The 288,358-nt window shown below is 50.0% G+C and overlaps 1 protein-coding gene and 1 pseudogene across 1 annotated transcript; both read right to left on the bottom strand.

Moving 5' to 3' along the window:
- Positions 1–17,049: 17,049 nt before the first annotated feature.
- On the bottom strand, positions 17,050–190,144 carry PTPRJ (protein tyrosine phosphatase receptor type J). Its single transcript, XM_062197479.1, has 25 exons — positions 189,884–190,144; positions 75,195–75,213; positions 72,403–72,660; positions 66,255–66,518; positions 62,599–62,850; positions 61,377–61,589; positions 58,326–58,589; positions 55,033–55,290; positions 50,374–50,631; positions 49,499–49,777; positions 47,844–48,134; positions 42,920–43,051; positions 40,708–40,918; positions 40,450–40,574; positions 39,459–39,546; positions 37,145–37,186; positions 36,630–36,638; positions 36,452–36,539; positions 35,164–35,254; positions 32,991–33,064; positions 32,750–32,884; positions 25,799–25,918; positions 24,155–24,315; positions 23,309–23,444; positions 17,050–20,408 (listed from the first exon to the last, which is right to left on the bottom strand). The coding sequence occupies exons 1-25, from the start codon at positions 190,142–190,144 to the stop codon at positions 20,250–20,252; spliced, it is 4,188 nt and encodes a 1,395-aa protein (XP_062053463.1). The 3' UTR covers positions 17,050–20,249.
- Positions 190,145–283,115: 92,971 nt separating this feature from the next.
- On the bottom strand, positions 283,116–283,933 carry LOC133763023 (translationally-controlled tumor protein-like; annotated as a pseudogene).
- Positions 283,934–288,358: the final 4,425 nt, after the last annotated feature.

Genomic DNA, 288,358 nt, shown 5'->3' on the forward strand with positions numbered 1-288,358 from the left:
CACAAACAACAACCTACATGTGACTGTGAACTCAGTGTTCACAGGTTCATAACTCTATCTACCTACATTTGCTCTTTAAGCAGTTTATTTTTTCAAATGTCTTTTCTTCCTGGCTTCAACAGCTCTTGGCACTTCTTCCTTCATTGTTCTCCCAGGGATCCAAGGCTGTGTCTCAACTCTGCTTAGAAGAGTCTGTCTTTGCTGAGATTCTGGGATATTTTGTTTCTCTGCAACCTGACACCCTGATAAGTTCAAAAAATTATAAATTTGATATTTTTCTTATTGTTAGGCTGGGAATAAATAGTTTTTTCAGTTTTCTAAAACTTAAAAAAATATATAAAATCTAGAAATAACTCTTTGAATGTGTAAGACACCAACACTGAAAACTATAAAACATTCAGAGAGCATTTATAGAAATGAAATAGCCAAATAAACTGAGGGATAAATCATTAAGATTAAATGTTTAAGGTTTATTTTATTTATTTAAAGGGCAGAGTTACACAGAGAGAGGGATCTTCTATCTGCTGGCTCACTCCCCACATGGCCACAATGACCAGAACTGGGACAGGCCAAAGCCTGGAGCCTGGAATGCCATTCAGATCTCCCATATGTGTGGCAGAGATGCGAGCACTAAGGTCATCTTCCACTGTGCTGCCTTCTCAAGTGCATTAGCGGGGAGCTGAATTGCAAGTGGAGCCACCAGGACTCAATCGGTGCTCATAAGGGATGTCAGAGTCACAGGTGGCAGGTTAACCTGCTGCACTACAACGTCAGCACCAAGATTCAAGTTTTTTAGATGCCTAATATACCCCCAACTGGGTTATATATGCATTGCATTCCAAAATAACATCCTAGAAAGAATTTTTTTGCAGATTTAAAAACATTCAAAAATTTTTATGAAAATGCAAAGGTACAAAAATAACTAAGCCACCTTTGAACAAGATCAGGATGATGGAGTTATACTACTGATTATCAAGATTGCTAGAGCCATTAAAACTGGCATTGATGCAAAGATAGACAAATAGACCAGTGGAATAGAGTATGCAATCCAGAAACAGACATATATATGCATGGACATTCAAACAAGAGCAATGGTTAAAGCCAAGCTTTACACAAATGGTGCTGGCTCTATTGGCTAGCCACATTAAAAAAATAAAATAAAAAAAAAAACTTGGCTTCTACCTCACAGTAGACCCAAAAATTAATTCAAGAGATTTTATATATAAATGCAAAATCATCTATATATTAGTATAGAATTGTATTTCAATTGTATTTCTATGTCTTTGGGACAGGGAAAAGTTCTCTCAAAAGGGCACAAAAATCACTATTACGGGTAGTAGCTATTTGGCCTGTTGGTTTCAATGCCCATAGACACTCCCATTTCTATCAGAGTATCTGGGTTAGATTCCCAGCTCCAGCTCCTGATTTCAGCTTTCTTCCAGTGCAGACCCTGGGAAGCAGCAGGTGACAGCTCAATTAATTGTGTCCCTGCTACATATGTGGGAGACCTGGATTGAAATAGCTCCTGGACTTGGCCCGCCCCAGGCCACACCATTGCAAGTATTTATGAAGTATCCCAACAGATAGAATCTCTCTTTCTAGTTCTCTCAGTATTTTTAAAGATCTGTTTATTTATTTGAAAGGCAAAGTGATACAGATAAAGGTAGAGACAGAGATTTTCCATCTGCTGGTTCGTTACCCAAATGGCCACAAAATCTGGATCTAGGTCAGGCTGACACCAGGAGCCAGGAACTCCATCCAAGAAGACTCACCAGAGCTCATTATTTAGGACAGTGACAAAGAATGAAGCATCCTCTGGGTATCAGTGGAGCTGATATCTGGATTTGAATTTGAAAGAGCCTTGGCTGCATTTACATTGAACTGAAGAAACTCTATCTCCCTTTCTTTTTTTTTTTTTTTTTAAGGTTTATTTTATTTATATGAAAGACATAGTTACAGAGAAAGGTAGAGCCAGAGAGAGATAAAGGTCTTCCATCTGCTAGTGTACTCCCCAAATGACTGCAACAGCCAGAGCTGAGCTGATCTGAAGCCAGGAGACAGGAGCTTCTTCCAGGTCTCCCACATGGGTGCAGTGGCCCAAAGACCTAGGTCATCTTCTACTACTTTCCAAGGCCATAGAAGAGAGTTGGATCAGAAGTAGAGCAGCTAGGACTCGAACTGGCGCCCATATGGTGCCAACACTGCAGGCTGGGGCTTTAACCCACTATGCCACAGTGCCAGCCCCTCCCTTTCATTTCTAAAGGATAGCTTGGGGCCCACGCTGTGGCATAGTGGGTAAAGCCACCGCCTGCAGTGTTGGCATACCATATGGGTGCCAGTTGAAGTCCTAGCTGCTCCACTTCGCATTCAGCTCTCAGCTATGGTCCCAAAGTCACATATTTATGTATTCATATTTTTCCTTGCTGTTTGCTGAGCATCAGCCAAGAACAATGTAAATGTGGTCCTTCAGGCTCATGTATAAATAGCCCTCACTCTGTGCCCCAGGCAGAAGTTCTAAAGATATATGGGGAACAGACTGTTTCTTAAAGCAAAATGCATGTTCTGACCAATGTAATTCTAAAGCTATTAGAATAGGAATAGTGCTTAAAGGATACATAGCTGGGTACAGAATTCATAGGGTCCAGAAGTAGAAAATGATGGGATAATTTCCATACCTCTATATAAGTAAAGTCACTTTCATCATCTTTCTTTGTTGTTTCATATTTCTCATCTTTATTGTAAGCAGAATAACTCATTTTCAAGTACTTTCTACAAACTACATGCTACTGTAAACTTTAAAAACATTAGATATTTTAATTCTCACACCAACCTCTTGAGGCAGGAACTATTTATCCCTATTATAAAGTGAGGACAGTGATAATATAGGTAAAACAACTTGATTAAAGCCACACAGATGGTCATTGGGGAGGCTAGGGGTTGAAAAACCCAGCTCTCTGACCAGAGTTTGTGATTTTAATCCCTATTATGTCTTAGGCAATGATCAGTGCTAAAACCAACCCATCTAGAAACATTCATCAGCTCGTAACTATCAGTTTTTCTCTCTTTCTCTCCCTCTCTCCCTTCCTCCCATCCTTTCTCTCTCTTCCTATCTTCCTTCATCTCACAAGGTTTACTGATCACATAATATATGTGTTCAATCCAATGTGAAATGCTAGGGACCCATACAAACAAGAAATGATCTTTTAATTTAAGCAACAGTCAGTAGGAGACAAAGAGTAGTCTAAAAGATAGTGACTTTAAATAGTAAATAGAATAAATCTAAAGAGGCCAAAAAATGCCTTTTTTGTGGGAATCCATTACTTTCAGGAAATTTCTGGTAAAAAAAAAAAAATTTCAATGATTCAGCATCCGCTAGATTTCACCAGATTACTTTTCAACTACATGTTCAGCTTCTATCAATGCCTTGCAGAATGTGAAATATGCCATTCCAGATCCCAGGCCATTGTGATAAGATAGCATTACCACAGGGGCAATAACCTAAGACCAATATAATAACAATAAATATATATTATTTTTTGACAGGCAGAGTGGACAGTGAGAGAGAGAGAGAGAGAGACAGAGAGAAAGGTCTTCTTTTTGCCGTTGGTTCACCCTCCAATGGCCACCGTAGCTAGCGCGCTGCGGCCGGTGCACCGCGCTGATCCAAAGCCAGGAGCCAGGTGCTTCTCCTGGTCTCCCATGGGGTGCAGGGCCCAAGCACTTGGGCCATCCTCCACTGCCTTCCCGGGCCATAGCAGAGAGCTGGCCTGGAAGAGGGGCAACCGGGACAGAATCCAGCGCCCCAACCAGGACTAGAACCCGGTGTGCCGGCGCCACTAGGCAGAGGATTAGCCTGTTCAGCCATGGCGCCGGCCTAATAAATATATATTATAACAATATAAGACAAACAGCCTAATCTCAGGACCAGATGGAAGATGTAACTGAGATTCTGAGGGTTGTGGAGCCAAGATGGGCTCAAATCAGCAAAGGAGAACACAGAGTCATGAGCCGTGTATTATTAAGATTCTCCTAGGAAAAGTTCAACAATCAAAGATTATAAGAAGAGCATTTATAAAAGAAAAATATAAATGACTAATAAAATATGAAAAAATTCTCAACTCATTAGTAAGGAAATATAAATTGCTTTAAAATATACCATTTTCTCCATAAGCCTGGCAGAAGTATAAAAAGGTTGATAATATCCATTATTGGTACAATGAGGGATAATTGTACCCTCATGTACTGTTGGCAGCAGTGTACGTTAGTAACCGAGGTAGGAACCCCCAGCCATCTTTTATCCAGAATCGTCTTCACTCCTTTAGGTACACAGGCCACCTGGTGGTCAGGAGTGAACATAAGTTCTCTTCCATAGAATACAGGGAGTGACGTGACCCATTTCAAGATCTAACTGTAGAAGGCTCCCATGCACTCACACTCCATGACCTTCCTCCTCCATGGCATGGGCAGAGAAAATTCGGAGGCCTTAACTAGTGTGCCTGAGCGACAGTGTAGAGAAAACCACACCCATGGCACTCCCCAGAACTGTCACCTGATATCGCTTCAGCCCTTAGAGTTTCCAGCCCACCCACTGCTATGGGCTAGGCTAACAACAAACTGAGTCACTTAGCTCTTTGGTAAGGCAAGTATGGCCTCTTTCTTTAAAAGGCAACAGGTGTGGGGGCCAGAGTTGTGGTGTGGCAAGTAAAGCCACTTCCTGCAATGCCTGCATCCCACATGGGCGCCAGTTTATGTCCAGCTGCTCCACTTCCAACCCTGTTCCCTGCTGATGTGCCTGGAAAAGCAGTGGAAGATGGCCCAAGTGTTTGGGCCCCTGCTACCCATGTAGGAGATCTGGATGAAGCTCCTGGCTCCTGGCTTCAGCCTGACCCAGCCCTGGCCATTGCAGCTATCTGAGAAGTGAACTAACAAACGGAAGATTTTGTGTGTGTGTGTGTGTCTTTCTCTGTAACTTTGACCTTCAAATAAATAAATCATATATATGTATATATATACATACACACACACACACACACGACTCGGTGATTCTCCTAGTTATCTCTCCTAAAGTAATACTGCAAACAGGTAAAAAAGAGATGTATACAATGAAAGAAACTGTAGTAATGCTTAAAAAATAAAGCATTGTCTGTAGTATACCTAAAAAACTTTCTCCTAAATGCAATATAACACTGACTGTTTAGAGGAGATGGAGATAAAAGATGACTGAAGATAAACCAAACACATGAATCAGAGCGATTTTGCATGAGTCGATAATGAAAGAAATGGTATAATTAGCTCAGTCTTGATTCACAGGCACACATTTTGAGACATACATAAAAACACCAGCAAACAATGAAAAGAACAGAAATATCTACTCATACGGACATTGAAAGAACTCCAAAATCTATTGTTAAGTTTTTTATAAAAAGCAAGTTACAAAACAGTATGCATAGTACAATAGTACAGGTGTGAAAAACACAGTAATACTTGTTGATGAAATCCATGTATTCGGTTGTACCCAGCAACCCTCCACAACTCAGATGTTGATGACTTTGAATTTAGTAGCAAATACTCTCTGCTGCTACAGGGATCATCAAGGGGAGAGATGGGGCCAATTAGTTCTCTGCTGTGTAAGTCTGATGATCAATCCCTTCCCGACTTTTGGGCCCATGCCCAGGCTTTATGGCTCGGTGACAATCTTCAGCAATTAATTATACTCTAAGGAGCTGTGGCAAAAGAGTTAGGAAAAGTTTGCAAAGAAGCAAATTGGTGTTTGTTATCCCTTGGAGGTTCTTCAGAGCGAAGAACTTCTTTTACCTCCTTGAGATTCCCAGGAGCTTCAGGTAGGTAATTAAGACACATCTGGAGGCTGAGAGAGCACATCCCCACCAAACAGGCCAGCCACTGATGAGGCTGGGCTCCCAGTTCCAAACTCCTCCAGTACCTGGACAGTAGACCTTACGGTGGTCTTACCAGGACCCCCGTTAGGTTCCTCACAACACATTTAGAAGAGCTGTGCTGCCGTGCCAACACACGAGAGCAGGCGTCCTTCCCCTCCCCTGCACTCCTTTCCCAAGCAGTGGATCTGGAGAGGAGGCAGACACTGCCATTCTTGCCGCCCTACTATGTGCAGGGCCCTGTGCTAAGCACTTCCCCAGGCTCCATCCAGTGCGACCAGGAATGCTGGTGCCCACAGCACCAACAGTTCCGTTCTTTCTCCTGGGCACACAGCTAAATGCTATTCCCCACCAATGGGGTGGGTATCAGCGATTTACACTGTGTCACTTCCAAACCTGACCCACAAAAACTCCCACACAGGCTTGCACTTTCTCATCTGCCAGCCGGGTGGTGACACTCTGTGTGGCCTTGAGATGTTGGAGTTAAAGGTTCTAGAACCTCTACCAACCTGGACCCTTGAATGGCCACTGGTCACATGAAACTCTGGTATGAGTATTAAGCCAATGAGATCTAGGGGTTGTTATAGCAGTAGTGAGTTGACTCCAATTCATACAACAGATTTTACCATCTGGAAAATACAAATTAAATCACTTACATTCTATTTACTGAACTCATGGGCTCAAGGCCTCACTTGCCTTATTAGCTGAAGAGCAGTATAATGCCTGACCAACACGTCCACTCCAAATTGGCCAAGAACTTCTGAGGAGCTCTCAGTCAACAGGATTCTTGCTTCTAAAATCCATGTGGGAGAATAGGAAACTAAAAACCTGGCCAGCCATTGTTTCCAGTCATTGCCATAGAGTTGGTCCTGTGTAATCAGTGGGCATGTGCCTTAGTCCATTTTTGGCAGCTATAGAAAAATGCCTAGACTGGCATTAGCTTGCAGTCTGGAGGCTGGAGGCTGGGATGTTCCAGAGCATGGCTCCAGTCTCTGCTAGCACCTGGGGATGGCTTCCCATAACATGGCGGAGGCTATCACATGGGCTGACAAAGCAAGCACACCAGCAAGGCTCTCTATCATAAAGTCACTACTGCCATCATGGGGGCCCCTCACTCATGATCCCACCCAACCCAGGTACCCCCCAAAGGTCCCACCCCCAAATACCATCAACAGATGACTTGGGAGACAGGCCCCAGTACACGAAGTTTTAAAGGACACATGCAAACCTTAGCAGTGTGGGGCTTCTGCCCACAACACAGTGGGCAGCTGCAGCCTCGGCCCTTGCCACACCGTGGTCAGTATCCCTCCTTGAGCTTCAAGGTCATTGTTCTCTTTGTTCATTCCTAAATGTTCAGCTAACAGGGGTCTAGTTGGGTCTAGAGGAATTTCATTCCAAGGCACATGCTGACCAAAACAAGCCTCCCACACAACTCCCAGTGCTGAACCTATATCCCCAGTACAGACACCTCTTTCCCTCATGGTGAGATTCCTCTTGGGGCCTTTAATATTCTTTTATGCAAATGTCCATGGTCAATGTCACCCTGAACCACCAAAATAAGTTGCCATCATTACAAATCTCAGGGACCTAAAGTTGGGGATGTCATTCCCTCTCTTTCCCAAAACTTCCTTGCTCTGTAAGAAAACTGTGTACACCGAGGGAAAAGGCACATTTTGTTCTGACTCGGGAAAGACAAAAGAGGTAGCTTCACTCACTGCCTCTGCGTTATTAGGCAGGAGACTCAGTGAACTTCTCAGAACAAAGGCGTCTCCTCCCAGGCAGCTCTGCCTCAGCCTATGTATAGGAGCTAACAGCTCATCTAGGGTGAGGTACGTTTTGTCTCACTTAGAGCTGTGAATAAATGATGCTCATGTTACACATTGAAGAGGTAGAGAAGCTGGCGGTAGCACAGCCAGTAGGGGATCAGCAGGTCACAAGGCAGGTGCATCTGACGCCAAAGCCCGACCATTCCCACTGCCCAGACCCTCAAATCCGCCCATGTCTTTTGCATTTCTCTTCCCCACCCTATCCCTTTCCTAAGGCCTTCATTTTCTCCTTCAATGCCTTTCTTCTCACATCCCCACTTCTCTGCTCTCCTGCCTCCCTGTTCCCCTAAGTCCCTTGTCCCCTGCTCACTTACATTTCATTGGCAGGAATGTCAGCATCTGAAAGCTGAGTCAAAACCAGGGCAGAGCCGTGGACAGAGCCCTGACCTTGCAGCCAGACAAGCTCCGGGCCCAGCCGTGCCCTTTGATAACCATGCAGCTTGGGCGACACAATAATCATTCTCATTCTCCTGAGAAACACGGCACAGGGGCTCAGAGAGATACATGACTATTGTAATGTGCTGCCAATGCCATCTGTGGTTTCTGCCTTCTGTTCCCTTCCTGTCAAGTCAATGCATTTTAATATCTCGTGCAAAGGCAGAGCGTGGCTATGAAAAGTCCTTGTTGGGAGGCTAGCATTGTGGCACAGCCGGTTAAGCTGCTGCCTGCAATGCCTACATCCCATATGGGCACCAGGTGGAGTCCCAGCTGCTCCAGCTCCCTGCTAATGCACCTGGGTAAGCAGTGGAAGATGGTCCAAGTACTTGGGCCCCTGCCTCTACATGGGAGATCCAGATGGCGCTCCGGGCTCCTGGCTTCAGCCTGGCCCAGTCCTGGCCATTGCAGCCATTTGGGGAGTGAGCCAACAAATGAAAGAGCTCTCTCTCGCCCCTTCTCCCTCTCTCTCTGCAACTCTCCCTTTCAAATAAATAAATTAACCTCTTTTTTAGAAAAAGAAATTTCCTTATTGGGATTTAGTTGTTAAAAGACTTTTTTGAAACTGTGGTTTGTGAGAAGGCCGCATTTAGTGGAGAGAGAATCAGGATTTCTAAATTCTTGTCTTTCTTTACTTTCCAAGAGTATTTTTCAGAATCTGAGCATACAGTGAACTGACTCTAACCAGGGGAGTGAAAACTCAGGAAATGTCACGTGGATAAGGCTGTGGCTAAGGCGGGGTGCAAAAAGACATGCAGAATAGACTGGAGTGGAGCCCCCAAGGACACTGCCCATTCCCAAAGGCAGGGGAGTTGGGGTTCAAGGCAGCAAAAATCTACTCTAAACTCTAGAAAATGCTAGAAAAGATTCTAAGAACATCCATATAGGTGCTTCCTATCTGTAACTTCCAGCTTCTACTCCCAACAGAGCACTGGAACAGGGGAGCTTCATCAGAGCCACAGTGTGCAAGAGATCAGAACTCTCCATGTGCCTCTGGCCCGGGGAGCACAGAGATGCTGAAAAGACATCACTCTGCAGCCTCTCACTCGACCTGAGTTTGGACAAGGAGGCGGCCTGAAGCAGGGAGCTCTTGGGCAATAACAGAGTCCCTGGGCGACAGCAGCAAGGCCCTGGCCAGGAGCACCGGGGGACCAGTTTCACCTCCATAAGGGTCAGCAATGGCAGAAGGTGGAGGCTAGGGACTGGAAGGACAAGACGCAGCAACAAGAAGCCAGGGAGGGGGTGGAACAGCCCGACGACCAGAAAAGACTTCACCCCAACCCATCGTGAGAAGGCACAAGCTCCCCCTACACCCAGCCTCCACCTCGGGAAGACAAAGGAGGCAACTGAGCACCCCCCCTCCAAAACAAAAGGAAGTAACTTTTTTTTTTTTTTACAGAGTGGATAGTGAGAGAGAGACAGAGAGAAAGGTCTTCCTTTTTGCCGTTGTTTCACCCTCCAATGGCCGCCGCGGCCAGCACATCTCACCGATCCAAAGCCAGGAGCCAGGTGCTTCTCCTGGTCTCCCATGCGGGTGCAGGGCCCAAGGACTTGGGCCATCCTCCACTGCCTTCCCGGGCCATAGCAGAGAGCTGGCCTGGAAGAGGGGCAACCGGGATAGAATCCGGCGCCCCGACCAGGACTAGAACCCGGTGTGCCGGCGCCGCAAGGCGGAGGATTAGCCTGTTAAGCCATGGCGCCGGCCTAGGAAGTAACCTTAAAAAGTTCTTTTTAACCAGAAGACACTGAACTCTCATTAACCAATGAGTCACTCTTATCCCCCGACCCTGGTAGATGACGGCCCAAGTAACAAGATGAAGTTCCAGGCTCCTGGCTTCGGCCGGGCCTAGCCCCAGACATTGTAGCCATGCAGGGAGTGAACTAGTGAACAGATGATCTGTGTGTGTGTGTGTGTTTGTACATGCATGTGTGTTGCAGTGGATTCGTTTCTGAGAGGAGCAGCGTGGTGGGGGCAAGGGGCACGGAGTCACCACACAGACCCCAGGAGTCAGGTGAAAGCAGGTTTGAGGCGAGCAGCCGGCAGACTCGTTTATTTCAGGTGGTACAACAGCTTATATAGCCAAGACCAGCCAATCCTGTCAAGGGGCGGTCTATGCCCCAACCAATCACAGTTTGGTAGGCAGTTTCCAAAGTCATCCAATCACAGCCTATTGCCAGGCAGTTTCCAAAGCCATTCCTGAGTAACTGACGCTCGCTTGCCAGTGGCCACCTTGGCATGGCCTTCTCATTCCACCACACATGTGTATGTTACTCTGCCTTTCAAATAAATAAATCTTTTGGAAAAAAAAGAAAAGAAGTGGCTTTCAAAAGTTGAACACAAAACTATATTAAGTGGTTAGCAGGCAGGATGTGCCTGGAGACGGGCAGCAAGGGGTCCTCCTGGAATAGTGAACACATCTAGGTCTCGATTCAGGTGCTGGTTGTATGGGTGCTCTTATGTTTTGGAGAATTCTTCAAACTGTTGGAGCATTTTTCTATCTGTACATCATGCCTCAATCTTTACTCAAGTAAGTAGGTTAACACACACACACATACACACACACACATAAACACTCTGACTCTAGTTTTGCAAGAAGAAAGCAATTATGTGTATGGAGGGGTTTCTGTGTATGGGGGTGTGGAAAGAGAAATGAGGGAGACTTAAGCAACAAAATGGATGAATCTGGAAAACATCATATTTAGTGAAATAAGCCAGTTCCAAAGGGACAAATATCACATGTTCTCCCTGATCTGTGACAACTACCAGACCACCTAAAAGGAAACCTTTACAAGTGAAATTGACACTATGAGAAGCAATGATTTGAACAGCTCTTATCTTGACTGTTGAGGAACCATTTATTATTTTATTTTTGTTACTATTTTCTTTTTCTACTTAATACCATTGGTTGAACTCTTCATACAACAAAGTATTCATCGATGTTTAAATCAAACTCAAAATAGATTCCAGTAAAAAATAAGAATGGGAAAAAGAGAGGGAGGAGCTGTACAGTTTTGCACACATTCCCACAGACTTACCCCAAGGATAAACCTAAAAATTTGCCATGGGATGCCAAATCCCAATAAGTTGAGTGGTACTAATGCCATCTTACATGTTAAAGTGATTATATTAAGTGTGCAACTGATCACAAAGATAGAATTAAGTGTCAAAGGGATCACATGAATAAGACCAAGTGTCTGGTAATAACAATAGATAGAATTAATAAGGAGAGAACAATCCAACATGGGAAGCAGGCCACACAGCAGACTCATAGAATGGTAAATGCCCTAAACAGCACTCTGACCTCAAAATCAGCCCTTAAGGCATTTGAATCTGCCTAAAAAGCCCATGAGAGCATTTCAGGCATGGAAAGCCAAGACATTCTGGCAAAAAATTATCTACATGAAGGATCTCTGTGAGTGAGTTCCCAGCGGAAAGAACAGGCCACTAAAGAAGGAGGTACCTTTCTCTGAAGAGAGGAGAGAACTTCCACTTTGACTATGGCCTTGTCTAAATAAGATAGGAGTTTGTGAACTCAAGAGGCTTCCATAGCCTTGGCAGCTCATGACAAGAGCCTTGGGTGATCACTGATGTCATAAATAAGAGTGTCAATTGTTAAATCAAGAACAGGAGTTACTGTGCACTTACTCCTTTTTTTTTTTTTTTTTTTTTTTTGACAGGCAGAGTGGATAGTGAGAGAGAGACACAGAGAGAAAGGTCTTCCTTTTTGCCATTGGTTCACCCTCCAATGGCCGCTGTGGCCGGCGCATCTCGCTGATCCGAAGCCAGGAGCCATGTGCTTCTCCTGGTCTCCCATGCGGGTGCAGGGCCCAAGGACTTGGGCCATCCTCCACTGCCTTCCCGGGCCTTAGCAGAGAGCTGGCCTGGAAGAGGGGCAACTGGGATAGAATCCAGCGCCCCAACCAGGACTAGAACCCAGTGTGCCAGCGCTGCAAGGCAGAGGATTAGCCTGTTAAGCCATGGCACCGGCCGCACTTACTCCTTATGTAGGACCTCTGTCCTTAATGTGTTGTTCAATGTGAATTAATGCTATAATTGTACTCAAACAGTATTTTACACTTTATGTTCTGTGTGGGTGCAAACTGTTGAAATCTTTACTTAATATATACTAAATTGATCATCTGTATATAAAGATAATTGAAAATAAATCTTGATGTGAATGGAATGGGAGAGGGAGTGGGAGTTGGGAGGGTTGCGGGCGGGAGGGAAGTTATGGGGGGGGGAAGCCATTGTAATCCATAAGCTGTACTTTGGAAATTTATATTTGCTAAATAAAAGTTTAAAAAATGAATTTTAATGAAGAATGGGATGGGAAAGGGAGTAGGAGGTGGGACAGAAGTGGGGGGTGGGAGGGGGGCATGGGGGGAAGAACTACTATATTCCTAAAGCTGTACCTATGAAATTTGCATTCAATAAATAAAAGCTTTCTCTTAAAAAAAAGAAAATTTGGGGGATTATTTATACCCACATGTGAAGAATGGTATAACCTACTGGTGGGATCATTGCCTACCTCAGTTATCTCAGTGTATAACAAGTTATTCCAAAACGAGTGATTTGAGAAGCAAACGTGTGTCGTCTCAGATAATTTCTGCAGATCAGAATCTGGGAATGGCTTCGCAGGTAGCTCTGGCTCAATATCTCCCAGGAGCCTTCAGTCAAGTTCTCAGTCAGGGCCTCGGTCATCCAAAGGCTTAGCTGGGGTGGAGCATCTGGCTCCAAGCCCACTCCTGAGGCTGCTGGTAGCAGGTTCAGTTCCTCGCCCGTGAGCCTCCCTTAACGGCAGCTCAGGACACACCAGCCACCTCCAGAGTGAAGGGAGGTGTCTCTCAGAAGGGAGACGCATCAGCGCTGCTGTATTCCATCAGCCACACGGGGCACCTGCTACAAGGAGGGGGCGGCCCCAGGGTGAGAACAGGACAGCAGGGTCTCTGAGGACCATCTCCTTGGCTGCTGACCACACAGAAAAATTTTTGCCTTCTGAATTACCTAGATAAATCTTTACCATGAATAAAATATGTAATAACTTCTAATGAAAAATCTTTCAACTACTGGCAAGGGCATTTCCTTGCTCTATGGCTGATTTATAGGCTCGCCTTACAAATCTGTTGTTCTTCCAGCCCTATGTCCCTGCATTGCTCTCAACAGCTCAACCAACAATTGCGTCCTCTGCTCAGTCCTCTGGCGCCATCTAGTGGTAGCCTCCAACACCATTCTCCCCTCCACCCCTCAGCCAGCCGACCACTGCTCAACTCTGCATCTGAAGACTTCTACTTTGCAGGAAGGTGACTTGGATGAAATGCAACAGCGAAAGCCCAGGATTTTATATTTTCCCATAGGAGCCCCAGAAATCCATGTTCAGCCCCAAACGGAGCTCTAAAATCTGAGACAGGACAGGAAAGCTGTCAGAACTTTAAAGAGCCTGATCCCCTCTAAGCTCCTTGCTCCCCTCTGCTCCTCAGATGCCAACCAGACCCTGGGCCCTGGTAGACCACACTCAGCCAGGAGTGAAAAAGTAGCCCCTTGTTTCCTACAGCTCAAGATCTAACATCCACAAACAGTGCTCACAAAAGAACCTCAGGTTCACACTCCCATTGAAGAACTTTGTAGAGATGGGCGTTGGGCACAGTGGAGTGGTGTAGACACCCACATCCCACATCACGGTGCCTGGCGGCTCGAGTCCTGGCTTCTCCACTTTCTGTCATGCACAGCCTGCTAGGCAGCAGGTGGTGGCTCAAGTGCTTGGGTCTCTGCCACCCGTGTGGGAGACCCACACTGAGCTGCTGGATCCTGGCTTCAGCCTGGCCTAAACGTGGCTGTTGTGGCATCAACTAAATCAGCTACTGTTCAAGGAGATGATGAAGAATCAAACTTGGGAGTTGATTGGAATCCTGGTACCACCAGTTATTAGCAGTGAAACCGAATGTGTTATATGCTACAGCCACAAAAATGCTACATGGCAATCCCAAAGTCCCAGATTCCCATGGAGTAAGGGATCCCCAGGTCAGCTAGGGGCCAGGCAGCTGAGGCAGGGCTGGGCCGCAAGCTCTGCTCCAAGGTGGACATGGCAGGGAAAGCTCTGTGCCACAAATATACCCACCCCGGGGCCCAGGCTCCAAGGGCCACAGCTGGCAGGAGAGGTTCTTCCCGTAGCAACAGCTCAAGTTCAGGAGGGTAAGCAGAAAGAAGTGAGTTCTCCAGGTCTCTCTCGGTCTCGTCTCTACTCACACTCATGGCAGAGAGCAGGGGGAGGATGCATCAGGCCCACCCACTTCTCCCCTGCATCACAGCCCTCACTGGCTCATCCATTCAGTCCCACGTGGGTGGCAGGGACCCAAGTACTTCAGCCTCCCAGGGTATCTAGAAGGGCTGGGAGAGGCATAGGATGAGAGACACAGAGGAAGAGGCAGGGGAGGGGTGTGTGGTGATTGGCAAGGCAAGCTCCCTGGAGGCCTGGTCGGCCCAGTCTCAACCACCACCGAGGCCAGGACACGTGTCTGCCACCGGAAGTGCTACAGCAGCTGCTCTGGCTGGTAAAGCACCCCCTTCCTCCGCCAACAACGCTCATGCCCTCTGCCTGCGCCTCGCCCGGCCTTTCCATCATGTTCTATTCCCGTGACCACCAGGCCACGCTCACCCACAGGACACAGTGAGGGTAAAGACTCTGTGTGTGTGTGCGCACATCTGTGTATATGTAGTCATATGTGTGTGCATCTATGTACACGCGCACACACACATACACGTGCGCCCAGGGCAGTTTCAATGGTGAAACACTTTCAGCCAACCACACGAGCAGTCCTGGAGCTCTTCCCTTTCACCACCACCGTCAGCCCCCTCCACACCTCCCCTCACCCCACCCACACTTCCTCACCTCCCTTCACCCCTGCCCACACCTCCTCACAGCCCAGTCCCGCAGGCCCTGACCCTTCTCTAAGCAAACCTCACTCTTTGGCGCTCCCCATTCACCTGCCTGCTAAAACCCTGCTTCTTTCCAACTCGGATCGCAAACCACACCTCCCCTAATTCCTCCAGACCCCAGTACCTCCTTCAGCGTTCACTTTGCTTCTGCCACACAGGCCCTGGCCCCTGCCTCCAGGCCGTTCCTCATGAAGAGCTGTGGGGCAGGTGACAGGTGGGCGTGGGAGGCCCAGGCCACTGCTCCCTCTCTCCTCCCCCTCCCCCATGTCCCCCAAAGCAGGGGCTGGGCGCAGAGCGGGGCGGATCTTTCCCCCACCATGCCTGACCTGGAGAAAGGTGAGCTGGTGCATCAGGACCCGACACGCTGACTCACTCTGGGTTCTCACCATCCAACATACTATAGATGTGATGTACACTTGTCTGTCCCCCCTTACGGGACTGCACACTCCATGAAGGCAGAGGTTGTGAAGTGTTTTGTTCATGCAGCGCAGTGCCTGGCGTGTAGTAGCCACTCAACACACGGCTGAATGAGTGCATGAGTTCAGCTCAAAGGGACAAGAGAGGCCTCACAGCAAAGTCATCTCATTCCGGTGAGAGTTCGCATCACAGTAAAGGGACAAAGAAGAAACTTGAAGACACCCAGCTGGGGCCTGCACTGTAGCACTGAGTAAAGCCTCCTGCCACGCTGCCGGCATCCCCTGTGGGTGCCAGTTTGTGTCCCAGCTGCTCCACTTCTGGTCCAGCTCCCTGCTAATGCGCCTGGGAAAGCAGCAGAAGATGGCCCAAGTGCTTGGCCCAAGTGCACCTGCATGTATGAGACCCAGCTGAAGCTCCTGGCTCCTGGCTCCTGGCTTCAGCCTGGCCCAGCCCTGGCTGTTGCAGCCCTAGGGAGTAAATCAGTGGGTGGAAGATCTCTCTGTAACTCTTTCAAATAAACAAACAAATCTTTTAAAAATATAAAACTAAAAGCATCCAAATCGCCACAGTATCCCAACAGTTCTGAGATTCCCCAAATCCAGTGACCAAAAAAAACTTTCTAAAAATCCCAAGGACTAGGATGGCACCACGGCTCAATAGGCTAATCCTCCGCCTGCGGCGCCGGCACACCGGGTTCTAGTCCCGGTTGGGGCGCCGGATTCTGTCCTGGTTGCTCCTCTTCCAGTCCAGCTCTCTGCTATGGCCCGGGAAGGCAGTGGAGGATGGCCCAAGTGCTTGGGCCCTGCACCCGCATGGGAGACCAGGAGAAGCACCTGGCTCCTGGCTTCGGATCAGTGCGGTGCACTGGCCGCAGCGGCCATTGGGGGGTGAACCAACGGAGAAGGAAGACCTTTCTCTCTCTCTCTCTCTCTGTCCACTCTGTCAAAAAAAAAAAAAAAAAAAAAAATCCCAAGGATTTATCACCTGCAAGTGCGTGCCTGTCCCCTCCAGACCCCCTCACAGTCTGCTCTTCCAAGGCTCCTCAGCACCCATCACCCCTCACGTGTGCCATGGGCCGACCCGTGCCCCCCGCCTGCCCCGCCCTGTCCCAGTCATTTGTCAAAGTCCTGAGGCCCAGGACCTCCGAGTGCCACTGCACGTGCAGGGAGGGCCTTTAAGGGGAAAGTAAAGCAGCCTGAGCAGGCGTCATCCGATGGGACTGCAGTCCTTACACCGGGAGGAGATGGACGCAGACACGCACGGAGGGACAGCACCCAAGGCGCAGGGGGCAGGCTGGCCAAGCAGCCATCACCCTCTGGCCTCCAGAATCGCGAGGAAAGAAATTCTTGTTTCAACCAAGAACGTGGACTCGGTAAGGACAGCCCTGGAAAACACGAATTTTTTTTTAGGAAATCCCACAGGGACCCGAGGGCCTGGAAACTGCTTCAGTAAGTGCGCGAACATCCAGCAAGGCGGCGGAGGGGAGGGGAAGAAAGAAACGGAAGCATCACGTGTGGACATTTTTTTTTTAATATTTGGTATTTGTAAGTCTTTTTAAAAAAATTTTTTTTCAGGCCATTTTTTTTCCTTAAAAAAAAAATGCAACCAAGAGCGATATCCTGTACAAGTATAACAAACATTAGAAATAGGCATCATTCCAAAATAGTTACAAGAAAATTACAGTTTAGAGTCCACGTCTTCACATCCTATGCGTATGCGCCCCCAAGGGAGGAAAGAGCTCCAGTGTGTCCGACACACAGCTGCTACACAGTAGTCTGAAAACACAACTTGGACTTTCGAGGCAAACCAGCATCAGTCACCAAGGCTTGCTTAGCTCCACAAGCGCAATCAAGCATTTCCAAAGAACACCAGGCCTTTGCATCCCGGATAAAAAACAAAGAGGAATCGACTGCAGAGTTGGCCGTGCCCTGTCCCCCAGCTTCTGACATCGCACAGCGTCAATCCAGTAGAATCGGGGAGGCCAGAGCCTGGCTAGAGGTCATCACACGGCCCCAGTGGACCCCAAATAGAGTCAGCTCTGGAGGCACCCGAGGGCAGCTCTGAGTGGCCTCCAGCCCCCAAGGCCAGCTGGCCTGAGAGCCTCACACTGGCTGCTGCTCTGTGCCGCTGGCCTCTCACGATCCCAGCTCCCTCTCCCTGTGTGGCCTCCGGCAGCAGCTCAGGAGCAAACCCCCAGCCTGCGTGTCCTAATCCCACACTAACCGTCCCTTCTCCATCACTGGGCAGTAAAGGCTCCTCCCCATCCCGTTCTGAGATGCACCGGGACCTTCGTGGGACCTGCCTGCTTGGAAATCCCACACCCCTCCCCCCCCAGCCTCCCGGGGCGGGGTAGGGGTGGGGGTTGGGAATGAGGTCGGGGTGTCAGCCCATTTCCCACGCCCGCACCAGGCGGGGCGCAGGAGGGCCTCTGTGTTGCACAAGGTTCAGTGTGTTTCCAATTGCGTCGCTCTGTCCTCCGACGGTTTCTCAGCCTTTACCGGATGCTGTGAAGGGACGAGTTCTCTCTTGTGACTTTCCCGGGGCAGCCAGGCGTGCAGGGCAGAGCTGAGGGTCTACACGGGCTCAGACAGCCAAGCACACTGTCACAGCAGACAGATGGGCGGGGGACAGGGAGTAGTCCACAGAGCAGCCGCCTGGACAGGGACCTCGGGACACAGTCAGAGACCCCCAGGGGGCAGACCAGCGTGAGGGACACAACAACTGCTTCACGCACCACCTGAGGACACCTCGGCTCCCTGACCCGCACCTGCAGGGAGCCAAGGCCGCTCTGATGCTGAGTCCAGAGCGCCTGACCCAGCCAGGACAGCCGGCTCCCTGATGGGCCTGATGCTGAATGAGCTGCTACCCCAAAGAAGGCAAAAGAAAGTGCAACTGCCATTTGAGGAGGAAGATTCTCCCCCAAAACGCGGCCTCTCCTCCTCCTCCTCTCAGTACCTCGGAGGGAAAGGGGACAGAAGACAGAGTGGGAAACCTCTGAACCACACACACCAAGCACTTAAGTACGTGCGGTTTCGCCTTGCTAACCTCGCTGTGTCCACCCAGCGACCGAAGCGCCAGGGACTGGAGGAGCGTGGCTCCCACAGGGCACCGCTGACCAGGGGGGCCACCGGACTCCAGGGACTTGGCTATTCCTTCATCACACCTTGTGAATGAACTTCATTGCCTATTGGAGGATAAATCAAAACGTCTTCAAAATATAACCTGAGCCACAACACAAGATACAAAGAAACAAATCCTTTCATGTTAATGCCTTGAGAAGTTTACAGATTATGTACCCATAAAATAAATCCACATAAATTCTGAAACTCTTGGTGGATATACACCTGAAGCAAAAAAAAAAAAAATCTACATTTTTTTAAAAAAATCAAAGTAATTACAGCAGCAGTATAGTGAAAAGAGGTTTTAAAAATAATAATTACATCTTTGATACAAATCAAACTTTGTACACCTCAATTTGCAGGAATGACAGTTTTAAGAGCTGAGTATTTATATATACAGTAGATACGGTATGTGCCACTGCAGATAAGAGACTACAGCCAGTGGACTTCAGGGGTCAAGGGTTAATCTGACACTCGGTTCACACGGAAGTGTTCACAGATTGCCATACTTTTAAAAACACACACACACAAACACACACACACACGTACACACATAAAATGCCAACCTGAGTAAAACATCACTAAAAACCTACAGCATCATAAATCACTAAGTCACATATTGCACCTTTAAATAATCCTTCTTAACCAAAGACAGAAACGACAGAAAGAATAAAACACGGACAGGACAGGATTTATGTCACCGTCGGATTCCTCGTTCTCCCACCCCTGCTCACAGAAATTCCGAAAGCGTTATTTAGTTTCCATTCTCACCCAACCAATGGGCTGAAAACGTTGCCAACAGAAGTCTTTGGAGAAAACTGGGAGGGAAAAAGGAAGAAAAATCAGAGCACAAATGTATGGGGAGTGGGGTGGGGGCAGGAGGACGGCAAGGGGCAAAGAGCCCCCCTCTAATCCAACGAGGACAGGAATGTCACCGAGAAGGCGGAATTCTGATGCTAAACTATGCTTAAATATTCCGTATATTCCAATTACGAGATTCAATACAAAAATATAGATATCTACTGAGTTTTGCCTGTGGAAGCATAATTCAGAAAAGGCACATGTTCAGAGAGAAAACCCACGCGGGAAGAGGCGCCACAGAGCCCACCCGCCAACATGCTGCTCACCCCCCATTCCGTCTTCTCCACCAGCTAGGTTCCAAGATACAGTAGGTAAAAATAGACCTCTGATACTGAAAATATACTCAACCCAACACAATCCTGCCTTGAGCATGTGAGTCATAGAAAATAGTCTTTAAAAAAAAGAAGAAGAAGAAGAATCTCTTTTGAAAATAAAAAAGAAAAAGCATGGCTCACTTCTCCTGGTTTTCCACGATTCTCTAGGGGAAAAAAAAAAAGTGAACTCATCCCATTGGTAATCGGAATGCAAGTGATGTGCTCACCACGCATCCACAGCCCCCACCTGGCATTTCTCAAGTGTTCCACCTGCAGCTTCACATCCTCCAAGTCAGTTCCAACAAAACAGAACAAAGAACTAAGAAATTAGACATTAAAAAAAAAAAAAAAAAAAACAGAAACAAAAACAAAACAAGTCGACACTGGGGCGCGTTCCTTGGCTGTGGGTGTGAGAGTCTGGTGAGCTCCGGGAAGGCGTTCCTTTGGAATCAGGCAATGTAACCATTCGTCTTTCCGAACGTGGACACCGGCGCCAGGTTTTCGTAGATCGCCATTGCAGTTGTGTTCTGGTAGATGAGATCTACTCTGGAGTCTTTCTGGGATCTGATAATATCCAGAACACACTGATTGAGGAAAACATACTGGTCCTGAAAGTACAGGGCGGGGGAGAGAGCCAGTGAGCACAGGTGCCAGGGAGGGGGCACCCAAATGGTTTTCATACAGATCACCCCCAAGCCCCAGCCACCCAAGAGCGAACAAACAGTTCAAGCTCCTGTGTTTCAAGAGGCAACGGCGTTCTGGTGAAATGAGTCTTGGTCAGTAATTCTCAACCTCAAGGAACACTCCCCACCTCCCCTGCCCAAAGAGAAGGAGCAGAAGCCTGGGGAAGGGCTAAGGAAGAGGCACACACACGTTCGAACAATTGCAAGCCCAGCAAGGTCTCCCGGGCTGTGCAGAACGAGGAGTGAGCTGCCGTTCTCTCTGCATAGAGGTGGGCGGAGGCCACCGTGCAGCAGGCATCACAGAATCTACAAGTGGTCATTTAAAAAGAGGAGGCGGAGCTGTGTGCTGACACAGAAGATTCCCACGGGGGTGGGCACAGAAAGGAAGGGGTTGCATTGCTTATCAGCAGGCATGGGCTCGACTCCTGGCTCGGCTCCTGATTTCAGCTTCCTGCTAACGCTCCTGGGGGGCAGCAGCTGATGCCTCAAGTACTTGGGTCCCTGACACCCACGTGGGAGACGCCAATGCAATTCCTGGCTCTTGGCTTCAACCTAGGTCAGCCCTGGTCGTTGTAGGCGCGCGGGGGGGGGGGGGGGGGGGGTGAACAAGCGAATGAGCGTCTGCCTGCCTTTCAAATAAATATAAATACATTTAAAATCCAAGAGGAGTTGGAACTAGTCATATTTTTTTTTTTTTTTTGGACAGGATGAGTAGACAGTGAGAGAGAGAGACAGAGAGAAAGGTCTTCCTTCTGTTGGTTCACCCCCTAAATGGCTGCTACAGCCGGCGCGCTGCGCCGATCCGAAGCCAAGAGCCAGGTGCTTCCTCTTGGTCTCCCATGCAGGTGCAGGGCCCAAGCACTTGGGCCATCCTCCACTGCCCTCCCAGGCCACAGCAGAGAGCTGGACTGGATGAGGAGCAACCGGGACAGAACCAGCGCCCCAACCGGGACTAGAACCCGGTGTGCTGGCGCCACAGGCGGAGGATTAGCCTAGTGAGATTTCCATGATGGTGTGAAGATAAAAATCGCAGGGAAACGTAAAACAGGATCTTGTTGCTTCAAAATATCCCACGAGTGTGTGTGAGTGTCAGTGTGAGTGTCAGTGTGTGTGTGTGTGTGACAGAGATTTCATATTTATAGATAAAAAGGCCTATAGAGACATAAGCCAATATTACACTATATAAATATATGGATTAAAACATCACATAGTACCCTATAAATATGTATAATTTTATGCATCGGCTAGAATTTAATTTAAAAATATATACACCAAACTATAAACATTGGCTACCTCTAGAGAGCAGAATAAGGAATAAAAAAGTGAAAGAGAAAAAATGTATTCCACATAGTCCCACATAGGGTTAAATTTTTAATGTAAGATTTTTTTTCAAAAAACATGGATTATAAAATAGTGTTCAGGCAGGTGTAAGAGTTCTGTGTTTCTCAAAAGAAGACAAAAGACTGAGAAACACTACTCTATGTGATTATCACAGAACAAAGAAAATCTCACCTCCAATCAATGCAGGAGATGAATCTCTTTCCACCACAACCGTGCAGCTCTCCCCCAAGCACACAATGTACCCACGGCCTCCAGAACAGAGGAGACTAGACTCAAAAGCATGGCCCGCATTCACAGAGCTGTAAAAGGGTACAGGGTGACAGCCTGACACGAAATTAATATTCTGCTCTCATCCTGGCGCGGTGGCACCCACCTCTGTGAGGTCGGGTACTTCCCAGCGCATTCTGTTGAAAATGCCTCCAAATTATTGTGCATCAGGCACAATTCAGGGAAAGGCAAATCCAACAGCCATACCCGAATTAGGCCACAGACGGGAAGCCTCTCTTCTGCAGTGGTCAGCCAGGCTCCTGCGGCTACACTGACATACTCTGATGTCGACAAGCTCGGGAGAGGGTTCACTGATGTGTCAGTGCCTAAGAACACTGTACCACTTCCCTAGCATTCACGTTTACCAAGACTGATTCATTAGTCTGTTTGAAAGATGGCCCAATCTTCTTAGAAACAAAGAGTGGGGGCCGGTGCTGTGGCATAGCAGGTAAAGCCGCCGCCTGCAGTGCTGGCATCCCATATGGGTGCTGGTTCCAGTCCCGGCTGCTCCTCTTCTGATCCAGCTCCCTGCAATGGCCTGGGAAAGCAGTGGAAGGTGGCCCAAGTCTTTGGCCCCCTGCACCCATATGGGAGACCCAGAAGAAGCTCCTGGCTTCAGATCAGCACAGCTCCAACTGTTGCAGCCATTTGGAAAGTGAACCAGTGGACGGAAGACCTCTCTCTCTCTCTCTGACTCTCCTTCTCTCTGTGTGTAACTCTTTCAAATAAAATAAATAAATCTTAAAAAAAAAAAAAAAAAAAAAAAACAGCTGAGGGGGCCAGCACTGTGGTATAGTGGGTAAAGCCTCCACCTGGAGTGCCGGCATCCCATATCAGTGCTGCAGTACTGGTTCAAGTCCCAGCTGCTCCACTTCCAATCCAGCTCTCTGCTGTGGCCTGGGAAAGCAGTGGAAGGTGGCCCAAATCCTTGGCCCCCTTCATCCACATGGGAGACCCAGAAGAAGCTCCTGGCTCCTGGCTTCAGATCTGTACAGCTCTGGCTGTTACAGGTAGTTTCTGCCATCTGGGAAGTGAAATAGTAGATGGAAGACCTTTCTCTCTCTCTCTCTCTCTCTCTCTCTCTCTCTGCCTCTGCCTCTCTGTAACTCTGCCTTTCAAATAAACAACAACAACAAAAAAAAAAAAAAAAAAAAAAAGAAAGACCGACCGACCAGCTGGGAGTGGTGGTGGAATACCAGCACAGATCTTTTCCTCACCTCTGTCTGCACCATTAAAGCCCTGTGCATCCGGAGGTCGTACACAACGCCGTACACGTCCACCGTGTTCTCGTTCTCGATCTGGTAGATGAGACGATCAACAGCAATGAAAGTGCCCGTCCTTCCAACTCCAGCGCTGGGAGAAAAGCAAAACAAGCCCGTGAGAGAGGGTGGTGTCCACTGAACAACTCGATGTCAAAATGTATGCAGCTGGCTCTCCAGGATCAGGCTCTGAAGGCGCTGCCCAGGGTCACCAGTGGAAACTTCAGTGTGCCAGACAGGATCGGCTGGGACAACAATGGCCTAAGTCCCAAACCTACTTTGAGTCAAGGCACGCCAGTAAGACATCTTGAGTTTCCTACATCATCCAATTCAAGTTGCCACCATAACTTAGCATGGAATAGATCATGAACTGATTCCCTCTAGAGCAATAAAATCCCTCCTCTCTTCTGTCCTGACTTAATCCTTTTATCTTGAAAGCTAACTTTTTACTATTCTCGAGTAGGGGCTGACAAACTTTTCCTGCCAAGGGGCAGCAAGGAAACATTTTCAGCTTTGCAGTTCCATCTGGCTGGTTTCTGCCCAAGAAGCACAAAAGCAACCAACAACAATCTGTAAACAAATGGACATAGCTGGTTTCCAATAAGACTTTACAAAAACGTGCAGCTGACCAGATGTGGCCCACATGGCTCCAGTTTGCTCAGGGCTTAGGAAATAAGTCCGCGGTCCCATACCCAAATCGTTTTGAAGTCTGTAAATATCTATTGCATTTTCCTCCTGTGCCCGGCTTTCCTAAACATGCGGTTGCATTTGGAATCTGTCACTCGGGAAGCGCCTTTGCCGCACCTGCAATGCACCAGAATCGGCGACTCGGGAGGGCTCTGCTTCATGTAGTCGCGGACAAGGTAGCGAAAGTTGATGAGCAGGTCGGTGGTGTCCGGGACGCCGTGGTCAGGCCAGGAGGTGAAGTGGAACTGCCGCAGAGCGTGGCTCTCGCTCGTCTGGATCTAAAAACCAACCAAAGGGGTGAGACGCAGAGAGAAAGGCTGCCTGCCGACAGCCAGTGGCCAGGGGGAGTCAGGCAGAGTCTGAATACCAGACCGGCACCCGGCAGGAGCGGTCACTACCAAAACCTAGAACTTCTCATGTGGACCACAGCCGGCGGAGTGCCTGCAAGAGACTTAGCTTGTTTATCACGCCATTGGCAGGTGCCCTGCACAGATGAGGGACAAAGGTTCCGAGAAAAGGGACCCGGCTGCCCCACCACTCATCACCAGGGCGGGAGAGCTCCAGTTTCCGTCCTGTGACTCTGGGTCCAGATCGCCCCTGCCCCACTACCTGCCAGCCACGGACACGCCTTCATACACCTGTGCCCTGTGGAGCTTCCTGAACCCCATCTGTGAGCCCACTTGGGGTATCACTGAGTGTGCAGCCGAAAATAGCTCGCACAAACACAACTAGGATAACCAGCACCTCGTGGGCAGGACCAGACGGGCATTCGCCAGGATGCATTCTAGTCCTCACTCAGACACACCTACGAGGGCACGGCAGGCCCCTGGGTCTCCCGCACGACCACCACCCTCTGAAGCCTTTCCTTTAAAACTGTGTATCCGTTATAAGCACAGTGAGGTTACATCATTCAAAACTTGGAAAACAGGGAGGAGGAAAAAGGTAGAGAGAGAGAACACGCTGGGAAGTCTCCACAAACGAACTCAGCACTCCCAAATTTAACAAAAGTACCTATCCAACGGCGAGAAACGAGGGGGCGGAAGGGAGGCGAATTTCTACTTCTCAGAATCCCCTCTGCACAGGGGCGTGGGGGCTCAGCCAGGAGCGCGAGCACAAAGCAGCTTTTAGCTCCGCCTGTAATGTTCTCGGTTTTTAAAAGGAAAACCTATTTCTGCATTTTATGTAATTAAATCTGGAACCACTAGATTAAAGAGAAGCTGCAAACAATTATAGCACGTTACACACCCATCAGTGGATATCAATGTCAAACACTCTCAAAAAAAAAAAAAAAAAAAACCCAGACATATATAAACTTGACTCCCTAGAATTCCTACACAATTGAAGTAGCTTTGATTTTATAACTTTCAGGGGGTAGGGAGGCCCCGTGCATAAGCCCTGGAATCTTACTGATGGAGGAGTTACAAATTGCTGCTAATAGCAAATGTCCACTCCTGACGCAGAACCTCCCACTAAATAATCCAAACGGCCTGGGTTTGTGCTGAAAACTCAGAGCAACCACTCAGAAGTGGAAGCAAAGCATTGCTGAGGCACAGCCACACTCCGCTGAGCCATCTGACTCGGGAATAACTTCGCCAACCCCCCTCGAGATAGGAAAGCTAAGGGTGTATGCAGACTTACGGACTGCAAGAACGTTCATCTGATGCATAAAAACTCTGAGTTCGTATAACCCAGAAGTCACCTCTGCAGAATTAATATATGAGCCAGTAGTATGAGACCCGCTCATCTTGATCTCTTACTTACATTTTTCACTGTGAAATCTCTGACAGTCCATTCTGGAAGAACAATTTCGGTTGTCATGGCCACGGTTATGTCCCCATAGTCCTGAGCCTGCTTGGAGGGCCAGTACTCCTCACATTTTGTCTAGAATAAAATTGCATTTTGAGGAAAGAGAAAAAAAAAAAACTCCGATCACATCATCTGCTGTCACTACAACCTCACACAAGGCGATCAATTATTGAAAACTGGCCTTGGGGGCTGATGCTGTCCCTTATCTGTGCCCTGTTTGCTCCTTAGAATTGTCTTTCATTTGTTTGCTTGTTTTCAAATTCCACTTTCCATGAACTTTAACCTTTTATTAATACTAATGGTCAAGGCCACCACTATATCGCAGCGGGTTAAAGCCCTGACCTGAAGCACCAGCATCCCATATGGGCCCTGGTTCTAGTCCCAGCTGTTCCTCTTCCGATCCAGCTCTCTGATATGGCCTAGGATAGCAGTGGAAGAAGTCCTTGGGCCCCTGCACCCACGTGGGAGAACAGAAGAAGCTCCAGGCTCCTGGCTTCAGATCGGTGCAGCTCCTCCATCTGGGGAGTGAACCATCAGATGGAAGACTTCTCTCTCTGTCTCTACCTCTCTCTATGTAACTCTGACTTTCAAATAAATAAAAAATAATTTAAAAAAGAAATAAGTGCACCTGGTTGTCTTCCAGAAAAAAAACTTGTTTAAAAAAAATACTAATGGTCCACATGGGCTTCAGTGTGACATTTCAATGCATGCAGACAACGTGAGTCAACAGCTCTTCTTCCACATCACTCTACCGCTGGCTCCTGGGAGTCCTTTTACTTATAAAAATACTTAACAGTTTATCTTAAACTAGAGTCACCGCTTGTCAACTCTTTTTTTAAAAAAAATATTTATTTATTTGAGAGGCAGAGTTACAGAGAGACAGAGAAGTCTTCCATCCGCTGGTTCACTCTCCAAACAGCCACAACAGCCAAAGCTGAGCCAATCTGAAGCCAGGAGCCAGGAGCCAGGAGCTCCTCCAGGTCTCCCATGCGGGTGCAGGGACCCAAGGTCTCGGGCCATCTTCTACTGCCTTCCCAGGCCATAGCAGAGAGCTGGATCAAAACTGGAGCAGCTGGGTCTTGAACCAGCACCCATTTGGGATGCCAGTGCCACAGGCAGAGGCTTAGCTCACTATACCACAGCACCGGCCTTTTCTTGTCAACTTTTAAAATTGGGAGCTTTTTCATAAAAATCCAGATTTTGGCTTCTCTTGAAAATTCAGAAGGTCTGCCAACACTGTCCCTCACACTGCATAAAAACTGGTTTAAACCTAAGCAGCAGCTGTCCCTTCACCTGGCACAGGGTCCCCGTCCGTCTCCTGTGGCCCCCAGAGCAGCTGCTCCACAACCACGCACTGAACTCCGGGGACTGACCCACAACCCCCAGGCAGCTAAAAGAAATGCAAACTGCTCCTCATACTCTCGGATTCACACCAGCTTGCATCACAAACCCACACATCAACAGAGAGGAAGAAATGAAATTATCCAGGGGTCCCCTGATATTCATAATGCTGCCAGGCAGATATGAACAGAAATAAAAACCAGGAACAACTCACTCCAAGAGCATCTGATTCCCATTTGGCAAATGACCTTCTCTCTCTCTCTCTCTTTCTCTCTCTCTCTCTCTCTCTCTCTCTATCACACACATACACACACACACACACAGTGTGCTCTGTTACATTTCCAAACTTGATGATCTGACTCACCTGGAAGATTTGTTGTGTTTTAAACACAGATGCCTGGGCCCCTCTCCAGAGAGTCTGACTCTGGCCATGGGATCTATATATTTTTCTAAAGATCCCAATTTCTATATCACTCTCGGAAAAATAGCCCACACATGAACATGGAGTTGATTCCCATTCATCCTCCCACCAGCTAGATGGTTTAACTTGAGAAGCAGAGAGAAAAAGAAGGAGAGAGAGAATATTCCTATCCACTGGTTCACCCACAATGGCGGGGGCCAGGCCATGCGCTGGACGCTCCATCAAGCTCTCCCACATGGCTGGCAGGGACCCAACGTGAGCCTTCACCACTGCCTCCCAGGGTCTACACTGATGGCAGCTGCAGTCAGGAGCCAGAGCTGGGAACCAAACCCAGCTACTTGCATAGACGGCACACAGGCATCTTAACTGCAAAGCCAAATGCCCGCCCCCAGCCGAATTCCTGTTGCTTCCCTGTAAGCAAGTTCTTAAATTCTCTGGGCCTCAGTTCTCCATCTATAAAACATCTATAAAATAATGATACCTCACCGGGTCATTCTGGGATAAGAATTACATACAAGGGGCGGCGGGGGGGGGGGGGGGGGGGGGGTGTTTGTGGCACAGCAGGTTAAGCTGCCACTTGGGATGTAGAGGAAATATGGCTGCAACCAGAGACAAAGAAAGAAAAGCTGACCTCTTCTCCCAATGCAAACTTTGAAAAGTGGCTGCTCGCAATTAACAAGCGAAGCAGCTGCCCATTGTGATCTTGTCTAAGGAGGGAAGACTCCTAAGTTCTGCTTCTGTAAACGCCAGTCATACACCTGTCCTACTAAATCTGCCCCTGGTATCTTTCACAAACATACCCGGCCCACCGACCACTGGCAGAGTGGTCCTGAGTCACGTAGGCTGCAATTTAAACCCACCAGTGCTGTAACAGCCAAGGTATGAGGCTGAAGAACCTACAAATATTGTAAGACACTTGAGATTGTTGCTCAGTTCTCAGGAAATGAGTCCAGCTGAGCTGGCTGGCATTAATAAACTGCTTGGTCCTCCACCGTCTCTGGTGCCTGTTTGATGGAGGGAGTTTCCCACCCCAGATTTCGGTAACAGGGATGCCTCCATGTCATATGCAAGTGCCTGGGTTCCAGTTCTGCCTGCACTTCTGAATCAGCTTCCTGCTAGTGCCCACCCTGGGAGGCAGCAGATGGTGGCTCAAGCACTTGGGTCTTTGCCACCTGGAAGGCCTGGGTAGAGCTCCTGGCTCCTGGATTCAGTCTGCCCTTGTCCCCAACCCTGGCTGTTGTGGGCATTTCAGGAGTGAACTAGTGGGTGGAAGACAGCTTGCTCTAGTTCTGTCTCTCACTCATTGGCTCTCTCGTTCTCACTCTTTGGAATAAATTAAAATAACTAAGTATTTTCTAAAATAGCACACACAGACAATGCACTGACTTCCTTCCCCTCCCTCCAGTAACATCCACTTCCATCCCGACGTAAGATGAGTCAGAGCCATCTAAATTCATCTTCATGTTCTTTAGCCACATCTTCTTGCTATCTAAGATCTTTACAAGAGGGCTTCACGCACAAGGCCCTGCACTCAACAGCACGATCAAGTTTGTCCGCATTCATAAAACAACGCAGCTTCATCTCCCTAACAGCCTGCTCTCCTGCTACAGAAACAGTGCGGCACCCTCGGCATCACGGCAACACCAAGGGACCCCTTCCCTGACTGCTCTGTCATCTTCCCTCCTCCCCCACCCAAGCCCCAGAACACACCCGTGGGCTGGACCAACGCCACTTAAAGTGAAATGACATTTAAAACTATGATGCCCAACGGGTCCACGCTGCCCCCAGGACAGGACTACCCAGAGGGTGCTCCCTAGCTGGAACAGCAGGGATCCAGGAGGCAGCTCCCAGAACCCCTGGGGGTAGAGCCACCTGCCCAGCCCCCACCACCACCACCCCCCACCCTCCCCCACCAAGGAAGTCTGGGAGCTGTTGCTAAGGAATTAACTCCTTGTACTCAAGTAACAAACCTACATAAAACCAAATTAACAGAGCAACATTATCTGCCATGGTGTTGTAAGTTAGCCCCTGCTTTTCAAAGTTCTCACGCCCGTTTCAGGAAGGTGCAATTTTACTTTAGAAGAAATCTCTCTCTAATGGAAATGGCAGGGGGTGCTCCAAGCCATCACAAAGGAAAGGGAGGTGCTGAGACTTACCTGGGGAGAAATCTCAGATTCTGCTTAAAGAAAGAGTTCCCATGTTAAAAATAAGTTTGAGGGGCTAGTGTTGTGGCCCAGCACCCCATATGGGCACTGCTTTGAGCCCCAGCTGCTCCGCTTCTGAACCAGCTCCCTGCTAATGTGTCTGGGCTCCTGCCACCCATGTGGGAGTCCCAGATGAAGTTCCTGGCTCCTGGCTTCAGCCAGGACTGGGTTAGACCATTGTGGCCACCTGGAGAGTGAACCAGCAGATGGAAGATATCTCTCTCTCTCTCTCCCTCTCCCCTCTCTCTCCCTCCCTCTGCCCTCTCTGTCACTCTGCCTTTCAAATAAATAAATCTTTAAAAACAAACAAAACACTAATTTTGAAAAGTCACAGGGTGGAAACCCCTGCTCTCACAGAGGAAGCTGTGTGTGGGAGACAGGCAGGGCCGCTCCGCACACCCAGCGCTGACGCAGGGCCCCAGCAGGAGCATCATCTTGCTAGGGCCTCGACCGTCCACAGCACAAACCCAACTCCCACTGTGTACAAACCTCAGCAGCAGCCACACAATCCAGAGGGCAGATTATCAGCTGTCCATAAAGGAAGGCAATGACAAAAGAGAACTGTTTTAAAAACCCTTCCCTTGGGGCCAGCCCTGTGGCATAGCAGGTAAAGCCACAGCCTGCTATGCTGGCATCCCCTCTGGGCGCCAGTTAGTGTCCCAGTTGCTTCACTTCTGGTCCAGCTCTCTGCTGTGGCCTGGGAAAGCAGTGAAAGATGTCCAGGTGCTTGGGCCCCTGCACCCATGTGGGAGACCCAGAAGAAGCTCTTGGCTCCTGGCTTCAGATCGGCCCAGCTCCAGCTGTTGGAGCCATTTGGGGGATAAACCAGCAGATGGAAGATCTCTTTCTCTGTCTCTCCCTCTCTCTCTAACTCTGCCTTTCAAGTAAATAAATAAATCTTAAAAAATAAAGCTTTCTCTTAAGGGGAAAAAAAGATAAAAGAAACAAGTTTTAAAGACTAAAGGGGCTAGGCCGGCACTGCGGCTCAATAGGCTAATCCTCCGCCTTATGGCGCCGGCACACCAGGTTCTAGTCCCGGTTGGGGCGCCGGATTCTGTCCCGGTTGCCCCTCTTCCAGGCCAGCTCTCTGCTCTGGCCCAGAGTGCAGTGGAGGATGGCCCAAATGCTTGGGCCCTGCACCCCATGGGAGACCAGGATAAGTACCTGGCTCCTGCCTTCGGATCAGTGCGGTGCGCCAACCACAGAGCGCTGGCTGCAGCGGCCATTGGAGGGTGAACCAACAGTAAAGGAAGACCTTTCTCCCTGTCTCTCTCTCTCTCTCACTGTCCACTCTGCCTGTCAAAAAAAAAATTAAAAATTAAAATTAAAATTAAAAAAAATTTTAAAAAGACTAAAGGGGCTAATATTTGCAAGGGGTGGGTTTTAAAAAAACAAGTGGGGAGGCTGGCACTGTGGCATAGTGGGTAAAGCCTCCACCTGCAGTGCCGCCATCCCATATGGGCGCCAGTTCAAGTTCCAGATGCTCCATTTCCGATCCAGCTCTCTGCTGTGGCCTGGGAAAGCAGTGGAAGATGGCCCAAGTCCTTGGGCCCCTGCACCTGCTTGGGAGACTCAGAAGAAGCTCCTGGCTCCTGGCTTCAGATCAGCATAGCTCCAGCCACTGCGGCCAACTGGGGAGTGAAGCAGCGGATGGAAGACACCTCTCTCTCTCTCTCTCTCTCTCTCTCTCTCTCTCTCTCTCTCTCTCTCCCCCTGTGTAACTCTTTCATATAAATAATAAAATAAATATTTAAAAAAAACAAAGCCAAATGGGTACCAGCATGGGGCCTGAAGATTAAGACCCCAGTGAATGCACCCCCACAACATGGCGCCCGGGTTCCATGCCTGGCCTTGGCTCCTGACTCCAGCTTCCTACCAATGCGGACCTGGGAGGCAGTGGTGATGGCTCAAGTGACTGGGTTTCTGCCACCCACATGGGAGAGCCCCAGCTTCTGCCTTCAGCCAGATCCAGTCCTAGCTATCGCAGGCATTGAGGGAGTGAACCAGCAGATGGAAGCTCACTTGCATGCGATTGCTCTCTCTCTCTCTCTCTCTCTCTCTCTCTCTCTCTCTCTCTCTCTGCTTCTCCAATATTTTTTTAAAAACTCTTTCAAAAAAATACAAATGTGGGCTGTGAACTAGCACAGCCACTGTGGAAGACAGTATGGAGATATCTCAGAAATCTGAATCTAGACCTACATGTGACCCAGCCATCCCACTCCTGGGAATTTTCCCAAGGAAAATGAAATCAGCATAGAAAAAGTTATCTGCACCTCCATGTTTACTGCAGCTCAATTCACAATAGCTAAGACATGGAATCAACCCAAATGCCCATCAACTGAAGATTGGATAAAGAAATTATGGAACATGTACATCATGGAATACTACACAGCGGTAAATAAAAAATGAAATCCTGTTGTTTTCAACAAAATGGATGCAACTGGAAAACATCATACTTAGTGAAATAAGCCAGTCCCAAAAGGGAAAATACCATATGTTCTCTCTGATCTATCACCTAAAAGGCAATCTATAGAAATGAAATTGACACTTTGAGATGCAATGACTTTGAACAGCCCTTGTCTAAGCTATTGAGGAACAGTTTTTGTTTTTTTTGTTTTTTTTTTTTTTTCAGACTGTTGAATTCTTTACTTAGTATAGAGTTAATTTCCTGTGTATAAAGTTAACTGAAAATAAATCTTGGTAAAAAAAATTAAGAATGGGAATAGAAGAGGGAGGAGGAAGAAGGGTGGGAGGGCGGGTCAGGTGGAAAGAATCACCATGTTCCTAAAATTGTATTTTTTAAATGCATGAAGTTTGTATACCTTAAATAAAAGGTTTCAGGGGTGGGGAGGTGCAAATGGTTTTCACAATTCTTCCACCACAATAAAAAGTAGTTCATTAAATGTTTAATTTTTTTATTTGAAAAAAAAAAATACTTACCCTTCCCTGCTCAACACATTTGGTCAACATAACAATGGCATGCACGTTTTTCTCCCAAACCATACGCCAGAAATCTTTCAGCGTGTTGGGGAGAGGTCCTTGTGTGGCAATAAAATCTTTCTTGGAATGGTAGCCCTAAACGTGGAAAACAACACAGAGTCAACATCAAAGACACAGAAAGAAGCTCTGAAAATTTCAGAACCATAGTCCAGCTCTGTGAGACCACCCCACGCACACTCACAGGCATGTAGTTGGCATTGATGTAGTCATCCGTTGAATGGGTCTGGACTGAAAGCTTGACACGAGAAATATCATCTGTGACATGGAAAGAAAAACGGGTCCTCAGTGGAAGGCAATGCTTTAGGAAAGTTGCACCCAGGAGAGAAATCGAAAGACACGTGGTTTGGAGGGTGGGCAGTTCAGCATTCCACAGAGATGACCTCACGTGGTCCTCACAGCCCCTGTGCGACTGTGACACACAGAAGTGACGTGATTACGCACATCAAGGTAATCAATGGCAGAGACAGGATCTGAACCCTGGCAGCCTGACACCAGCACCCAAAAACAGACACAAACTTGCCCAGCTCAAGAAAGGAAATGATGTCCTTGGAGTCCCAGGCAACAGACTAAAGCTAAAAGCAGCACCCCTAAACTTCCCAGTCTCTGACTGCACAATCTCACTCTCCCCTAGACAAAAGAGTGCAATGTTGAATCCAGTCACCAACGACCCAACTACAGTCTTCCCCAAGCAAAAAATACCCAAACTCCAAATTCCCAACACACACGCTCCAGATCTGAAAATCCCAGACACGCACACGCACAGACCGGTAATCCTGAGTTAAGCTTAGATGGCAGTGCTGGGTCAGGAAGCCAACCTACTTTCTTATTTTTTTTTTAAGATTTATTTTATTTATTTGAAAGGCAGAGTTACAGAGAGGCAGAGGCAGAGAGAGAGGTCTTCCACCTGCTGGTTCATTCTCTAACTTGCTGTAACAGTGGGAGTTGAACTGATCCAAAGTCAGGAGCCAGGAGCTTCTTCCGGGTCTCCCACATGGGTGCAGGGGCCCAAGGACTTGGGCCACCTTCTACTGCTTTTCCAGGCCACAGCAGAGAGCTGGACTGGAAGTGAAGCAGCCAGGACTCAAACCGGCACCCATATGGGATGCCAGCACTGCAGGCAGCGGCTTTACCCACTATGCCACAGCACCGGCCCCTGCCAACCCTTTTTCAAAAACATGCTTCTCAGAACACTGGCCAGTACCCCTTGTCCAAGACAAGGAGGAAGGAGAATGAAGAGAAAGACCCCCAGGAACCAGAAAATGCTGAAGCTACCCAGAAGCTAAGGTTTTAGTCCAGGACAGAAAAAAACAGAAAGACAACACCTCTAAACAGCCTGGTGTAAAAATGACCCACAGAGCGTATCAACGTTGGCTGTGTCAGAACATGGCTGGGATCCACATCCATGTTTCTCTGTGGCCTAACTCCCACCCAAAAGAACCACAACAAACTTTCTACAAAGATGTAGTTCCATTTCATCTAACGGGTGGCATCGTAAACAATTCTGATTTCAAATTCCAGTCAGTATTCCTTCTTGGCGTAACAGCAGACACTGTTTAGTCTCAGAAACAGTAAAGAGGGGTCCAGCACTGTGGCTAAGGGGGTAAAGCCGCTTCCTGCAGTGCCAGCATCCCACCTGGGCGCAGGTTTGAGACCCGGCTGCTCCATTTCCCATCCAGCTCTCAGCTATAGTCTGAGAAAGTAGCAGAAGATGGCCCAAGTCCTTGGGCCCCTGTACCCACGTGGGAGACCCCAAAGAAACTCCTGGCTCCTGATTTCGGATCAGCCCAGCTCTGGCCGTTGCAGCCATTTGGGGAATGAACCAGGGATGGAAGACCTCTACCTCTGCCTCTCAAATAAATAAGTCTTAAAAAAAAAAAAGTAAAGAATCTACAGGTAACTCTATTTCTCTGTAAAATGCACTCGACCAATCAGAGGTATGGACAGGCAGAAAGTGTGACTCTGCTCCATCTCATTCCAGAACTAAACAAACTATAATAAAGGGACTGAGAGGTGGGCCCTGAGACAAGACCCACAGACCCGGTCCAAAGGCTGGCTTGGCCATTACAATCTCTAATTGCTCCTTGAAAGGAAGTCACCTGTAGCCATGCTGAGTCTCATTCTTGTCATCTGAGAAACAAATATTCTCCCACCTACTTCATAAGGTTAGGGTGAAACTAAATGTAATGAACTTAAGTAGTGCTTAGTACACAGCAGGTGCACAAGCAATGGTGGAGGAAATGGAGAGTTAGTGTCACCGACTCCTCTCCCTCTACTGTAAGCTCTGCAATCAGAGCTGTAAGCTCTGATGGCCAGTGGCAGAGGAAACGGGGAGATGGTTGCATACAGTCACTTACAGGGCAGAACATTATTATAGCGATTCTTCCCTCTATTCTCAGCCAATTCAGCTGCATATTTGGGTAGGCTGATTCCAACGAGCTTCAGATCCTGCAAACAAAGCCGAGAAGTTGTTCATTTAGTCTTTGAATCTTACTCTGAGCACAGAGCAGGACAGACAAGGCAGGGATACAGAGGTAGCATGGGTTAGAAGATCTGTGGCCATTTCTAACCCCTAGGACTCACGCATGGGATCTTATTTGGAAATAAGGTCTTTGCAGACGTAATCAAGTTAAAATGAGGTCACGTGGAGTAGGGTGGGCCCTTGATCTAATGCAAGTGGTACCCTTAGAAAAGGAAGGAGATGAGGAGACAGAGCCACACGAGGGGAGACAGGCGTGGGAAGACGGAGGCAGAGACTGCAGCAGTGAGGACGGCTGGGCTGCCAGAAGCTGCAGGGGCCAGCAAGGACCCTCCCCTGGAGGCTTGGGAGGACCACATCCTGGCGATGCCCTGATCTTGAACTTGTGGTGTCTAGACCTCTGGACAGTTAATTTCTGCTGATTTAAGCTCCTGTTCGAGGTACTTTGTTACAGCAGCTCCGGGACACTAAGGGAGTTCAAAATGAAAGCTTAAAGGAGAGCACAGCCCAGAGAAGAGGCCCAGGCGGCCAGCACTAGCACTCAGTCGGGCAGCATTAAGCCAATGCTGAACACTGATGCCAAGCAGCAGGTGACAGGTGCAACAGGGCACTCTGGGGACAAAGACCTCCAGTCCCCCTACTGGGATCCGCAAAATCAACTCGGAGCAGGGAACACCTGGGCTGTGGCTGGGGTGGTGAGTGGGATCGCAGGAGAGCAAAGGCCAAGCCTGGGACTGCACAGGGAGGACGGGTGTGTGTGAACATTCGGAGGGGGCTAGTTCCTGGGCTGGGGTGGGGATGGCCTTCAGAGGGGACTTAAAGGCCAGGCAACCCCCTCCTCAGGACTTTAACTAACCCCCATAAGTTGATCTCAACTGCTCAGTCATGGAGCCACAGACCCCTACAGGCCCCATCTGGTTCCTTTCCAGATCACACAGTCCTGTAAGTCCAATTCCCAGTTCCTGTATCTCTGGCCAGTCCACAGGTATGAAGAAGGGTAAACACACGATGCACCGGACACTGGACGGTGCGGGCCTCCTACTCACACACAGCCAACGGGGGACCCCAGGGGACAGGAAGTGCTTCTCTTGCCCAAAGCTTCCCTTAAGGCAGAAGCTCTGAGACACAAAGCAAACACGGGCAACACCAGGCTCACAAGCACGTACTTCGTATTCCTCTGCGAAGCCACAGTTGGAGTCGGCTTGCTGTTTCTTAAAGTAGGCCTCGAAATTCTCCACTCTGATTAACTTGGATCTGGGGAAACAAAGTGACTTAGGAAGCTTTGTTCTTACACTCCGTGGAGCAGAAAATCAATCGAAAAAGAAAAAGAAGGAGGTGACTTACTTTTTAGGTCTTCATCGCAGAAGGGGAAAGAAAAAAAAACAAGCAATTAGAGATTCATTCATTTGGGAAGCAGACACATTCCTCCAAGAACCAAAGCAGAATATAACTGGGGGGTGGGGAGGGGCAAGAAGGGTAGGGAGTAGAGTAACACCATTCATAAGACACTGAAACGTGAGTCCCGACATCCAACTCTCGTACAACTGATGGGCCTTGTGCTTCAAGTAAGCTCTCCTCTCCCCATAGATCTTCATAACCCATTGAAACAAAAAAGTCACGAAATACTTACTTACTTAATAACAGAGTAATAGTAGGCTATGGCAAAGGAGCCAGAGGGGACTAACTAAACACAGATTCCTTACAGAACACGGAGCTACCAAGGACCTCCAGCTGACCAAGGCCAAATGTGTCACTCAAGAAAAATGACATCAGATTCCATCAAAAATTTTCTAGATAATCACTGAACGGATTAGGGAGCCAAATGCCTCAAAATAAGACTCATAACTCTAGAGACTTACTTAATTTGTGAAAAGGACACTTCATTGTTCTTTGCATCTTTCCTGTTTTGAAAGAAAGGAGACCCATTAGTCCAGATTAAAAAAAAAAAAAAAAGGTTCAATCTTTGCTTCTGGCTTTGACGCCTTGTCCCTGGAAGCGAATTCATATGCAACACTAACTCCTGCTCACCAATGCCAAGCAAAGTGGTTCAAGCTGCCTACAAACTGGTCACATCATTGTCTTTCTTTTTTTTTTTTTTTAAGATTTATTTATTTGAAAGACAGAGTTACAGAGAGAGGTAGAGACAGAGAGAGAAAGGTCTTCCATCTGCTGGTTCACTCCCCAGATGGCTGCAACAGTCGGAGCTGCGCCGATCCGAAGCCAGGAGCCAGAAGCTTCCTCCGGGACTCCCATGTGGGCACAGGGGCCCAAGGACTTGGCCCATCTTCCACTGCCCTCCCCGGCCATAGCAGAGAGCCGGACCAGAAGAGGAACAGTCGGGACCAGAACCAGCACCCACATGGGATGCCAGCACTTCAGGCCAGGCTTTAATATGCTGCGCCACAGTGCCGGCCCCCACATCATTGTCTTTTATACCATCTAAAAGAAAAATCTGACCTAGGCAGTGGGGCTGGCATAAAGCCGCCACCTGCAACATAAGCATCCCATATCAGAGCACTGGGGTTCAAGTCCCAGTTGCTCCACTTTGGATCCAGCTCCCTGCTAACGAGCCTGGGAAGGCAGCAGAAGATGGTCCAAGTACCTAGGCCCTTGCCACCCATGTGGGAGAGTTACTGACTCCTGGCTTTGGCCTGATTATTGTAACCATTCGGGGAGTGAACCAGCTGATGAAAGAGATACCTGTCTGTCTGTTTGTCTGTCTGTCTGTCTCTCTCTCTCTCTCCCTCTCTCCCGACCCTGCCATGTCACTCTTTCAAATAAATAAATAAACCTTTCAAAAAAAGAGAAAGAAAAATCTACATCAGTGACGTTACTCTGTTGCTGAGAAAGCTTGTCGGCCAGGCAGATGCAATGAACGAACTGGTGGGGCCCTTGCACGCTCCCTCATCGTTGGCTGAACTTCACAATGGTGTTGAAAAAAAATTAAAAACTTCCAGGTGGCGATTTGGCAGTGCGTCTCCCCACTGCCCCAGCAGGTGTCCGGCGGAGCATGTGGCTCAGAGGGCGGCTGTGCGGATGATGTAACAGCAGCAGCGGGTGCAAGACGCCGCATGAGTGCTCCATTTATCCGAGGATCCTCGACGTCATGAGTTACTCTCCACTGGTATCCCCGAATCGTCGATGAGAACAATGATAAGCTAAGCTTCCTAAAGCTGGTCAGCTCAGAGATGGGGCACGTGCTCTATCTCAGCTACTTCCAAACTAAGATCTCTCTAACGCTCTGATAGAAAACCGACTGGTGAACCCAGCGCACACTCAGCTGCAGTGCCTACTGAGGCCTGGAGGCCATGGCGAGGGTCGGTGTCAAAATCGCCCAGCTGGGGACAGAGATGAGGTGCGACTGGCCCGAAGTGCACACTGGAGACATGGGAGTTCCTTACACTGTTCCCTCCAATATTGGGGATTTTGAAATTTTCCAAAATAAAAAGCTTTCTTTAGGGGCCAGCGCTGTGGCGCAGCAGGTTAACGCCCTGGCCTGAAGCGCCAGCATCCCATATGGGCACCGGTTCTAGTCCCAGCTGCTCCACTTCTTATCCAGCTCTCTGCTATGGCCTGGGAAAGCAATAGAGGATGGTCCAAATGCTTGGGCCCCTACACCCACATGGAAGACCTGGAAGAAGCTCCTTGTTCCTGGCTTCAGATCAGCCCAGCTCCGGTTATTGCAGCCATTTGGGGAGTGAACCAGCAGATGGAAGACCTTTCTTTCTGTCTCTCCTTCTCTCTGTCTGTAACTCTGCCTCTCAAATAAATAAATAAAATATTTTTTAAAAAAGTGAGGATTGGGGCTGGCATTGTGGTGCAGTATATTAAACTGCTGCTTTAGATGCCAGAACCCCAAGAGATTGGAGCAGTGGTTTGCGTCCTAACCACTCTGCTTCTGTTCCATCTTCCTGCTATAAGCACCTGGGAAAGCAGCTGACGATGACTAAAGTGCTTGGAGACTCGCCTCTTATGTGGGAGACCTGGCTAGAGACCTGACTTTGGCCTGGCCCATTGTGACCATTTGGGGAGTGAACCAACAGATGGAAGATCTCTCTCTCTCTCTCTCTCTCTCTAATTCTATCTCTGTCACTGTCTTTCAGAGAAAATTAATAAATAACTCTTTTTTAAAACATAGAGGATGATCATCAACAATAACATAAGCAGTATCACCTTTTCTTTCTCCAAAAGATGAAGCCTCCCACAGCCACAATAACCAGGGCTCCAAAGATACACCCAAAGACGGCTCCGCAGATGACACCTGGGAAAAGTCCAAGCGGAAGCCCTTGAGCCAGTGTCCACTGAGGACCGTGCCACACCCACAATTAGCCCCAGGCCCTCACTCGAGCGGGCTCAGGTGCGCGCACACACACACACACACACACGGGGTTAAGTCCAGGCATTGCAGAGCTGGGCTCTCTGCCCCCAGGTCATCACCAACACTGGGGTGAAGAACATCACTATTCCTCTCCACCTCTCAGTTGGCTTCATCGCTAATGTAGGGAACTGGGCTGGAGCGGTGATTTTCCTACACCCACAGATAAGCAGAGGTCCTCTCAGCACCATGCTCAGGCATCGTGAAACCCATCTGGTTCCTGGGAATGACCTTGGCTGCTGGGGCAGGAATTCTTTCCTGCACCAACAACCACTAGACAAACCACCAAGCCAGCTGGCCAGCTTGTCTCTGGTCTAGAGGCAGGGGAGGCTGCCTCTTTTGGGTTCCCGAAGCTCTGTGATAAACACCAGGAGCACCGGACAAGGAGCCAGGGACCAGAATTTCAGGCCTGCCCCTACACCACTGTGTAACTCGGGCAAGTCCCTTCCCATCTCTGGGCCCTCACACCTTATTTCTAAAAGGTGGGTTGTACGAGACAAGCTCTAGGGCTCTTTCTCAAGGATTCTAAGCACTTGAAGTCACACCGGCCACCACGGACCACAATGAGACAAAGGAACGGATCTCTGCAGACTGGGACTTAGGGAGGGGACAGCTGGGGTCCAGGGCTGTCAGGGTCCTCAGAGGAGGAAGCGGAGCTGAGCAACTTCTGAGAGAGAGAAGGGAGGGCGGGGCACTGCTCGGGGGTCCCAGGGAGCCACCCAGTCACCCAGCCTTCTGTGGACACTTGAGGCCAAGGCCCAAAGGTCAGGGCTATTGTTTCTTCCCTACCTGGATCCTGGGGCAAGAACACGGCATCTGAGTAGCGGCTGAAGGACACGTAGCTCTCAGCCCCATCGATGAGTCCATACTTTTGAGAGTTGAAGGTGATATTGGTGAAGCCGGCCACGCAAGCCCTGCAGGACGAGAGACGGCACGGAGAGGCTACTGGGATGTGTCCGCAGCCACGGGCACATGGCGCCCCGCACTCACAGGGCACAGTTCCCTCCCTCCCCTCCCCGAGCGGCTGCCCGATCCAGACGGCACTACCTGTAGGAGCCCAGGGGTTGCAGCTTCCCGTTGTAATAGCCCAGGGTGGTGGATTCATTCCCAACGTCAATTTCGTATCTCAAGACTTCGGACAAGCCCTGAGAACGTCCCCGTTCTTCGGTCCGTATGAGGTAGGTCACGTACGTATCCGAGGCCCCGTTACTGAAGTCTTCGTATGTGTATTTCAGCACGTCTGCAGAAGGCGGGCCAGCTAAGAACGGCACACAGAGAGCAACCGTAAGAAAGAGATTCCACCTCCGCCGCCTCTACACCATGGTGCTGTTGCCGGGCAACGACACCACCAGCCACCAGCCACCAGCCACCAGCTCTCAGGGACCTCGGGGCCAGGCTCTGCTCAGGCCGAATTCTAAACGCTCCACTTCCGCTGACTCATGCCAGCACCCTGAGTCTCATCACTTAAGCCAACCGTCCCCACGTTGCAGACAAGAACGGGAAGGCACAGGAAGATAAAAAGGAACTGGCCCAAGGTCACGAAGCCCACTTGGTGGACTGGATCTCTAACCCAGACCGCCTGGGCAGGCCGCCATGCAACGCTGCCTTTCTCCTCATTCAGCAAAGATCTGGACCTGGAATTTGTTGAAAACCACCCCAGCAAAATGACCAAGAGCTTGAACAGATCCAAAAGAAAAACATACAGAGGGCTGGGCTTTGGCCTGCTGGGTAAGACACCAGTTAGGACACTCCTGTCCCACACTGCCGTGCTGGGTTCAATAACCAGCTCATGGCAGGTTCCAGCTTCCTACCAATGCAGACTCTGGGAGGCAGCGGCGATGGCCAAGTGATTGGGTTCCTGCCATGCATGAGGCCCTAGCCAGAAGCTGCTGTGGGCATTTGGGGAGTGTACCAGCAGACGTAAGAAAGATATGCATTCTCTCTCTTTCCCTCTCTTGATCTCTCTCTCTCAAATAAAGAAATAAATATTAGAAAAGAAGAGAGGGAGAGGAAGACCCCAATGTCACTCTTTGCACCCTCGGCAGCCTGATGACAACCCCTACCCTGCAGGGTCCCCAGCAGCCCCGGGAACGCCTGTGGTCTCTTCCTTCATCTTCCTCAAGGAGCTGAGGACAGCACCACAGGGGGGCACATGGGCAGAGGTGGCCCCGTGTCACCCGTGTGTAGTTTGAGGAATCACTGAAAACCACACAACCCGCTCTTTTCTGTCTAGGCCTGTACACGGCACTGACAATGCAGCTCTCAGAGCGCCCTCAACTCATCCTGGATCCAACAGCACTGAATAGAAAAGCAGCCTGGCGCCCGCCTGCTCCTCTCTCAGGCTCAAGGGATGCTCTGTGCAAGCTCCTGCCAGCAAATGCAAACCGTGTTCTGTTTTAAGAGAAAACCATTTGGGGCCAGTCTGTAGTGTAGTAGGTTAAGCCTCCCGCTTTGGTGCCAGCATCCCATATGGGTTTGAGTCCCAGCTGCTCCATTTCTGATCCAGCTCTCTGCTAAGGCCTGGGAAAGCAGTGGAAGATGGCCCAAGTCCTTGGGCCTCTGCACCTACATGGGAGACCAGGAAGAAGCTCCTGGCTCCTGGCTTCAGATCAGCCCAGCTCCAGCCATTGCAGCCATCTTGGGAGTGAAACAGAGGATGAAAGACCTCTCTCTCTCTCTCTCTCTCTCTCTCTCTCTCTCTCTCTCTCTGACTCTACCTCTAAATAAAAAATAAATCTTAAAAAGAAAAAGAGAGAGAAGCCATCCTCTAAGGATGACATGTGTGTGTCTGAGTGGAAGAGAGAGGGATAAGACAGACAGGGACACCAAGTTGATTAACACTGATATTCTGCACCTGAGAGACCCTGAGTCGTAAAAGAGACAGCAAACCTAGGTATGAGGTAGGAGAGTCTTGGGCCACAGGCAGGACCCAGCCACCACCTGCTTGCTAAGCAACAGTCTGCGGGAGCGGCCACACTCACTCTTGGAGTATCTTCTGTGACCACTCCCAGGCAGCAACAGCAGAGCTGAGTCCCTGCAGCACGGCCTGCTGGGCCTGCAAAGCTTCAGATGTCTGCTGGCTGCGTGTGGAGCCCTGATCTAGATCATCAGAGCGGCGCACGGCTTCCCCTCCCGGCCTGAGCGCCGGCATGTGGGCAGCTGAGTACAGAGAGCCATGTACTTATATCCCTGATGGCCCCAGCGCTCAGCGGGCACAGGCTTGCTCCCCCAGCTGTGTCCCCACAAGGCCCCTCCTTACCATCCCCCGTGGTGAGAATGACAGCGTAGGCCTTGATGGGTCCGTGGCTGGCTTCAAATCCACTGAACTTGACCTTCACCGAATTGTGACTGACGGATGTAATATTGGGAGAGCCATCCGGAGGAGGGGGATCTGAAATAAAACACAACAAAACACGATCAGCCAACATTTAAAACCAAAGAAGGAGCAAAATCATCAGAGAATCATCACGATGGGGAATGCACGTCAGGCCCTCCTGGAGCTCTGCCCCCACCCCGGAAGCTGCACGCTGGGCTGTTGCAGAGCAAAGACAGAGGCCAGGGGCAGACAAGGGGAGGAGGCGAGCGGAGAGGGGTGTATGGCTCACACTGATCCCTGCAGTGCAAACAGCCACGTCCTAAGGGCAGGCTCCCAGCAGCCTCGTTGGGCTTTGCTGTTGCTGTTTGGAACAAGACGTGCTTTTGATTTCTATTACTTTTTAACCAGACTTATTGAAGCATTGTTAGAATAGCATCATGCTATGGCTGGAAGATGATTTGTTCCCTCCAAAACTCGTGCTGGCGTTTAATCCCTGTTGTAAGGTACTGGGATGGGGGACTCAACTGTAATATTTGGAGGAGGACTTTTGGGAGGGAAGAGGCCACTGGGGCGCAGCCCCCATGAGTGAGTCCTGGTGCTTTTATAAAAGCGGTGGGAGGGACCAGAGACATATCTGTGCATCTCCACTTGATACCCTGCACCACCTCAGGGCTTGGCCACTGCCAGATGTGGCCCTTCAACCTTGGCCCTTCGGAACCATAAGCCAAAACAAATCTCTATTCCTGAAGATTTATCCAGTCTGTGGTTTTGTGTTATCAGCAACAGAAAACAGACTGAGAGGTGGAAAACTTGTACACTGAAAGCTATAAAACACGGATGAAAGAAATTAAAGAAGACACAAACAAATGGAAAGACATTCCATGTTCACGGATTGGAAGATTCAGCCTTGTTAAAATGTCCATACTGTTCAAAGTGATCTACAAAGTCAACACTATCCCCTCAAAACCCCAACAGCATTTCTAACAGAGTCGAAGAAACAATCCTAAAATTCAAATGGAACCATAAAAGACCTAGAATGGCCACTAAGTGACCTAGAGAAAGAATAAAGCAAGAAGACTCACACTTCCTGATTTCAAATTCTATTACAAAGCTACAGTAATTAAAACAACATGGTACAGGCCGGCGCCACGGCTCAACAGGCTAATCCTCCGCCTTGCGGCGCCGGCACACCAGGTTCTAGTCCCGGTCAGGGCACCGGATTCTGTCCCGGTTGCCCCTCTTCCAGGCCAGCTCTCTGCTGTGGCCAGGGAGTGCAGTGGAGGATGGCCCAAGTGCTTGGGCCCTGCACCCCATGGGAGACCAGGATAAGCACCTGGCTCCTGCCATCGGATCAGCGCGGTGCGCCGGCTGCAGCGCACCAACTACGGCAGCCATTGGAGGGTGAACCAACGGCAAAGGAAGACCTTTCTGTCTCTCTCTCTCTCACTGTCCACTCTGCCTGTCAAAAAAAAAAAAAAAAAAAAAACCATGGTACAGAAATAAACCCAGACCCATGAGAGAGAACCGAGAACTCAGAATTAAACCCATGCATATAAGGCCATGGAGAAAGGACAGTCTCTTCAACAAATGGTGCTAGGAAAAAATGCATCCATATGCCAAAGAATGAAACTGTACCTCTATATTAAGCCATTCAAACATAGATTCTAATGGATTCAAGACAGAAGCATAAGACCTGAGACTATAAAATCCTAAGAGGAAACATAGAAGGGCTTCTTGATCCTGATCTCGACAAGGTTTTCTTGCATTTGACATTGAAAACCCAGCAACAAGAGCAAGAGTATACAAGAGGGATGGTTCCAAACTAAAACACCTCTGCATGGCAAAGAAAATAAGCAACAGAATGAAAAGCCAGCACTGGGGCCAGCACAGCGGCATAGCAGGTAATGCCACTGCCTGCACTGCCAGCGTCCCCTATGGCCACGGGTTCCTGTCCTGGCTGTTCCACTTCACATCCAGCTCCCTGTTAATGGCCTAGGAAAAACATGGGAAGTGCTTGGGACCCTGCCACCTACATGGGAGACCTGGATGAAGCTCCCGGCTCCTGGTTTTGGCCTGGGGCTACTGTGGCCACCTGGGGAGTGAACTAACTCCCTTTTCTAACTCTGACTTTCAAATAAATAAATAAATCTCTTTTTTTGACAGGCAGAGTGGACAGTGAGAGAGAGAGACAGAGAGAAAGGTCTTCCTTTTCCGTTGGTTCAGCCCCCAATGGCCGCCATGGCTGGTGCACTGCGGCCAGCGCACCGCGCTGATCTGAAGGCAGGAGCCAGGTGCTTCTCCTGGTCTCCCATGCGGGTGCAGGGCCCAAGGACCTGGGTCATCCTCCACTGCACTCCCGGGCCACAGCAGAGAGCTGGCCTGGAAGAGGGGCAACAGGGACAGAATCCAGCGCCCCAACCGGGACTAGAACCCGGGGTGCCGGCACCGCAGGCGGAGGATTAGCCTATTGAGCCGCGGCGCCGGCCAATAAATAAATCTTTAAATTAAAAAAAAAAAAAAAAGCCAGCATCCTGTTTGCTGAAGATAAGCTGCCCTTCCTATGTCCCCTCGGTCCTTCCCACTTACGAAGGGCCAGGGCGCCGAGGCCGAGAACTGGGGTGGAGCAGCAGACGGAGAGGGAGGCTGTGTGGTGGAGGAGCTGCAAGCAGAGCTCTGCCCGCCACACGGAGCGGCGCAAGGATCTGTTGGGCGGCTGAGAACAAAGATGCAACAGATGCCCAAGGGGCTGGAATCAAAGACGAGTCGGGGAGAGAACGCGCCTTCTCCACCACTGCAGGTCCCAGCGCTGGAGCTGGTCTAAAACGCCACGCAGAGAAACCGGCCAACACTCTCCCCGGAAACGGCGGAAGCCCACACATAATTGTCTCTCGTTTGTCCTGGAAGGTGGGTATCATTTCCTGTTTTGGCAGCTAAGGAAAACAGGGCTCAGAGTAGGCTGAGTAGCTTTCCTGAGATCACACAGCTGCTGAACCCTGGACTCAAACCCAGGTCAGCCCGTCTAAGTCAAGGCTCTGTACACGGAACCCCCCGGCTGCTTTCCAAGTCAGGTCCCTGACGGGGCCTTTTTTTTTCTTACTGTAACAACCACAGATTCTTTAGGAACCGTCAGAAACACTCTGATATCCTAAGGAAAACACACATGGGAGTCACAATGCACAAAGTCAGACAGATCTGCCACTAGGCTGGTCTAAGACGTTAACTCTGGCAGCAACATGGGAAGCAAAGGGCAGATCAAATAAAGCGAAGATCCAGGAGACTTTTTCTAAGCACAAGAAAGGTGGGCTGGGAAAAGATGAACCAGGAGCATGCCCGGTGTGGCGAGCGATACCCGGTCTCCCCAGACAGTTCAGGGGCTTGCGACCACGGCAGCCAGGGAAGCACGAGTCTCGACCGAGTATCTGATCACAGCAAAGACCTGTGGAAGCTACCGGGGGGTCGTGGTATCAATGTGACTAAGATTGAAAGAAAGGCCGGCGCCGTGGCTCAACAGGCTAATCCTCCGCCTTGCCGCGCCGGCACACCGGGTTCTAGTCCCGGTTGGGGCACCGATCCTGTCCCGGTTGCCCTGCTTCCAGGCCAGCTCTCTGCTGTGGCTAGGGAGTGCAGTGGAGGATGGCCCAAGTCCTTGGGTCCTGCACCCCATGGGAGACAGGAGAAGCACCTGGCTCCTGCCATCGGAACAGCGCGGTGCGCCGGCCGCAGCGCGCTACCGCGGCGGCCATTGGAGGGTGAACCAACGGCAAAAGGAAGACCTTTCTCTCTGTCTCTCTCTCTCACTGTGCACTCTGCCTGTCAAAAAAAAAAAAAGAAAAAAAGACTGAAAGAATGAGAAAAAGGAGCCCTCCACAGGAGGCACTGGCCGACCTGTCAAGATGCCGCATCCCGTTCCAGAGGCCCTGAGTTCAACACCTGCCCCGGCTCCGGACTCCAGCTTCCTGCCCGTGCAGACCCGGGCAGGTAGAGGTCTGGTTTGAGCTCCCAGCTCCTGGCCTTCCCCTGGCGGATCACTGTGGGCACTTGAGGAGTCAATCCACAGAGTGGGGCGCTCCCTCCCTTCCCTCTCTCTCTCTCTCTCTACTTCTCAAATAAATATATCTTTTAAAAGAAGGAAATAAATGAGTCCCTCAGTTGAAGCAATACATCCTGAAACATTCACAAATAAAGTTACACAATGATCGGGACTGGTCTCGGTACAGTAGGTAACACGGAAAAAGGAGGAGGGGTTATAAAAAAAACAAGACTGGCCGAGTGCTGACAGCACTCAACTGGGTGACAGTGAACATTTCTATCAGAAAATGACTTTTCAGGGGCCAGTGCTGTGGCATAGAGGGTAAAGCCGCAGCCTACAGTGCCAGCTTTCCATATGGACACTGGTTCAAGTCTTGGCTGTTCCACTTCCGACCTAGCTCTCTGCTATGGCCTAGAAAAGCAGCGGAAGATAGCCCAAGTGCTTGGGCCCCTGCACTGGCATGGGAGACCTGGAAGAAGTTCCTGGCTCCTGGCTTCAGATTGGCCCAGCTCCAGCCACTGTAGCCATTTAGTGAGTTAACCAGCAGATGGAAAACCTCTCTCTCGCTCTCTCCTCTGCCTCTCTGTAACTCTTTCAAGTAAAATAAATAAATCTTTAAAAAGAGGGAGAAAGAACTAAGTATTCCTTCCTACTCAGTGGTTAAAAAAATGACTTTTTAATGCAGTAAGGAAACTCTACTTAGATAAAAACGCGGGTATCGGTCACTGTCTAAAGCAAAGGAACCTATCAGAATTTCAGTAAAAAAAAAAACAAAGCAGACTGCTGGGCCCCATTTGCAGACCCGCTGGGTGGGCAGCCTCCTGCCAAGCAGCTCACCTGTGATACCAGTGGTGCAGGTGTTATGGGTGGGGGGTGCCATCTTTCCACAGGACAAGGTGGTGACGCTGATGTTGTACGAGGTAGAAAAATTCAAAGACATGACTTCCTTCCTGTACTCGGTGCCATTCTCAGGGGAGCAACTATTCAGCTGCATCACACTGTCCCAGGCTCCACTGCTGAGCCCCAGCTCAAAGCCCGCATTGGCACCAGAGGGGCAGGCCCACTGCAGAACCAGGGCCGGCTCCTTGGGGACCACTTCACAGTGGATGGTGGCCACAGGCGCAGGATCTGCAAAGCAAGCACAGCACAGCACAGTGTGAGACCCCCACCCCACCCAGACCCTCAGACATGGGGAGCAGTAGGACCCTGGCCCGTCCATGATGGGGAGACATGGTAACCAAACAGGAACCCCAGGAGAGAACGGGACTCCAGGAAAGGCACCCTGCTGTGAGTGACTGCCAACTCCTCACCCGCATCACCTCAGCTGGGGCCCTGCTGACGAACCCCCGGGACTGGCGAGGCTCATGCCAGCCCATTCTGCAGGTATGTGGTGGAATGAGAAGGCCATGCCAAGATGGCCGCTGGCAAGCGAGTGTCAGTTACTCAAGAATGGCTCTGAAACCACCTGGCAACAGAACCTGCCTGGCAACAGGCTGTGATTGGATGGCTTCGGATACTGCCTGGCAACAGGCTGTGATTGGATGGCTTCGGATACTGCCTGGCAACAGGCTGTGATTGGTTAGGGCATAAACCACCCCTTGACCAGATTGGCTGTCTTGGCTATATAAGCTGCTGTACCAACTGAAATAAATGAGTCTGCGGGCTGCTTGCCTCTGGCCCGCTTTCACCAGACTCCCAGGGTCTGTGTGGTGACTCTGCGCCTCTTGCCCCCACCACACTCCTCCTCTCAGAACGAATCCACAGCAACACAGGTGAACCCATTGAGGCTCAGAGAGCTTAAGTAATATGCTGCAGGTGACAGGGCTGGGGAGTGGCAGTCAAAATCCAAGTCCAGGGCACCCACACCCAACACGCTGGTTAATTAATGAATGGTAAACGGTATCAGGTTCTTATCTTTCTAGGGTACTGGGAAGTGGGTGTTTAGCCTCCTGCTTAAGACCACCCACATCCAGCATCCGAGCACCTGGGCTCAGTTCCCAGCTCCGGCTCCTGACTCCAGCTTCCTGCTGCTGCACACCCTGGGAGGCAGCAAGCTATGGCTCAACCAGATGGGACTCTGTCACCCAGGTGGGAGCCCTGGATCAGTCCCAGGCTCCAGGCTCCAGCCTGACACAGCCCTGGCCACTGCAAGCACTGGAGGAGTAAACCAGTGGATAGGAATGCTTTCTGTCTGTCTGTCTCTCTCTCTCTCTCTCTCTCTCTATGCCTCTCAGATAAAATTTAAAATTAAAAAGAAAAAGAAGTTCCAAGAAGGCAAGGACTCATCTGTCTCACATACAATAAAAGGCCCATAAATATCTGTTGAATGAAGAAATGATAAAAGCATCAAGACAGCACTAATAAGCTTACAAGATGCTTCCGAGAGCTCAGCGTCTATACTGCACAAGAGACTTAGCAGCTACACCCTGAGGGGACCTAGCAACAGGGCAGCACCACCTGGGCAGCGTCCAGGAGGCACCAGGGCCACCCACCTGTACAGAACGACGCCAAGCTGGGTGCGGATGGCTCGAGCAGATCCCCCACCTGGGTAAAGATCTGGACCGTGTAAGATGAGCCAGGGGTTAACTCGGTGACTGTGGCATTGGTGACTCCGACGGCCGTGACTATCTGGGTTGTGTCGCTGGAGTTCCCAACCTTCTCGATAATAAGGCGGTAGAAGTAGGCAGAGGCGGACTTATCGGCGTTCCACCAAGCTAAGGCCGCCGCCGTGGTGCTGGTGCTTATTTCAATGTTGGACACGTTGCTGGGCCCTTGGTTTAAAACAAAACCGAATGTTAAGTAAAAGCACGAGTGACTTCAAATTCCAGGATTATCTTATTTACCGTATCTAAAAACAGCCTGGTATCTTTTGCAAAGAATGAATACAGTTACTCTTTACTGGTCCAAATGATGGAAGCATTCCCAAAAAGATGTTCCAAAATAAATGTAAGACTAGTTCTTAAAAGAATGAAAATTTTCAGGCTTCTTTTAACATCTCAAGCTTATCTGAAACACGCTCTTAAGATAAAATTTCCAACGTGTTTTTTTCAATCTGACCAATGAAAGAAAAATATCCAGCTATTAAACACATATTCTAAGCTAACATCTTGACCATGTGTTTCGTTCAAATGCTGAACCCCCTCACTACTGCAGACAAAGCTGCTCCCCCATGCAGGATCTCCCGATGCCAACACAACAAGGCGACTCCCTTCTATTGTGCTCTCCCAGGAAAGGGAAGTCGTGCTCTCCATTCCCATTTCTGCTTCTAAGGACAACTTCAAGTTCACACGGCTGCCAAGCGGCCTTCCATGAGGACAGCAGCACCTCTGCTGAGGCTGAGGCTTCCAACTAAGGCAGAGAGACTTACGTGTGTACTGGGAGACGGAACCGGAGGTCCCCTGCACATGGCCCACTTCGGGAGAGACGGTGATGTTGTACAAGGTGCCGGGGAGCAGCCCGCCGAGAGTGATGGCTTTGTGAGGACTGCTGGTTTCGTTAGAGCCGTACTCAGACTGTACAACCAGGCGGTAGACGTAATCAGAGGCGTTGTCTGTGTTCTGCCACGCCAGCTGTATCTCAGTGGTGCTGACGGCCACCACATGGATGTCAGTGACAGCACTGTGCGCTGGTCAGGGGACAGGAAGCAGAGAGGGGCCCTGTTAATGACCACCGTGACGTTCAGCTGCACCTCCAAGGGTCTGTCCAGAGAACTTGCTCTTTTGTCATCTGGCTCTCAAATGGGTTCACTAAGGACAGGCTCTCAACATGAGAGCACAGAGAAATACACACACGCAGCTCCTTCTAGAACTCTGGTTCTCCCTAGGCACAGCCACATGGATAGTTACCTTACTAGTTCTCTGGGACTTCTGCTTCCCTCTCCGGGGGTCTCCTGCAATGTCATCACCTTCAGTTTCAGTGCTGGAAACTGGGTGGGTTCAGTGTGTGAAAATTCAGCAAACTACACTCTGAGGACAGGTGCACTCTCTGTAGAGAGTTTGGTGTATTTCTTAGCCACTCACTTAAAAAAAACACCCTCCTGTGACACAGCCTGGCAAACGGGAGAGGAAAAGTGAAATGCAGAGGTGACCCTGATGAAGCAGAGGCATCTGAGGTTGGGTAGTAAGGGCAGGAGACACACAAGGCTTCCAGCTGCAGGGCTGGGGGTCAGAGGTGAAGTCAGCCACTGAACCGGCTGTGAGGTCGTCTCACCTCCCACACTCCACCATCTGCGATGGGGAGCCCAGCCCAGAAACAAGAAGGCGATAAAGCTTTTCTGCTGCTGCTTTTAAGATTTATGTATTTAGGGTCTGATGCTGTGGCGTAGCGAGTAAAGCCATCACCTGTAGTGCCGGCACCCCATATGGGCACCGGTTCGAGACCCGGCTGTCCCACTTCTGATCCAGCTCTCTGCTATGGCCTGGAGGAGCAGTGGAAGATGGCCCAAGTCCTTGGGCCCCGCACCCATGTGGAAGACCCAGAAGAAGCTCCTGACTCCTGGCTTTGGATCGGCACAGCTCCTGCCATTGCAGCCATCTAGGGAGTAAGCCAGCAAATGGAAGACGTCTCTCTCTCTCTCTCTTCTCTGTGTGTGTGTGTGTATGTGTGTGTTACTCTGCCTTTCAAATAAGTAAATACATAAATATTTTTAAATAAATAAATACATAATTTTTTTAAGATTTATGTATTTATTTGAAAAGGCAGGGTTACACAGAGAGAGAAGGAGAGGCAGAGAGAGAGAGAGGTCTTCTATCTGCTGACTCACTCTCCAAATGACTACAATGGCTGGAACTGGGCCAGACCCAAGCCAAGAGCCAGGAGCTTCCTCCAGATCTCCCATGTGGGTGTAGGGGCCCAAGCACTTGGAACATCTTTTGCTTCTTTCCCAGGTGGATTAACAGGGAGCTGGATTGGAAATGCAGCAGCTGGGACTTGAACCAGTGCATATATGAGATGTCGGCATCTCAGGCAGCAGCTTTACCCACTACTTCACAGTGCCAGCCCCACTGCTGTTGCTTTTAACACGCTCCTCTAGGGCCGGCACTGCGGCTTACTTGGTTAATCCTCTGCCTGCGTCGCCAGCATCCCATATGGGCTGGGTTCTGGTCCCAGTTGTTCCTCTTTCAGTCCAGCTCTCTGCTGCAGCCTGGGAGGGCAGTGGAGGATAGCCCAAGTGCTTGGGCTCCTGCACCCACATGGGAGACCAGGAGGAAGCACCTGGCTCCTGGCTTCGGAACGGCACGGTGCTGGCCATAGCAGCCATTTGGGGAGTGAACCAACGGAAGAAAGACCTTTCTCTCTGTCTCTCTCTCTCTGTCTCTAACTCTACCTGTTTAAAAAAAAAAAAAAAAAAACTAAAAAACACCTCCTCTTGGGGCCAGTGTTGTGGCACATCAGGTCATGCCACCACCTACAACGCTGGCATCCCATAGGACCCAGCTGCTCCATTTCCAATCCAGGTCCCTAGTAATGTACTTGGGATAGCAGCAGAGGTGGACCCTGCCACCCAAGTAGGAGACCTGGATGGAATTCCAGGCTCCTGGATTTAGAATGGCCCAGCCCTGGCCATTATGGCCATCTGGGGAGTGAACCAGTAGATCGGAAATCTCCCTCTCTCCTCCTCTCTGTCTCTCTCTCCCTCTCTCTTTCTGTAACTAACTTTCAAATAAATATTCTTTAAAAATAAATAAACTCTTCCTTTCTTTACCCAGTACCCAGGTCACCTCCAGGTAGAGAAACTGGGTAGCTGGGTAACATGAAACAGAAATTGTAAAATCCTTCGTATTTTGTGATCCTTGCATGTACTACCTATCCCAAAACTAGGTACTTTTTACACTGAGTTCTCCTTAAAAGGAGCAGATTGCCACCTCTTTCCCCACCACCAGACTCTTGATATCAAAGGGATTCCCCATGCAAAAGCCCATGAAAGGTAGCCTTTTTCTACAAACACCCAAAAAAAACAAAAAATAACCTACACATTCCACAAAAAGGGAAAACACAGTAAACTGGGATCCAGCTCTATGGGGAGGCATCTGCAGCATCCATCAAAAACACGGAAGACCTCACTAACCAGGAGGGAAGCTACAGGACACAAGGAGTGGGGAAAAAAAGTTCAAATGCAAAACAAAGTTGTTTGTGTATCATTACACTGATGAAACAAAATGCTTGTCCGTGGACACAGAGAGAAAAGATATTGCACTGGGTTATAAGAGTGGAGAGTTCTTTGTTGCTTATCTTGTTTTCCTCTGTGTTAAAATACACACAATGGGGCCAGCATTGTGACACAGAAAGTAAAGCATCTGCCTGCAACTCTGGCATTCTACATGGGCACTGGTTCGCGTCCCGGCTGCTCTGCTTCCAATCCAGCTCCCTGCTAATGTGCCTGGGAAAGCAGCGGAGGATGGCCCTCCCTGTACCCATGTGGAAGGCCCAGGTTAATCTCCTGGCTCCTGCCTTTAGCTCAGCCCAACCCTGGCTGTTGTAGCCCAACTGGGGAGTGAACCAGCAGATGGAAGATCTTTATCTCTCATTCTCTTCCTCTCTCTCTATAACTCTGTCTTTCAAGTAAATAAATAAATCTTTTTAAAAATGACAATAAAATAAAATGCGCATAAGAGTCACCATTTTGCCCATTGGTCAGTGTATGATTTAGTGCCATTCAACACATTCAGAGTATTGTATAAACAAGACCACCTTCTATACCCTAAACATTTTCATCACCAACACAAACCCTGTGCCATCAAACAATAACTCTGCCTTGCTTCCTCCCCCAGCCTACTTAGTGTCTCCATGAACCTGACTATTCTGGGTAACTTGCATCAGTGGAAACAGACAATATTTGTCCTTCTCTGTCTGACTTTTATTTTAGCACACGTCAGGATTTCATCCCTTTGTCTGGCTGAATATATATTCTATCGTATGGATAAACCACATTTTCTAGGCCGGCGCTGTGGCTTAACAGGCTAATCCTCCGCCTTGCGGCGCCAGCACACCAGGTTCTAGTCCCGGTCGGGGCACCAGATTCTATCCCGGTTGCCCCTCTTCCAGGCCAGCTCTCTGCTATGGCCCGGGAAGGCAGTGGAGGATGGCCCAAGTCCTTGGGTCCTGCACCCCATGGGAGACCAGGAGAAGCACCTGGCTCCTGGCTTCAGATCAGCAAGATGTGCAGGCAGCGGCGGCCATTGGAGGGTGAACCAACGGCAAAAAGGAAGACCTTTCTCTCCGTCTCTCTCTCTCACTATCCACTCTGCCTGTCAAAAAAAAAAAAAAGTTTTCTCTATCTGGTAATCTGTCAATGGACACTTGGCTATTCTACCTTTTGGCTACTGTGAATAATGCTGCTCTCAACACTGGTTCCAGTTCCTGCTTTCACTTCTTTTGAATACACACGGAGGAGTGCAACTGCTGGACCGTGTGGTATTTGTTTTTCCTTTTTCAAAGCTGCCTTTAATGCTCTCAACTTGATTTTTTCCCAATAATAATGACAGCTATTCAGTACCAGACAGCTAACCCTATGAGCCCAGGGCCTTACTCCAGCCCTTCCTGCCTTGTACTCAACAGACTCCAGCTGCAGCACAAGAGCTGCCTCCCCTCAGGGACACGGAGCTCCTCTGCAGCTGCGCCAAGCCACGTGCCAGCCCACCAGCTTGTCAGACCCTTGGCTCAGAGGCCAGCTGGAGGCCAGGTCACCACCGATCATGCTGGGACAGTTACTTAAGCCAGGAAGGCCCCACTTCCTACTCTATATAACAGAGGAGGTAATGGCACCTACTCTGGTTTTGCATTACAATAGGTATATATTTTAAGTGGTAAAATCCCATGAGCCAAGTTATCAGTGACAAAGTCTAGTGACTAGTTCACCTGTGATATTTTTCTATTTGTATTTCACAGGATGAATAGGTACGACTGGCATAATAAAATCTTCCTTAGATAAAGAAAAACAGTATTTACAAAACCAGACGTTTACAAATTGTAAGACTTCCTTTAAGAAACACCACTGTTGGACAGCAAACCCAGCCCACTTGCTTACCAGTTGTACAGGAAACTGTCCGAGGTGCCCCCTCAGTCCCATTTGGTCCTTGGGGAAATATTTCAAAGAGGTAACTGGTCCCGGGGTATAAGTCGCCGATGGTGATGCTCTGGTTGGTGGTGGTTCCCTCCCAGGACCAGCCGCCTCCATCCTGCGTGGCACGCAGCCTGAAGGACTCCGAGTCATTGCTGCTCCACGCTAAGCTGACCTCCCTCGTGCTGACACTCGTCACTCGAAAGTCAAAAACCGGACCAGGGGCTGTGGGAAAACAGAATTGAGGAGACTCAGAATCACTTCCCCCAGAAGACCGGGCTGCCAACGGTCACAGAACATTTACAGAGAGGAAATGCAGATGTAGGACATCTGATCTCTCTCCTCCTCCTCTTCACATCACCACCTGCAGCCTGAATCCTTCAAAACCCAGTGTTTCTGCCCTTGGAGACAGCACCTGGCCTCACTAGTGTAGACACTTGCAGCTTGTACAAAGCCCTCCACAGGAAATGGGCAGGGGTGGGGACGAGGCCCCATGGTCCAGGGCTCACCGTGGCTGCTCCCGGATGCCTGACTTTGAATGCGTTGTGAAGCCGCCCAGGGCCTCTCTTCAGGGAGGTGCAGCAGAAGCTGCCGTTGACCCACAAAATCCATTCCCCTTCTTTTCCTTCATCATATACGCGTACCTTTTCAGTTGTGTACATGACTGTGGGGTATGAAGACTACATTTCCCAGCCTCCCTTGCAGCTAGATGCTGTCTTGTGACTATGTCATGTGGCCATTCCAACATGAGCAGAAGCACCATGTGACTTCTAGGAAATAGCCTTACAGGATGGAGCTCTACTGTTAGCCCTGCCTCCTTCCCTTTGCTGGAACGTGTGACCAACACTGTGCACCAACACTGTGCCGGTGATCAGCTTCCAGGCCCCAGCAGCACAGCTCAGAATAGTTTTGGTTACACAGTATAGTAGCTTAATCTAGTTCTGCAGTCTGAGTCTTTGTTATTTCTGTGGGATGAGCCTAAAGCTTGCTCCCTCCTCAGCTGTCATGGTTTCAATTGTAACCTTCCAAATGCCTGTCTTGAAGTCCTAATCCCAGTACCTTGAACTGGGACCATATTTGGAGACAAGGGCTTTAAAAAGGTAATTAGTTTAAAATGAGGTCTTAAGGGTGGGCCCCAGTCCAGCCTGACTGTGTCCTTATGAGAAGGGATGAGGACACAGACAGCACATGGGCTGAGGATGACCACGCAAAGACACAGGGAGAAGACGGCCACCTGCACACCAAGGGAGAGGCCAGAGAAGAAAGCAAACCTGCTGCTACCTTGATGTGTGACTCCCAGCCTCCAGAACTATGGCAGAGGACATTTCTATTGTGTAAGCCACTGCTTGTGTTAAGGTAGCCGGGCAGACATTAGCCTCTGTGTACATGGGGCCAAAGAATAACAGGAATTTCTGGACAATGGAATAAAGAAGATCTAGCAGCAAGCCAGCAATTTCACTTCTAAAGTGTTGCCCGCATTCAACAAGCTTGAGTCCTTTCTGTGGTTGTAGTACCAGACCAGCACTGACATCCCAGTACCCTGGGTGGGCAGGCCCAAGCCCCCTTCCTGGGAGCAGCTTAGCAAAATCTCATCTGCCCTTCACCAAAGGGGCTATGATGAGGTTCTGGAAAGAATTTTAGGAATCTCACACTCAGAAAGCCCTCTACCCAGAGACATCCTACACAAGGCCCAGGCCCAAATCCATAAAGACTCTGATCTGAATGCAGACTGGATCCTGGTTCCTTTCTGAGATGCCCGCCTGGTCTGTACTCTCTTCACTAAACCTGGCCAGCATGCTTACCACTACTCTCTGTCTCACGTCTGAATTCCTTCTTGACCAAAGACAAGAACCTCCAAGCAGCCATCTCTGGCAAGATATCTGGCGAGCCAGCCAGGAGGGAGTGAGAGCAGGGGTAACTCCTGGAAACTCTCACCCTGAGCAACGCTCCATGTCTAGCCTTCTGTCCTTTTTCCTGCCTTTTCTAGTGGCAACCAAAGTCTCTTGGCAAATATTTCATGGAGACAGGGGCTTGCCTACTCTTTTAACCTAACCAATTTGGCCTTATCTCTGACAACAGTCTGTAGTACTGGTCATGGCAGTGCTAGAAAATTAATACACCAGCCCTCTCAAAGAGCCTGTAAACCCTGGATCCCCTGGATAAATGTCTCTTGCCTTCCAACAGCTCCTGGTTTCCGCTTCTTGCATCTAAATCCAGGCTATTGCTCTACATCCCCACTCTGCCCAGACTCTTTTCCATGAAAAAGAAACTCCTATCTTTTTGGGAGCAGAGTGTGCTCTTCACAGCTGAAACTAATCCTAACACATAGATTTTTCAAAATTAAAAAAGGAAAATTAGAAAAGGAGATTTTATTCTCCCCAAAGACCTAACCCAAAAGAGTTTTGTAGGAATGCTTAAAGTGTGTTTGCTGGGAAGCCACAGACACTTGAGTACAGCATTCCTGTGGCACCAGAAGCACCTCTGGGTTCAAATCCCTGCTTTACCACTTGCAAGCTCTGTGGCCCACGACGGAGTGTCCACCCTCAGCTGGGCTGCAGTTTTCTCATCTATAGAAGGGGGATCCTAATACTGACCATGAAAGTCACGCAATATAGGTAAGCTCCTGGCACCATGCAAATGCATTGCTGGTTTTGATACCATTACACAGACACTGCTAATACAACACCATTGCTTTAGTTTACATTATCAGGTCTTCTTTGGAACAGAAAGCCTTTTATCTGCTGCATACCATGCTGTCTTTCAAGAACTTTTAAGCAAACAGAAAACTAGACATGGCTATACCAGTGTTCCCTTATAATGTTAGCATCCAACAGATAAGAGGTTCTTTTTTGTCTCCCTTTATCAATCCACTCTAAGTCTCTATTACAATACAAAGGTCATTATTATAAACACAGGCTGGAGCTGAGAGGCTAAATCTCTCCTGTGTTACTTACCAGGTGTGGCACCTGCATACTCCCTCTCACTCCGCCTTGGCCTCCCCCATCCATAAAATAAAGCTAATGCCAACCACATCACAAGACGTTGTGAGCAAGCAACGAGACAGCGCGAGGGAAGCACAAGAAGTTCAGTACGCAGCCCAGGCCCCCCAGTGCTCACTGTTATTACATCCCACCTCCTGAAGGGGCTCAGAGCACCACGCGCCTTCCTTGAGGGCAGGATCAGGGCTTCTTTGTCCTGTATCTGGGCCTGAGGCCAAGTAACCAGCAAGCAAGGTCAGCTGGAGCAATGAGCAAACTCACGGGTGTAGACTTGGAGAAAGCCTGGTGTGCCCTCGGTGTCACCCAGGAAGGGTCGCACTGTGATGTTGTAGAACGTGCTCGGGCTGAGTCCAGAGACGACGGCGTGAGGATCGTTGACGGTGAGGTTGAAGAAATCGGTCTCCCCAGCCACTTGGACCTCATAGGCGTAGGCAGTGTGTGACCCATTGTGGCTGATTTTCCAGGTCAGGGTCATCCTTGTGGCACTGATGTTTACAACTTCAATGTCAAAAACCTGGTCAGAATCTGTGAAGACACAGGAGGAGTTCAGAATAACCAGAAAGGCCAAGCCAGTGAGAGAGAGAGAGACAGACAGAGACAGAGGGAGAGAGAGAAAGGAGCTGTAATCACTTCTAGGGATTGTCCCTCCTCCCCCCACCACACCATTTAACCACAAGTGAACGTGGTTGGTGCAGAAACCACCTGGCCAACAGCCCAGCACCATCAGTCATTATTCTTTTATGTTCATGGCGGACTCCTAACCAAACAGTAACATGCACTCCACACGTGCTCCAGGAGCTCAGGGGACCCAGAAAAGCCCTCATGCACCTATCCATCCAAGTACAAACACTATTCTCTATAGGATCACATCAAGATCACAGACTGGGGCCGGTGCTATAGTTAACTCCCTGGCCTGAAGCGCCGGCATCCCATATGGGTGCCAGTTTGAGACCCAGCTGCTCCACTTCCAATCCAGCTCTCTGCTATGGCCTGGGAAAGCAATAGAAGACGGCCCAAGTCCTTGGGCCCCTGCTCCCGCGTGGGAGGCCCAGAAGAAGCTCCTGGCTCCTAAGCAGCTAAGCTCCGGCCATTGCAGCCAATTGGGGAGTGAACCAGCGGATGGAAGACCTCTCTCTCTCTGCCCAACTCTGACTTTCAAATAAATAAATCAATCTAAAAAAAAAAGAAGAAGAAGAAGACGACCGCAGACTTCTGCAGGAGCCATGTCTGGGTTCCCCGGCCAGCTCTGCTTTCACAGCCAGGTCACCCGTTTCATCATAAATCAGGGATAGCAATCCTAACCTCAAGAGGGAACATGACAGTGTGAGTTACTCGCCACTTGCTCGCCTCCCCCAGCCCATCCTCTTGCCCACCTCTTCTTGCCCTGTACAAATAACACAGCCTGGAGAGCAATGCTGCCCGCCAGGTGTTCCAAAGCACACCCCCTCCCCTTCTCACTCTCTGCAAGGCAGAGAGAAGAGAGAGAGAGAGAGAGAGAGAGAGAGAGAGAGAGAGAGAGAAAGAGAGAGACTCTCAAAGCACACTCAGAACATCTCTCTAGGAACTAAGTCAACCCCTCCAGGAGCAGCCATGTGCAGAGCCATCAAGGAGTCCCCACAGCCCTCCTGGGCCTCCAGGGTCTGGGCTACTGGGCTACTTCCTGGCTGGGCTTCCTGCTACCTGGGGGTTCTCACTGCCCCATCGCACCCACACTTCACCACCTGGCTACTCCTTCTAACACCCACCTACACACTCCTCCTCCTTTGTAAACATATTCCAAAGAAAAACACGCTCTTTTGGCTTAAGCAGTAAACCAGCTCCCCCGAAGGGCCTTACGGAGGGAGCCACAGCCTCCTCCTTTTCAGCCTCACCTCCCTCTGCCCGCTGTGCCCCCAGGTCCGTTCTCTGCACTTACACGTGGGTTGTTTTCTCAACTGATTCACCCTCTCCACTGTCTCCACTTATCTAAAGCCTATCCTGCCTCCACATGAGTTTAACCCTTCCCACGGGTCACCCACACAGCACCCATGCCCCCTTCTGAACGGTGGGAGCTGGTGCTTGTCACCCACGTGGACGCCGGAGGGGACTGCAGCGCCTTCTCCCAGCACAGCCATCCAGAAAGCACAGTCACGTCACCCTCTCCCTCCTGGGCCTCTGAACCCCTCGGGTGCATCACCAGATCTAGCGTGGAGCCACCCTCCAGAGTTTCCCAAGTCCAGTCTGTTTTCTGTCCTTGCTCTTCCAGCCCTGGCCCTCAGTTCTGTGGGCCTATGACAGCCTTTCTATTTATTAAGACAACCCAAGTCAGTTCATGTCATCTACAACAGAGCCTCTGTGTGTAGCTGTGGCACTACAGTGTCTAGTCCTGAGCTCACAAGGCCTGACCGTGCACTGTCACATGGATGTCTGTGTCAACTCCCCATCCATGCTGACAGCACCCAGGCAGCAAGAACCATCCATTCCTTTACTCCTTCATCAGCACCAAAGCCCTCCCAACATTGGTCAACTGGTAGAATGGGAGTGCTGATAAATTCGAGTTAGACAAGCAGCAATGTGCATGGTAAAGATCAGTATGAATTCCAACAGCAAGTCCAAAAACGGAAACTCCTTATCTCGGGGAAAAAATAAATCAATTGTGTTCTATTTGTAAGAAAAATATGATACCAGTTGGTCTCACTGGCTGATATGCAGGGACAGACAGACAGACATGAGGCTGTGTCCAATGCCAGCACAAAGTAGCTGCTCAATATTTTTCACTGATTTTTTTAAAGATTTAATATTCCTTTATTTAAAAGGCAGAGTGATGGGGACAGAGCAAGACAGAAAGACAGGGAAGTCTTCCCATCTACTGTTTTACTCCCCAAATGGCTGCCACAGCCAGGTCTGGGCCAGGCTACAGCCAGGAGCCAGGAACTCCATCCAGATCTCTTACATGGGTAGCAGGGGCCCCAGTACTTGGGCCATCACCCATTCATTGCCTTCCCAGGCGCTTCAGCAGGGAGCTGGATCAGAAGTGGAGCAGCCGAGACTCGGGCTGTTGCTCTGATATGGGATGCCAGCATCACACGTGGTGGCTTAACCTGCTGCACCCCAACATGGGTCCCCATTTCAGGGAAGTGCCAGGCCAGGGAGGGAAGAAGAAACTCAGTCGATCCATTCTCTCCAAAATCTCTTCCGGAACACTGCCTCTGACAACGAAACCAGCTGCTGAGAAGCAGTGAGAAAGCTCCAACGACAGCAACAGAATCAGAGAGGACAGAACTCAGTGCTGGGAACCTCCGGCCACCGCCGGGCTAACAAAGGCCAACGTACTGGTCCTGAACGTGACGGCCTGCAGCTGTCCTTCTGTGCCATCTGCCGCTTGTGGAAAAACGGAGGCCCTGTACCGAGTACCAGGGTCTAATCCCGTAAGAAGCACTTGCACATCCCACGGGGCTGCAGGGTCAAGGCGCTGTACAGAGGCCATGGGGCGGCTGCGTGGCAGGGGCGAGCTCTCGGTCGGGGGCGACTCTGTGCTGTTGGCATCTGCGTGAAGCACAGGAGGAAAGACGTTAACTGCGAGAGAAACGCACAGCCCTGTTCTATCAGCACCCCCACCCCACATCGGACGGTGCCCACGGCTGGCACTCCCGCCTCCTCCAGAGAGACACACAGCCACCTGCAGAGGCCTGGCGCTCTCACTGTGCGCTGTTCTTCCAGGAGAACCATGCATCTTGCGCCAACTCCGCTGTTTCGTGTCATTCTCCATGCCATGGGACATGAACTTCTCCCTCCCCAGTGCGGTTCCCAAAGCACCTGCCTGACTCGGACTTTGCTAATTAGAGTCCACCCAAGGAAGGTTCCCCAGGGCCAGACCAGGCTGGCAAGGGAATGACAGGGTATGAAACAGGGGGACGGCTGGTGGCCATTGCTCCTCGAGCCACTGTGACAAAGAGGCAGTTGGTGGGAGAAATGAGAACTGCTGTCCCTTTAACACCTCGCAGCCTGGAGTGGAGGAAGACAGAGGAACCAGCAGGTCACTCTTTGAGTCCCAGCCACTTAAAGTTTGGTTTCTGCCACCTGCCACCAGGAACCCTAACACCACCTTGTAGCTCTGTGACCTTATGTATAAAGTGGAAGTACTTGTTCCACTCAACTTGGGGGCTTATCCCAGGGACCCAGTGAAAATTCCATACCACTTGCAAATGATGGCTCCAACGTCCACACGAAAGACGTCTGTTGGCTCTTCTCAGTGGATGTGCTAAGTTCCTCCAGAGGCCCTACCTGGGTTAGTGCACCTGTCATTTGTTAGACTGAAAATTTAAAAGCTCCCCAGGCCATCTGCTTTCTCGGCTGCCCCACTGCCACTCTGAACCTCAGTGCGTTCACTCATAAAATCAGATCACTTTCCCTTCCTTCCTCAGACAGGTGTGGGATCAAACCGAAACATGGAGGAAAAGCTCTCTATAAACTGTAACATCCTACACAGATATAAAAAACAGTATTTTTTTCAACTCCTAAGTTATCAAAAGCCAAAACCCATAGGGTGACTCACCCCAGACACCTTCTGGAACCACGGGGTCTCTCTCTGTCTCATTTGACTCTAGAAAATGCCAAATGACTCTGTATTGAAACCCTGGCTTCAGGTCTGAAATATTGACCGCAGCATCTGGGGTCAGCAAATCATGGCTCCCGTAGCTTTCCAAGAACATCCGGCAGGAGGCGGTGCCATTGTGACTGCTCCAGCGTAGAGTGGCCTCTGTCACACCCACGAAGACAACGTGCAGTCCAGAAACTGGTTCAGGCTCTGTAATAAAAACACACCACAGACATAAATGGTATCTGCAGTCACTCCACTTTAAGAATGACTGGGGTCACTGCTGATTCAATGTCACTAAAACACTAAAAACACTTCCTTTACTACAGAGTTCAGTGCATTTCCATCATTTCATGGTAAAGAAAAACCAAACTGTCGTGCAGGAAAGAGAAGAAGGAATAAACCTTAAAACCAAAAAGGCTTAGGATCTTCACTACTCTTTAAGACTAATTCCAACAGCGATATGAAATTCTTCTTTAACATGTTCCCTTTTCTTAAACTTTTACTTATTTATTTACTGGAGAGACAGATATGACAAAAAGAGCGCTCACCTGCAGGTTCACTCTCCTACATGTCTGTAATGGTGATGGCTAGGCCAGGTCATAGCCAGGAGCCAGAAACTCAATCCAGGTCTCCCAAGTGAGTGACAGGGAGCCAACTACTAGAGCTGCACCCACTGACCCCAGTGTGTGCATTAGCAAGAAGTCAGAATTGGGAGCAAATTCAGCCTCTCTGATACAGGATGCAGGACTCTCAACCCGCACGAGAGTATGCAGCCCACAGAGGCTAGCTCAAGAACACACACTCCCGGAAGCTGTGGGGGAACGAGAACCCAGGGCTCCAGCTCCAAGCACACGGAAGCACAGGTGGCGCTGCAGGTGGAGCAAAACCCACCCCGAGCTCTGTGGTGGCTGGGCGGGAGGATGCTGCAGAGAAGGTGTGAAGGCATCCTCAGCACAGGACCAGCTCTACTCTGTGACCCCACTGCTCACATCAACGGTCTGTGCGGCAAAGATCCCTGAACAGAGTCACTGTGTTTAAAGGAATAAAATGCAACAGACGACCCAGCTGGGCAACTGTTAAGAACATCATGGGACCACAGTGGGCTGGAGGAAGGCTGCCTGGGTTCCACCTGATGCACGATGCTCTGAGATCTCAGAAGAAACTGAACTTAGCCACGCGCCAGCATCTCCAGCTGCAGCCCTAGGGGTACTAAGGACAGCTACATCCGTACACACTCAGTACTCAGTAGCTGATGAACTCTCTCTGGCAGAGTCCTGTCCTCAAGGGGCCTTATGGTGGCCAAGCATGCTCACTGCTACTGCCTCCTCTTTGCCACAGTCACCAACTGTATGTCACCCTGTCCCCAACACCACTTCTACTGGCTATTACCAAAAGACAAAAGATAACAAGCACTGACAAGGATGTGAAGGAAACGGAACCCTTGCACTCTGCTGGTAAGAATGTAAATTGGCAAAGCCATTGTGGAAAACAGTACGGAGGTTCCTCCAGAAAAAAAAAAAAAAAAAAAAAAAAAAAAAACACAGATCTACCATATGGTCCAACAATTCCACTGCTGGAATATATCCAAGGGAAAAGAAATTGGGCTGTTGAAGAGATGTTTGCAGTTCTATGTGTACTGCAGCGCTATTCACAATAGCCAAAAAATTACAAACAACCTCAATGGTCATCTACTGGTGAGTGGATAAGCACAACGGGGGTTGTGTATCTGCAATGGAATACCACTCAGCCACAGAAGAGGACGAACCTTGTCATCTGCAACATCGATGCAAATTGAGGTCAGTATGTTGAGTGAAGTAAGCCAAGAAATGTAAGCTTGCACAATGCCACACATATGAAATATTTTTTTTAAAAGTTGGTCTCATAGAAGTTGAGACTGTAACGATGGTTGCCAGAGGCTGGGAAGAGTAGGAAAGGAGGAAATGATGGAGGAAAAACGACTAATAAGGCTAAGTTCTTTTTTTTTTTTTTTTTTTTTTTTGACAGGCAGAGTTAGACAGTGAGAGAGAGAGACAGAGAGAAATGTCCTCCTTCCATTGGTTCACCCCTAAATGGCTCCTAGGGCCATCGCACTGCGCCAATCCAAAACTAAGAGCCAGGTGCTTCCTCCTGGTCTCCCATGCAGGTGCAGGGCCCAAGGACCTGAGCCATCCTCCACTGCATTCCCGGGCCACAGCAGAGAGCTGTACTGGAAGAGGAGCAACCAGGACAGAATCTGGCGACCCAACCAGGACTAGAACCCGGGGTACCGGCGCCGCAGGTGGAGGATTAGCCTAGTGAGCTGCGGTGCCAGCCTAATAATGCTACGTTCTAACCAGGAGTAGACATTCCGGTGCTCCATTGCACCAGAGGGCGACTACAGGTAATGATCACGTACTGTATATTTTTCTCATAAAAAAGAAAGAAGGATTTTAAATGTCTTCACCTTACAGGAGTGTGAAATGTTGGAGGAGACAGATGTTTACCCTGACCTGAACATCATGCAATGTACACACATATTAAAACACCACGAGACCCCACAGTACGTCTAATTTTTTTATGTCAAGGAAAAATGAAAAACAGCGTGTGTCATCTTGCTCGTCAACTCTCCCTCGCAGTCTCTCTGTCCTCCCCTTGGTTCCCTCTCACAGCTTCTCTGGGGCTGCTCCCACTCAAATGGTGCTGGGGCACGCGGGGCTGGTTCCAGGTGCCTGTTACACCCGTTCCCACAGCTCCTCTCTCTGGAGTTCTTCTTATTTTCACTTACTGGGCTTCTGAGCAAGGGTTTGTTTAAAGAAAGTTTCCGGGCTGAAAGGCACGTTGAAAGCCAGTGGATTGGTGTTTGCTGCTTGGTGTCCTGAAGAGGTGCTGTGTTCCAAACTGCTCATCCAGACCCTGCGCACCGAGAGGCCAGGCTGCCACGGCAAGCCCACTCCCACCCACACCCCATTCAGAAAACCCACCAAGGACTTCTTACTCCAATCTTTGCTGCTGCTCACCTTAAAAAGAGCTTCTTGCATGATGCTTCGGTGGTATTGTTGCTGTTTAATTTTGGTGCTTTTCACCTTTATTTAACTTTGCAGCTCTAATGAGAGGCTTGGGGTAACAACCTCTGAGCTAAGTGAAAATCTAAGCTGTCTAATCTTAATCAGAATCTAAATGTCATTGGGTCTTATTCCATTTGAAACTTACACTCGCTATCAAGAGTACCAAACAGCCCTGCCCGAGGGAAACTCCTGGGAACAGAAACACAGGGTCAGCTTCCCAGGGAGTTCAAAGGCTAGTAATTACCGACACCATCAAAACACATTTCCAACGAGGCCTCTACTCCAGAGCCTTAGCAAAACAGTAGGCATTAATGAACAGTAACGAAAGATTTTTCAAAACCAACCGGTTGCAAGTCATTAAGACTTCAAAAGACACACAGGACCTTAATACTGAATAAACAGGGCCACCACCTCAACTCCCGGCTTGGGAACAACACAAAACCCTTCCTCTTCCTCTAGGTTGTGAAAATCAATGTCTCTCTAATGGGTACCCCAGACAGACAAGGTTCTAGGACACAGAATAAGAAGGAAGGGCTCATGATCGTACCAGGGAGCCAGTCACCTTACCTGTTGTGACATTTTGGAACCTGGGTTCTCCCCAAGTCCCACTGCCTACTCCTGGGGAGATGGAGAAAATATATGCAGTCGCTGGGCTTAGGCCTGTGACGTTGCAACTCGTCTGGTTTTTTTCCGTCATCACCCACTCACTCTCCATCTCATTGCTTACTCTGTAGATGTACTCAGAAGCAGCAGTGTCATTGCTCTTCCAGGTGAGGAGCACGCTGGTAGGGCTGATAGAAGCAACTTCAATGTCAAACACAGGACTGGGTTCTATTTAAATATGGTTTTCAAGGAAAAAAGAAGAAAAATGACATTTAAAAAAAAAAAAAAAAGCAACGTAAGATCTGTTTTGCATGTCCGCTTTCCGGAAGTGAATTTCACAAAGTTATCAGCTCTCTGTGCTCGCCTCCTAGACTTCCCTGCACCAGCCCGTCTCTAAGTACAGGGCTGGGAAACTGACAGCAGCTGGCCAGTGCTGGCTGAGCCTGGGACATGGGGTTCAGTCTCTGTAGAGGCTCATACAAAGGGAGAACCAAGATGCCCAACAAGTCTCCCCCCACAATTCTCAGCAAACACTGCAGGCGAGGAGACATTGCAGGATGTCTAACATCAGAAGACAGCTCGACAGTTTTTCTGACATAAAAGTGACACAGGACAGCAGAAAGACGAAAGGACTGGTCTTGGAATCCAGATCCACAGGGGGCCGGCGCTGTGGCGCAGCAGGTTAAAGCTCTGACCTGAAACGCCGGCACCCCATATGGGCACTGGTTCAAGACCTGGCTGCTCCACTTCTGATCCAGCTCTCTGCTATGGCCTGGGAAAGCAGTGGAAGATGGCTCAAGTCCTTGGGCCCCTGCACAAGCGTGGGAGACCTGGAAGAAGTTCCTGGCTCCTGGCTTCAGATCAGCACGGCTCTGGCCATTGCGGCCAATTGGGGAGTGAACCATCGGATGGAAGACCTCTCTCTCTCTCTCTCTCTCTCTGCCTCACCTCTCTCTCTGTGTAACTCTTTCAAATAAATAAATAAATAATAAAATAAATAAATAAAAATTAAAAATAATTTAAAATAATTAAAAATTTTTAAAAAAGACCTGCACCACCTTTTCAGCCATGGGACCTGGAATTAATCCCTTCAAACCTCTCGACTGCAGGTTCTCCTGCCAACAGCTCTAACACATCATACTAAATGCAAACAATTAGTACTGAATCACCATGACACAAGGAACAAGGTCACTGGATTTGGCCATGAAAAAAAAAATCTGGGTCCAGAACCCAATTCTGCCCATCATCTGTCATGTGGGTTTACTCAAAATCACCTCACCTCTGTGCACCTTGGTGAAATCACAGATGCACAAGACACATTTCAACCAATGGAAACCAATGGGCGCCATCATGGTTAATAACACTACCAAATGGATGCCTTCTAATTAAACTCAAGATTGAGGAGTACCAACCAGAAGCAGAATGAAACACAGGAGGTCGGGACTTCACTCTTGAAGAGTCTGGGGTTGCCCAAAAGAGTAAAGGCAATAAATGCATTGGACACTGACCACTGCTTGTCCAGGATTCTGTCCTTCGCTTTCATAGGCTTGTGAGCTTTTCTAAGCTCCTCCTCCTGCTGACTTTAATTTTGTACCATCGTGGTCAGACACCTACTAAGATTCCAACACCCTTAAGCTCGCTAAGCCTTGTTTTCTGGCCTAATGTATAATCCACCCAGGAGACGACTGCACATGGGTTGAGGGTTGAGAAGAATGTGCATTCTGCAGCTGGACCAAGTATTTGCTTCATTTACAGTCAAGGTTATTACTGACAGGGAAGGCCCTCCTATTGCCATTTTGTTGTTTCCAGTTGTTTTGTTCTTTTCTTCCTGTCTTCCTTGTAGTGGAGTATTTGCCTTTAGTGGTATGTTTTGTTTTGTTTCATTTATTTGAAAGGCAGAGTTAGAGAGAGGTAGAGGCACAGAGAGAAGGGGAGAGAGGTCTTCCATCCACTGGTTCACTCCCCAAATGGCCACAAGAGCCAGTGCTGGGCCAATCCAGGGTCAGGAGCCAGGAGCTTCCTCCAGGTCTCCCACACAGGTTCAGGGGCCCAAGGACTTGGGCCATCTTCTACTGCTTTCACAGGCCATAGCAGAGAGCTGGACTGGAAAAGGAGCAGTTGGGACTCGAACCAGCACCCATATGGGATGCCAGCATTGCAGGCAGCTTTACCCGCTATGCCACAGAGCCAGCCCCTAGTGGTATGTTTTGATTCCTTGTTCTCTGTGTGTGTGTGCATGTGTGTGTGTATGTGTGCATACCTACTACAGGTTTTGCTTTGTGGTTACTAAAATGCTTCCCAAAAAATCCTGTAGCAGGTTACTTAAACTGGTAACCTTGATCCTCCCCCTCCATCTCACTCACACACACACAAACACTCAAAAGCCTATACTTTTACTCTAGTCTTCTCCCTCACATTTTGATTTTTTGCAACCTAAAATAATTACCTTTTGAGATAACATTTTTAATTTGCATTACAGTCAAAGGCCTAATGGCTTTACTACAGAAGGAGTATGACAAAAATACAGGTGGAAGGCTTCCCAAGTCTGTGTCATCCTTGCACAGGGACCATACCCATTGACCCTGTGTCATTCGAATATCAGAATACATGGGCCAAAGTAAGCCCCACGGACTGAATTTCTGATCCTTTTATACCATACATTCCCTAACAAAATATTGCAGCTATCATCATTTACAGTTTTGCCTCTTCACCTTCCTACCAACAACACACCACCATGATCACGCTGGGAGTATTCTGAATTTGACTGTGTACTTTCACCAGTCACTGTTACACTTCCAGATGTTTTTGCGGTATGCATAGTGTCTCTTTTCCTTTCCATTTGAAGAAGTCCCTGTACCATTTTTCTTTAACACAGATCTGGTGGCGGTGGACTCCCTCAGTTTGTGTCTGGGGGAGTCTGGCTGGGTACAGGACCCTGGGGTGGCAGTGTTTGTCCTCTAGCATCTGGATGTGTCTCCCCCCATCCCTGGCCTCGAAGGCTTCTGTGCAGACAGAGTCTGCAGCTCAGCTAGCGGACTCCCTCCTCCTGCTGGTTTCAGGACGCTCTCACTGTCCCTGATTTCTGACGGTATGTGCTGGGTTCGTCTTACCTGGACTCAGTACGAGTCCAGCCGTTTAGGCTTTGTGCACCTGGATCTTCAATCTTCCTCCAGGTCTGGAAAGTTTTCCACTATTTCTTCAAACTTCCTCTCCATTCATCTCCCTCTACTCTCTTTAACTCCAGTGACGTCAATGTCTGTTCTCTTGATGCAGACATAAATCCTGTAAGTTTTCTTCATTCCTTTTGATTCTGTTTTCTTTTTCTTCCTCTGTGTGTTCTCAATAACCTGTCCTCAAATCCACAGATTCTTTCTCCTGCTTAATTCTGCTTTTTATGCTCTCTGCTGCGTTTTTCCTTTCACTCATTGAAAGCTATTCATTTTGACCTCCAGAGTTTACTTGATTGTTATTTCAATCTCGCTATTAAACTTCCTTCTGATCCCTTATTGTTTCCCTCATTCCTTTGAACTGTGTTCCTGTATTTTCTGGAACTTTGCTGAGCTCCCTAAGAGAGTGACCCTGCATTCTGTGGGGAACGCACTCCTCTGCGGCTCCATGGAGTCGGTCGCTGGCACTTTCTTTTCTCTCTCTGGTGATGTCATGTTCCTGACGGTTCTTGATCCTAGTGGCCGTGTAGCCATGGCTGCATAGTTGAAGAGGCAGGCACTTGCTTCAGTCTTCAGTGACTGATTTTTTTCAGGAACAGCCCTCAGCAGACACCTGTCCACGGATACTCCGGGCTGACCGTCTCATGGGGCCCCTATACTCGAGGACCACCATAGCTATTGTAGCGCTGGGGGACATCCTAGCCTAGAACAATTCTTTTTTTTTTTTTTTTCCTTTTAAGATTATTTATTTATTTATTGGAGAGGTAGAGTTCAGGCAGAGAGAGGGAGAGACAGAGAGAAAGGTCTTCCACCTGCTGATTCACTCCCCCAAATGGCTGCAGTGACCAGAGTTGAGCTGATCCGAAGCCGGGAGCTTCTGCTGGGTCTCCCATATGAGAGCAGGGGCCTGAGTACTTGCATTAGCGGAAAGTGGATCGGAAGAGGAGCAGCAGGGACTCGAACCGGCAGCCATGTAGGCTGCCAGCATGGCAGGCAAAGGCTTAGCCCACTACACATAGCACAGGCCCCAGAACCATACTTTTTTTTTTTTTTTTTTTTTTTTTTTAAACAGGCAGAGTGGACAATGAGAGAGAGAGACAGACAGAAAGGTCTTCCTTTGCCGTTGGTTCACCCTCCAATGGCCGCCACGGCTGGCGCGCTGCAGCCGGCGCACCGCGCTGATCCGATGGCAGGAGCCAGGTGCTTCTCCTGGTCTCCCATGGGGTGCAGGGCCCAAGTATTTGGGCCATCCTCCACTGCACTCCCTGGCCACAGCAGAGAGCTGGCCTGGAAGAGGGGCAACCGGGACAGAATCCGGTGCCCCAACCAGGACTAGAACCTGGTGTGCCGGTGCCGCTAGGCAGAGGATTAGCCTGTTGAGCCGCGGCGCCGGCTCAGAACCATACATTTTTAGAAACGACAAACATTAGCTCCCTAGGAATGCCTAAATCATTCTCTCATCAGCCTAAGAACAATTCAATGATTCATTTAAACTTTTTTCATGGAATAATTTTATCAATATCAGTTAGCCTAATATTATCACACTACTACAGTGTCTATAAAAAACTGTAAAAATAATCTACCTGCCCAACAAAAGGGCAGTAGGTAAACAATTTAGAATACTTCTTGACGAGTAGTTCTTAAATTTTTTATCTCAAAACCCTTCTAACTCCTCAAAAATGAGGAAGGCTCTCAGAGAATGCTTGTTTATGCAGGTTACACTTATCAATATTTGTAATGTTAGAAATTAAAGCCACTGATTTTTAAATACAGAATTATACAAGTATATATCCCATTAGCTATTAGAGTGACAATGTCACATAGCATTTGGAATACTCCACTGTATAGCAACATTCCAGTATCAGTGCAATAACCACGCACACAGAGACCTCAGAAGAACCTGGAGGCTCTCCAGAGATCCCTGGGCCACACTTTGAGAAGCACTGGACTAGTCCAAGACTCAGGAAATGGAAAGGGTCCTGGTCGCATGCAGGCAGCCACAGGCAGTGCATAACCAGACTGTGGTTCTGTTCCAATAAAACTCTGCAAAAGCAGACAACTGACCAGTCTTGGCCTGTGAGCAACTATTATCTGCAAAATCTGATTTGAGCGATGAAATGCCAGGCAGGTGCTGAAGGCCCCTGTAGAGATACTCATGCTGACAGTGAAGAACGTTCATCACAAACTGGTTAGAGGGGGAAGCAGCAGTTCCAGGATGACCTCAGTGTTGGTGGAAGACAAGAGCACGCACACGTGTGTGTGTGTGGATACGTTCGTATCATGTAATCGTAAAACATCATACACCAAAAGCTATCAACGAGTATATCCCTGGTTGACAGCTTACATGTGATTTTTTTTTCTTATTTTCTCTTGGCTATATTTTATGTAATAAAAATGCATTATTGTCATAATGAAATTTTTTAAGTTTTTGATAACTTAAAGAAAAACAGTATTTAGAAAACCAGACATTTACAAATTATAAGACTTCCTTTAAGAAACACAACTGTTAGCCTAGGGAAACTACTGACACCATAAACAAGAGTGTCAAATTGTTAAGTCAACAACAGGAGTCACTGTGTACTTACTCCTCATGTGGGATCTCTGTCCTTAATGTGTTGTCCAATGTGAATTAATGCTATAACTAGTACTCAAACAGTATTTTACACTTTATGTTCTGTGTGGGTGCAAACTGATGAAATCTTTACTTACTATATACTAAATCAATCTTCTGTATATAAAGATAATTGAAAATGAATCTTGATGTGAATGGAATGGGAGAGGGAGCAGGAGATGGGAGGGGTACGGTGGGAGGGAAGTTATGGGGGGGGGAAGCCATTGTAATCCATAAACTGTACACTGGAAATTTATATTTACTAAATAAAAGTTTAAAAAAAAAAAAAAAAGAAACACAACTGTTGGACAGCAAACCCAGCCCACTTGCTTACTAGTTGTACAGGAAACTTCATGGAGCGTCACGTTAGTCCCATTTGGTCCTTGGGAAACTATTTCAAAGAGGTAACTGGTCCCGGGGTATAAGTCGCCGATGGTGATGCTCTGGTTGGTGGTGGTTCCCTCCCAGGACCAGCCGCCTCCATCCTGTGTGGCACGCAGCCTGAAGGACTCCGAGTCATTGCTGCTCCACGCTAAGCTGACCTCCCTCGTGCTGACACTCGTCACTCGAAAGTCAGACACCAAACCAGGGGCTGTGGGAAAATGGAATGATTCGATTCAGAATCTGGCCAGAAGCCAGGGCTGACCAACCCTCACAAGCATCCACACAAGGAGGAAATGCAAGCATGGGACAACTGGTCTCTCTCCTCCTCTACCATGTATCACCACCTACAACACGAGTCCCTCGGACAGCAGTGTTGCTGGCCACGCAGAGAGCACTGTGGCCTCACAAGTGCAGACCCCACAGGGGCAGGCGTTGTGCCTCCTGCTTAAGACACTGGTTGGGAGGCCCACATCCCATATCACAGTGCTGGGTTCGAGTTCTGGCTCCACTCCGGACTCCAGCTTCCTGCTACTGCATACTCCTGATGGCAGCAGATGATGGTTCTGGGTCTCTGCCACCCACAGGGGAGACCTGGATGGAGCTCCCAGCTCTGGCCTGGCCCAGCCCTGGCTATTGGGGTATTTAGGGAATGAGTCAGCAAATGGGACCTCTCTGTGTCCATCCATCTCTCTGTCTCTCCCCCTCTCTCTCCCTCCCCCTTCTGTCTCTCAAATAAAATACAAATAAAATCTAACATTTTAAAAAAGGAGTACAGACATCAAGAGCTTAAGTTGTACAAAGTCATGCACGGGAAATGAGGCAAGGCAAGAACCCCCATGGTCAAGGGCTCGGGCTCTGGAGGAGAACCGGGGCTGCTCCTGGCTGCTCGACCTTGAACGCATTACCAAGCCTCCCAGAGCCTCTCTTAAGGGAGGTGCAGAGAGGCTGCTGTTCCCAAAATTCATTCAACACCCCCTTCTTCCTTCATCATATACTCCCAGAGATTTTATCTGTACTCAGCTGTGGGGAACAAAGACTACATTTCCCAGCCTCCCTTGCAGCAGGATCCAGCCATGTGACCAAGTTCTAGCCAACCCAGTATGAACAGAAGGAAGCACCGCAAGACTTAAAGACGGGAGCTCTGCTGTTAGCCTGCCGCCTTCCTGTGGCTGGAATATGGATGCGACGGGAGCCTCACTGTGGTGGCGGCTGCAGCTTCCTGACCCCACGCTCTTGGAGCCAGTAGGGACGGCACAGGTTTCCTGATCCCTCACTCTACTGTCTGTGCCAGGGACAGCGGATGACACACCTCGCCTCGCGTCGGTCGGGGCTGCCCTGAGGCCCGCTCCCCAGTTGTCAGGAGCTGGGGTGCATTCCCCAAGAATCCATATGGTTAAGTTTTAACCCCGACCAGGTAATTCAGGATGTGACCAGACTTAGAGATTGGGTCTTTAATGTGGGGATTAAGTCAAAATGAGGTCATCTGGGAGGACGCCAACGGGCTATGGCTGTGTCCTTATAAAAAGAGATTAGGACACAGACAACACACTGGCTAGAGGACCACCACGTAAAGACACAGGGAGAACATGGCCTCCTACGAGCCAAGAGGAGACCAAGTCCGCTGTGACCTTGGCTTCTGACTTCCAGCCTCCAGAACTGTGGAACCCAGTATGGCAGTCCCAGCCACCCAACACATCACCCTTCCACGGATTCCATAACCCTGGAGGCCCAGGAAAAACCCCTTTCCATGGAAAGAGCTGTGCGAAGGCCCTGGCTACGAGCTAAGTCCACACCCAGAAGCCTTCTCTTGCTGCACCAGTGTCAAACCCGCAGGAGGATCTACCCGAGTAGTTACCGACCGATTAGCGGGAGAACACCCAACTTCGGGGCTCGCCCCACTGCTTGCACAGCTTTGCATAATCACTGTGATTAACTCAGATTTGCTTATTAGAAGGTTTCAGCAAGTGTGCCTCCTTCGCATGGCAGTGTGAAACCAATCTCTATGGTTCACAGATTTTGGTATTTTTCCAATCAGAAAAGGAAAAAAAAAAAGTTCTCAAATTTGGGGAATAAAACCTACCAATTTTTTTTTTCCAGAGATACACTTTAAAAAAAAAAACCCCAATTACTATCATCTTTATTTCTTACAGAAGCATTTTATGGCCAAAATGCTAAGGTCATAATCCCGGAATGGGTGGTACTTTCAACTGAATATATGCATTTGGTTTGGTCAAAAACTTCCTATTGTGTCCTCATTCTCCTCATTTGAGTACAGACCATGGAATGGACCAGTGTGGGTCAGCAATTAAGACTCAATCCTTCGTACAACGCAAAATACAATGTGAGGCTACCTCTGGTCTCCCAGACGTTATACAAACCCAAGAAATCATTTTTGAATTGGGGCAGTGCAGCAGCACCAGCAAATACTTATGGGATAACAGCACATAAAATAAGAATAACAGCACAGTTTCAACCAAATTAAATCAGCCATCGGTAGGGGCTAGAAAAAAAAATCACAGAAAATATTGATTTTTTTTAATATATCAGGGATGCATAATTAACTGATTTTTTTTCTGTCATTTGCTGTTTCTACCCTCATACTACATCTAAGGACAAAATGGAAACAACAGGGCTTTCAACTAATGAGTATTTCCTGTGATTTTCACACAGCTGTTCATGTTGCCTTGTGTCCACTAGGGGGTAGTAGCGAACAATAAAAGAATGGAGGAAAATGGTACTCACAGTCACCTGCGCACAGGATCTGTAACAGAAACAGAAAACGGAAGTCAGCAGATTCATTCAGCCTTGGAAAATGCAAATCAGACATAAAGCGGTTGAGGATTTAATACCGGGGTGGGGTGTTAAGAAGTACATTAAGCAATGGCGTGCTGTCCTGGGACACCAGACCCAGGGACTCAGGGAACCCGCAGGTCAGCTACAGAGGCCTGACTCCCATAGGTGCAGGCTGCAGCCTGGCGGGTACCCAGCGTGCTTCCCTACACGCACATCCAACCCTGGAGCAGCCCCCTGTGCCACTGCAGAATGAACTGGGGCCGAGGACAAAGCAGCACCCTCCTTCCCCAGGGCCACCTTCAAGTCACCGGTGCAGGTGTAAAGCCAGACCTACGGCAGAAAGCCACTGGGGTCTGGGGTTTTCACAGCACAGAAATGCCTCTCCTTCCTCCCACCAGTAGGGGGGGTGGCAGCAGCTTCCTAGGGGAAGCAGCGAGTGTTAGAAAGAGCTGGAGCCTTTTCCAATGAGTAGCTGCCAGGGTCTCCATCATTGGGATCCTCAAGGGTGTTCACTGTGACCCATCAACCACTTCCTCAGTTAAAAGTCTAAAGAAAGTCAAGGTTACGCGTTCTGTTCCTTTGTAAACACACCTTCCAGGAGAATGAGATTTTTTTTTTTTTTCCAAAGTACAAACCTCACGAAGAACAAAAGGAAATCCAAGGATGTTGGGGGGAAGCCCTGTGCTCCACCTTCCCACCACACTTAATTAGCATGGAGCTCAAACTCCAGCCCAGCCCACCTGGCCCCCTCGTCCCCCAGTGCCCTGTTCCCACTTTGCATGACTATTCCCTCCTCCGAAAACACCGGGTCCCAGACCTTCCCATGGCATGGCCAAAAACCCTCCACCAGTCCCGGTCTAACCAACGGAGGAGACGAAGGCCCCTCACCCTCCACCGCATCACTGTCTAGGTCCCCATCAGAGCAGAGGCCTTATCAGTGCCGTGTGCACGCAGAAGACACTGAATCAATGCCATCGAACAGAAAGAATGAGCCCAAAGAGAAGAAGAGGCTGGCCAGGGGCCCTCGGCTCTCAGACTTTCCGTCCCCGCCTCGCACTCTGCCTTCAAGCCCTCATCGTGTCAGGCCTAACTCTTCCAGTTCCCGCCTGGACCCCCGCCCTCCAACCTGTGCTGTGCACCCGTCCACCTCATCTCTGAAAGATCACAGGAGAGGAGGAGAAAGAGAGAAAAGCCAGGGCCTAGGAAAGTAGCCCGGGGCAGCAAACCTTCGTCTGCCCAGTTCTTGGAAAACACGAAGCCACGTGGCCCCAAGATGCTGGATGGCCCGCCCCAGCCCCCTGCCACACGCATGCGCACACTGTGTCCCCCTCTGGATCCATTCCTTCCTCCACCCGAGTGTCTGCTAAAAACATCCAAGCTCTGGCTCCCGCCCTCACCCTGCTCACAGGAACGAGAGGCGCTAAGACGTAGCTAAGTGACGCAACAGAGAAAGCGCCGACGACTCACTGAGCAAGCAACCCTCGAGTACCCGCCTGGGCCAGGCCCTCTGCTCAGGTTGATGGCCCCGACCCGGGGTAGCGTGTCAGGGAGCACGGAGCTCAGGAGATCCAAGACCAGGGATCGCAGCCGCGTTCCCGGGAGAGCAGCATCCCAGCCCAGAGTCCGTGTTCTCGATGCATCTCAGCAGGTGCCTGCGGGGCACACATGAACTCGACCCTCCCCGCGACCCAGCGGCTGGGTGTGGGTCACGGCTGAGCTGAGCCGCAGGGCCTGCACGTGAACTCCATACATGGCCTCCAGAGTCCACACGCGTGACTACCAGCTACGTGACCTCCCACCACACAGCAAGCAGAGAGAACTAGGCTAGGATGTAGGGATGACGAAAAACCCACTTCCGAAGACGACTTGACGGTCCCTTCCTGTCTCTACCCGTCCAGCTCCTTGACGGCTCAGCAGGGTTTCTCCTTGCAGCCTAAGCACCCAGCAACGTGCCGGCCTCACGCCAGGTTCATCACGAAGCAGCGGCCAGTGCCAACCATGCGACATCACAGGGCTCCACGTCGCTGCTGGCCTTGCTCTCTGCCTCTCTGGTCCTCCTCACCTCCCTGGGCCTCACCTCCCCAATATCTGTCAGCTCTTTCCTCTGAACTCAAAGACCCAGAGGGAGACAGAGAGCACGGAAACCTCAGGATCTACAAGGGGAGGGCTCCCAAAGGAGAGCTTCTTCATGAATAAAAAGGAAGGCACAAGGGGAAAAAAAAAATACTACCCTGCTTTGGGATCTGCCTGTGACATCTGGAGCTGCTGCAGCCACTCTGTGAAAACACACACCTGCTGGAGATGGCTGAAGGGAAAGTGAACCAACACCTGGATCCCGGAGCTGCTAATCAACCTACTCTAGACGCTCCCTACTCCAGGCTCCTTGCTCAGGGAGATGAAACTCCCCTTCCGCTTAAAGGACCCCTGTTTGTACTGCCTACTGTTGGCAACAAAACAATACCCACTGACAAAATAACAAAGCAAGATAAGTAATTTCCACATTGACTTGTTTCTTACAGATGAAACAAAACGAAAAACCAAGGCTCCAGCGTCACAGGGTGAGTCCACGCCTGCCAGCTCCCAACACCACCCCCAGATAAAATATTCCTGTAAACCACACCCAGCAAGCTATCTGGCGAGGCAGAGCCTTCATGCATATTTTTTTTAAAGAATACAATGGACAGAAAGCTCATCTTTCTAAAATTAACGCAAAGCCTAGCTGCGCACGGAGGGGGAAAAGATGGGTGGAGACCCGTTTCCACAGATTCGCACACTGAGCATCAAAGCCAACGGCAGAAAAAGGAAGTCCAGCTTCCCACCACAGCCCTTCCCCTCCCTAGAGGGTCCCAAAAGGCACTGGGGGTCGTGCACCAAGAAGGGCTCCACGGAAACAGGCCCTCGAGGCCACCAAAGTTGCTGGCGTAGAAGAAGAGAATATTCTGGTTACCAGCGGCTACCACGCCTGGTGAGAGGAGGACGCAGCAGGGGATGAGGAGAGCTGGGTCAATAGTTGCAAAGCTGCAACAGACAGGAGGAAGGTGTTCCTGAGTTCTACTACACGGTGAGTGGGGTGGCCAGAGTTAACAGAGGGTGTCCACTTCCAGTCCAGCTCTCTGCTATGGCCTGGGAAAGCAGCAGAAGATGGCCCACGTCCTTGGGCCCCTGCACCCATGTGGGAGACCCAGAAGAAGCTCCTGGCTCCTGGCTTCAGACCGGCGCAGTTCCGGCCATTTCAGCCATTTGAGGAGTGAACTTTCTCTCTTTCTCAATCTCTCTCTCTCTCTCTCTCTGCTTCTGCCTCTCAATCTTTTTAAACAAAAATTGCATGCATATCGAAGTAGCACAGGATAGCCCATAAGTAGACAGAACACTTTTCTTAAAGTGCCTGGGTTCAATGCCTGGCTCTGATTCCAGCTTCCTGCTAAAGCGTACCCCACAAGGCAGCAGACAGTGGTTCAAGTACGTGGGCCCCTGCCACCCACAGGGGAGACCTGGATGGAGTTTCAGCTCTTGGCTTGGGCCTGGCCCAGCCCTGGCTGTCGCAGGCACCTGGGGAGTGAACCAGCAATTTGGTGCTCGTGTGTGTGCTCTCACTCCTCCCTCTCCCTCTCTTGTAAATCAATTTTTAAAAGGTAAAATGTCTAGAGAAACACCACTTCTCACTCCCTCCTTCCCTCGGAAGAAAATGAAATAAAGTATGCAAAGACAAACAGTGCCAGGGGACAAACCAGACTTCGAGATCTGCTCCCTTCCCTCTTTGCTCTGACACTTTTCCCCTCTGTCTTTAGCCACACTCGTCAATCAGAGAGTAAGGAATAAGCCCACCCTAAGGTCAGGATCAGAGGGCACCCGAAGTCCCAGCTCCTGAACCAGAGCTGAATCAGAGGATGGAGCTTGCATGAACGACAGCAGGTGCTGCAGCAGCACTGTTGCCAGGAGCAACAGGGCAGAAGCAATCAACCGCCCACCAAGAGGTGAATGATGAACAAAGTGTGGTACGTCCACATCACAGAACAGCCATCAGTCATACAGATGAATGAAGTCTTTTTTTTTTTTCTTTAAGAGTTATTTATTTATTTGAGAGGTAGAGTAACAGAAAGAGAGAGAGAAGGATCTTCAAGCTGCTGGTTCACTCCCCAGATGGCAGCAACGGCTGGAGTTGGGCCAATCCAAAGACAGGAGCTTCTTCCAGGTCTCCCATGCGGGTGTAGGGGCCCAAGCACTTGGGCCATCTTCCATTGCTTTTCCAGGCCATAGCAGAGAGCTGGATTGAAAGAGGAGCAACTGAGATTCAAACCACTGGCACCCATACGGGACGTCGGCACCGCAGGCGGAGGACTAACCTACAACGCCACGGTGCTGGCCCCAGGATGAAGTCTTGATTCCAGCTCCAACATGGATGAATCTGACCACATTATGACAAAGAAGCCAGACCCAGAAGCCCACATGTTGGATGATTTCACTTACACAAAAGGCCCAGAAAAGGGAACCCTATAGAAACCGAAAACAGGCCAGCAGTCGCCAGGGGCTGGGAGGAAGGGGAAGGAGAGGCGGCAGCTAACAGCTGTCATAACCCTGCGGGCAATGGACACATCTGGAGTCACACAGAGGTGACGATGGTTGCACACTGCCAGGGACGGACCAGATGCCGCTCGACCGTGTGCTCCAACAGCGTTCATTTTGTATTCTATAAATTTCACTGCAGTTTTTTAAATAGAGAGCAAGTGGGCGACTATATAACAAAGCTCAGGCCCCGGGAGGGAAGAGGGAGTCGTCAGGAAAATAAGGTGGTCTCGAGGTGCAGAGCAGAAGGGAAAGAACCAAAGCGAGCTGGCTACGCATCTGCCACGTGACAGGCACCAGGCAGGGCTTTCTCGGGCCCATCCCAGCACAGAGTCACGGAGTCAGGGCTAAGAGCGTGGGGTCTGGAGCCAGACGACCTGACGGCCATCACTCAAGGCCGCTGCTCCTGGTTGAGAGACTGGGCAGGTAGCCAGCATCACCTCTGTCCGTCAGTGTCCACCTCTGTCTACAGGGAGGAAAACCGCTCCTGTCCTCTTGCAGTGAGGAGGAAACGAAATGATCTGTTTGAGCTTAGGATGATGTCATCATCATATCCACCAGGCTTCACAGCAACCCTAGAAAGTGTTTTTATGCCCATTTTCCAGAGAGCAACACTAGGCCTCAGCTCCCACTGACAGAAACCAACAGGCAGTGTGAAACTGCCTGCCAGCCCCGTCCACGGCTCCCCTCTCCCAGAGGTTGATTATGCTCATGACCCCACACCCTCTCTGGGAACCAGCACCCGTCCCGGAACTGTGGCTCAAGACACAGGATGGATCCTGCCAAGCCCCGAGGGAAGAGGAACTTCCAACACTGCTCTACTTGCCATCTCCCCTTCGGCCACAGCTGCAGCCCCAACAGCAGGGGTCCACTCGGAAACCCGGATTCTTCCCCCCTGACAACTAAGTCACCCGGATCCCACTAGGTGCACCGACCTGAGACCTCTACAATCTCCCAGACACCTCCACACCAAAAACCGCAGACAGATCAAAACAGGCCCTGCATCGTCTCCTCTTCTTCTCTCTCTCTCTCTGAGATGGCACCATGAAAACTTCCCCCAGTAGATCAACTTTGGAGCAATCTCTGGCTCCTCCCTCTCTTTTGTTTTGTTTTTTGGGATTTTTTGGGGGGGACTTTTTTTTTTTTTTTCATTTACTTGAATGGCAGAGAGAGAGAGAAAGAGAGAGAGATCTTCCAGCCACCAGATAACTACCCAAAGCCTGCAACAGCCAGGGCTAAGCCAGGCCAAAGCCAAGAGCCAGGAACTCCATCCAGGTCTCCCAAGTGGACGGCAGGAACCCGAGCACTTGGACCATCATCCACTGCCTCCTGAGCACATTAGCAGGAAGCTGGACCAGAAGAGGAGGCAGGCTTCCATCCCACGCACGCCAAAATGAAATCCCAAGATGCAACTAAGGCCCCAGGGCCACCTCACCCTTCTGTGCTATTGTTACCCAGCCCTCCTTGACTCACCTTTTGTGCTATGGCCGAGTCCCCAAAACCTCCAGCCCTAAATAAGTAAGAAATAGTCCCATCCTGGGGCTGAGAAAGACTTCGGCCACTTTCACTTTTATTTGTTGAAGCTCCTGGCGCAATTTTGTCGTTTAAGCCCGATTTTGTCATCTGCATACCTGGCCACCTGTCTCTGAGTCCCTCCCTTAGATCCATGGTGAAGAATGAACAGAGGGGCCGGCACCGTGGCTCACTTGGTTAATCTTCCGCCTGCGGCACCAGCATCCCATATGGGCGCCGGGTTCTAATCCCAGTTGTTCCTCTTCCAGTCTGGCTCTCTGCTGTGGCCTGGGAGGGCAGTGGAGGATGGCCCAAGTGCTTAGGCCCCTACGCCCGCATGGGAGACCAGAAAGAGGCACCTGGCTCCTGGCTTTGGATCAGTGCAGCGCCGGCCATGGCGGCCATTTGGGGAGTGAACCAACAGAAGGAAGACCTTTCCCTCTGTCTGTAACTCTACCTGTCAAATAAATAAATAAAAGAATGAAGAGAAGTGCTACGTTATTCTTTCTGATATATGTCATATTATCAGGAATCCCAGCAAGGGACAGATGACACAGTCACCCAGAGTACGTGATCAGAATTTGGGTCTGTTTTCAAAGCAGTGGCCAGGAGTAAGGGATGTGCGAGAATCCTGGGGTAGCAGCAGCAGGCACAGGCAATAATAAGGGCTGCTTCTCCCTTCTCAGGCTGGGACCTCCCCCAGAATGGCCCAACAGGAAGCGCAAGGTCAAGAGCACCGGCTGGTGCAGAATGTTAAGGTCAACACCCTAATGGTGGGCAGAACAGGATGGAGCCAGGGGTGGGGTCTGCAGGGGACAGAAGATTAGTGGCCCAGAGCTCACGTCCCAAAACCACTGAAAGCTGTGAAGCTGGGAGGCACGGCCTAGGTGATCAAGAGGGTTGGGTTCAACTTCCCCTGCCACGTCTAAGGGTCTCACACAGCCTTCCTCCTCTTCATCCATTATAAAACCACAGAGGGACATCCACAAGGCCCAACTGGCTGACTCCAACCCGTCCCACCCCACAGCCTGCTTCCTCTCACCAAATCTTGCAGGCCACACCCTGCGGTTCCCTTGATGAGCTTCTGTGACTGCGCCACCCCCAGGGAGTCCCTTCCTGTGACCCTGCCGGGCCTGGCCAAGCGCCAAATATACAGAAGGCACCGAAAGTTGTCCCAGCTCTCCAGGAGCTTGTGGGCAAGAGACACACAGGAAGACAATGACAGTGCCATGTGGAGAGGCAGCCACTCAACTGAACAGGCAGAGGTGCCCAAGGACCTAACGAGCTTGGGGCACAGGCAGCGCAGGGTGGCTGGAGACAACATGCAGTGGGAGGGCGGTGGGAAAACACAAGTGGCCCCTTTGTGGGAATTCAATGCCAGCTGATTCTACTTGTTACAGTACTGAGCCCTTAGCTCCAGGTCAATCACTGTGCTACAGGCATCCTAATTATCATTTCATTGAGGCTTTATAACAACCCCGGGAAGCAGGAATGGCCTATACCCGTCTTACAGATACACAGACTGGGCCTTGGAAAAGACAAATTCTGAACCCAGAATCTTCTATCGAGTTAAGTCTCAAATGCTGGCCCAGGTCTGCCTGACCCTGATGCCCCAGGCCTCCACCGTTCCAGGGGAGCACAGGCTGGTTCGTCCCTGGCAAAGTCTCAAACCCTTGCCTGTCCTGCGCCTTGGGGACAGGGTCAATCGACCCATCTGCATTCACTGAACTAAGCAGTTTTTGCACTGTTCTTAAAAGGAGTAGGACTTGGGGTCAAATCCACACGGAGGCCTGGATTTTCACAAGTCACAAAGCCGTTGGGTTTTCTGTTAGACACCTTCAGTTTTTTAAGGGCGGGTAATGAGTGACTGAATAGCACAATGGGTAACAATAGACTCTTTATCCTTCTAAACCCAAGCCCACACACCATATGACAATAGTTATTTTTACCCAGTGATGTAATTAACCAAAATGTGAACCACTTCAAGCAACGTTGAAAATCAAACAGCATTTTAAGGGAGTTTGAGCAAGGAAGGATGTCAATTCTAAAACGGCCATCACGCGTCCTTGCGCCCGTGCCATCTCCCTATAAAACTGGCCCCAGAATGGTAAATCATTGATCCTGAAGGTGGCAGACGGGGTGGGAATCCAGGAGACAAGCAACTGACACCACTGTTGAAAAGCAAGTGTGCCACTGTGGGGGTGGCCTGAGCACCTGGCACCCATTCCCACTCAAAGAGTTCACGGCCTTGGGATAGGAGGGCCAATGGCAGCATGGCAATCGCGCCCACAGCACAAGACATTGCAAAGCAAGATGAGCCAGGGCTGGTTCATTTGCAAAGAAATGACTCTTTGAACTTGATGTTGTCATCAAAAAGGGTCACTATGACTCCATAAACACCACCACCACACCCCAAAACAGCACAGGAGACTTCCAAGGCAGAGCTGGGTACCAGCCACCCTGCAAAGCCTGGCCAGCTCACTGCCCCTAGCTCAGGGCAAGTGGAGGCACCAGGGACTCTTCCACAAGCACCAAGCAAAAAGTAACCGCAAGGGCTATTTTGGTGAGGCTGTGTGAACATGGAGACAAAGCTGAGCCTGACCCTGGAAGTCCCAGGCCAGAAGTTTCCACGGGTATTTTTAGCAGAACTATTTTTTCCAAAAGAATTTCACGAAAAATTACACGTATGTATAGAGTTCCATACTTTATCTACATAAGAATGAATGCATGTTTGTGTGTATACAGACTTGGATAAAAGCAGTCTTGTCCAAGTTCAAGTTACTTTGATCTGAGTTTGGATGTACCCAATGTGTACCCAATGTAAGAGGCAGATGGTGGCTAGTGGTGTAATAGATATTTGGGAAAATGTTTCCACTGCAATTTCAAACACACAAATTTCAAGCAAAAAGTCTGGTTTTTAAGGAACTCAAAGCAAATTCTTATGGAACACAGAAGTCTCAGGAGGACCCAGAGCCAGCTCTTGACCACACAGCCTGGGAGTGCAGCCTGGCTCCCAGCACCCCTCAGAGGCCTCCTCACCTGCAGGGCAGGCAGCATGTGGGAACCCGTTCTCCACATCACAGGATCCACCTAGGAGTCCCAAAGTGGGCCTCTGCGGTCCAGATCAAGCCCCCTGCCAGGGTCTGCTTGACCCACGGGGTTTTTCTAATCTTGAGCAAGTCCTTACAGATTAGGGAGACGTAGTATTCTTTAAATCCTGATTCTTGTTCTCTCATGTAAAACCTGGCTTTGCTCTCTGGCCACATTCAAGTCCCTCCTTAGAGCCGAGTGACGGCCCCGCCCCCACCCCCACCTCCATGCAGGAAGTGCCCGGTGTCCGCCACCACTCCCCGGCACTGTCACACTGAGGACACGTGGCAGTTGCTAAGCAACATGGCACCCACACTGTTGGCCTCCTCTATCAGTGCGGGGAGGGATGACTTTTCATTATTTGGGCCATTCCATGTATCTGTCCCCAGCTGCCCCTGAGACTACAGAGTTTGTGACCTTTGCTCAAAGTGCATGGGTTGCAATCATTAACCAATGGTTTACTTTCTATGTTTGTCCCTCAGAAAGCGGTCCCTGGTCAACGTCAGGCGTGAATAAAGAACACGATTGGAATGTCAAATGCCCCATTCTGCCTCCCCCTGAATTCTCTCCTGATCCCCTGACCTGGACTTCCCCACTGCCGTCGAGCCCTCTCTCCCCACCCAAACCCCACCAAAAAAAGAGCAAATAGAGCAGAGAGTGCTACCCTTAAATCCAAATAATAAAACTGCTCCCTACATCCTACCAATTCCCTCATGGACTCTGCAGCCGCCTTAGAGCATGGATAAAAACAGCTCAACGTCACCACCGACCCCACACTTGCCCCTTTCAGAGCTGGCTCCTCCTAGAATCTTCCCCTTCTGCCCTGCGTGGCTCCATGCCTCCTTCCAGGTGAGGACCCAGCATCAGGTTCCCAGTCACCAAGTCCACCTTCGAGTGACCACAAAATGCGAAGGGGTCTCTCACTACCGACACTCTGGCCACAAAGGCCAGGTAGGTCCTGGCACAGGGGTCACCAGGTCAGCAGCAATGTCAGAAGCCCCAACTGCTTTTCACACCTACACAGGACTATCCTAAAGTCACCTGTGTCCTTCCAATGCTCTATAAACAGACGGTCGGTCCCACAGCCAAACAACCAAACTGCACACTCCCATTGCACTGCAGGACTGACAAGGGCAGGGCCAAGGTGGCGTAGACAATCAACAGGACACAGGGCCAGGATTGTAGCACAGCGGTTAAAGCTGCAGCCTGCAATGCTGGTATCACCTATGGATGCCAGTTCAAGTCCCGGCTGTTCCACTTCTGATCCAGATCCCTGCAGATGCACCTGACAGACAGTGGAAGACAATCCAAGAGTTTGGGCCCCTGAACCCACATGGGAGACCCACATGAAGCTCCTGGCTCCTGGCTTTGGCCTGGCTCAGCCCGGGACATTGTGGCCATCTAGGGGATGAACCAGTGGACAGAAGATATCTCAGAAAATCCCCCCCCCTTCCCTCTCCCCCTCCTCCTCTCCCTCTCACTCTCTCTCTCTCTCTCTAACTCTGACTTTCAAATAAATAAATCTAAGAAAGAAAAGAAGGAAAAGGCAAAGGAACTCAGCAGGTCTTGGAGTCAGCTCTGGGAGTAAATCCTGGCACCATCACTCAGGATCAGTCTAAAGCCCGAGACAGCTTCTTGAGTTTTTTCCATATATGCAACGGCCTGAAGGTGGTTTGTCCCCACCAAAGGCTTAATTCCTCAGTGCAGAGGTATTGAGGTGGGGCCCAGGGGGAGGTATGTGGGTCCTGGGGGCAGAGCCATGGTTTAACGCCTTTGTTAGGGGAGCTCTCGCTCTGGAGACTGGGTTAGTTGTCACAAGAGCAGGTTCTTGCACAGTGAGAGCTGCCCTTCCTGGTTTCCCCTCCGCGTGGACCCCCCATACCCCATCCCTCACTTCCTACCATGAATTAAAGCAGCCGGAGGCCCTCACCAGAGGCAGCCGTCTGATCCTGGATGTCCCAGCCTCCAAAACTGTAAGGCATAATAAACCTCTTTCCTTTATAAACCATGTATTCTTTTATAAACCTCTCAATTTTGCTGGGAACCTAAAACTGTTCGAAAAAATGGTGTTTAAGGTAATAAACAGTATTTATCTCCCAGGATTGTTGTGACAAGCATTAAATAACATACTCCCTAAGAAGCACTTAGCACTCGGGATGCACAGTCAATATAAGTCTTTATTATAGTCATTACCACCAGCAGGGGCTCAGGAAGGAAGCTGGAGGGGATAGCACGGGAGGCTGGGCCGTCTCACCGTAAGACCAGAAGAGGCAAGACCAGAGGTGTGTCTGCCAACACAGAAAGAGAACAGCAGAGACAGCCATGTCGGCTTTCTCGGGTTCTGGTGCCAGAGAGGATGGACTTGGGCTAAAATGGCAACATTCTCTCCTCTCGCTGTCCATCACAGCTACACTGAGCCCAGTCCAAGGGCACCACGCTTTCTGCAAGCCGCTGTCAGCCCCACCCCTCAAGCCTGTCCTAAAAGATCAGGACCCACATACCAGCCAGTCTTGGGAGGGGCTCAGCAGTCTGGGGGTGTGGCCAGCACTGTGGTGCAGCAGGTTCACTTGCTGCCTGTGATGCCAGCATCCCATATGAGCACCAGTTCAAGTCCTACTTGCTCCACTCCTGACCCAGCTCCCTGCTAATAATATGCTTAGGAAAGCAGGAGAAGATGGCCCAAGTGTTTGGGCCGCTGCCACCCACATAGGAGACCTGGATGAAGCTCCTGACATCAGCCTGCCCCAGCCCTGGCCATTGTTGTGGCAATCTGGGGAGCAAACTAGCAGATGGAAGATCTCTCTGTCTTCCTCTTCCTGTGTCTCTGTGTCTCTCTTTCTCCCTCTCTGTAATACTGATTTTCAAATAAAAATCTTTAAAAAAATAAATATAAAAATATAAAGACCATTCTAAGCTCACAAGCCATCCAAAAACAAGTAATGGTTGGATTTGGCCCACGGGCCATACTCTGCAGACCCTGCTCTAAATCACATATTTACCCGGGTCCACACCACAGGTGTGGGTGGATGGCACCTCAAAGGATGAGCCCCAGGGGCCAGTCCTGCTTCTGCCACGCACTAGCTTGCACCCTGCACCCTCCATCTCATCCTCTGAGAATAAGGAGAATGACAGCACCCCCGCCCCGACCGCTTGAGAGAATTAAATGACACAATAGCCAGCATCATTCTTTGCTGCTGGCGAGATTCCAATCAACTCCATTTAAGAACACAGGCGCTTTCAATGCCGGTCTGAATTTCCAAGTGGAACTCTTTGGCGGATAAGGCATGGGAAGGAACTAAGGCTTTCTTAATGAATACAGGGTATTTGGGAGATAAAATAATTTGAAATGTGGGTCCACTGTTGACAGGGGATGGTGCCAGGTGTCGCATCCTGTGCGCTGGCAACCTGATCCTCTGTCAGCACTCAACAAAAGCCAACTTCTTTTTCCATGTGTTCACCTTCTCCCGCTGGAGAATAAAAATCTACTAAGGCAAAAGGAGTTGCACACTTCCTATCAACCCACACCTAGCCCACTGCCTTCCCTGCCGTGTGTCCATTCAGCACTGGCTGGTTATGCGTTTTAAACTGAATGTCCAGGTGGAGCAGAGCTGGCCTGGCCCTTTTGTGGGTAAAGCTGCACAGACCTCAAGGGCAAGCAAAGGGAATGTTTGCAACCAGTCATCAAGCAGCACAGGATCTCGGGGATTAGCTACAGCCACCCACCTCTACTCAGATTTGAGCAAACAGAGGCCGGGAAAAGGCAAGTGGTATGTCTGAAACTGGCTCATCCATCCCCATTCCGCTGCCTAGAGCATCCAGAGACTCCGGGAGCTTCCAAGCCTGACATGAGAGGCTGGCCAGAGAGACAAAGAAGTAAACCTCTGATTTTGTCCCTCCCTTTGGGAAATGTGGTGAGAACAGCACATTTTGCACCCTAACACTTGTTCTTCTAAACTTTTCAACATGCACACTTCTTTGAAAACAGATGTAATCAAGGCTTCCGTAAAGGAAGGGATGAGTCATCCACAGGCAGGACTCACGCTTCACGTACATGTTTCCACGTATCAGCGTAGCACACACTCCCACAGCAATTTCTGCCATCCTTCCCTACTGGGTGTCTCAGGCTGGTTCTACTACCTAGAAAGCAAGAGCATCTCCACTCCCACCTGTGCCCGATCAACTCCCATTCATTCATTTCTGCCAGGATGATGGCGCCACGCTCCCTTCCCCAGCAGGGCCAGAGCTCCCCACTGCAGGTTCCCACAGCTGGCTGTCATCACTGTCCATTTGACTGGCTGGGAACTCCATGTCCGGGGACTCACAGCCAGTGAAGCCTGAATGGCTGGCGGGTAGGTGTCTGGCAGGTGGCCGGCCTATGGTAGCAGGAAGGTAGACTCAAAGGATGAGGGTGGGGAGAGAGCATAGACAGGAAAATTGGGTTGGATCTGGACAGAAGAACAGAGGAAAGCAAGCAAGCAGAGTCTGAGAAAGGAAAAAAAAATAAAGATAACAGCAAGAAATCATAAGAATAAATGAGACACCGTTTAATGGTCATTAAACAAAGGAGGAGGCGGGAGACCCAGACTGAGTGCCCAGCCCCGGGCTTCAGCCTGGCTCAGCCCTGGGCTACTGTGGGCATTGGCAGCATGAACCAAAACATGGAGCATCTCTCTCTCTCTCTCTCTCTCTCTCTCTCTCTCTCTCTCTCTGTAAAATACATAAATAAGTGTAGACGAAAGAGGAGCCTGGTCTCCTAGAGCCCACATTGAGCTTGTTGAGCAGGTTCCCACTGGGCTAGAACAAGAGCAGTCCTGATGGTGGAGAGAGTAAGCCTGTTTTAAATTTTAATCCTGGAAGGAGACATAGTAACTCTACATAGTCATGGGGCACAATATAATGATCTGATACAGCTGTACAGGGTGTACTGATCAAATCAGAGCAATCAACAGGTCCCTCTCCGCCAACATTTCTTTACACAGGGAACCTACATAAGCCTCTCTCCTAGTTCTTTCTAAAATGCATAACAAACTGTGGTAACCTCTCAGCACCCCACGGTGCCGGAGAACACAGAACTTATTCCTCCATCTTGCTGTATTTTAATACACATTATCCAAACTCCCTGTGGCTGCTCTCCCTGTCCCCCATCGCTCTTCCCAGCCTCCGATGGCCACTATCCTACTGAGGGAAGCCAGTACCCTTCAGACACCTTCTCGCAGACCCCTCTTCCACAACTCCAGTAAGCCAACAAATCTCACAGAGGAATCCCTCGGCCTATGTAGGAACTTGGGCTGAGAGCGATTTTCCTTGCTGACCAAGAACTTGAAATGTTTTTCCTGTCAGGGTCAGGGAGACCAACGCTCCACCACTCAGCACGTAGTAAATCCTTTTCCTGCCCGCGGGCTGGCACCATCTGTCCGCACAGCACGCTATTAGTCACAAGCGTGGCTCCCTGGCTTTGCTTTGTGTTCTTTGAAGAAATAAAATCAACACTTGCAAGACATGAATGGATGCTAACGTTTTCTGTAAACTGCAATGAACTGTGCTAAACTGTGTGAGTCAGCATTTACAGAGAAAGAAGAAGAATGCTCGGGGAAGTCGGAGCTGGGGTCGAACCTCTGGCCACCACTGCGCAGTGTGTGACACTGGGTGACTCACTGGTGCGCCGAAGCTTCAGTTTCCACCGACTCAGGGGGGAAAACACTGCTGCCTGACTTCCCACGGTTGTGGCGAGCAAGAACGTCCTCGAGGCCTTGTACAAAGTAGATGCTTAATAAATGCAGCTATGAAATCCTCCAGGTACACCCTCCTCAGAAATAGCAACAGTTAGCAGAAAACAAAAGATCCTCTCTTTCCGTCTCCCTCGCTCTCCCTCTCTTTTCCTCTCTCTCTCTCTCTCCCTCTCTAGTACACAATGGGATTTTACCCAGAAGACAATTATTAACTCCCAACAATAATTACCACATTGTACAAATAAATTGCATTACAGAAAGAGTCACTCGCTTCCAAAGTTTGCCTTCACAAAGAAAAAGCTACAATTCTCAAAGTCTCCTAAGTCCAGTCCATCTTTCTTTGCCATCTAATAAAACACTTTTTATTTCCTTTCATGGGCTTAAACTTCACTAAAAGGCAAATTGTCCGAGGGCACGCTGCTGAGACAACAGGACTCTGTGTGGGCTCAAATAATCCCCTGTTCCAGTTGACTGTTCTCGAGTTTTCTGAATAGACACTGTACAGAATCGGGAATCAGAAACGATCCTGTGATCTCTCTAATTGCTTCCACAGACAAGTCCAAAATGGGTACAGCTTTTTAAAGACACAACGGACTCAGCCCCTAAATGCTCCCCAAGGGGCTCCCAGCCTTCTCTCCCACAGTGGTGGGGCTGCTCCCCGACTCCCCACCCCCCCCCGCCCTGGTCCACCCTCACACCCCAGGGCTGGGCAAGAATTCCAATGGCAGAAAGGGCTGCTTCTCCAGGCTAGACCATGAGGATCAAGGCCAGGAGCGGGAAGAGCACATATTCTCGGGCATCTACCCTCCTGCTGGCCTGACGCTGGCCCAAAACCTACTCCAAAATCTCCCGCTCTATTGCAAAGAACTGGTGCACAGCAAAGATACCCTTAAAAGCCACATTCGGAAGTCACACACACACACACCGCAGCAAACACTGCCAGACAGCCCGCCAGGCACCAGGCTTGACGGATCTCAGCAGAGGTCAGGGTCCAAGTGTTGCCAGTACTTCACCGGGACTCCCCCAAATTCCTTATATCGGATCTGCAAGGAAACAAGCCAGTCCAGTTGACTAAAGGACTGGGCCAAGAAGCCCAGGCAAGAGCTAATGTCTCCTCAGGAAGGAGCACAAAGCCCAAAACCCTCACCGATGTAGCAGCAGACAGCCTGGGCTGGATTGCAGACATCCACCTCTGTCAGAAGTCAGGCCCCACCATGGAGATCCCAGCATCCTTGGAAAGCCCAACGTAATGACTTTTTACTTTATTGCTATTTGTTTAAAATACAGATAATACGATGCTCCAGCAAGGTCCTTCTGGCAAGATCTCTTGGTGGCACTATATTTGAGATTCAAGACACAACTTTCTACCTTTGTGTGTTTTAAGAAATTAAATAGCAGAGGGGAAAAAAAATCATGCATGCTTGGTCCTTGCTGTTCAAGGAAATTTCTCCCTGCTCTCACTGTAGCTTCTGACATCCTGCCAAGATTTAGACGCTGAAATATGAATGGGATTAAAAAGGATTAAGACAGAGTAAATGCTATTAACAGCTCTTCTATTGCATGCATCTATCTTATTCAGGAGCCAAGGACCCACCAGGGAAAAAAGGAGGGGCGAGAGGGAGCTGAACTCATTCGACATTGACACCTGCTCACTTGGGACGGCAAGGTCAGCAGGGAACGCTGGGCTTTCTCCAGGCACAACCATGGTCTGCCAAAGGTGTGCACCGCTCACCTTGACTCATCAGCAAAGAACACTTCATCACGGCTTCCTGTTTGTATTTTAGGGCAGCCAAATCCTCTTGATAAATTAAATGTTGCGAGAAAGCCACATAAAATCATGGGTAACGCGATTAGCAAATCTTCATCTTAAAACTGCAAAACGTCTGCTTATGATAGGGCATCGATCAATTTCAGGAAAGCAATTTGGGCAGACACAAAACTCTGAAATCATTTGTTACACTTCATCTCTCTCTGGGTTTCCTCTGGTGGAACAGGATCAATAAAATTCTGATTCACACAGATGTGAAGCGGCCAGTGGTCAAAGTTAAAAGTTTAACCGTTCATCTCCATTAAATCAAGAGCAGGGATTTTATTCCCAGAGATGTCGTAAAACAAAGTTAAGCTGGCAGTAACACAGCACATGGCTGGCAGCCAATGCTAAAAGTGTTAAATAAAAAAAAAAAAAAAGAAATTAAAAAAAAATGAACCAGGAGCAGACAGTTAGCCTAGTGGTTAAAACACCTGCACACCCCATTTCAAAGAGCCCAGGCTTCAATGCCGAGCTCCAGCTCCTGAGCCCAGCTTCCTGCCAGTGCAGACCCTGGAAGGCACAGCGACAGAGGCTGGGCTCCTGACAATCACAGAGAAGACCTGGACAGTTTTTCCAGCTCCCAGATTCAGCCTAACCGACCCTCACCTTTGCAGGCATTTGGGGAATGAACCAGCAGATGAAAGCTCTCTTTCTCTGTCTATATAAATAATAAATGTTTTTAAATAAAACAAATATAAAAGAAAATTGAGCCAAACATTTCATGGAACTCCCAAAACCTTTTTCTTTTTCTTTTTCTTTTTCTTTTTTTTTTTTTTTTATGATGAACATTCCCTCATTCTACAAAGCCAAGTAACCTTGAAACCAAGACAAACACAAAATGAGAAAGGAAAGTTACAGGCCAATCATATACATGATCATGGGTGCAAAAATTCCTAACAAAATATTAGTAAAAACAAATTGATACATAAAAATTATAATATAACCAAGTTGATTTATCCCACGAATGCAAGAAGGGTTTAGAAATAGAAAATATATTTTATTTATGATATATCAGACCAAGGGAAAAATCACACAAGGTCATCTCAACAGAAGCAGAGAAGGTATTTGATCATCACTCCTATGTGAAAAATCCTTAGCACACACAGAGACTGCAAAGGAATTGCTTGACCACAGTAATGGCAATATATGCAAACAACCTAAGAGTCAGTCCACAGATGAACAGATAAAGAAATTGTGGGATGTGTGTGTGCATGTGCGTGTGTGTAAAATGCAATATTACTCAGCCTTAAAGAGGAATGTGTGCCTGCCACTTGCAAAACCATGGATAAACCTGGAAGACATTCCACTCAGTGAAATAAGCCAGATACAGAAAATACTGCACCATTCCACTTACAGTCACACGTCACCTAGTGACAGGAATACACGCTGAGGAGAGCGTCAATAGGTGGTTTCACCCATGTGTGAACGTCACAAACTAGACCATGTGGGTCACTCAGGGGAGGTGGCCTGCTGGTACAACCACGAGATGCCCTGAACGGGAGACGTAGGAGGCTGCTGCCTGCCCAACATGGCACACAGCTCCACAGTAAATGCTTCCAATAAACAGAAGGAGAGCCCTCTAAAACAATGATCAGAAAGTACAGTATAGGGGGCCAGCGCTGTGGCATTAACAACGGGTTAGGCAGCTGCCTGCAGAGCCAGCATTCCGTGTGGGCACTGGTTCGAATCCCGGCTGTTCTACTTCTGATCCAACTCCCTGCTAGTGCATCTGGAAAAGCAGCAGAAGACAGCACAAATGCCTGGGTCCCTGAACCCACGGAGGAGACCTGAATGAAGCTCCTGACATCAGCCTGGCCCAGCCCTGCCTGTTCTGGCCATTTGGGGAGTGAATCAATGGACAGAAGTTCTCTTTCCCTGTAACTCTGACTTTCAAATAAATAAAAGAAATCCTTAACAAATGTATAGAACAGTACAGTAAATACATGAGCCAGGAACACGGCTGTCAGCCGTCATTATCCAGCAGTGTGCACTGCGCTTGACTGTGTGTTCAACAGTCTTACACAACCGACAGTGCAGTGTGTTTACTTACACCAGGTGACAGGAATTTTTCAGCCCCTTACAATCTTACAGAACCGTTATCACACACGTGGTCCACTGCTCACCCAAATGCCATTGTGTGGCCCATGGCTGGTGTGTGGAATCTGAAACAAGTCACACTCATAGAAACAGAGCAGAAGGGTGGTTCCTGAGTGCAGGGGGTGGAGATGGAGACACATAGGTCAAAGGGTACGAGTGCATGCATGCAGGAGGAACAATCCGGAGAGCTAACGCACAGCATGGGAACTGTGGCCGATACTACTGCACCGTATCCTGGAAACCCACTAAGAGAGTGGACTCAGGTGCACTTACCAGTCCCACGTCAACTCCCACTCGGCAGGAACACTCACAGCAAAACCACATGTAGCAGCCAAAGAAGCGGGGAAAGTCAAATGTCCATCACTCGGGCAAGATCAGCTAAATCAAACAGCAGCAACACAATCATGTGCATGAACATCAGGACTAGAACCCCGCACGGAGGAGGAGGTCACAGAAAACAGCACCTTAAGAAGCACAGCTAAACAACAGGTGGCCTGGAGAGATGCACAGATGTGCTAGAGACAATTTAATGCTGAGACACTAACATCAAGTCAGTGGTGACCTGTGGCAGTGGGCAAAGTGACAGGCTAAAGAAAGCATCACAGACAGGAAAGCACTGGGTGGTGGGCTCACAGATGTGAACTGTTACTTTGCTTCGACTACTTGCTGACTGCTATACTTACTATTATAACTCAACTGTATTTTCTGCTTATCAAATGCTGCATGATGAAAATGGTTCAGTCACTGACATGGTCCCCTGTCAACGTCATCAAGGACGATGACAGCAGCTAACAGGTATCAGACAACTACTCAATGTCAGACACTGCTCCAGCCACACACAGGAAGAACCAGGGAGGCTACCGACTTGCCCAAGGTGAGAGGGAGGCAGGAGCCAAAACATAAACCTCCCCGTTCTTCCCACTGTGCCCAAGGCCTCTCTTTAGCCAGCCTGTGCTATCTGACTGATGATTGCCCTGTTTCCCCAACTACAGTGTACATTAGGAGCACACTACTCTCTTCCACTAGTCCCCTCTGAGTGCCTAGCACACAGCAGATGCCCGAGAAATATCTGTAGGCTGGATACAGGGCAACTTTGTCATTATTTACTTATTTATTATTTATTTAGAGGCAGAGGGAGGCAGAGACACAGAGAGAGACACAGAGTTCTCACCCACTGGTTCACCTCCCAAATGCCTGCAAAGGCTGGGGCCGGGCAGGGCTGGGGCCAAAGCCAGGAGCCAGAAATGTAATCTACGTCTCCCTTATGGAGGACAAGAACCCAATTCCCTAGACATCACCACTGCCTCCCAGAGCCTGCACTGGCAGGAAGCTGGAGTCAGGAGCCAGCGTCAGGAGTGGAACCCAGGGACCCCAGTGTGGGAGGCAGGCATCTTAACCGCTACGTTAAATGCTCAGCCCCCTCCATGAGCCTTCTGAAGTCCTCATAAGTAGGTGAAATGCAGCAGAACCTCAACAGTAGCACACTCTGTCACTGGCTGTAGATCCTTCTCAGAAACTGACCCATAGGCATCCATGAATATCCTGGAACCAACTGCTTTATCCAATTAGCAGCTAATCCCTAACTTCTAGAAACCTGGTTCTCAGCTGACAAGGTGGCAAGACAAAGGTGAAGTTGTCATCAGAATTGGAAACACTGCCCATAAATTGCTACGAATAAGCTCACAGATGCTTGACTTCTTGTCAAAGCTGAGCAAATCCTCTCCCTAAACAGCTGTCACTTTGCATTGTTCAACAAGGTTGTTAACTAGGAGGGAAACGGACAGGTTTATAGAGAACCCGGGTAACTAGGTCCACATGTGTGCCGAGAGCCTCAATTCTGGGAGGCCTTGAAGGAGGGAGGGAGATTGTGTGTATGTGCATGTGTGTGTACACACACGCGCGCGGTTGGGTGCAGGTGGTTGGTTGGCTAGCTGACTAGATAAGAGGGCTGCCTGATGAGGAACAAGTGGCACAGTCCAAGGTCTGGAAACTCTCACCCTGGTCCTGGATCGAACCACCAGTTCCATCCCTTGGGTCTATAAAATGAGACCTGTCACTCCTGCCTACCACCCTCACCAAACTGTTGAAGGATCCAATGTGACGGCATATACCAGCCCTTGCAGGCTTCACTCTTCAAACACGACACGAAATGTTCCCACCTGTGAAAGTACGTATGTAAGACAGTTCATCTTTCAGAAGGAAGTTACCACATTTACCAATGCCGGGACTCCCTCCCCACCACGCAGCAATGGCGAGAAGCACCTGCATTTCTGAACAGTACCCACAGGAACCCAGAAATAATGACTCACGCTGCCAAAGACTGCAACCTACCAGCCTCAGAGAGGAAGCTCAAGTACCCCATAGAGCAGCAATGCTCGGGCCCCAAGTCCCAGCCCTGGCACCCTCTGCCCATGCTGGGTCCCAGAAAACAAGCCTTGGGCTTCCCCAAGGTTGGGGAAGGGGGTCTCATGTTTTTGCTCCCCAAGGCGGGGAGCAGAGCTTAGACGGCATCCCCAAGAGCTAACATCCCTCTGATGGGTCACTTGGCCCGGTCTCGACACCAACCCAGAGGAAGCAGGTGACTCGGTGAACCTTCAAGGAGCTAAAGGTCAAATCAGAGCAGAAACGGGAAAGTTGTCGCATAGACCACCACGTGCTCTTCCCTCCGAGCTCGCCATCTGGGAGAGGGGAATGGTGAGAGCAGCTGGAGGTGTGACTTCTGCCCATGTCCCATCACTGCTAACTAAACGAGACCCTTCTTAATGAGTTCAAGTTTGCAGCCTTACCTTTTAAATCACACACACACACTTCTGCACACTTAACTCCTCCCAGGGAAGTAACAAAAATATGCAAATTCAGGATGATAATGATCAAAGTATTAGGACAATAGCAATCTTTTCCCCACATCTTAGCAACATTTCTATGAGATGGGGGATGCTCTTAGCCCCATTTCACAAATCGGCAACCTAAGGCGCACACAGGGGAAGAGAACAGGCCAGGGCCACACAACTTTGCCGCAGCTCTCGGTGCTCTGCGGCACGAAGGCTCCCGACACGGCACCTTCCTCCCAGAGGCGTGGCTGGCCCCTAACACCCACACACAGCCTCTGCCTTGGACCAGGATGGGTTTCCCTGACTGCCAAGGCAAACAGCCGGATGCCCCACGTGAACTCTGGAGTGCAGCGTGCCACCCGGTCTTGGGTTTGGAAAGCCCCAGAGTGGGCCAGGCCGGGTGTGATTACTGAAACATTGCAAGGCAGGAGGAGGACCTGGCCTGGCCACATGCCCAGCTGGGTGGGACCAGGTGACTGACAGCTCCAGGGTAGGTGGAAACCCACAGCACTTCTCCTCTCAGGGGGCAAGTGTGGTCCTGGTCACACCAAGTGGCCCCCAGGCCTCTGCGGTGCAGTAGGTGTGAACAAGGGCAGCACACCAGCTTGCGGGAAACCAGCCCACAAGGCCAGCAGGCACCCGGTTCCGGTCAGCAGGGACCATGGAGATGCACAACATCTATCTCTGAAGAGGGCCACTGCACTTGGCTCTAGCTAGAGACACCACACCACAGTCTCCTTCTTACGGAGCGGGGAACAAGGCCAAAGTGAAAAACAGCTGTCAGTCTCAGGTACGTGTTAGGCGGTGGTTTTTTTTTTTAATCATATCTATTTGCAAGGCAACACAGACAAAGGAAGAACTATACACGGGTTCACTCCCCAAGTGGCAACAGCAGGAGCTGGGCCAGAACAAAGCCAGCAACAAAGAACTCCCACGTGGGTGGCAGGGACCCAGCCATCACCTGCTGCCTCCCAGGGTGCACATCAGCAGGAAACTGGAATCAGCAGCAGAGCCAGGACTGAAAGCCAGGCGCTCCAGTATGGGACACCGGCAATCCAGAGCAGCACGTTAACCACAGTGCCAGGGGTCTGAGGATAGACCACCCTTCCTGCCCTCACACCCCTCTCCCAGAAACTCGGGTAGCAAGTGGCTGGAGGAAAGAGGGAGGCAGCAAGAAGAAGGGGCAGGTGCGAGGCGTCCAGGCTGTGAGCCTTCATTCATCGCTATCACCACACCGGGCACACAGAAGACAAAGGCTGTGCCTGCCGCTGGGGGCCGCACCTGGGTCAACACCGGGCCGTACGAGAGACTGGCAATTAGACAGCGTCTCTTTGATCCACTGGGAGTAGACAGGTAGAGGGGGGAGACTGCACACCTGCTTTGTTTAAAACTGTGTTTCCCCACCACATTTCTCCTGGATGAAGACAGCCGGTATATAATGTGAGCTGACAAGGCCACGCTGCTCTAAGGACTTTATAGGGGACACACTTCATCCTCACAGCACAGGGCAGGGGACGCTCGATGACCCAATATATATACCGACAGGAAAACAGAAGACCTGCACTTCAATGGCTGGGTCAAGGCCCTAGGGCCACAATACGGCAGAGCCACGCCTGCAGCTGGGCACCTGACCTCAGAGCCCGCTGCTCCACACCTGCCAGAAAACCTCCTGTCACTCACTGTGATGGGCAGTAGGGGCCAAGCTGTGTACCAAGCATTTTGCGTTTATTTTTCTCGCAAGGGTCCTTGAAATGAAATGCATCGGCACCATTTAAAAGTGTATAGATGGACAGTATGACATCAACTAAACTTTTTTGACACATTTAAAAAAAGGCTGAAAAGACACAGGCTGAGTCATCAGCCGTGGTCTCCTCGGGTGATAGGTTAGAAGCCACTCTTCTGTACTTGGCACAACTGTGCAGAGGAACATTGCTTCCTTTTACAACTGAAAAAAAAAAAAAAAAAAAGCAGAAGTTTCATTTAATTCCACTTAACCCCTATCTGGGCAAAGTAAAAATGGACAAAGCGGTTCTCACAACCAGCAGACAGTCCTTCCAGTCTTACAGCACACTGACCCGGGATGACAGATGGAGGGGCACCCAAATGAAGAGACAGAAGTGAGTTACCTGGATAAATAATAGATGATAAACTCTTTAGAGAGTGATTAACGCAAAGCATGTCAGCAGCTGGGCTCAGGCCAACACAATACGAATGTTCCTAATCAGGCCAGGATGCAAACTGCTCTTGCTAACATCACCCCTAGCCAAGCAGCACAAGCCTCGGTACAGCAGCCGCATGGGATTCTCTCTCATCACCTCGAGGGGGAAGGGGAGGAGAGGGTTTTGTGTACAAGCAGCCCTATCTTGCATATCTAATCCATGCATCCCGCAGAACACAAAAGATACTCAAAGAGCATGCAGAGAGCAGAACCAGGAGCTGTCCAAAGCCAGGAATTCCAGCGTTGATGGCCACTGCCTCTGGAGGGCCCAATGGAAGCCAAGAGCATCCGTCACCGCGCCCAGGGTCAAGGACAATCCCGTGAGAGCCAGCCAAGGGTGTCTGGGACCACTTGCCAAGTCACCACGCTTCCTCCATCTGTGAACAGATGGAGCTGCTAAGCCATCATCAGCATCAGCAGAGTTCTGGTCCAGCAAGGCTGTGACCAAGGCCACTCCACTCCCACACGGAAATTGATGTCAGTTATCACAAGGCTGCAAGAGGCAGCATGGGACATTCTTCGGTCTTGAAATCTGACAGGATGTCACAAGCATCTCGGCACGCTTGCCATCTGTGATAACTCTGTTAAAAGGTTGCCTCCCCATGCACTAGAAGAGAAAGCAAATGCTATGGTTGGATGGTATCACTGTCAATCATCAGGGGTTCCAAGAAGGAGGCAGCCCATTCCAGAAAAGGAAAAGTAGCTGAGCCATCCAGACAGCACTGGACCCTGGGCAAAACGCAACCCCATCCTCCTAAGGCTTGTGCCTGGGACAGGGGACAGGGAGCTGGAGGGGGGGGGGGGGGGTGTTCCAAAGTAATCCTTAGATCTTTGAAATGATGCAACGGTTGATGAGACAGATCACCAAGAGAGGACTGAGAAATCAATACAAGTAACTAAGCGGACTTAGAATCCTAAGAACTAAAATCTGAGACTAAAAATAAAACCTTTCTAAGACTGGTGTCACTCATCCAACATCACAAGGACTCATGTATTGATGGGGGAGGGGGGCAAAAGAGGGAGGGTCTCCTTTGATCTTGAACCAAAATGTCTCCTAATCTAAGTCATCTCATTAAATCCTGTGCGAAGCTCAGCTGCACAGATAAGAGACTGCTGCATGAGTTACAGAAGCAGGATTCGAACACAGCTCTGCAGCTGACTCAAAACCAATCCCTGGAAACACCTTCTCCAGGATGTTCCCCCCTGCCCCAAGTTGCCTCAGATTTGCTGTGTGACCTTGGACAAGTCACATGCTTTCTCTGCATCTCAGGTTCTCTTATTGTAAAACAAGGCAATGGGCGTTGACTAATCCCCTTGTGACCCTGACATTTCATGGTGTTCTCCACCAGCGGTTTCGGTTTCACAGAGCAACACAGTTTCAAGCAGTATGCACGCCAAAATGGTAAGGGTGGACACAGGGATTCCAAGTTTTCACTTTGCCAAATAAAGGTCCTCACCGCCTCCTACCATTCTTGTCTCACAAGAGGAAGTTATTCCCCCTAAAAACTACGAGGCATATTCTCTTTCAAAGATGGCTCTTTGAGTCCAGTAATATTTAGCTTCTTGAACGTCTCAGTGCAGTGTCCATTTTTTTCTTTTCAACACAGACCACTGGAAACTTTTCACAGGGCATGCACTGCTCTGCCATCATACGCATTTCTAATCACAGTAATCCCAGGACATAAAATTTCTGCTCTTCCTGGCATACTCCAGGAAGAACACGATGCATCGCAGTTACAGAATAAACTGGTACAATGTGAGCTGAACAAACCAGCTGTGAGGACGGCTAAGGGGAAGCAACGCAAATCATCCTACAATGCACTGCTTTATTATTGTTTACATTGTTGTTGTTGTTGAATCAAGCAAGGTACCCAGCGCTTTGCTTGCACCTGTCTGTTTAATTCCCCCAAGCCTACTTTTGCCCATTTTTTATAACTTTTTTTTTAACTTTTATTTAATGAATATAAATTTCCAAAGTACAGCTTATGGATTACAATGGCTTCCCCCCCATAACTTCCCTCCCACACGCAACCCTCCCCTTTCCCACTCCCTCTCCCCTTCCATTCACATCAAGATTCATTTTCAATTCTCTTTATATACAGAAGATCAATTCAGTATATATTAAGCAAAGATTTCAACAGTTTGCTCCGACATAGCAACACAAAGTGAAAAATACTGTTGGAGTACTAGTTATAGCATTAAATAACAGTGTACAGCACATTAAAGACAGAGATCCTACATGATATTTTTTAAAAATTAATTAATTTTCTATGCAATTTCCAATTTAACACCAGGGTTTTTTTTTTTTTCATTTTTTTCATTTTTTATAACATTTTTTAAAATATTTAATTTATTTATTTGAGAGGTAGAGTTACAGACAAAGAGGGAGAGACAGAAAGGACTTCCATCCACTGTCTCACTTCCCAAATGGCTGCAACAGCCAGGGCTGGACTAATCTGAAGCCAGGAGTCAGGAGCTTCTTCCGGGTCTCCCACATGGGTGCAGGGGCCCAAGGAGTTGGGCCATCCTCCACTGCTTTCCCAGGCCACAGCAGAGAGCTGGATCAGAAGTGGAGCAGCCAGGACTCAAGCCAGCACCCACATGGGATGCTGGCACCGCAGGTGGAGGCTTAGCCTATTACATCACACAGCTGGTCCCAAATCTTTGTCCATTTTCTACAAAGGTATGCGGTTTTCCAGGGACACAAATATATGTGAATATTTTCAGATTAGAACAAAACAGACTGCAGTCCATTTCACAGCACAAAGTGGGAAAAGGCGTACACAGTCTTTTTTCTAACGCACCATTGCTATGAGAAGGGCAGCAGGAGGTTAGAGGAGCAATTAAAATAAACGCACACAATGTCTTCATTGCAAACTAACTAGTCATCAGCAGCAGGGAGAGGCAGCGGGCCCAAGGCCAGTGACCTCAGTGGCTCAAACACCCCAGGAAAAGACCCCCTGTGGGGTCAGTGCTGTCATCCTGGCTACAAGGTGAGGCAATGAAGCTTCAGGACAGAGGCTGGAGACACCTGGGACCCAGCATGACGCTGACTAATCGCTCACCACTCACTGGCTGAGGTCTCAGAGAACCTTGGTTTATCCCCTGCAAGATGTAGAGGCATCCAGATGCACCCAAGTCCAGCTTTAGGCTCAGCCTTTTCTCTCGCTGCTTCGATTCTCACCTCTCTTTCTGGAGGGTAAGCAGAGCTAACACATGGAAAAGGCTCCAAGAATGTTAGAACTGGCCAGCACCATGGCTCACTAGGCTAATCCTCCGCCTTGCGGCGCCGGCACACCAGGTTCTAGTCCCAGTCGGGGCGCCGGATTCTGTCCCGGTTGCCCCTCTTCCAGGCCAGCTCCCTGCTATGGCCCGGGAGTGCAGTGGAGGATGGCCCAAGTGCTTGGGCCCTGCACCCCATGGGAGACCAGGAGAAGCACCTGGCTCCTGCCTTCGGATCAGCGCGTTGCACCCGCTGCAGCGCGCCAGCCGTGGCGGCCATTGGAGGGTGAACCAACAGCAAAAGAGGACCTTTCTCTCTCTCTCTCTCTCTCTCTCTCTCACTGTCCACTCTGCCTGTCAAAAAAATTTTTAAAAAATTTTTTAAAAAAAAGAATGTTAGAACTGGAGGAGACCCAGTGCATTATCAGACCACCCCAGCACCGCCCAGACCCCCTGCACCAGTTTTTAACACATGAGAAAACCAAAGCGCCTACAGACAGCAACTTGCCCAAAGCCACAAGGCTAGGAAGGCAAACTCGTTGAGACAGGCACCACCTGATACAGCGGAGCTCCACCAACCCCGAGCACCCAGATGGAGAAGGCCCCACGGGATCCGCACGGTCACTGCGGTCGCTTCCACAGTCCACAGGGCTCTGCTGGGAGCAGCGCCTCGTAACGTTTTATCTCAAGATCCTTTTACACCCACAGAGCTGTTCTTCATAATAAACCTATCTCCTGTTAACATAAATAACGTTTTATGGAAATTGGTATTTTCCAGTCCGGTGGAGGGGGTGAGAAAGAAGAATGGCATTATTTAGATTTTTGCAAATCTCTTTCATACCTGTTAGTAAAAGAGACAGCTGGGCTTCTCCCAGCTGGTTCTAATTTCGCTCTGGTACCAAAGGATGCTTAGGGAGTCAAGTATATGAAGAAATCCTGCCCTGACACAAACTTGCAGTTGGGAAAGTCAGTGTTGTAGTAGCCTTTTCTTTGATGCTACACCAAAATGCGAAAAGTGGATGCTTTTTTTTTATTTATTTAAAAGTCAGCTGCAGTGTGGAATCTGAAAGTCTATCAGTGAACTTTCCACCAGTCTTTGGTTTTGTTGGTAGTGGTGTGTTCTTTCAGATTAACAAAAACTGTGTATATTTATAGTACATCCATTGCACTTTGGCTCTTTTTACCCCTGCATGGCTTTGTGTCATGATGCCCCGGTTACCTGGAAAATCCTACTGGCAAATCCACGCCACCAGGATTTGCACACATGAGAGAATGACGGACAACTCACAGCTTACTTCTCACGAAAATACATTGACCCCCAAAGCATCCTCGGAACCTCCAGAGGTCCCAGGTCCACTCTCCGAGAACTCGCAGACCAGTGGTGCAGACTGGGGTGAAAGGACACCAAGCCCACTTCGTGCGAGTATTCATTCATTCACTTGCTCATTCAGGCCGCAGTTATTTCCCAGGCACCCAGTGTGTGCCAGCAACTGTTCTGTGCGCTGGGAATTCAGAAGAGAACAAAACAAAAGCCTGACCCCGTGCAGCTCACAGGGGAGGCAGAACGCGCAGAGCAGTTGTGTGACCAGACATTTGCACATGGGGGATGTGGTCAGCCTGGGAAGCCTAATTCAGCCAGCCCAAGATTTGCTAATTTAAGGGTTTCACAATAAAATATGGGTTTTTCTTTTTAATACCAAAATACTTGCGGCCACGGGGTGGAGGAGGGACGTGCCCGAGGAGGGCTGAGAGCTCACCACTGAGGTTGAATCCCCTTCCGGCTGCCCCAGGAGGGGTGCACCTCAGAGGTGACCTCACAGAGAGGCCTCCGCCCCTCCCACGGCTACCCACACCCTCTGTGCTCACACGTGTGACCACTTGTGCAGCCCCTACATCTGCATAGCACAGTCACACACAGTAGCTTGCAGGAGCCTCTGTGGCTCCTGGGGAGGGTGTAGGGGTGGCTGTTATTCACCTGTTTTACAGATGAGGAAACCGAGCCCTGGGGAAGTTCCTGAGTGACACATCTAGCAACCTCTGCATGGTTCACTCCACCATAACAAACCTTGGCCACTTCCTCAACCTCAGACACTCCCTTTAGGTACAGAAGAGACACTGAGGGGCTGGCCTCGTGGCACAGCAGGTAAAGCTGCTGCCTGCAACACCGGCATCCCATATGGGCATCCATTCCTGTCCTGGCTGCCCCACTTCTGATCGAGCTCCCTGCTAAAGCACCTGAGAAAGCAGCGGAAGATGGCCCAATTGCCTGGGCCCCTGCCACTCCCGGGGGAGATCCAGATGGAGTTACTGGCTTCTACCTGACCCAGCCCTGGCTGGTGTGCCCATTTAGGGAGTAAACCAATGGATGCAAGATATATCTCTCTCTCCCTGTCTCTCCCTCTCTCTCTGTAACTCTGCCTTTCAAATTCAATAATTAAACCTTTAAAAAAGAGAGAGAAACTGAATAAAACGTTAAAAAGCAAAAGTAAGGGACCAGCGCTGTGGCATAGTGGGTAAAGCCACTGCCAGCAGTGCCAGCATCCCCTATATGGGCGCCAGTTCGAGTCCTGGCTACTCCACTTCTGATCCAGCTCTCTGCTATGGTCTGGGAAAGCAGTAGAAGATGGCCCAGATCCTTGGGCCCCTGCACCCACATAGAAGACCTGGAAGAAGCTCCTGGCTCCTGGCTTCAGACTGGCCCAGCCCCAGCCATTGTGGCCATTTGGGGAGTGAACTAGTGGAATGGAAGACCTCTCTCTCTGCCTCTGCCTCTCTGTAACTCTGCCTTTCAAATAAATAAATAAATCTTTAAAAAAAAAAAAAAAAAGGTAAAATGACTTCCTTCCAAAATGTCTGGCTTTTGGGCAGCATTTGGCACAGGGGTTAAGATTCTACTTGGGACACCCACATCCCTGGGTTCAAGCTCCAGCTCCACTTCCAATTCCAGTTTCACATGCTACTGTGCATCCTATGATGGTTAAATCCTTGGCTTCTTGCCACCCAGGTAGGAGACCTGCAAGGAGTTCCTGGCTCCTGTCTACGGCCATACCACCCTGAACACACCCAATCTCATCTGATCTCGGAAGCTAAGCAGGGTCGGGCCAGGTAAGTACTCGGATGAAAGGAGTTCCTGGCTCCTGACTTTGACCTGACCCAATCCCAGCTGGTACAGGCATCTGGGGAATGAACCATGTATGGAAGATCGATCTCTCTGTCTGTCTCTCTCTTTGTTTCTAGCTCTCTCTCTCTCTCTCCCCCACCCTTTTCTATCACTCTGCCTTTCACATAAATAAGTCTTAAAATACAATGTCCCGCTTCTCAAATGCCCCCTTCCCACACAAGTCAACCTATGAACAAGAAAAAAGACAGTCGGAGCCGAAACTCAGCAGGTGCCGTGTTTGGAGCAATCAGCTCTACAAATGTGTGTGTTTGTGGAGTCTCTGTGTGCCAGGCCCAGCTCTGAGCAGCAAAGACACAGAAATGCAGAAAGCCCAGGTCCCTGTCCCCCCCTAGAGCTTCTGTCCTTGGGGACGGTCATCAGTCCAATCCTACCAGACTGCTCACCAAGGCACCCTGCAAGAGTTAACTCCCCAGTCCGAGCTGCCTGGGGCTTTATCAAGAGCACCACACCAACAACAGAGCCCTGTGTTCCGTCTGGACAGGGGCCTGGAAACATCCTTTCAGGAGAAGAAAGAGGCTTTATTGCTCTGCCCCTTCACCCCACCCATTTTACAGATGGAAAAGCAAGCCCAGGGTTCAGAAGCCCCTCCCTCTGAATCTGACAATGAGTCATGGGTGCGACAGAGGAAAAACCAGCTCTCCTGTCTTCCTGTGAAGCGCTGGCCGCAGCCCAGCCCAATCCTCTCTTTTTAACAACCCAGGAGGCCTCCTTGAACAACAGCCACGCATTTGTGGCCGGGGACCAGAATACAAGGCAGCCGGGGGAAGTGACTATTTCAAGAGGAAAGGGGCATATATAGCTACGGCCCGCGGCGGCCACCCAAAGCACGGCCGGCCCCACGGCGTCGGCCAAGCCCAAGCCCCACGTGGAGCTTCCTCTGCTCCCGGCTCGCCCTGCCAACTCGGTTCCCACCAAGGTTTAAAAAAGAAGTGGAAGTTCCCTTCTGCCGGACTGGCCGGCACATTCCACTGACTCAGACTGTTCTGGGCACCATGGAGAAGACACTGTTCATTCTTCCTGGGCTCAGAGCTGACCCACATCCGGACCTGCCGCGGGCAGGAGGGGCCCAGGGCGGCTGTGCAGAAGCCAGGGAATGGAGTGCTATTTTTAATGTTCCGTTCCTGCCTTTATTCTAGAAGCCTGGGCACCTATGCCAGAGCTGCTGCAAGCGCAGCCTTGCAGACCACCCACATTAGAAACCCCTGGGCAGGAACACTGAGTTTCTGGGGTTCTCCCCACCCAACCTTGTGGTCAATCACTAAGGGGTGGGGCTGGCACTGTGGGGTAGCGGGTAAAGCCACCACCTGCAGCGCCAGCATCCCACGTAGGCGCAGGTTTGAATCCCAGCTGTTCCACTTCCAATCAGCTCTCTGCTGTGGCCTGGGAAAATAGAGGACAGCCTAAGTCACTGGACCCCTGCACCCACTGCACCCACATGGGAGACCTGAAAGAAGCTCCTGGTTTCTGGCCTCAGGTCAGCCCAGCTCCAGCCGTTGTGGCCATTTGGGGGTGAACCAGAGGATGGAAGATACCTCTCTCTGTCTCTCCCCCCACCACGTAACTCTACCTCTCAAATAAAAATAAACAAATCTTTAAAACAAAAACCACCCAGGGGTAGGACTCCAGAGCTAGAATCTTTAACAAGCTCCTCAAATGGCCTCAAAAACTGTTTGAGTTAATCTGGGTCACTCATTCATTCATTCATTCACCCAGTATCTACTGAGAGTCCCCAACAGGCACTGTGTCAACAAAACAGGAATGCACAGCACATGCTCTGAGCCCTAGGGTCCAAGGGGGACACACAGCAAGCGCTAAAGACGGAGCACAAGGTACCACGGAAATTCAAAGGCGGGAGAAACAGCTCTGCCAGGGTGGGGCAAGAAGCAGTTGTACAGAGAAGGGGACCTTCAGGCTGAAGCCAGGAATAATCATGCCCTACCTTGGCTGGCCTCTGGCATTCCCAGACGGTGTCCAACGTGTCCTCACATGACCCTCTGCACCCCTGACTTCTTCCAAAGAGTCAATACGTGTTTGATGAACAAATAGAAAGCTGCCACGGTGGGCTAGATACGGTGTGGAAACAGAGCTAGGATGTCACTCAGAACATCTTATGTGCACCTGTCGGTTAAGAACACAAGCTCAGGAGTTAAACCGACGGGCGCGGTGTGGTTACCGCTTCTGGTTGTCGAGTCACGGGCAAGTAAACCAGTCCTGTCTGTAAAACACGGACAACAGCTGCCTCCCAGCATCATAGGGAAGCTGAAACCTGCGTGTAAAGCATCAGGCGCAGGGCGTGTGGCCACGGCCATGGCATGCACCCAGAAATGTCCAGATTAGCTTAGCAGTAGTAATAACACACGGCCTGAGATTAAATCCAGGTTCCAACACCACCTAGCTTTGGGGACCACATCTGGCTTGGACACCAAGTTTCTCACAGGCAAAACGAGAAGCTTCAACCAGAGGCCTACTAAAACAGGACTCCACGTTTCTAAAGCGGAGAGGAGATTTTAAGTCCCCAGGCTCTGTCCTGGACTGCAGGACATCTGAGAGTCCCATTCAGCTCCACCGCATTGGGTGACAGCCAAGCTTTTCCCTGCTGGGGAGCTGCCTCGGGCTGTTCTGTGTCCTCTCGTTCCCCCTCACCCCCCCCCCACACTTCCTCTTTGTTTCTGGCCCCCTCCCCCGCTAGGAGCAGGCACGGGACAGTGGAGCCAGTGACCTCCAGACTTCTCCTGACTCACGGATAAAGGAGTCATCCATTTTCCTCATCCCCAGCGGCAGGGAAAAGAAGCATCAACACCAGCCGGAAACAAAGCGCTCCAACTTCTTAGGTCACACACACACACCCCAGCTGCGGGGCAGGCGGCCACCCCAGGGCCGCCTCCTGTCTTCCCCACAGAACACGGCGGCTCCCCAGAAGCCTTACCCGGCGTAGATGTGGGCCTCCTGGCTTGACGCCCTGGCCTTGTCCCTTGTCGGCAGGCAGCAAGCTATGGAGCCGTAAGCCACAAGACTGCCGGTGACCCTGGAGCCGGCCTCAAGGCTTGGGTTTACCAGCTCAGGCCCCCCTCGGGAAAGCAAGATCCTTTGCTCCTTCCACACACCCCCTGCCTTGAGGAGGCCCACATACAGAGCACTGCCCCTGGCATACACACAAGACCCAAGAAGAGAAGCGCCCTGGGAAAGTTCCCCACACCCCACACCCCTACACCACTTCTTTAACTAAACTGTTCGCTCCAGCCTTTCTGCACCCTGCTAGCCAGTTTTTCCCACAAACTGTCAGAAAGTAAATGTGTTCACCTGTGCAGGCCCTACTTCCTCACCTGCAACTAACTATTTAGCGCTGGCACGACAGTGCAAAAGCAGCCACAGACACTAAGTAAACGAGTGAGCATAGGTATGCTTCCATAACATTTAGAGGGTCCGGCCGGCGCTGTGGCATAACAGGTAAAGCTGCCGCCTGCAGTACCAGCATCCCCCATATGAGAGTCGGTTTGAGTCCTGGCTGCTCCACTTCAGATCCAGCTCTCTGCTATGGCCCAAGAAAGCAGTACAAGATGGCCCAAGTGCTTGGGCCCCTGCACCCGTGTGGGAGATCCAGGAAGAAGCTCCTGGCTCCTGGCTTCAGATCAGCACAGCTCTGGCCATTGCGGCCAACTGGGGAGTGAGCCAGCCTCTCCTTCTCTCTGTGTAATTCTACCTTTCAAATAAATAAATAAATCTTTTAAAAATATATAGCTTACTGGGTCAGCTCTGTGCATGGTAGGTTAAGCCTCCACCTGCAGCGCCGGCATCCCATACAGCCCATGAGCTGAGAATGTTTTTACACTTTTAAATGGTTGGAAAAATAAAAAGAAGAAATCTAGGTCATGAGATGTGGAGATTCTAGGGAATTCAAACGTCAGCATCTGTAAGTCAAGTTTGGGTTTGTTTTTGTGGTTTTGGTTTTTGTTTTTGTTTTTTTTTTTTTTGAATATTTATTTATTTGAGAGGCAGATTTTCAGAGAGATGGAGAGGGAGAAAGAGAGAGAGGTCTTCCATCCACTGGTTCACTTCCCAAACGGCCACAATGGCTGGAGCTAGGCTGATCTGAAGCCAGGAGCCAGGAACTTCATCTGGGTCTCCCACGTGGGTGCCAGGGGCCCAAGCACATGGACCATTTTCCGCTGCTTTTCCAGGCACATTAGCAGGGAGCCAGATCAGAAGTGCAAGAGCCGGGACTGGAACCAGTGTGCAGACATGGGAAGCTAGTGTTGCGGGTGGGCGGCCTTAACCCACCACACCACAATGCTAGCCCCTAAAAAAAGCCACTTCAATCATCCCATTCTTACTCTAAAAATGGCCAAACACCCTGGCTGGCGTTTCAGGCCTGTGCCTATACAGCTTTCCATTCTTATCATCTTGTCTATCAACCTGAACTGTCTGAACTGTATCCATCTTTAAAGCAGTGACTCCTATCTCTTGCTTGAAACTTTCCCTGATCACCTAACTCCAACTAGGTCTCAACTCCTACAGCACCTGTTTATGTCACTCACTCGGCTGTCAAGGGGCTTACAATTCACAGGGCTGGAAGTGAAAACAATTATAGTAGAAGAAAATTCCAGTATTTGTTCACAAAGTTAGAGCGAGAGAACAAAGCAACCAGTCAAAGGAAAATTAGGAGAAGCCTCCAGAAAGTATTTAACCCCTTGTGCCAGGTCTTGGAAGGATAAGCAAGGCTTCTTCAGCTCGTAAGAGGTCATGGTTTGGAAGCAAAAGAAGACTCATTCTAGGCTAGAAAGATCTGTGCAAAGACTCTGTTCAGCAGAGCGGGTATGCATCGGGGAGAAGCAAGATGTCGGACTGTGCAGAGTGCAACATGTTCAGCCAGGCGGTGGGAGAGGCTGGCATGGCGCTGGGACACAGATTAGGCCTTCAGTAAACATATGTTGGGGCTCCCATAGGAACTAGAGTGCTCCACTTGTCATTCCTGAAAGAGTGGGTCACTCAAGCCTCAAAAAAGTCAACAAACAAGAGCATGAAAAGGTCCATGGAAGAGGATTACTTTCTTTAATCTCCCTCTCATCTCCTTCAGTCCACACCCACAGCTCAAAGGGGAGCTGGGTGTGAGGCCCCACCACGCCAAGCCTTGCTTTTTGCTATGCAACGCGCAACCCCATTTAGCCATCTTGGAAAATGCTGCACACGGTTAAGGCTACATTTCTGTCCTAAGCTCTTGTAACTAGGACAAAACCGAGAAAGTATTTTTTTTTCTTTAAAGAAAAAAAGACTTGTTCTTTTCTACCAATGGTAAGATCTTTAAAAAAAAAAAAATCTTGAGTCTTTCTGGAACTGCACTGGCTTAGAAGCAGATGTTTCTGTAGCCACCCCCCTTCCCATTAAAGGGATTATAAAAATAGAAGTTTCGAAAACCCTTCAATGCAAGCGCCACAGGGTCTTCCATTGACGCCAACTCCTATAGACTTCAGTGGCAAGTATCTGTGGGCCAAGGAGCTTTGAAGTCAGCTCTTTGAAGTGAACCAGGCGCTTTTTCAAAACGAAAGGAGGTAAAAATGGAAGCTAGAAGATGGGGAGGAAGACAGAAATACAAGAATGCAGAAGGCCAAGAAGGGCCCTTTGAACACAAGACCTCACTGACTTCATCCCTCATCTGATCAATTTGATTCCAGGGCTAACAGCAAAACTTTCATTTAGGTACAAAGTGCTGTGCTTAGGTGCTATCAGAAAAAGATGCTGTCATCTGCCATAACATGATAATTTACTAAAACAAGGTAAGACAAACTCTAATACAACAGTGAAGGTGAACAGTACCATGAGGGACTCAGAACAGGTGAGAATCTTCTAAGGTCAGCCCCGTGTCAGGCGCTCCCACTAAGCTGTCTCACGGGAGTTAAGAATCCGCTGCCCCATTCATGAAAACATGAACTGACCCACCATGATCATTCATCAGGTAAACAGATGGGTGGGATTGGAAGCCGGGTCAAGGCACCATATTCTTCTCTCAGGGTGGTTCCCAATAAAAGTATACCTGGCAGGGGTAGGGAGAAAGACCAGGAGAGGTTGATGGGCAAGAGGGACCTCTGAGAGGGAAACTGGATGACCAACAAGGACATTAACAGATTAGCTAGGAAGGGTGAACGTTCCACATGGAAGGCTCAAACGTCTGCCGTCAGAGAGAAAACAACAAGCAGACTGGCCTAACCAGAACTAGAACCTGGACTATGTCTGGGGAGCGAGGCCAGGACAGGAGCCACAGCAGAGGGAGTGGAATGTCAAAGTGAAGTGTGGCAGGAAGCAGCGGCCACGGAGGGCTCTACAGCAGCCAAGGGACATGCTCATGCCTCAAAGTTCTGCCCAAGCACCCCTGGAAAAGGCACGGAGAAGCTGGAACACAGCTGCTAGCTGTAAACAAAGACCAAAGATTCGATAATTCTCAACAACTGTTCTAGTCACATATAAATAAATACATATTTATTGGCTGTAAGCTGATGTTTTGATACATGCATACATTGTTTAATGATCAACTCAGGGCAACTGGCACAGCCATCACATTAAACATTTATCATTTCTCTTGTAGCTATTTTGAAACACACAATGTTACTGGTTCTCCACTGCTCTTTACCCTCCCTCCTGAAGCCAAAGTCACGTCTGAGATACTAGCTCCACTGTTGGCAAAGAAAACGCAGCCAAGGCACTGACAGCCGTCGCCACTCCTCTCACTGAGCTTAATGTGCAAAACCTGCAGAAAATATACAGGTGAGTCTTCCTTGCCGAGGGCACTGACTCGCAGCCCTAATTTGGTGACATCTCATATTCTCATCAGTTATTTCAGCAAACGCTCAAGAATTCTCAAAAACGCCTAAAAACTATGACATGTTGCACTTGAGAAAACATCAAACGTGAGGATCAAAACACAAAAACACTGGCCTCGGGAATAAAGTTCAAAGCCTTCATGACCATCACGTTAGGGCACAACCTGGTTTTACCCACAGTGCACTGGTTCAACACTTGATTTTTTTTTCACACCAATTTTATGAATGGCCCTCTCAGTTACAAGGAGAAAGAGCCTAATTAGACAAAAGCACAAAGAGGTTTCACGCCCTACCCAGGTTCACTGAGCAGGTGGAGCGAGCTTCTTTACCACTACTTAAACCAGGCCAGTGATCTATGGCTGCCTAGAATCTAAACATTGTATCTTAATCTGGGTCCCATGCTGGATAATTACAAACTCAAGAGTGATGTACATGATCTTTATCAAGTAAAACGCTCTAAATATACCCAAGCACACATGAGTCCAGTGTTCCAACATGCTAACACTAAAGATAGCTGAAATAATTACTGCTGCAAAAATAAATTCAGGGGGCCGGATCTGTGGCGTAGTGAGTAAAGCCACCGCCTGCAATGCCAGCATCCCATATAAGCGATGGTTCTTGTCCCAACTGCTCCACTTCCGATCAAGCTCTCTGCTGTGGCCTGAGAGAGCAGTGGAAGATGGCCCAAATCCTTGGGCCCCTGCCCCCATGTGGGCAACCTGGAGGAAGTTCCAGGCTCCTGGCTTCAGATCAGTTCAGCTCCAGCTGTTGCAGCCATTTGGGGAGTGGACCAGTGAATGGAAGACCTCTCTCTCTCTCTCTCTCTCTCTGTAACTCAACCTTTCAAATAAATAAACCTTTAAAAATAAATTAATTAACTAATTAAAAACACAGAACACACGAAGATACTTAAGGTCCTCAAGTTAAGGTACCTTAAATACTTTTTTAAAATTTACAATGTTTCTTTCATCAATGGTTTAAAATAATTTAATATGGTATAAGTATAATACAGAAAATGCTACAAGCTGTCTTAAATATAATATCCTAATGATATGCAAAATAAATGCATCAACTAAAAATGTATGAAAAATCTTTCAGACACTTTTGGCTGCATGAGCTTACTTTTATATCACATGTACATAAAAGGTTTTAAAGCAATGACTTTAAGCATTACCCAGAAAAAAGGAGAAGAGAGAAACTGAACTTGAAAGTGAAAAGATGTTAAACATTTTTTTTAATTTATAGGAAATCTGCAAAGGGAATCAGGAAGGGGTTTTTTCACTATGAAGCCAAAAGTCCTAAGTCTGGTCATTTTCAAGGTATAGTTTACTGGCTCCTACGGAAGAAGCCAGATTCAGAGAATATGACCCCGTAGCAACAAAAGAAAAGTGACTGAACAGTAGTCTGTGCACAGCACACACCGTGCTACGTCTTCACACTCATGCTCTCTTCCCATCCGACAGATGAGAAAAACTGAAGGGAGGCTTCATGGGAACAAGACTGGGGGGTAGGAAAATGGGTGGGAGGCTGGCCTGCCCCGCGCACCTGCTAAGGAAGTTCGCCCTCCGAAAGCAGCACTTCTGAACCACAGGCAGAATCTGCCCTCGCGTGCAATGCCCACATTTCAGTGGCACTGCCATCAGGGAGTGGCTAGGGCAGCAGGAAGGGGGCAGGAATGACAGGGGGAACAGCTAAGCAGTGGGGAAGGTTAGCCGGGAGAACACACAGAAGGGAATGGGAGAGACGGGTGCAGAGTCCCCGTGGGGAGCTCCAGAGAAGCCCAACAGGATCAGCAGGCACACGGCGCAGACAGGGAGGCCGTCGCACTGCGAGGGCCTTCTGATCCACAGTATTCTGTTAACAATCGACTGGTAGTGATGAAAATACACGACTGGAATTACTCCCGACACTTAATCACCGCCATCGTCATTTCTGCCACAGCCACAAACCATCTACGGGCACCATCATCTAATTTTTTCTCTAAATGCACTTACTTTTTTTTTTTCTTTTTTTTTCTTTTTTTTTTTTTTTGCTGAGATGAATTTAGCAATGCCATCCAAATGTTAAGATTCACTGTTTTATTATGGGTTCTTCCAAATATGTACTGAAATAGATGACAATTAAACAGTCATCCATCTGGGGGCCACTGTTGTGGTGCAGAAGGTTAAGCAGCTGCTTCTGACACCAGCATCCCGTATCTGAGTCCCAAAGGTCTGGCTGCTCCACTTCCAATCCAGCTTCCTGCTATTGCGCCTGGGAAAGCAGCACAAGATGGCCCAAGTGCTTGGGATCCTGCCACCAACCTGGTAGACCAAGAGGGAGTTCTTGGCTCCTGGCTTTGTCCTGGCCAAGCCCTGGCTCTTGCAGTCATTTGGAAGGTGGATGAGAGATATCTATCTCCACCCCCTTTAACCAGCCCCCAACACTCTCTCCTTGCTTTGCCTGTCAAATAAGTAAATCTTCCAAAAACCTGAATATTCATCCGTAGAGCATCCAAAATCATTTTGCGTATCAATAGCGGTACAATGACCCACTTAGGAACCCGGATCAGAAAAAGTCAAGAAAAACAAGTCATGGCTCCTGAATGAGACAGTTCCGTATTAAAGCTCCTGCCTCTGCATCTCCTCACCTGCAGGGGGGCATGAGACCACACTATCTCAATTAGGGTAGTTTTCAAGATTGTTGAAAAATACAGCAGCCCAGGTCTAAGCATGGAATCAAGGACCTAGGAGTTTGACACTTTTCACCACCTCTCCCAGTGTTTTTCACACTGTTTGAAAGCAAGAGTTCCATCAATGGCCACCGTTATTATAAGCAACTGTGTCTGTTCACAATCTGTTCAAGGTTCCTACACTGGAAACAGTGACCTAGATGGTATCTACCCCTTTGAATCTTAACGTTGTCTGCAGTTCCAGTGAGCCGGTAATCATGCAGTCCCAGAACAATCAAGGCCCTCCACCCCTCAGCAAACAGGTAATAAAACACTCCCCAACCATCAGCACAATCAAGTGACATTCAGACCAGCTGAAGATCCTGTAATGCCCGCAACACATACAGGCACCAGTCTGTGTCCTGGCTGCCCTGCCTCTAATCCAGCTCCCTGCTAATGGCCTGGGAAAGCAGCAGAAGACGGCCCAAGTACTTGGGCCCCTGCCACCCCTATGGGAGACCAGGATGAAGCTCCTGGCTGCTGGCTTCGGCCTAGCCCATCCCTGGCCATTACAGCCGTTCAGGGAGTGGACCAGTGGATGGAAGATATTTCTCTCTCTCTCTCTCTCTCTCTCTCTCTTTCTCTCTTTCTTTCTCTCTTTCTCTCTACCTTCCTCCCTCCCTCACTCCCTATAACTCTTTTAAATCAATAAATCTTTTTATTAAAAAATCTTGTAACACTAAATCACCAGATTTCCTTCTATATCTCAAAATATCAAAGCCACTTGTAACTGAAAAATATAACAACAGCTCTCTGTCCCCACCCACAGTAATAATCAATGTTATTTGCTGCTGTTAGATAAATTGACAGGGGATAAATAATGAAGAGTACTCCAAGAATATCATTTAAGAAATTTTTCGGGGCCAGTGCATGGCTCACTTGGTTAATCCTCCACCTGCGGTGCAGGCATCCCATATGGGTGCCGGGTTCTAGTCCCTGTTGCTCCTCTTCCAGTCCAGCTCTCTGCTGTGGCCTGGGAAGGCAGTGGAGGATGGTCCAAGTGCTTGGGCCCCTACACCCACATGAGATACCAGGAGGAAGCACCTGGCTCCTGCCTTTGGATCGGCGCAGCGCTCCAGCCGTAGCAGCCATTTGGGGGGTGCCAACGGAAGGAAGACCTTTCTGTCTGTCTCTCTTACTAACTCTGTCTAATAAAAAAAAAAAAAGAAAGAAATTTTTCAGGGCTGGCATTGTGATATAGCAGGTTAGGCCTCCACCTGCAGTGCTGGCAACCCATATGGGCACCAGTTCAAGTCCCGGCTGCTCTCGATCCAGCTCTCTGCTATGGCCTGGGAAAGCAGTGGAAGATGGCCCAAGTGCTTGGGCCACTGCACCCACGTGGGAGACTTGGAAGAAGCTCCTGGCTCCTGGCTTCGGATCAGCACAGCTCCAGTCATTGCTGCAAATTGGGGAGTAAACCAGCAGATAGAAAACCTCTCTCTCTCTCTCTCTCTCTCTCTCTCTCTCTGTCTGCCTCTCCTTTTCTCTCTGTGTAACTCTGACTTTCAAGTAAATAAATAAATCTATATATATATATATATATATATATATATATATATATATATAGGTCCATCCTCCCAGCCCCTAAACACAGGGTTTTATCTTATGGTACAACAAAGGCTACAACACCTAGGACATCAGCCCCGGGGGAGAAATGGCTGAGAGAGGCTTACAAAGGGATGGGGTAGATAGTATACTTGCCAAGTATCACTTTATGCACCATATTTGGGGATGGTTCAAGGAACAATTTCCACTCATGATTCAGTGACCTCCAGTTAAGAACCTGAGCTGTAATCCCACCACATCAGCTGTTTCCTCAAACATCAACTTGGCACCATGGATGATGACCTTGGTCCAAAATCACAATCAGTTTACCATGCAGCCAAGCTGCATCTGGCCGCCATTGTCAAGCACTAAGGCATTGCATATAAACAAAGTAACTGTCAGAACACTCTTATCACCGCCATCTGGAACGGCAAAAGGTTGAAAGTAGCTGCACCTCTTACTCTCACTTGGTGTCCCCTCTTCTGCACCTGTGACAGTAATTCCAAGACTGGGCTCAAAGATCACTTCCTCTACAAAGCTGTCCTGGAATTCTCCCTGCAGCAGAACAGGAATATGAAGGAGCACAAAAAGAAGAGCAGCAAGGCTGGCAGTGGGGTGCAGTGGGGTGCAATGGGTTAAGACGCCACTGGTGATGCTGGCCTCCCATAGGACCGCGGGTTAGAGTCCCGGCTGCTCCACTTCGGATCCCTGCTAATGTGCCTGGGAAAGCAGCAGAGGATGGCCCAGGTGCCTGGGCCAGGCTGAGCCCCAGCCATTACAACCACTTGGGGAATGAACCAATGGATGGAAGACGTCTCTCTTCCTCTGTCTCTCTGTAACTCAGTATTTCAAACAAATACATAAATCTTAAAAAAAAGAAAAATTAGGCCGGCGCCGCGGCTCAATAGGCTAGTCCTCCGCCTGCGGCACCAGCACCCAGGGTTCTAGTCCCAGTCGGTGCACCGGATTCTATCCCAGTTGCCCCTCTTCCAGGCCAGCTCTCTACTGTGGCCCGAGAAGGCAGTGGAGGATGGCCCAGGTCCTTGGGCCCTGCACTCGCACGGGAGACCAGGAGAAGCACCTGGCTCCTGGCTTCAGATCAGCGCGGTGTGCCAGCCACAGCCGCGGCAGCCATTGGAGGGTGAACCAACGGCAAAGGAAGACCTTTCTCTCTGTCTCTCTCTCTCTCTCACTATCCACTCTGCCTGTCCAAAAAAAAAAATTAAAGGAGGAGCAGCAGCAGCTCTCAGGACACACCAGCCTGTGCGACGCAGTTTCTTTTCTCATTCAGTCTTCACAAGAAACCTCTGAGTTCAGAATTCCCATGAGTCCCTCTTACAAGGAGTGGGCCTGCTGGCAAGTGGCAGGGCCAGAGTCAACACACAGCTGACCCTGGCTCATGTCCTTCTGCCGTGGCTCTCTCTCCCTCTCAACACGCATCTCAGGGCCCTTGCTGACACCAAGGTGCAAACTCCCAGTGGGCAAAGTCCTGGTCTTATCATCAACCTCCCCCCAGCAACCTGCACAGTTGCTGACCGGAACCGGCTGATTGAAAAATGTTTATCCAGGGGCTGGCGTTGTGGCACAGTGGGTTAAGCAGCCACCTGCAACGCTGGCATCCCATGTAAGTGCCAGTTTCAGTCCCGGCTGCTCTGCTTCTGATCCACCTCTCCCTTTATGTGCCTGGGAAATCAGAGGAAGCTGATCCAAGTGCTTGGGTCCCAGCCACCCATGTGGGAAACACAGATGGAGTTCCAAACTACCGGCTTCAGCCTAGCCCAGTCCTGGCTGTTGCGGCCATTTAGGGAGCAAGCCAGCAGATGGAAGATCTTTCTCTCAGTCTCTCCCTGTCACTCTGCCTTTCAATTAAAAAACAATAAATCTTTTAAGAATAAGTAAATAGAGGTCGGAGTGTGGTTTAGGTCACCACCCACAATGCCAGCATCCCATATGAGTGCAGGTTCAAGTCCCAGCTGCTCCACTTCTGATCCAGCTCCCTGCTAATGGCCTGGGAAAAGCAGCAGAGGATGGCCCAAGTGCTCTGGGCCCCCTACACCCATGTGGGAGACCCAGAAGTCCTGGCTTCTGCCTTTAGATCGGCCCAGCCCTGGCCATTACAGCCATCTGAAGAGTGAAACACCAGGTGGAATCTCTCTCTCTCTCTCTCTCTTTCTCTCTCTCTCTCTCTTTCTCTCTCTCTCTCTCTGTAACTCTTTCAAATAAACACATCCTTAAATAAATAAATAAGAATAAAAATGTTTATCTAAGGGCAGGAGGCGTTTGGTGCAGTGGTTAGGATACAGCTTGGGATGAACACATCCCATATCAGAATGCCCCAGTTGGAGCCCAACCTCCACTCCCAAAATTCCAGCTTCCTGTTGATGCAGACCCTGGGGAGGCAGCAGGTGATGGCTCAGGTGGTTGGGGGTTGGGTCCCTGCCACCCATGTAGGAGACCCAGGATTCTGTTCCCAGCTCCCAGCTTCAGCCTGGTCCAGCCCCAGCTGTTGCAGAAATTTGAAGAGATAAGCCAGCACAAATAGGAGCTCGCTCTCGCGCTCTCTCTCTCTCTGTCTGTCTCTCTCTCTCTGTCTGTCTCTCTCTCCGTCTCTCTCTCTGTCTGTCTCTCTCTCTCTCCCTCAAATAAATAAAATACGCATTAAAAAGTGCTTATTCAATGTTAAAGTGTTCATGCTGCCTAGAGTAGGCCATTCAATAATAGGCCATTCAATCAAAAATCAATCAATCCAGGTGTGGCTATCTCAGCTGTGCCCTTTCCAAATGAGAGATACAGAACTCAAGGAGACGTGTAGCATCGACCTGTCTGGCCTACAGTGGAGCTCTGTGAGGAGGCCCAATCCTTTCATTCACAGACTGCTCACCCTGTGCTGGGTTAGTAATTCCCAGGCCTGTTGAGCTACAGGCTTCCTGCACCGTGTTAGAAACTAAGCCCCTAAGGGTCCCCGGGGACTGCAGAGGGGTCTGCGCACACACTTCTCCTTTTTCAGTTTCTCCTATCCTCTCTCGGCCCTGGCTGCCCGTGCTTCTTCTCAGGCCTCTCCGATTCCTTCGAAGGTTGTGCCTATCTAGATAGGACTCTGGGAAAACCACACTTGTTGGACCAGTCTTTAGAATATGAACAAAAAGATTCTCCTCTGAGAAACACCGGAATGCATGCTCTGGGGAGCCGTCTCTCTTTTTGCTGCTGTTCTGAGCTCTTTTTCCTGTGCTCTGCTTCTTGGTGCGGAGCTGTGGCTTGGATAACCGCTGTTGCCCGGCCAAGTCAAATCCAGAAAAGGAGAGCAGCTTCCTAGCATAAGGTTTCCCTTCTCTTGCAAACTTCCCGTATGAATTCACAGGCAGGGAGAGCCCTTCCCGACAGCCTGCAACTTTCTTTCCTGGACAATCGGAAGTCGAGAGTGAAAGCAAGTCCTATAGGCACATCCTACCAGGGGACCTGCGGGTGCAGATTTGCAAAGTACAAGCATTGAGGAAGTCATCCGCACCATCGGCAAACTCATTGCTTTCCTTTCCTTCCCCCCATTGTCTGCAGAGCTGTGTCTCCTGCAGGCCAGTAAGGAATGTTCCAGGCACGGTCCCTGGAGTTGCACTGGGGGAAGGGATGGGGACTCCATTCCAGGATGCCCCCTAATCCCTACTCTCTCGAGAGGAGAGAAAGCAGGGTGGAGGGGAGGCACTCACTCTACTTCCTTCTTTTCTATATCCCCACAAGTTTCAGATTTTCTGAACTGAAACTGAAGATTTGCATTATTCTGCCTTGGCCAAAAGTCAATTCCCTTTTTCACCGTGACCCTGGAAGGCACCCACGACTACGTGGAAGACCATCTGTCAACAACGCGGCTGGAGAACGCCCACAAAACCAGCCCCTGACCAGTTCCCAGGAGGCAGGTTATAGTGGAGACTGGAGGGCCAGGGTCAGTACAGACTCTGCCGACGCACCTGTTCCTGGAGCAGCCGAAACACCTGAGCCTACATCACACACCTGTGGGACGATGGGGGCGGAGGGAGATTAGGGAAATTATGCACACTGTGATGCAGAAAACCCAGGAGTAGTCCACAGGGAGAGCCAAATGAGGACCCCTGAGAGCAGGGTGGTCTACCCCCAGAGCACTGGGTGAGCAGGAGGGTTTTCGCTTTCTGCTTCTGCGCGTCTACATTATTTAAGCTTTTCCTGCTGTACCTACTACTTTTCAATTCTTTTTAAAGAGAAAGATTCTCATTTTTGAAAAATAAATGAGTGATAATTCCTACCCTGCCCGGTTACACGAAGGCTCCATGGCACAGTGATTAAACACCGAGATTCTGGAAATCAACTGCCTGGGGACAAAGGTCTCGGCCCATTTGGCAAAGACGGGACCACAGGAGCGGCCTGTTGCCCCCTCTCTGCCTTAGGCTGCCCTCTACCTGCCAGGAGTGACAGCAGTGCAGTGGGTGCGGTGGCATGCATGAAGTTAAGTCTAACGCAAGACATACAGTCTACAGACAGGAAAAAGACTTAGAGATGTTTCCAGAACATGGAAATGCAGTCTGGGTGAAGGGGGAAAGCGGACAGGTACCCGGGGTGGGAGGGGGGGTAGTGGTGACAAGTGAACGGGGTCCTGGATGGACACCTACCTCCTCCCCGGAGGGCCACTCGGGGATGGGCTCCGAGGACAGGATTGGGAGGGGGACCAGTAACCAAAGCAGCTGGGAAAAGCAGATCTGGCCCTGCTGGAGCTGGGAAGCCTCCTCCCCAGTTCCCCTTTGAAACTGACAGCTGAGGCCGCCTGATAGGGTTCCCTCTTCACCCTCTGCTCTGTAGGGAAGTGATCTGAAGCAGGAAGGGCCTGGCCAGCCTGGTGCGGACCAGGCAATGCCCAGAGAGGCGTGCGGGGTGGCTGGGGCTGACCCTGCACCCGTGACCCCACAAACCTCCAGCCCCTCCCACTTTCTGAATGGAGGGGAAGGGCTGTGACAAGGCCAGGGCTCCAGGGCCTTTACCACCTCCCTCCTGGCCCCAAGGGGACCCACAGCTTAAACACAAACACAATGAGACTGGAAGGGCAGGGATAAAACCTCCTGTACTGAGAGCTGAGCGGCCCCTGTCCCATGGGAAACAAGCTAGGAACAGCACTGGGTAGGCCCAAGAAATTGATTCAGTCAACTCTACAACTGAAATGGAACTTTAAGCACCCACTTCAGAGCTGCCCTTCCAAAGGAGCTGAAATCAACTCATTGGCACCAAAAAAAAAAGGAAAAAAATCACTGAGAACCAAAACTAAAACCAAAACATGAGCTCTTTAAACACACACACACACACACACACTTACACGTGTGCACAAGCTGAGAACTTACTCCAACAAATGCCAGATTTTAGCTTGGGAGAAAAACAGAAGCCTTTGGGTAAAATAAACAGAAGGGGGGAAAAGTTCCCCTAGCATAAACCAAGGGGAACCTCCTTCCTGCAGATCAAGTTCTGACCTCTCCGTGAACTCGAAATAACCAGCTCATGATTTCGCAAAGCAAGAGGAATGGCAAGCATTCTGAACGATACTAAAAATCTCAGTTCTTCGCTGGCTTTTTGTTAGGCAGCCAAGTGTATCAGTCACAGCAAAAGTAGCTGAAAAATGTGTACTTCCCTCTGTAGGGAGAGACTGGGCAGACACTGCCCTGCAAGTGAAAACCAGAACCATCCGTGAGCACTGCCTTCTGCTCATTCAACAAATGTTTACTGAGCACCTACTATGTGCCAGTCACCATTTTAGAGCAGTGGGCAAAACAGACAGGAACACCTGGTGGGGCTAACTTCTCCAAATTTGGATTATTATTAAATAAAGCATCTGTTCTCTCAGTGATAGACAGATAGATAAAACCAAATGGACACCTGAGATGGTCTCCAAATCCTTGCGGATACAAATCTGCTCTTATTGGCTGCTTTCTCTGAAGAGGAGGAGGCTGAGAATGATAGACAGCTGCCCCGCCCCCGCGTCCATCCACACGTCACCCAGCCAGCCTCCCCAGGAACAAGTCTCAGCCCCAGGCTTGGAAGGCAGAGCTCAACCTAAGGATGTGTCTGTGAGCAAAGGTGGCAGAAAGAGGGTCATTAAATGAAGAAAGTGCAGCAAGCTAGGCCAGCGCTATGGCCTAGTGGGTAAAGCCACTGCCTGCAACACTGGCATCCCATATGGGTGTGGTTCCAGTCCTGGCTGCTCCACTTCTGATTCAGCTCCCTGCTAATGCACCTTGGAAAGCAGTGGAAGATGGACCAAGTACTTGGGCCCCTGCACCTACATGTGAGACCCAGTTGAAGCTCATGGCTCCTAGCTTTGGTCTGGCCCAGCTCCGGCTGTTGCAGCCATTTGGGAAGTGAACCAGGGTACAGAAGTTTCCTTTCCCCAACCCCCTTCACTTTACCTTTCAAATAAATAAATCTTCTTTTAAAAAAATTTCTAGGGGCTGGCACCGTGGGATAGTAGACTAAACCTCCTCCTGCAGCACCAGCACCCCACATGTGCGCTGGTTCAAGTCCCAGCTGCTCCTCTTTCCATCCAGCTCTCTGCCATGGCCAGGGAAAGCAGTGGAAGGCAGCCCAAGTGCTTGGGCCCCTGCACCCACATAGGAGACCCAGAAGAAGCTCCTGGCTTTGGATCAGCCCAGCTCTGGCCATTGTGGCCATTTGGGGAGTGAATCAGCAGATGGAAGACCTCTCTCTCTGTCTCTCCCTCTGTCTGTAGCTCTGCCTCTCAAATAAACATATGAATAAATCTTGTAAAAAAAAAAAAAGTCTAACACATTTCATGAGGTGCTGGTCCTAATAAAAACACTCAGCGGCCGAGGTGCTTCTTGGGGACTCAACTCAAATAAACAGGAGCCCTAATGCGGATATTACCTCCTGCGTCAGAATGCCGCGTCTCTCCCAGTCTGCGGGTATGTAAAGCAAATGTCTGTCCTTGGAACAGAGCCATTTGTTTTGTTGTTTGTTTGGCAACATGAGTTTGGATTTTTTTTTTTTTAACTTATAAAAATTTACAAGCTTCTGCTTCTATAGCTACAAAGCAGCAGCTCCCGGAGCTTAATCTCCATGTACAACAGGAGGAAAAAGAGGGTTTTTCATGGGGGCTGCCCCCAGCCATACATACACAGGACTTCCCAAAAATGCTTTTCCAAAGATAAAGTTGCATTCAAAGGTTCCGCTAAACCACTTCTTTCTTGAATTCTCAGTAACCATTGCGGCCCAATCATTTTAAATTTTACTAACAGCAAAAAATTGGCTTCCCAGGCTGGAGGTGGGAGGTGGGGGGTGGGGGTGGGAAAAGGCATGGCTTTCTTTTAAAAGATGTGTTAGAGTGGACCCAAAAAGCAAGCTCATTTGGAGACAATCATTCCATTTACCAAGGGAGTCTTCACTGAACACAACAGCCCCGCCACAGAGAAGGATTCCCAGAACCCCTGGACCACAGTGCACCCCATTAACCACACTTAACTCTCCCTTAGAGCCCCAAGGAGGGTTTGACGGTTCCAGTTCTTAGCGTGATTCGGATCTGAGTCAGGCAGGCAGCAGGAGCGGAGGTGGAGTTCGCAGGATCTCGGAGCTCAGCTGGGGCTGCAGCTCGGATTTCCTGCATGCTAGGTGTGTGATCCTGGGGCCGCTACTTACCCCTCTGCACCTCATCTGTACAACGGAGCTGGGAAGAGCAGCCACTCTGTTGAGAGTGGCTGGAAAGACGTATTTGGCACAGGAGAGAGCGAGTTATGGAAGTGGATGCTACCCTTCTCACCCAGGGGACCGTGACTCATCATGGGGACGTGGGGACGATGGACACGTCTTGCTCGTGCTCTGCCCCAGGGTGCACACAGCACAGCCTCTGATATTCACTACAGGACCATTCTGTGCCTACTCTGTACCAGGCACTGCCCTGGAGCCTGGAGATAAAGCAGTCAACAAAAGCAGAGACCCTCACACAGCCTACAAAGTCGGGGAGCAAGGGGTGTGTCACAAGCTAGGGGGAGGAAGTGGCGTGGGTAAAAAGGAGAGCAGGGGAAGAGGAGATGAGGGGAGCCAGGGGGTGCTGGCAGGGTCTTTGGAAAGTGGAGGGAGGCAGCATGCGGTGCCTGGGGAGAGAGTGGCCCGGACAGATGGAACAGCCTGGGCAAAGCCCAGGGGCAAGAGTGAGCCTGCTGTTCCAGGAACAGCCAGGGCCAGTGCAGCCCTGTAGACGGCAGGAAGTGGAAGCAGCAGGAAACAGGGAGCTGAGGGGAGCAGATCACGCAGGGCTTTGTGACATGTGGTCTCTTCTCCTGGGTGTGACAGGGACTCATGGCAGGGTTTTCAGCAGTGGAAGAACACTGTGCTGCGGCACAGTGGGTCAGGCCACTGCTCTCCATCCCATATCCAAGAGCCTGGTTCAAGTCCCAGCTACTCTGCTTCTGATCCAGCTTCCTGAACTATATGCCTGGGAGGCAGTGGTGACGGCCCACACATTTGGCTTCCTGTCCACCCATGTAGGGGCCTGAACTGAGTTCCTGGCTTCTAGCTGTGGCCTGGCCTAAGCCATCTGGGCTCTTCTGGCCATTTGGGGTGTGAACCAGCAGATGAAATATCTCTCCTCTCCTCACCCTCCCTCTTCCCCTCTCCCAATGCCACCTTTCAAATAAATACATCTCTTAAAAAAGAATAAAGGTGAAAAGGTTCATCCTGGCTGCCTCATGGAACAGACTCAGGAGGAACAATGTTCTGTAGAAGCGGGGAGACCTGCAAGGACACCCCCCAATGATCAAGCGACAGAGGAGGGTGGCCTGGACCAGGGTGGTGGCCAAGGCAGTGTGAGAAGCCGATGGATTTGGATTGCTTCAGAGGCCGGGGCCCCAGATTGGCAGACAGAGTGGTCTGCAAGGCAAGAGGCAGTGATGACTCACAAATTTTGGGTGTGAGTAGAAGTATGAAGTTGCCACAAACCAGTGGGGGCAATTGAGCTGCACCCATGAGTGGAAGCAGATGTTTTGTTTGTTTGTTTGGAGTTCGCTTTTGAGGATAAGACAGGGGCATTTCCTTAAATAGTGAGTATGGGCAATATGCTTCTTCCCTAATTTTGGATTCCAAAAATTAGCATTTTTCCCTCTATACTCCTGGCTTCTATCTGCTCCTGTGTGGTTCTCTCCAAGGGAGCAGGGGTAACAATGCTCACTCAGGTGGCCTGCTCCTCCACCCAAAAGTTTTATAGGGGCCGCCACCAACGCCATCAGCCCACCCCAACCAGGCGAAAAGGTTTCTGGGTGCCCACGGCTGCCCGTGCCTACATGGATATCTCCACCTAATCTCAGGTTCATGTCCAGAAGCTCTTGCTGTCCAACACCTAAGCCACAGCTTCTAACCAAGCCTTTACCAGTGATAAAGGTAGTATTTTGATCTCTACCCTCTTTATGCTGTGTCTCCCTCTTAAGTGGTTCACAAATCTGAAAAACAGGTGCATCATTTAAACTTCAACCATAAGCAACTCAAGACGTTTAAAATAGCAATTAACTTTCACCTGGAGTTGTATACCTTGCTGGAACCTAATAACCCCCTCACTAGTCCATCAGCAAATGACTCCTAGACACGGTGTGACCCAGGCCTCACACAACCACTACACAGAGCGATGACGGGCAGGGTGGCGGGGACTCGCTCTCCAGCACCATTTCACAGCAAAGAGGCAACTCAGAGAGGTCAGGGCTTGGCACCATCAGGAAAGGGTCTCCTCATTCAGAGGTCAAGGCTCTTTTAATTCTTTTTTTTTTTTTAAACAGGCAGAGTGAATAGTGAGAGAGAGAGAGACAGAGAGAAAGGTCTTCCTTTTTGCCGTTGGTTCACCCTCCAATGGCCGCTGTGGCCGGCGCATCTCACTGATCCGAAGCCAGGAGCCAGGTGCCTCTCCTGGTCTCCCATGCAGGTGCAGGGCCCAAGCACTTGGGCCATCCTCCACTGCCTTCCCGGGCCACAGCAGAGAGCTGGCCTGGAAGAGGGGCAACCGGGATAGAATCTAGCGCCCCAACCGGGACTAGAACTCGGTGTGCCGGTACCACAAGGCGGAGGATTAGCCTGTTGAGCCACGGCGCCAGCCAAGGCTCTTTTAATTCTTATGTGCAAGGTGACCTCGGGAAAGGTACTTCAACTCTCTGTGCCTGCACTGTATCACCTGTAAAATAGACTGTGGCATCATCTACTTCCTTGGGTTCTTTTGAGGAGCAAATGCATTAATTGACACCCAGGACTTGGATGAACAGCTGACACGCAGTAAGCACTCAATAACTGTCATTATCATCGTCCCCACCATCATTATTACCATCCCAAGCTGCCTCTCTGATCATTAGGATAAAAGCTACCATCACTAAACCACTCTATGTACAGAACTACACACTGAGTGCTCTTTATGCAACCAATCACTGAAACTTCATAAGAACCTAGGAGTTTCTGCCCCCACATCACACTCGGCATATGACGCTCAGACAGCAAGGTGAAGCAGACTGGCTAGAGCTCACAGACAACGAGTCCTCAAAGTCAGGATCTGAACTTGGGTCTCACAAACTGCTTGGCAAGAAAAACACTGCCTTTATAAAATAAAGCCACCTGGGGCCGGCGCTGTGGCGTAGTGGGTAAAGCCACCGCCAGCAGTGCCAGCATCCCACGTGGGTGCTGGTTCAAGTCTTGGCTGCTCCACTTCCTATCCAGCTTCCTGCTATGGCCTTGGAAAGCAGTAGAAGATGGCCCAACTCCTTGGGCCTCTGCACCCGCGTGGAAGACCCAGAGGAAGCTCCTGGCTTCGGATCTGCCCAGCTCTGGCCACTGCTGCCAATTGGGGAGTGACCCAGAGGGCTGCCCTCCCCCTCCGCCTCCCTCTCGCTCTCCCTCTCCCTGTGTGCCTCTCTCAGCTATCCAATTGGTAAAAATATCTGCAGAATCAAGGGCCCTTCCTTGGTACACAAAGCTCCTTCTGAGGTGCCTTACCCCAAAAGTACAAAAGAGAAAAAGAGCTCCACAATCCACAGTGTGTAATACTAATCACCCCAGACCACATCCTATACCCACCACAACCTGAAAACCCACTTCCTCCCCAGAACGCATCCCAGGAAGCAAAAGTCAACACTCAGCTCCGGCTTCTCCAAGAACACCTTGTCTATCGACCTCTGCGTGCCAGCAAGTGACCGAGCTGGAAAAAAAAAACAGTCTCCTGAGGCCTGGAAAGGGATCAGAGTGCTTTGGGCTGAAACTCATTGCATCTTCAACGCCGCTTATTATCCCCAGCTCCAGAGAGGCCGAGCCAAGTGAGCCAGCGGCATCCAGCTAGATCCTCTGTTCAGCAGCACGGGCCAGAGGCCAGCTGGCTCCAGTGACCTTTCCAGACCTGACTGCAGGACCTACCTTCATCACGTGACACTGAGGCTCTCCAGTGCAGTGGGACCCCCCGGCCCCCAGGCCTGTCTGTGCAGTGGCAGAACAGGGGTCTGCCTTGGAAGCTGCCCTACCCTGGCGCCTTGGAGCCCCGTATCAGGATCTGAGATGGGGGTGTGGAGGGGGGTGGCACTGTTCTTCACATGGAAGTCATGAGACCAGCCCGCAAGCCCCCCGGGCCAGGATTCATCAGAAGAGTTCTGGAGAAGCTGTTACTGTCACACTGGTGGGAGGAGGGCGGACAACAGAGGCCAGGAGAGAGAAGAAAGAGGCCCACTCTGGTCTGCCAGGAGATGCGTGGCCTCTCAGGCCCCAAGGACCACTGCTGCATCAAAACCTCCGTGCTTGCGGGCACAGGGCCAGCCGAAAGAACCCTCATCATCCCGCAAACACGGGCCATGTCCTGAGCACTTTGCAGGGGCGTCTGCTGAGTGCCAGGCCTGGCGTGGGGCTTTACAGGCCGCCCTTCCCTGAGTCCTCCGCTAACACCCTCCAAGACCGGGGACTGGCCCTATCGCACAAATGAGAAAACTCCTGCTCAGAGGAGGTAAATATCTTGATCTGATACAGAGCAGGCTCCGTGCTGGCACAGAATTAAAGCCCACTCTGACGCAGAGCTCATGGACAACGCGTCTTCCTAAAAGGACATCGGTGACCTCAGGAGAGTCCCAGTATACACAAGGCCAGAGAGAGGGCGATCACACAGCTAAGAGAACGGGACAGAGGCGCACCCTCTTCTGAGCCCCTTCGCGAGCTGAACAAGGCACGCAGCCTCTCCAGGTCCATTTCTTTACTCAGAGGTGAGGCCAATTTCAGATGATGTAGACAAGTCGCCGGCACACAAGAACAGCGGAGATGTCATTTCTCCCAAACCAACTTCACGGTTAGAACAGAAACAATGCCCCCTCCTTAGGGAGAGAGAGGACGCAGGGCAAGGCCGTAGCCCCGCCCACTGGAAGCTCAGGCACTTTGCCCTCCTGCTTGGCCGGGTGTCCTGAACTTCCTGTCCTCACTGTCACCATCGAGGCACCGAGGCACCGGCGCTCAGCAAGTGCACCCACAGTCTCCGGCTGCACCTTCCCCGTTTCATTCTCACTGGCACCTTCACATGTAACTGCTGACCTGCCCGTGTATCTGATAAGGAAACGGCGGCTTAGCACAGTGGAAAGTCACTTTATCAAAGTCACAGAGGGAGCCAAGATACAAACCCAGGAGGTCTGACTCCGGAACTCACGCTCCAAATGCCAGAGTACCATCCACTTCCCCCCACTTTCAGATGAGGAGGCAGCCTCAAAAGTTCACATAATTTAACAGGACGATAAGACTAGGAAGAAGTAGTCTCCTTCTCAAGCCTACCTTGTTTCCACCCGTCCCGGCTGCCTCCCCAGAAGCAGGCATTTTCTTTGTGGTGTCCCCGTACGGCAGGGTTTCCACATCTCTGCTCCCTGGCATCCAGGGCTGGATAATCCATTGCTGTGCAAAGCTGCTTTGTCCTCCACAGAAGGCTGCCCATCAGATGCCAGCAGCACCCTCAGAACTCTGTCCCCCAGTCATGATGATCAAAAATGTCTCCTGACACTGCCAACTGTCCCATGAGATACAAAACCACCCCCAGTTGAGAATTACAAGAGACATCAAGGGCAGGGCCCAGGAAGATGGGCAGAAGCGGCAGAAACTGACAGATGGTACCCTGGGGATGAGCCTGGCCTTAAATCCCAGCCCTACTCCTTGGGCACCAGACTTGGCTCTCCCCTGTAATACAGCAGTGACCATGGCACCTCCCTCCTGGGGCCCATGGGAAGCATCTGGGAGACAGGTTATGCACAGCTCAAGGTCACTGGCTGGCTCACAGTCAGTGGTCAGCAAAGGGAACCGAACGCTGATGGTGCAGCCGAGAGACTCGTGGCACCGTGACCAGGGAAACCTCACTGAAAACCAGGAGCAGGTTTTTCCACTCTACAGATTAACACAATCAGAAAAAAAAAAATTTCTTTTTGTCATGGGATGCATAAAGCAAGATCAAATGACAGGGAAGGGAAGGGAAGGGAAGGGAAGGGAAGGGAAGGGAAGGGAAGGGGAGGGGAGGGGAGGGGAGGGGAGGGGAGGGGAGGGGAGGGGAGGGAAGGGGAGGGAAAGGGAGGGAGGAAGGAAGGAAGGAAACCACGAACAGCTTGGCCTGGAAATAAAATACAGGAGTCTTTCAGCTCTAGCCTGGATGGCAAGAGCCCATCACACAGCGGTGGACTGTGACTCAATGTACACAGGCATATATGCACACATGTGTACACGTGTGTGCACACACATGCACACATGGGGCCCAAGCATCAGTAGCCCATCTCACAGCCATGGGGCTGCGCATCAAGTGTGCACAAGCACACAAACACACGTGAACCCACATGTGAACACACATGGAACCCAAGCATCAGAGCAGCACAGCAGTCACAATCTCTTGGAAAATGAAACACCAGAGACAACCAAGTGCCCAACAATAAAACAGTTAAATAAGATACATTGTGGTTCGCATCCAAGCTGCTCTACTTCCCATCCAGCTCTCTGCTGTGGCCTAGGAAAACAGTGGAGGACAGCCCAAGTCCTTGTGTCCCTGCACCCACATGGGAGACCCAGAAGAGGCTCCGGGCTCCTGGTTTCAGACTGGCCCAGCTCTGGCAGTTTTGGACATCTGGGGAGTGAACCAGCAGTTGGGAGAACTAACTCTCTCTCTCTCTCTCTCTCTCTCTCTCTCTCTCTCTCTCCCCCCCCCCCGCCCCTTCTGTAACCCCACCTCTCAAATAAATAAAATCTTAAAAAAAAAATACATTACAGAGGATACTGGAATATTATGCAGCTACGACATATAGTGTTGTGAAAAATACATCTGGCCACATGAGAAACGCTCACAGTAAGATGTTAAAGGAGGCAGACAAGATACAAGCAATGACACTGGCAATAAGTCCTGTAACATATTTGAGAGGGTAAAGGCACAAGGAATTTGGTAAAATGTCAACACTGTCCATCTCTGGACAGCAGATCAGGGCTGTTTATTTCTTTGTCACACAGTCCCCCCTTCTTCTTTTCTCCGTTTTCTATCTACAGCTGACCAGAGGCTGTGGAGCTTCGTGGCTAAGTGCAGGCTGGAATCGCACTCGCCCACTTGGTGATCTTGCTGGGCACTTAGTGTCTCTGAGTTACTAACACTTCTAACAATAACAAGTACCCTGAATGGTGGCTACATTATTACCTTTATGATGTAGGAAGGGTCCAGCCCTGGGAACAAAAATAATGGGTGCTAGGAGGTGAAACAAACAAACAAAAAAGATGCCATCAGCTAACTGGCTGTCACTCTGTGGGACCTACATTAGTACAACAGTAATATAGAAATGTTAAACCAGGCACTTCTGCAAAACTGCTAAGAGTTGGCAAGGGGGGATGGGGAGGGCTAGCACTGTGGTATAATGGGATAAGCCTCTTCCTGATGTGCCAGCATCCCATATGGCCACTGGTTCAAGTCCCAGCTGCTCCTTTTCTGACCCAGCTCTCTGCTATGGCCTGAGAAAGCAGTAGAAGATGGCCCACACAGGAAACCAGGCAGAAGCTCCTGGCTCCTGGCTTTGGATCAGCTCAGCTCCAGCCGTTGCAGCCATTTGGAGAGTGAACCAGTGGATGGAAGACCTTTCTCTGTCTCTCCCTCTCTCTGTCTGTAACTCTACCTCTCAAATAAAATAAATCTTAAAAAAAAAAAAAAAAAGAGTTGGCAAGACAAAGAAGCAAACACTCTCCTGAGGTGTGTAAAAGATAGGACCACTAGGACCCCTGCCCCCAAGCGACAGAAAAGGACCCCCTCCTGCACCTGGGCTCAGGCATGTGTTGCTAAGCCAGGGTGTAAAGGGGCATTGCAAACTGAATCCAATCTAAGACCTAACAGAGGGGCGCTCTGCTTCACGGAATCCAAGGAATGACCTGTTATCTGGTTTTATCACCCAAAAAGAAAACAGTTCATTATGCTGCTCTGGTCGGGGTTTTTAAAGGCTGATTTCCCCAGTTCAGGGCACTGTGCACATTGCAGGCTCCCGTACTTAATTAACTCTCCAAGGACACAACAGCCTGGCACACGGTGGGCCTCTAAGCGTTCAGAGGAATGAACTGTGAACAAACAGGAGCTGTCCATCAAAGCGAGGGGAAGGAATCCCCAACACCAGTCATTACACATTTGTCCAAACCCCTAGAACACATTCAGCACCCAGGGAGCCCTCATGTAAACTTCTGGCTCTGGGTGGTAACAATGTGTCAGTGTGGAGTCACTGATTGTAACAGACCTGCCACTCTGGCCCCGGGGTGTTGCTAACTGGACCAGGCTGAGCACATCTGCCGGCAGCCAGTACCTGGGAAATTTCCCTCCTCGGAGGAGCCCCTTCCAGTTTTCACCAGGTTCTTCGCAACACAAAGTGCTTTCACCACGAAACTGCACTAAATCCAAGGCTACGCTCTTCCCCCACAAGTGCCCATGCAGAAAGAATTTTAAGGGTGCTTCACAGGAAGTCTCCTGGAGGCATGCAGTAGACCTGAATTTTCAGTATGAGTGGTTACCCCCACAGAAGACCCACGACCAATCTATCCTGCTGCACTGTTACTTAAACTGCACTCCAAGCAGCAGGGCGTGGCTGGTTTTCCAAGAGAGCCTCCAGATTTTAGGTGTCATACTTTTCTCTGTAGCGATCCCAGCTTAGGATCTGAGATGATCCTATCTGAGCAGTTGTCCAGTGGGTGAGATTTTGCTCCTGAAGGACGCTTGGCAATGACTGAAGAGACTCCAGGTACCTCAGTTGGGCAGGGTGGGGAGGAGAGAGCCGCTGGCATTAGCAGGTGCAGGCCAAGGATGCTACTGAGCATCCTACAATGCACCAGGCAGCACTCTCCCCGCCCCCAACAAGGAATGATCAGACCCCAAAAGCCAGGATCGCCGAGGTTATGAGGGGGAAGTTGAGAAAGCTTTGCCTCAGAGCCACAGGACGGCTCCTTCCAAAGAGGAACCATGCCCCACCGCCCCACAGTGGCTCGGCTGAGCCTGGACAGTCATTTTTTCCATCCAAGCCTCTGTTTCTTCACCTGCAACACCTTGTCTCCCAAGCTTTTTAGGAGAAGGCTGAGATGATGCACACAGCGTGTTTAAACAGCTCCAGCGCCTCACAAACACCGCACGCATGAGAAGCAAAGCCCTGAAAAACACCTGGACTGGGATGGGCATCGGGTATATACACTGAGGAGAGGCAGAGCCACTGAAGGGGCTGCCAGTGCCAGGGCAGCTCAGGGTTCTCTGGGAAAGAGACACCAACAGCTAGGCAGGATTCCTGGGACTGCTTGAATCCCAAAGATGTCCTAGATGGGGACAATGAGCCCCCCAGCAAAGGCAAACGGAGGAGGAGCCCAGGTAGCAGACCACTCGCAGGTCAGCATTTGGCGGTAGGAGGACAAATACCATCCCAGAAAAGGGTCCACCAGGGCTCTGCTGCAGACCACAAAGGGAGGATCAGCACACGAAGCCACGACCCCAGAGTGCAGGTGCCCCAAACAGGTCCCCCCAAGTGCGAGGCATCCCCCAAGAACTAGAGACCAATAAAGTCAGCAGTAAACAAAAGCCCAGAGGTGTGTAGCCCCCACAAACGCCCCACAGGAAGGCTGCACACGCAGCGGAAATTTTGTTTCCAAAGAGAACCACAGCCCCGCCTGCCCCATCCCGTGTCGCACTCAAGCTCACGTGCCGCAGGAGGAATTTCCAGACTTCTGTTTTCAGGGTTTAGAAACCAGCACAGGTTAATACTGGCAACAACTGTGAGGGGGCCACTTTCCACAGCTCCACCCAACCCGAATGAGTTAGCACCACTCGAGGGCAGCTCCCTCGGGCCCTTGGACCACAGACAATGCACACACCTCAGGCTCCAAATTCAAGACCACACCAGACACAGGCCTTCACCTTTACTCGTTAGCAACTTAAAAAAAAAAAAAAAGAAAGAAAGTGTTCAAGGCAAGCATTGTGGCGCAGCAGGTTAAGCCACCTCCTGGGATACCAACATGCCCTATCAGAGTGCCTGGGATCAAGTCCGGCTACCTCACACCTCCAACCCAGCTCCCTGCTAATGCACTTGGGAGGCAGCAGATGATGGCTCAAGTATCTGGGTCCCTGCCATCCATGTGGGCACCTGGATGGTGTTCCTGACTCCTGAACTGGGCCTAGAGCAGCCCCCAGCTAGCAGAGGTATTTGGGGAGTGAGCCAGCAGGTGGAAGCATTCTCTCTCCCTCTGTGCCACTCTGCCTCTCAAATAAACAAATAAGATGATGAAAACAAGGGGAAAAAATTTCTTTCTGGGAAGGTACTTGGCACAGCAGTTAAGACACCACTTGGGATGCCCATATCCCATATTAGAGTGCCTGGACTCCCGCCCAAGCTCTACTTCCAATCTGGCTTCCTGCTAACACACATCCTGGGAGGCAACAGATGATGACTCAAGTACTGGGGCCCTGCCACCCATGTGGGAGACTGTGTTGAGGTCTGGGCTCTTGGCTTCTGCCTGGCCCACCCCCTGCTATTGTGGGCATCTGCGGAGTGAACCAATAGATGGATGATAGCACTCTCTCTCTCGCTTGCTTGCTCTCTCTCTCTTCCTTTAAAATAAATAAAAACTGAAATAAATAAAAATCAAGAAACCATCTGAGTAAAATGGACTAGATATCCCAACCTTCTCCCCAGTTCTTCATCCCCAATCCCCACCCTCTTCCCAAAACACAACCACGGAATCCTTAATAAAGGATCTTTGTCTGCAGACTCTCAGCTCTTCGACAACAGGAGCCCATCAGTCCTGTCCACTGAGGCTGAGTTGACACCAGGGCCCAGCACACAGCAGGCTCTCAATTACTATCTGTTGAACAAATAAATGAAGGAAAGAAACCCTTAGCAAAGAGCTCTAACTCTCTAATTCCCCATCTAAAAGACAGAGACAGCACTGCCTGCGCTACTCTCAAGACTAAGTGATGTGTGGGACTGTGCCCGGCCCAGGGCCTCCACACGGGTGCTGGTTAGCTGGGAAGCTTCTCCCCACCCCGCTGGAGGAGATCATGAGCAGAAGAAACCCCTGAAAGGGCTGCACACTCTGTGCACAAGGCCAGGCGGTGCTCTCACGGTCTCCTCCACTCACAGGAACACACGCAGAACCCCACTGGCCAGTGCCAGGTGGCCACTCCCCCCCTGTGGCTGCAGCAGTCAGGCCATGAGGCCCAGCAACAAACCACAGGCACTGACCCAACCCTAGGAAGGTCCAGGAATCAGGCATACACCTGCCTGCAGCACAGCTGCCCTGCTCCGACTTCTCCACAGTTCCCCATCTCCACCCATCACTGCCCAGACAGCCGGGAGGAGCACAAAGCTACAAGGTGGGTAGAGAAAAAGGAGGTGAAAGAAAGAGGAGAAAACCAAACTCCGATAAGACAAATCCCTGACAGCTGCAAGAGTCCCGAGCAAACGGTGTCAGGTTTGTATTTGGACAGGGAGACGATCCCATCTTCCTGCCCCCTGAGCTCCGTGTGGCACAGCTACAGAGCTTAACTCTCAGAGGCTGCCCCAGGTCATAGTCCAAGGCCACCAGGTAGGATCTGGGCAGAGACAGCACTGCAACAGGGGAGCAGGTTCAAGACCAGCTCTGCCTGCGGGGGGTGCCCAGGTGGCTCTCAGAGCCTACTCTTTGCAGCATCAAAATAAAAAGGCAATCAGGGCTCCCCTGCAGAACAAAAGCCCTGACTCCCCATACTAGAAGCAAGTTCAAAACCCAGCCCTCGTGTTAACACATCAAGTCTAAAAGTTAATTCCTCCAAAGGATGATCCCAGGCCCCATAGTTTGTGGAAGAAAAAGAACTGGATAGTTACCCCAAGAGTGCTGCTCAGAGCTATTCCCACTCACGGGGCCAGGGAGGAGAGAGAGTCACAAAGAGCAGGGGAAGGCGCAGGCATTTGGCACCGTGGTAAAGCAGCTGGTTGGGACGCCCACATCCCATACTGGAGTGCCTGAGTTCCGATCCTGGCTCTGCTCCCAATTCCACCTCCTTGCTCCCATGCACCATGGGAGGCAGCAGGTGATGGCTCAAGTAACTGGGTTCCTGCCACCATGTGGGAGACTGGGATTAAGTTCCAACTTCCTGGGCTCTGGCCCCCAGCATGTGGGCATCTGGGGAGTGAACAAGTAGGTGGGAGCTCTCTCTCAGTCTCTGTCTTTTGTTTCACTCTCTTAGTCTTCCTGCTTCTCAAAATATTTTCTAAGTGAGAGAGGGGAAAATTCTAGAAGGTGCTGGGCAAATGACATCATTCCCCAAGTCTAAGAAATTTTTCCAGGGCTAGTATTGTGGCATAGCAGGTTAAGCCACAGCCTGCAATACCAAAATCCCATATGGGCTGCTCCACTTCTGATCCAGCTCCCTGCTAATGTACCTAGGAAAGGCAGTGGAAGATGACCCAAGTGCATGGACCTCTGAACCCACATGGGAGACTGGACTTTGACACGGCCCAGCCCTGGGCATTGAAACCATTTAGGGAGTGAACCAGTAGAGGGAAGATGGATCTCGTTCTCTCTCACTCTGCCTTTCAAATAAATAAATAAATAAATTTTTAAGAAAAACAAAAAAAGAAATTCTTCCATATTCTCAGCAAACACTGTCCTTGGCACACAGCAGTGAACAAGACCAGCACCAACTGCGAAGGCTGCTGCTCTTCCCTGTCCCTGCTGAGTCCAGCTAGCCCTTCCCCGCCTGAGAGCTGCAGTCATGGAAGGCCCGACTTGGCCTGTGTTCTCATCTGGCTGTGACAGAGGAGTTTAAGGAACACCAGACTTGGGAGACTAAGTCCCAGCTCCCTTGTGATCCTGGACAAGCCTGCATTTTCTCAGGAATGAAGAAGGTAGAGAACCACCTGGACTGACCCCCTCATCATACTAGTTTCTCAGGAAACCCAGAGGAAAGCATTATGCAAATGAGCCAGCTATTCCTGCATCTGAAATTCCTAGCAGGCCAATCAGCACTGGAGAGCCCTTACAGTTCTGCTGAACAACCACATGCAACAGCCATGCAAGGTGGGATCTGGTCCCTGTAGATGCAAGACCTCCTGGGCCCTCACGGGAGGCCACACCCAACAGGCTTGACCTCAAAGTAAGATTCTGAATCTTCCCAACCATACTGTGGCCCTCACGAAAGGTCAGACCTCCTGCCCCCCAGGTGGCACCCACTGAGGCAGTCAACCCTGCGTCCAGCTGGCTGATGAACTAGTTCAACCCCACTCCCAGCAAGAAGTATTTTGCCTTAAAACCAACGCAAGTGGAAAGCCAAGGGTGGACCTCACCATCCCAGGGAAGGCGATGTGAGCCGAGGCCCAAGCTCTCCTAGCCCCCTCCTCCGAGGTCTCTCCTGCCCCTCCCGGATGCCCAGTCCCTCCTGCAGAAGGACGCATGCCCTGCACTGGGGGGACCCTTGCAGCACACTGGCTGACCTTCTGGTCCTGAAATTTCCCAGAGTATCTGAGCAACCACGAAGGGCTGCAGCACCCTGCAGAGCAGAAGCCGAGAGCTGCATGATCGCCCTTCTTTCCCACCAGCCTGCAGGGTGGGTTTGAAAGCCACTGGCTGGCTGGGAGACACGGGGAAGCCCCCCCTCCCCGTCTCTGAGCCCCTGCGTCCTCCTCTGCAGGGTGTTACGAGGGCCGGGCACAGTGTGGGCACCCAGAAAGCTCTCAGTCACCGCTGGATGAGTCCCTTCAGAGACCCCCAACCCCTGCCCTGCCTCAAGGAGCCCAGAGTCCCATCTATTGGACTTTGTCAGTTTGGAAATCTCCCTCTTGATAGGGGGAAGGAAAATAAGAAACACACAAACAGGGAAAAAAGCGTTATTCAACCATTTCCTTCCCTGTTCTGCTGTGACCAGCCCCGGCTCATCCATGTGGCACCTGATCTCGTTCACTGAGCATGGCACTTTTCCAAAGACAAAACTGCTGCTTCTCTGGCATGGCTGGATCGTCACTCCCATAGCCCTCAAACCCAAGAGTCTTCCCAGGGCTGGGCCCGGGGCTTCCCAGTCTGACCTTCCGGAAAGGAAAAGAATCCACCTACACAGACGGGGCTCAGAGAGAAACTTCACCTGAATAGCAGCTGATAAAGGCTGGGAAGACCACGGTCTGTACCTGTACCAGGTTGTGGATATCACAGGTCAAACGCCTACTCTGTAGAACTTTATTCTTCCTCCTAAGGCAGCCTACCAGCTCCGTGTTTACACTTTAGGGGCAGGGGAGAGCTGGGATTTTTTTGTACTTTTTTTCTGAAGAGACACAGGCAGACACATCTGCTGGTTCAATCCCCAAAAGCCTGCAAAAGCCAGAGCTGGGCAGGGACCAGAGTGCGGAGCCCGGAATGCAATGCAGGTCTCCCCCATGAGTGGCAGGAACCCAATTACTTGACCCTCCCACGTGTGCATCAGCAGGAAGCAGGAGTCAGCAGCCGGAATCAAACCCAAGTACTTGGATGCAGAATGCGAGCATCCTCAATGCTAGACGAAGCACCTGCTCCCTTGATACTTCCATAAAATGTCCCATAGTAACAGAATCACAGATCACAAGAAAGCCTCTTATCAGAAGTCAAGCCTGAGTCCAGGTGTGGAAAACATGGTTCTCTATGATTGCTTTTGGGTCTTGCATTTTAGGAAAGTGCAATGGTCTCCCAATCAATCAGTGTCTCTCCCACCCTCCCCCCACCAACACACACAGAGCAACAGAGCCCAGAGCCACAGACCTAACCTTGCCAGTGTCTCCAGTGCTGTGAATGGCTGTCCTCCGGTACTGAATTCCAGTCCAGCCCCAGGACACAGCGCTTCTTGGTTTGGGAGAGAGGAGGAGAGAAAGGGCTTTCTGCTCACTGGCAGAACATCAATTTCTAATAAGTTTGCTAAGATTAGTCATGGAACTCAAAATATACTCTTCCAAACCCAGACACAGAGGGAAAGAGGGAAAGAAAAGACTCGACTCGCGTTCCTCCCACACAGAAGCAGCAGAAAAGCTTCACCTGGATGGCCTCAAAGTGAAAACGTCCATTGGTTCACACGCTAGGACTCCCATAGGCTGATCCCAGCACAGCAACAACTCAGGACACGGAGTGTTCTATTCATGAGCAAAACCCGAGAGAGACATGTTCTGGGACAACTCAGAGCCTCGGTCATGTTCTGCGGGGCAAATAGAGTTCGTGTGATCAAGAACACACTGAAGAAACCCCTTACAACACAACTCGCCACCACAGCGCCCATCCAGCTGCCTGTGTCCCGCACAGTGAACTCAGTCTAACAGGGAGAGCAGACGCTGAAGGATTCAGTCAACAAGTCTGGCTTGGTCTGCACCTGCGTGTGCTTGGTCTGCACCTGCGTGTGCTTGGTCTGCACCTGCGTGAGCTTGGTCTGCACATGCATGTGAACTATTTGCAGAAACGCCTGCCACCCTCCTCTCTCCACTCCAGAGCTGGACAGGAGCAGGCACCATGTGCAGTAGTTAAGACACGGCTTAGGATGCCCGCATCCCATTTCTGAGTGCAAGGATTAGTAATCTGTATACAAGGGGACTTCAAAAAGTCTGTGGAAAAAGGAAATTAAAGATGAGTCTCAGGGCAGCCACTGTGGTGTAGTAGGCTAAGCCTCTGCCTGCAGCACCAGCATCCCATATGGGTACCAGTTTGTGTCCCGGCTGCTCCTTTTCCTATCCAGTTCTCTGCTGATGGCCTGAGAAAGCAGTGGAAGATGGTCCAAGTGCTGGGACCCCTGCACCCATGTGGGAGACCCAGAAGAAGATGGTGGCTCCTGGCTTCAGATAGGCCCCGCCCCAGCTAATGTGGCCATTTGGGGCAAGTAAACCAGTGGATGAAGACCTCACTCTATATATATATATATCTCTCTCTCTGTAAGTCTGCCTCTCAAATAAACAAATCTTAAAAAAAAAAAAAATAAGAAAAGGTAAGTATTTGTCAGTGCCAAAAACTGTTTGAAATCCATGCCCACTTTTTTCATAATACAATTTCCATGAACTTTTTGAAGGCCCTCGGTCTATAACACACACGAATGCACACAGTGGGCATTCAATAAATGATAGCTATCGTACAAACTTGGAAGTGCTACAAGAAGGAGAAAAGCTCAGTTTTCCACCTCCCTGTTTTCTTACACTAATTCTTCATCCAACACCCAGGTCCCCAGGTCCTGAGCCCCTCCTGGGGGCCAGGCACTGAGTCAGAAGGCGCAGGATCAAGAAGGCACCACATCCGCCCTCAAGAGGTGCATGGTCTCGCCGGCAGAGACAGAGACACAAAACAGCGCGGTGAGCTGAGTGGACCCAGAACAGACCTGACTGGCATCCAACGGGAGCTGGCAAGAGGAGGAGGAGGAGGAGGGAGGAGCAGACAGGCAGCGTAGCTAGCCCCGAAAGGCCTGGCAGAGAGAGACGCACACTCAACAGGAATCACATGGAGTGCGCCAGGCCGAGGCAAACACAGGAGAACCCGAGAAGAAGCTGGAGAGATCCGGAGCCAGCAGGCCAATCACCCTGGGCCACAGGAGCCCAAAGAGGGATTTTTCAACAGCAGGCGACAGCATCCGATCTGCACTTTGGAAACACCTCCCTGGCTGGTGGTGGAAGCATGGAAAATATTGGCGGAAGCTGGGTTGGGGGGCAAAAATGAGCCAAACATATGGACTCCCCATTGAAGCTGTGTGCCTAAGGAGATGATCTTTCACTCCCCACAAATATTCCCATGTACACACAGCTGTAGCACTGTGAGGGCATTATGGTGAAGTTCACGGTGGTGTTTAGCAAAACCTGGACTACCTGGGAACTTTGGTAAGAAGTAACACCTGCCTGCAGTTCATCCCCCAAAGAAAATTAAAAACCTGAGACCTGGAACTTGGAAACATCTGGGGACAGGAGGCCCGGGAGAGGCCGAGAAATGGCCAAAGGCAGACGGAAGGGGACACTTAGCTATTCCTGTCGAACTTGTCCAGGGGAGCCCTGTGCCTTCACATCAGCCGGAATCTCAAGAAAAACAAGAGGGGTGAGGGGAAAGACAGAACTGAGAAAACCTACGAAAGCAGGCAGAGCAGCCACATTGAAGTCCACAGATACCGCACCCCGGAAGAGAAAAAGAAATGGTGTTATTCAAAGAAGCAGGAAAGAAAAGGGAGATTCCGGGATCGATTAGACCAATAATCAAGGAGACACATACACACACTGAACCTGGCAGAGTTACACGCTGGGATGACGCTGGAGTTGATGACCAGAGTCTAACTCCCAGCTCTGCTGCCTACTACACGTAAGCCTTGCTCAAGCCAGCTTCTTAGCCTTGTTGCACCACAGGTTTTGTCATTGCCTCAATAACGAAACCAAGCTGTCCGGGCAGCCGTGAGGATTAAAGAGACGGCGTGCATAAAGCAGTTAGCACATGAGGTAAATGCTCCAAAAAATGAACCCACCAGTTATCAGAATCTTACAGAGGAAACCTTCACCCAAGTGCAAACTGGCAGCAAAACCAGGACGCCCAGTGCAGGGAGAGGCAGATTCTGGGTCTCACGCGGAAGCTGACTTGAGGTCGGAGTAGAAACTGCCCGGGGAACGTCTCTGCGGCTGGCACCGTCATCAGGCCCCGGTTCCACCAGAAATGTGACCTGACACCCTGCACATTTGTTCCGCAAGCATTCACCATGCACATGCCGCATGCAAGGCCGTGGGACAAGAAGGAGAGACCAGCCCTCGGCATCAAGGAGATGAGTCCAATCAAAAAGACAGGTGCCCAAGAACTGTGATCCCAGAAGGGAAGGCGTCAACAGCGCAGGCACAGACAGCAGCCCCAAGGCCCCGGGTTCAAAAGGCCAAACTGTCCCGAGATGTACAAGGAGAAAGCAAGGAATGATCATCAGAACTGAGCCTTGAAAACCCGGCTGAATCTAGCCAGGTGCAGGTAAGGGGAAGGGAAGGCCAGGCAGAGACAGCAGCAAGCATGGACTCTCAGAGGCCACAAATAGGAAGGCAGCCACTGTCAAACAGAAAAAAAGAAAGGGGCCTGCATTGTGGCACACTGGTTTAGGCCACCACCTGCGACGTCAGCATCCCGTATTAGATCACCGGTTCAAGTCCCAGCTGCTCTGTTTGCAATCCAGCTTCTTGTTAATGTGTCTGGGAAAGCAGCAGAAGATGGCCCAAGTGCTTGGGTCCCTGCCATCCAAATGAGAGACCAAGATGGAGTTTCTGGCTCCAGGCTTCCACCTGGCCCAGCCCCAGCCATTGCAGCCATTTGGGAAGTGAACCAGCAGATAGATCATTCTCTCTGTGTCTCGCTCTTTGTCACTGTGCCTTTCAAATAAATAGAATAAATGTTTCCAAAAATTTTATAAAGAAAAAGACTCCCAGAGCAACTCCCTCCAGAGTAAGCAACTCCACCCATGTAAGAAGCAGCTTGTCCACCTGCAGCAATGTACATGTGGTTTCTCTGGGAAGGTTCTAGAATGGAGACAGATAAGAAGACAGGAGAACTAATAAAAGCAACTGGAATAGCAATGGATTTGAAGACAGACACATCTGGGCTTAAAAGTCTGCAAGTTCTTGCTTTAAGTTCATATTCTCAGTAAACTCCTTTCTAGGAATCTGAGCTAGGCTAATTGCCAACAGAACGTGACTAATTATAGCAAACGAAGAAAAAGAACAGGATTTTATCTAAACGTCCAAAACAGAGATGCAGTTAAGTAATGACACATACAAATGAAAAACTCTGAGGTCACCACTAAAAATCTCTCTTCAAAGGTGGTAGTGGATAAGAATTACACGCAAAACCCTCATAACATTAAAGGGGAGGGGGGAAAAGTACGGTTTTAGAGCTGATCCTAGGGATGTGACATTTACAGACACAAGACACATACAGTCAGGAGCGACTCCAACAAGACAGAGAAGCCAAGGGCAGGAAACTCGAGAGGGCCCACCTCGGCCCTCGGACAGGCTCCCTTACAAGCCATGCTGGGAATGCTGAGAAGGGGCAGACCAGGGACAGACGCTTCTATCTGTTTCAGCCAAGATGTAGGTCAGTGTGTCACTTCTTCAAAGAGGTGAGTGGGGATCAGAGACGCCGGTAATTCAAAGGCAGAAGAGACAAGAGCTAAATTAAAGAGGCCCCTCCAGAGAGCCCGGCACTCCCCCAAGACACCAAGTTCCGTGCTATATTTTACCCAGCTATTGACTGAGAAGAAAGCACTATTAAGTAGACAGCTTCTCCCCCTTTCCAACTGCCCTATAAATCGGTCCTGTGTTTCCCCGGCACCCAAAGGGGGAGCAAAATGCCAATCGGACAAATTTAGAACACGGGTTAAAAAATATTCTGATCAAACCCCCAGCCAACAACCCTGAAGAGACAGAGGCAGGCAGCAGTGGCCTGGCTCTCCCCGCCACTCCGTTCTGTGCTCTAATTCAGAGCGGTATAATTAACCCCGAGTTTCGCTGCTAACACTGAAGTTTTTCAGGCTGATGAGAATATCAGCTAGTATCCTGCCATCGCCAATAATAGCAATATGACACAATGGCGCCTATTGAAGCTCTAATCAGGGCACAGTCATTTACACAGAACATGTTCTGTGACTCTCTGTAATACAACGCCACAAAGACCCGATTGAGACACAAGTCTCCCTTTCCCATAAACTAGAAAGAAAAAAGAAGAAAAGAAGCCACAATTTCCTTTACAGGGGAGCCCAGATGGTCCCCGCCCCTGCCCAGGGTTCACCAGGCCCAGGCACTTCACCAGGAAGGGCTCATCCTGATGCTGACCAGAAACGAGATGCTTTGCACAACACAGGGTATGGACATCTGCCCCATCTCTTGGAGAAGCAAACGCAAGGATCTGCAATGCTTCAGAACAACTCTAGGTTAAAGCAGAGCGAGGGACCTGGAGGGGCCTCAAGAGATGCACAGCTTCCAAAGCCGAGCTGTCCTCTGCTGGCCTCGGGGCCAGCCCTGGAGAAATATGGGCCCCTGTCCTGGCTAGGTGAAACCTGGGGCCAGAAGCCATAAAGTGAGTCTTGCGGGAGGTATAACAGGTGTCATGAATTCCCCAGGGCTAAGCAAACGGCAGGATTCAGAAGCCAGCCGGATCCAAGTACAAATTCCACCTCCACTCCTTAGCCTTGGACTCAGAGCAAGTTACTCAGCCACTCTGGGTCTTCATTTCTTGCTCTTGAACACAGGGATAAGGATTCTGTCTGAGATACACAACACAGGGCACAGCAGACAAAGAGCAGCAATTATTGGGGCCACTGCAATTATTGGTGCCAACAGGCCTTGGAGTGTAATGTTGCAAGAGTCTGGAGCCAGGCTCCCCTGGTTCAAACCCCAGTTCCACCACTTTTGTTAACTGGATGACCTTGACCTTATTTCACCCTCTCTGTGCTATTTCCTCATTTGCCAAATGGGCAAAATAGTAGTACGTACCTCCTGCACTTGCTGTGAGAACTCAAGGAGTTAATACGTGTGAAGCACTTACACAGTGTGTGCATGTGTCTGTGTGCACACACAGACACACCCACATACCAGGCATTATTCTGTCGCTTTGCTATATCAACCAAAATAAGACGAGTGAGGGTCCTGGGGAACAGGAAATGTTGGTTAGTGCAGTCACAGCCAGTTACTACAACCTGTGCTATGCTTTCACATCCACTATGTTACTCTTTGCACAGAAACCCAAGAAAAACAGAATCTCGCGGTGTGAAATGGAGCCTGAAGTCCAAGGCAGGCCTGAAAACCCTCTTTCTTAAAGATTTCCTTTAAGATAGAAGGGGGGAAAGGCCCTGGCTGATGGAGGCGCTGAATGAATAACCACTTGTTCTTTTTCTAGCTCACGTCTTGGCCTGCACAGCCCAGCTCTTGTCGACGGCACATCCTCCTGGCGCGCCATCTTGAGAGGTCGGCCGGGAAGCAGGCCAGAGCCAAATCTACACTGGGCTGGAACGGGCCAAAGGAGAGGAAAAGGATGATCTGGGCCAAGTTTACAAGTGACTTTCCAACCAGCAGAGGAGGGTTCCACTTCCAATGGCTAACAGCACCAGCACCTGGAGTTCAGACCACAAGTCCCCCCAAGCCCCTGCTCCTCACATGTCCCACAGTACCTTGGAGAGAAGCCTCTGCTGACCCCTCGGCTGTACAGGTCAAAGGCTCTGTCTCTGCCAACCAATTCCAAAAGGTCCACGAAGATGTCGGGTAGGTCCCCTCCCTGGTCCCCACTGCCGATCCAAACCGTTCCCCCCTTCCTCCTTGGAAACCTTGATCTTTGAAGAGTCACCATGGGTGAGCCCACCCACCATACAGCTCTCCAGGCCACCCAAGTCCTCCTCTGAGGGATTTCTACGTCTACAGAGTCAGGTGCTCCATCCCACAGCCAGGCTGAGGCAGCTCAGTGACTGCCCAGGTTCATATCCAAGGCCAGCAGGTGGGCAGGCACTTGCATCCCAGGGGCACCCGAGAGTAGACCCATGTACCGGCCTCTCTAGCATGATGGTGATCTCATCCAGCCGCACAACTTAGCACAGCTGATGCTTATCAAACCTGCAATTCCTGCCTCCGTGTCTACTCTGAACTCCAGCCTGCTGGCTCCAACGGTCTGCTCAGCCATCTCCATGTAGACACCCGGTAGGCATCCTGAGCTCAAGAGTGCAACATCCCCTGTCCCAACCTCACCGCACTCCCCCACAGAGCTGCTCCTTGCTATTCCACGCACAAGCGGATCAGTCTTGCCCCAGGGCCTTTGCGCTTGCTGCTTCCTATCCCTTTCAAAGAAGCTGTTCCTAAATCACCACGTTTAAAATATCATCCGCCCACCTCCATCACAAGCACCCCTCCACCCTGCTTCACAGCCTGATGTTATCGCTCTGTTTATATTTTTGTCTGTCTTCCCCACCAAATGCACACTCCACGGGAGAGGGGATTTGATCTGTTTTGGCAGCGTCACCATCCCCAACACAGAAACACTGTTTGGCACAGAGCAGCACTGAAAAAATACGATACGTGTATGGAAGGAACCGGTTAGAGGGTTAACTCACCTAGAGTCCAAAACACAAATTCACCTCTGGGGCCTAACTGAAGAGAAAGCTTTCGAGAAGTTTTAACAAGCACTGAAGGAGCGGGGGGTTACCCTCCTGGTTAGGATGCTCACGTTGGAGAACCCGGGTTCTAGTCCCAGTTCCTGCTCCTGACTCCAGCTTCCAATGCAGAGCTTAAGAGGCAAGGATAACTGCTCAGATAACAGCGTCCCCGCCACCCATGTAGGAGACTTGGATTGAGTGCCCGGCTCCCACCTCCAGCCTAGCCCATTCTCAGCAATATCTCCTCTCTCTCCCTAGTGTCCCCACTCTCTCCCTTTCTGTTTCTCTGTCACTACATGTATGTATCTTTCTGTCTCTGAATTTCAAATAAACAAAATTTACAAACAAGTCCCGAAGTGCAGGAGAGGAGTCACCTGTCGCAGCTCGGGGGTTAGTGAGGTGGGGCTGCCCATGCATCGCGTCTCACGTCCTAAAACCACTGGCTCAACAAAGCTCAGAGCCAAGGGATGAGAATTTCATCTAAAAAAAAAGGAACCAGGTTAGGGGAAGCTTCCTGGCAGGGGGCAGGAGGAGGCACTGGGAAACTGAGTCACCCCCTGCTGCAGGGGCTGAGCGGCCGCAGCAGCCACTTCTAAGCCTTCACTGAGCTGAGCACTGGGCAACGGAATGGACACTGCCCACAGCCGCCTCACTTCAGCCTCACAACAAGGCTATGATACAGGCAGAGAGACACTGCCTCTGACATGGCACAAGGGCGTGAGGGAGGGATCGTGCGTAAGCCCATGAAGGTGCCATCTCAGCACCTGTTGTCAAAAGACACATCATGCCCCAAGCCCCAGCAGAGACAGGTGAAGGAGTGGCCCAGCGGCTTGCACTGGGAGCCACGTGGTATGAAGACCACACCTCTTTAATCCCTGAAATCATTCTCACCATGGCAGAACCCTCCTGAGAGACACCAGGAGTCCAACAAGAAAGACCCTACACAAGCTTCCAATCCTGCATTGCCCTCATACCCAAAGCTGGCAAGGGGCAGGGGCGGGACCTGACCCGATTGGCTGAGCCAGACGCAGGCTGGACAGAGGCCTGTCTATCCGAGAGCTTCACCAGCAATGAACTCCCAGCCCCTTGCGTGGGGAACCCCACTGAACACAGGTGCTCCCCACAAACCTGTTTCAAGCACTTGAGCTCAACAAAGCAGCAGCATCCAGAGCATGCCTGAGAGTCCACCAGCGCCATCCCCGGCCCCAAGCCAGCAGTTCCAAAGCTGGTGTTATGCTCCCTCCTGCTCAGACACATTAGGGAGTTGACTGAGCTCCCGCAGACAAGCACCGGTGACACCAGAGCCCAGGTCCACTCTACAACTGGACACAGTTGACCTGCTGCCTAGGTGTGAGCGGACCTTGGGCTCCCCTTTTCCAGGTTCCCTGTATCCTCACTCCGCCATGTACAGAGGAGTCTGCACACCAAGAACCTAACAAGCGAGGGTCGCTGCGCACAACAGCTGGGGCTCTTCGTGTAAAGGCGAGCAGAGGAAGGAGGCCGGAAGGAGGCCAGGTTACAAATATCTACAGCCTGCAACAGGACTTAGAAAACACCGCTTGCTGCTCATATGGACAATCTCTACTCTCTTCCTCTTGCTTAGAAAAGGATTCCCAATTCTAGTTTTATATACCGTACCTGGGAGTAAAAGATGACTTGGGGGCTGGCATTGTGGCATCCCACATCAGACTGCCAGTTCGAGTCCAAAGCTCCACTGATGATCCAGCTCCTGCTAGCAGCCCGGGGAAGCAACAGAAGATGGCCCAAGTATTTGGGCCCCTGCCACCCATGTAGGAGACCCGGATGAAGCTCCTGGCTCCCGGCTCTGGCCTGATCCAGCTCTAGAAGTTTGCAGCCATTTGGGGAGGGAACCCAAATCTTCTAGCAGATGGAAGATATCTCTGTGTGTTTCTCTCTGAACCTTTCAAATAAATAAAAACAAATCTTTTTTTTTTTTTTAAAGGGAAGAGGGCGGGCCGACGCTGTGGCACAGCGGATTAAAACCCTGGCCTGAGGTGCCGGAATCCCATATGGGTGCTGGTTCTAGACCTGGCTGCTCCTCTTCCGATCCAGCTCTCTGCTGTGGCCTGGGAAAACAGTAGAAGATGGTCCAAGTCCTTGGGCCCCTGCACCCATGTGGGAGGCCCAGGAGAGGCTCCTGGCTCCTGGCTCCTGGCTTTGGATCGGCACCATCTGGGGAATGAACCAGAGGATGGAAGACCTCTCTCTCTGTCTCTACCTATAACTGTTTTTCAAATAAATAAAATAAATCTTTAAAAAAAAAAGGGGGGGGGGGAGGCTGCTTTTTCTCAGTCTCCCTTACCGTTAGGTGTGCGCATGTGTCTAAGTTAGGAGCAATGCTCTATACACAGAATCATCCCGCAGAACCTCTGGCAAAGCTGCTAGAGGGAGTTGGGGCAGCGGAAGCTTCCTTCCCAAACCACATCTTCCCCCTGGACTGCTAACACACAGCCTGGATGTGAGCTGGAGTCCCAAGAGCCTCTGCGGCTGTGGGGTAACCCAGAGGATGCAGGTCAGGTGCAGGAAGGTGGAAGATGGCAGCCTGGGGACGCAGCCCTGACCTGCAACCTCCTGCTTATTTTCACCTGAGAGAGAAATAAAACTTCACATCCTACAGTCCCTGTTAACTTACTACAGATACAGTTTGTAGTTATTCCATGTGGCTTAAGCTAATCCTAACATCAACCCAAAGCAAATCGAAACAGCAACAAAACCCCATACCCCATCCCTTATTCCCAACCAACCCCTGAAAAGCAAAACATCTGCCCAGATAAAAATCAAACATTCCTACCAATTAATTTGTTTTACATCTGGATGTCCAGAACTTCTTAAACTATCATCTTTATCAAAGGCTCCAAAGAACATGCAACCAAGATTCTGCATTCTTTTCTAATTAAGAGAAAAACTTCCCCCAGTTTGAACCGGAGGCACCCATCAGAGACTTTCATGAATCCTGGGGGTGGGAGGATCCAGTTTTAAGCTCCCCATAGGGAAGCTTAAAGGACCTCAGGTTGAAAACAGTACTACTCACCTTTACTCTTTTTGCTTCTTTCTCTTACTCAGCTAAACATGTATCTTTCTCAAATAAACTGGAGGCAGGTGTTTGGCATAGCAGGTAAGACAGTGCTTGAGATACCCAAATCCCAAATCAGTGTGTCTGAGCTCACATCCCAGCTCCACTTCTGGTTCCAGCATTCCGGCTAATGCAAACCCTGGCAGGCAGCAAGTGATGGCTCAAGCAGGTGGGTCCCTAAGTTAGGTGTGCGCATGTGCCTAGGTTAGGAGAGAGAGCCAGACTGAGATCCTGGCTCCTAGCTGCAGCCTGGCCCAGACCTGGCTATTGTGGGCATTTGGAATGAACCATGGGGTGGAAGATTGTCTCTCTTTCAAATAAAAATGAAAATAAGTAGGCCGGCGCCGCGGCCGGCCGCCGCGGCCATTGGAGGGTGAACCAACAGCAAAAGGAAGACCTTTCTCTCTGTCTCTCTCTCTCACTGTCCACTCTGTCAAAAAAAAAAAAAAATGAAAATAAGTAAACTTAAAACACACACACACACACGCACACACACAACTGTACCTATTACTGTCAGTGACCAAAACCCACAATTAAACCTCAGTCCTCCTGCAATAGTTATAAAGAAGTTGCTAAAGAAATCTTGTATATATAAAAAAGAAGAAATATTATGTGAGTATCCCTTTATATATGCATACGTTCTCAGGAATTTCATATCAACTGACATAAATTCACATTAAAGATAGAATAACAGGGGCCAGCATTGTGGCACAATGAGATAAGTCTCTGTCTATAATGCTTGCATCCCATATGGGCAATGGTTCAAGTCCCAGCTGTGCCACTTCTGGTCCAGCTCCCTGCTAATGCACTTGGGAAAGCAACAGAAGATGGCCCAAGTGCTTGTGCCCCTGTCACTAGCTGGGCGACTGGATGGAGCTCCAGGCCCCTGGCTCTGGCCTGTTCCTGCCCAGGCCATTGCAGCCATCTGAGAAGTGAATCAATGGATGAAAGATATCTCTCTATCTCTGTTTCTGTTTCTCTCTCTCTCTCTCTCCCCCTCTATCCCTCTTTCTTTGTAACTCTGCCTTTCAAATTAAAAAAAAAAAATCTTTTTGAAGAAAAATAAATAAATAAATAATAACTTGGGTTAGGTTTTATTATCCCATAACATATATGAAAATGGGTTTAAGAGTTCATAGAATTGGTGTGAGGTCACAGAACTGGTCAGACTTTCTTACTGTTAAAGATTTAGGAAGGAAAAGGAAGAGCAGAAAAGTAATTTTTTTTAAAGATTTATTTAGTTATTTGAAAGGCAGAGTTACACAGAGAGAGAAGGAGAGGCAGAGAGAGAGAGAAAGAGAGAGAGAAAGGTCTTCCATCCGCTGGTTCACTCCCCAGATGGCCGCAACGGCCAAAGCTGCATCAATCCGAAGCCAGGAGCCTGGAGCTTCTTCCGGGTCTCCCACGTGGGTGTAGGGGCCCAAAGACTTGGGCCATTTTCTACTGCTTTCCCAGGCCATAGCAGAGAGCTGGATCAGAAGTGGAACAACTGGGACTCAAATCAGTGCCCATATGGGATGCCAGTACTGCAGGCAGTGGCTTTACCCGTTATACCATAGCACTGGCCCAGAAAAAGTAATTTTTTTTTTAAAGATTTATTTTATTTATCTGAAAGAGTTAGAGACAGAGGTAGAGACAGAGGGAGAGAGAGAGAGGTCGTCCATCCACTGGTTCACTCTCTAAATGGCTGCAACAGCCAGGCCTTGGCCAGGCTGGAACCAAGAGTCAGGAGCTTTATCCGGGTCTCCCACGTGGGTGCAGGGGCCCTAGTACTTGAGCCATCAAACGCTGCTTTTTCCCAGACCATTAGCAGGGAGCTGGATTGGAACTGGAGCACCTAGGACTCGAACTGGCACCCACATGGGATGCCAGCGCTGCAGTCCGGGGCTTTAAGCTGATGTGCTGTAACACCTGCCCCCAAAAACTTTAACTCTTTTCCTTCTATCTGTTTAATATAAACAATTATGTACATGCGTTATTTTGATAAATTAATGTTTTTCCTTTAAAAAAAAAAACTACAGCTTTTTTATGGTTCTGCAACAATATGCAATGATGCTACAATCTAAACAACATGAGCGTGAGAGGGTCACTTGCCCTGAGATGAGCTCACCTCCTCCAGGGCAGAGAGGCAGCTTCCGCAGCTCTCAGCAGAGGGCCTGGCCCACACACCGAAGGCCCACTGCCAGTGCTATGCTCAAAGCCACCGCACAACACTGGTACACCCCGCGTCACGCAGTGCACACAGAGAGCAGTGTGAAATCCTACATTCATGACTCACAATTTTGCTTTGGATTCACTTCCAAACCACCTGTCACTTGCAGGAGTCCTAACTCAGGGCCTTCACTTCTTTCTCCACTACAGAACTAAACAAGGGCTAGGAACTGGTGGGCTACAGGCTACAGGAGGCATACCCCGGAGTTCTCCACTACAGAACTAAACAAGGGCTAGGAACTGGTGGCTACAGGCTACAGGAGGCATGCCCAGGTGTTCGGTTTTTAAATGAAACTAAGCTACTGAACAACTAAGAGATTTCACATGAAAAGGCGAGACTTCCAGATTTTCATGACGAAATGCATAGTAGATCAACCTCTGGCCACAGAGCAGATGACAGTGTGAATAGTGGGGGCACTGAGGGCACGGCCGGCACCACCTCTAGGGAGGCCACTGCCACCTTCCAACCCCGTTTCTCCACCACAAGATGACTGTTTTCCAGTCCTCTATCAAAAACACAAAACGGAGAGCTGAGCCAAGGGGATCTTGTGCTTCCAGAAACAGGAGACGAACTCAACGCGGTGACAGCAAAATGCTTCCTTCGTGTCCAATACGCAAGGCCAATGCAACCTCCGTGAAGAACACTATTAGCACTGATGCCTCTTTCACTGGGGACCCTTCTCCTTCCACGCGCTGCCTGGGCCTTGCATTCCCGCAATCCTGGCATCTCAGAGCTCTCCCAGGAAGACCTTTTGTGGGAAAATAGTAACACACCTGACAAGGCTGCAGCTTCCCTGCAAGGCAGGCAGCCACTGCGCTGACGTGCGCAAAGACCATTAAACACACACAATCTACTCCATGCCGACAACCCATGGCAATAGTCTCATCTACCCCACCTTCACAGGTGAAGAAACTGAGGTTGGGAAGCTAGTAACTCCCTAGGTCACGGTCAGTAAGCCAGCCTGGCAACAGCGCTTTGGGGAACGAGGGACATAGTAATCATTCTTCCTGCCCAGGTTAAGACCAGGAGGGACCACATGCCTCCTCCAGGGCCATAGGCCTCCTGCACCCTGATGTTCTCCAGACCCACCTCAGCAAAACTCTGCTGACTGTTATCCCGAGCCACGCGCTGAAGGGACAGCGTGCTGAGCAGGACACGGCCCTTCCACAGCGACCTCATCATCTGCGAGGTGGACAGGCCTCTGCACCACTGTGATGCAGGCAGGGTGCGCTGGAAGCCAAGAGGAAGATGTGATTTCTTCCGAACTTACGGAGTGGGGAGGGCGGCCGACTCCAGGGAGAATGTGTCTTTTGTGCAGAGCCTCTGGAAGGAGGAGTGGGGTGCAGGATCTCCATGAACCGGGGGCACAGACATTCCAGAAAGAGGACCAGCATGAGTAACCACGGGAAGAAGCCATGGGCATGTCTCTGGGCCACCCACCAGTCTGCAGCAACCACAGCCTGGGGGACCCAGGGAGGGTGAACACAGTGGAGCGAGAAACAGAGGCCCCATATGAACACCCAGGCACCAAAGAGAGTGTGTCCCATGGAAACAGGGCGTGGGAGACCTGCATTGCCAAACTGGGAAATCCAACCTCTGCTCAGGGAGCAGTGGGGAGCCTGGGAGAGGACAGAAACAAGGACAGAAGGCTTTCTGGTGGGCAAAGAACTTGGCCTTTGTCGCCAGCTCCTGGCATCTGCTCTGCCCACACCACATGGCACGCCCATCTCTGCGGCGATCTCAGTCTACGACCATCTGGATGGTGGCTAACACCCACCAAATCTGACTCTACGCCATGTGCGTGTCCCCTGGTGGCCCACGGCATCCACCAGCCCCACGTCCTGCGAGAAGCCAGCAGGCATGAATCTGTTGTTGAACTGATTGCCAGCTTTTAAAAATCAGGAGACGAGGCCTAAAGAAAACCCTGGATTTTCCAGGACTCCAGGATTTTCAGACGGCGACAAAGAAAACTGACTGGCAGCTGCCCCCTTTAGGCAGCGCGTGCACCCTGCAGTTTCCCATACTGTCCCCTCCTGCATCTCCGAGACAGAAGCAGCCCGTACCCACATCACGATCTCTCGCCAGGTTACCTCCCACCTCCAGGAAGGCCTCTGAGCCTGCAGCACCTGGCCACACTTGGCATTCATTCATGGGCCCACCAGACTCCTAGTGCTGCCAAACTCCAATGCCAATCCCTCACCCAGACCCCATGGCCCACCCACAAGGTCCAGAACTGACGGCCTAGCACCTCGCTTATTCCCAGCTACTCTCGGGCCCTGCCAGATGGCACTGTTGGAAGAAACCAGAAGCCCCTCAAGGGAACTGGGCAGCAAGCCTAGAAGAAATCGAATACACCTTCCTTTCCCTTCTATAAGCAGAGAACTCTGTGAACGACTCTTCCTGATTACCCACCGTGAGTCAGGCCTTCCAAGCAGGGCTCAAGAAACAGCTGAATGAGACAGGATCCCCGCCTTGGACAAGTCTGGTAGACCTGGAAAATCTCCAGGTACCCTGGCTTAGACGCCACACAGAATGAATGAAATGACAGCACAGCTCACGCGTGAAACTTCACAATCCACAAATACTCTACAGCCAAATGTTCAGCACCCGCTAGATCATAAATATGGCAGCGGGCACAGTGTCTCACAACAGGGCGAGTGGACAGTCTCACCAGCGATGGTAATTAACTCCACTGCTTTGATCTTGGAGACAGAGGGAGAGAGAGGGAAAAAAAAAAAAGGAAAGAAATTTAAGTGTGGTTCCTGTCTTCAATGAGCAGGCAGTCTATCTGGGGAGTCGAACATCAAACCCTAGAGATTAAAGAAGCCGCCAACTGCAGGTGCCGGGTGGAGGTGATCGTGGGCTGGGGTATGGGTAGAAAGCTGACAGATGAGGTGTGTGAGAGGCGGGCTCTGGTGTTTTAGTTTGGCTTTTTGCAACTTAAAGTATCATTTTTTTTTTAAGATAACTTTTTTTTTTCTTTTTTTTTGACAGGCAGAGTGGATAGTGTGAGAGAGAGAGAGAGAGAAAGGTCTCCCTTTTGCCGTTGGTTCACCCTCCAATGGCAGCCATGGCCGGCGCGCTGAGGTGCTTATCCTGGTCTCCCGGGGGGTGCAGGGCCCAAGTACTTGGGCCATCCTCCACTGCACTCCTGGGCCACAGCAGAGAGCTGGCCTGGAAGAGGGGCAACTGGGACAGAATCCGGCGCCCCAACTGGGACTAGAACCCAGTGTGCCGGCGCCGCAAGGCGGAGGATTAGCCTGTTGAGCCACGGCACCGGCCAAGATAACTTGGTTTTTGTTTGTTTGTTTGTTTTTGGTTTTGTTTTTTTTAATTTTTGACAGGCAGAGTGGACAGTGAGAGAGAGAGAGACAGAGAGAAAGGTCTTCCTTTGCCGTTGGTTCACCCTCCAATGGCCGCCGCGGCCAGCACGCTGCGGCTGGTGCGCCGCGCTGATCCGATGGCAGGAGCCAGGTGCTTCTCCTGGTCTCCCATGCGGGTGCAGGGCCCAAGGACGTGGGCCATCCTCCACTGCACTCCCTGGCCACAGCAGAGAGCTGGCCTGGAAGAGGGGCAACCGGGACAGAATCCGGTGCCCTGACCGGGACTAGAACCTGGTGTGCTGGCGCCGCTAGGCGGAGGATTAGCCTATTGAGCCGCAGCACCGGCCAAAATAACTTGTTTTTAAAGATTTGTTTGTTTATTTATTTTTGAAAGGCAGAGTTACAGAGAGGCCAAGGCAGAGAGAAAGGTCTTCCATCCACTGGTTCACTCCCCAAATGGCTGCAATGGCTGGAGCTGGGCCAATCCAAAGCCAGGAGCCAGGTGCCTCCTTCGGATCTCCCACATGGGTGCTGTGGCCCAAGCACTTGGGCTATCCTCCATTGCTTTCCCAGCCCACAGCAGAGAGCTGGATTGGAAGTGGAGCAGTTGAGACTCAAACCAGATGTATCCTACCAGATACATCACAACACCCTGAGATAACATTTTTAATTCACATCATAATCAAAAGCTTAATGGCTCTACTATATAAAGAATTCAATAAATAAAAAATAAAAAGACAATAGTGTAGCAGAAAAACAGGCAAGGGCTATAAAAAATTAATTGAAAAGATGTTCAATTTTACTCATAGAAAGTAAATTTTAAAATAGAACAAAAATAAATAACTAAAATCATTAAAACTAGAGTAGTATGTAATTCTTATCCATTCGCCTGACAAAGATTTACAAACAGAGAGAAGGGAGGTCTTCCAACAACTGTTTTACTCCCCAAGTAGCTACAATGGGCCACAGCTAATCCAGGCCAAAGTCAGGAGCCAGGAGCTTCATCTGGGTCTCCCACACGGATGCAGGGGACCACGCACTTGGGCCATTGTCTGCTGCTTTCCCCAGGCCCTTAGCAGGGAGCTGGATTGGAAGTAGAACAGCCACGAATCCAACCAAGGCCCACACAGGATTGCTGGCGCTGCAGGTGAGGCTTAACTTACTACGCTACAGTGTTGCCCCTTGACAAAGATTTAAAACAAAGTCACAAAATACTGTATGTGCAGCAAACTGATCCACATGGGCATTTAGTTTCTTAATTTTGTGGGTTTATTTTATTTTAGCTCCCACACATATGGGAAAACACACGCTGCCTTCTGTGTCTGGGTTACTTCACTCAATATGATGTCCTCTAGTTCCAATCATTCTGCTGCATTTCAAACATTTGTATAGCTGAGTAATACTTCACTGTGTATCTATACCACATTATCTATCCACATGGGTTGATTCCATATAGAACTAGGTTTTGAAAGCAATTTGGACAGATAAAGTGGCCTAGGAGGGCACAAATAATCAAACTTCTGGTTTTGACCAAAAACTGTGGGCAAGAAAATGGGGTAGGTGTTGTAGAGTAGTGGGTGGAGCCACCGCCTGCAACAGCAGCATCCCATAACAGCACCAGTTTGTGTTCTGACTGCTTCGCTTCCAATCCAGCTCCCTGCCGATGGCTTGGGAAAAGCAACGAAGATGGCCCAAGAGCTTGAGCCCCTGACACCTACAAGGGAGACCCAGATGAAGCTCCTGGCCCCTGACTTTGGCCTGGCTTAGCCCTGGCCATTGGCAGCCACTTGGGGCATGAACCAGCGGATAGAAGATCTGTCTGTCTTTGGGTATGTGTGCCCCGCTCTCTGTATAACTGACTTTCAAATAAATAAATAAATGTTTTAAAAAAACACACACACACACACACACACACAAGAGAAGAACCAGGAGGAGATATTAAATTCCACTCAGGGAAAATCCCGACTCGGAAAGCACAGCCTTAGCCTGTGAATGGCTTTTCCACTTGGCAAGTCAGCGCCACATCTCCCCGGGATAACGCAGATGCATGAACGGGCATCCGTATCAGGGGAATTCCTGGTGACTATCAGAATGGAAAGGAAAGAAAAGACAAGATGGAGAGGGAAACAGGAGTATTAACTCCTGGCAGGCACCCTCCAGTTAAGTTCTGGCAAAGGCAACAGCTGTTTCGTTCACGTTGGAGAGACGGCCACCAGCAAAGGGAATTCCCACGATCCTTTTCTCCCTTTTTTTAACTCTTAACTGTTCCAAACAAGTAACTCCACACCTTACAAGGCACAGCCATTTGAAACGGGGTACTCCAAAAAGGTCACGGAAAGTGGTATTAAGAGGTAAGTTTGGTACAAAAAAAAAAAAAAAGGAAATCAGGGCCAGTGTTGTGGTGCAGCAGGTTAAGCCTCCACCTTCAACACTGGCACCCCGTGTGGGCACTGGTTCAAGACCTGGCTGCTCCACTTCCGATCCAGATGCATTAGCAGAGATGCTAATGTGCCTGGGACAGCAGTGGAAGATGGCCCAAGTGCTTGGGTTCCTACACCTGTGTGAAAGACCCGGAAGAAGCTCCTCGCTCCTGGCTTCGGATCGGTCCACCTCCAGCTGTTGTTGTGGCCATTTGGGGTGTAAATTAGCGGATGGAAGACCTCTCTCTCTCTCTCTTCTCTCTTCTCCATTCTCTTCTCTCTCTCATCTCTAACTCTGCCTTTCAAATGAATAAAAAATAAATTTAAAGAAAATTTGAAATCCAAAACTACAGTTTTTCATAATATTCATTTTCCATGAACTTTCCGAAGACTCCTCCAATCTGCCTAATAAATAACATCACTCCACCCTCCAGCATTTGTGATGCCATCCAATGGCGTGTGACCTTGCATCTTCAGAGTCCCCCTGCCAAGGCCATTACACCTGCTAGTCCCATCCCCCCCCCCACTTCCTCCTAAAGGGTCCTCAGGTCATCTCATTCAGGTGCATCCACACTTCTTTGTTTAGCTCTTTCTCTCAATCACGTGCGTGCACGCGCACACACATACAAAAGCTTTTTTCACTGAAACCAAGATCTATAACCTGAAGAGAAGCTGCTCTAGTTGAAGCAGGGACAGGAGCTGGAAGCCTCTGTCTATCACTTTGCACTGGGGCTGTGCCTACTTCCAGCCCTTACCATGGAATCTTAAAAAAAAAAAAAAAGTTCAAGTCCAAGTTCTCCATTTTACAGGTGTGAGATCAGAAAGTAGCCCACGGACACACAGTTTGTCAGCAGCAAGCCAGAGTCACAGTTCCAGACTCAGCAGACCCTCTGAAGTGCCCCACACTGTGGGCAACCAACATCACATAAAACTGAGCGTGTGGCTGGCATTATTAACTGGCACACACGTTAATTCCCTATTCCCACACCAATCCTACAATGGAGGTTCTATTGCTCTCCCCGTTTTCCAAAGCAGGAAAGCGAGGCCTAGAAATATTAAGTAACCTGGCCAAGGTCGCCCAGCTAGGTAAGCAGCAGAGCAGGTTTTAAACCCAGGCAGCCTGGCTCCATGCCCAGCAATTTGCCAGAAGCCAGAAAAAGTAATACTATGCTATTAACCCTCTAATAAATAAACTCCACCAGATTTCCCTTAAAAAGAAAATGCCTATAACAATGATGGAAAACACACACACACACAGGAGATTGCAATGAAAGGCTGAACGTGCTGAACCCACACTGAAGCAGCTTTGTGAGCTGTCACTCTTGGACGTTACACGCTAGGGGCAGGGGGCTGCAAGTGTCTGTACCATGGCCTAGATTTTGCAACCTATTCTAAATGCATCTGTCCATTAGACATATCCACTGTAGGCTTTCCATACCCTGATGCCCCAAATCCTCAGACTTCACGACAACCATTAGGAATGGCCCCCGTGCAAAACCTAACCTTTGGTTAAGGGTTCTGGGCTGTGGCCAGCATACCCCAGAAGAATATGGGAAAATACTCCACTTGCTCTTTAAAAAAAAAAAAAAAATCACCAGGAGGTGAACTGTCCAAATCCCTTGCTCCTTCTGTTTTGTTCACCTGCCTACAGCCCATTCAGAACTCTGTCACACGCCCACGCCAGACAGGGACGGGAAGAAGGGTGGGGGCCTCCAGCACTGCGAGGCTCCAAGCTAGAAGCTGGAAACCGGGGAACCGACAGGCAGCTTGGTTTTCAGAGGGTTTTGAAACCAGGGCCTGCCCAGCTGCTGACCTGCCTCGGGGAACAGCTGTGACCAGCTGCAGTCAGAGCGTTCGCCCTGCACCTGCATCGCACCTCGGCCCGCCGGTTTCCAGAGGCCCCACCGTGAGCCACAAGAGAGTTCTCCTGAGCCCAGAGGACATTCAATGTCTTAAGAAGGAAAAGGAGGTGATGGGGGAGATCAGAGACATCCCCAGAAAGGCAAGGAACAAAGACCCCGACACCAAAAGCCATGGCACTTCGTGCCACAAGTTACAGCAACCGACTCAAAGCCGTCCACTTCCACATCTGGCTGTCATTTAACGGTCACTCTGTAAGACACAGGGTGGAGGCCTCCCCACAAAGCTGTATTTATTGTTTTTGGATCACCGCTGACTAAAACCTCCTGAAATTTCACCAAACTCAGCTCTGTAAAACAAAGGAAAAAGAACACCGTTATAAATTATAATCCAGTCAGGATCTGGGGACATGCCGGTACTTTGTATTTTCTCATTGTCATATAAATATACTGGAACAGTCCAGAAAACGGGGTGACCTCAGAAATAATGCCACTTTGATAGCCACATGACAAAACCCAACTATTTTACTTTATTCTACTTCTTATCTCAAATACACAGTCCCTTTTCCCTTAACACAAATACCCCTCTTTTAAACAATATGTGATGCAAAGCAAATATTAACAGGGCACCAAAACAAATCTTTCCTGCAAAATTTATGGTTCCTCTTCTGTCCCCAGCTGCACACATAACCACCACCCTTGCCTATCGCTGTGTACACAACACAGGCGACTAACTCCAAAGACCTGCGTTAATCTTTCAACTGTGGGCAGTGACAGGTAGGCCGCCAGGCTGATCTGTAAAAGCAAATCAACATTTCTCAAATTATGAAGATAAATAATTAGGAGGGGAAAGCTGACAGCATTCTGTATGAGAGAGAGGGGGAAAATCCTGCACGTTCCTTGGCTCAGGGTGAGGATGGTGGCCCGGCATAACGGCCACCACTGTGTTCCGACCCCACGCCCTGGGTAGTCAGAGTTCACTTTGTAGACTGGAGCCAAGGGCTCCTCCATCCATCCCCTCTAACACAATTAACTGCCCTCAGCTCAGGGAAAGGCGGTGGGATGGGGCGGGGGGTGGGGGGGATGTGGAGAAAGGTAGGAGGGAGATTCCAGACTGATGAAGCCAGAGGGGTCAGGCCAGGCCAGGCGTGTCCCTGTGCCTCTGCCCAGAGGGGTCACGTGCAAGGGGCAGGCAGAATGTTCCCTTTCCATGGAGAATCCTCCTCCAGTGCTCCTACAAAGGCCTCTTCCCCACTCAGCAGGTGCCTGGCATGGACACTTCCTAAACCGAAGGTGTCTCAAAGGCCGCAAAGGAGCACAGAGGTTGAGAAGTAGCAGTTTAAATTCCCAGCAGCCCGGAAGGACTGGACGAGCGACCTACTCCATTTCCCCATTTTCCTTGAACACACACACACAGGCCAGGACAGAACAGAGAGAAGCTAACTGACCCCTTCCTCCCAGCTATCTAACCCTCCAGCTTCCATTTCCATGAATGCAGACTGTGGTCAATTTGTACCTGGGAGAGAGAACAAAGCAGGAAATACTCTTCCTCAAATAAAAAACCTAGGGTTTACCTTGCGGCGTAGCAGGTTAAGCCTCCACCTGCAACGCAGACATCCCATATAGGCGCCAGTTTCAAACTAGGCTGCTCCACTTCAATCCAGCTCCCTGCTAATGTGCCTAGAAAAGCAGTAGAAGATGGCCCAAGTCCTTGGGCCCCTGCACCCACGTGGGAGACCCAGAAGCTCCTGGCTCCTGGCCTCAGACCAGCCAAGTTCTGGCCATTGCAGCCATGTGAGAAGTGAATCATCAGATTGAAGGTATCTCTCTCTCTCTGCAACTCTACCTTCCAAATAAATAAATTAAAAAACAAATAAAAATAAAAAACATCCAAAGCCCATCAAGTCTCAGGAAAGCAAGCGCCACACCCCCTGCTCAGAACGTGGGATCTACTGGCAAGGCCTCAGCACCCCTCCCTGCCCCCGGCTACACCCACAAAGGGCCCCGCTTCCCCCATGCCTGGTTCTAGTCTGCCTGGTCCTAGCCTCCCGGGACACTGTGTGCATACTGCTAGTTAGCTGCCTTTATGGTAATGCTTTAGAGGCATTACTATTGCTTGGAGGTGGTAAGAAAAAAAACTGGACAACCAAGGGGAAAAAAAGGTCCCCTCGCCACCCAGCCTCACCCCTACAAACCCCAGAAATCCTAGACTCTCCTCCCAAGGGCTTCCCTTTGTAAGATTTTTCCCAAATCTCACCAAAAGGGGGGGGGGGGGGGAATGGGCCTCTCACAGCTAACACCCCCCCCCCCGCCGCCCCCAAACTCAGCAGAGCAACAGAGCTGGGAGGCTCTTAGTCCCTCTAGCTCTGGGTCATTCACATTCAGCAGCACCCCTGGCTGTGGGACTCCGGCTGTGGGACTGAAAGGACTCTCAAGGATTCAACCAACAGAAGCTAAGTGGAGAGCAGCTCACGGTCTCTGCAATGGGTCACAAAAGCCTTTGCATGTACAAAAAGTACCAAAGGACTTACAAAGATGGCGGACTCAAACATTCAGTGACACAGCCACTGAGCAGGATTACAGATCATGTTTATTTTCCATGTCACGCTTTTCTCTATCTTCAAGTTCCCTATCTACAGCATAAAGTCTTCTTATCGACAGCAATAAATCCCATTCACACGTCCAGACCCGCCCATCTTCCCACCCCAGCAGGCCAGCTCCACCCAGCTGTGTGCATTTTGTTTTCAGGCCATGGCAGAGTAGGAACAAATTTCTGTCTCTGAAATGCTTGACCGTGTATACAGTGCTTTGAAACCAGGAGTCGCTGGTGGCCCGTGGCGTTGATTCTCACAGCCCCCATCAAGGGCTAAGCCCGGTCACCGCCCACAGCTCCAGGAGGAACTGCGATGCACCGTGCTGACCTCACCACTGGCCCTTGCCCATCCCTGCAAGGTGCTTTCCATGTCCAGCGACGCACTTCCACATCCGTGGTGCCCAAAGGCAAGGAGAGCAGGAAGCGCTGCCCTGGCGGGCGAGTCCACCACGGCCCAGCAAGCATGGGAGGCTTGCTCAGTGAGGCTGCAGCCACACGCCTGCATCGACCTACTCTACACGTCTGCAGACGTCACTCATGGATCACAGCCACCGTACAGCTCTGCACCCGTAGCCACGCAGCCTCTCCATCTCCGTGAGGCATATCATTGTATCACCATCATACAGCTGAGAGCCAAAGGCTCAGAGACAAGCTCAACGTTCCAGGGTTGCTATCTGGCCGAGTCCCACATTCTGCTGCCCCTCCAGGGATGACAACCCATGCCCACGCCCCACTTCTTGCCCCCAGCTGGTCCTTACTGCCTACCAGACTGTGCATAGACTTCATCACTCAAAAATGTTCCAATATTCTGTTGCTTCCTATATGATAGTGATAGTGGCGTGATCACCAGCGGGTCAGTGGTCCAGGACCAAGTCTTGGTTCTAACCAAGATGTTACCACCTATGACCTTGAGCAAATTACACAACCTTTTTTTTTTTTTAACCCTGGGATTTATTCATTTATTTGAAAGGCAGAGTGACGCATTTATAGAGATCTTCAATCCATTGGCTCACTCTCCAAATGCCTTGCCAAGCAACAGCCAGGGCTGTACCAGGCTAAAATCAGGAACCAGGAACTCCATCAGGATCTCTCTCGTGGGTAGCAGGGTCTCAAGTACTCGAGTCATCACCCACTGCCTCCCAGGCACATTCGCAAGAAGCTGAATAAGAAGAGGAGTAGCCAGGACTCAAACCAGGGGATGCCCACATCCCAAGTAGTGCTCTAAGCCACACCACCTACCCTGACTTTAGTTTTTTAAGCACCATTTCCATTGATTAAAAAAAAAGGAGAGAGAAAACAGTAGATGGTTCCCACTCGTCCACTTGTCTTGTGCATTGTTAACATGATGCATATACACTTGGCCACAGTGGTGGGCACATCAATGTTCTTTAAATCCCCACCATTATTACTGCCATTCATACCATCATCGTCATCATTAGCACAACGCATACAGAGCACAACACACAGGCACAGTGTTAAGCACCAGAGGAAAGGCTTCCATATTCATCTTCTCATTCATTTTTCACAACAATGCCAAGGCTGGCAGGGTAGGAATTAGGGCCCACAATTGAACGATGACGCTACTGGAGCTTAGGGAAGTGTCAACCCACAAGCACACAGCTGTGGCCATGACTCAGGCCCTGTGTTGTCCATCTCCCAAATCATAAGCTTTTCGCGCTTCCCACACCTCCTCTTATCCCACAGTGGGCTCTCACTGGAGCCATCTGGCCAGAGAACTGCCAGGGAGCTGAGGTTCCACGCTGAGGTGCAGGCTTAGCCACCACCCGAGCAGCGGGAGAAGTTATGGAGCATTGGCAAGGTCTGTTTCTTCATCAATACCACCTGCTCTTCCTCCCCTCTCTACCTGGGATCGTGAAAGGAAGGCAGTCACAGAAAGCACACAGTGCCCCTCTTGTCCCGTCCCTATTTACAACCTGATGCTCTGTGAGCCACAGAGGCACGGCTTCTCTCCCGGCAGTGGCTGAGCAGCCCTCACTACGAAGGAATCCTCTGCCGATCCTTGCTCAAGCCAGTGACGTTCAAGTCAAGTCAAGCCACTCAACACCTGCAAGCCAGCCAGCGCCGCTTCCTCCAGAAGCTGCAAAATGATGGCTGTTAAGCCAAATAGCCCTGGCTAGCACTACAAAGGGACCGGCGGGTCCTAAACCAGAACACCATGCAACAGGATGGGCAAAGGATAAGGCCTGGATCCCCGTGAGCTGGGCTTGGAACCCGGCTACAGACTAGCTGGAGACATCATGCAAATCACACAAGCGTGCTTTTTAAATTCCAGTTATGCCCAGCTCCATTCCACCAAGTATTTACGATCACTTAGAATAACACAAACAACCTGAAAGAATGAAATAAACAGTTAAGGGAGCCAAGCCAAGAGGAAATAAGTGTAGAGAAAATAATAAAAATAGGGCTAAGATCAGCACATTGAAATGCGCACCATACGGTCCCTGCCTGCAGAGGTGTCAAGATGGGCCACAAATCTCGTTCTCAGGTGCTCGGTAACCAAAGCCAAAGGCAAACACAATCAGCCGGGAGATTCTCGGTGCCCATCACAGGAAGGCAAACCAGCTGTTCTGGAGAATGAGACCTCCTGCCCCTGTTTCAGAGCCTTAGAGAAGTTTCATCATCAGACCTTCATACAGGGACACAATGTATCAGCACTGTATCAGCTCTTCCAGATATTCCTTTTTGTGACAGCTCCTCTTGCAATGTGAAGGCATAACCCAAGAGGGACAACATGGCCTCAATCCCTCAGACACTCAGTGATCTAATATTTAAAATGGCCCATGAGCCAGCCTGCTCAGTAGGAGAAAAGTGTAGAACCTCACACGCCTGACACACAGCAGGTGCTCCACAAAGAGCTCACCACTTCTTTACTTGGTTCTGTAAGTTCTTCAAGAACAGGAATATTGGTGTCGACTGATCACTGATGTATCTTAAGTATCTAAAGCAGCCACTGGCACATAGTAGGTGCTCACAAAATATCTGCTGAATAAATGAATTCCCTACAGCAGCTTCTTGACAGCACTAGTCTCCAGAGATTCTTCTAAAAACACAGAATTAAAACAAAAATCTAGGGAAAATGATGATGTGATAACTTCTTTCCTCTTGGAGAGTCACAAGCACACTAAAAGTTCTTCAAAGTCCTTGTAACGAAGACAGCTGCTCGGTTGTGGTGGGCCCAGATTCTCCAAACTCGCTTGACCACAATGCCCCATCTTTTTCCTCTACAGAAGGGGAGACAGACCCACAAGAGTTCTCAAGAATCCCTGCGGGCAGAGAGGAAAGCATTGTGACAGAGCAGGTAAAGTCGCAGCCTGTTACGCTGGCATCCAATATGGGTGAAGGTTCCAGTCCCAGCTGCTCCACTTCAGATCCAGCTCCCTGCTAATGCACCTGGAAAAGCAGTAGAAAACAGCCCAAGTGCTTGGGCCCCTGCATCCACATGGGGGATCAGGAAGAAGCTCCTGGCTCCTGGCTTCAGTCTGGCCCAGCCCTGACTGCTGCAGCCATTTAAGAAGTGAACTAGTGGATGAAAGATCTCTCCCTCTCTCTCTCTCATTTTCAAATAAATAAATAAATATTTAAATATTAAAAAAAAAGAAAAGAAAAAAACCTCAGGGAACTCTAAAGGATACTAAGGAGGAAGTCGAGGAGGGGAGGCTGGTGCTGTGGTGTAGCACGTTAAGCCTCTGCCTGTGACGCTGGCATCCCACGTGGGTGTCAGTTGGAGTCCTGGCTGCTCCACTTCCAATTCAGCTCCCTGCTATTGTGCCTGGAAGATGGCCTAAGATAACAGCTATTCCCACAACAGCAAAGGAACAAAAGGGCACCCCCACCCTCCGTGCCAGCCTCCTCCTCCACCACCACCAGTTAAGTGTGGAACACATTGCACTTTTTAAATCAAATGGAGGGGCCAGCACTGTGGCACAGCAGGTAAAGCCACCTGCAGTGCCAGCATCCCAAATGGGCGCCGGTTAGAGTCCCAGCTGCTCCACTTTTTTTTTTTTTTTAAGATTTATTATTTTATTTGAATGTCAGAGTTACACAGAGAGAGAAGGAGAGGCAGAGAAGCAGCCAGGACTTGAACCGGCACCCATATGGGATGCCAGCACTGCAGGCGGCAGCTTTACCCACTACACCACAGCACCGGCCCCCCAGCTGCTCCATTTTCAATCCAGCTCTCTGCTATGGCCTGGGAAAGCAGTGGAAGATGGCCCAAGTGCTTGGGCCCCTGTACCTGCATGGGAGACCCGGAAGAAGCTCCTGGCTCCTGGCTTTGGATCAGTGCAGCTCCAGCCGTTGCAGCCATCTGGGGAGTGAACCAGCGGATGGAAGACCTCTGTGTGTGTGTACCCCTGCCTCTCTGTAACTGCCTTTCAAATAAATAAATAAATCTTAATTAAAAAAATTAAATGGATTCTGCAGATCTAAACAGCCCCCTTGGTCTGGACAGACTCGCCACCATGCCAGTTGCCTCTACCCATTCCACAACCCACCCACTCAGGCCACCTTCAGCAAAGCCACCGCCCAGCCTCCTGCCTTGGGACTACCTGAATGCAGACACACACCCAGGATCCCACAGACTGGGCCAGAGCAGGGTCCTCACCTCCCCCTGGGAAGGCGGCACTTTCTGGGAAGCAGTGGGGGCGGGGGACTGGTACAGGCCCTGGAGCCCCAGGGGGCGGGCCCCAGGGTGCACCACATGACTCTGCTGAGCTCACTAAGCAGAGCAGCGCCTGGCAACAGTCCTCTTCCTGTGTTCACTGTGTATTTACCCACAGGGCCGTGCTCTCTGCCTGCCCGCCTCCACAGGCGGGGGCCACCTGGAGGGGGCCACCACCAGGCTCCCAGAGAGTTGGCGGCTGGCAGACGGTCACCTGAATGACAAGCAGCCCCTCCTCCAGGCGGGGCAGGAAATGATTAACAAGTGTTCCCTGAGAGCTTCTGAGCTGCCCCCAAAGGCCCTGGGGCCCATTATTCCTTTGTGCCTACCAAGTACCCAGCCCTGGCTCCTGCCTTGACCTCTGACCCCTGCCTGGTGCTGGGGTCCAGGTTTGTGGTCCACCCCTAACGGGGCCCTAGGTGGCCACTAGATTCAAGGTTCTACTAGCTCTAGGTGCCCATTCCAGGTGTTTGGAAGAACTTAACCCTTTAGGCGTACAGGGGCCCAAATGGGGTTCAGTATCATTGGTCTCCTACCTTGCACTTCCATGGGGGTTGGCATCCCAAGTGCCGCCTTGACACGGATTCTCGGCAGCCCGCACGTGCAGGCCCTGGGCTGGGTGTCAGGATGTGAAGACCGGGGAAACCTCTCTCAAAGGGCACCCTGGAAGGCTCTCCTCCCACTGTGTTGGTCTTCCCACCTCAAAGGTTACACCTGCGATGTCACAGGTGGGACAGAGGCCGTTCTCTTTCCCCGCCGCATCACGAGTTCCTCCATTTTTCACTCCCCTGCTGTTCTGTACAAGGCTGACAAAGGGTGCCGCTCAGGACCACGCTGCTGAACCACAAGTATGGCAGTCAGCAGTCTGGTTGGCTAGAATAAGGTGCAAGAACTTGGGACCAAGCTTCTCGGATGCCAACCTGGAAAACACGACCTTGGGGCTGTGGCTCTATTCAATTAGCACAACTTAGAGAGGGGGTGTGGCTCAAAACAAGCTGTCATGGGAGGGTACCGCTAGCAAAACATTCGCCAAAAAGAAATGCGAGCAAAGAGGGGACGCTCAGCCCAGGAACCCCCACTACCTCAAAGCTCTACACACCATGCCCGCAAATGTGAACTCCTGTGACCTCCCCCAAGGAAACACAACCACCCCAAATGCAAAATACGCACGAATGGCAACACTTTCAGCAGAGCTGGACTGGATCTTCCTTACTGCACTTCTCGGTACTATCCCGAAAACTGATCGTGGGTTGGGTACTATGTTCCCATTTGGAGGAAAGAATATCAGGGTCTTGGCACTCTCTCCAGTCCAAGGTCAAATTCTGCCTTAGGAAGGGGCTTTTGGTATAGCAGTTAAGACACCACTTGGGATGCCCACAACCCATCTCAAAGGGCACAGGTTTGTATCCCAGCTCCACTCCTGATTCCAGCTGCTGGGAGGCAGCAGGTATGGCTCGAGTACCAGGGTCCTTGCCACCCATGTAGTAGGCCTGGAATGAGTTCCTGGCTCCTGGCTCCTGGCTCAGCAGAGAACCAGTAAAAGGGAGATCTCTGTCTTTCTGTCCCTCTCTGCCTTTCAAGCAGGTGAAAATAAATAAATAAAATTTAAAAATAAAAATCCTGGCTCTGCTCCTCGCTCCCCATATGGGCCTCGCGAGTCACCTGACTTCTGTTTCCCCGTCTGTAAAATAACAAACCGCCCAAGGGCCCAGCCTTGTTGTGAGGGTTCCAGGAAATAGAGAGAGAAAGTGCCTAGCATGAGGGTCGGCACCTGTCGGAGCTGAACAGGTGTGCACCCCGCCCCTCCCCCGGGAACCTTCAGAGTCGGGGCCAGCAGAGGCACTGGAGAGACCTGGAAGAAGCTCCAGGCACTGCTTTGGCTTTCGTGGCCTTCTAGGAAGCGAACCAGCAAATGGAAGATCTCTCTCTCTCTCTCTCTCTCTCTCTCTCTTTCTGTCTCTGTCTCTCTCTGCCTCTGCCTCTCTGTAACTCTGCCTTTCAAATGAATAAATAAATCTTTAAAAGGGGGTGGGGACACCAGCATTGTGGTATAGCAAGTTAAACTGACACCTGTGACACTGGCATCCCATATGGGCACTGGTTCAATTCCTGGCTGCTTGACTTCCGATCCAATTCCCTGCTAATGCACCTGAGAAAGCAACAGAAGATGGCCCAAGTACTTGGACCTCTGCCATCCACATGGGAGACCCGAATGGAGTTCCAGGCCATCTGGAGAATAAACCAGCAGATGGAAGAACCTTCTTTGTGTTTCCTTCTTTCTTTCTCTGTAACTCTGCCCTTCCAATTCAATAAATAAATCTTAAAAAAAAAAAAAAAAAGGGAAGGGCATATTGGTTTTTAAAACATAGAATTTTAAAACAACAGAAAGGGAGTTGGATAGGGGGGCAGAATCTGGCCTAGTTAAGACACCATTTGGGGCCGGCGCCGTGGCTCAACAGGCTAATCCTCCGCCTTGCGGCACCAGCACCCCGGGTTCTAGTCCCGGTTGGGGCGCCGGATTCTGTCCCAGTTGCCCCTCTTCCAGGCCAGCTCTCTGCTGTGGCCCGGGAAGGCAGTGGAGGACGGCCCAAGTGCTTGGGCCCTGCACCCCATGGGAGACCAGGAGAAGCACCTGGCTCCTGTCTTCGGATCAGCGCGGTGCGCCAGCCACGGTGCGCCGGCCGCGGTGGCCATTGGAGGGTGAACCAATGGCAAAAAGGAAGACCTTTCTCCCTGTCTCTCTCTCTCACACTGTCCACTCTGCCTGTCCAAAAAAAAAAAAAAAAAAAAAAGACACCACTTGGGACTACCGCATCCCATACCAGAGTGCCTGAGTTGGAGTCTCGGCTCCATTTCCGACTCCAGCTTCCTGGTGTGACAGCATACGTGGCTGGGTCCTTGCACACACACAAGAGACCTACATTAACTTCCCAGTTCCCAACCTTGCAGGCATTTAGGGAATCAACCAGTGGAAGAGAGCTCATTCTCTCTCTCTCTCTCTCTCTCTCTCTCTCTCTCCTCTCTGATTTTTCATCTCTCAAATACATTTAAAGAATTAAAAAGAAAAAAGAAAGGTATCAAAACCGATCAAGCCTTACGGAGTAACTGGCTTTCAATGTGTGGTGACTCCACATGACAGCCAAAGCTGACCTCCGCCTGGCCCCTGAACCGGAGTAGTGACCACTGCCCTCTGACCTGCCCACTTCCTCGAACGAGGCTTCACCTGCTCACCAAACCCACCTGTTGTTTAAAGCCCTTCCCCAGTCTCACCTCTTCAGCTCACTCAACAAACACTAACCTAGTTCGTGACACCCTCGGGGCACTCAGTGAACCAAGAGTTATTCCAGCATGTGCAAGGGCCTGCGGCAAGAACAGCACAGCACACAGGAGAAGTGGAGGAACTCTAGAGTGGCGAGGCCCGCGTGGGTGTGTGTCCAGAAATATGCCCGGTGTGCCAACACAGAGGACTTAGCAGCAGCCAGAGGCACGGGGGAGCAGGGCTGGGCTGGGAGCAGTGGGTAACTTGGTCTGGTCTGATCACAGCAGTGGTGCCAACAGGGAGGTCCAAGCCAGGAGGCACGAAACCCTTTCTCTGAAAGCCCAAATAACTCACAGAATTCTCACAACAACGCAGAGTGAGAAGGTACTACTCCCACTCTACACGTGTGAAGGTACTATTCCCACTCTACACATGAGGAAGTACTATTCCCACTCTACACGCGTGAAGGTACTATTCCCACTCTACACGTGTGAAGATAGTATTCCCACTCTACACGTGAGAAGGTACTACTCCCACTCTACACGTGAGAAGGTACTACTCCCACTCTACACGTGTGAAGGTACTCTTCCCACTCTACACGTGAGAAGGTGCTACTCCCACTCTACACGTGAGAAGGTGCTACTCCCACTCTACACGTGAGAAGGTGCTACTCCCACTCTACACGTGAGAAGGTATTACTCCCACTCGTACTACTCCCACTCTACACGTGAGAAGGTACTACTCCCATTCTACACGTGTGAAGGTACTACTCCCACTCTACACGTGAGAAGGTACTATTCCCACTCTACACGTGAGAAGGTACTACTCCCACTCTACACGTGAGAAGGTACTATTCCCACTCTACACGTGAGAAGGTACTACTCCCACTCTACACGTGAGAAGGTACTATTCCCACTCTACACGTGAGAAGGTACTACTCCCACTCTACACGTGTGAAGCCTGCAATCCGGAAGGCCCAGGGGCCTGCTCAAGGGCACAGGGCCTGGACTTGGCCCATGTCTGCCAAACTTGCTTTCAAGCACGAGGTCACCGCCTATCCACATATCCACATTAAAGCACGTTTTCACAAGTTGGAGGTCTGTTTGGTTACTCATTGGGTTTAAGCTTTATTTTGTAGCCTACAACTCTAAATTTCTTATATTACAAACATCTCCCCCTACCACTAAACACTCTGTCAGGACTACATCATAGTCCACAGTCCCAGCAACCTCCTAGTGCTTAACACCCAACCTCTTGCCTTCCTTTGCACAGATCAGCCGGCTGTGTCCTCACTGGGGAACCCAGGCACCCCTGATGCCACCCTCTGTGTGACTTGCGTCAGACAAGGATGAGTAAGACAATGACCGTCAGTGTTAGATCAGCAGGTCTTATTATAGAAAGAACTATTTTCCTTCCCCAACCCACCTCTCAAAATTCAACTCCTCGTTTTGCCAACAGTGAGTTCATCTCACAAGGGACTGAGGTCTCCGCCGAATTCAAAAGCAACTGATGGGGGTAGGAGGTGCAGAACATTGGGCAGTCAATACCTGCAGGATTCATGTATGGCTCTGCCTCCCCTCAGCTTCCAGAATCCAGCAGCTCTTCCCAGAGGGAATGCATCTGCCCCCCGCAGACTACCCGGCACCTGGCAGGATTCAACCCCAGACACCCAGTTCAGCACCCACAGACGATACCCAGTTCAGCACCCACAGATGTGCTCTGTGAATACCCTGGATGCTCACGACTGAAACTTGAATGTCTGGGAAAACACCCTGGAGAGAACAAGTAGCTAAAGCCAGGCTCACACGAGCTCACACAGTAATTAGCTGTGTGGTCTTGGGCAAGCTACTTCTCTCTGGGCCCTGTCAAGTGCGTGGGGTTGACTAGAGGGCCCTCAAGGTCCCCACCTGCTCTGAATGAGACCCTGACCAGCTTATAAGTGAACAGTGACCTAACTCGCCATCCAAACTCCTAAGTGCAGCTCCCAACCACACAGCTGCTGCCTGCAGGGAAGAAAGCAGCACACCCAGGAAGGGCTCTGGCATCTACGTCCCCTTTTGGGGGCCACTGGCCAGGAAAAAGGGGAACTCTCAGGACTGCTCTCAGATTTCGAGGTAGGGCTGCAATCCTGATTTTTTATTAAAAAAAAAAAAAAAAGGCTTGCATCCCATCAGCCTGCCTTCTCATTTCCAGACTCATATGCTCGCCTCACTCAAAACTAAGTGACTGACACGTCGCAGCCCAGCAAGACAGTGCGGAGCCAATGATTAGACCACCTTTGCATGGTCAGGATACCGCAGCCGTTAAACGTGTCACAGAACAAGAGCAAGTCACCGCGACACAATCCAAACGGGAGCTTTCTGTCTCTATTTTCTGACTGGTAGTGACAAGCTCTTCACAAAAGCCAGACCAGCTGCGCGTGTGTGATAAAGGGGACCGGGGGCCCTGCCTCTACAGCACAGACAAGTGCAGATGGGCGAGGCCACGGGTGACCTCTAGGACCCAGGAAAGCCTCGCAGGAAGAGGGAGGAAGGAGAAGCGGCTGGCAGTTCTGCTCTACCCAGAAACAAAGGCTCAAATTCAAATGCGAGGAAAAATCAATAGTCTCTGGATCACACCCAGCTCCTCAGCCTCCCCTCCTCCGCCCACTCTGGCCCCTCCACCCCGCCCTGGGGTAGGAGCTTCCGCAGGCTTGGGAACTCCCCACAAAGGGTGGGGATTCCTCCCACACCTGCTTGCACCTGCTGCCCTTTCCCTCCCCACCCCCCATCACTGGCTAGGCTCTGTGGATTCTAGCAGCCCCTGTCCCTTATCTCCATCCCATCTGAGTCTCTCCTTCCTTCACACTCCTGCTCTCTCCCCCTGCCCCTATCCCTTCCTCCCTCCCTCTTCTTCTCCCTCACCCCCTTTCATCTACTTTAAAGGAGGCCCAAGGCCAGAAGAAGGGCCCCAGGTCCCAGACAAAGAAGGAAGATCAACCCAAGTTCACACCCAGAATCCCACCCACCACCATCACTCTAAGTCAGCATCTCTCTCCTGTCATACCTACACACAGCTGTACCGCTAATGCTGCCCTGTCCAGCACCTCTCAGCTGTGGGGGCGCTCAGCCTGGCCTACTTGGAGACAGGGGGACTGCAGGCTGGCTGACAGCCAGACAGGGCTGTGATCTGCCACTTCCTAGCTGCGCAGCTGACTCAACCACACCATGCCTGGGTCCCCTCATCTTATAAAAAGGGTGGGCGTTTGGTGCAGCAGTTGGGACATCACTTGGGATGCCTACTGGAGTGCCAGATTCGAATTCCAGTGCCTCTGCTTTTTACCGAGCCACCTGCTAACACACACCTGGGAGGCTCCTGTAGCTGGGTTCCTGCCACCCACACGGGAGACCCAGATGAACTCCTGGCTCCTAGCTTCTGCCTGGCCCAGCCTCAGCTGTTGCAGGCATTTGGGGATTGAACCAGTGAATGCAAGATCTCTCTCTCTCTCTCTCTCTCTCTCTCTCTCTCTCTGTCACTCTGCTTTTCAACTAGATGAAAATGCAGGAGGAGGAGGAGGAGAGAAACAAAGCAAATAAGGCTCACCCTGGTTAGTGCAAACACTGCCCCAGGGCTCCAAAGACCACTCCCAGGTCAAAATCCTCCCTTGTGGAGAGCATCCATCGACACCTGCATGCCAGTGTTCCCAGCAGCATCATTCACGAGAAGCCAGCAAGGGGAAACAACCCAAAGGTTCAGCAGCTCATGAGAGGCCACGCCCTGGGATGGGGCATCACCAGGCCATAAAGAGACAAAGTCTTCACATTCGCTCACACGCAGGTGGACCCTGCAAACTTTGTGCTGGGGGAAGTAAGTACGCCCAGGTCACCCATCGCGTGATTCCACCCACTGCAGAAGCAGAAAGCAAATTGGTGGTGGCCAGGAACTGGGGCAAGCAGGCATCAGTAGTGCAACTGATGGACCTGGGGTTTCTTTTTTGGGAGTAACAAAAATATTCTAGAAGTAGATGGTGTCGGAGGCTGCATAATTCCAAACATCTTAAAAACAACTCAGTTGGGGCCATGCTGTGGGTAAAGACACCATCTGTGATGCCTGCGAATAGGCGCCAGTTCAAGTCCTGGCTGCTCCACTTCTGACCCAGCTCCCCGCTAATGCGCCTGGGAAAGCAGGGGAAGATGGCCCAAGTACCTGGGCCCCTGCACCCAAGTGGAGACCTGGATGAAGCTCCTGGCTCCTGGCCCAGCCCAGCTGTTGCAACCATTTGGGAAGTAAAGCAATAGATGGAAGCTCTCACTAGCTCGCTCTCGCTCTCTCTCTCTCTCTCTCTCTCTTTCTCTCTCTGTGTGTGTGTCTCCTCGCTCTGTAACTCTGCCAAATAAATAAATCTTTTAAAAACTCAATTGTACACTTTAAAGAGTGAAGTTTATTGTACATGAATCATCGCTCAATAAAGCTATTTTTAATTGCCATCAAACAGTATAACAAAACAATAAAGTGATCGCTATTTACAACCTGAAAAGAAAGTCCCCTCGGAGGGCCTCATTCTCTACAAGGTACATCTCAGTCACGCATGCATCGGAGATGTCCAAGTCCGGGCCCAGCCCACCCTGCCACAAACACTCCCAGGCCTGCCAGAGTAGATCCCCAGTGACTCTCCCCGCCAGGGGGCTGGGCTCTGGACACTCAGCCCTACCCAGCAACAAGTACCTGCTTGGCCTTACTCCCAAGGTCAACAGCATCTGATGCTCTCTCTGACCAGTCCTCCTCCTCTCTCCAACTAAACTTGGATTGCTAGTTCTTCCCACTGCGCTAGCACTCGCTGTGTCTCTTGAGATGTAACCAGGAAGGTGTAGACACCCACTAGGTGCTCAGTCACATTTCACTCTGCAAGTGGTTGTCCAACAATCACATCGTTCCGTTTAAACCCAGATTTTGGAGCATAAACACTCCTACAATCAGCTCCCAAAATGCAATGAGCACACCCGAGGATGCCTGCAGCCAGGTAATCCACCAGCAGGGCCAGGTAGTGTCTGGCCAGAGTTCAAATTTCTCCAGGTAGCACCAGGCAAGTGCAGATAACTTCAAAACATGGGCAGCGACTTGACATTTTCCCTGTTAAAAATGTTTTAGTTTCTTGAAAAGGACTGCACAAAACAGGTTCTATATGAGTCACACACACATTGTCAAAAAGGGGTGTCAGACAGTCATCACCCATCCCAGTTGCGTGTCTGCAGATGCAAATATTAAAATTAAAATATTCCCTTAAAAAATGATTAACACCCAGTGGCTGGTGTGGGCGTAATAAAACGGGCAGTCTCATGCATCCTGACGGCAATGTAAACAACGCAGCACTTTTAGAAAGTCGTTTGGCAAGTGCTGTCACATATTAGAAAGGTGCCTGGAAATTAATCCCGAATAATTTCTGCTTTACAGAAAAACACCAGAAACACGAAAACAGTCATCTCTGCACTACTTACAATGATGAAAAAAGAAAAAACAGCTGTGGCTTACATCCCTAACTGGATAAGGTTAAGTAAATTACAGTCCATCCACTCTGCAGTATTCCGCAGCTATTAAAAATTAAGGCTGGATCATGTATCACCACGGGGAAAAGTCCTCTTCATTCTCTCTCTCACGATGGAAGACTCTGAAACTGTCCCTGCGATGACTGCAGTTATTTTAAATAGGAAGCCACCTAGGAAAAATCCCTACTGTAACTACTTTAACATTAAAACAGTTCCGTGATGAGGGAAATAAACGGCTTTTCCCTTTCTCTAGTTTCTAAATTTATCTTAATGTTGTTACACAGCTCTTACATAATTGGGAAAAAAGCAATTTTTTTTTTTTCAAAAACAACCAACATCAATTTATTCCATCTCATTTAAACACTGAGGCCTGCCCTGCCCAAAATAAAGCAACCACTTGCAATGGGACTCCAGCTGCTGATGCACCCCCACACAAAACCTGCCTCGGTAGGCCCACCAGTCACGGTCATACACCTGTGTATTTCCATAAAAATAATCGGGGCTTGGGCCGGCGCCCAGTTCTAGTCCCGGTCGGGGGCACCGGATTCTGTCCTGGTTGCCCCTCTTCCAGCTCTCTGCTGTGGCCCGGGAGTGCAGTGGAGGATGGCCCAAGTGCTTGGGCCCTGCACCCCATGAGAGACCAGGATAAGCACCTGGCTCCTGGCTTCGGATCAGCGCGCCGGCCACAGCAGCCATTGGAGGGTGAACCAACGGCAAAGGAAGACCTTTCTCTCTGTCTCTCTCACTGTCCACTCTGCCTGTCAAAAATAAATTAATAAATAAATAAATAATCAGGGCTCAGCCTTGTGATGCAATGGCTTAAGCCAGCACTAGGGACGCCAGCATCCCACGTCAAAGTGCCTACTCAAGTCCTGGCCACACTACTTCAAATCCAGCTCCCTGCTAACACCCCTAGGAGGCAGCAGGTATTTGAATCCCTGCCACTCAAGAGGGAGACCGGGATGGAGTTCCTGGCTCCTGGCTTTGGCCTGGTGCAGCCCTGGCAGTTGTAGGCATTTGGGGAATGAATCAGCAGATGGAGGAGCTCACGCACTCTCTCTCCACCCCCCCACTTCTCTCTCCACCACTCTACCTTTCAAATACATAATTTTTTGAAAAATTAATAACAATCACAAGACAAGCATTCAAGCAGCAGGTCATAGAAAAAGAACAGATTAATGAGCTGGGGTGACAACAAAATTTACTATGTACGTTTTTTTTTTAAATTGGTCATAATCACAATGCCTGATACAAAAGACACTCAACAAATATTTAAGGCAGAAAAATATTTTATGGGAAAATGCACTCTTTGGCCCATCCTCCCCTGAGCACCAAGGCCCAAACACGGGGCACACGCCTGGCCTCAGACATGTGCTCCCTGGGGTCTCAGCTGACGGAAGCTGTGTCTGGAAGTGCGCACCTCCAACAGACAGGAAACTGGTGAGTCTGTCACCAACCTGAGAACAAAAGAGTAAGAAAACCTAAATGTCACCGAGAGAGTAAATGTCAACAGGGGAGGAGTAGCAGCACCTCACAAGGTTCTCAGGTGCCTCTGCACCAGGCCTGCTCTGGGGCCTTCGGGGCACAACTCCTAATACTGACGCTAACCCAGCCACCTGCAAAGGCTTGAACCCTGGCGCTTGGGTGGATCGGCTGCGCGGCCTCAGGCTGGCCGTGGGACCTCCATCTGCTGTCTTCCTCTCCTGTATAAGGAAGGCGTGAATTCAGAAACCTCCCTCAGTCAGTTACCAGGAGTCCCTGGGCCAGCCTGGCACTTGGACACGGTGATTCCACTTTGCAGACAAGGAAAAACTGCAGCTCAGCGAGGTTCAGTACGTTCCCAAGATCACACAGCTGGTAAGAGGCAGTGCTGGGATTCAACTCAAGTGGAAGGGACTCTGAAATCTGTGCTCTTTTCATCACAGCAATCTAAACCTCACCCACAAGGATTATTTCATCCCCCAAACACACACACACACACACACACACAGATGGACTTGGGGCCAATCGCAGTGGTGCTTTCAATTCATTCATTCAGTGAACACGTTTCTGAGGCTGCTTCTGCTCCAGGCACCAGAGAACCAGAGACAAGAAGGGCACTCAGCAAGCACCCCAGAGGGGCAGGGGGCGTTCAGGTGTCTGCTGCGACCGGAGGGAGGGTCTCACCCCCAGGAGGGAGGGTCTCACCCCCAGATCTGAGCTGTAACCACAGCGAGCGCGGAACAAGGGAGTTGGGACGGGGTCCGGGGGGGGGGAGGGTCTCACCCCCAGATCTGAGCTGTAACCACAGCGAGCGCAGAACAAGGGGGTTGGGATGGGGTCAGGGGATGGGAGGATCTCACCCCTAGATCTAAGCGGAGGGCCTTGCAGGCCACTGCATGGGTTAAATTAAGAGTGCTAGAAGCCATGGAAGGTTTGGGGTCTTTACTGTTTTTTGCTTTAAGACTTATTTATTTTGAAAGGCAGACTTACAGACAGAAAGGGAAAGACAAAGAGAGGCCTTCCACCCACTAGTTCACTCCCCAAGTGACCACAACAACCGGAGCTGGGCCAGGCCAAAGCCAGGAACCAGGAGTTTCCTCTGGGTCTCCCACATGGTGCAGGAGCTGAAGCACTTGGGCCATCTTCCTCTGCTTTCCCAGGCCCTTGAGCAGGGAGCTGAACCACAAGTGGAGCAGCTGGGACTCAAACCAGCGCTTATATATGGGATGCTGGCATCACAGGTGGCAGCTTTATGCCAGCCCCAACGGGCCATGTTTTCACTCAACTTCGCATCCCTGTAGCAGAGCTTAGCACCACGCCTGGCACATCAATGCCTCTCCCATCCCAGGCAAGGTGGGGGTTGGAGACTAACAATTATTCCCATTTACAGAGGAGCAAACTGAGGCTGGAACACAAGGAGAAATGTGGCAGAGGAATCGACATCCAGGCGCCAAGACTCCCGGAACTGTGCTTACTCTACCATAGCATTCAGAAAAGGGCTCAGAGGACAAGCAAGGAGCGTGGGATTGAGAAGCCTCCTTTGAGATGCAGCAATCTGGATATTTGTGGCACATTAAGTAATTTTGTTGGTGCAGACCTCCTGGCTCACAGAGAGGAAGTCAGGTATCAACATGCGGCTGACTGCGGGCACAGCCAGGCCCACCAAGAGCAACCCTCAGGCCCCAGGCCACCTTACCAGTACTTGGAAGCAGGGGCTGCCCACAGCACGGGCTCTCGGCCAGGGCAGTTTCCCCTCAAGGGACATGTGGCAAGCTCTGGGGACATTTCTGATTGTCACAACTGGGGGAGGGAGCACTACTGGCATCTAGCGGGTAGAGGCCAGGAATGGGGGGGGGGGGGCTAAGCACCCCCACAGTGCACAAAACAGCCTCTCCAAAAATGAATGACCCTGCCCAAAATGTGACCAAGGCCTGGGGAGAAAATCCCTGTGCTACAGGAAAAGACGCCACCCCCTGCACCCCACGCATCCGCCATGCACCCCAGCCCCGTGGTTACAACAGCTGCAATATGAATGCCAGACTCCAGAGAAGAGAAAAGGCCCCTGTGCATCTTCCCAGGGAAGTCAAAAGGCTGGTCACAGAGGGCCTGAGCCTGATCACGCGCCCCCAACACAGCCTCTCCAAGAACGGCTCTCCCCTCCGTGCCCAACCTTTTCCCCTTGCACAGCAGGATTCAGGGACCGCCCAGGACGGCAATGTTCCCTGAACACCTTCAGAACAGATCCGCCCAGGCCTGGGGCACACGGCAACCCTGGCCAGACCTCTGTGTCACTCTGCAGCCCCTAACTACGGAAGGGTCATTTAATAAAGAGAGGTACAACAGGTACAAACCTGTGAGGGTCTCCTGGGAGCCACAATCTGGACTGGGCACCTTGCACACCTTCCCTAACTAAACCCTAAAAGCACATGACCTGGCCATCATCACCCTCATCCACAGGAACTAACAACTCTGACACAAAAGCCCAGGCTCTTCTCCAGGCCCCTCTGCTTACAGATCACGCCAAAGTCACGTCATCACGCCCAACTGCAAGCTCCATGAAATCCAAATTCACTCACCACAGGAAGACCCTGACGCAGTGCCATGATGCCAACCGCGCATATGTCAAGGCCCCACAAGGTCAAATCCACGGTGACCTCAGGAAGCATTTCACCCCTGCCACATCACAGCTCTGAGCATCCAGTGTCAACACGTCACCCACTCCACAGGAAGACACCCACCCCACCCGTGAGAATGGCCCCGGTGCCACGCTGTCCTCCCACGCAGACCCTCCTGTTAGCCCCACACATGACAGCTGTGGGCTTCTTCCCTGATCCTGACTTCAGCCTGGCCCAACTCTGGCTTCTGGGGGGCATTGGGGGAACGAACCAGCAGATGGGAGCTCACTCTCGCTGACTCTGCCTTTCAAATAAAAATAATAAAATGGGGGGGGGGGGGGGGAGAGCTATCCTATGAATACACAAAACTATTGTGTGAAAGAGAGATGACACCTGAAATGAACACGTTACTTATAGCCACTCTGAGTCACACCTTAAATGGAAGTAAGCAGGACAAACTCACAGGGATGATGTGAGAATTGAACAAGCTCATCTATGTCCAACAGACTTGTAAACTAAAAGGTTAAAAACACTGTTTAAATTTGTTCAATGGAAAATTATGCCAATATCTCAGCAAAAGAAGACAATAAAACAACAGCAATATCCTGTTCCTGGGGCCGGCGCTGTGGCACAGTAGGTTAATCCTCCGCCTGCAGCACCAGCATCCCATATGGGTGCTAGTACGAGTCCCAGATGCTCCACTTCTGGTCCAGCTCTCTGCTATGGCCTGGGAAAGCAGTGGAAGATGACCCCAAGTGCTCAGGCCGCTGAACCAGCATGGGCAATCCAGAAGTAGCTCCTGGCTCCTGGCTTCCGATTGGCTCAGCTCTGGCCATTGTGGTCATTTGGGGAGTAAACCAGCAGATGGAAGCCCTCTCTCTTTCTCTCTGGCTCTACCTCTGTTTGTAACTCTGTCTTTCGAATAAATAAAATAAATCTTTTTTTAAAAATGCTGTTCCTTCATGCCAAGCATCTGCCATGTAAATCCATGATACCTGCTGTGAAGTGGGTATTGTTGTCCCCATTGCACAGAGGAGGACAATGAGGCTCAGAGCCTTCGCAGACTTGGCCCAAGGTCACTAAGCTAGGAATGGAGGAGCTGGGTGTGGCTCCGAAGCCCTGCAGCATTGGGCAGCAATTCCTCTCCGCCCAGAATCCTCTCCCCGATGACCAGCAGCACTGTCTGCTTTCAGTGGAGGAGGAAGAAGCCCCCTTGACACAATGACACAGCAATGCATTGGCACCTCAGCCAGCAGCAGGACATGCAGGATCACCCTGCTGCTGCCGTGGAAACAGGCGGCGCCATCTGCCCAGAAGGACCCTTGCAGCTCCCATCTCGTGCAATCAGAGCAGAGAATTCTGTCGACAAACTTTCCATTGGTGGCTTAAAATAACTCCTCTTGCCACTAAAGAAAACTGTACCCAGAGATAGGAGGTAGCCACAGGCAAAGCGAGCCAGGGCACAAGATAAAGAAAATTGCTCAAGGCAACATAAGAACTCTGTCTTTTTAAGGGATACAGTCAACATCCCTGTGCCACTTAGGGCTAGGACCACACCTGCCATTCCTCCACCACAACCAATGGTCCCTTCACAACCCACAGTCCCTTCCCCTGTATGAATTCAACTGTACACGTTGTGGTACAGCAGGTTAAGCAGTTGCCTGTGATGCCAACATCCCATGTGGGTGCCAGTTCGAGCCCCAAATGCTCTGCTTCCAATCCAGCTCCCTGCTAACGTGCCTGGGAAAGCAGCAGAAGATGGCCCAAGTGCTTGGTGCCCCACCACCCACGTGGAACACATGAGTTCTAGGGTTCTGGCTTCAGCCAGGCCCAGCCCTGGCCATTGTGGCCATTTGGGGAATGAACCAGTGGTTGGAAGACCTCTCTCTCTCTCTCTCTCTCTCTGCCTCTTCTTCTCTGTTAACTCTGCCTTTTAAATAAACGAAACAAATCAAAACAGAACTACAATTTCAACTATTCTATCAGAGAAGTTTCCACTGTTCCACACTGCAAATTTTAGTGTGTGTGTACAGAATATACATAACCCTTTGGGGATTTTATCTCTGTCCTCCAAATTAAGAGATGTATAGCATAATTTTGACAACTAATAATTATGGTCTTTGTCCTAACTTCAGAATTGCTTCTTAAGTAAATAGGAACCTTAGAAATTCATAAAATGTTATTCTCATATGTCTATACCCGTTTGCAAGGAACTTTAGTATAATCTGATCTCACTCATCCAACTGCCTATGTGAGAGGTAGTACTATTATTAGCATTTTATAGACACCAAGGATCAGAAAGGTCAAGGCACCTGCCCAAGACCACACAGCTCATTTGGTGCTAGAGCCAGAACTCCAACCAGCAGTCTGGTTCCATATTCTGTGCTCTCTTCACCTCCAAAAGGCCTTATTTATCTCTGGGGAATAAGGGCTACATCTAAAATAGCTCGGAGTGGCGGCTGCCATGTGGGATGCCTCTGTATCACATACTAGAGTGACAGTTCGAGTCCCAACTACTTTGCTTCCAATCCAGCATCCTGCAAACATATCTGGGAATGCAGCAGGTGATGGCCCATGTGCTTGGGACCCTGCCACCAATGAGAGAGACACGGATGGAGTTCCTGGCTCCTGGCTTCCACCTGGCCTAGCCCTGGCTGTTGCAAGCACTTCAGGAGAGAACCAGCAGATGAAAGAGCTCTCCCTGTCTCTCCCTCTCTCTCTCTCTCAATCTGTCACTCTTCTTTCAAATAAGTAAATAAATTAATCTTTTTTTTATTTTTTTATTTTATTTTATTTTTTTGACAAGCAAAGTGGATAGTGAGAGAGAGAGACAGAGAGAAAGGTCTTCCTTTTGCCGTTGGTTCACCCTCCAATGGCCGCCGCGGCCGGTGCACTGCGGCAGGCGCACCGCGCTGATCCGATGGCAGGAGCCAGGTGCTTCTCTTGGTCTCCCATGGGGTGCAGGGCCCAAGCACTTGGGCCATCCTCCACTGCACTCCCAGGCCACAGCAGAGAGCTGGCCTGGAAGAGGGGCAACCGGGACAGAATGCGGCGCCCTGACCGGGACTAGAACCCGGTGTGCCGGCGCCGCAAGGCAGAGGATTAGCCTGTTGAGCCACAGCGCCAGCCTAAATTAATCTTTTTGAAGAAATGAAAAACAGTTGGGAGGAAACATATCTGCAACACAAATGAGAATTAAAGTTGTATACATCAATTACAAAAAATTTAATTTTTTAACAAGGACGGAGCCGACAAAAAAAAAAAAGAAATGCAATGACATTTGCTAAAACACAGGCAGATACTCAACTAACTCAAAATCAAAAATACAAACATAAGTAACAACACAGGATTTTTCACCTCTGAGACATTTAAGAATGTCAACAATTTAACAACCCCCAGTTCAGGTGAGGGTGTAGACAAACAGGCACTGTCAAACCTGAGGATACAGGTGCAAACTGAGTCAGCATTTTTCTGAACAACTTAAGAAGGGTCATCAAAGTCTTAAACGCACACAGCTTCTAATCCAGCCACCCTAAAACTAGGCATTTACCCTATGAATCTACTTATGAAGGTTATAAGAAATACATGGGGGCCGGTGCTGTGGCGCAGCGGGTTAATACCCTACCCTGAAGCGCCCGCATACCATGTGAGCGCTGGTTCAAGTCCCAGCTGTTCCTCTTCCAATCCAGCTCTCTGCTATGGCCTGGGAAAGCAGTAGAAGATGGTCCAAATCCTTGGGACCCTGCACCCACGTGGGAGACCTGGAAGAAGCTCCTGGCTCCTGGCTTCGGATGGGCACAGCTCTGGCCATTGCAACCAACTTGGGGGGTGAACCAGCAGATGAAAGACCCCTCTCTCTCTCTCTCCCTTTCTTTCTCTCTCCCTCTCCCTCTCTCTCTCTGTCTCTCCTCTCTCTGTGCAATTCTGACAATCAAATAAATAAATAAATCTTTAAAATAATAAAAAAAAAAGAAATACACGGAACACATGGTTTGTGCTGGGGGGCGGGTAGCAAAACCACTCCATTGCCCACCGTCAGGGGACTGCACAAAGGCTTCACGGCATCAGAATGCCAAGCGGTCAAGCTTGACTTAGAAGCTGTCAGTACAGACATGAAATAATCTCCAGGAAACTGAGTAAATTAAAAGGCTAGGGGCCGGCGCTGTGGTGTAGTGGGTAAAGCCGCAGCCTGCAGTGCCAGCATCCCGTCTGTGCACCTGTTCCAGTTCTGGCTGCTCCACTTCTGATCCAGCTCTCTGCTATGGCCTGGGAAAGCAGTGGAAGATGTCCCAGGTGCTTGGGCCCCTGCACCCACATGGGAGACCCTGACGAAGCTCCTGACTCCTGGCTTCAGACAGGCCCAGCTCCCACCATTGAGGCCATTTGGGGAGTGAACCAGTGGGTGGAAGATCTCTCTCTCCTTCTCTGTGTCTGTAACTCTGCCTTTCAAATAAATAAATACATCTTTAAAAAAAATGCAGAAGAGGGGCGGAGAGGGCATGTGTGGGGAGTTTCTGACTGCAGAATTTTTAACCTGGTCTTCCAGGGCTGTCTGGAAGAATCCATGAAACTCCTGAGGTTGTACCCAAGATTGCAAATACATGCATGCCTTGCGGAGAGAGGACTTTCCCCTTTACATCCTCCGGAGGGGTCTTGCGTCTCTCTCACCCAACCCCTCCACCCCCCAGGAAGGGTTAGGAACTGCTGTGTGATAAGCTCCATAATGGTGCAGAGTTTTAACATCCACTGACTTATGCTCTCAGAAGCCAGGGAGCGACACGGGGCTGGGGCCTGGCCGGGGCACCTGACAAACACGGCCCCGCTCCTGCCCTGGAGAAGCAGAGTCTGCGGACAATGACAACAGCGCCTGCCCACGCCTCAGAAATGGCAACGGGGACACTTCCCTCTGCAGGAAGAAGGAAAAGTGGAACTGAAAATCATTTGCATGTTTAAAATTGGAGCTCCTGTGGGAGCTGACACTACTTCACTTTCCAAATGCCCCCCATCTGCCACCTCACGGCCACCACCCCTCGTCCCAGCAGTTCCACGCCATGGAAATCCTGAGCCAAGCGGATGGCCACCGCCGTCACTCGTAAGGAAGCGGTAAAAATTTCCCACGGCGCCTGTCCTCCAGAAAAGCCACCGGAAAGCCGGCCACAGAGGGGGGGACCTGGTGACTGCAGGGGTCTCTGCTGGGGGGGATGCGGTGACTGTGGGGTCTCTGCTCTTGGGGAGGGATACGGTGACTGCGGGGGTCTCTGCTCTCGGAGAGCCACTGCCTCTGGGGTCTCCACTCGGGAACCCTCGGCCCTCTCACCAATGCTCCTCCTGGAGCAGGGACCAGGCCTCTCTCTGAAGGGACAACAGGGACGTCACCCTCACAGCTTCCATCACAATGCTGGTGCCCGGCAGGGAGGAACCAGAGGGAGGCTCTCGTTCCCCATCACAGCCACCACTCATCTGCCTGCCCCTAAGCATAAGTTCATTTTGTCATATCCACACCGTATGATACTTCTTCAGCTACTTAATATTTTTCTTTGGCTCAACTGTTCATTATATTTCAACAAATTTATTTTTCATGGCACTATATTCAGCCTCATCTCATCTAAACAATCATGGGTTTTACATGCACCTCAAATTTTTTTTATCACTACCTCCTAAAATAAATACTACTTAACACTGAAGAAAAGAAAAAGAGCAGGGGCCTGCATTGTGGCACGGCAGACTAAGCTGCAGCTTGCTACTCCAGTATCCCGTATCTGATCCAGTTCCCTGCTAATGTACCTGGGAAGGCAGCAGGTGGTGGGCCAAGTACTTGAGGCCCTGTCACCAACCTGGGAGACCAGGATGGAGTTCCTGGCTCCTGGCTTCCACCTGGATCAGCCCTGGCTGTTGGGCCATTTGGGGAGTGAACCAGTGGATAGCAGATCTCTTCTCTTTCTCTCTCTCTTTCTCTCTTTCACTCCACTTTTCAAATAAATAAATAAATAAACCATGTATTGTATCTGAGCTAAGATCTTCTTGTGCATGCCCAGGACTACTCTGCACTACCCTGTGGGAAACTCTGCATAAATATTGGTTCCACACGGCAGGTGTTTGGTCCCGTGGGTATGACACCAGTCAAGGTGCCAGTGCTGTGACACAGTGGGTTAAAGCCCTGGCCTGCAGCACCCACATCCCATATGGGTGCCGGTTCGAGTCTCGGCTGCTCCACTTCCAATCCAGCTCCCCGCCAATGTACCTGGGAAAGCAGCAGAGGATGGCCCAAGTGTTTGAGCCCCTGCACCCATGTGGGAAAGCTGGAGGAGGCTCCTGGCTCCTGGCTTCAGATCGGCCATTGCAGCCATTTGGGGAGTGAACTAGTGGATGGAAGACCTTTCTCTCTCTCTCTCTCTCTCTCTCTCTCTCTCTCTCTACCTCTTTCAAATAAATAAATAAGTCTTTAAAAAAAAAGTCACCAGTCAAGTATCCCGTGTCCCTTACCAAAGTGCCTGGATTCCAATGTTGCTCTGCTCCCAATCCCACCTTCATTGTTAATGCACACCCAGGAGGCAGTGGGTGATGGTGCAAATGCTTGGGTCCCTGTCACACATGTGAGAAACCTGGACTGAGTTGCCAGCTCCCAGCTTCAGTCTGGCCCATCCCAGGCTGTTGCAGGCATTTGGGGAGTGAACCAGTCTCTCCCTCTCTCTCTCTGTCTCCTTCTCGCTCTCTCGAATAAATAAAAATAGATATTTTCAAAACTTTAAAAACAATTCGTTCTATAAACTTTCTGAAGCTCCCTTTCTCCTCCCCCAAATTACAGCCACAGCTGCCACTGGCAATGGGACTGTGCGTCAGGTTTAACGTGACAGTTCCTCTTCTATCTCATTTGAGCCCCTCAACTACCCAGTGGAACCAGAAGTATTAGTCCCATTTTCCAGATAAGGAAAGGAGGAGTCACAGAGGTGAGGGAACTTGCCCAAGTTTCTGTAGCTACTTCAGGACAGAGCAAGGACCCAAACCCAAGTCTTTCCATTCCAGACCTCAAACTGTCTCCACTAAGGCAGGTATGCCTCATCAACTCAGGCCACAAAATACACAAGCAGGCCAGAGGGACCTGGGGTTGTGCCTCCTACCAGTGGGGTAGATCTTACAGGATGTAGGAAGCGATGAACCCACACACTCTCTGCCCTCCCCCAAACCTACTTCTTGCCACCACAGTCTGCCGCCCCATCTCTTGGCTGCACACCAAAAACCTTCACCAACACGCGGGACGTCTTTAGGAACAGGACAACAGACTGGGGCAGAAAAGACAACCCTGGCTGCATCCCATCCCACACCAGCGAGGACTCGGGCAAGCTCTGAAACTCGGCTTTCTCTCACATAAAAGCGGAACATGAACAGCGCCTAGCTCCTAGCAGGTCTGAAATGGTCCAATGAGAAAAGGCATTAAAACCCTCAACACAATGCCTGCCACACATAACATCACCTATTAATTCTATACTATCCACAGCGTTATGTTAGAAGGGAAAGACACAGAAAATTGCCTCTTATCCTACACTCAAAATAACTCCCTTGGCCAAGAAGTGAATGGACTAAGAAGTAATTACCAACGAGGCACTGGCTCAACCCAGGCCTACAGCAACTCCTGGGCCTCGGCCTCAACCCCAAGCAAAAATTACTTTTAGGAGCTAAATAACCTCTTTGCTGACCGAAATTGCTCACTCGGGAGCCAGGATTCTCCCCGCTTAGGAAAGCTTGGGTATTCCGTGGTTATCTCTATCATGGGCCTGAACTTGAAGTTAGCTCAAAGTCACCGGCTAACCATAAACCAATCTGCTCTGTTTTCTTAAACTGTCTGCAAACAAAACATAAGCATTTGGTTTTTCCGTTCTGAAGCTAAGCAAAAATATTTAAGTTGCCCCTATGAGCATTTAACAAGCAGTTTAAAGAGGAGGCAAAATACTTTTTGTACTCTGGATGAAGCAGGTAAGGAATGAGGCTTAAAGATTAGCTATAAGAGATAATAAACATAGTTATTATTCACCAGGAAGCAAGAAAGCAAAGAAAATGCAAACCAAAACCCTGTAAGAGGAAGAAAACAGCCATCAGTCACCAGCTTTTCATTTTCCATTTTAAGGCAACTCAAATGTCACGCTGATTTCTTAAAGACTCTCAGAAGAGAGGGTGGGGGCTGCTTCGTCACACTGCCTAACACACACACACACACACAAACCCAAACAAGTGTGCACAATACTGCAAGAATGGGTGGGGTCAGATACTGTAACCAGCAAAGTCCCTGGGCTAGAATCATCTCTGACCATCCTTCCTGTGTGGGAGAACAGGAACGAGATGCCAGGGTCAAAAATGGCTTTCCCAGGCCGACCAAGTACTGAGTCGTCCAGTATCTCAGCTCCCAGCTTCCAGACCCCGTCCTCATCAACGTCCAAACGGAGCTGTGTCTTTTTTCAACCTACTATGGTTGAGTCCATCTTAAAACTCTCTCTCTCTCTCTCTCTCCAAGCCTCACTAAACCAATCAACAGTTAGGGAAACAGTCTGATATTTTCACTCGTTTCCTAAACAAACTTTGAAGGGGAAAAAAATGCACAAATATGATTAGATTTTAAAAACTTGCTTTACACTCACAATTTTGGGAACACGGTGCCTATGGTTAAAAGAACAAAGTGAAGACATGGCTCAAAAAAAAAAAGACAAGACCAGGGACAGGCAGCGTCCCTGGTTCCAGAATCCTGGCTTCCCTAGTGACCTTGGACTGCTCCCTGTCTTCTCTGGTTCTCAAGTTCAGGGGCGTTAGAGCTATCCTGGAAGTCAGGTCCAGCTCAAAACTGCACGATTCCTTGGAAAATATCCAGTATAAAAATGAAGAAATGATTCTTCAGAGAGCCTGATATTTCATCATGTATCCAAAAACAAGAAACAGAGCTGTGCTGAGTTCCTACAGAACCAACCAGAGAGGAAGGAAATATCAGAATATATGACAAGTGTGGAGTAGCAGGATGCTAATGAAATACAAGGAAGGATTGGGCAAGAAATAAATTTACCCAAGAAATTTTGTGCTGATTCAAAGCACAGCTAGCAAACCATTATATGGCTGGGGTCAAAAGAAAAAAAAAAAAAAAACAAAATTAATACATGTACCAAAGTAAACTAAGAATAAATGAACCAGGTGGTTCTTGAGTGCAAACTTTGGTACAAGAGATCCGAAACTATATAGGCAATTCTTTCTAACCTCTTAGAGGGCCCTCCCTGAATTTCCTTACAGGGACAAGGATAAAGGCTCACGCTCACTACCCTTAATGCTAACCCATCCGGACAAGCCCTTCCAGCTCCCGGAACAATTCTATCAGGCAGGTGGAGTCACACCCATTCCACAGATGCTGTTCACTGAGCGTGGTAGGACGCTGATGGTCGGCCCTGGCCCTGCCTTCAGACACCTCGTCCAGTTCAGCGTCCTCTGCAGGAAGTCCCTCCGCCTTCCAGGCCCTCATGACAGCCCGTGGAGCGCCTGCTGGGGACCCTGCAAGCGGCCCCCAGCTCTTTCCCGTCCCTTTCCCGGGACGGCACTGCTACCCCAGGGCTGATGTTTCTTTTTTCAGACAACCCTGCATTCGTGCGTTCAAAGTTTCCCCCTGAAGCCAGCCAATAAGGGCCTTCCCCGGCTTCCCACCGCCGGGAGAGCCGGCGTCTGCATCCAACAAGCCAGATTCTCACGCGCGGGGGCATCACCCGCGCCACCTTCCCGGGCGCGCTCAAGACCCGGGCAGCTCCCGGAAGGCGGCGGGCACCGAGCCGCTGGCTCAGCTCGGGTGCACTAGGTGATTCCGCTCTTTCACTTCTCTCGCTCAGTTCCCTATCTGAGAAATGGGAACGTCCCCCCGTCCCCCAGCCGCGCCGCCTCGCCTCCCACCGCCACGGGAACTGCCAGTCCCCAAAACACCAGCCCCAGCAATAGCTGAAATATCGAGGCGGCTGGAGGGCAGCCGGCGTCCGCAGAGCGCGCACCCAGCGAGGGGACAGCCAGCGGCGGATCCCCGCGGGGAGACGAGGGGAACAGGCCGGCTGCCCAGGGGAACGCCTGCGCGCGGCCCCGGGCCTGGGAACTTTCCGCAAAAACAGCGCCCCAGGCGCGGGGCTACGGCGCCTCGCCCACCGCCCCGCAGCCCAGCCCCGGCGCCCCCGGGGCGGCCGACGCTGCCCTTCGGCCCGGCCCCTCGGGCCCCTGCAGGCCAGGTCGGAGGTCGGCCGCGGCTTGGCCAGGCCGGCCGCGCTCTGCGTCCAGAGCCCTCCGCAAACACGCCCCCTCCGGCCGCCTGGCGCGCGCGAGCCGGGCCCGCGCTGGCCAGATGGGACCAGCTCCGGGCAGGGCCGAGCCAGAGACCGTCCGCAGTCCGCGCGGGGGCTACCACCGGGCGGCTGCAGGCTCCCCGGGGACCCCGGGGCCCGCTGCCCTCCCCTTGGTACCGGACAGCCGGGGACGGAGCTCAGCCGCCCGCGCGCGAGGCCGGCTGGGGTCCCCACCACCACCGGCAAGCCCGCTCCACGAGGGGGACTCCGAGGATCCGCACCCCCTTACCACCTTCCCCCGGGCCCCCCCAAGCGGGGTGCACCCGGGCAGGTGCAGGGGATGCCGGTCCCGGGCCCCGCCCGGGCCCACCCGGTGGCTTACCTGGCCCAGGCGCAACAGCAGCAGCAGCGGCGGCAGCGCCCAGCGCAGCCCCGGCCAACGCGGAGGCGACCGCGCCTCCCGCGCCGCCGGCTTCATGCCCTGCGCGCCCTGGAACGTGCCCGGGACGCGCGAATCGGGCCCCGCCGTGCGCCACAGCCCCGGCGCCCGCGTCGCCGCCTCCAGCCGCCGCCTCCGCCTCCTCCTCCGCCAGCCGGTCCGCCTCGTCCCCGCTCCGCCCGCCCCGGGCTTCCCCGGGGACATGGCAGCGGCGGCGGTGGCGGTGGCGGCGGCGGCCACACGGCGGGGCCCGGCGCGGCTGCGGCGGGGGGGCGGCGTCCCTGGGCGCGCAGGGGCTTCGCGGGGCGGAGCGAGCGGCGCCCACCCCCCGCGCGCGGCCCCCTGCTCCCGGCTCCCGCGGCTCGCGCCGCTCCCGCTGCCTCCTCCGCGCGTCATGCGGCTCGGGCTGCAGGGAGCCGCGGCGAGCGCTCGGCCGCCTCTCCTCCCCTCCCCCTCTGAATATTCATCGCTTCCTCCCGCCCCGGCCGGCCGGGCGGCTGCACAGCGCCGCGGCCCCTCGCGCCCTCGCGCCGCGGCCCCCGCCCCCACCGAGCCGGCCGGGCGGCGGGGAGGGGGCGGCGGCGCGCCCCGCGCGCGCCCTGGCGGCTCCCCTCGGGCGAGCGGAGGAAGCGCCCGCGCCTTGGCCGGCCCCTCCGTGCAGCCCTCCCACATTCCTGGGGCTCGGGACCAGGACGCGGCTCGGCTGCTGCGCCGCCACGCGCCGGCGATGCTGGCTCCGCGGCCGGGGGGTTTGGGTCACCAGCTGTTGGCCGCGGACCTGGGACGAAAGCATGGCCCTGCCTGCTTGCAGACAGCAACGCTTGGGCCCTGGGTGGGCTTGGAGAGGGTTGCGTGGACTCCGGACCTGCCGGAGATGGGCTGGGTGCTGTGTGGTCCCGGTGCCCCGGCCGAGGAGGCCGAGAGAGCCGGCGGAGGAGCCTGTCCAGCGGGCAGGAGTGACCCCCGGGGAAGCGCTTCACCTTCCTGCGCCTCCTGTGCCTCGTGTGTGAAATAACAACCTATAGAGACAGGCTTAGCTGGCCATTAAATGGGACTCCCGGGAAAGTCCTAGACATCTTCTTGCTACACAGTGATCCTCAGTGTGCGTTAGCACTTCTGGAAGCTTCTATGGGCCTGTCAAAGAGGCCCGTGATCTGAAAGGAATTAAAAGGGAACGCAGATACCGCTGGCCCCAGCACGGAGGAGGGAAGTGAGGGTCTCGGGGAGGATGGGCCACTTGCCCAAGGAGAAGTCTGGAGGGGAAAAGTCAGATCAGTCCAGGAGTGCTTGGGGGGGGGGGGGGGAGTAATTCAGAGGGGACACAAGGGAGAGGAGGGCCGGCGACACCTGAGCTAGCTTTGAAGGGTGGGTTGAATTTCACCAGGCAGATAGAGGGGTGGTGTCTCAGGGAGTGGGAGCAACCTGGCATAACCCAGGCAGGTACTTCTGCCTGGCTTCTGAACAGAGGGTGACTTTGAAGCCCAGGATAAGAAGGCTGGGTTGGGGGCGGGCGCTGTGGCATAGCGGGTATAGACTCTGCCTGCAGTGCCAGAATCCCCTATGGGCACCGGTTCAAGTCCCGGCTGCTCCACTTCCGATGCAGCTCTCTGCTGTGGCCTGGGAAAGCAGTAGAAGATGGCCCAAGTTCTTGGGCTCTTGCACCCCTATGGGAGACCCAGAAGAAGCTCCTGACTCATGAGTTCAGTTGGGCGCAGTTCCAGCTGTTGCAGCCAGTTGAGGAATGAGCCAGTGGATAGAAGACCTCTTTCTCTCTCTCTCTCTGCCTCTCTTTCTCTCTGTGCGTGTAACTCTTTCAAATAAAAAAAGAAGAAAAGGAAGGCCAGGTTGGAGCTGTGTGCAGCGAGGAGCAGGCCGCTAGGTGCCAGTGCTGGCCTCCAGGTACCTGGGGCTCCAGGTTCCCAATCTTCGAGACAGAGATAGTCTCAAAGGGTCCAGGCTGCTCACAAAGACAAAGACAGCAGACAGAGGAACCTCACCTTTGACTTACACACCTTGTCAACTTTTGCTTAAGCATTATGTAATTATCATAATCCACAAAGGAGTCTGTTCCTCCCTGCCTCCTCCCCTCCTGCAGTAGAGACAGGTGGTTGAAAAGGTGTTCGTGTCTGTGGCGACCTGAGGAAAGGAAAGCCAGATGCAATCAGGCAGGTAGGCTGCCCCAGACCCCAAAGACCCACCCAGGTCTCGGCAGACTCAGAACTTGGCTCTGCAAACACTTTGGGAGCTCTTCCGTGCTCTCTGATTTTCTCCTGGATAAAGTGCAGGCCCTGGCATACGTGCTGCCTGGAACCAGATCTCCCTCCTGCGTGATGATGAAACAAAATAGACAGGCAGTTTGAGCAAAGGGAGGTAACTCACCTCTTCAGTCAGATGACACCAGCCTAATGACCTACACAAGAAATGAAGTTCAACGTGAGTAGGTGTGGCATGAGCTCCCTGGGGGCAGGGGTTGGGCCCCCCTCGCCCTGGCTGCCCTGCAGCATCTCACTGTGCCTTGCCCATTGCAGGAATGCAGTATTAGTACAGATGCATGGTGTGGAAATGTATCCAGGGGTGCCACGTGAAAGCTGAGTTTTCCACAAAGATGATTGGGGACGGACATTCCTTTCACCAAAGGATTTGAGACCAAATTTGAGGTAACGTGACTCTTCAGACGTCACTTACCCTAGCTACAGCTTCCCAGGTACCCCTCCACCCATCCATAGCTCCCTTAACTTGAACCACAGTTTTTTCTAAGGTTTATTTCTTTGAAAGGCAAAGCAACAGAGAAAGAAGGAGACACACACACACACACACACACAAAGCGCTTTCACCTGCTGGCTCACTCCCCAAATGCCCATAACAGCCAGGGCTGGGTCAGGCCAAAGCCAGGAGCCAGGAACCTCATCCTGGTCTCACACATGGTTGGCAGGGGCCCAAGGACTTGAGCCAGCCTCTGCTGCCTTCCCAGGTGTGATAGCAGGAAGCTGGATCAGAAGCTGGATTGAGGTCTCAATCCAGCATTCCGATATGGGATGCCAGTGTTGCAAGTGACAGCAACTCCCACCACACCACACCGGCGACCCCAATCGCAGTTTTTCATTGCCTGTTTATTTAGCCATCTTCCTCATTGAACTGCGAGTAAAAACCACTTGAAAGCTGGGCCTTTGTCTTGTCTATCATTGTATCCCCGGCATGCACCAGTCACTCAGAAAATATTTGTTTAACTAAATTAAATGCATTCCTTTGAATAATAGAGATACTAAATATATGCCTGCTCTCACACCAGACAACAAACTCCATCTGCAAAGAGATCTTCAGGCACAAATCTCTGCAAAGTTCAGGACACGTGCACCTTGAGAACACATAGTAGAGGGATATTTGTCCTCTCAATTATGTCCACTTAATGCAAAGGCTAAAATGTTATGGGCTATGAGGCCAGATGCATTAACAACAAAAGAGCTAAACCAACAGGGTGGAAAGGTGGGTTCCTGGGTGCATCCCAAATGGTGGGTAGGATTCACCCAGGAGCTTGTCCACATACAGAGAACCATGCCTTGCCTTGGACTGGGAACCTGTATTGCTAACCAGCTCCGAAGTTAATTCTTGCTGTCAGGAAAACCCTCTGGGGACAAATGTTCAGCCCAGCAGTTAGGATGCCCACATCCAGTTGAGTTCAGACCTTAGCTCTGGCTCCTGATTCCAGCTTCCTACGAATGAGCACCCTAGGAGGCAGCAGGTGATGGGTCAAGTTCCTGTGACCCACGTGGGAGACCTGGATTGAGGCCCCACTCCTGACACTGGTGGCCACTGCAGGCATTTGGGGAGTGAACTAGCGTATGGAAGCTCCCTCTCTTGCTCGCTCGCTCACTCTCTCTCCACTCACCCTGTATCTCTGCCTCTCGAATAAATGATTTTTTAAAAGAAAACACTGTTTACCCTACAACTAGCCTGAGCTTTTTCTCTAGTAATAATAAAAACCATTTATCAGGCACCTACTATGTGCTAGGCATTAGCCCATAATTTCTATCGCTTACAACAATCTTGTAGAATAGGAATCATGATCAATATTTTACACACAAGGAAACTGAGTCTCAGAGGGATTTGGTTACTTACCCAAACTCACACAGCTTTACAGTGGCAAAACCGGAATCTTCAACTTTGTCTCTCTTGCCACTATTAAGGTATTATAATAAAGGCTCTATGTGTTGGCCGTTACTGTTCCTTTATTTATTACTCTCCTGGGCCTCAGTGTCCCCAGTCTAAAAATGGGCAGGGACAGAGCACGAGACTTTGCACTTCACCCCCCAAGAACAGGGACTAAGAGAGGCAGCCATGGCTAATGAGGAGTCCACATCCCACCAGGAAGCAGGCCTGCTGGGCACCGGCTAGAACCAGGTCAGCAGCCCTGCAGGGAGCCCTTTCAGCCTGGCAACCCTCAGTTTATTTTAAAAGCCACCATGAGCAAACCATTCTGCAAAGCCCTCCTAAGCGGAATGGAATGTTTCTTGGGAGACTGATTAGCTAATGTTGGAGGCACGGCTGCCCTGAGACCTTCCTGCCTCACAGACTTGAATTGAATCAGAATGGAAAAGACGACTTTCAGAAAGTTCTTAAAAAAAAGAGAGAGAGAGAGACAGAAAAGCAGCACTTCATCTTTATAATAGTAACAGGATGTTTCCCGTGGACTAATAACTGGGCTGTGGTTAGAACTCTGCGTTTGTCCACCAGACCTCAGTTCCTCCCTAAACACTGCCTTAATCACCTGCCCATGCACAGAGCCCAAGAGTGCCTTGGCAATCATCTTTTGTTTGTTTTTGACTTCAAGCACTCACAACATTAAGCATTTTCCTAAATCTTTTCTCGTGTGTGTGTGTGTGTGTGTGTAGATAGAAAAAAAGATCGACCTCCAAAGAGACAGTTGCATGTAGCAGATTTTCAATGCAGGGGGGAAAAAGCCACTTGCGGTCGGCGCCGCGGCTCAACACGCTAATCCTCCGCCTAGCAGTGCCAGCACACTGGGTTCTAGTCCCGGTTGGGGCACCGGATTCTGTCCTGGTTGCTCTTCTTCTAGTCCAGCTCTCTGCTGTGGCCCAGGAGTGCAGTGGAGGATGGCCCAAGTGCTTGGGCCCTGCACCCACATGGGAGACCAGGAGAAGCACCTGGCTCCTGGCTTCAGATCAGTGCAGTGCGCCAGCTGCAGCGCGCCGGCCCGTGGCGGCCATTGGAGGGTGAACCAACGGCAAAGGAAGACCTTTCTCTCTTTCTCTCTGTCTCTCTCTCTCACTGTCCACTCTGCCTGTCAAAAAAAAAAAAAAAAAGCCACTTGCCTAGCAGGGTAGGCAGAGATGGAGCTTTCTGCTTTCCCCCTGGTAGACACCCACAGTGATGACCCTAGTGGCTTCGGTGCTCCCAGGGCACTGCCCGAGCTGTCAGGCCCTGGGACAAGCTCCTGGTGAGCCCCGTGCTGTCCTGATCTGAAAGGACACATCCAGGAAGCCCCAGAGTCACAGGGTACCTGGCCCTGTGTGGCCCAGAGACTCTGGGGCTAGAAGACAAGGAGCTTTTGTGCAGGTTTTGACAACTTGTGCACAAAGCCCAGAAGTGGCAAGCAGGGGGGCCAGCGGCAGCAAGAGCAGCAGCAGCAGAAATAGCTCTTGGAACCAGGAGAGGGCTCACAGACATCCAGGCCAGAAAAGAGCAAGCAAGCTGCAAGCCCAGAGGCCCAAGGCTCCTCCACAGCCAGGCCCTTCCAGGCTTGTTAAAAATAAATTATCTTTCAGGTTTGAAAGAAATGTTCCTTTTTGTTTCATATTTTTTAAAGAGTCTTACTCACGTGGTACAGGCTGTATGGGACACCTGGATCCCCACAGTCAGGGTAGGAAGTCAACTTGGAACAATTGTGGATTGTGTCACGTGCAATCTTGCTGGTAGGGGAGGAACTGCCTCACAAGCTAAATAAGTAGAAAAAAGCTATACATGAAAGTTAAATTATGTACCTAAATGATGCATGAGAGTACTTCAACAAGTTCATAGAAACAGAATCAAAAGAAAAGTTTATGGGCTGCAGCCCACGCTGTGGCAAAGTGGGTAAAGCTGCTGTCTGCAGCGCTGGCATCCCTTATGTGCGCTGGTTCGAGTCCTGGCTGCTCTTCTTCCAATCCAGCTCTCTGCTATGGCCTGGGATAGCAGTAGAAGATGGCCCAAGTCCTTGGGCCCCTGCACCCACGTGGGAGACCCAAAAGAAGTTCCTGGCTCCTGGCTTCAGATCAGCGCAGCTCCAGCCATTGCAGCCAATTGGGGAGTGAACCATCGGATGGAAGACCTCTCTCTCTGCCTCTCCTCTCTGTGTTACTCTAACAATCAAATAAATAAATAAATCTTAAGAAAAAAAGAAAGAAAAGTTTTTGGCACAGTGGTTAAGACCCTGCTTGGGGGGCAGCACTATGGTATAGCAGATAAAGCCACAGCCTGCCATGTTGGCATCCCATATGGACACCAGTTCAAGTCCCAGATGCTCCACTTCCGATCCAGCTCCCTGCTAATGTCCCTGGGAAATCAACGAAAGATGGTCCAAGTCCTTGGGCCCCTGCACCCATGTGAGAGACCTGGAAGAAGCTCCTGGCTCCTAGCTTCAGGTTGGCCCAGCTCCAGCCATTGCAGCCATTTGAGGAGTGAACCAGTGGGTGGAAGCTATCTCTTTGTCTTTGCTTCTGCCTCTCTTTAACTCTGCCTTTCAAATAAATAAATAAATCTTTGGGAAAAAAAAAAAGACATTTCTTGGGATGTCTACACCCTACATCAGAGTACCTAGGTTCAAGTCCAATTCAAGTTTCCTGCCAATGTGTATCCTGGGAGACAGCAGGTGATTGCTCAAGTAGTTGGGTCCCTATCACCCACATGGGAGACCTGGATTGTGTTCAGGACTTCTAGTTTCAAGCTGACCCTGCTCTGGCTGTTGTGGACATTTGGGGAGTAAACCAGTGTGTAGAAGATCTGTCTCTGTCTCTCTGCCTTTCAAATAAATAAAACTTTTTTTAAAGATATATAGGTTTATAAGGGGAAAAATTTTTTTGACATCCATGTTTGAGAGGTCTTCAAAAGTTTCATGGAAAATGTGTATTATAGAAAATCCATTTCAAAAGTTTCTGAACCCAAATAAACTTATGAGTTTTTTTAAGATCTATTTATTTGTTTGCAAGTCAGATTTACAGAGGGAAAGGCGGGGCAGGGGTGGGCAGGAATCTTCCATCCACTGACTCACTCCCCAAATAGCCACAACAGCCAGGGCTGGGACAGGCTGAAGCCAGGAGTCTACAATTCCACCCAGATCTCTCAAGTGGGTGGCAGGGGGCCAAATACTTGGGCCACCTTCACTGCCTTCTGCCTTCCCTGGCATATTGAAAGGGAACTGGAGCAATTAGGACTTGAACCAGCATTCATATGGGTTGCAGGTGTCGCAGATAGCAGCTCAACTCACTGAGCCACAATGCTAGTCCCAAACCTTAGCTTTTGATTCTGTTTTTCAACAAACTTTTTGAAGTACCCTCCTGTGTGCACGTATGTGTATACACACGTAAGCCTCTACCATATTATATAGATAGGTGTATGGGTTTTACTCCTGGCAACAAAGTGACATGTGCATAAGCATGACCACCTGGGTTCAAACCCTGGTCCTGCAGATTATTAGCTGTGTGACCCTGGACAAGTTACTGAAGTTCTCCGTGTTTCTTGACATCATGATGTCTAAGTGAGAGTGTTGGTGGTCATATCTATCACACAGGATGGTTACAAGTACTGAAATAGTTGGAGCACTTACCATACTGCTTGGGACCAAGGGACTAGCAGGAACATGTGTGCCATTGTTCAAGTATCTTTTGGGAGGCTCTGAGGCAGATGGTATGCTGGGAAGAGTACGTGCTTTGGATCAGATGGTCCTAAGATCCAATCCTATATGCCTTCTGCACATTTTGTTCTCCATTTCCTCGCACACTTGTGAAGATGAAAGGAAGTGACACACACGCAGTGCCTGCCATATACTCCAGGAGACCCTGCTGGTAAAGACACAGTCACAGATGGCAAGACAAGGTGATTGGAAGTCAGAGCCCTAAGACTGACTGCACACCAGAGCACAGACAAATCAGTCCTCTTAGTCTCTCCTTTTGTAAAATGAGGTTAGATTGGCATAGGTCAGGATGGGAGGAGTAACGCAACAGCAAGGAATGACCCTCAGAACCTCAGTGACTGGAGACCACAAACCTGCCTGTCTCATTCTCACCCCGTGTCCATCACGGGTCAGCTGAGGCTGGGCTCTGCATCATTCTCACTCCAGGAGCCACCCTTCTGCTGCAGCAGGCGCCATCTAGACCTTTGCAAGTGGCTGTGTCAGAGAAAGAGAGAGAGAGAGAGGGCAATTGAGCGTTCTGAAAGGTTCTGGAAGCTCTTGAACCAGCAACAAAATGCACAGTCTTGGACGTGACACTCAACTCGTATGCTCACATCTCATGAGCCAGAATGACAGTCCCCAGCCAACTCCAGGCGGGGTTAGGAAGTGTAATCCTACCATGTGCCCAGAAAGCAAAACCAGAAATGCCAGCAAGAGGCACAGTTAGAGAGCCTCTAGTGTGGTTGAAAGTGTGGTCCAGCGGCAGGTCTTTAGCACTGCAGTTAAGACGCCGCTTAGGACACCCACATCCACATTGGACCACCTGCTTCCAATCCCAGCTTTCCTTCCAATCCAGCTTCCTGCCATTGCACACCCTGGGAGGCAGCAGGTAATGGCTGAAGTACTTGGATTCCTGCCCCCGACTTGGGCGACCTAGATTGAGTTCAGGTTTCCCGGCTTCGGCCTGACCCAGCCCAGGCTGTTGTAGGCTTCTGGGGAGTGATCCAGCGGTCTGATGAGTAGCAGGGCAGCGTGCTGCCCAAGAGCATGGCACTCGGCCTTCCTAGGCAGATTGCATTAATATGTTTATCCCTGGGCCACTCTCCAAGACTCGGAATTAGAGTGGGTGGGGTGTGGAGCCCAGGAATCTGCAATCTGAGCCCCACAGGTAATTCAGATGCACTTAGCTTCCTCCACCTCTCAAGTTTATTCTGGCTTTTTTGTTTTCTTATAAAGCAAAATGAATTTGAAAAAGCCCAGACTCCCATAGACAAGCAAAATACCTTGGAGGTTTCATTAGCTTGCTTGGAAACTATAATCCAAGATAGGGAGAGAGTAAAAACCATCACTGGCAGCTTAATACGCACCAGGCTCCGAGCAAGCTACTTTATACATGTTATCTCTGATAATCCTCACAGCCCTACAACACGGGCACAGTGATAAGCTCCATTCATGGCAAAGGCAATGACAGCACATCAAGCTAAACAACTAGCTCAAAGACACACACAGGAGGCCGACCCAGCTCTGCCTGAAGCCCAAGCTGTGTTAACCACTACATGATCAGCTCCCCAGCCCAGGAAGGTGCCCCCTGCCGATGTCCCTCCCCCAACGCCAAGCACTGGCCTACATGGTCCTTTAACTTCCACAACCTCTTGCAAGGCCAGCATGAGACAGACAGCCCTGAGTCCCTGTGTGCATGCCGTAAGTGAACGATCACAAGACAGCGACGTAGAGAAGTTTCTCCTCTCCCTTGATGCGTGGTCATCTGTTGCTGTCATTTTCCTCTGACACTGATCTGTCCATCAGGCATTTATCTGAGCTTTGCATTCACTCTGCTCGGGGGGTTTATCATTCTGAGGCTCAGAAATGTAAAATATTACACACAACCAGGAACCTTGGAGGCATCCTGTCCAACCCTACCCATGAATCTGGGGCTCAGAGAGGCTAAGTGACCTGCAAATGGTAACACGGTTGGTCCAGAAATGAGCAATGCTCTGGCAATAAGGCAACTGTCCTGCCATTTTGCCTGGCACTGCTCTCTCCCCTCAATGGGACCAGCAGGAAAGAAAATGAGATTTATTTCATTCTGGATTCCCATTCTTTCGCTCATTCAGGGCTGCTGACAGATGTCACTACGCTTGATTTAGCCAAGTCTTGAACGTGAAGCACAGGGCCAGGATTGTGGCATAGCAGATAAAGCCACAGCCTGCAACACTAACATCCCATAGGCACTGGTTCAAGCCCCGGCTGCTCCACTTCCATTCCAGCTCCCTGCCAATGCACCTGCAAAAACAACAGAAGATGGTCCAAGTGCTTGGACCCCTGCACCCGCATGGGTGACTCAGAAGAAGCTCCTGGCTCCTGGCTTCGGCCTGACCTGACCTAGACCTGAACATTGCAGCCATTTGTGGATGGAAAATCTCAATCTCTCTCTCTCTCTCTCTCTCTCTCTCTCTCTCTGCCTTTCAAATAAATAAAATAAATCTTTTTTTAAAAATGAAGCATTTTTATCTTGATCCTATGGATCTTGGGAAAGCAAGCTGGGCTGGGTTGACCTTGGGCCTGGTCCTAAGGTGGTCATTGTCCAAAGCAGAGAAGCCCAGTAGGGAGGAGTCTGTGGATCAGCTGGGATCCTGGTATCCTGGTGTCCACGAGGCCACCACCCGTGTCCCAGCAGCCTTGGCTTTGGCCACGCTGGCCTTCCTCTGGCCCCTGCTGACACAGTGACCACCTGGAGAACTGTTAGACCTGGAGAATGGCATTCACATAGCAGAACTCTGTAACTAACCAGGGCAGAGCAGTGAAAGGTTCTGGCTGGCTCCCTCCCTCAGCCTGGCACTGTCACCCAGGAGGAGCCCTGGCTCCCAGCCTCTTGGCCCCTCGGCACCAACCAGAAACAGGCACATCTTTCCACATACCTGGGCCATACCCAGGTGTTAGCCAGCCACCTCAACATCCACCTCACAGAGCTGGAAGGGCCCAGAGAAGGACAATGACTGATGTGGGAGATCTTGGAGAAGTTTATAGGAAAAGTCAGGATGGGGACAGGGATGGGAGGTAGAAATTACACACTTGTCTTTACAGGAGGGGACTTTAAAAGGTTCATGGGAAATGGGATTAACAGCTAAGTTTATTTTAGTATTAAAAAATTTGAAAACTATGCATAGTCTTTTCATGACACACAATTTCCATGAACTTTTGGAAGGCCCCTCAGATGGCTATACACTTTACAACATACTTTCATATAGAATCAGGGCAGATGCCCCAACTATCTTAACTAGCCAAGGCAGATCCTGATGCAGCAGGCGGAACGCCAGCTTATGGCCCTACCAACACTGGTACAATGGCCCTCTTCGACGGCCCTGAGAACTACACACATCTCTACTCCCACTTTACAGATGAGACTGGGAAGGTTGGCATGGAGCCCTGTTCACCATCTCGGGCAACAGTTGTGTTTGCAGGCTACATAAGCAGCTTAAGCCAGAAAGAGGCTTTCTTATGAAGAGTGTAGGGTGTCTCACAGACCACAGGGCAGCCTCCACCGAGCCTGGCACCAAGAACTGGAAGCCACGGAGAACTCAGGCCAGCTGTCTTTCTCTCTGCACATCTGCTTCTTGCTTCTCACTTCTTGGCCTCTCTGTGTACCTCTCTGTGTGCACTTTCCTCACCTCTGCTTCACGTTCATACAACAGCTGCTCATCCATTCCGAATCCCAGTTCCCAGAGGGAGTCTGATTGGCCCAGCCTGGAGCCCACGCCCACCTCCCATCCAATCAGTGGAGCCGGGGGGACAGGATCATGTTGTATGAAAATGGCCATCAAAGTACACACCCACTGGGGAGGAGATACACAGAAGACAGGGTGACGCTGCACCGGGAAGACACCCCAAAGGTTACGCACTGTGGTCACACAGAACATTCAGAAGCAGGGCTCCGACCCTGGCCTCTGAGCTCTCACAACAAAATGCTTTCTCCCTAAGACCACTGACCCCGGTGTCCCCATCCAAACGCCTGGCTACTCACTCTGCACAGACCCTCGGAAGCCAAGGGCGGTCATCCCTGCTGCCCCGGAAAGTCTTGGGCCAAGGGCTGCGGTCCAACTCCAGCTGTGGCTTGGCCCCCTGCACTCAGGTGGAGGGAGAGCTGCTACTGGCTCCTGATGGTACTGATGAAGTTACACTGAAGAGCAAAGGAAGAATAAAAGCTGCCTTCCATCAGGGAGCCCCAGACGCCACCCTGCTGCTTGCCTCTGGCTATCTGAGCCCTGTTTTGGGGGACCAGAGAGTGGGGACTGACTCAGCTGGAAGCACCACACGGGGCCCTGGTGTACGTGGAGGGAACATCAGCAGGGAATCTCAAATCGAAGGCTGCCTAGAGCCAGGCAGGAAGCCAGGGTCGGTGAGGGTGAGGCTAGGCGGAGGTGGGCAGCACAAAAGGCTGCTAGCCTGGAATGCCAGAGCTAAGACTGAAAGGCGGGTGGGAGACTAAAAGACCCAGGAGCAGGAGAGACAGAGTGAGAAGGGAATGGATGCCTGGCACTCTGCTGGGGCTGTCAGGAGCTGGCTCTTTTTTTTTTTTTTTTTTTTTTTTTTAATTTTATAGGTAGAGTTATAGACAGTGAGAGAGAGACAGAGAGAAAAGTCTTCTTTCCGTTGGTTCACTCCCCAAATGGCCACCATGGCCGGCACTGCGCCAATCCGAAGCCTGGAGCCAGGTGCTTCCTCCTGGTCTCTCATGCAGGTGCAGGAGCCCAAGCACTTGGGCCATCCTCCACTGCACTCCTGGGCCACAGCAGACAGCTGGATTGGAAGAGGAGCAACCGGGACTAGAACCCAGCGCCCATATGGGATGCCGGCACTGCAGGTGGAGGATTAACCAAGTGAGCCATGGCGCCAGGCCCAGGAGCTGGCTCTTAAGGATTCAGGTGGGACAGGGGGCCTGGGAACCTGACATGATTCAGGAGGAATGGAAACCCACCGAGTCTCTCTGGAAGAAGTTGAACAATGTGTAGTCCAAGATGACGATGTTTTAAATGATGGTCTAAACTTATACCTATTGTACTAGAAAAATATTCTCAATATTTTATTGGGTGAAAAAGGAAGGATCCCATATTATATTGATAGAGGAAAACATTTTTATTACGTGCACAGAGAAAAGTTAATAAGGCACCAAATAACAACAATGGGAGGCGAGATTTCAGATCATTTTCATCCTTTTTCATTTAGTTTGTTTCTATCTTCCTACTTTTCTACAATGACCTCTGTTACTTATATAACTAAGATAACAGCAGAAAAGAGATGAATGCATGAAAATACTTCTCATCAAAAATGAAAGAGGGGCCACGCTGTGGCGTAGCGGGCAAAGCCACCAACTGTAGTGCCAGCGTCCCATATGGGTGCCAGTTCAGATCCCGACTGCTCAACTTCCGATCCAGCTCCCTGCTATGGCCTGGGAAAGCAGTAGAAGATGGCTCAATTCCTTGGGCCCCTGCACCCACGTGGGAGACCTGGAGGAAGCTCCTGGCTCCTGGCTTTGGAATGGAGCAGTTCCAGCTGTTACAGCCAATTGGAGAGTGAACCAGCGGACGGAAGACTTCTCTCTCTGCCTTTCCTTCTCTCTCTGTGTAACTCGGACTTTCAAATAAATAAATAAATAAATAAATCTTTTTAAAAAATACAGAAAAAGAAAAATGAGAGGCCGGCGCCATGGCTCAACAGGCTAATCCTCCACCTGCGGCACCTGCACACCAGGTTCTAGTCACGGTTGGGGCGCCGGATTCTGTCCCGGTTGCCCCTCTTCCAGGCCAGCTCGCTGCTGTGGCCCGGGAGTGCAGTGGAGGATGGCCCAAGTGCTTGGGTCCTGCACCCCATGGGAGACCAGGAGAAGCACCTGGCTCCTGCCTTCGGATCAGCGTGGTGCGCCGGCTGCAGCGCGCCGGCACGTGGCGGCCATTGGAGGGTGAACCAACGGCAAAGGAAGACCTTTCTCTCTGTCTCTCTCTCTCTCACTGTCCACTCTGCCTGTCAAAAAAAAAAAAAAATGAGACCGGAGGGGGCTGGACAATGCATAGTGTCTCAGCACTGGTTGTGCATGGCACCAAGCATTTCAGTAGCCACAGGGAGTGGACAGTGTGATGATGGCAAATCACACGGGAGGGTAGGAGACAGCTGCAGGCAGAGACCATGGCGGGCACGTGGGCTACCTGCCATCAGCCTCTTGCTTCCCACCTAACCGGGCCTGTGACGAGGCAGGGGGTAAGATACAGCAGGCAAAGCCTATGAACCAGAGAAGCTGGAGGGCCAGGGAAGCAGCCAGAACTGAGCAGAGCTAAAACAAAGGTCAGCAGTGGTGGATGACAGCCAAACACAGCGGTGAGGATTTAACTTAGCAGAAAAAAACACAGCAACTGAAACCCAGCTTTGTTCTAGCCGCTGTGCTAGGTGCTGGGGACACAGACTGAAATGAAGCCAGCAAGGTCCTGGTTTTCATGGAGTTACAGTCGAGGCAGGAGGGGGGTGCAGGGAAGGGGGAGGTTGGGGGCCAAGCAGAGATAATGAATCAATCAATCAGCAGGTAAATATTACAAGAAAAATATCAGAGAGTGATGCATGCTATCCATTTTTTTTTTTTTTTTTTTTGGACAGGCAGAGTTAGACAGTGAGAGAGAGAGAGAGACAGAGAGAAAGATTTTCCTTTTTCAGCTGATTCACCCCCCAGATGGCTGCTACCGCCGGTGCGCTGCACCAATCCGAAGCCAGGAGCCAGGTGTTTCCTCCGTGTCTCCCATGCGAGTGCAGGGCCCAAGCACTTGGGCCATCCTCCACTGCCTTCCCGGGCCACAGCAGAGAGCTGGCCTGGAAGAGGAGCAACCTGGACAGAATCCGGTGCCCCAACCGGGACTAGAACCCAGGGTACCGGCGCCACAGGCGGAGGATTAGCCTAGTGAGCCGCGGTGCCCGGCCGCATGCTATCCATTTCTGAACCTCATCCTAGTATCCCCATTTCTTACTTCAAAAAGTACATGTTGGGGCCAGTGCTATGGTGTAGCCCGTACAGCCGCTGCCTGCAGGGCCAGCATCCCATACCAGAGTGCCTGGGTTTGATTCCCAGCTCCAGTTCCTGATTCCAGCTTCCTGCCAATATCTCTTTGTGTCTGGAACATTAAAAATCCTCTCTACTAGCTACTCTGAAATACTCAATTGACTGTTGTCGACCATAGTTCTGCATCTATAACTGTGTCTGCATCCACATCAGTACCTACAGATACTGCTTCCCCTCAAAGTGATTGCTCCCAAATGCGTCGTACCAGGAGAGGACACATGCTCGCCAGACCCAGCCCACAGAAAGCCAGGCCATTTGTGGGTGGAAAATGTTGTAGGCTGGACCCCCAGTACCACGCACTGGAGAGAGATGACTCACTATGGGAAAAATCCAGATCCTTGGGGAAAAAAAAAACCTAAATACCTTCCTGTGAAGCAACCCCTTATCAAAAGCACTACAGGGACAGGCATCTGACACAGAGGTTAAGTCACTCTTGGACACCTGAATTCTTATTCCAGCTACCTAGAGTTGAGTCCTAGCTCCACTTCCAATGCTGGGTTGCTGCTAATGCACACCCTTGGAGACAGGTACTCAGGGTTCTGCCACCCACATGGGAGACCCAGATGGAGTTTCTGACTCCTGGCTTTGGCCTGATCCAACCCTGGCTGTGGCAGGCTCTTGGGGAGTGAGCCAGCAGATGGAAGAGCTCTTCATTGGTCTGCCTCTCTGAAAATAAATAAATTTATAATAATAAATATAATAATAAAAATTTAAAAGGCAAGGAGACAGAGCAGCTTAATATTTTAATACTTATTTGAGTCTAAATAAGACTTAGAAGAGCTCTTTCAATATTCATAAAATAAAAATTCTGACTAAATAGAAAAGCCTGTGTCATGCCTTTAGTTCCTGGTTCCTTTTTTAAATTTTTATTTATGTGAAGGGCAGAGGGACAGAGACAGAGGGTTCCCATATGTTGGTTCACTCCTCAAATGCCTACGGAAGCTGGGGCTGAGCCAGGCTGCAGCCAGAAGCTGGAACTCAGTCTGGGCCTTCCAGGTGAGTAGCAGGGACCCAAACGCCTCCCAGGTGCACACTAGCAGGAAGCTGTATTGGAAGTGGGGTAGGGACTCGAACCCAGGCATTCTGAGATGATATGCAGGCGTCCCAAGCCACTGTCCTAACCACTACTGAAATACCTGCCCAGATTTTTCTTTCTTAGAAGCATGTCAGTAATGACGTGTTTTACGATTAATGATATGGTGCACTAAGTTTGCTGACTTTGTCCATATTGTAGATTCCAAGATACTTCATTTTATGGAAAACATTGAACTTAAAAATATTTGGTGCAAATTCTATTTATTTCTTTGAAAAGCATAATGACAGAGAACGAGAGAGAGAATGATAGAAAGCAATGTTCCATCCACTGCTTCACCCCCCCCCCCAAATAACCACAATAGCCAGTGCTGAACCAGGCTGAAACCTGGAGCCAGGAAATCCATCCGGGTTGCCCACATGGGTGGCAAGGATTTACATACTCAGGCCATTTTCTGCTGCTTTGTCAGGCACGTTAGCAGGAGACTGGATCAGAAGGGGGACAGCCAGGGCTCAAACTGGCACTTAGGTACAGGATACAGGTGTCCCATGCAGGGGCTTAACCCACTGCACCACAATGCCAGCCAGCCTGGGGCACAAAACTTTTTGAAAACCATGCATATACACATTCTTCAAAAAGTTCATGGAAATGCATATTCAGAAAACACTATGCATGATTTCAAAAACATTTTTGCACCAAAACAAACTTACCTTTTAATTCTATTTGCTATGAACTTAAGTGTCCTCATATATCAGTAATTTTAACTCAGAAAGGATAATAATGAGTAATAATGATATTGAATGATATTAACACACTTACCAAGAGCCAAGCATTCAACAAGCTCTGAGCCTTACTTGCATCATCACAACCTGGTGAGATCATTACCCTCCTGTATGATTACAAAGTGTCATATTGCTGAATAGAAAAGGAACAGAGTCCAAGGAAGGAAAATGACAAGAGAACAACCATATGATTATGACGGAGGGGGGGAGGCTGGCATTGTGGTGTAGCAGGTTAAAGCCGCCGCCTGCAGTGCTGGCATCCCATGTGGGCACCTGCTCGAGTCCCGGCTGCTCTGCTTTCGATCCAGCTCTCTGCTATGGCTTGGGAGAGCAGTAAAAGATGGCCCAAGTCCTTGGACTCTTGAACCCCTGTGGGAGACCCAGAAGAAGCTCGACTCATGAGTTCAGTTGGGCGCAGCTCGAGCTGTTGCAGCCAGTTGGGGAATGAATCAGCAGATGGAAGACCTCTCTCTCTCTACCTCTCTCTGTAACTCAGTCTTTCAAATAAATAAAATAAATATATATTTTAAAAGAGAACAAAAGAAAGACTGGGGGTGGCTGGTGCAGTGGTGTAGCGGGTAAAGCTGCTGCCTGTAGGGTTGGCATCCCATATGGGCACCAGTTTGAGTCCTAGCTGTTCCACTTCCAATCCAGCTTCCTGCTAATGTGCCTGGGAAAGCAGTAGAAGATGACCAAAGTTCTTGGGCCCCTGCACCCACATTGGAGACCCAGAGAAAGCTCCTGGCTCCTGGCTCCGGATCAGACCAGACCAGCTCTGGCCATTGTGGCCATTTGGGGAGTGAACCAGCAGATGGAAGACCTTTCTCTCTCTCTGTCTCTGCCTCTGCATCTCTGTAACTCTGCCTTTCAAATAAATAAGTAAATATTTTTAAAAAAGACTTGGGGGTGGGGGAGACGGCCCTCGGGACGTGATGTGAGTTCACAGCAGGCAGCATTTACCCAGCACCTAACCAGGTACCAGGTATGATTCCACATTTATTGTATTAACCCAGTCTTCCCCAAACATTAAGAACATTATTGTCAGCTCCACTTTACAAATGAGCAGATCAAGGTGGGAGTAGAGAAGTTAAATGAATAATTAATTGCTCATAATAGCACAGCGAACAAGTGAGAAACCTGGGCTTTGAACCATGGCAGCCTGGCTCCAGGGAACTGCGTTTTCCACTTCTGCGTCTTCTCCCCTGAGAGACAAGTGAAAGTTCTAGGTTGAGTGAGTTACCCCTATTTTATTAACGGGGGTGGCAGCAAAGGATCCGGTTGTGAGCACAGACTATGGGTTCAAAGCTGAGCTCTGAGCTCTGTTACTCACCAGCAAGGCATCTTAGCCTCCTGGGCTTTAGTTCCTTCCTTAAGTGTGAGAATTAACCAAGGATGCATGAGTTAATACACAGAAAGAAGTTAGATCAGAACCAGGAAACAGAAATCCCTCAATAAATAGCAGACACGGCTTGGCGTTGTGGCTCAGTGAGCTAAGCCTCTGCTTGTGACGTCGGCATCCCATATCCAAGTGCTGGTTTGAGTCCAGTTGCTCCACTCCAACCCGGCTCCCTTCTAATGTGCCCAGGAAAGCAGCAGAAGATGGTCCAAGTACTTGGACCCCTGCCACCTACAAGGGAGACCCAGATGGAGTTCTAGGCTCCTGGCTTTAAGCTGGCCCAACCCTGGCTCTTGGAACCATTTGGGAAGTAGACCAGCAGATAGAAGACCTCTCTCCCTCAGGCTTTCAAATCAAGCAATCAATCTTTTAAAAAAAAAAAAAAGTTAGATGTTATTATCTTCCTACAATGTTCATAACAACCTGAAGGAAACCAAGACTCTGAAGAGAGGCCTAGAAACTTCCCTCCAATCACATGTATCAAGAAAGGAACCAGGGGTGGCACTGTGGCGCAGTGGGTTCAGTCTCTGCCTGCAGCTCCCACATCCTATATGGGCACTGGGTTCAAGTCCTGGCTGTTCCTCTTCCAATCCAGCTCTCTGCTGTGGCCTGGGAAGGCAGTGGAGGATGATCTGGGTGCTTGGACCCCTGCACCCACATGGGAGACCCAGAGGAGGTTCCTGGCTCCTGGCACCTGGCTTCGGATTGGCCCAGCTCCAGCCTTTGCAGCCATTTGGGGAGTGAACCAGCAGATGGAAGACCTTTCTCTCCATCTCTCCCTCTCATTGTCTGTGTCATATGAATAAATAAATCTTTAAAAAAAAAAAAGCTCATGAAAAATAGAAACACTATTACTTTAAAAAAGAAAAGAAAGAAAGAAAGGAATCAGAATTCAAACCGAAGTCTGTCCACGCAGAAACGCTAGCTTTCTGCGTTCCCGCATGGGGTTTCCCACGCAAGATGAGTCAGGGGTTTCCATCTTTCTTCCTGAAGAGTTCCAGGAAAGTAGGTCCCAGACCCCAGGACCACAAATCCCGCTGTATATTAAGGCTCCTCTCGCTGACAGTCTGGACTCCATCTGTTTTGTTTTAAGGTCATTTCCTCTTTGACGAGCCTGAAGGCACACAGAGCCTCACCAATTTGCTTCTTTTCCGTCTTGGGTTTACTGCGTGTACCGTAGGAGGGCAGCACGCACTTCCTCCTCTGGAGCAAACGTGCACCAAAGTAGGTGCTCAACAAACATGCATTCCGCGAACAAACAAGTGATAGGGAGAGGCTCGCGAGCACTCGGTCCCTCGCAGCTCAGGCAGACCCTGTGCCACCCCAGCCCTGCCCACCCTGCTGGCTTTATTTGCCTCCCCTTTCTTAACGCCAGTGCTTCTCAAACAAAGGCGCTGCCAGGCGTTCTGGTATGTGGTGACACTCTGGGTTTCCTCATTCCCCACGCCCTCTGGCCAGTTTCTGACCCAGTGAGGATGTCCTGGGGGTGGATGAGGATGAAGGTAGGCAGGGGAGCTGGGCGTGTGCCTGCAGCCCCCTCCTCCCCATGTCATACTGGTCACAGGAAGGTGAAGGCTGGGAACCCTACGAGACCGTCACCGGGGCCAAGCGGCTATACCAGACTCCTTTGGCTGGAGTTAAAGGGAGTCCATCTCACGTGAGTGTTTAGCACCCGCATCACTCGGCGTTGTAGGGGTGGTGCTGGCTTCTCGGCACGTCACCTTTCCTGCTTCCCTGCTCTGTCGCGTAGCTCTCCACGTGGCACCAGGCTCAGTCCTCAGCAAGCTGGCTTGCTGCAAACACGGGCTGCTGCTGTGGCTCGGTGCTGACGCTGCTATCTGCAGAGAGACCCAGCCCGCGGCTCTGCATTTAAGGTCAGGGCCATGGCAGGGAGGAGTGTCACGGACAGGAAGCTGGGACTGTGCCCTCTTGTCCAAAACACCAAAGCTTTCTCAGACACAGAGCTTTCCCCTGAACAGGCTCCTGCTTATGTCTATTGGCAGAGCTGCAAGGGAGGCTGGGTAGCGGGTAAGGGGGTGGTGATGATTGGCTTAGCTTATAAGCCGCCCTTCCCCTCCCGCTGGCCATGTGGTCACCCCAAACAAAACTGGGGGTTGTTTTCTTTTTCTGACAGGTAGAGTTATAGACAGTGAGAGAGAGAGAGAGACAGAGAGAAATGTCTTCCTTCCATTGGGTCACTCCCCAAATGGCAACTATGGCCTGCGCTGCATCGATCCAAAGCCAGGAGCCAGGTGCTTCTTCCTGGTCTCCCATTCGGGTACAGGTGCCCAAGCACTTGGGCCATCCTCCACTGCCCTCCGGGCAACAGCAGAGAGCTGGACAGGAAGAGGAGCAACCGGGACTAGAACCCGGCACCCAGATGGGATGCCGGTGCCGCAGACGGAAGATTAACCAAGTGAGCCATGGCACTGGCCCCCAAAACTGGGGGTTCTTAAGCCAGAAAAGAGAGATACTAAACTGTGTAGGAAGTTAATGGGGTCTACCACAAGAAGGTATTGAGACCCGACCTTAGCGGATCCCATAAGATAAGCAGATCCTGTACTAAGAACAGGAGGAGAAGTTTTGCAAAAGAAGTAGAATTCCAGCTAGATAGGAACAATTCATGTGCAGGTGAGAATCAGGAGGCAGGAAAAGTGAATGAGATTGAGGGGCAAGGGCGAGCTCCAGGCTGCGGCGTCACTGGCCGGGACACTTCCCCCAACACACAGTTCTCACCTGAGAACATTCTGGAGCAGACGTTCGCACAGATCAAGGGACCAAGGGGCTGACTTCTTTCTCCCACTGTGCAGTCCCAGGGTGACCCCAACCCAAGCAGCAAAACCGCAGCTCTGAGACACCAGGGAGAAACAGCACAAAAGCTTCCGGGGCTCCCTACCCCGTCAACTCAAGTCCAGACTCAAATCTGGCGACACGGTCCTCTCCAGCCCCGTCTCTCGCTACCACTCCCCCTCCATCCCCTCACCTCCGCCCCTCGCGGCTTGTGAACCCAGCCAGCACTTAGCCCACCCTAGGATTTTGCTCCTGCTCTTCTTCCTGCACTTTCCTAGCTGTGGCATCTGTGTCTCTGTTTTCTTATCTGTACAATGGGACTTCCTCCTTGATAAGACTTCGTGAGAGTTATGAAAATGAAATAAAACATGTTAGGTGCTTAGAATTCTGCCTGGCACTGTTGAATTGCTCAGTATGTGTTAGCTGCAATTCACACTCATGACTCCTGTTCTGCAAGTCTTTTTTTTTTTTTTTAATTATTAATGTATTTAGTTGAAAGGCAGAGTTACAGAGAGAGAGATAAGGAAAGACAGGAGAGATCTTCTATCCACTGGTTCACTCCTCAAATGGCCACAATGACCAGGGCTGGGCCAGGCCAAAACCAGGAGCCAGTAGCTTCATCTAGATTTCCCATGTGGGTGCAAGGGCCCAGGCACTTGGGTCATCCTCTGCTGTTTTCCCAGGCGCATTAGCAGGGAGCTGGATCAGAAGTAGAGCAGCTGGGACTCCGACTGGCACCCATATGGGCTGCTGGTGTCAGCTTTACCTGCTACGCCATAGTGCCCCCTGTTCTGAGGTGTTATCAAACTCGGTATTGCACAACCCAGAACCCGCCAGTTTCTTCCTTGCTGTATCTGTGAACGTGTGTAGTGTGAGCACCATAAGGCACAGGGTGGTGGGTGTGGCGGCTCTCCCACACATCTCATCCATTCGGGCTGTGCACAGCAAGCACAAAGCTGTTCCCCAATGGCTCAACCTGAGAGGAAGAGAGCCCACCTGCAGAGGGTCAGCCCACCATCCGGGACGTGCCGGAGAACAGAGTGCTGGGTTGGGAGGAAACTCAGCCTCCAGGGCTGTTCCCTCTTGGCTGGCTCTGGGGCCATGGGGACTCATGGAGTCCACCCATCATTTCACAATGGAGCCGGTAGGAAAGTCTGGCAAATCCATCCTGCAAGGCCTGTCGCCAGACATCGCTCCCAAAAAGCAGGAACCTGCCACTGTGGGGAGATGAACACTGAGCCTGATGCCACCCTCCACAGTCCAGGAGCAGTGTGACTCAGCAGGAAGCCAGCCAAGGCCTGAGTCACTCCGTCCTCCCTCACCCCTGCACCCAGGGTTTTTCTCTAGAGCTTGGAAAGTTCACCCAGACCTGGAAGTAGAAATCTTTGCTACCTGGGTCTACACAGGCCAATGAAATCATTTCTTTAATGATTTCATAGCTAAGTATTTAGGAGCACAAACTGTGCTGGGTTAGACACCCTCTGTGTAACCCAGAGCAACTGCCTTAGCCTCTCTGGTTCAAGTCTGCGCCTCTGTAAATGGGACCAAATACCAGCCCCTAGCTCACAGCAGTAAGAAAACATAGAATATGTGTGGCATGTTTTCAAATGCAATGCTCATTGTATTTTATGTGTTTGCAAATAGACAGAGAGAGACAGAGATCTTGCCTTCATTGGTTCATTCCCCCAAATGGCTGCAACAGCCAGGGCTGAGCCAGGCTGAAGCCGGAAGCCCGAAACTCAATCTGGGTCTCCCACCTGGGTGGCAGGAACCCAAGTAGTCAAGCCGTCACCTGCTGCCTTCCGGGGTGGTCATTAGCAGGAAGCTGAATCAGAAGCAGGCCCAGAACCGAACCCAGGTGCTCCCATGTGGGAGGTCTGCAATCCCAAGCTGCGCCTTCCCGGCTGCACCATCCTGCACGTGGCACGTCCCTGTGGCTCCTGTACCACTTCCAGGCCTGCACACTTGCTGTTCTCTCTGCCTGGCATGCTCTCACTCACATGGCCTGCTCTCTCACTTAATTCAGAGTTTTACTGAATATTCATTTTCTGCGTGAAGCCTACGGAAGCCAACCCTCCTCACTCCTCCTGCTCCAACACTCCTTACTCCCTCTCAAAAGACAAAAGGCAGCATTTAGGTATAGCTCGAATTGACTTTTATTTGTGGTTCGTGAATTCGTGCAGCCTCTAGTTTACAAAACAGAGTGCGAGCCCCCACAGGGCAAGGGCGGAACAGTGGGTTTTGTAAGGTGACAGCAAGGAAACAAAACAACAGGCCCCCAAAACCTGACCATTTAATATCACGTGACTTCAGGTTACTTTTTGGTAAGGGTTAACGCAGGGGGACTGGCTTATTACACTGACTTTGATAGACTGGAATCTGCTATTTTTCATGAAAATCTGACCTGCTTCCTTGACGCTTCAGTGTGATTGTGTGGCACTTAGCATGAGTGACTCCATGTTGGTTTGGTCTGGTCTGCTGGGGTCCAGTGTAGGAGCTCAGTCCAAAGCAATGGCCTTCCATGATTGTTGCTGGATAATCCCTTCCTACTATTCCTCCTCGGCCCTCACCACCCCCTAACACAAGTCTTCTCCATGGATCTCCCTTCCACCCACGCTGGGATTCAAGTTCCATTTCTGTCTGTTGTCTTCACTGCTGTCTCCCTAGGGCCTGGAACGGTGCAGGCACATAGCAGCTCTCAGCAAACATATGTGGAGGGGATGGAAAGGAATGTCAGCTTGTACACCACTTTTTATCACCAATGATCCTTGTTATTCATAAAGAACACCAATGAATTCACCATTGTGCTTCCATTACAGTGAGAATCAGAGAAAGGTCCAACCCTTACAACTACATCGCATTCTACAATCTGACTTTGGTTTATTAACATTTAAACAAACAGATCCTCAAGGCTCGGAGACATCTACTGTTGGTTGGAAAACCCAGTTAGCTCCAGGGGCTGGGCAGATGGCTAATAAATATGTGAGTCACAAGGGAGCCGTGAGAACCAAGGAAGTTTGCAGTCCCCACCTACGGGCATTTAAATTCAAATTGCAAAGATCATTTCTACCAGCCAGACACATGTTTAGGCTGCATTCCCCGATTCTGGTCTCTAATGGGGGAATGTTAGCTTATCTCCCACTTGATCTTCCTGATTTTAATATATCTAGGGTGGGCATTTGGCACAGCAGTTAAGATGCATCCCCTATCAGAGTGCCAGGCTTGAAGTCCCAGTTCTGCTCCTAATCCAGCTTCCTGCAGATGTGGGAGGCAGCGGGTGATCGCTCAAGTACTTGGTACCTTGTCACCTGTAGGGGAGACCTGAACTCAGGTCCAGGCTCAAGGCTTCAGGCTGGCCCAACCCCAGCTGTGGCAGGCATTTGGGAAGTGAACCAGCTAAAGGAAAATCTCTCTGTCTCTCTCTGTTTTGCAAAGAAATAAAGATTTTAACTATCCAGGTTGCAAAGCCTCTCATTCTTTCAAAAATATTTTTCTTCCGTGGGGGCACCGCCGTGGCAAAGATGGGCTTCACTGGCCCCAACTTCAGCTCCAAACTTAGCCACCCAATTTTGCGATGCTTCGCTGCCCTTTTAACTCCCCTCCCGCACAAAAAAAGTTCAGCTAGAGGGGTGTTCCTGAAGCCTAGCAGAGCTCCTGACACAAAGGAGTAAGTGAGCGAACCAATGACTTGAAGGCTCAGATGAGGCTGTCACAAGGACCCTCTCATCTCAACCTGCAACAGAGGCACCAGCTCTCCAGGTGGAATCTCCCCTCCGGGAAGACTCCTTCTCCCCAGCTCCCGCAAGGGGCAAGTCCACTGCAAAGACACCTGCTTCACACTACCGACGACAGCACCAACGGCAGCTCAGCACCCGGCCTCTGCAGCTGCGAGTGGAGACTGGGGTGACCCCAAGGACAACGTTGGAGATTCGCCTCCTGTTTGCAGAAAGGCCCCCCCACCCCAGTAAGTTTCCCAAACAAAGAGAGGCAACTCCAAAACTAGGAAGTCTTCACTCCCAGAAAGGAAGCTGCCAGCCCCGCTCCCACCCCACAAGCCCCCTCCCCAACCCATTGAAATAGAAAGAAGGCCGTGCGTACTTAGACATGCATGGCTTAATCTTTGAGACAAGCATATGCTACTGGCAGGATCAACCAGGTAGGAGCACGCGGTCAGGAGGGTGGGACCGGCAGGGACATTCTTAGGCGTTTAAAATTAACAGAAAAGTGATCTATGTTAAACATAGGAGTGGGAATAAGACAGGGAGTAGATATATAGGTTGGCACATGCTCACTCGGACTTACCTCCAATGGTGGAACTAGAAATGTGCCAGGGGATTTCAAATCAATCTTACCAAGGAGGCAGGTACCAATGCCAGCGCACTTGGTAAAGTGATAAGTATAAATACACAACCGATCAAAAAGATAGGGTATGTGTCGAAGAGATTTCACAAATAAGACCAGTGTAAGCAAATAATGAAGGATAGAATTAAAAGGGAGAGAATGATCCTGCGGGGGAAGCAGGACACACAGCAGACTCATAGAATGGCAAATGCCCAAAACAGCACTCCTGCCTCAGAATCAACCCTTGGGACATTCGGATCTGGCTAAAAGGTCCATGAGAGTCTCACAAGCATGGAAAGCCATGACATGGTGGCAAAAAACAATCTAAATGAAAGACCCTGGTGAACAAGACCCCGGCAGAAGGAACAGGCCATCAAGGAGAGAGACGCCTTTCTCTGAAGGGAGGAAGGAACCTCCACTGTGACACGGCCTTGACTAAACAAGTTCAGAGTCGGTGAACTCAAGGGGCTTCCATAGCCTAGACAGCTCATAGCAAGAGTCTCGGGTGATTGCTGACGTCATAAATAAGAGTGCCAATTGTTAAATCAACAACGGGAGTCACTGGGTACATGCTCCCCACGTAGGATCTCTGTCCTTAATGTGTTTTACCGTGAAACTTAAAAACACTACTAGTGGAACAATACCCTATACCTTGTGCGGTTGTGTGAGTGCAGCCTGTTGAAATCCTTGCTTAGTATATACTAAGTTGATCTTCAGCATATGAAGGTAATTAAAAATGAAACTCGATAAAGGGCGGGATGGGAGAGGGAGAGGGGAGGGCCACGGGAGGGAGGGAGGTTGAGGGGGAAGCCACAACAATACAAAAGTTGCAGTTTGTAAATTCACATTTATGAAATAAAAAAAAAGAAATAGAAAGAAGGAATTAGAGCCCCTTCTCACCCACCTGTAACGTACATATGGGGAAATGGAACCTAAACACCCTTGATCGCCAATGTCCGCTGGCTGTGTGATCTTGAAAGTCCCTGAGCCTCAGTCTTCTCACCTGGGGAAACAGGAAGAATCATAGCATGACCTAATTGGATGCCGGGAAAACCAAGTGCACATGGCACCTCCTCCTGACTTAGTCCCAGCCCCAGGCCAGGCTCTCAGTGAGTTTCTCCCTCCCACACCAGCCAGCTCCCCAACCCTGGACGTCGGCCCTGCTTGTAGCCCCGCCCCTGTATGTAGGATCATTAAGTACCAGCTCTTGCCATTATGGTTGCCGTTGGGGCTTACCCGTGAGCGCAGAGTCAGGACAACCAGCCCACGCCTCCGTGCACACCTCCATCCACCCTGCCTCTCTCAAAACAAAGCACTTTGAACAACAGCGAGTCCTATGTACCAGATGCCTGTCTATGCAGCATCACACCCTGGTCCTCAGCAGTCCCCTGCTATTAGCCTCTTGCTCCCCACTAACGGTGCTGTTTTCCTATAGCAATCATTTTTACAGGAGACTTAAATGATCGTAGCTCAATCCACAACTTAGGAATGGGTATTGCCAGGCAATTTCTGCTGGAAACATCATCCTGGGAAGACATCACAAGAAGCACCTGGCTGTCCCCCACCTCGAAGACATCAGACAACCTCCTGCTGGCCCCCTTGGTGGGATTTCGCCACCCCTGCCCATGTCACTGCTTGCTTCTCGTTCCCTCCCACCGACCTGCCTGTGCCTGCAGGGCTGGCCTGGGTCCTGCTCCCAGCACTTGGTTCTTTATGCCCAGTGTCTGGCACTCAGCAGTGCTGAGCAAGTGCTGCTTGGCTGAAGGTCTGAATGAATGCCATCCCAAGAGGTTTCCTCTTGCCCCCCCCACTCCTTCCCCACCTGGAGCTCCCCTTCCCCTCCTGCCCAGGGGGGTCTCGTCAACTGGGCATCTGGTCCTCTGGGGACCCCACAGGTCTTCCTCTTTGTCCTTGTCTTTGACACCACCACCTTTGACCTGTAAGGCTGAAGTGGCCGAGAGGGATGGAGAAGTCCCAAGGCTGCCTTGGAGGGCAGGCTCTGCCCCGGCAGAGCTGTGTGGGACTTCATCTATAATCCGCAGAGGCACAAAACCGGCATGCATTGCACTTAGGCATGCATTCATTTTGTTATCTCGTCTGATCTGTGAAACGAAGCAGGTGGCCCGTGTAATTTTGGAATTTTCTTCTGTCAGTGGCTTTCGAAACCACTCCAGTTCTTGGTCCCCGAAAGAAGCTGTGATGTGCAGAGAGAGCACAGGCTATGGAGCCAAGCCAACCTGAATTTGAATCTCTGGTCTGTCACTTCCCAGCTTGGTTGGTGTTGGCAAGTCTCATGGCCATGTGAGCCTCAGTTTCCCTATCTGTAAAATGGGAATATAGGACCTCGCTCATTTGGCCACCTAGAGGATTAAATGGGAGAGGGTCTGTAGGAGCCTCGCACTTGATGCACTGCAGGCCTCAGGCAGGCTGGTCCCTCCCGCCTTTCCCAAGTTACTCACAGCAGATTTGTGGACCTGTCTTTGTGCACATTGTTTCTGTCAACCCCTGAAGTTTTGGGGTGGGTCTGGGTTTCCAAGAAGGAAGCAGAATGTTACATCTGCTGTTCAGAAAGAGCGCTGATGGCCAAGGTTTCATTTCTGCAGCCCATGCTCCAAGCCAGTGCCGACGTCGTCACCACAAACCCCAGCAAAGTCAGCCTTCCCCTCGAGACTGTAGCTCAGGAATAAATACATTTCTTTCTTTTTTTTTAAAGATCTATTTATTTATTAGAAAGTCAGAGTTACACAGAGAGAGAAGGAGAAGCGGAGAGAGAGAGAGAGAGAGTGAGGTCTTCCATCCGCTGGTTCACTCCCCAGTTGGCTGCAATGGCCGGACCTGTGCTGATCTGAGGCCGGGGGTCAGGAGAGTCTTCTGGTTCTCCCATGCAGGTTCAGGGGCCCAAGGACTCTGCAGAGAGCTGGATCAGATGTGAAGCAGCTGGGACTTGAACCGGCGCCCATATGTGATGCTTGCACTGCAGGTGGCGGCTTTACCTGCTAAGACACAGCACCGGTCCCAATACATTTCTTTAAAACAATAAAAAATCCCAGGGGCCCACGCTGTGACACAGCATAAAGCCACCGCAACCTATATGAGTCCGGCTAGAGCATGAACCAAGTGATGGAAAATCTTTCTCTCTGCCTCTGCCTCTGCCTCTCTGTAACTCTGGCTTTCAAATAAATCAATCAATCTTAAAAAAAAAAAATCCCCCTAACTGTTTGAGGTTCAGCCCAGAATCTGGGGTCATTTATCCTAAGAGGTCCTCACTGACCTCCCAGTTTTCAGTCACAGCCCCTCCCCCACCCTGGCACTCCCTGTTTCTCTTCTAGACTTTTCTCCATCATCACAGGACACGCCCACACATCTCACCAGAGCGTAAGCGGGTTCAGGGTAGGGTGTGAGTGTCAGGTTCACTTCTGTGTCTCCAGTGCTGAGAACAAGTCCTACATTAGTAGGTTTATAGAATGAATCTGGACCTGGGCTCAAGCCAAGCCTCCATGGCATCACGTGAGCTCCTCACCCCACAGTTTCAAAACCCCTCTCACAATGTTTCTTGGATCCTGTGCCAAACACTTCCCTTTCTGCATTTTCCATTTGTCTCTGATTATTTTTAAAGATGTATGTATTTATTTACTTAGTTAGTTATTTGACAGGCAGAGTTACAGCAAGAAGGAGAGACAGAGAGAGAGCGAGACATCTTCCATCTGCTGGTTCACTCTCCAAATGGCAGCAATGCCTGGGGCTGGACCAGACCAAAGCCAGGAGCCAGGACCTTCATCCAGGATGATGGGGCCATGGATGGCAGGGGCCCAAGCACTGGGCCATCTTCTGTTGCTTTGTCAGGCACATTAGCAGGGAGCTGGATAGGAAGTGGAGCAGGAGGGAGGGCAACCAGCACTCCTATGGGATGCCAGCGTCTGAGGTGTTGGCTTTTCCAGCTGCCGACCCCTATGACCCCTATGTGTCTGGTTTAGCGCAGAGCCCTAAAACAGCTCTGGAAGACGAGGGAAGCTTTTCTGGCCTCCTGGCCTTGGACAAGTCACTTCCGTTCTCTAATCTCATTTTTCTGTGTCTAAAATGAAAAGGTTACTGGATCCCTGCCTGAGGCTGACTTTTTTTTAAAAGATTTGGTTTTGGTTTTTTGTTTGTTTGTTTGTTTGTTTGTTTTTGACAGGCAGAGTTAGACAGTGAGAGAGAGAAAGAGAGACAGAGAGAAAGGTCTTCCTTTTTCCGTTGGTTTACCCCCCAAACGGCTGCCACGGTCGGCACGCTGCACCGATCCGAAGCCAGGAGCCAGGTGCTTCCTCCTGGTCTCCCATGGGGTGCAGGGCCCAAGGACTTGGGCCATCTTCCACTGCTTTCCCAGGCCATAGCAGAGAGCTGGATCGGAAGTGGAGCAGCCAGAACCAGAACTGGTGCACAGATGGGATGCTGGCGCCACAGGCAGAGGCTTAACCTACTACAACACTGGCCCTGGGGCTAAGATTTTAAGTTCTTAAATCTCCACCTCACTGATAACACTCTAAAGACTGGCTGAATGATTTTTGTGCACAAACCCCAGCTGCAGCATCAGGACAGGCTGAAAGGTCAGTCTGTCTGAACTCATTTCCACTTCTCTTTCAACCTACGACTCCAGCTGCTTCAGGGAGACACTCAAACCAAAGCACCCAGTGAGTTCCATGTCGGCATGAATTGCTGTCCTCATTGTATTTGTTGTTACAGGGTCAAAGCAGGTTATATGTTTAGTTAAAAAAAAAAAAAAAAAACACACAGCAGCACCCGGAGTGGGCCCTGTGGCACAGTAGGCTAAGCCTCTGCCTGCGATGCTGGCATCCCATATGAGCGCCAGTTCGAGTCCTGGCTTCTCCACTTCCGATCCAGCTCCTTGCTGATGGGCTGGGAAAGCAGTAGAGGTGGCCCAAATCCTTGGGCCCCGTACCCGTATGGGAGACCTGGAAGAAGCTCCTGACTTCAGATCTGCTCAGCTCTGGCCATTGTGGCCATTTTGGGAGTGAACCAGCGGATGGAAGACCTTTCTCTCTCTCTCCCTCTCTCTGTCTGTAACTCTGCCTCTCAAGTAAATAAATAACATCTTAAAAAAAAGAATAAAGCACCCAGCACTTGGCTGGATTTCCAGTGGTTTCCTTTCCCCACTGTCTTCCCTCAATATCCTATGTGCTGCTCAGTATTAAATCTTGCCTTCGGGGGCTGGCGCTGTGGCGCAGTGGGTTAAAACCCTGGCCTGAAGTGCCGGCATCCTGTATGGGCCCCAGGTCCAATCCCGGCTGCTCCTCTTCTGATCTAGCTCTCTGCTATGGCCTAGGATAGCAGTATTAGATGGCCCAGGTCCTTGGGCCCCTGCACCTGCATGGAAGACCCGGGGGAGGCTCCTGGCTCCTAGCTTCGGATCGGCACAGCTCCGGCCGTTGCACCCATCTGGGGAGTAAACCAACGGATGGAAGACCTCTCTCTCTCTCTCTTTCTTTCTCTCTCTCTCTCTCACTGCCTCTCCTCTCTCTGTGTAACTCTGACTTTCAAATAAATAAAATAAATATTAAAAAAAATATAAATAAATCTTGCCTTCAAGAAATGAAAAAACCTCCAGTGGCTCCCCACTGCCTACAGAAAACACTTGGCAGCCTTAGCCTACCACTTGCACTAACCCTTTCAAACATATCTCCCTGCTCCACCCCTCTGCTTTATATCCCTGGAAGTCCCTTGCTTCCATCAATTCAGCTCAACTGTCCAGGCTTGGCCAAGCTGAGTCCAGGGGACTCCATCAGCTCATTCATTCATTCATCCAGCAACTACTTATTAGGTCCCTACGACGGCCGGATGCTCGCGGCTCCAGGCACCAGTGTGAGGAAGCAGACAAGTTCCTATCCCCACGAGGTTTATGTTCCAGAGGGGAAAAAACAGTGAAGCAACAGATGAGTGGAGGAGAGGCTCTCAGGTCGTGGTGCGGGCCGGGCTGTGAGGGCAACAGCACCGACACAGCGGGGCGCAGGGGAGGGAAGGCACTGGGGCTACCCTGGATCTGGGGGCCAGGAGGGCCTCTCCATGGGGCCACACAAGGGAAGAGCTTGAGTGAGAGGAAAGGGACAGCCACGTGGAGACCTGGCAGCAGAGTGTTTCAGATAAAAGGGACAGCAACATGCAAAGACTCTATGATGGGAACAAGAGTCCCATGTCATTGGAACAGTGTGGCAGAAGGAAGTCTGACAGGCAAGGAAGAGATTGACAGGAGACAAGGTCAAGGAGGTGGGCAAGGGTCAGGCCAGGGAAGCCTGGCCACGGCAATGGCTGTGGGTTTGACTCTAAGAGCAGCAGGAAGTCACTGGAAGATGTGTACGAGAATGACATGTTCTGAGACGTGTTTTAAAAGATGATCTGGGTGTCTTATGGAGAATGAATTATGGAAAGTGTGAGAAAGGAAGCAAGTGTGGAAGCTTTGAACAGTCAAGGTCAGAGGGCATGTGTCCTGAGCCGAGGGTAGCAGTGCACATGGAGAGACAAAGGGGGACCGCAGATCCACGGATGTTTCTTTTTTTTTAAGACATCTGTATTTTTACGAAGTTGATGAACCTTTAATTGCTCATTTTTAAAAAATTTATTCATTTACTTGAAAGGCAGAGTTACAGAGAGAGAAAGAGAAAGAGAGAGAGATTTTCTATCTAATGATTTACTCCCTAAATGGCTGTAACAACCACGGCTGGGCCGAAGCCAGAAGCCAGAGGCTTCTTCCAGGTCTCCCACATGGGTGCAGGGGCCCAAGCACTTGGGCCATCTTCTGCTACTTTCCCAGGTGCATTAACAGGGAGCTGGATTGAAAGTGGTGCAGCCTGGACTCAAACCAGGATCCATATGGGATACCAACACTGCAGTTGGTGGTTTTACCCACCATGCCACAACTCTGGGCCCTTATTTATGTATTTGAGAGGCAGAATGAGAGAAAAGGAGAGAGACAGACAGAGAAACATCTACCTCCGGGCTCAGTTAAGCTGAATCCAGGAGACTTCACCAGGTCTCCCAAATGGGCAGCAGGGGCCCAAGTCCTTGGGCCATCATCTGCTGCTGTTCCAGGCGCGTTAGCAGGCAGCTGAATGGGAAGCAGAGCAGCTGGGACTGAAACCAGAACCCTGCTATGGGACACCACCTTGGCATCACAAGCAACGGCTTAACCCACTGCATCACGACGATGCCCCCTCCCCGGGTGTTTCTGGAAGTAGAGCTAACAAGACTAGCCAACTGGTTCAGTAGAAGGGACACAGGGCAGTGGATTAGGGGGTGCCAAGTTTTAGGCTCATGGCCCTCCTCCACAAGAGTGGTTTGCTTTTCCCCCTTCTTGGTTTTCCCTCCATCTCTACTCTCCACTCTGCTTCTCTTCATCATCACCATTTTCATAGGTAAAGCCACTCACCACCACCCTATTTCGGTGGCGCCTTCCTTTTCTGCTCTCTTCAGCCCGAGAATCTCCGCTCACTGAACCTCTGCTCCTTGGGGCTCCTTTCTCTTGTGGAAGCTGTGTTCCGTCTCCTGTACCAGGGTACCCCAGCCAGATGTTGGTACAGAACGGCAAGTTCACTATGGGGACAGTGAGAGCCTTGTTCTTTAGTGACACCAAGCAAGTCACTAACTCATCAGCGCCTTGATCTCAGAACTGAACAGAGGGGTGTGGGTGTGTAATGAAGTAGATACTGCTTGCAAAGTGCTTAGCCCAGCGCCCGGCACTTCGTAAGTCTGCAGAAAACGATGGCTCTGAGATTACAGGCAAGGCTGCTGGGCTGCTTGTGGCTTTGCCTTTAGCCAAGGTGCTTTCCCATCCTGAGTCTCAGTTTGCTCATCTAATTCCGCCCTGAGAGTCTCCCTACTTTGATTTGTTAACACGTTACCCAAGGTGTTTCATTCTCTGTGGTGCTGCAGCGCCCTCTATCGGAGGTACTTTGCCAGCGATTGTTGGAGCCTTAAATCAGCAGATGCACAGCCCAGACCGCCCTCCCTGTGTTCTGGAGACAATCTGGTCTAAGAAACATCTCTCCCCACCCAGCTACGAAATATCTTTACAGAAACAAAGTAAGCACTTTTTGAATTTTAAAATTCTGTCCTTATTTTATTCCTTTTGTAGGACCTTGGAAAAGTTTAAAGTTTTTGTTTATTTTGAGGTAACCCCAGACTTGGAAAAAAAATAAAAAGAATACAAGGATTTCCATATATCTTTCATTCAGACCACCAGATGTTAACATTTTACTGTCTTTGCTTATCCGTTCTCTCTCTCATATATATTTATGTATACATATTTATGTAAACATATGTACAAAGTTTTTGATTATTTGATTGTGATTTGCAGAATTAGCTTTTTTTTTTTTTAAAGTGTTTTCACTTTTATTTGAAAGACAGGGACAGAGTGAGACAGAGACAAAGAGAGAGAGAGAGAGAGATCGATCTTCCATCCTCTGGTTTACTCCCCAGATGACTTCAACAACCAGGATTGGGCCAGGCCAAAACCAGGAGCCCTGAATTCCATCTGGGTCTCCCAGGCGGTGGCAGGGACCCAACTCCTTGAGCCATCGTCTGCTGGCTCTCAGGAAGTGCATGAGCAGGAAGCTGGATTAAAACCAGAGGAGCTGGAACTCTGACATGGGATGCACACGTCCCAGGAGGTGGCCTAACTACTGAGTCTGCCCTTTTGTCCCTAAATACCCTACTGAAGATAATGTGATATTATAATCATATCCCCAACTTCATTCAAATAATCATCTCTTTTTTTTTTTTTTTTTTTAGATTTTATCTATTTATTTGAGAGGTAGAGTTACAGACAGTGAGAGGGAGAGACAGAGAGAGAGGTCTTCCATCCACTGGTTCACTCCCCAGATGGCCGCAATGGCCAGAGCTACACTGAACCAAAGCCAGGAGCCAGGTGCTTCTTCCCCGTCTCCCATGCGGATGCAGGGCCATCTCCTACTGCTTTCCCAGGCCACAGCAGAGAGCTGGATTGGAAGTGGAGCAGCTGGGATTAGAACCAGTGTCCATATGGGATGCCGGCGCCGCAGGCAAAGGATTAACCAAGTGAGCCACGGCGCTGACCCCTGAAATAAACATCTCTTTACAGAAGAAAAACCCCACATCCCATTTTACATTCAGTTTTCATGCCTGTTTACTTTACTAGGGAATAATTTCCAAAATTTTCTTTGTCTTTCAAGACATGAGCATTTTTTAAGAATACAGATGAGCTGTTTTGTAGAATGTCCCTTGTCTGGATTCATTGCATGTTTCCGAATGATTAGATTCAGGCTGTACATGTTTGGTACCAATACCTCAAAGGTTTAGCTATTTTTGAATTTTAAAAGAACCAGTATGTGTTTAGAAAAGATATACAATAATGATGTAGGAAATTATTATAGATAATGATGTATTTGTTTATTTACATAAGCATCTGGGGAGCTTTTTGAAAAGATTGATGCTCGGGCCCACTGCTAGAAAATTTCATTAAACTGGAATGTTGCTTGATTCAAGTGTGCAACCAAAGCTGACAGTCATTGATTTCTACTCTGCCTTACTCCAAAAAGAATATTAGATTAGACGAGTTATGGAGATCCATAAAAATACAGAGGAAAAAAGAAACCGGAGAAAGGAAGGGACTTTCAACAAGAAAAGGACATGCATGACGGCTCTCAAGATTGCTTTAATGGGCTACAAACTTGCTGTGCGTTCCAGCGAACGCCACAAGAAGACAGTGGATGTTAAAGACATAGACCTGCAAGCTGGCATTTGGTCCAGTATGATGCCTGCAGCTCCTACTGGGGTGTCTGGGTTTAAGTCTTGGCTCCACTTCCGCTTCCAGCTTATGTGCACCATGGGAGGCAGCAGGGATGGCTCAGGTGGTTGGTTCCTTGCCACCCATGTGGGAGTTCCTGATTGAGTTTCCAGGCTCCTGGCTTCAGCCTGGCCCAACCCTCGCTGTTGCAGGCATTCAGGGAATGATCCAGAGGATGGAAAATCTCTCTCCCTCTCTCTCTTTCTGTCATTCTTCATTTAAAATAAACAAAAATAAATTAACTGGGGTTGGTGCTGTGGCGCAGTGGGTTAAAGCCCTGGTCTGCAGTGCCGGCATCCCATATGAGCACCAGTTCTAGTCCCGGCTGCTCCACTTCTGATCTAACTCTCTATTGTGGGCTGGGAAAGCAGTAAAGGATGACCCAAGTCCCTGGGTTCCTGCACCCTCATGGGAAACCTATAAGAAGTTCCTGGCTCCTGGCTCCTGGCTTTGGATCTGCACAGCTCCAGCCATTGCAGCCATCTAGAGAGTAAACAAGTGGATGGAAGACCTCTCTGTCTCTGCCTCTGCCTCTCTGTAACTCTGCTTTTCAAATAAATTTTAAAAAAAAATCTTTAAAAAATTAACTAATTTCTGCCGGCGCCGCGGCTCACTAGGCTAATCCTCCGCCTTGCGGTGCCGGCACACCGGGTTCTAGTCCCGGTCGGGGCACCGATCCTGTCCCAGTTGCCCCTCTTCCAGGCCAGCTCTCTGCTGTGGCCAGGGAGTGCAGTAGAGGATGGCCCAAGTGTTTGGGCCCTGCACCCCATGGGAGACCAGGAGAAGCACCTGGCTCCTGCCATCGGATCAGCGCGGTGCGCCGGCCGCAGCGCGCTACCGCGGCGGCCATTGGAGGGTGAACCAATGGCAAAAGGAAGACCTTTCTCTCTGTCTCTCTCTCTCTCACTGTCTACTCTGCCTGTCAAAAATAAAAAAAATAATAATAATAATAAAATAAAATAAAAAATAAAATAAAAAATTAACTAATTTCTAGGCCGGCGCCGTGGTTTAAGAGGCTAATCCTCCGCCTGTGGCGCCGGCACACCAGGTTCTAGTCCCGGTCGGGGCGCCAGATTCTATCCCGGTTGCCCTTCTTCCAGGCCAGCTCTCTGCTGTGGCCCGGGAGTGCAGTGGAGGATGGCCCAAGTGCTTGGGTCCTGCACCCATGGGAGACCAGGAGAAGCACCTGGCTCCTGGCTTCAGATCAGCACGATGCACCGGCCGCAGTGGCCATTGGAGGGTGAACCAGCAGCAAAAAGGAAGACCTTTCTGTCTCTCTCTCTCATTATCCACTCTGCCTGTCAAAAAAAAAAAAAAAATTAACTAATTTCTAGGCCGGCGCCGCGGCTCAATAGGCTAATCCTCCGCCTAGCAGCGCCGGCACACCAGGTTCTAGTCCCGGTCAGGGCGTCGGATTCTGTCCCGGTTGCCCCTCTTCCAGGCCAGCTCTCTGCTATGGCCCAGGAGTGCAGTGGAGGATGGCCCAAGTGCTTGGGCCCTGCACCCCATGGGAGACCAGAAGAAGCACCTGGCTCCTGGCTTCGGATCAGCGAGATACGCTGGCCGCACCGGCCTTTGGAGGGTGAACCAATGGCAAAAAGGAAGACCTTTCTCTCTGTCTCTCTCTCTCACTGTCCACTCTGCCTGTCAAAAAAAAAAATTTTTTTTTTTAACTAATTTCTAAAGGTAGAGATTCCATTTTAAGACAATATAAAAGGGGCAGGTGTTGTGGACAGCAGGTTAAGCCACTGTTTGGGGTGCCCACATCCCATATTGGAGTGCCTGCAATGCACTCCAATCCAGCCTCTGCATCCAATCCAGCTTCCTACTAATATGCACCCTGGGAGGCAGCAGTAACGGCTCCGGCCTTTGGCCTCTGCCATTCATGTGGGAGACCCAGATGCAGTTTCTGGCTCCTGGCTCAACCCCAGCTGTTGCTTTTGTGGGGTGAACCATTGAATGGAAACTATTTCTCTCTCTCTCTTTCTCTGTGACTCTGCCTTTCAAATACATTTTTGAAAACCCACAATATTTACAAGGTAAAATTACACTTTGTCTAGGAAAAGTCTGAAAAGAAACAAAAAGAAATGACATTGTTGTATTTGAACATTTGGATGAGCATTGGTATATTCTACCTTTTTTTCTTTCTGTTTCAATTTTTCTTTAAAGAATCTGAGTTCTTGCTATATGTAATGTTTGAAATCAACAGTTTTCATTTGCATAGCTATCGATCTGCAAAGCTCACCTAACTCCTGGCAGATAACAAGCACACGGTAACAGGGACTGTTCAGTGGACATCCGCTCTGTGTGCGGTACTCGGCCAGAAGCTTGCCATGGGTTCCCTTGGAATCCTTGCAGCCCTCTTGGACCCCATTTCACAAGAAAAATCAACTGAGTCTCAGAAGATTAAGTCACCTGCCCAAATTCGAACATCTTCAGCTTCAGAGCAAGAACTGGACTTTAAGGCCTTAACATTCACTGGCTAAGTACACTGCTACCTAATTGCTCGGAAAAAAATAAGTACCGTGAAGCCAACTCGGCTAAATTTAGCTGCTTTGCGTGGTGCTTGTTAAAGGTTATTTTCCACGTCGGATGAATGTTTAACATGAAAAATGCCTGACCACACTTTGGTTAGTAACTTTCCACCAATACACAGCCAGGTACTTGCTCCCCAAAAAGCAAGTGCACAAAATAGGTGACAGGAGCTAGGCACTGTTCTGTAATTTCACTTTTACAAGAAGGATTTTAAAACGTGATGCAATATCCTGAAACTTTTATAGAGCAGGTTCATTCTTCCAAAGGGACTAGAAGAATGCCTTTTTTCTTTCTTTCTTTCTTTCTCATGCATCTTGACCAAAAATGTCTGCTAAAACTGATCTAAGAGGCTCAGGAGCAGGGAAATAGAATCTAAAGGTCTGGATTGATTTAGTGTCCTTGAGTTTTAATTGCTTTCATTCTTAAGAAAAAGAATGAGGGTATAAGGGCCATCCACCGTGGGCTGCCGGACAGGCAGGACCGGGTTTTGGGGAACTCACTTCCCCTCTCCGGGTTTTTAACTCCCTATTCATAAAATGAAGGGATTGGTCTAGACAATCTCTAAGGAAACTTCCATGTCAAAAATTCCTGATTACTGGGTTATCCTGCATTGTTCTGATTCCCGGGAATCTACCCAACAGCTCAGGGGCAGGGGCTCCCAGGACAGACGGAGTGGCGCTGGGATGGTGCCACCCACAGACGGCATTGTTAAACAACACACCACAAGGCAACCACAGCCGCCGCCTCCCCATCAACCCTCCATTCACTGTTGTCAGCCCCGGCCAGAGCCAGGAGGGCCCAGAGAGAAGAGAGAGACGACAAAGGAAACAGCAACCAGAGCTGAAGAAGGGGAGGAAGGGAAGCAGGGAGGAAGAAGAGGAGAATGGGTCCCCCCGCCCCAGCCCCAGCCCCCTCCCCCACCAAAAGCAAAGCAATTGTAATTGAAGAAGTAGAAGGAAAGAGAGAGAAGGGCAGGAAGGAAGTGAAGGAGAAAGATGCTCTGTGCTGTTAAAATAAAATCTGTATATTCCCCCACCCCCAGGATTTATTTGTTTGTTTGTTTGTTTATCTATTTGACATGCAGAGCGATGGAGGGAAAGACAGAGAAAGAGAGATCTTCCATCTGCTGGTTCATTTCCCAAATGGCTGCGAAGCCAGGAGCCAAGAACTCCATCCGGGTCTCCCACGTGGGTTGGCAGGGACCCAAGCACTTGGACCACCTTCTGCTGCTTTCCCAGGTGCAGGTTTGGAACCTGAGCAGCCAGGACTGAAATCAGGGCTCACATATGGGATGGCAGCATCGTAAGCAGCAGCTTAGCCTGCTATGCCCAACACCGACCCTGGACATTGGTATCTTAACCACTAGGCCAAATGCCCATCTCCACCCTTCCCACATGAGCAGGAACCTTTGCTTTGCCTTGTTTTCTTCTAGATATCAACCCCCAGAACAAGCACATAGTGAAATGCTTGAAATATGTACTTTTGAGTAAATGTAGAAGAAACAGTAAGCTCCAGTCTCTCAGGGGACCTCTCCATATTTACAGGTCCATGTCTTGGTCCACAATGTGACAGAATCCCCTGTCCCCATGAATTCCTGATGTTGCTATTGGTACAGAAAAATGATGCATTTAAAATAAAAGACTTATTTATTTGAAAGGCAAAGTTGAGAGAGAGAGAGAGGGAGAGAGATCTTACATCCACTGGTTCATTCCACAAATGACCACAACAGCTGGGGTTGGGCCAGGCCAAAGCCAAGAGCCAAGATCTTCATCCTGGTCTCCCATGTGGATTCAGGGGCCCAAGCACTTGGGCCATCCTCTACTGTTTTCATAGATGCATTACCAGGGAGCTGGATAGGAAGCAGAGCAGCCGGAATGAGTACTGGTGCCCATATGGGATTCCGGCATTCAGACAGCTGCTTAACCTCTGTGCTACGTGCTGGCCACAGTGATGCATTTTCTTAAAAAAAAAAAAATTTCAACTAGAGGAAAACCAGTTTAAAATTTGCCCAGACTCCTGCAGGTTTGTCCCCAGCCCCAGATATAGACCCTCCAGAGCAGCCCAGTCCAACAGAAATAAATGCAAACCACATGCACCAATTTAACTTCTCTGGTAGCCACATTCAAAAAGCTGAAGGAAAAACATATGAAATTTATTTTAATAATACATTTTTCTTTATGCATGTTCAAAATATTATCAGTTCAACAAGTAATCACCATAAAGAGCATTGATAAGGGGCTGTGGAATGGTGGGTAAAGCTGCTGCCTGCAGTGCTGGCATCCCATATGGCGCTGGTTTGAGTCCCGGCTCCTCCACTTCCGATCCAGCTCTCTGCTATGGCCTGGGAAAGCAGTGGAAGATGGCCCAAGTCCTTGGGCCCCTGCACCTGCATGGGAGACTCAAAGAAGCTTCTGGCTCCTGGTTTCCAATCGGCCCAGCTCCAGCCATCATGACCATTTGGAGAGTGAACCAGTGGATGGAAGACACCTCTCTCTCTCTCCCCCTGCCTCTCTGTAACTCTGCCTTTCAAATAAATAAATAAATAAATAAATCTTTTTTTTTAAAGTAGTAATGAGATATTTTATATTCTTTTTCATACAAAGACCTTGAAATGCAAGATGTGTTTTGTACTCGCATCCGGTCTCCACTTGCACCAGCCACATTTCAAGTGCTCAAGAGCCACATGTGGCGAGTGGCTACTGCATCTGGCAGCACAGCTCTGGAGGAGCAAGTGTGGGGGCGATGGATGGTGCCAAGGCAGCAACTTTGCACCCCTGAAGAAGGAGTTGGTAGAAAACCTTACATCAGCAGTGGTAGCTCCAGGAGCCACTTCCCCTGGACTCCTTCCCAATGCCGCCTTAGGCTCCAAGTTTCCCCAGGAGCTAGTTTCTTGCTCCTTTCAGGTCTCTTCCATTTGAGGGCTTCTCCCTCTGTCACGCCCTAGAGAACCAGCCTCCCTGTGTGCAGGAAGTATCAGCCTCCCCGCCCACCAGAGGAATGCCGGAGGCCAGCGCCTCTCTCCCAAGAGAATGGCATGCACTCACGGGTTCCTCTTCTGTAGAGAGGAACTGCGGGCCCAGCCCCAAGCTACCCAGGGGGAGGGAATGAGACTTTAGCTGGAATTTTCTGTTCTCTTGTTTCCAGGAAAAGAAAAAAAAAAAAAAAAACTGGAGCAATGTGGGCTCCCTCTCCTACAAGAGAAGGAGTTGGTCAGTTCCCAGGGTGAGGCTGCTTGAACTCCAGCCCGCCTTCTCCTCCAGTGCTGCTTCCCTCCCCGAAGACTCGCCCACGTGCGCCTGTTCAGCATCTGCTGTCTGGTCAGCTTTCCCGGCCGTGCCATCTCCAAGGCTCCCACTCGCTGACCTTATTTATCTCGCCCTCCCTTCGACCCCACATGCTCCTCTCTGCCTTTTCCTCCTCCCCACCAGGCTCTGCTGTGGTTTCGTGAGGATTTCCCCTTTGCTCAATCAATCCGGTAGAACAGGACCCAAAACAGAAGACCAGAGAGCGCCCACCGGGATGAGAGAGGGCCGCTGGAGCTTCAAGCGCCCGCAGACAACGCGCTAATGGCCGTCTCCTGTGCCCCGCCAGCTCACTTGATCTGGACAGTGTCACCTTACAGGTCTCTCACTCCACAGCCAACACGTGTGGGGGTGGGGGAGTCGGGGACGGGCCCACCATGGGCAAGGTTCTACATGCAGGGCTCCGGAGAGAGGCAGAAGGGGGGTATATGTGCCAAGGCTCCAGCCCCCAAAAGACCTTGTTGGAAACAAAAGATAATGCCTGCTCTTCCCCTAAGACCTTAAGCCGGGCTGTGAGAAGAGATTTCCTGGACGCGGAGCGTTTGAGCTGGGCCTTGAAGGCTGACCAGGGTTTCCAGAGGCCCAAGCAATGAGGAAGTACGCGCCTTGAGGGTGGAGAGGACAGCAGGGCAAGGTGTGCCGAGGTGGGCGTGGAAGGGACTCACCCACGCGGCACAGGCTGCCGCCTAATTGGCTGTTCTGGGGCTGGACAGCCCGTTCCACCAAGTTTGTCATCTTGGCCTTGAGCAGCCAGAAGGATTGCCAGTTCCAGGCCCGGGTTTCCCACACGGAGGCTTCCAGGGTCTGAGAGCACCTGCCTTAGGTGGCGGTGGGGAGTGAGCGGGCAGGACGGAGGGCCCACCTGGACCCTATGGCTGAGCCGTCGCAGCCCTTGGTAGCAGCTCCCAGAGGCTCCTCTATTTCTGCAGCCTGCAGGCCGCTTCGAGGAAAGGAAAGCCCTGATGATAGGCTTTGATGACCCGGGCCCAGGCCCCCCAGGAGCTGCCCAGGGCCACTCTACCCCATTGGCCTTTGTCCAACAGAGCGAGGGGCAGCTCTCCTCTTGATGGAGAGTTGAAGACATTTCCTCTTTTGCAAAAGCAGAATTTTAAACAGAGAGGGGGAAGGAAAAGAAAAGGTCCCCAAACGTCCCCCCCAGCAAAGTGATTCCTGATATTTGGGCAACTGATTGGTGGGGAAGGTCTGAACAGAGATGCTCAGGCCTGGCTTTGTTTTTATCCCAAGCACAGTCCAGCTAATCCAAGAGAGGCCATTTACCCAGGAGTTCCCATTCACTGGCACCTGTCCTGGGTTGGCTGTTTTGTTTTCCCCACAGAGTTTGTTTCTGCCAGAAATGCTCCAGCTCATTCATCTGACCTCTTTTTTTTTTTTTTTTTTTAAGATATATTAATTTATTTGAAAGGCAGAATTACAGGGGTGTGGGGGTGTCTTCCATCCACTGGTTCACTCCCCAAATGGCTGCAAAGGTCGGAGCTGGGCAGATCCAAAGCCAGGAGCCAGAAGCTTCTTCCCAGTCTCCCACATGGGTGCAGGGCCCAAGGATTTGGGCCATCTTTTACTACTTTCCCAGGCCATAGCAGAGAGCTGGATCAGAAGAGGAGCATCTGGGACTTGAACTGGCACCCATATGGGATGCTGGCACTGCAGGTGGCAGCTTTACCTACTATACCACAGCACCAGCCCCTCATCTGGGCTCCTGATGGTTGGTCTTTTCTCAGGGCCTTCAAGTAGGCTGAATTCCTGGAGTTCAGGGGATGCTGCTCATGGCTGAATGTCCAGTGTTTGGCAATGGTGTTGGCATGAAGTGGGTACTCCGTGAGTATTTGTCCAAACCCAGAGGGCCAAGTGGCAGTGTCTATCAAACACAAATGCAGGCACCCCATGACTCAGACTGACTTTGCATGAGAACATGGTGACGAACCTGGCTGACAATCCCTAGGTGAATGAAGAGAAGCTCTGAATCTCGGCCTTCCAAGATATTCGTGATCCCCCTGTTCATAACAACCACAGCCTGGAAGGACCTAACTCTCCACCTGCTTAAGTAAATTAGGACACAGTTATGCAATGTGGATACTGTGTGCACCTGTAAAAGAACAAGGAAGCTCTTAGGAACTGATCCAGAAAGAGTTCCCGGATGTATTAAGTGGAAAAAAAAATTCAGATATGGAACAGTAGTAAGGTAAGCTGCCACTGGCGAAACAAGAGGAGGAAGAACACACATTCACCTGTTCATGCAGACATTTCTGCCAGAATTCAAAAACCAGCTAGGTTCCATGGACTGCCTGCAGGGTGGGGAGCTTAGTGAAGATTCTCTTTTTAACACAAACCATTTTGTAACTTTTGAGTTTTGAACTATAAGAATATATTACTTTTTCAAAAATAAATCCAACTGGTTGGGTGTTCGGCCCAGTGATGAGGAAGGGCTAAGGCACTTGCACCCCACATCAGAGTCCCCAGGTTTGTGTCTCAGCTCCAGCTACCACTCCAGCTTCCTGCAAATGCACACCCTGAGAGGCAGCAAGGGATGACACAAGTAGTTCATCTTTGTCACCCACGTGGGAGGCTGGATGGAGGTCCCACCTCCTAGTTTCAGCCTGGCCCAGCCCAGTCTATTGTAGGCCTTTGGGGAGGGGCCAGCAGGTGAAAGGCCTCTCTCACTTGCTCTCTGTTATCTGTTTATTATTTCAAATAACAATAATTTTTAAAATTCCATTAAACAAATTTAAATAAATTAAAACATATTTACAACTTTATATTGATTAAGTTGATGGATGTAGTTCAGGTTCCATTGGTGGCTTCCAGGCAACCTAAGCCAGCATTGGATCTCATTTTCTCATTCACAATCACTACCCCCCTTCCCAGGGCCTCTCCCTTCCCTAAGCTAAGGCCAAGTTCCTGCAGGCCAGGGCCCTGGGGCAGCTGCCTCACTGGAGGTGTGTGAAGAACAGGTAAACAGCAGCCTGTGTTGGCAACAGAAATGCCCTCCTGCCCGGTGTGTCCTGTCAACAGAATGAAAGCCACCAAAACAACTTCCCAGCTTCCCTGGGCTCCTGGTTGAAAGAAGAAACCTGGCTCTGCTGAGTCAAGTGGCCCAGCTGGAAGCCGTGGAGTCTGAGGGAAACCTTGGAAAAGAATCAGGCAGCAGAGAACCCTGCTGGGAACAGGCATGATTCTGGAGTTTCTGGGAAAAGAATCCCTGGGAATTTGCACTGTCCACAGATGGAGCAAGGCCATCCCAGAGAGTCCAAACCAATCCCCTGGGTAGCAATCCCCAGGGCTAGCTCCGTGGGTGTGACACTCAGGCTTGGAAGGGCCCTTGTAATGAACAAGGGGTCCACCCTTTCATTTTGTGTTAAGCCCTGCAAATTTTATGGTCAACCCAACAGGAAGTGTCACAAAAATCCTTTGTCACCTTAAGTGTCCTGCTTTATTGTTGCTGATGCAAAACACAGCAGGGTTCTCCTTCACCTGTGTGCCTGAGTTCATCGGCTCCTTTCTTGGAAGCTGTTTTAGAGGGGCTGCAGGGTCCGGGAACCTGCACTCGTGGAGGTGTGGGAGGGGAAGTTCATCCTGCTAACTTGGGATGTGGCCAGGCCCATGATCCCACTGCAGAGGGAATGGGGAGAGGGGGCATTGCAAGCCTCCTGGGGAGTGGGTGGGCACTTCAGGGCTGGAGACTGGAGCTAGACCAGTCACCATGTCTTGTGCCAGCATCTCTCTTCACTCCTGCTCCCATGGGGAGAATTACCCACTCATAGAGTAGCTCTTCTGAGGAAAGTGTTTTGGAGAAGATACAGGGACAATGTCTTTAATTTTTGCAATCATTTGTTCTTTCATTCAAGGAATATTTGATTGAGCAAGTAAGCACTGGGGATGTCCTAGGAATGACTTCAGTGAGTGGAACTAGGCCATGAGCTAAGTGAACACGATGATAAATATTAATTGTCTGGGGCCAGCACTGTGGTGCAACAGGTTAAGCCACAGCTTGTCACACTGACGTCTCACATTGGAGCGTCAGTTCAAATCCCAAGTGTTTCACTTCCAATCCAGCTCCCTGCTAATGGCCTGGAAAAGTAGCGAGGATGGCCCAAATCCTTAGGCTCCTACCACCCATGTGGGAGACCTGGATGGAGTTCCAGAATCCTAGCTCTTACCTGACCCAATCCTGGCTGTTGCAGGCATTTGGGGAATGAATCAGGGAGTAGAAGATCTGTGTGTGTGTGTGTGTACTGTGTGTCTCCCCATCTCTGGGTCACTCAGCCTTTCAAATAATAAATGCATCTTTTAAAAAAATGAAATGTGGTCAGTGTTACAGAGGAGGGAAAAAAAAAGACTGACAAGATGGGGGCCGGCACTGTGGCACAGTGGGTTAACGCCCTGGCCTGAAACGCAGGCATCCCATATGGGCGCCAGTTCTAGTCCCGGCTGCTCCTCTTCCGATCCAGCTCTCCACTATGGCCTGGGAAAGCAGTAGAAGATGGCCCAAGTCCTTGGGCCCCTGCACCCACATGGGAGACCTGGAAGAAGCTCCTGGCTCCTGGCTTCGAATCGCCACAGCTCCAGCCCTTGCAGCCATCTACGGAATGAACCAGCGGATGGAAGACCTCTTTCTCTCTGCCTTTTCTCTCTCTGTGTAACTCTGGCTTTCAAATAAATAAATAAATCTTTAAAAATAAAAGACTGACAATAGACAGAATGGGGCAGCGCTGTGGCACAGTGGGTTAAGTCTCCATCTGCAGTGCCAGCATCCCATATGGATGCCGGTTCTAGTCCTGGCTACTTCTCTTCTGATCTAGCTCTCTGTTATTGTTGTGTTCCAGATAGAAAGAACCAGCAAGACTCACCAGAATGCAAAGAACAAAGGGACTTTATTTGTAGGTCCAGCATGCTGGGGCCTGGCTTCCCATACAGCGCAGTGCTGGGAGACCAAGATCCCCTTCTCTTTGTTCCTGGGGTTTTTATAGTCCCCGGACAAACAAGTATTATGTCCGCATTCCTTCCTTCCCCTGGCCCTGCTGGACCTAGGACAGCCCACCTTATTGGTTGCCCCCACCTGGCCCTGCAGGACCAAGGACTGTCCGGTGTCAGGTTTCATCACATCCTGGGCCTAGCCGGTTCCTTTGTCTTGTGAGAAGCCTGTCATGGCGTGGCTCTGGCCTCTCACACTATGACCTGGGAAAGCAGTAGAAGATGATCCAGGCACTTGGGCCCCTGCACCTGCATGGGAGACCTGGAAGAAGCTCCTGGCTCCTGGCTTCAGATTGGCACAGCTTTGGATGTTGCGGCCATTTGGGGAGTGAACCAGCAGATGGAAGACCTCTCTCTCTGTCTCTCCCTCTCACTGTCTGTAACTCTACCTCTCAAATAAATAAATAAATCTTAAAAGAGAGAGAGAGAATAACTGGAGAGAGGTGGAGAAGGGCGGGGGTCTGCTTGGACAGGGTCACTGGGATGAGCAGTGGGTAGGTGGGCCCTCCATCTGCACAATACTTGAGGGTTGCAAATACTTCCATATCCAGCGTCCCATCCAGTTCTGGCAAAGGCGATGAGGAAACAGAGTGATCATCTTGTTCCCCTGGCTTCCTGACAAGACTCTCACTGAGGCCGTCGACTTTGCTCCTAAATAGCGACTTGGAAAGTGAGAAGCTGTGCAAGAAAACGCGTCTGGCACAAAATCTCAACTTTTTCTTCAATTCCATTGAATCTCTTTTGCATGTGGTCCCCCGACCTGCAGCATCAGCATCACCTGGGAACCGGTTAGGCAGATTCTTGGGTTCTATTCCCAGATCCACTGTAGCAGAGAGTCTGCTGGAGAGGCCAGCAAGGTGGGGTCTGAGACACCCTCGCTGGGACCCCAGGGAGCACGGAGTTTGAGAAGTATTGCTTGAAACCAGTAAGTCCAGTCCTGGATGGTTCACTTAACATATGAATGAATGTGAAGATGCTTCGGGTTGTGCTGTGGTGCAGTGGGTTAACGCCCTGGCCTGAAGTGCTGGCATCCCATATGGGCGCCAGTTCAAAACCTGGCCACTCCACTTCCAATCCAGCTCTCTGTTATGGCCTTGGAAAGCAGTAGAGGATGGCCCAAGTCCTTGGGCCCCTGCACCCACATGGGAGACCTGGAAGAAGCTCCTGGATCCTGGCTTCAGATTGGCACAGCTCCAGCCGTTGCAGCCAATTGGGGAGTGAACCATCGGATGGAAGACCCCCCCCCCCCGCCTCTCCTCTCTCTGTGTAACTCTGACTTTCAAATAAATGAATAAGTCTTTTTTTAAAAAAAAAATGATGATTCATGATGTGTCTCATATTGAATCAAAATTTTAGGGTCATTTGATATTAATCATGTATACCCTGGATTGCGTTTCCAGTTCCTGGCTTTGGTCTGGCTCAGCTCCAACTATTGCAGATACTTGGGGAATGAATCAGTGGGTTGGAGCTCTTTCTAGTGGGGGACCTGGAAGGAGTTCCAGGCTCCTGGCTTCAGCCTGGATCATCCTCAGCTGTTTCAGACATTTGGGGAGTTACCTGGCATACAGAAAACTTCTCTCTCTCTCTCTCTCTCTCTCTCTGTCTCTCTCTCTGTGTAATTCTGACTTTTAAATAAATAAATCTTTTTTGAAAATGCGGTTCTCCCTTGGTATCTGCGGGGGACTAGTCCAGGACCCCCAGGAGAAACCAAAATCTGCATATGCTCAAGTCCCTGGTATCAGATGGCTTCATGCCTGCATACCCTGCTGAGTACTTTTTTTTTTTTTTTTTTTTTGACAGGCAAAGTGGATAGTGAGAGAGAGAGACAGAGAGAAAGGTCTTCCTTTGCTGTTGGTTCACCCTCCAATGGCTGCCGCGGCCGGCGCACCGCGCTGATCCGATGGCAGGAGCCAGGTGCTTCTCCTGGTCTCCCATGGGGTGCAGGGCCCAAGCACTTGGGCCATCCTCCACTGCACTCCTGGGCCATAGCAGAGAGCTGGCCTGGAAGAGGGGCAACCGGGATAGAATCCGGAGCCCCAACCGGGACTAGAACCTGGTGTGCCGGCGCCCCAAGGTGGAGGATTAGCCTGTTAAGCTACGGCGCTGGCCTTTTTTTGTTGTTTGTTTGTTTGTCTCCTGCTGGGTACTTTAAGACATCTCTAGGTCACCTCCACTTCACATCTCAACGTAAATGGTTGTTGTGCTGTGTTCTTTAGGGACTAATGACTGGCAAAAGTCTGTACAAGTTCACTATGATGCAGACTCTTTTTTTTTTTTTTTTTTGACAGGCAGAGTGGATAGTGAGAGAGAGAGAGACAGAGAGAAAGGTCTTCCTTTGCCGTTGGTTCACCCTCCAATGGCCGCCACGGTGTGCCGGCGCCGCAAGGCGGAGGATTAGCCTAGTGAGCCGCGGCACCGGCCGATGCAGACTCTTATTTAACATGGATGGTTGCACCTGCAGAGGGGGAACCTGCAGACACGGAGGCCTGGCTGTGCTCCTCCGGCCACCAACAAAAGCAGCTCTGACCCCAGCTGCGTTTCTCTCTCGGGCTGCCTGGGACAAAGGGCCCGCCTGGCTTGGCCTTGTTATCTCTGGGTCTTAATCAGCTACGCTCCTGTTTTATCTACAAAAGCTTCCTCCCTGCCCAGCAGGAAAGGCAGACTTAGCTTGAGGGCCAGGCTGGGTGTGGTTGATGGGAGAAGACTCGAGGGGATGTGCTGGCCCTGCAGCCTGCTACACTTTGAGAAACTTCTGTCTCCCTGCACAGAGGCAGCGTGGGGCAGTGGGCAGCACAGGCAGGCAGACCTGGGTTCCGATTCCAGCTACTTCTGGCTACATAATTTAGTCATTTAGTTTTCTCATTTTTTAAAAAATGTTTTATTTATTTATTTTCATCTATTTGAAAATCGGAGAGAGAGAGAGACACCTTCTATCTGCTGGCTCAATTCCCCAAATGCCTCCCAACAACCAGGGTTGGGCCAGGCTAAAGCCAGGAGCCTGGAACTCCGTCCAGGTCTCCCACAAGGACGGCAATTCCAGTTTCCTGGTCATGTACACCCTGGATTGGCTTTGGTCTGGCCCAGCTCCAACCGCTGCAGGCATCTGGGGAATGAATCAATGGATGGGAGCTTTGATTCTCTCTCTCACCCTCTCTCTCTCTCTCTTTCTCATATAAAAATAAAAGATTTAAAGCAGAGATAAAACACAGGATTGTTGGGGTGTGTGTCTGCAGTGGCGATATGGGATAAATGGTCAGGTAGTTAGCTTAGGTCTGGTGAGCCGGAAGTTGCAAGCCTCTATATGTAATAGTATCCTCCTACTTGTCAATCAAAACACCGCCTTTCCTGGGATGCACCTGCATCATCTGGAACCCAAGAGGCGATGCCATGTGGGTATTGAGCTCCATGTGGAGCTTGTCAAGGTGCCATATATTCTGGAGGGCTTCATACCTGGAGAGGCACCACCCCCTACCTCATAAAAGAGGCCAACAATTGGGAGAGGCTCTCTCTTCCACAGCAGACCACAGCTGGAGGCGCTGCCCAGGTGCAATCTTCCTCTCTCTCCTCCCCCACCCCTCCTTCCTTCAGTCAATCCTCTGACCCACTGCCCACTCATGATGGGTATTCCTCCACCTAGGGCAATCCACACTCGTGCATGTATGTATGTTCGCTTTCTCACCGTTTGAACAAATGCTGTTACCTCTTTTTGATACACGTCCACACATCTTGTCTCTATGCCAGGCAGACTTGGAGTAGAAACGAAAACACCTTAGCCCACATCAGCATCATCAGCTCTGGGCCAGGAAGATGGAATTCTGGATAGTTTTTTTTTTTTTTCCCTTGATGCTTAAAGTATGCAGCTGGGGGCCAGTGCAGTGGCACAGTAGGTTAATCCTCCACCTGCGGCACCGGCATCCCATATGGGTGCTGGTTCTAGTCCTGGCTGCTCCTCTTTCAATCCAGCCCTCTGCTGTGGCCTGGGAAAGCAGTAGAAGATGACCCAAGTCCTTGGGCCCCTGCACCTACATGGGAGACCAGGAAGAAGCTCCTGGCTCCTGGCTTCAGACCGGCGCAGCTCCGGCCGTTGTGGCCATTTGGGGAGTGAACCAACGGAAGAAAGACCTTTCTCTCTGTCTCTCCCTCTCACTGTCTGTAACTCCACCTATCAAATAAATAAATAAATAACCTTAAAAAAAAAAAAGTGTGCAGCTGGACTAATGACAAATTGGAGGCTCAGCCTTGACGGGCAGGTGGGCCACGGTGTGACAGGCGGAGCCCATCATCGGCTCTGTGGGCAGTGCTAAGGCTTATCCACTGCAGCTAACTCCTCCTCTTCCAGAAAATTCAGGTTCCTAGTCTCTAGGTGGAAAGTTTCATGCCTATTCTGCACCCTGAGGTTATTGCTATGCAAATGCTTTGTAAACTGTAAAACATGGTGTTGGTTGTAGCCCTTCTTATTAGTGTACACCTGAGATCTTGGGCAAGTCATTCAAGCCCCCTGGATGTGTCGCTCAGGGACCCAGCAGGAAACAGACAGCCCCTAGTAAAACCGAGTCATTTGGTTAGAGAATATTAATGGAGCTATTTCAAGGGTGTGCTCCAAAATGGGCAGTGTAATACTTCAGGGATCAGGACTGCAAGGAGCCCTCGCTTGGCCTTGAGAAACTGAGGTCGGGGTTGGCATTTGGATGCGGTGTGGGTCACTCACATCCCACATACAGTGCCTGGGTTCAAGTCCCAGCTTTGCTCCAGGTTCTGGCTTCCTGCTGATGTGCACTTCGAGAGGCAGCAGCTGATGGCTCAAGGACTTGAGTTCCAGGCTCCTGGCTTTGGCCCGGCCCAGGCCTGGCTTTTGTGAGGATTTGGGGTGTGCACAAGCAGACGGAAGATCTCTGTCTCTTTCTCTCTCCCACCCCCACCCCCACCCCCAACCCCGTGTGTTTCAAATATATCAAAACAGCAAGGGTGAAGGAGTCCCTTGGAGCCGAGCTGGCCACCGTGTGGTGAGGGCCACGTGGGAGAGGCCAAGGTCTGCCAGATGCAGCCCACCCAGGGTGCACCGCAGGGAGGGAGTTGAGGAAATCATACCCCTGCCCGGTTCCCCCTGCCCTCTGATCTCCTGGGCTGCTTCCCTTTGGCCAGACCCACCTGGAAGCCAGAGGTTAAAGGAGCCCATTGATGTAGCTCGGATGTCAGGCCGGCAGGCTACGGGACAGGATGGGAAAGGGTGGAGAGCTCTCTGGAGTGGGGAGTGGCAGGTTTCCAGTCCCCAGGACTTTAACGTGTTTCACAATTAAAGGAAGCTCTTTAGTGAGACAAGGCCTCTCTCCATCCCATTCTCCTTGGTCTCTTCAGACCAAGCAGGGAACCCAAACCCTCTTCTTCCTGACTGATCAAGAACTGGCAGCCCCAAATTTAAATTACCCCCTTTTTGAATCCCACGCTCATAGCATGCCAGCCGCAGAGGGAGCAGCTTTTTGGATTGCTGTACTTTCGTACTTAATTTTCTCTTTTTTTTTATTTATTTTTTATTTTTTATTTTTTGACAGGCAGAGTGGATAGTAGGAGAGACAGAGAGAAAGGTCTTCCTTTTTGCCGTTGGTTCACCCTCCAATGGCCGCTGCGGCCGGCACATCGTGCTGATCCGAAGCCAGGAGCCAGGTGCTTCTCCTGGTCTCCCATGGGGTGCAGGGCCCAAGGACTTGGGCCATCCTCCACTGCCTTCCCGGGCCATAGCAGAGAGCTGGCCTGGAAGAGGGGCAACCGGGACAGGATCGGTGCCCCGACCGGGACTAGAACCCGGTGTGCCGGCGCCGCAAGGCGGAGGATTAGCCTGTTAAGCCACAGGCGCCGGCCCTTAATTTTCTCTTAACCAAGTAGGCCAGGTGCATAACTCAAATGCTACTAACCAGATGCCCTTCTGCATCCATTCATTGGAAGAAGCATAATACAATGTGCATCTTATCTTTAGAATTGTGTCCAATCGCCCTGAGCAATGGACCACTTTCTGGCTTGACAGGTAGTGTGGATCCCAGCAGGAATTCAAAGAGCTAAGTATTCCTAGAGGGAGAGACAACAGTTCCGGAATTCTCTTTTTTCAGTCTTATCCTGGGTGGGTGTGCCTGTATAAGGAAAGATAGGAGATGGCTTCCTAGGCAAGGTCAGCATAAACAACTTGGGACAATAGTTAAAACCTTGGACTCTGGAGTCAGGAAAACCTGGTCCCTACTCTGTCTTGTCACTTAGTGGGTGATTTTGTGACCTTGAACAAGTGTCCCAAGCTTTGGTTTCTTTCTCTGTCAAATGAGAATCATCATGTTCGCCTACCTCACTCACAAGGTTGTTTCAAGAATGGAATGAGCGGCCAACACTGTGGTGTGGCTGGTTAAGCAGCCGCCTGCAGCGCCGGCATCCCATATGAGCTCCGGTTCAAGTCCCTGCTGCTCCACTTCCGATCCAGCTGCCTGCTGCTGCATCTGGGAAGGCAATGGTAGATGGCCCAGGTGTTTGGGCCCCTGCACCCACATGGGAGACTCGAATGGTGTGCCAAGCTCCTGGCTTCTGTCTGGCCCAACCCCAGGCTGATGCAACCATTTGGGGCGTGAACCACTGGATGTGTTATTTAGGAAGTTAGGTATGAGCTTATGTGTGTACAACAGGCTTAAAGAGAAGACTTCTATGTCCAGCATACACTGCATCTCAAAGTCATCCTGACAATGTTTCAGGGGCAGCCTGGTATTCATATCCTGCCCTGCCCCCTTCTACCCAATAACCTGCCAGGTGGGGTCCCCACCCATTCTGCCTGACAAATCTTCCACAATCTCCCAGATGCAACCCAGTATCTGCATTTCAAATACCCTGCTCCGGATCCCCATTCTCTAGGGGGTCCTGCTCACCCTTCCTCTGAACCCAGGATGGTGCCAGCTAGGCTTCCTCCTGTCTGATACCTTCAAGGGAAAACTCAGATAGGAGCTTCTTAATATTTACAGCCATAAAATCCTTTGTTTCAGGAGGAGATGTGTGAAGACAAAGACCCATCTCCTTAAACCCCCCCTCTCCCGGCCTCAACCGGACTGCGCGCTCAGCCCTCTGCCTCTCTGCTGAGCCGCCTGCCTGGCCTGGTCAGGTGTAATCTCTCCACTCAACCATGTAACCTCACCCTCACCCCTCCCCAGTCCAAGTGACTGGGCACTCTCAGGTCCTGTCTGGAGAGGTGCCCATCTGTTCTTACGGATGTCCCTACCCTAATAAACTTTGCTACCTTTCACTTTCCACTACTCTGTCTCATGCCTGAATTCTTTCTTGTGTGAAGACAAGAACCCTGCCATTCTCCAGTAACAGATGGAAGATCTCTCTCTCTGGCTCTTCCTTTCAAATAAATCTTTTTAAAAAGTGGAATGAAATGGGCTGTGTCCTTAGCACATGAGAAAAATTCAATTGAGGGTAGTGGAGGGGACAGGTGGAGCTGGGGACAGGAGATGCACAGTGGGGTCAGCATGCAGCATAGAGGATTAAGGAATCACCTGTAGTGCCAGCTGCTCCACTTCCCATTCTGATCCTTGCCAATGAGCCTGGGAAAGCAGCAGAGGATGGCCCAAGTCCTTGGGCCCCTGCATCCACGTGGGAGACCCGGAAGAAACTCCTGACTCCTGGCTTTGGGTGGGCCCAGCCCTGGCTGTTGCAGTCATCTGGGGAGTGAACCAGCAGATGGAAGGCCTTCCTCTCTCTGTAACTCTCAAATACATAAATAAATCTTTGAGAGGGCAGGGAGAGAGAGAGAGAGAGAGAGAGAGATGCACAGTCTTCCCCCAGCCATGGCACTTCACCCATGCTTCTCCATTTCCTTTGCATCACAGCCGTGTGTAATGTCCCCCAGCTCTGGACATGTCAATGACAGTGCGTGACACGCTCACAGACCTCCTGCTGAGGAGCGCATGCTCCCCCACTGCCAGAAAGCAGGGGTAGGTTTTTAGCCCCTGAAGCAAATCATTGCCATGAAACACTCCCCTTTACAGAATACAGGGTAAGGAAAGGCCATCCTGGCCAGGTACTGTTGTTGAATCTAGAACCAGATGAACCAAGGTACTAGACAGCACCTGGTAGGGACTTAACCACGGCCTCTCTGTGCAACCTATCAGCAAGCTGACAACGCAGCAGCACCTGCGCAGACAGGTGGCCCTGCAAACCCAGCACACACTTAGGAGAGGAAGGGGAGAGAGGGAGATTTGAAATAGATTTACCTTTTTAAAAACATTTTAAAATGTATTCGTTATTTTACTTTTCATGGATTATTCACCTCTTATTTATGAGAACTGGTGAAGAGATTTCCTATGAGACCATGAGGTGAATAAATCCCTCCTTTTTTTTTTTTTTTTTTGACAGGCAAAGTGGACAGTGAGAGAGAGAGACAGAGAGAAAGGTCTTCCTTCCGTTGGTTCACCCTCCAATGGCTGCTACAGCCAGCGCGCTGCGCCAATCCGAAGCCAGGAGCCAGGTTCTTCCTCCTGGTCTCCCAAGCGGGTGCAGGACCCAAGCACTTGGGCCATCCTCCACTGCCTTCCCGGGCCACAGCAGAGAGCTGGACTGGAAGAGGAGCAACCGGGACAGAATCGGTGCCCCAACCAGGACTAGAACCCAGGGTGCCAACGCCGCAGGCGGAGGATTAGCCAAGTGAGCCACGGCGCCGGCTCCTTTTTTTTCTCTAAGTTGAAGAAATATATTGCAGTTTAGAGGTGGCAAGTGGTTTACCCAGTCTCCCAGCTCGTTAGAGAACAAGTTTAAAATCTCCACACACTAGTAGGTGTGCTTTATGCCATCCCTATCTTTATTTATTTCTTACAAGATTTATTTATTTATTTGAAAGAATTACATAGAGAAGTAAAGGCAGAGAGAGGGCTTGCATCCACTGGTTCAGTCCTCAATGAGCTGCAATGGCTGGAGCTGCGCCAATCTGAAGCCAGGAGCTTCCTCCAGGTCTCCCATGTGGGTGCAGGGGCCCAAGGACTTGGACCATCTTCTGCTGCTTTCCCAGGCCCCAGCAGAGAGCTGGATTAGAAGTGGAGCAGCCAGAACTGGAACCGGCGCCCATATGGGATGCTGGCACTGCAGGAGGTGGCTTTACCCATACGCCACAGCGCTGGCCCCTATGCCATCCCTTTCTAACCTGTGCTGTGAACACTCCATAAACAGCCCCAGTGTTTTTTGAGTCAACATCACAAACTATTTCACATTGTGGAAAATTCCACCATGATCCATTTGCACTGTGACAAAGCACCTAAAGAAAACCTTTGTTCTAAGTAGTTGTCTAATCTTTCACATTCATCTTGGGTGCTGATAAACTTCTGACCTAGGGGACCTTCCAAGAACTTGAGAGGTTTGGGTTTGGCCTAGCAGTTAGGATGCCTGCATCCATATCAGAGCAGCCAGGTTCCGTTCCAGACCTGACTCCAGCTTCCTGCTAATGCAGATCCATGGGAGGCAGTGCTGACAGCTCAAGTATTTGGGTTCCTGCCACCCACATGGGAGAGCTGGGTTGAGTTCTGGGCTCCTGGCTTTGGCCTGGGCCAGCTCTGAACATACAGGCATTTGGAGAGTGAACCAATAGATAGAAGATCTCTCTCTGCCTGCCTGTCTCTCTCTATCACCTGTCTCTCAATTTAATAAATAAACAAAATAATAAATGCATAAAAAAAGAATTGGCGCTCTAGCTCTACGCTCTTGCAGCCACGGCTTGTGTGTGAACACAGTCCTTCATGCCGCTGTTAGTAAAGGACAAAGCCTCAACTCCAACATCTTCAGTCTTTGCTCTTCTCCACACCCTTCTCTTTCTGCTTTAGTTCAGGTCTTCAGCTAATGGCGATCAGCTCCTGATGGCTTTCTAACTCCCTGCATTCCAACCTGTGTTGCACAAATTGGTGGTGAATTCACCCACAACGAAGCTCATAGCTCAGGACTTGGATACTTCTGATATCAGAAATGCCCCCCTAAAATCTATATGAAAATGTGGCCCCTTAAGGTTCCCCAGAAGTCCCATCTGGGGTGCCACATGATATCACCATATGCTTATTTATATATCCCCAATATTAATAAGCCTGAGAGGGCTCTTGCCTAATATTTAGAGAAGAATTCTAAATACAGGCACAGATAAACGAGGCAGCATGGTACATTTTAGGCTTTTATTTAGTGCAAAAGGTAGGAGAGTGGGAGCTTTATCTAAGAGAGAAGTAAATCTGGGTTTATACCAAGCACCAGGAACCAGCCTCGTGGAGGAGGATCTATGCCAGGAAGCCTAGGGCGTGTGGCCTTCACCCGCCCTGGAGGCGCAGGGCTACAGCCAGCCCCCTCCCAGCAAGAGGCCAGGAAAAGGAAGAGAGACAGGACACACCATGGCCTAGGCTTTTAACCCACTTCCAAAGGGGCGTGGTCAATTAATCTGATTGGCTGGTGGGCACCCCGGTGTGGCCAGGTAGGGGCAATGAGGTCACTCAGGGGCGTGGCGAAGGCGTGATCTTCCAGCTTACAAACCTAATGGATTTTAACCTGTATGCCTGCGTACTTCACTTTCACCTGTAGAGAAAAAAGGCCTCTTAACCCCTATTCAGGATCCTCAAGGGCCTCTTTTTTTTTTTTCTTTTCTCAATGGCCTCTTTCTAATCAGCCTTTCTAAGTATTTGCACCCCTGCTCCAATGGTCCCATCAAACTACTTTTCACCGTTGTGTCCAGATCCAGTCCCCCGTGATGCTACCTCCTCAGTGGGGGCTCCTACCCTCCGAAGTCTGAAGTCCTCGTCTCCCCACAAGACCGTGCCAGTGGCTTGCAAGGCTTCCTACTTCCATGTTCAGTTTCAACAGGGAAGAGCCCATCTCCTTCCTGGAGGATGTCATTAACCCCGAGCGGCCTGGCTTTTGTCATGTACTCATTTTTGAACCACAGGCTGTGGATGGGGGACAGAGGCTGCTTGCAGGAGCCCCTGAATTTCCTAGTCTGGCTACCTCCCAGCAGCAATCCAGGCTGGGCTCTGACCGGCTTGGGGTGGTGCGAAGTGGGTGCTCGGGAAGCTTTTTCTTCCACAGAGCCTGCCCCTTCCTTCCCTGGCTAGAAAGCAAGTTCTTTCTCATCTTGTTGCTGGCTGTTTATTCATAATATGGAATATTAATAAGCCTGTGGGTTCTTGCCTACTATTTAGAGAAGTCTGAATACTGGCATAAATAAACGAGGCAGCCTGATAAGTTTTTAAGCTTTTTATTCTGAGAGAAATGTATAGGAGACAGAAAGAAAGAGAAATCTAGATTCATACCGAGCACCGGGAGTCAGCCGCGTGGGGGAGCATGCAGGCCAGAAAGCAGGGGTGAGTGGCCTGAAGGCACCGGGGGACAGCAAGGACCCACAATGGTGAAAGAGAGTAAAAAGACAAAAAGGGCTGAGCCCACCGTGTTCCAGGGCTTTAATCCACTTCCAAAGGAGCGTGGTCAATTTGCCTGATTGGCAGGTGTAGCCAGGTAGGAGGATGAAGTCACACAGGGATGTGGTGAAGACGTGGCCTTCCAGCACACAAACCTGATCAACTTTACCCTGTGTGCCTGCCTACTGCAATCTGAACTCATAAGGCTCTTTTCCGGCATTTCTTTGATGGCAGCTTCCACTACCGTGCATTGAAGCTCTCGGTCTGGTCTCAGTATCCTGGGCATCAGTCATGCTGCACGTCGCACTCACAGTCTCCCGTGAGAAGTGGCTCAGTCCACAGTCTGTAACCAAGCAACCAGCCCTGACCTTGTCCTCCCAGGCTCCCTGCTGGCCGTGCTGATTAGCCCTGGGCTGAGCACCGGTCCACAACCCAGCACCTTCAAGCTGACCCGCAGCTTCTGAGGGGTCTGGAAAGAACAATTCTACCCAAGCAGAGCCCTCGGTGACTTGAGCGCCGTGAGTGGGCCGCAGAGATGAGCAGGACAGAAGCTCTGAGCAAGCAGAAGCCATGAGGCAGGAAAAAGGGTAGAGAATGAATACCAGCATTAACCTCAGGAATCGGGACACAGGGACCTACAGAAGCCAGCTGACTTTCCCAGCACCTAGCTAGTGTAACCCAGGCTTACCCTCCCAGCCAGCACACTGTACTCCCACATTGTTACCAAAAGCAGCTGCCCTACATTCAATGCAGACAAATCCTTACTATGCAAGCTAATGTAGAGAAATGTTAATGGCGAATGGCATCATCTTTTCCTGGGATGGCCAACCAGGGCTCTCTACCCGCCCATGAGTCTTTTGGTAAGTCCTCGCGAGACTGACCTGGAACCTTTCCAACATACCTAATAAAGAGTGGTTTTCAAGGCTAATTCTCCACCTGCAGCGCCAGCACACCGGGTTCTAATCCCGGTCGGGGCGCCAGATTCTGTCCTGGTTGCTCCTCTTCCAGGCCAGCTCTCTGCTGTGGCCCGGGAATGCAGTGGAGGATGGCCCAGGTGCTTGGGCCCTGCACCTGCTTGGGAGACCAGGAGAAGCACCTGGCTCCTGGCTTCGGATCAGCGCGGTGCGCCAGCCTCAGTAGCCATTGTGGGGTGAACCAACGGAAAAGGAAGACCTTTCTCTCTGTCTGTCTCTCTCTCTCTCTCACTGTCCACTCTGCCTGTCAAAAATAAATAAATAAATAGAAAGAAAGAAAAAAAAAAAAAGAGTGGTTTTCAGCTGCTGTCAGCCGAGCGTGGTCTCATGCTCCTAAGCGAGGTGAGTAGAAGGCCGAGCCCTGGAAGAAGTCCATTGTTATAGACTCTGGGTGGAGGCTGCCCTGCCAACAGCCCCAACCCCCTGCACCTTGCAGACTGGTGGTCCACCACTGTGCTAGGTTCTTTTGTTCACATTGACATATTTTATCCTCATAGCAATCTCGAGATTACAAAAGAGATTCGGTGAATTGTGTAAGTCCACATACCTCTAGTGGACTGCAGTCATGATTCTAACTCAGGTCTACGTGGTAGCAAAACACATGTTCTTTCCACCATTCACTGCTGACTCCAGAATGGATAAATGAAGCTTTTTCATTGGACTTAGGATACAACTATAACCTAGGCTTTTGCTATATTTTCATTTTATTGGCATCAGTGATATTCATAACATCGTTATCTCTAACTCTTATTTTGGCAATGATAGACCTGTAAAACACCAAACAAACCTTTGGTTTGCTTAACAAGCTGGCAGGAAGGGTCTAGAGAGTTTGCATGCATGATCATGTCCAACTGTAGGAAACAGTGTTGAAAAACCAGTGGTTGTCCCCAGGACGCTCAGTCAAACGGCTTAGAATTTTCTTTCTTACAAAGAGGATATGAGAATGAGAATTTTTTAAAGCCCACGGGAAAACTCTTTCTCAATTATGGAAGGCTTTCATTACATCTGAATGGAGTTGCAAATGTGCATGGAATGTCCCGATGGGAGCTGGCCTCTGCACTCCTGAAAGCTGCTCAGGGGACGGGCATCCTGGCGGAGCAGGTTAAGCTGCCATTTGCAATGCTGGCATCCCAGCTGCTTCCACTTTTGATCCAGCTCCCGGCTAATGTACCCAGGAAAGCAGCAGAAGTTGGCCCAAGTACCTGGACCACTGCCACCCATGTGGGAGACCTGGGTGAAGCTCCTGGCTCCTGGCTTCAGTCTGGCCCAGCTCTGACTATTGAGGCCTTTTGTGGAATGAACCAGCAGACAGAAGGTCTCTCTCTCTCCAATCCCACTGTCTCTCTATGTAACTCTGCCTTTCAAATGAATAAATAAGTCTTTAAAAAAATTTAAAGTTGTTCAAGCAAGTCAATAGGTTAAAATCCAAAAATTAAATGGTCTAGGTCCTTTTTCAAATCATTTCATCATGAACTACTATTGCTCTAATCCATTCAAATATTATCGCTGAATTAACCAAAGAAACTGTTTTTAAGTATTTCATTTATAAAGTCAACAAATTTATTCTGAGTGCCAATACCTGACAAGTGCTATTGATTCAACGGTAAATAAGCTTCATCTCTTCCACTCCTAGACTTTTACTCTCTAGTGCATAAGATGTTTCTGCAACTCCATAGTAGCAGCAAGAGCTTCTGTCTGTGGGCGCGTCACAGTTCCTTCGAGCTTCACCCACACCTCTGGGTACGCGGAGTCGGCCTCACAATCCTCACATCACAAATGAGAAACCCAAGGATGAGAGCAGTCACAGGTCTTCCCCAGAGCCCCACGACTTGTAACTAACAGGTCTGAGGAGCAAGCCGGCTCGATCTGGAGTCCCTTTAATGAAGAAGGGCCCCACGGTCATATTTCAGACTTGATATCTCTTGAAGGTGCACAATTTTCTGCTTGTGAGGGTTGTGCCCTCGAGGAAGGGTTCACAACTTATGTCCTGCGGGCCAAATCTGCTGCCGCCTGTTTAGATAACTGAAGTTGTTTTGGGACACACCCTCACACGTTCTTGTTTGTATTATCTGTGGTTCTATCCGCACCACTACTGCAAAACCGAGTTGTTGTAAAGACTGTGGGGTCCACAGAGCCTGTAATGTTAGTTCCGGCCTTTTACAGAAAATTTTGCTGGTCCCTGGTCCCCGTGGTTGCTCTCTCTGAGCAGGGTTATGGGTCAGTCTGAGGCCAGGATCGGGGTTCCAGCTGGGACCATTGAGGATTATAGTTCCACAAATTCTACCTTGCCTGGGCTGTTCTCCGCTGCTCGACCTCAAGCACTTCCATGTGTCTCCACCTCTTCCGGTATGACTTAGAGAGGGCCCCAGAAGAGCGTATGACTTCATGTCCCAAGGAGGAAAGAATGTGTATAAACAAGAACTTGATTTGCCGGAAAACCGCCCTCCTTGACCCTATCCTATAGCCACGGCACATTCCACCCGCATAATATCACAGCGAACCCAGTCGGTCTGAAAGCCCAAATGAGTCTCTAAGAGCAATCCTGTGCTTTTGCAACTGTGCCTGTGTGGGGAAATTAGTTACATGAAGCAATTCAAAGATGGTGCCCAAAGGAAGTAAGGTGGGTGGAATCCAAAGTTGTTTACCACTAAAACTAATTGGCTGCGCAACATCAGGGGAGGTAACAAAACTAGTAACAAGTGTATAGACATATGGCTAGTCCTATAGAAATCACCCCGTAAAATGACCGTTTAAGTGATTGGTTGGTCCTTAGCCCTGCCCCAAAGACTCTGCAGTTTTGTGCTATAAAAGGCTCTGTTATGCATGAAATAAATGAGTCCTTCCTAGACTTGGCTCCCCGCTGCGTCTGATTGTCTCCGGGATCGGGAGGCTGGGGAACGGGCGAGCGGCGCACTTACCTTTCCTCGTTGGAAACAAGTTCCCCTTACTTCGTTCTCCAGTGGAAGCCCCAGCAGTGCCCCATGATTTGCACACGGGAAGGTCAGTCGTCCAGCAGCATTGCATACTGTGCCCTTTTCACATGCCTCCCACAGTGTGAGCCCACCAATGAGAGCCTCAGCAACTGGCTTCCTCTGCTCCCGTGAACTGAACCACCAGGAGCTCCAGGAGCTCGAAGTTCTCACTTTGGTTCTGGGCATTGAGAGGAGATGAGAACCATTTAATACAGGCCTCATATTGAAAAAAATCTAGGGGCCGGCGCTGTGGCATAGTGGGTTGAGTCCCATAGCCGGATTGAGTCCAGGCTGTTCCACTTCCAATCCAGCTCTCTGCTATGGCCTGGGAAAACAGTAGAAGATGGCCCAAGTCCTTGGGCCCCTGCACCCATGCAGGAAACCTGGAAGAAGCTCCTGGCTCCTGGCTTCAGATGGGTACAGCTCCAGCCGTTGCGGCCAATTGGGGAGTGAACCAGTGGATGGAAGACCTCTCTCTGTTTCTCTTGGCTTCTCCTTCTCTGTGTAACTCTGACTTTCAATTAAATAAATAAATCTTTAAAAAGAAAAAATATTAGGACTGGCACTGTGGTGTAGTGGGTAAAGCTGCCACCTGCAGTTCTGGCATCCCAAATGGGCACTGATTCGAGTCCCTGCTGCTCCACTTTCAATCCAGCTCCCTGTTAACATGCCTGGGAAAGTAGTAGAAGAAGGCCCAAGTGCTTGGGCTCCTACAGGCCTGTGGGAGACCTGAAAGAAGCTCCTGGCTCTTGGCTTCGGATCAGCCTAGTTCTGGCCGTTGTGGCCATTTGGGGAGTGAACCAGCTGATAGAAGATCTCTTTCTCTCTCTCTCTCTCTCTCTCTCTCTCTGCCTTTCAAATAAACAATTCTTAAAGAAAATAAAAAAGAAAAAGATCTCAAATTCAGACTTTTGGAATCATCTGCTAAAGAACTTATACCTAGGCCAGCACCGCGGCTCAATAGGCTAATCCTCTGCCTTGCGGCGCCGGCACACCAGGTTCTAGTCCCGGTTGGGGCACCGGATTCTGTCCTGGTTGCCCCTCTTCCAGGCCAGCTCGCTGCTGTTGCCAGGGAGTGCAGTGGAGGATGGCCCAAGTCCTTGGGCCCTGCACCCCATGGGAGACCAAGAGAAGCACCTGGCTCCTGCCATCGGAACAGCGCAGTGCGCTGGCCGCAGTGCACCGGCCGCGGTGGCCATTGGAGGGTGAACCAACGGCAAAAGGAAGACCTTTCTCTCTGTCTCTTTCTCTCACTGTCCACTCTGCCTGTAAAAAAAAAAAAAAAAAAAAAAAAAAAAAAAAAAAAAAAAAAGAACTTATACCTAGAATCACCATGCTACCCTGCTGGAATTAACCTTGATACTGGTCCATGCACTTCATGTCCATTCAATCAATACTACTTAATACTACTTTAGAACGTCTGCAATAATTTGTGAATAACATTTGCCTTAGTCTGTTTGGGCTACTATAACAAAATACCTTAGAGTGAGTCATATTTTTTTTTAAAAAGTTGTATTTATTTATTCAAAATGCAGAGCAACAGAGAGTTGAGGGGAGAGAGAGAGAGAGAGAGAGGGAGAGAGAGAGATCTTCCATCCATTGGTTTACTCCTCAAATGGCCTAATAGCCCAGGCTGGGCCAGGCTGAAGCCAGGAACCCAGAACTGCATCTTGGTCTCCCACGTGGGTACCAGGGGCCAGTACTCTGACCATCATCATTGCTGCTTTTCCAAGTGCATTAGCAGGGAGCTGAATCAAAAACAGAGCAATTGGGGCTCAACTAGCACTCAGATATGAAACGCCAGTGCTGCAAGTGGCAACTTTACCCACTGTGCTACAATGCTGACCCCCAATTTTTTAAGCAGCAGAATTTATTGTGCATGATGCTGGAATCTGAGAAGTCCAAGATGAAGGTGCCAGCAGTTTGGTGTCTGCTTCAATGATGACATCTTCTAAAGATTTATTTATTTATTTGAAAGTCAGGAGTACACAGAGAGAGGCGAGAAGGAGAGAGAGAGAGGTCTTCCATCCGATGGTTTACTCCCCAATTGGCTGCAACGGCTGGAGCTGCGCCAATCCAAAGCCAGGAGCCAGGAGCTTCTTCAGGTCTCCCATGCAGGTGCAGGGGCCCAAGGACTTGTGCCATCTTCTACTGCTTTCCCAGGCCATAGCAGAGAGCTGGATCAGAAGTGGAGCAGCTGGGACTCAAATTGGCACCCATATGGGATGCCAGCACTGCAGGCAGCGGCTTTCCTGCTATGCCACAGCGCCAGCCCTGATGACATCTTCTTGTAGCATCCTCCCATCATGTAAGGGGGGAGTGGCTCCCTCCAATTCCTCCCCCACTTTTTTTTTTTTTTTTAAGGAACTGCTTTGTCTTACTTTTTACCTGTTTATTTTATTTGAAAGGCAAAGACAGACTACCAGATAGAAAGGGAGACCTCCAATCTGCTGGCCACTCCCTAAATCCCCAGGAGCTGGGAACTCAGTCCAGGTCTCCCACATTCAGGGGAGGGACCCAACCACTTGAGGCATCAGCCGCTGCCCCAAAGGGTGTGCATCCGCAAGAAACTGGAGTCAGAAATGGAGCCAGGACTCAAATCCGGGCGCTCTGACACGGGATGATGCCTGGGTTCAAGTCCTGTTCTGTTCCAGATTCCAGCTCCCTGCTAATCTGTACACACTGGAGGGTAACAGTTCAAGTACTTGGACCCCTACCACACACATGAGAGAATTGGATAGAGTTTCAGGTTCCTGGTTTTGGCCTGGCCCAGCCCATGCTGTTGTTGGCATTTGAGGAGTGCACCAGTGGATGGGAGATCTTTTTCTATGAGTCTCTGTCTCTATCTCTGTGTCGTTAATATAGTAAATAAATAAATAATAAATACATATATATTTAAAAAATAATAGTATGTAAATAAAATTTTAGCCAGAGCAACCTAAGAAATGTCTGCCATATCAATAGAACCAGATGCAGACTCTGTTTCACAACTATAACCCGGTGTAGCACACAAATATCCTCAGAGGGCAAGCAACCTGCAGGACCATCTGCCTGCCAATCACCTATTCAGTTTGATGAAATGCTGCCCATAAAGCTGGTACACACACCCACACATTATGTTAACATACAACTATATATATATATATATATATATATATATACCTACACACATATATATATACACACATATACAAACATGAAGATATAAATATGTTTTTGTATGTGTACAAAATGTATAGATACATAGTTAATGAATTTAATCAATGCTATATATACACCCACACAAATATTCATTATGAATTAACACTGATTTCTGAAATTGCACCTGTAGCTTTAGAGGAGAGAGATGCTGTTACATGTTCACAGGATCTAGTGAACCACTTAGGCTTGGGGAGTTCAGTTAATAAACTTTCTTTTTTTTTTTAATTTATTTGACAGGTAGAGCTATAGACAGTGAGAGAGAGAGAGAGAGACAGAGAGAAATGTCTTCCTTCCGTTGGTTCACCCCCTAAATGGCCACCACGGCCAGCGCTGCGCCAATCCGAAGCCAGGAGCTGAGTGCCTCCTCCCGGTCTCCCACACGGGTGCATGGGCCCAAGCCCTTGGGCCATCCTCTGCTGCCCTCCTGGGCCACAGCAGAGAGCTGGACTGGAAGAGGAGCAACCAGGACTAGAATCCAGTGCCCATATGGGATGCTGGCGCCACAGGCAGAGGATTAACCAAGTGAGCCACGGCGCCAGCCCCATAGTTAATAAACTTTCATTAGGGTTGGTATTGTGGTACAGCAGGTGAGGCCACCACCTGCGACTCAGGCATCTCAGATAAGTGCCAGTTTGGGTCTTGGCTGCTCGACTTCTGATCCAGCTCTCTGCTATGCAGCTGGGAAAACAGCAGAAGATGGCCCAAGTGCGTGAGTCCCTGCTATCCATGTAGGAAACCTGGGCCTCAGCCTGAACTGGTCCTGGCCGCTGTGGCCATTTGGAGTGTGAACCATCAGATGGAAGATTTCTCTCTGTGTCTGCCTTTCAAATAAATAAATTAATCTTTAAAAAAAAGAAAGAAAGAAAAGAGAGAAAAGAAGAGAAAAGAAATCCATCCCTCAATGTGTTCAGAGGCCAAAACAGGGCTCATAGCTCAGGAGTATGTTGAACTTCACCCCTATTTATAGTCCCACTTACCCATCATGCTATGCTCCTTCGTAAGTGAATGGCCTGCTCAATTACACATGGCATCTCTGGTACAGGTAACACAATAATGAATGAGACATAGCTCTACCCTTGAGGAGCTCATCTGGCCAAGGAAAGATATAAAATTGCATGTGATATCACATAATGACATAATAAAGTCAAAGTTCAAATGTCAGAGGAGGGTGTAGCAAGAGGGAAATGTGATTAAAAAATAAAGAGGCACGAAAACGTAGAAACCCTTGGGCAAAAAGGAGCAGTGACCTTATCACTCTGCCCAGTGGATCCCAAGCCTGTGGGGTCTTCAGAATCATTTGGGGAGCACTCAAAAAATTACAAAGCACGGCCAGCACTGTGGTGTAGCAGGCTAAGCCTCCACCTGCAGTGAAGGTATCCCATATGGCTGCTCTTCTTCCGGTCCAGTTCTCTGCTATGGCCTGGGAAAGCAGTGGAGGATGACCCAAGTCCTTGGGCCCCTGCACCCACATGGGAGACCTGGAAGAAGCTCCTGGCTCCTGGCTTTGGATCAGCCAAGCTCCGGCCATTGCAGCCACTGGGGAGTAAATCAGAGGCTGGAAAACTTTCTCTCTGTCTCTCCCTGTTTCTCTAACTCTACCTCTCAAATAAATGAATAAATCTTAAAAAAAAAAAAAAAATTACAAACCCCTATCCTCCACGCCTACCCCAGAGTAGGTCTTAGAATGTGCATGACAATAAGTTCCCCCAGGTGATCTGCTCGGCTAGGAACTACGGGTGTGAACCAAGCCCCCCATCCAGCCTCTACTTACCCAGTGCCCACTTTATCTTGATGAAATAACAGTGTTCAGTACTTTCTCTCTACAGTAAAAAGGAAACGAAAGTTCTGTGGTCGCTAGAACTGACTGCCCAGGTGAAATTTCGGTTCTGCTTTAGAAAGACAAGGGAGCACCTGAGACTGGGGGTGCTGACAGAGGCAGGCAGCGGACTGTATGGGTATTTTCCACCCTGATGTGACCACTGCTAGGATGCACAGAGAAGAAAGCATCTGTGTTTGTGAACCTGACGGTGATGCCCACACCCACCAAAGCACGCTTCCTGACTTCTTTGGTTATGACCTTGAGCTGTGTATTTGGGGATTCACTGCTGAGCTACTCTGTTCAGAGATGAGTTTTTCTAATTTTTATAATTGCTACCTTTTAGTCTTTTCTTTAAGATTTATTTATTTTATTTGAAAGGCAGAGCTACAGAGAGGCAGAAGCAGAGAGAGAAAGAGAAAGGTCTGGGACCGGTGCTGTGGCACAGTGGGTAAAGCCCCAACCTGCAACGCCAGCATCCCCTATGGACGCCGGTTCAAGTCTCGGCTGCTCCTCTTCTAATTCAGCTCTCTGCTGTGGCCTGGGAAAGCAGTAGAAGATGGCCAAGTCCTTGGGCCCTTGCATCCACGTGGAAGACCCGGAAGAAGCTCCTGGCTCCTGATTTCGGATCAGCTCAGCTCCGGCCGTTGCGGTCATTTGGGGAGTGAACCAGCGGGTTGGAAGACCTCTCTCTCTTTCTCTGGCTCTATTTCTCTCTCTAACTCTTTCAATTAAATAAAATAATTCTTTGAGAGAGAGAGAGAGAGAGAGAGAGAGGTCTTCCATCGCTGGCTCACTCCCCAGATGGCCGCAACAGCCGGAGCTGTGCTGATCTGAAGCCAGGAGCCAGGAGCTTCCTCCAGGTCTCCCACGCAGGTACAGGGACCTAAGGGGTTGATCCATCTTCCACTGATTTCCCAGGCTATAGCAGAGAGCTGGATTAGAAGTGGAGCAGCTGGGACTTGAACCAGTGTCCATATGGGATGCCAGCACGGCAGGTGCTGGCTTTACCTGCTACGCCACAGCACCAACCCTGGGAGATGAGTTTTGACACATAGTACCTTTCAAGGAATTGTTTTTTATCATCTAGGTTATCATCTAGCTTTTCAAATTTTTGAACATGGAGTTGTTCATAGCATTTCTTATTTGTCATTTGAATGACAGTGGGGTCTGTAGTGATGTTCATTTTTCATTCCTGACATTAATTTGTGTCTTTCTTTTTTCTTAGCCTGACTACAGGCTTATCAATTTTTACAAAAAGATTTACTTATTTTTTGAAAGGTAGAGTTACAGAGGCAGAAAGAGAGAGAGAGAGAGGTCTTTCATCTGCTCGCTCACTCCCCAAATGGCCGCAATGGACAGAGCTGGACTGATCCGAAGCCAGGAGCTAAGAGCTTCTTCCAGGTCTCCCATGCAGGCACAGGAGCCCTAGCACTAGTTGGGCTATCTTCCACTGCTTTCCCAGGCCATAGCAGAGAGCTGGATTGGAAGCGGAGCAGCTGGGACTCAAACCAGTACCCATATGTGATGCTGGAACTGTAGGCAGCAGCTTTACCCTCTATGCCACAGTGCCCACACTGGTTTATCAGTTTTATTGATCTTTGCAAAGAGCTAACTTTTGGTTTTGTTGATTTTTTTTGTTGACTTTCCACTTTCAACTTCATTGATTTCAGCTCTAATTTAAATTATTTCTTCTCTTATACTTACTTTTGATTTAATTTTCTTTTGTCTACCTTTCTAAGGTGGAAGCTTGGATAATTGATTTTAGACATCATTTTCTACTATGCTTTCAACACTATAAATTTCCCCCTAAGCATTGTTTTCACTGCATCCAAAAATTTTTGTCAGATTTCCATTATAATTTAGTTCAAAATATGCTTAATTTCTTTTGAAATTTCTTCTTTCAGTTCATGTTATTTACTTAATCTCCAAGCATTTGCAAAATTTTCACTTTTTAAAAAGAATGTATTTATTTATTTGAAAGGCAGAATGATAGAGAAGGAGAGAGAGGGAGAGAGAGAGAGAGAGAGAGAGAGAGAGAGAGAGAGAGAGAGAGAGAATCTTCCATCCACTGGTTCATTCCTCAAATGAACAAGTGCAACAGCTAGGTTTGGGCTAGGCTGAAGCCAGGAGCCAGGAACTCCATCCCAGTCTCTCACATGGATAGTAAGGGCCATCCTTTGCTGCCTTCCCAGGCACATTAGCAGGAAGCTGGATTGGAAGTGGAGCAGCTGGGATTTGAACTGTCACACAAATATGAGATGCTGGCATTCCAAGTAGAAACTTAACCTGCTGTGCCATGATGCCTGCCACATATTTAACTTTCTGTTATATGTTCCTGGTTTAATCCCATCATTATTTGAGACCACTGTTTTGTTTTGTTTGTTTGTTTAAGTATGGTATATGGCCCAGAATGTGGGCTATCTTGGTAAGTGTTCTTTGTGAACTTGAGAATGAATAATAGGCTTTTTATGAATGAAGTCTTCAATAGATGTCAATTATATCTAATTGATTGAGGATTTGGAGTTCGACTATGTCCATACTGGCTTTCTACCTGTTGGATCTGTTTCTGATAGAGATGTGTTACAGTATCCAACTATGACAGTGGATTCATCTATTTCTCCTTGCACTTCTCTATCATTTTCCCCTACATATTTGGATGCTCTGTTGGTAGGTGCATACATTTTAGGGATTGTTATGCATTCTCAGGGAATTGACCCCTTTATCATTATATAATGTCCCTCTTGCTCTGAAGGCTGTTGTGTCTGATGTTAATATAGCTATTGGTTTATTCTGGTTACTTTTGTTTTCTTTTGATTAACTGGCATGGTATATATTTCTTCATCCTTTTACTTTATAATCTTTTTAAATTTATTTATTTACTTCCATTTTATTTGGAAAGCAGAGGGACAGAAAGATAAGGAGAGAAAGAATAAAACAGAGAGATATCTTCCATCCACTGGTTTACTCCCCCAAATGCCCACAATAGCCAGGCTGAAGCCAAGAAATAGGAGCTTAATCCAAGCCTCCCATGTGGATGGCAGGAACCCAAATACTTGAACCATCACTGTTGGCTACCAGGGTTTGAATTAGCAAGACGCTAGATCATAGGTAGAGGAGGCACTCCCCTATTTGGACCAGGCACTTCAATATGGGAAGCAGGCATCCGAAGCAGTGTCTTAAATGCTGAAGCAAATGTCTGCCCCTACCTTTTAACTTTGTCTTTATGTTTAAAGTGGGTTTCCTATTGACAACATATAGTTGGTTCTTATTACTGTAATCCACTCTAGCAATCTCTTTTTTCTTTTGCAATCTATCTTTTAATTATTTTTTTATTTAAAGATTTATTTATTTGAAAGGCAGATTGTCAGAGAGAGAAGGAAAAACAGAGAGAGAGAGGGAGAGAGAGAGCAAAATTTTCCATCTACTGGCTAAATGCAACAACCAGGGCTGGGCCAGATTGAAGCCATGAGCCAGGAACTACATTTGGGTCTCCCACATGGGTGGCAGGAACCCAAGGACTTGAGTCATCCTGTGCTGCCTCCAAGGCACATCAGCAGGAAGCGGAGGAGGGACTCAATCCTAGGCACTCCAATATGGGATGCAAAAGGACCAAATGGTGGCTCAGCCTACTATGCTGCAATGCCCGCCCCTCAATTGGTATATTTAGATCCTTGACATTTAAAGGGTAGCTGATATAGCCAAATTAATATCAACTGCATTTGTTACTACTTTCTATCATTGCCCTTGTTTTCTGTTCATATTTTTGCTTTCCACATTTTTCTTTTTTTAAATTTGAGAGACAGAGAGAGCTCCCATCTATTGCTTTACTCCTCAAATGCCTGCAGCAGCTGGAGCTGGACCAGGCCAAAGCCAGGAGCCAGGAAAGGAGCCCCATCCAGTCCTCCATGTGGGTGACAGGGACACAAGCACTTGAACCATCATCTGTTACCTCCCAGGTACATGAGCAAGAAGCTGTAGTAGACACAGAGCAGAGATGGGACTGGATTCCAGGCACTGGGGCATGGAACGTGGGTGTTCCAAGTGGTGAATCAACCTATTGCACTATGATGCCAGCCCCAGGATTATTTTTGTTTTGTCTCTACTTTTCAGTTTTATTAACTTTTATTGCCATTTCCTCAGAGAATCTCTTCTCAATCCTGTCCAGTCTACTGATGAACCCATTCTTTATTTCTGTTACAGAGTTTTTGATCTCTAAGATCTCTTTTCTATTCTCTCTTAGAATTTCCACTTCTCTGCTTGCATTATCCACCTGTTCTTGCATGTTGTCTAGTTTTTTCCATTAGAATCCTTAGCATGCTGATCAGTTTTTCAAAATTCCTCTCCTGGGGCAGGTATTGTGATGCAGCGGTTTAAGTTGCCACTTGAGAGCCCACATTCCATGTCTGAGTGCCTAGCTCTAGTCCAGGAGCTCCATCCTGGCCCTGGCAGGCAGCAAGTGATGTCTCAGGTACCTGGATTGCTGCCAGCCACATGGGAGACGTGGACAGAGTTCCAGACTCCTGGCTTTGGGCTGGCCCAGCTGTGGCCACTGCAGGCACTTGGGGAATGAGCCAGTAATTGGAAGATCTCTCTCTCTCTTTCTCTCTCTTTCTTTCTCTCTCTCTCTCTCTGCCTTCCAATTAAAATGAAAACAAGTAAGCAAAAAACTTTTTTAAATGAAAATGAAGTCTCCAGTGATTTTTTGCTCTTCCTTCTCTCTCTGGGACCTTCCCTGGCATCTGGGTTTTCATGGAGGAGGGGACATCGGGGATGCTGAGATCCAGCTACTGATTCAAAGCTGCAGCAGAGGCTTGAGCAATTACATGGCAAGTGCAATTCAGATTTGTTCTTCTGATTTCCTAAAATATACCGCCAGAATTAGCAGACAGCTGGCACGGCCCCACTTCAACAAGCCATGCTTCCATTTTATATCTGACTGTGTCGGCCAAAGCCTCTTCTCTGGTGCCTATGGTTTCCTTAAAGGTCCTCTGGGGGGTGAGGGGTGGAGAGATTTGTGAACCTCCCGCAACTGTGGGTGTGAGACAATGTGGACATGTCTGAGTCGAAGCTTTATCTTTTACATCACAGTCTCCAAGAGGTCTCCAGTGCAAACAAGGAATTCATTAAAAATAGTTCGCCTAGGCTTTATTCGAGAAGGGTTTGTTTTCACATTGTGGAACCCGGGCCGAGGGAGAAAGCCCGAAACAAGCAAGGAATGTAGCAGTTCATATCAGGAAATAATAATAACACTAATACTTTGGTAATTACTGTTTTCCTCCGTGCTGATGCAGACATAGATCTGGCTTCGGTAGCACCAGCGAAAAAGAAACCCCAGTGATCTGAGCTGAGACCAAGAGGATGCATCTGTTTCCTGAATCGACCAGATCAAATGCAGGCTGCATCCAAAGCGCCAGCGCTGAGATGTATTTTCTTTCAGAAAAAGATGAAGCAGTTATGCTCAGAGTGGGGGGGGTGGGGTGGTGGTGACAGTAAGTCCTGGCACGAAAACAAAGGCGAGCTCTAGTCTGCGGCGATGCCAATGGATTTCTGCATACGGTACCTTCTCCAGACTGAAGATACTCCAAAGGGGCGTTGCTTCTAAAGTACCAGCAAAATAACAAATCTTCACACGGCATAGGCTTCGGCCCAACAGGTCTCACTTCTTCCCGCAGGTGCGACCTTGGGTCCCGCCGCCCGCTCCTGCACTTTACCTAGTCTTCCGGGTACCTGTCGTGATCCGGTCGCGCTCAGTTCTCTGCCTGGTTCTCAGCTGCCTCTGTACCCCTGCAGTGGCTGACCCCTCTGAGCCACCCTTTCACTCACTTCTCAGCTCAAGGAACACCTCTTCCAGGGAGCTTCCTCCAAACCCTAAGGAGGAAGTAGGTGTCGGTCCCTGCCCTCTCCACAGCGTCCTGTGCTTGCCCTTACCCTGGCACCAAGGGCGTTCCCGACGGCGGGAACCACGCCTGTCATCTGGGACCTTTTGCTGAGCAGGTGTGAAATGAATGAGTGGCTAATTTCTCACTGGTGCTTCAGTGAGGCTCACTAAGTAATAGACCCTTGTTAATATTCTACTGTTGAAAATGACACTCGTGTGTGTGTGTGTGTGTGTGTGTTTTAACCTGGGGATTTTAGAGATGTTGGCCTCTCGGTATCAAAAAGCTCAGTGCAGCCGGCGCCGCGGCTCACTAGGCTAATCCTCCGCCTTGCGGCGCTGGCACACCGGGTTCTAGTCCCGGTCGGGGCACCGATCCTGTCCCGGTTGCTCCTCTTCCAGGCCAGCTCTCTGCTGTGGCCAGGGAGTGCAGTGGAGGATGGCCCAAGTGCTTGGGCCCTGCACCCCATGGGAGACCAGGAGAAGCACCTGGCTCCTGCCATCGGATCAGTGCGGTGCGCCGGCCGCAGTGCGCTACCGCGGCGGCCATTGGAGGGTGAACCAACGGCAAAAGGAAGACCTTTCTCTCTGTCTCTCTCTCACTGTCCACTCTGCCTGTCAAAAATAAAAAAATAAAAATAAAATAAAATAAAAAATAAAAAAAAAAAGCTCAGTGCAATACCTCCTGCCCATACCAAAGGAATTTTAAGATGAAAAGGAAGATGTATTTGATCTGATTTATTGTAAGCAAACAGATATATATCAAAATAAAGGAAATGCTTTGGATTTTAGTCTCAAAAACATCCGTTTTCAGGGCCGGTGCTGTGGAGCAGAGGGTTCAAGCCCCAGCCTGCAGCACCAGCATTCCATATGGATGCCGGTTCCAGTCCCAGCTGCTCCTCTTCTAATCCAGCTCCCTGTTAACGCCTCTGGGAAAGCAGCGGAGGATGGCCTAAGTCCTTGGGCCCCTGCACCCACATGGGAGACCCGAAAGAAGCTCCTGGCTTCGGATCAGCTCAGCTCCTGCCATTGCAGCCATTTGGGGAGTGAACCAATGGATGGATGACCTCTCTCTCTCTGTCTCAACCTCCCTCTGGGACTTTTACAAATAAATAAAATTAATCTTGAAAAAAAAAAAAAACTCTGTTGTCATATTCTGAGGATGTTACAGTGATGCTCAGGATAAATGGACATCATTGGCTATTTATTTTTTATTTATTTATTTTTTTGACAGGCAGAGTGGATAGTGAGAGAGAGAGAGACAGAGAGAAAGGCCTTCCTTTTAGCCGTTGGTTCACCCTCCAATGGCCACTGCGGCCGGCGGGTCTCGCTGATCCGAAGCCAGGAGCCAGGTGCTTCTCCTGGTCTCCCATGCGGGTGCAGGGCCCAAGCACTTGGGCCATCCTCCACTGCACTCCTGGGCCATAGCAGAGAGCTGGCCTGGAAGAGGGGCAACCGGGATAGAATCCGGCGCCCCAACTGGGACTAGAACCCGGTGTGCCAGCGCCGCAAGGCGGAGGATTAGCCTGTTAAGCCACAGCGCTGGCCTATCACTGGCTATTTATTATTTTGATTTTTTAAAAATTTATTTGAAAGGCAGTGTGACAGAGATAGATGGTGGGTAGCTCAGCAGAGGGGCACCATCTCCCGTTCACTGGTTCACTCTCCAAGTGCCTGCAACAACCAGGGCTGGGTTAGCCCAAAGCCAGGAGCCAGCAGCTCCATCCGGGTCTCCCAGGTAGGTGGCAAGGACTTGAGTCATCATCTACTGCCTCCCACGCTGCACATCCGCAGGAAGCTGGATTGGAAGAGGAGTGGGGACTTGAACTCAGACACTCCCTGTGGGATACAGGTGTTCCAAATGGCAGCTTAACCCCATGTACCACAAAGCCTGCCTCAAGGCTGTTTTTAAAACCCTGCTGCATGGGATGTGGCCTGGTTCTCCAAGGGCTGAGTGGGGACTGCTTACTCAGTGGGAATGATATTCAGCTTTCAGTTTGAGAAAGCTGGCCACAAAACTGAGAGACTATGTTTATGAAGCTTCAGCTTCCCTCCTCTAAGACAGGTGATGTGTGAACGGGGAAAGGAAAAGAAACCAGAGACTGTGACTTTAGTGATCACATCTGATCAGAAAAAGACCTGAGTCTGGTCTATGAATTGCTTGCTGTGCTTAAGGCAAAAGAAATCAATCAAATCATATCCTGAAAGGAATACTTGATCTCACAAATGGGATCTGAAATAAATACAAATTCTTTTCCATTTTCTTTCTTTTAAGATTCATTTATTCATTTCTTTATTTAAAAAGTAGAGTGAGAGTAGGAGAGACAGAGAGGAAGAGAGGGAGGGAGAGAGGTTGTCCATCCACTGCTTTATTCCCCAAATGGCTACAAAGGCTCAGGCTGGCCCAAGCCAAAGCCAGAATCCTGGAACTCCATCCAGGTCTCCCAAGTGGGCGGCAGAGGCCCGAGCACTTGGGCTATCATGGGCTGCTTTCTCAGGTGAATTAGCAGACAACTAGAGCAGAAGCAGAGCAGCTGAGATTTTTTTTTTTTTTTTAAGATTTATATTATTTATTTGAAAGTCAGAGTTACACACAGAAAGGAGAGGCAGAGAAAGAGAGAGGTCTTCCATCCTCTGGTTCACTCCTCAATTGGCCACAACAGCCGGAGCTGCACTGATCCGTAGCCAGGAGCCTGGAGCTTCTTCCGGGTCTCCCACAGGGGTACAGGGGCCCAAGCACTTGGGCCATCCTCTACTGCTTTCCTAGGCCATAGCAGAGAGCTGGATCAGAGGTGGAGCAGTCGAGACTCAAATATGGGATGCTGGCACTGCAAGCAGCATCTTTCCCTGCTACGCCACGGCGCTGGGCCCCCAGCAGCTGAGATTTTAATTGGTGCTCTGAAATGGGATTCTAGTGTTGCAAGTGGTAACTTAGCCCGTGTGCCACAATGCCAGCCTCCAAATTACTTTTAAAAAATAAAAGATTTATTTATTTATTTGAAATAATTACAAAGATATATATATATATATATATATATATATATATATATATATATATATCTTTCATCTGCTGGTTCACTTCTCAGATGGCCTCAAAAACCAGTGCTGGGCCAGGCCAAAGCCAGAAGCCTAGAGCTTCTTCCAGGTCTCCCACATGGGTGCAGGGGCCTAAGGACTTGGGACATCTGTTGCTTTTCCCAAGCCATTAGCACAGAGGTAGATCCGAAGTGGAGCAGCTGGGGCTTGAACTGACCCCCATATGTGATGCGGGCATCACAGGCGATGGCTTTTACCAGCTATTCCCCAAAGATGGACCCCCCAAATTCCTTTTTAAATTTTCTTTTTAATTGACAATAATGATACATATTTATGGAGTACCATATGATGTTTTGATACACATTTACAATGTGGAATGATTAAGTCAGGATGATTAACAAATCCTAAACCTCACATACTTATCTTTTTTTTTAATGGTAAAAGCATTTAAAATCTACTCTTATAAATCCAAATCCTTAAACAATAGGATAGCTGCTGTCTTTCCTGAAAGCCGGGAGCTAAACAGAACAACCAGCTGATGTTAAAACTCTAAAATTCCTTTTTTCTGTTGGAATGGTGCCGGATCATAAGTTTTTAGGTTGAAAAGGGACATTGAGAATCCATGCTTTCGCTCTCCACACCCTGACTTGATATAGATCTCCGTGTCATCATATTCCTGGAGGGCACAGGTGGGATCCAACCCAAACAAGGCTTCCTCAGAAGGGTTTTGTCCTCTGAATAGGAGCCCTGGGGATCATCTGGTCTAGATGCCTTCATTTCACTCAAAAGCAAGCTGAGAGCTAAGTATAGGTTCCCACAGATGTGCCCAGGGCTTTGATTTATAAATCATGCTCCCATCCCAGTATCTAATTCAATAGAGCATGATTCAACAGTCCTCCAAGGTCACTCAGGTTGTTAGCAGAACTGGACCTGAACTCTGGTGCAGTGCTTTGTCCCTCTCGGGGAGACTTTCTTACTGGGAAATTATTCCAAAATGCTACTTATATGTACAGTTTCGCCATGCCCAGGACAGAGCTGGATAAAGCTTCTGATGTTGTACAATGAAATGAAGAAATCCTTCCGTGAGTTGGGCACTTTGCACATCGTCCTTAAGCTGGGGAAACTTCAACAGGTGTTTCAAAGCCGGTGGTGTTTTGCCCTCATTTTGAAGCATTTCACAGGCATGCAGGGGAATACACGTGAGCACCGTCTCTCAGCGTGTAGAGGCATCTCAGGATCTAGGTGAATGCAGCTTCCAATTCACCAGGTCTAGGGGAGGGCCTGAGATTACGCATTTCCAACAAGCTTCCAGGACCGACCCAGTGCTGCTGGTTCACGGAGCACCCGGTACAATGCATGTTGTAAGGAAAAGCATCAGCTGAGGAAGCAAAAGGCTGAGATGCAGCTCTCAGCTGTGCCTTCAGAGCCTTACGGACCCAGGCGCCATCCATCTCAGACTTTCCTTATCAGTCAAGTGGGGTAGGAGCACGTCTTCCATGCGCCAATGGCCTTGAGGCTGTGGTCCCCCACCCCTTTTCTGAGTCTTTACCCTAAATACATGTTTCTGTGCATTTAACAAACTTGTGATCAGTGATACTCATCATAATACTTTTTGTTAAGTGAAAAACAAGTAGCAACCTAAGCAGCTAAAATGAAGGAAACGTTTTAGTGAACTGATGGAGATAGCCACAGAAATGACTATTAGCAATCTATTTAAAATTATGCCTTGGGGCTGGCGCCACGGCTCACTTGGCTAATCCTTCACCTGCTGCGCCGGCACTCCGGGTTCTAGTACCGGTGGGGCGCCGGATTCTGTCCCTGTTGCTCCTCTTCCAGTCCAGCTCTCTGCTGTAGCCCAGGAAGGCAGTGGAAGATGGCCCAAGTGCTTGGGCCCTGCACCTGCATGGGAGACCAGGAGGAGGCACCTGGCTCCTGGCTTCGGATTGGCACCGACCATTTGGGGAGTGAACCAACGGAAGGAAAACCTTTCTCTCTCTCTCTCTCTCTCTAACTCTGCCTGTCCAAAAAAAAAAAAAAAAAAAGCCTTGGGGCAGGAATTCGGTGCAGTAGTTGAGATGCTGCCTGCTCCACTTCAGATTCCAGCTTCCTCCTACTGTGCACCCTAGGAGGTGCAGGAACCAGAGGCTGGCCCAAGTTTTAGGGTCCCTGCCACCCATGTGGGAGACCCAGGTGGAGTTCCTTGCTCCCAGCTTCAATGTAGCCTAGTCCTGGCTGTTGCGGGCATTTGGAGAGTGACCCAGCAGATGGAAGAGTTCTCTCTGCCTCTCCCTTTCTGTCAGTCTGCCTTTCCATCAGTTCCAAAACCCAAAACTGTGTGTCGGGAATCTATCACCACGCCGAACACATGGCATTCCCTTCCTGACTGCCTCACTGGGACACCAAGAATAAAATGAGACGGCCGCTGACAATTAGCCCATGACGCAGCCAGGAAGCGTTACTGTGAGGATGTTCAAGTGCACTGAGAAAGTCCAGGCCGGGCTTTGTCTGCGGCTCTGGCGTCCTGCTCTAACCTGCAGCAGAACACTTCCAGGCAGGGTCCTGCTCAGCTGGAAGAACGTAATCTGTCTGAACTGAAAACATGAATCCAAGAAGCAAAGAATGCACGTTTCCTACTTCTGTCACTGCTCTTGAAAAATGGAAGGGGACTATTAAAAGAGTCTTCTAGGACAAACTCTTCTGAAGGAGGCATTTGAAGGGTGAAGGTGACTTTAAGATCAAACAGATTTGGGTTTGAGTCCCAGATTTGTCATTTATTGCTTATAAGCAAGTCAAACCTTAATTTCTCTGGGCTGCAATTTTCAGATTGGTAAAACAGTTCTGACAGTATTGATCTCATAAGGCTGTCTGGGGAGGAAATGAAATAATTAAGAAAAAGTACCTACCGTAGGGCCTGGTTGGTACCCCGTATACTAAAAAGAAAAAAAAAAAAAATCACAGCTAATTGTGGAGGCCAGGCCCTAGCATAGCTCCTGTAGTCATACTCCGTGTGGGTGGAGGTGGGGCCTTTGACTTGTTTGCAACCATTAGAAAGTGGCAAAGATATTTAGACAAGGCTCTATCCTGCTAGCACACACTAGACAGATGCTCTCTGTTCCTTACCCGAAAGAAGGAAGCTGCCAGCTTGTGAGAGGACCTATGGCAAGGAATTGTGGGCAACCTCCAGGATCTAAGAGTAGCCCCCAGCTCACAGCCATCAAGAAATAGAGACCTCAGCATTCCAAACATAAGGCAACAAATCCCACCAACAATCAACAAATAGTTGATGATGGAAACTTTCTCTAACAAACACATGAACGATTTTTTTTGGAAAGATTTATTTGTTTATTTGGAAGTCAGAGTGACAGAGAGAGAGAGGGAGAGAGAGAAAGAGAGGTCTTCCATCTACTAGTTCACTTCCCAAATGGCTGCAATGGCCAGGGCTGGGCAAGCCTGGAACTCTATCCTGGTCTCCCACATGGGTGGCAGGGGCCCAAGCACTTGAGCCATCTTCTGCTTCTTTCTCATGCACATTAGCAGGGAGCTGGTTCAGAAGTGGAGCAGCTGGGATTCAGACTAGTGCTCACATGAGATGCTGGCGTTAAAGGCAGTGAGTTGGGACTCATGTTGAGGCATGGCAGATTAAGCTGCCACCTGTAATGCCGGTATCCCATATGGGTGCTGGTTTGAGCCCTAGCTGCTCCACTTCTGAACCAGTTCCCTGCTGATGCTCTGGGGAAGCAGCAGAAGATGGCCCAAGTATTTGAACCCCTGCACTCATATGGCAGACCCAGATGAAGCTCCTGGCTCCTGGCTTTGGCCTGGCCTAATCCTGGCCATTATAGCCATTTGGGGAGTGAACCAGCAGATGGAAGAGCTCTCTGTCTCTCTTCTCTCTGTAACTCTGCCTTACAATAAATAAATAAATAAATATATTTTTTAAATAAGTGACTTAACCTGCTATACCACAATACCAGCCCCTGAATAAGGAATTTTAGTTTTATTACACCACTGTTCTTGTAGCCCTAATCTCTGATGAAATCAAAGATCCAATGATCATCAACACTGCTCAAAGACAACCAGATATCAAATGATATTTTTAATTGTGTGGCAAAGTTCACATGTTCATGTAATGTAAAATGTAAGATTCACTTTTTAAACCATTTCGTACAATTCAGTGGCACTTAGTGTATTCCATACTGTTGCACTGTTGTCCTAAATCAACTCAGAGCTAGGTACCAGACAAGGAGCGGAAGCCCCTGGGCCCCCACCCCGGCTAGAAGTATTTACGCTGCTTACCTTGCCCTGCTTTGCCTTTCCTGCTGAAGTCCCAAGAAAGTCTGTGCCTCTGCCTTCCCCCTCAGCGTCCTGGTCCTGCACGGCTTGGCGTGCTGCTTCTCTGGGGACATGTAAGTTACAACTTCTTTCAATAGCATTGACCTTCCATGCCATCATATAGCTTCACAAATTAAAATCCCACACGTATAACTGAGATAGGTTATCTTGGTCCATTTTCTGCTGCTTTTACAAAATAGCTGAGACTGGGTCATTTAGAAAAGCAAGAGGTTTGGTTAGCTCATAGTTTTGCAGGCTTGAGACCCAAGATTGAGTGACCCCATCTGGCCATGGCCTTGGGCTGCCTCACAGCATGGCGTAAAAGTAGAAGGCAAGTGGGCATGTTGGGGAAGAGACAAAACGCACAAGGTGGTCTCACTTTATGCCAACTTGCTCTTGTGATAACTAATCCAGTCCCAAGAGAAAGGCATTAGCCCCTCTTAAAGACATAATAACCTCTCCTAAAGGCCTCACCTCCCAGCACCACCACAAGGGCAATCGAATTTCAACATGAGGCTCAGAGGGAAAAAACACATTCAAACTATAGCATAGGAGCAGGTGTTCAGCCTAGCTCTTAAGCCATTGGTTAGGAAACCAGCGTCCCACATCACAGTACCTGGGTTCGATTCCCAGCTCCACTTCTGGTTCCAGCTTCCTGCTAATGCGGATCCTGGGAATGGCAATGGTGGCTCAGGTAGTTGGGTTCCTATCACCCATGTGAGAGAGCTGCTTTCCATTCATGGCTCCCAGCCTCAACCCCCTGGATGCTGTGGGCATTTGGGGAGTTAATCAGTGGATAGGATTGATCTCTTTCTCTCTCTCTCTCTGACTTTCAAAAACAAACAAAAAAGCTATAGCATAGTTATATTCCCTGTACTTGCTAGCAGAGAAGATAATGGTTCTCTGTTTTGACCTGAAGAGTTTCTGTCACCAGCAACCTAGAGACTCCAGACTAATATATCCAGATCCTCAGATACGGCCCCAAACTCTGCACGTTGCATCTTAATAAGCAGATTCTTTTGGAACCAACAATGCATAAACCACAGACTGGAATCTGAGATCCCTTGCTGGAAGCCAAAAGACCAGACTAGTTATTAAACAGAAGGAATGAAATAATGGATAGATATGGGTTTCGGCAAACTCATCTCTGGCTCTTGGTTTGGATGGTGGGCCAGAAAGGTGAGAGATGAGAGCAAGGCCACACGCGGGCCTGCCAGGCCTCACTTGGATGGGTGGTTGGATTCTCCAAGTGCTGGTGCCATTCCCAGGCCATTGGGTGTAAAAAGGAAAAGGAAGGGATGTGGGCACTTGCTGACGCCCAGAGCCAGGTCTGCTCCCTTTGTGCTGCTTGCCCAGGAGGGCGTATTTTTTGGGAAGGGGTGTGTTCTGAAAGTGGGGAGGAAGTTGCCACCCGATTGGAAAGACCTGCCACCCGGCCTGCAGCTGAGATATCAGATAGAGTCTGTTCTTCTGCAGGGCAGCGGGGAACTGGAGCGGCCACAGGGATTTTTTTTTTTTTTTTTTTTTTTTTTTTTTTTGAGGGATTGTATGAAAGAACATGATGTCTTAGGCTCACCAAGGGAAAAGATAAGGGAAAAGTGGCAAATTAGAAAGTCCATTGTGTAAGTTATCTCTGTTATTTTAGAATTGAAAAAATAAGTCTAGCAGGCTGGGATCACAGTTCATGCCAGCCTGGTCCAGAGTTGTTGCTCTTATCTTTTTTTCCTTAGTTTTGCATTTTGGCAGAGAGGGATTTTTTTCCCCTCCTAGGAATTTTCTGGTGCTCAGCACCACATGACCTGGCAAGAAGAGAACAAGAGGCCCACTGAGTCAGGCAAGGGAGGGGTGGAAAAACTCAAACTCTGGAGACATTCACAGAGCATCACCATATGTTCCGCTGTGCTTGATTCACGTTCCTCTCCAGTGGGATTATGGAAAGCAGACTTGGCATCACGTGGGCGAGTGCTTGGCACCGTGGGTCAGGCCCCAGCTTGGGATGCCTGCTGGAGTCCCAGCGACTCTGCTTGCTGATCTAAGTTCCTGCTGCCGCATCCTGGCCGGCAGTAGGTGACGACCCAAGTGCCTGAGCCCACGCCACCCATGGAGGGAGTTTCAAGCCTGGCCCAACCCTGGCTCTTGCAGACATTTGGAGATTTGGGGAGTGAGCACCACCAACAGATGGAGGCTCGCTCTCTCGGTCTCTCATTGTGCGTGTGTGTGTGTCTGTCTGTCTGTCTGTTTTCTGTGTTGCTTTGCCTCTCAAGTAGATGGAGAGGTTGGGCTGGTTCTCATGAAACCTCCCTTCTCTGCTACTCCTGTGACACCCCCCCCCCCCCCCGACACACACACACACCCAGGGCACACCTATCCTCAGCTGGCTGCTCAATCTCCATCTTGTCAAAGCCCCAGGACGGCTTCAGCCCTGCGGACAGATACCCGTTAACAAAAGACTTTGAACCTAGACATTGGCTAGCTGGGCTGGGCCTCAGATACTTAATGTAGTCAAACGCTTCCACAGCACCTAGCCGTAACAATGACAGTAAGAGTAATGCTAACGTCTACTGACCACCTGCCAAGTACTAGTCACTGCGAACCAAGTGCTTGACAGGAATTTTTTCCCTCATTCTGAAGAAGGTCCATTCATTGTCCCATACTACAGATGAGAAAATTGAGGCATAAAGAGGTCAGGTAAGTTGCCCAAGGTCATAATGTGACTTGCTCTCTGACCCTTGAGCTAGAATTGAACTCTTATTAACAGAACATGGATAGAGTCTTTGCAGACCCAAGAAAAATAGCTTTGGGGAAGACAGAGCGTGTTCCATTCCCCCTACCTCCACCCAGACCCAGTTCTGCTCTTCACCCTAAGATGGTAATTTCCAGAAGCCTGGAGAAACAGCCTTGGGCACCCTTTGTGTTCTCCAGTTGAGTTCCTTCAACCTTGGCTGCCACGAAGCTCCATCAGCTGGCTTCGGCGGCAGGGGGCCTGGACTATAGAAAGCCAGAGCTGAGGAGCGGGAGAGGCAGGTAGCAGGCTGGTGGGAGCATGTGTGCGAAGTCCTCCTTTGGGGTGAGTAGGGGTGTCACAGAGATTATCTGGGAATCCTCAGGCGCTCCAGCCTGAACCTGCAGTCCGTGTGACTGGGGCATATGTAATGGTTTTTGAGCTCCTCTCACTGGTCTTCCACCATGGAGTGGGGACATCACAGTTCTTTTCATGGGAACAGAGGAACGAGTATCCCAACAAGTCAGACACACGGATTCCACTGTAGGAACCGTGCAGATGAGGGCGTGGGGGAGCCAGAGAGAGGGGAGCCTGGGTCTCTGTAGAGCAGAGGTAGGCAGTTACCTCCCTAGCAAGGGAGAGCACTGTGTGGAGCCCTCCAGAGGAACCTCACTAACACCCCCTAAAAACGAACTAGCTGTTTTGATTACCTCCTCCTCACCCTGTTGGAGAGGGAGAGATTCTGGCCCTAGGATGGTGATGGCCAAACGCATGATACATAAGACTGGACACAGGAGATCAATAGCAGGCCATTCATCATTTATTCTCAGCCTGGAGCAGGACCCTGCACCACGTGGGGCCACGTGGGGGTTATACTCAGGAAAAGAGTGAACTGCCAGGGGGTGCAGGAAGGGGGTCCCTGGTTCTACTGTGGGCTAGTTTGAGTCTAAATTAATATCCAGGCTCTTGCCTTTTAACTTAGAGACGAATTCTGAATACAGGCCCAAACAGGGCATGCAGCGAGATAAGGTTTATTTACAAAATGAGAAGTATACACAGGCACATGAAGGCTTCATTTAGGGAGAGTGGCCAGGAAAAGTGAAAAGGGGAATTTTCATACCCTGCTCTGCTTGTCCTGGGTCCACCAGGTGGAGAGAGGGAAAGAGAAGCGCCCTCCCCTCCCCCAAGCTTCTTATGAGCTTTGAAAAGATTGCATAGTACATAGCACATAGTATATGGTACTGCCCCCAGGCCCCAGGTATGGGGGGGGGTACCTCCTGGGGAGGGGTCATTTGATTGACAGGTGGCTTGATGGGATTATATGGGAGTGGGGGAGATGTGGCTCTTGAACTACCCCTCTCCCTGACTTATCCCACATCAGCTCCTCAGGGAGGATGGGATGGACTTATTTGAGTAATTCCACAGCTGGCTGGGGACGGAAGCTTGCTGCTCACGGGTAAATGCGAATTGCACTGCACTCACTTGGTAATGAGGATCTGGACAGGGGACCTTATCTGTGGGTGCAGAGAGGTCTTGTCCACACATGTACAGCCTGGAAAGGGAAGAGGGCTGACACGGTACGGGCGACACTCTGAGCATGGGGAAATAGGGATTAGAGCACACAATTTCACCTCTTTGCTGAAGCATGGCCCCAAGACAGTGTGTCAGATTTCTGGGGGATGTGGTCCTGCAGATTAAGCAATCAGCTGTGCTCGGAGTCGGCCAGTGTGTCCTCACCTCAGCTCTGCCTCCTCCCCTGCTTCCCTGCCTGACACTCCTCCCTCCTGCTCCCTGCATGTGTTTTCCCTAATTAAAATAATGGGCCGGATCTAGGATGGATGAAAGGGGCAAGGCAGAGCTGGAGAGGCAGTGAGAGGTCAGTCCACGCAGGAGTTCAGGTTTTATTCTAATACGTTAAGAGCAGAGGCACGGCATAATCATGTTGTGATGATTTTAAAACAGCGTTTAGGCTGCCAGGTGGAAAATAAACCACTCTTAGCTTTGGGGATGGAGCAAAAGTAGGGTGGGGACACCAGCCAGAAGTTTCTACAGTGGTCCAGATAAGAAATGATGCTTGAGGCCGGCGCTGCGGCTCACTAGGCTAATCCTCCGCCTTGCGGCGCCGGCACACCGGGTTCTAGTCCCAGTCGGGGCACCGATCCTGTCCCGGTTGCCCCTCTTCCAGGCCAGCTCTCTGCTGTGGCCAGGGAGTGCAGTGGAGGATGGCCCAAGTGCTTGGGCCCTGCACCCCATGGGAGACCAGGAGAAGCACCTGGCTCCTGCCATCGGATCAGCGCGGTGCGCCAGCCGCAGCGCGCCTACCGCGGCGGCCATTGGAGGGTGAACCAACGGCAAAAAGGAAGACCTTTCTGTCTCTCTCTCACTGTCCACTCTGCCTGTCAAAAAAAAAAAAAAAAAAAGGAAGAAAGAAATGATGCTTGAGCCCAGCACTGTGGTGCAAAGGTTAAGCTGCCTCCTGCAACACTGGAATCTGATGAGTGCTAGTTCCAGTCCCAGCTGCTCCACTTGCAATCCAAATCCCTGCTAATGCACCTGGGAAAGCTGTGGAAGATGGCCCAAGTACTTGGGGCCCTGTCACCCATGCAGGAGACCCAGTCATCTGCAGATCCAGATAGGAATATGAGTTTCCTATCTCTTGGCTTTGGCTTGGCCCAGTCCCAGCTGTTGTGGCCATTTGAGGAATGAACCAGAAAATGGAAGCTCTCTTGCTCTCTCTCTGTCTCTCTCTCTCTGTCTCTCTCTGTCTCTGTCTCTCTCTCTCTCTCTAAGTAATTCTGCCATTCAAATACATAATCTTTTTTGTTTTTGATAATAAGATATGTTTGCTTGGACCAGGGTAGCAGCAGTGGAAATAGAGACAAGTAAATGAATCAGAATTGTTTCCAAAAAATTTTTTTAAAGATTTATTTATTTATTTGAAAGTCAGAGTTATACAAAGAGAGAAGGAGAGGCCGAGAGAGAGAGGTCTTCCATCCACTGGTTCACTCCCCAGTTGGTCTCAATGGCCACAGCTGTGCTGATCCAAAGCCAGAAGCCAAGAGTTTCTCCCAGGTCTCCCACATGGGTGCAGGGGTCCAAGGATTTGGGCCATCTTCTACTGCTTTTCCAGGCCATAGTAGGGAAATGGATGGGAAGTGGAGCAGCCGGGACTCCAAATACAGCCCATATGAGATGCTATGCCACAAGGCTGGCCCCAGAAATTGCTTTAAATTAAAATACACACACACACACACACACATATATATATGTGTATATATATATATATATATATATATATATATATACTTATTTGAGAAGCAGAGAGAGAGATTTCCCATTCACTGGCTCACTCCCTAAATACCTGCCCCAGCCAGGGCTGGACAAGGCTGAAGCTGGGACCAGAAACTTGAGCTGGGATTACTTGAGTCATCACCTGCTGCCTATAAGGGTACAGGTTAGCAGGAAGCTGGAACTGGGAACAGAGCCTCAACTCCAACCTGACTACTCCAATATGGGATGTGGGCATCCAGAGCAGTGTCTTAATCAGTAGGCTGAATGCCTGTCCTGGAAACATCGGTGAAGTACAACTGGCAGTACTCACTGGCAGGCTGGATGGGGAAGGGGAAAGCTCCCAAGTTTCTCATTGGAAGACTAGGCAAGAATGAAGGAGTAAAGGTTAAAGGAAAAGAGTCCGGGCCATCGCCATGGCTCACAGTTAATCCTCTGCCTGCGACGCAGGCATCCCATATGGGCACCAGGTTCTAGTCCCAGTTACTCCTCTTCCAGTCCAGCTCTCTGCTGTGGCCCGGGGTGGGGGTGGGGGTAGTGAAGATGGCCCAAGTGCTTGGGCCCCTGCACCCGCATGGGAGACCAGGAGGAAGCACCTGGCTCCTGGCTTTGGATCGGTGCAGCGCGCCAGCCGTAGCAGCCATTTTGGGGGTAAACCAACGGAAGGAAGACCTTTCTCTCTGTCTCTCTCTCTCACTGTCTATAACTCTACCTGTCAAATAAATAAAAAAATAAATAAATAAAAGAGTCAAGGGTTAGTTTTGGATGAGTTAGTTTTGAGATATCTTGAAATCATCTAAATGAAGATGTCAAGTGGATATTTGGAGATGTGGAACAAATGCTCAGAAGAGTAGTCCTTTAAACACATGGAGGGGCTGGTGCTGTGGCACAGCAGGTTAACGCCCTGGCCTGAAGTGCTGGCATCCCATATGGGTGCCGGTTCAAGACCCGGCTGCTCCACTTCCGATCCAGCTCTCTGCTATGGCCTGGGAAAGCAGTGGAAGATGGACAAAGTCCTTGGGCCCCTGCACCTGGGTGGAGACCTGGATGAAGCTCCTGGCTCCTGGCTCCTGGCTCCTGGCTCCTGGCTTCAGATCGGCGCAACACCGGGCATTGCGGCCATCTGGGGAGTGAACTAGCAGATGGAAGACCTCTCTCTCTCTCTCTCTCTCTCTCTCTCTCTCTCTCTCCCTTTCTCTCTGCCTCTGCTTCTCTGTAACTCTGCCCTTCAAATAAAATAAATAAATATTTTTTTAAAAAATGAAAAGTCAAAGAGTTCAACAAACTTGGATTCAAATTCCAATTTGGCTACTTGCTAGCTCTGCCATCTTCAGCAAGGTACTCTAGGTAACCTTTCCAAGTCAGTTTCCACAAGTGGGAAATGGGGCTAACAACAGAGACTTCCTTAAAGGGTTGTTGTGGCTGGCACCGAGGCTCGCTAGGCTAATCCTCCGCCTGTGCCTGCGGCACCGGCACTCTGGGTTCTAGTCCCGGTCGGGACGCCGGATTCTGTCCAGGTTGCTCCTCTTCCAGGCCAGCTCTCTGCTGTGGCCCGGGAAAGTAGTGGAGGATGGCCCAAGTGCTTGGGCCCTGCACCGCATGAGAGACCACGAGGAAGCACCTGGCTCCTGGCTTCAGATCATCACAGCGCGCCGGCCATAGCGGCCATTTGGGGGGGTAAACCAAAGGAAAAGGAAGACCTTTCTCTCTGTCTCTCTCTCTGTCTAACTCTGCCTGTCAAAAAAAAAAAAAAAAAAAAAAAAAAAGGTTGTTTGTTGTAAGGATTCAGTGTGGTGATGGAGGTGTGCACCCAGCAAAGAGGCAGCAATTCAGCAAATGGTAGATCTGCTACCTCCTTATCCTATTTGCCCAGAGTATTTGAAAGGACTGGTTAGATAGTCAGGCTTGGGAAATGTTGTGTTACTGTATGACAGTGAGCTATATAAGGAAAGACACAAGGAGAATGGTAGAACCTATAGAAGGCTGCCTAATGTGACCACCTTGGAAGAGATTGTGAGGATCAAATGAAATGAGCTCATCTATGCTAAAAGCTTAAATGCAGTGCCTAGTACACCGTAGGCCCTGTGTAAGCGTGAGTTGTTGCAATTATTATGGTCATCGTACATATAAGAGATCGGTATTATTTATTTATCCCTGTAAGATTTGGTGGGCAATTATTTTTAATTATTTTTTTGTTTGTTTATTTGAAAGGCAAAGTGACAAAAAGGTCTTTCATCTCTGGTTCACTCCACAAATGGCCACAAAGGCAAGTCTGGGCCAGAATGAAGCCAGGAACCAGGAACTCCACCCAAGTCTTCCACCTGGGTAGCAGGGGCCCAAGCACAGGGGTCATCTTCTGTTGTTTTCCTAGGGACATCAGCAGAGAGCTGGATGGGAGGTGGAGCAGCTGGGACTCAAATTGGCACTCACATGAGACACCAACATCACAGGCGACGGTCTAACCAGCTGTCAGCTGTGCCAAAACACTGGCCCCTGCCATTGTTACTTGATGGCATTTTTTTTTTTTTTTTTGGACAGGCAGAGTGGACAGTGAGAGAGAGACAGAGAGAAAGGTCTTCCTTTTGCCGTTGGTTCACCCTCCAATGGCTGCCGCAGTAGGCGCGCTGTGGCCGGCGCACCGCGCTGATCTGATGGCAGGAGCCAGGTGCTTCTCCTGGTCTCCCATGGGGTGCAGGGCCCAAGCACTTGGGCCATCCTCCACTGCACTCCCTGGCCACAGCAGAGAGCTGGCCTGGAAGAGGGGCAACCGGGACAGGATCGGTGCCCCGACCGGGACTAGAACCCAGTGTGCCGGCACCGCAAGGCGGAGGGTTAGCCTAGTGAGCCGTTGCGACGGCACTTGATGGCATTTAACGGGAAAATATCAGGGGGGCCCTCGGTGTAGTCGTTAAGATGCCGCTTGGGATTCCAGCGCCCCGTTCCAGAGCCCTGGATTAATTTTGCTTCCACTTCTGCGGCAGCTTCCTGCTGAGGCACACCCTGGGAAGCAGCAGGTGGTGGCTCCGGTACTTGAGTTTCCGCCACCCATGTGGGAGACCTGGACTGAGTTCTGACTCCTCCTGGCTTCAGCCTCGCCCGTCCCAGGCTGTTGGGGACATTTGGGGAGTAAATCAGCAATTGGAAGTCCTGTCTGTCTCTATCTTTCTCTCGCTGCCTTTCAAAACAATAGATACACGGTCAAATTTCATAATGTGACATTTTCACCCTCCCCTAAGAGAGTTTCTGTGCGGGGTAACTGGAGTTCCACTACCTCCTTTTGCGATAGTTCAGTGAATTGGTGATTTCTAATAAGTTAGGGACGAGTACCACCAAGCAGCTGCATAAAGCAACAAAGTCAAATTTTTTTCGAGAGTTCCTGACTGTCCAGGATCTTTTTAAAAATATTCTCTGTAGCATTTTCAGTACAAAAATAGGCGTGAACTGTGTGCACTCTGGAAAGGAATGAGTTGGCCACTGTAGGGCTAAGATTGGTATTGTTTAGTGAACCAAATTCCTGTTCGCTGATGTTGTTTGGGTTGGGCTGACCTTGTGAACTGGATTTCTTTTCTGATGGGTGTATTTTTCCTTATTGCAAATTTCCTTCAATTCACCAGCAGAGATTTTAGTCACTTTGCTGGGAGCTTGTGACCCTGGTTTGGCCAGCTTGTGTGCCTGCTTTTCAGTAAATGCTTATTTATTTTTTTGCAAGCTCTGACTAGCACCTCCCACTTTCTCTCTCTGAGATGCCGTATTGCCTTCTGTCACTACGGTGTGGTTTCTTCCTCTACGAATCACTTCCTTTAGGTCACTTGAGTTTCTCTCCTGTAAGAAAAATCTAATTCTTTTTAATAATCAAGTTGAAAGAGATTTTCTCCAGTTCCTTAAAAAAACAAAATAAGTCTACCACCTGATCCAGCTATTCCTTTTCTAGGTCTATATTCAAAGGAGACAGAGTCAGCGTAACAGAGAGATACCTGCACTCCCACAATAGCTAAGATATGGAAACCACCTAGGTTCCCACTAAGAGACGAATAGATAAAGAGAATGTGGTGTATATACATAATGGAATATAATTCAGCCCCCTAAAATTATATCCTATCATTTGGAGCAAAATGGATGGAAGAGGAGGACATTACGTTAAGTAAATCAAAAGACAAATACCCAAATGGAGTTCCACACTGCTGGCTTCAGCCTGGGCCAGCCCCATCTGTTGCAGCCATCTAGGGAGTGAACCAGCTGATGGAGTATCTCTGTCTCTGTCTTTCTGTCTCTTTCTCTCTGTCACTCTGCCTTTCAAATAAATACATAAAGCTTAAAAAAAAAAAAGATTTATTCATTTTGGGGCTGGCATTGTGGCACAGGGGGTTAAGCCACCACCTACAACACTGGCATATGGGTGTTAGTTTGAGTCCCAGCTGCTCCACTTCTGATCCAGCTCCCTGCTACTGGCTTGGAAAAAGCAGCAGATAACCCAAGTGCATGGGCCCCTGCACCCACGTAGGAGGGGCTGGTTGAAGCTCCTCACTCCTGGCTTTGGCCTGGCACACAGCCCAGGCTGCTGTAGCCACTTGAGGCATGAACCAGCAGATGAAAGATCTCTCTCTCTCTCTCTGAGAAATCTTTTTTTTTTCTTTTTTTTAAGATTTATTTTTTCTGAAAGTCAGAGTTACACAGAGGAGAGGCAGAGAGAGAGAGAGGTCTTCCATCCGATGGTTCACTCCCCAGTTGCCGCAACAGCCGGAGATGTGGCGATCTGAAGCCAGGAGCTTCTTCCGGGTCTCCCATGTGGGTACAGAGGCCCAAGGACTTGGGCCATCTTCTACTGCTTTCCCAGGACATAGCAAAGAGCTGGATCGGAAGTGGAGCAGCTGGGTCTCAAACCAGTGCCCAAACAGGATGCCAACGCTTCAGGCCAGGGCGTTAACCCCCTGCGCCACAGTGCCGGCCCCTGATAAATCTTGATTTATGTATTTATTTATTTTTTAAAGTTAGAGTGACAGAGAGAGAAAGACAGAGACTCTTCCATCCACTGGTTCCCTTCCCAGATGGCCACAACAGCCAGTGCTGGGCCAGGCCAAAGCCAGGAGTCGGGAGTCAAGGGTGGTAGGGGCTCAAACACTTGTGTCATCCTCCACTGCTTTCCCAGGCCACTAGCAGGGGATTGGATCAGAAGTGGAGCAGCTGGGACACAAATCGGTACCCATTTAGGATGTTGTCATCGCAGACAGTGGTTTATCCGCTATGCCACAATGCTGGCCCGAAGAAAACTTGGGAAAAAAAAAAAAAAAGAAAGAAAATTCATGTCGTAGCTTTTCCACTAAAACCTGATTGAGTTCCTTCCTACCGGGGATCATCAGTTTAAATCTCAAGATAAAGCTCAAGTGATGGACAAATTGTTTCCAACTACAGAAAAAGAATTTCGGCTTAGCTGTGTAATTACGTGGACATCAATACAAGTTAGCTCTCTGGCCATTACTTAATTTGTGTTCATTGGAAGGTATACACTGTTTCGCTTTGAAGCAGCCTGCAGTCGGCACCGATTTCCATCATTCTCCTGGGAAGTATACAAAAGGGGATGGCCAGGAATCCAAGGAAACAGGGCCCTGATGTTTCTGTCCTTTAGGAGAGAACGCTGCAAATGCTGTGTGGGCAGATATTAATAATAAAGAGTGGAAAACCCCTCAAAAGGAAAGAGAAGAGTAGCTTGCTCTGAATAAATGTTCAACCTATGCAGAATATCACACTGCAGAATCTATGCTTATCCCCACCCCCATGTAAAAAAAAAAAGAAAGCATTCTTCTCTAACTCCCTTGTAGATTAATTACTAGTTTGGCCTCCGGCACAGCAATTTGGCATCATCTAGAGTCGAGACAAATGCCTCTGTGTAAGGCCAAAAGTCACTAGTAAATCTAAATTTTCAAAAATATTTTCCAATAGTATATATTACCAAATTTAGAATTTTTTTTTTTTTTAGAGTCAAGGCTTTCAAATCTATGTGTTACTAAAAATACCGGTGCCCCTTGCACCGTCTGAGGAGTCCTCTGGAGAGAAAAGGATCTCACCCGTCGGAGACGCACGGGCCGACTCATCGGCGGTCTCCAGCTTCACCGGCTAAACTCTTCCAGATGGAGAAGCTCCCAAGCAGAGGAAGATTTCTGAGCTCCTGGAATTGTGAGTGCGCTCAGCAGAAGAAACCCGTGCCCTCTAAAGGGCACAGGAGGAAGTGCTTGGTAGCACTAGGACTTCCAATTTGGTTGTTGAAAAAGAAGCACTTTTATTTTATCCAACATTCGCCTGACAAACATCGAGGGCCTCCCTCCTGAGCCAAGCACTGGGGACAAAGTCAGACCTGAGCCCGGCCCTTACAGAATCTTGCTATGTAGCCAGAGGTTGCATTCCTAGCACTTAGCACATGGAAGCAGCTGGCTAATGATGTGCTGAACTATATGGGAGGGTACTTCAGAATGCTGGTGGGAAAACAGAATTAAAAGATAAGTTTACTTTGGTACAAAGTGTTTTGTTTTTAATTTTTTGAAGATTTATTTATTTGAAAGGCAGTCACAGAGAGGCAGAGGCAGAGAGAAAAGAGAAAGAGGGAGAGGGAGAGGAAGAGAGAGAGAGGTCTTTTATCCACTGGTTCACTCCCCAAAGGGCCGCAATGGCTAGAGCTGGGCCAGGGCGATCCAAAGCCAGGAGCCAGGAGCTTCTTCCAGGTCTCCCACGTGGGTGCAGGGGCCAAGGACTTGGACCATCTTCTACTGCTTTCCCAGGCCATAGCAGAGAGCTGGATTGGAAGTGGAGCAGCTGGCACTTGAACCAGCGCCCATATGGGATGCCGGCACTGTAGACGGTGGCTTTACCCGCTATGTCACAGCTTATTTCTATTTAAAAAAAAATTTTTTTAAAGAGTTATTTATTTACTTGAAAGGCAGAGTTACAGAGAGGCAGAGGCAGAGAGAGGGAACTTTCATCCACTGGTTCACTCCCCAAATGGCTGCAACTGCTGGAGCAGGGCCAATCTGAAGCCAGGAGCTTCTTCTGGATCTCCCAATGAGTGCAAGGGTCCAAGGATTTGAACCATCTTCCACTGCTTTCCCAGGTGCATTAGCAGGGAGCTGGATCAGAGGTGGAACAAGGCCGGCGCCATGGCTCAACAGGCTAATCCTCCGCCGGGGCGCCACATTCTGTCCCGGTTGCTCCTCTTCCAGGCCAGCTCTCTGCTGTGGCCCAGGAGTGCAGTGGAGGATGGCCCAAGAGCTTGGGCCCTGCACCCCATGGGAGACCAGGAGAAGCACCTGGCTCCTGCCTTCAGATCAGCAGGGTGCGCCAGCGTGGCGTGCCATTGGAGGGTGAACCAACAGCAAAGGAAGACCTTTCTCTCTGTCTCTTTCTCTCTCTCTCACTGTCTAACTCTGCCTGTCAAAAAAAAAAAAAAAAAAAAAAAGAGGTGGAACAGCTGGGACTCGAACTGGCGCCCATTTGGGATGCTGGCACTGCAGATTACGGCTTTACCCACTGTGCCACACCATCAGCCACACACAAAAAAATTTTTTTTTAGTTTAAATGCATTTTATTTTTAGACAACCTACATGACAATGTTTTTTGCCTTAAAAACGATGCCTCCACTCGAAGTAAATCAGGGTCAAAATAAGTGAGGAGCTCAAGATAACATCAATCCCACTTCCTGTAAATCCTGGTGTTGTGTGGATGACAAGCAGCAGCCAGTTACGATGAGCAGTGATAGATCCAAACTGCCAACTTTGTTAACATTTTTCCATCTCTAAACCATCCTTAAAGAAAATCATAAATGGGGTCACACCATCCTCACGGTAGTCCAGCAGAGCAACCATGCCAACTGGATTCATGTTTTTACCAATACAGAACTGGGAGTTTTTGAAATTAGCAAGGATGTGCTTGATTTGTTCTGCAGCCCCTGTCATAAAAGGTTTTACTCTCTCTGGTCTCTGTTCTTCAAGTTTGCCTTTGATTTATTTCATGTAATCTTTGATGCACTTCTTGTAGGCTTCTTTTGTGAAGCTGGTTTCCTGCAGGTGATGGTTCATGACAATATCGACACCAGTGATCACTGTGCTTTCGGTACCTTCACCCTCGGGGCCTTCGGCAGAGGCATTCCAACCGATGAGCGAATCATCAATGTTTCCCTCTGTCCTACTGACCATCTTCCCTCCACCTCCAGGCACAGTCCGCCCACAATCTCCCGGATCTTGTAAATGTCAGAGAACATCTCATCGTGGCTGATGAGGTCCCAGTAGATAATCATGATGGCGGCTGGAAGGAGACGACGACAGCGGCGCTAGCTTGGCAGGAGCCCGGAGCTCGGAGCGAGCGCGGTGCAGCCGGAGTGGCCCTCGGGGGTAGGGGGCAGAGGGCGGAAAAGCGCAAAATGTTTTGAAATCCAAGGATAGGAGGGGTCTTCCAACGGCTCAGAGAAAAACATGTATGATGAACATTATTCATGGTTTTCATTTGCCTGCAGCAGAATAAGCGTATCTTTTAATTCCACTTTTCCCACACATGTTTTGAAGTGTCGTTGTACATGTATGAATGATACAGACTCTTACGTGGGGCATTACATTCATAAAATCTGAACAAATTCCTGCGGTCACAGGCGAGGGTAGGACCCCGAGCTGTCAGTGATGGCTTTGCAAAGAAGTTTGCCAGGCAGGAACACACAAGAACTTCCAGACCCAGAAAACAGCCTTTAGGCAGGCAGGGAGAGAAGAAAGAGCAACATGTATTTAGGCAACAGCTAGTAATTTGGTGTGGCTGGAGAGAATGCATATTTGGAATGTGCCCGGAAGGTAATGAGACCACAAAGATTGCCTGGGCTCATTGGAAAAGGACCCTGAAAGTCTACTACAATTAGACTTGGTCCTTTAGCATGGGTTGGCGTTTTCGAAAGATAACGTGTAACACAATATTAAAGGACAAACAGAAGGGCAGAAGGAAGTCAAAGATGCCCAAGATTAAGTACCGCCTTTTTGCCAAGCAGTAGGATAGATGCTTGTATTAAATCTTGTTTAATCCGGCCGGCGCCGTGGCTCAATAGGCTAATCCTCCGCCTTGCGGCACCGGCACACCGGGTTCTAGTCCCGGTCGGGGCACCGATCCTGTCCGGGTTGCCCCTCTTCCAGGCCAGCTCTCTGCTGTGGCCAGGGAGTGCAGTGGAGGATGGCCCAAGTGCTTGGGCCCTGCACCCCATGGGAGACCAGGAGAAGCACCTGGCTCCTGCCATCGAATTGGCGCGGTGCGCCGGCCGCAGCGCGCCTACCGCGGCGGCCATTGGAGGGTGAACCAACGGCAAAAAGGAAGACCTTTCTCTCTGCCTCTCTCTACTGTCCACTCTGCCTGTCAAAAAAAAAAAAAAAAAATCTTGTTTAATCCTTGCAATACTCCCAGTGAGCACATACCATTGTCCTCATCTTCAGAAGAGGGGAAGCTCAGAGACCTTATGCAATTTCTCCCAGGTCACACACCTAGCTAATGAAAGATAAAACTAGGATTTGAAACCAGGATGCTACAAATCTCATGGGAGAATAAAAATGCACTGGATACTTGCCAATTAGGGTTGGGGAAAAATAAACGAGGGGAGGTTGGAGAAAGTGAGCAGTAAGAAAGACACACATGCAAGACACCAGGAAAGTGAAGCATGACTCTACAAAAGGATATTTACGGAAAGGGAGATATAACACAGGAAGTGGAAAGATAATCAGAGAAAAACCACAACATGTGTTTTTAAAATGCAAAGCCCCAGGGAGGAGAAAGCAAAGGATACAATACTGCCATTCACTCTGGCATCCTGTGCATTTGGTTTTGCTCTTTCTTCTTCTTTTTTTTTTTTTTTCCTTTAACTTTAAACAATTTGTTACGAGAGATACAGCCCATGATCTCGCCACTCTGCTGCTCTAAATCAGAAACAGATGGTGCCTAGTGTACCCTGTTTCCTAGAAACTGCAGAGTTTTGAGGACAACACCCTCGTCCCTGCACCACTGCTCTCAGTTCCGGCACAGAGTACATGGCTGAATGATGTGCTGGCTGGGCACTGCATCGGAACATCTGCTTTCCTTGCTTGACAATCTTGGGGATGATTAAAACTCTTCTCCGTTCTTGTTGCGTTTCTTTTTCTGATTTCAAAAGCAACTCCTTTTAAATGTGCTTATTTATTCAAGAGACAGAGAGGGAGACTGACACTGGCTCGCTCCCCAGATGGAGCCAACAGGCACGACTGGTTCAGATCGAAGCCGGGAGCTAGGAACTCATTCCAGATCTCCCATATGGGTGGCAGGGACTCAATTATTGAGCCATCGCCTGCACCTCCCAGGGTCTGCACTAGCAGAAAGCTGGACTCTGAAGCCGGAGCCGGGAATGGAACCCAGGCACCCCAATGTGGGGTGCAGGCATTCTAAACAGTGTCTGAACTGCTAAGCCAAAGGCCTGTCCCCGCACTTCCCATAATCCTTTCACCTAGCAATAACCAATGATCACTGTTAACATCTGGACAGTTGTGCACATATACTTGCATATACATATACTTTATAGAAGATAAGATATACAGAAATGGTTTCCAATCTGTTTTGTTCACTGAACAAACCTTTTTCTACATATTCAGATATTTCTGATGACTGCTGGTATGAGTATTCTATCACATTCTATAAATTACTGAACCAACCTCTTTTTTCATTCAACTGCTATTAATTAAACACCTGGGGCTGGCATTGTGATGTAGCTAGTGAAGCTGCCACCTATGACACTGACATCCCATATGGGTGCAGGCTCGAGTCCCAGCTGCTCCACTTCAGATCCAGCTCCCTGCTAATGCACCTGGGAAAGCAGCAGAGGGTGGTCCAAATCCTTGGGCCCCTGCATCTATGTGGAAGACCTGAAAGAAGCTCCTGGCTTCAACCTGGCCCAGCCCTGGCTATTGTGGCCATTTGGGGAGTGAACCAGCAAATGGGAAATTTCTCTCTCTCAGTCTCTATCTCTCTCTGTAACTCTGCCTTTCAAATAAATAAAAAATAAATCTTAAAAGAATTAAACACCTACTGTGTGTCAAAATGTGCTTGGCAGTGGGTGCACAGTGCTGTGTGAGACAAGCCATGTCTCTGCTCTATAAGGTTTACAATCCTATTACTGATATTTCACTTATTTGAGGACTTTTGCTATTAAAAAACAACACGATTAGGGCCAGCGCTGTGGCCCAGCAGGTTAACGCCCTGGCCTAAAGCACAGGCAGCCCATATGGGCACCAGTTTGAGACCCAGCTGCTCCACTTCCAATCCAGCTCTCTGCTATGGCCTGGGAAAGCAGTAGAAGATGGTCCAAGTCCTTAGCCCCTGCACCCACGTGGGAGACCCGGAAGAAACTCCTGGCTCCCGGCTTTGGATCGGCGCAGCTCTGGCCATTGCGGCCAACTGGGGAGTGAACCAATGGATGGAAGACCTTTCTCTCTCTCTCTCTCTCTCTCTCTCTCTCTCTCTCTCCTCTCTCTGTGTAACTCTGACTTTCAAATAAATAAATAAATCTTGAAAAAAAAGAAACACGACTGGGGCCAGCGTTGTGGCATAGCAGGTAAAGCCACCGCCTGCAACACTGGCATCCCATGTGGGTGCCAGTTCCTGTCCTGGCTGCTGCACTTTCCACCCAGCTCCCTGCTAATGGTCTGGGAAAAACAGTGGAAGATGGCCCAAGTGTTTGGGCACCTGACACTCACATGGGAGACCCAGATGAAACTCCTGGTTCCTGTCTTTGACCTGGCCCAATGCCGGCCATTGCAGCCATCTGGGGAGTGAACCAATGGATAGAAGATCCCCCCCTCTCTCTTTGTCTCTCCTTCCCTCTCTCTATAACTCTGACTTTCAAAATAAATGCATAAAAATTTTTTTAAGACTTTATTTATTTGAAAGAAAGAGTTACAGAGAGAGGTAGAGACAGAGAGAGAGGTCTTCCATCCTCTGGTTCACTCCCCAGATGGCTGCAATGTCCAGAGCTGAGCCGATCCGAAGTCAGGAGCCAGGAACTTCTTCCGGGTCTCCCACATGGGTGCAGGGGTCCAAGAACTTGGGCCATCTTCCTGATTTCCCAGGCTATAGCAGACAGCTGGATCGAAGAGGAACAGCTGGGACTAGAACCGGCACCCATCTGGGATGCTGGCACTTCAGGCCAAGGCTTTAACCCACTGTGCCACAGCGCCAGCCCCAATAAATAAATCTTAAAAAGAAAAAGAAAGGCCGGCGCCGTGGCTCACTAGGCTAATCCTCCGCCTTGCGGCGCCGGCACACCGGGTTCTAGTCCCGGTCGGGGCACCGATCCTGTCCCGGTTGCCCCTCTTCCAGGCCAGCTCTCTGCTGTGGCCAGGGAGTGCAGTGGAGGATGGCCCAAGTGCTTGGGCCCTGCACCCCATGGGAGACCAGGAGAAGCACCTGGCTCCTGCCATCGGATCGGCGCGGTGCGCCGGCCGCAGCGTGCCTACTGCGGCGGCCATTGGAGGGTGAACCAACGGCAAAGGAAGACCTTTCTCTCTGTCTCTCTCTCACTGTCCACTCTGCCTGTCAAAAAAATATATAAATAAATAAATTTAAAAAAAAAAAAGAAAAGAAAAACAGCACAGTGAAATCTGACAAATATTACCTGTGTAAAACTCACGTGGACAGCATGTACCCCTGATAGGATATGACAAGAACGGCACTCCCCTCCAGAACCCCAGTCTAACCGTAATAATTTTTGAAGTCCGACAAAACCAAACTGAGAACACATTCTACAAAACGCCTGACCAGTGCTTCTCAAAACTATCAAGGTCATCAAAAACAAGG

Source organism: Lepus europaeus, chromosome 7, assembly GCF_033115175.1.
Source record: "Lepus europaeus isolate LE1 chromosome 7, mLepTim1.pri, whole genome shotgun sequence".
Taxonomy (NCBI): Eukaryota; Metazoa; Chordata; class Mammalia; order Lagomorpha; family Leporidae; genus Lepus; species Lepus europaeus.

What these genes read in the sequence shown, in the direction of transcription:
- PTPRJ (XM_062197479.1), bottom strand. Translation starts at nt 190,144, where the DNA reads ATGTCCCCGGGGAAGCCCGGGGCGGGCGGAGCGGGGACGAGGCGGACC. An exon ending in GGTTCCAGAAGGTGTCTGGG is followed by an intron (nt 61,590 to 62,598) that starts GTGAGTCACCCT and finishes TGCTTCACGCAG; the next exon opens with ATGCCAACAGCACAGAGTCG. An exon ending in TCAATGCCAACTACATGCCT is followed by an intron (nt 32,885 to 32,990) that starts GTGAGTGTGCGT and finishes TTCCACGTTTAG; the next exon opens with GGCTACCATTCCAAGAAAGA.